Source organism: Schistocerca serialis, chromosome 9, assembly GCF_023864345.2.
Source record: "Schistocerca serialis cubense isolate TAMUIC-IGC-003099 chromosome 9, iqSchSeri2.2, whole genome shotgun sequence".
Lineage (NCBI taxonomy): Eukaryota > Metazoa > Arthropoda > Insecta > Orthoptera > Acrididae > Schistocerca > Schistocerca serialis.
The window spans coordinates 37,469,181-37,687,923 of NC_064646.1; the positions used below are offsets into that span (position 1 = coordinate 37,469,181).

The window sequence follows — 218,743 nt, forward strand, 5'->3', positions numbered from 1 at the left end:
TGTATGGAAAATAGGGTGCAGTCAGGCTTTCAAATTCTGTATGATATTTTGACCATTAATATTTGTTACCTCCATTTTCAACATAATAAAAAAATTTATATGCCTTTTTAGTAAGATCTGTATAATGTAAAATTAGTATATTTTTACATTAGATGAGCAACATTACAGCGAAGAAAGAACATTCATTTTTTTATTAAAACCAAATGCTATGGTATATTTTACATATAATTAAATTTTATTTGGTAATTTTTTAATTTCATAAATAGAATTGGATCAATGTTTAGTTCTTTCTTCAGAAGTCAGTGGCTACTTAATTAATCACCAGAATAAAAGATTATATGTTCTCCAGGATTATTGAGCACCTTATTGGATGCAATAACATGCATAAAGCAAAATTTCATTTCACACTGTGAATGATACTGATTGAAATATTACATGCACTGTATTGTAAGTGATCTGGCCAGAAAGTGATATAATAGAACATGTCCATATTCTTACAGATTGTATAATTCTGTCTCAAAAAAGTGAAGAAATTGTTGACTGGCAATTCACCACTGCACAAAAATACAAATATTTCATTTTTATGGCACTATGAAGTGTGTGTCTATCGCCAACAGAAATTTTCTGCATATTTAAATATTTAACCCATTCACTTTTGAAGCAGTTTTTGACCAATAAGTGTTTATAAGGGTCTGCTAAGAGGTAATAAAAGTATCTTTAGTGTACACATTTGAGTGGTCAATGTACATTTACTCATTATTTTGATCAGGCATTGCAGTTGTGCTGTGGTCACTAAGATGTTCTTCAGAGAAAGTTTGAAAATCTTACTGCTGTTTATATTTTCTGTTCTAACGTGAAAGACTGCAGATGAACACATGGCATCTCTGTGTGTGTGTGTGTGTGTGTGTGAGAGGGAGAGAGAGAGAGAGAGAGAGAGAGAGAGAGAGAGAGGATTGAAAGGACTAATAGGTCTTCTAGTCAATGAAGGTATGAACATAGAAATTTGTCAGTATGTTTTCCAGTAATGCTCACTTGTGAAATATTACTAATTTTTGTAAGTGGTGCCATCACACACAGAGCAGTATAAGTGAAAACTGTGTGTCACATAAAAGAACAAAAGCAATTTTGTTAATAATTCACTTAAAATGCCTGCATTGTTTGGAGAACACATCAACACATGCACTTCATAATTTATGTTCATTCCATAAACAGTTAAGTGTTCACAAAACTATTCTGTGTAATTTATTTGAATAGTTCATTGTAAATGCTTATGAAACTTGTGTTTTGACAAAGCAAACACAAAATTTAAGCATGGGAGGTACATAAAAATATAAGCATGGGAAAGTGATATCAGTGTCCATTCTGAACACATTCAGTATGTAAATATTTGCCAGTTAGACTGAAAAATGTGTAAAGTTTAGCTTATTTAAAGTTATCTTTTATTGGTTCATTACAAACAACACACACACACACACACACACACACACACACACACACACACACACACACACACATGAACTGTCATGCTGTATAGCAAAACATGGGAGAGTCTAATCTTTCACTAGAATCTCACTTTCTTATGTACATATCCCAATTTTAACTTATGCTTACTATATAATTTATTTTAACATTACTAATGAGTGAGTCCTGAGAACAGAAACTACTGGAACTACCTATACAAAGTGAAACTGATTATTTTCAAGGGAGAGTATAAGTTATGTTATCAGAATTGCTTGTAGGAATTTTTAAACTTTGATCACAATTTCCTAAAACAGAGATGTGATCATTCAAGTATTTCAGTATTTTTGAAGTGTCATGTTAATACTACAATTAAAAAGTGAATAAGGCCTTCTTACACAATGTAACAACAGAACATTAAATTGCAAAATATACTCAGTTTTCTTCTGTATGAGCATTCAGTTTATGCTGAAATTTGTGCAGTATTATGAATGAGCAGGTCGTTTATGAAAAAAAGAGAAACTGTTATTTTAATAACATACAGGAGTAGAATGATACAATGATTATTTTACTGTAAATTTCTTGTAATTAAATGTGTAAAGCAAATGTTGCTAGCTACAAAACTGCATTAAAATTTTCTTTCAGTATGTCATTAATCGTAAATATTTTTGTGACCATGTAAAAGAAAAACAGAAAAAAGAAAAACAACTTCATGGCTTTAATGCAACTATCTTCTGCAGAAGTATTTTGTATTCTATAATACAGTTACAGCAGTGGAACAGTATAAAGTGAATTTTATGCTTGAAACCAAGGTAAAATTAAAACATATTTTGCTTTGCTGCTTCTCAGTATATAAAAGCAATTTTCTCTGTGATGAATGGTCCTGTATATTTTAGTTTTTATTTTGACAGTGTAAAGTTAACCATATGTACTAAAAATTCCAAACAAAAATTTCACAATGATTGTACTATTATTGAATGTGAGAACTTTTGTGTTGATTAAAAATTAAAGAATTTCTGCCAATCAGTTTTGTACTTATCATATATTCTTGTTGGTTAGTTTTTCATATTTCTTATGACAACAGACGAATTGTTTCATAAACAAACAGTGACTGTGTTTGACAAATGGATAAAAACCTCATAAATAAAAGTATCATAGATGAGTGGCACACAACATGTTGAAGCAGATTGATTGGTGAGTGCAGAAATGCTGGGGGAAGAAATGCCAATAGTTACTTTCTGCTTCGTAAGTAGGTAAGGATAAGATAACCACACATTACCCCTGATATTTCCTACGTATTTTTGATGTATTTCTCTTGGCCCTGGTTTTAAGTAGTAATTTCCGATGATTTGCTTTAGTTCTTCTATAGGAGCTCCACAGTATGTACATTATTAATTCTTTGTAAAAGTTTGCTACTTCTCATTAATAGCACTTATTTGGAGTGTGTGTGTGCAAGACACAAGAGCAACAGCTGTAAGAACAAGTGCAGCAATTCTGATAGAGTCACAGTTCGTCCATGTGTATTTTGTCCCTTCTTGAGATGTTGCTCTTTCTGGCAGCTGACTAATAACCATTCCTCATCTGAATTGTTCATTTTTATTTTTTATTAGAATTATAACTATATATCATTTCAGAGTTCTCCAAATGTACGGTATGGTATATTCAAAAGTACGCTAAGGCAAGTTAACTTAACCTCCATATAAATTAACACCTGGAGGAAAAGACCATTTATTTTCTTTCCTAGTCTACTAGGTAGATACAGGGTTTATGATTATGTGCACTGGTGGTAACAAGGAGAGTGGCAGAATGAAGCAGGTGGTTTCAGTGGTAACTAGTGAGAGACTGGTCAGAATCTCCAGGCTGCGGTACTTTGGTCAACAGTCGTCAGAGGGCATCTTACACTGGCAGCCGTACCGCATATGGACACAAGCCACAACTGTCACTTGGAGTCTGAGTATCTCCATCGTGTTCTCTCTGTCGATACTCGGGGCTTCGCGGGGAACCTAGATCATCCTTGGATACTAAAATTTATATAAATAACAGCTGTGGGCAATGCCCATTGAACAGAATGTGACAAATGGCTTCTTCACCAGTGTTAACTGCTACATTAGCTTTGAGAATTACTAAATTTACTTCTGCCTGCCGCACCTGACATGCAAGTCACCATCTGGTAGACTAAGATCCCTATAGGAACTCACTACCTTTTTATTTACCGAGCGAGGTGGCACAGTGTTTAGCACACTGGACTCTGAGGACGACAGTTCAAACCCAGGACCAGGCATCCTAATTTAGGTTTTCCGTGATTTCCCTAAAATGCTAATGCCAGGATGGTTTCTTAATCTTATGGGACCGATGACCTCGCTGTTTGGTCCCTTCTTCCAAATCAACCAACCCTTCTTTGTTGTAAAATTCTACACTAGAATCGAGAGTTAGATTCCTGGATAACTGTGTACTGAGGAAAAAGAAAGTTTAAGAGAGCATTTAATCTTCATACTACTCATTGTTGTCAGTAAAGATAGAACTAACACAATTATGGACTTCTAACCACATGTGTAGTAATTAAGAACACAAAATAGAAATAATCAGCAGGAAATGTTAAGAGTTGGAAACAATACAATACATACGATACTTTTGTTTCACTGTGTAAAATGCCAGTCAGACAACATTATTGTTCACACATATGTGTGTGTAAATTGTGGACTGTTATATTACGAACACAAAATTAGCATAGCAACTCTGAAACAATAGTCATACTTTATTACCATGCATTAATAGAGATGAAGAGGGGTATGTTTATTGCTAAATATAGTGTCATAAGGTAAAGTTTTCAGTCTTCACACTTAAGATTGGAATACAGTACTCGTTAAATGAAACAATATATTCCATATAATTAATTTAAAATACAATAATACGTTCCATGCAGAAAAACTACTAAAAGTTACATCTTATTCATGCCATTTACTCAAAGAAAACTATACATACAGTATTATGTACTTCATTATTCATACACAACTAATTTTTTTCAACTAGGAAGTTACCTATAAGTACCTATAACCATTTTTTTTCTGCCGAAGCTTCAACACTTGGTGAAAATGTGACATAGCATTATCGTCAAATAAATTTGTAGCGTGCATGGCCACTGCTTTATTGGGATGATGATTTTGAATGTATGATGCAACCTATTCCCATGCTTTCAGCATTTATCTTATTGTGCCAGAAGCTTGCTGTTACTACCTCCTCCTCCTCCTCCTAATAATAATAATAATAATTAATAATAATAATAGCTTTATTCAACATCGAATGGTACACTGCACATGTACAAAGAAACAGTAATGATTGAAGTTATTTGTACAATACACAAGACACATTCTTCTGAATACGTCATTAATTTACAACAAAATTACGATAAGATGTTTACTGATATCTATTCACATAATTTCACAAAGCATTTGTTGTTCTTCATATAAGTATGGAACTCTTCTAATGTGTAGAAAGGGTGTTTTACTAAAAATTTCTTAAGCTGATGTTTTAGTTTAATTGTAGGAAGAGCCATGAGTGCACTAGGCAGTGCATTAGCTAATTTTATACCTGTGTACTGAGGCCCCTTTTCGTAAAGTGCTGTTCTGTGGCTGCCAATGTAAAATCTTTTTTTTAAATTTCTAGTATTGTACTGGTGGAAATCTGAATAAGTGTTTGGGTGCAGTCTTTTCGCAAGCAATATGGCTTTTAGAATGTATGTGTTTATAACAGTTAACACCTCTGCTTTTGGAAACAAGTTGCGACAAGATTCCCTATATTTTGCTCCACAGATTATTCTCACACCCCGTTTTTGAAGAATTAGTAGCTTATCTAGATTAGCTTTTGTTGTTGCCCCCCAAATTTCAATACTGTGGTTCAAGTGAGAGGAGAAAAGAGCATGGTATGCAGTCTTTAGGACTACAATGTCTCTACAGAACTTGCTAATAGTACTGATTGCAAATATATTTTTTGACAACTTAGTTGCTAGGGAGTCAATATGTGTGTCCCATTTCAGGTTGCTTTGGATTGTTACGCCAAGGAATTTTACAGTAGACTCTTTCTTTACCAATTCGTTGCCCATGTATAATTTAATTTCTTTATTCAAACTACTTTTGTTAAACTCCATCAAACATATTTTACTGGTGCTTACATTTAAGTGGCTTTCATTAAAAAACTGAACAATTTCTTTTGCCACATTATTACACTCGGCCTCTAGTTCATTACATGATTCCTTTTTACATACAATGGAGGTGTCATCAGCATACAGAACAATTTTGGAATTTATAGTACAGTATTTAATATCATTTACATAGATCAAGAACAGAAGGGGGCCCAACACCGAGCCCTGGGGCATGCCATATTTTATGCAAGTAATCTATTGTTCATATAACACTTTATTAGGTCATAAGCAGCGCCTCTAATGCCCATGTTCCATAGCTTTTCTAATAGAATGTCAACGTTCACACAATCAAAGGCTTTTTCCAGGTCTAGGTATACACCTACCACATGTTCCTTGCTTTCGATACTCCCTAACACCTCTTCAATTACTTGAGCAGTTGCAGTGCTAGTTGATTTACCTTTCAGGAATCCATTTTGAGTTTTGAACATCAGGTTGTGTTTGTTAAGAAAGTTTATAATCCGGTTGTATATAACTTTCTCAACTATTTTGGAAAAGACAGGAAGGATTGAGACTGGTCTGTAGTTTTATATTTTGTTGTTGTCACCTTTCTTAAAAATGGGTGTTACCTGTGCTATTTTTAGTCTGATTCTATTGTATTGTTGACTGCTGCAGACAGAGGCACAGAGACATTTTGGCTACAGGCTTTTAAAACATTAGTATTTAGGCCATCATGCCCAGCTGAATTAGAGGGTTTTGGAGAGCTAATGATGCCCATTATTTCTGCACAGTTTGTGGGGGCTAGAGATATACTGTGGTCAGATGTATTACCTTTAAAACTATAGTGCATGTTTTTATGTTTGTCATTTATGGCTTCCCCTACAGAAGAAAAATATTCATTAAAAATATTTGCAATTTCCAGTTGGTCTTTTATGAGCATGCCATTTTGGTTAATAGTAAAGTCCATACAGGATTTGTCGTTGCAGGTTCTAAAACTGTTTATGACTGCCCAGATGCCAGAAGTTAAGTTGTGTGAGTTTTGAAGCTTATTTGCAACATAGTTGCTCCTGGTCTGTGTGAGTAAGTCCTTATAGTGTGCTTGATATATTTTGAAGGCTTCCTTTAGCTCAGGAATCTCTCTATTATTCAGCATTGCACTGTAGAGTAGTTTTAATTTTTCCCTCGCTTCAGTGACATTACTATTTACCCAAATATTTTTGTTTATATTTTTTGTTTGTTTCATTTTTGTGATTACAACTGGGCATGTGGTATCAAAGCAGTAATAGAAGTCAGCAGCAAAGCTATCATATGAAAAGCTATTATTTTCAAACCATTTTATTTGTGCTAGCATGCAGTTTAGTATACTTATGTTGTCATTATACATTATTCTTTTAGTTAGAAACTGTTGCTTTGTGGTAACAGTGGGGGCCTCATGGAGCTCCAATTTAAGATGTACTGCATGGTGATCTGAGATTGCTAGTTTTAAAACCGATGCACCTTGGGATAGGTGGGTCATGTTTGTTATTATGTTGTCAAGACATGTTTTACTATTGCCAATTTCTCTAGTGGGTTCCCGAATGAGTAGGGTCAGGTTAAATTCATCACACAGACGATGTAACTTTTTGGTGCTGACATCATTTGTTAATAAATCTATATTTATATCCCCTGTAACTATAATATTTACATGACCATTTGGCCCAGAAAATGTTGTGTCTATATATACAAGCAAGTCAGAAAGATTTACAAAAAAGGTATCTGTATTTGCTGCAGGTGGCCTGTAAACACCAATAACTGTTATGTTATCTCTGCTGTGAAACACACTGTATCTCCATAAGCTCTTCGGCCATTCCTTGGCTGTGATCTTCCACAATCTCATTGATATCCACTTCTAACCCCATGCTCTTGGCCAAAGACACAATCTCATTGACTACAGGCTCCACAGGTACTGACTCAAATGCCTCAGAGTCACATTAGTTAATGCACTCCAGCCAAAGGTTCTCCCAAGCATAGGTAAGAGTTCTCTTGGTAACCCCTTCCCATGCCATTATGATTATCTTGACGCAGGCAATGATGTTGAAGTGAGCTTCAATCAACTCGAAGCAATGCTCGAAGAGTGCTTTAGTGTATAGCTTCTTAAAGTTAGAAATAATCTGCTGGTCCATAGGCTAGAGTAATGGAGTTGTGTTGTGAGGCAGAAATTGCATCTCGATGATTGAAATTCCTCAAGGAGGTGAACATGTAGGCCTGAAGAATGGGCACGAGCGTTGTCCATAACAAGCAAGACATGGAGTGGCAGATTGACCTTGAGCAAGTATTTTTTCACCAAAGGACCAAACACTTCATTTGATTCAATCACAAGAAAGGTCATGTGTCACCCGAGCCTTGTTATTGCATCTCCACATCACATTTAACCTGCTCTTGTGGACTTTACACTTCTTGAAGACTCGTAGAGTTTCTGAATTGTAAATAAGCAGAAGTTTAATTTTCAAATCACTGCTTGCATTGGCACAGAATAGCAGTGCGAGACAGTCTTTCATTGCCTTGTGACTGGGCAATGCATTCTCCTCTGCTGTTATAAAGGTACGCTTCAACATCTTTTTCCAGAATAAACCCACCTCGTCACAATTAAAAACCTGTTGTGACAGATAACCCTCAGAATCTACAAGAATCCCGAAGTTGCTGATGAAGTTCTGTGCTGCCTTTGTATCAGAGCTGGCTGTTTTGCCAAGTCTCACAATGTTGTGGATGCCAGTTCTCTTAAACTTCTGGAACCACCCACAGCTTCTCTTAAACACTACTTCGGCCACTGATGATCCTGGCATCTTCTTAATGAAGTCAGCAAAAAACATTCTTGCCGTCCCACAAATGATGTTCTTGGTAATAGTGTCCCCCTGCAAGTGCTTTTCATTTATCCATATAAGGAGCAACCCTATGACATCACCCAGAATACGAGACCATTGTTTAAATATTCATGTCACTCCCTATGAAGTGATACTCTTGTTACTCCCTTTGAAGCATCTATCTCCTTAATCTTGTACTTGTTCTTGAGCATAGTGCAAATAGTTGGTGTAGACTGATTGCTCACACTTGCTGGATCAGCGACACACACACCACGCTCATGTTTTTCAATGATTTTATGTTTCATTTGTAAGTCATTTTCTTCCTCTTACGGTCATCTTCTTGCGGCTTTATCGTTGGGGACGTTTCTGCAAACGTTATTATGATTTGCACACAAAAAACACTGTGTGAACACAAGTTCAGAGAAGTGTGTGATCACAAGCTACATTAAGACGGTAGCAGAAAGAGCGCTAAACTCAGACTGCAGCAGATACTAAAGACATTGTCCATATGCCGCTGCCAACAATGAAAGGTGTTGAATGTTTCCGTGGCACACGATCAATTGGTGAGTCATTTTCTTAGAATTTGTTGTGCTTATTATGCGAATTGTGCCGTTATGGGAGGTGCTTGTTAAGTGAGGCTCCACTGTGTTGACCACCTGTCTGTACAGGCAGGCACTGCGATTTCATGCATAATACGTATTTCACATTTGTCCTCATGTGAATGGAGATATTTCTTGTAAATTCAGCTCAGGTAAAAAACATACATTTCAGATTAGCTTTTCATATGTAGAGTTCGTAAGAGTCTATTGTTTAGATGGGAAAAGTGCATAGGTACAGAAAGTGGGGACTAATTTTGTTAATAACATGAGACATCCTTGCCAGTGTTCACCAAAGAAATGTTTACCTATAACATATATATAAGGACTGATTGCCACTTACCATATAGAGGAGATGCTTTATAGTGAACATGTACTTGTAAAGATGTAAAATAACTTAGTTTCTGAAGAAATTCCTTTGTCACTTGTACACACAACCCACATATCCACAGTTGCCTTCTAACGCTAGTGTTAGGACGTAATGATAGTTGTCCGAGTTGTACGTGTGTTTGTTAGTGCAACAAACAGTTTTGGCCAGAAGCTAAGTGATTTCCATCTTTTTACTGCGAGTTGTCCACTGTTTAGCAACTTGTTTACTTGATGAACAGCAGTCTATCCTAGTACATGTATTACAATGAAAATAATCAATTATTGATGATATAATTAAATGGATAGATAAAAAAAATCTACTCACCAAGCGGCAGCTCGGGTACACACACAAAAACATTTAACTTTTACAAATTTTTGGGGCCAGTGGCTCCTCCTCCTGGCTGAAGAATTGCAGGGGAAGGAAGAGGGGTGAGGGAAAAGAACTGGGGACGTTTAGGGAAAGGGATACAGTTGAGAAAAGTCACACAGAACCCTGGGTCAGGGGAGACTTATTGAACAGGATGAGACGAGAAGACCTTCTCAGTCCGTGAGCAATATTTAAAAAATCGGAAGGAAAACTTGGCTACAAGTTGCAAATGGCGTAGATCTCAGAACACATCTTCTTAGAGATAAGACCGCAGCAGAAATGACTAATTTTATTGTGGAATAGCTACTTTTAAAATTAGTTAATTTTGTGAAACTAATTGACTTTTTTTTCATTTCCCGTATAGCGGAGATGCTGAGTCACAAATAGGCACAAAAAAAGTCTCTCACAATTAGAGCTTTTGGACGTTAAGGCCTACGTCAACAAAAGACAGACATATGCGCACACTCACATGCACACACCACTGCAACTCAGTGTGTGAGTTGCATTTGTGTGTGTGTGTGTGTGTGTGTGTGTGTGTGTGTGTGTGTCTTTGTTGATAAAGACCTTAACAGCCGAATGCTATAATTGTGAGAGTCTTTTTGTTGTGGCTATCTGCGATTCAGCATCTCCACTCTATGGTGAGTAGCAACTTTCCTTCTCATAATATTGTTACAGTCCATCCTGGATTTTCCATTGTTTGATTTTTTTCCGTTTCTGCGGATAAGTCAACTGAATGGATACCTGAAAAATATTTGATTTTATATGTTACATATGTTAATAGTCAAAACAACGCATGCTGCTGTTTCTGTAAATTAGTACCAGTGCCAAATGCTGATGCAAAGTCTCTTGAAGAAAAAATTATCCAAGCTATCTCAGAAGATGGCATAGGCGGGGAAATTCTTAAAGGAAAGGTTGTAGAATTTGGTACGGATGGAGCAGCAGTGTTTACTGGTAAAAAATAAGGTGTTGCAGCTGGAATTATGAAAAAATATCTGCACGCCTGATTAGTGTACATTGTATGGCTCATAGGATGGACCTTGTTTCTTAACTAGTTTTTAGTGATGGAAATGCTGTTCATAACTTTGAATGCTTGTTAGATGAACTTTATAAAATTTTCAGTAAAGCACATACAGCTGCAAAACTTGGAACATTGTGGTGGCTATATGTGTCATTGGTTACGTGAAAGTTAAAAAACTGTTTCATATCTGTTGCATTTCTAGTGAGACAGTTGCTTTGTTGGCATTGTTGAAAGATTTTCGCTGTATCATACAGTTCCTAGACTTAGAATCTCAAAGTAGTGAATTATTAAGGAGAGAACACTGAGATTTATAATAAGCATTCACTGAGAAAAAAATATCATGTGTTCCATCTCTAATTGCAAAAAGAATGTGTTTCATACAGTGAAATAGACAATAAAATGAATTCTATGACACAAACTCTTAAGGAAATGCATGTTAAGAATGATCTTTATTTGAGTCTTGACAAACAAAATGACTTAACATACTGTAAACTTCAACCTGAGGAGAAATATGGAAACAGATATAAAATACTACTTGATGTTTTCTGAAACCATGCTGATTACGTATCAATAGATCGTTCCCTTCGAGGTGATTCATAATATTTGAATACAGTATATGCTCCAAAACCCTACTGCAAACCGACGTCAATGATATAGGTCTGTAGTTAGATGGATTACAATTTTCCAATATGTAGGTACAGATCTATCGGTGAGCGAGCGGTTGTATGTGATTGCTAAGTAGGGAGCTATTGTATCAGCGTAATCTGAAAGGAACCTAATCGGTATACAATCTGGACCTGAAGACTTGCCCGTATCAAGCGATTTGAGTTGCTTCGCAACCCCTAAGGTATCTACTTCTAAGAAACTCATGCTAGCAGCTGTTCGTGTTTCAAATTCTGGATTATTCCATTCGTCTTTCCTGATGAAGGAATTTTGGAAAATCGCGTTCAAGTTGCGAGCAGGAGGACTGCCTTTCCTCAATGTGTCAGTTAAGAGAACAAGACAGATCTACCTATACTGACCTCTATGTCCATGGTTCGAGCCATCACCATTTGTCACAAAGAGATTCAGTGCTAAAGACACTGATCCGCAGATGTTGAACACTTTCAGACAAGGAGAGGCTCACTGAAGAAGTACCTCACCCACGAACAGATAGGTAGACTCCTAGGGAAACTGACATCCAGTGTATTTCACTCCCTTCAACTATGATAAAAAATGTCCTTTCTAATGTTAAAGATGATCTAGATGCCTAAAAGCTAGCCAAGTACCATATTCCATGAATGTCTTATGCTCAGCAGACTGTCAGAACAGTCAAGCAGAGACACAAGGAACATCAGTGACACACCTGACTAAAACAACCGAGAAAATCAATAGTCACCGAGAACTGCCGCAAATGTAATCATGAAATTAAATATGATAAGAGCAGTATCACAGAGCAGACGTCAAGTTTTTCGGATAGCAGAATTAAGGAGTCTGTCAAAACATGTCAGAAAACCTAAATAACAGGAATAGTGGTTTCAATTTAAATAATGCTTTGGATATGGCACTCAGTTTATTAAAATCTTGCTGGCCATCGTAGTTGGCATTTCACAGAATATCAGGGCAAGTTCTGAAAAACAAAAGAGCACCAATGGGCATAGCGGGTGTCAGGAATTGAACTCGGTTATAAATAGGGACTCACAGTCAGTGAGTGCACTTAACAACAAAACTCACAGCACCTGAACAAGACGGCTGGGTTGGTCATCGAAATATTGTGCACGAAGTGGAAGCAACGACTCACCATATCACCTGGAAGTACACTGTTAATCAGTCACACCGAGACAATGTGAGAGTTCGCTTATGGAAATTCTGCAAATGTTTGCTGTTTGACCAGTTGCTAGACTGTCATCAACTTGAGCTTGTTCAAGAAACTTTTGAAGATGGCAGGAGCTCTAGCCATGCTGAAAGGCTACCAATTAATTATATTGATATAGTCCGAATGGAATGTTCAATACTTGCATCTTCTGAGGATTTTAGTCAAGAACCAGCAGAAATTATACCTTTGCAAGATCAATTTTGGAGAGTAGATTCCCATGTTTAGAATAAAGTTAATCTGAATGAGGCAAGGGATAAGAACCAATGTTCACCTGAACATTAATGGGTTTCTGTGATATTGATCTCGTTCCCACCACAGGTGCCCTCACTGGACATTGCAACGTCATAATATTGATGTGTCTTTATCATCCATCTACATGTCTGGTAGGGTTACTAAAAATATCTATGCCATTTGTCTGAACAGTTCCTTGTTTGCGAGCAAGATTCAGTGGCTCGTGGGAATTCTGTCATCAGTATTCTGCTGTATTAGTAGGTACATTGTGTCACCATTTCCTGCACTCCACTGCCTCTTTCTTAATGCTGCTGTATTTGCCTCCATACATCACATCATTCAGGATCTGAAACCAACTCATCCCACAACTCCTCTTCCCTTTCGCATAACCCTCAAACCCTCTCCTTCTTTATCAACATGTGTTTCCTCCCTTTTATCATATTCAGTCTTGCTCTTTGTTTCTCAGCATCCTTTTTTTTTCAGTCTATCCATCCAACTTATTCTTTCTATCCTCCGCAAAGTCTCCATCGTAAAAGCCTCCAGCCTTACTCTATCTTTCCGCCTCAGTGTTCGTGTTTCAGCACCATACAGGAGGATACTCCATACAAAACATTTTTTTAGTCTTTCTCTCAAATTTTTGTCCATACTCTACAGAAAATTCTCCTTCTCTTACAAAATGCCTCTTTTGCTATTGCTTTCCTAGTTTTAGTTTCTGTGTTACTCTTCTAATCAGCTTCTAACCTGCTTCCTAGATATTAAAAGCTTTGCTCATGTTCTTACCCATTTATTTTCTCCTAGTGCCATTATTTTCTTTCCTTTGTATTGCTTTTCAGTCCCTCAATATATCCAGTAGCTTTGCTGGTATTACTATGTCTAGTAATTCTTTTTCTTCTGTTACTGAATGGAATACAGGCATAGAAGTATGAAACAGAATTTGGCTGAAATAATTACACATCTGTTGTTTGAAACTGACAAACAATATTTTATTCAAAATAATCTCCATTGCTATTTATACATTTCTCCCACCTCTCCAGCAGGCTGTTAAATACCATGCCAAAAAAACAGTTCTTCTTTTGAAGTGAACCGGTCAGCAAGTCATTTTCGTACATTTTCATACAAATTGAAGCATTGCTCAGAGAGAACCTGTCCCAGTGATGCAAATAGATGATAATCGGATGGAGCCAATTCTGGAAAATAAGCAGCATGCCCTAGTATTTCCCAACTGAATGCCTCGATTGTTTCACTGACCCATTTTGCTGTGTGTGATGGGACAATATGGAGCAATATGACCGTGTGTTGCCTTTTTCCATATTCTGGTCATTTTCTGTGTAATTCTAGATTTAAATCGATAATTTGCTGTTGGTAGCAACCAGTGTTAACAGTTTCACCATGTTTTAGCAGCTCACAATAGATGACACCCTTCTAATCCCACCAAACACAGAGCATTGTCATCTTTCCAAAGCGATTTGGTCTTGCGGTGAATGTCGATGGTTTGCCCATGATTTATGACTCCTAGGATTCTCAAAATATATACATTTTTCCTCACCTGTCACTGTTCAATGGAGAAACGACTTTCTTTTGCATCCGGCGAGCAGGATTTCACAAGTGGTCTTTCAGTTTGCTTGCTGTCTTTCTTTCAGTTTGTGCGGAACCCATTTTCTGACTTTCTGCAGCTTTCCCACAGTTTTCAACTGAAGAGAAATGGCTTTCTGCATCACACTGAATTGTTCCACGAATTCCTGTTGAGTTTGAGTTGCATCTTCATCCAATAAGGTCTGCAATCCATTGTCTTTGAACATTTTATGTGGTTTACCGCACCTTTCATTTCTCACGTCAAAATCACCGCCTTTCATTTCTCACGTCAAAATCACCACTTTTGAATTTTTTGGACCTCTCAAAACACTGTGTTTTCCCAAGAAGCATGTTCGCTGAAAGCTTTGACAAGCATTCGATGCAATTCTGCAGCAGTTTTCTTCAAATGATAACAGAAAACCAATGATGTCCGCAAATCGCAGTTCGGAGGCACAAAACTTGACATGTTTGCAGGTTTGAAACAGATACCGATGTACGGAATTTTGGTTACTGTATGTTGACATTCGTCATCAGTCATTCTAGGAAGCAGATGACGCTGCAGACACAGTCTCACGGGCCCTACACTGACGGCTAGCACCGTTTGTGGGGAAATTCTGGTTTCATACTTCTACATCTGGTATTCCATCTACAAATCCAAAGTTTAACCTCCTTGTCATCTAATGGCCTCTGGTCAGTCATATTTACTAATTACAGATTAAAAAGGATGTGAGATAGATAGAAGCCTGGACTTACTCCTTCAAGTTTTCCCCTCTTATTTTCACTGACACTTTTTGATTTATATATAATGAGTTTCTGTGTTGTCCCATTTTCCAGTCCACTCTCTTTTCTCTTATTATAGTTTCGAGCTTATATGAAGTTATACTGTCAAATGCTTTTTTCCACACACGAAGGTTTCTTCCCCTTTCAATAACCCTCTCTTCCAAAATTTACAAAAGTCCTAGTGCATCTCTTGTGTCTAAAATCAAAATCTCAGCTAGATTCTCATTCGTTACCTTTTCCAGTCATTCATTAATGATTCTTAACATAACTTTGCTTGTATGTGAAATGAGGCCATCTGTCCTGAGCTCCCTGTATTTCTTGGTTCCTTGCTTCTAGAAGGAAAAATGAACCATATTACCCTTTAATGAATCTAAATCTGGCAGAGAACAGGGTGAAAAACACACTATAAAAACTCTTTTGCAATATACCCATGGAAATTAAAGTGTGGCAGATAGCAGAAGTTTTTTCAAATGTAGGTTGAAGAGCTTTCTCCTTAGCAACTCCTCCGAAACAATAGACAAATTCCTGAACAGAGATAATTAATCATTTAAAAAATTGTAAATGGCCAGCATGCAGCCATATCAGTATCATTTTTTAATTTTTTATTTAGTTGTATATAAGTGTTCAATGCTTGTTCTGTTGGCACATTTCAAATCATAAAGTTTATTGCGAATCTGATCTATGGAGTAAGTAACTAAATAACTAAGTTTTTGATACTGGAATCATTACAGAAGTCAGAAAGTCTTCTGGCTATTCATCCTCGTCATATATTTTGTTACATAACCTTACTCCTTCTTGGTTCAAAAATTTTAGTATTCCTGCTTGTATCGTATCTGGAGCTACCACTTTCTCCATTTTTCATTGCAGATATTCTGTCTTTGCTTCTTCCATTATCATTGTTGGTCCTTTCTCATTATCATCCATACTGTTCCAGGATTCAAGTTCCAGAGGTGCTGATTTGTGATCTGTGTCATATAGATCCCATAGTCTTCCCTGTCTGCGGAGAACATGCTGGGGATCTTTGTACATTACGTTTTAGTCTCTGAAGTAGGCCTACTCATATTCTGCCACTGGCGTGTATCATAGTGTACCTCGGCTCGTCAGTAGTGGTGAGCTTTGCCCTCGCTTCCAGTGTCCGATGCTGGCCTTCCTGTGGCCGTGCTGATTGTTGTGGCTTGTGATGTATGGTGAGCAGAGGTGAATCCCATTGTGAGGAACTGATGCTGGATGGTATGGGTACTTACTAGCTGTTGATGTCCACTGTTTAGTGGACAATTGATTCTCTGCATTGTGGCCCATTTATCCACAGTACAGTAGTTGAGTTTACTGTACAACAGGAACACTTGCTCTTCACTGTAGACTGAGTGGTTAGCACACTGGACTCACATTCGGGAGGATGACGGTTCAAATCCGCGTCCGGCCAACCTGATTTAGGTTTTATGTGATTTACCTAAATCGCTTCAGTTAAATGCCGGGACGGTTCCTGTGAAAGGGCACAGCCGACTTCCTTCCCCACCCTTCCGTAATCCGACGGGGCCGACAATCTTGCCGTTCGGTCCCAATCCCCGAATGAACCGACCTTCACTGCAGTAGCTATTTCTAACTCTGCTGTGCATAAGTCTATTCTTATTACGATGTCTCTTGTGTCAGTTACGTGTCCCAAACATTGCCGTATAGCTTTTGTGGACAATTACCTGTGACAAAACTGCAGTATGCCATTCATTCAATAAAATCAGTGTTCATTCTGTATTAATACAATAGTCACATTTAACATAATATCAAACAATGGAAAGTACAGGTTGGAATATCAATAATATTATGAAAAGGATAGATTGCCACTCACTCTACGTTGAGTTTCAGACAGTCATAATGAAAAGACTCTTATGCATTGAGCTTTTGGCCAAAGCCTCCCCCGGAAAAAAAAAAGGGACACACATTCACACAAGCAAGAACACCTCACACATACAACTGCTATCTCTCCACAAACAGCAATGACACTACGATATGATGTTGAGGTAAATCACTTCTGTCAATATCTCTTGGTTAACAGGGACATTCTGTACTCTGTTTGATATGATGTCTTCTATCCCATCGCATATCAGTTTGAATATTCCATATGTATATATTTTGTGTACTATGCAGAAGTGTGAAGCTGTGTCAAAGACTTTCTAGAAGTCCTGAAACACTGCATCACTCTGCACTCTGCCGTGGAACTTAAAAATATGACATAACAATCAACCTTTGAAATAAGTTGGCACAGTCAAATTCCTGGGACTAAATGTGGACAAGAACTTAAGCTGGAAAACACAGAGTGACTCCCTATAAAATATACTAAACAGTTTTGCATTTGCAGTGCAAGTACTAGCAAATTTCACTGACTTGAGTACACAAAAAATTGCTCGCTGTAGTTATTTTGAATATCTTATTAGATATGGGATAATTTTCTGGGGAAGTTCAAGTAGTGTATCTCGAATACTGAAACTGCAAAAGAAAATCTTCTGATACATGTGTCCTGCGCAGCAAACAGTCTTGTTGCCCATTATTTCAGAAACTACAAATCCTAACTGTTCCCTCCATATAGATTTACGAAATTATAATCTCCCTCCACAGCACACAAAAATTATTTGAGGAAGATCATTTTAACCATACATATAACACAAGAAATAAAAATAATTTTATGCTGCCCACACACCAGTTGAAATGTGCATGGACTCCACAGTATATGGGGATGACAATTTACAACAAGTCAATGGGCAAAATCATATTTAATATGAATCCACACATTTAACGAGGCTTCAGAAGATTCTGTGGGAGAAATCACACTATTCAATAGAAGAATTCATAGTGAATGAAATGATAATTTGAGAAAGGGGTAATGAAATGTTAGAATTTATTGTATGTGTGTATAAAAAATTGTATTATTATTATTATTATTATTATTATGCTGTTTGTTAACATCAGCTGTTCTTTGTTTACGGTGAAATTTTACCACAGTTTGACATGTCTCCTGTACCTGAAAGAAATGATTTAGATTATGTACGTTATGAGACAAATAAACCACAATTCACAATATCCATAGCCTTATGGACCTCTTTGACGAACAGGACAGTTCAGGTTTACATTATAAGTGCTTGTGGAAACTGTGTTGATTCCGATTTAGGAGTTGCTCTGTCTCCAGAGTAGTTGGCAAGAATGAACCTTGCAATGAGCTGGAAAAGATAGCTGCGAACTAGGGGGGGGGGGAAAAAAAAAAACGAAAACTTATGACCACTTTAATCCGAGCTCACATCTTTCCTTGTCACACAGATTGTTGTACAAATTTAGTAGCAGTTCATCTCCAATAGACTGAGAAAAATGCAGCGAGTCTACAAAGAAGATTGCATACAAACCAGTCATGTGTCACATCTTAGAAAAATTGGTGAAGTGTTGAGCCCATACCAAATAGGAGTAAGAGAGGGTACTGAATGTATATATTGTTGTCAGCTGTAAACAAGCTGGGTCAGCCAAGACATTGGCCCAGGTCCCCAAGGCTGAGGGACCTATGTCATCCGAAAGAAAGAAACGGAAAAAAACAAGGAAAAATCGAAACAGAGGAATTAGTAAAATCCATCAGTCATGTGAAGATTTTCCCTGTATCAAAACAATCAATATTGTTTTTGCAAATTATTCTGACATAAATAAACGTGAATCATTTATCCCACTTTAGCTAGCGCGCAACTCTGTGTTCAGTGCGTAAACGAAAGCAGACGTAGCATGCTCGTACGTCTACATTTATACGACTACTCTGCAATTCCCGCTTACACGTTTGGCAGAGGGCTGATGCTCAACTAAGCGCTTTCACACTATTTCTCTACCGTTCCACTATCGAACAGCGCATGTAAAAGCGAACACTAAAATCTTTTCGCGTGAGCTTTGACTTATTTTACTGCGATGATCATTTCCCCGCAAGTAGTTGGCAGCCAACAAAATATTTTCGCATTCAGAGGAGAAAGTTGGTGACTGAAATGTTGTGAAAAGATCTCGTCGCAACGAAAAACGTCTTCGTTTTAATGAGTGCCACTCCAGCGCGCGTTTCATACCTGCAACACTCTCTCCCGTTTCGTGATAATACAGAACGAGCTGATTTCTTTGCACTTTTCCGCTGTCCTCCGTCAGTCCTAACTGCTAACGATCCTCCACAGTTGAACTATGCTACAGAAGAAGACTGGAAACCGTAGTGTTAGCAGTCTCTTTACTGTATTTGTTGCACCTTCCAAGTGTACCGCCAATAAAATGCAGTCTTCGGTTATCCTTCTCCACAATATTTTCTAGTTGTAGTTCCGGTTTAGCTCGTTCGCAAATGCCTAGGCATTTAATCGGACTAGAAACCTTTAAATTTTCGTTATTTACTGCGTAAACGGAACGTTACAGATTCCTTTCTGTGGCCATGTGGCTGACCTCAAATTTTTCATTATGGGATCAACTGCCTCTTTTTGAACCTTACAGATATATTGTCTACATAATTTTGCAGGTGGTTTTGATCTTCTCATGGCTTTGTTAGATGGTGAACGACAGCATTACCTGCAAACATTCGAAGTGAGTTGCTCAGATTGTTTCCGAAACCCATACATTTTATAAAAATATGTGTGTTTTCCGCATCTCATCCTAAACCACTGGAGCGATTTCAAGTAAACTTGGCACACACATCCCTTACTGTCAGGCAACAATCCCTGTGGGTGTAAGAACCACCTACGTTCATAGTTCAGGAGGTATGCTGTCATAAACAATGAGTGCGTAGAAAACGACCGCATCGTGCACGACGCTTCAATTATTACTTGTTCGACCAGCCCTATTCGCAACAAATTTCTCAGACAGTATCCACACATGCCGCTAAATGCACCTACGAAATTATATCACGGTACCACACACAGGTCAAGAGCCAAGAAGTGATCTTAAACATTGAGATGCGTGACAAACTGACTCATCATGTATGATGTTTCTATTTACTACTTCTTTGATGATAACGGTGTTCGCAACATATTTCAGAGACAATATCCACATACACTCCTGGAAATGGAAAAAAGAACACATTGACACAGGTGTGTCAGACCCACCATACTTGCTCTGGACACTGCGAGAGGGCTGTACAAGCAATGATCACACGCACGGCACAGTGGACACACCAGGAACCGCGGTGTTGGCCGTCGAATGGCGCTAGCTGCGCAGCATTTGTGCACCGCCGCCATCAGTGTCAGCCAGTTTGCCGTGGCATACGGAGCTCCATCGCAGTCTTTAACACTGGTAGCATGCCGCGACAGCGTGGACGTGAACCGTATGTGCAGTTGACGGACTTTGAGCGAGGGCGTATAGTGGGCATGCGGGAGGCTGGGTGGACGTACCGCCGAATTGCTCAACACGTGGGGCGTGAGGTCTCCACAGTACATCGATGTTGTCGCCAGTGGTCGGCGGAAGGTGCACGTGCCCGTCGACCTGGGACCGGACCGCAGCGACGCACGGATGCACGCCAAGACCGTAGGATCCTACGCAGTGCCGTAGGGGACCGCACCGCCACTTCCCAGCAAATTAGGGACACTGTTGCTCCTGGGGTATCGGCGAGGACCATTCGCAACCGTCTCCATGAAGCTGGGCTACGGTCCCGCACACCGTTAGGCCGTCTTCCGCTCACTCCCCAACATCGTGCAGCCCGCCTCCAGTGGCGTCGCGACAGGCGTGAATGGAGGGACGAATGGAGGTGTCGTCTTCAGCGATGAGAGTCGCTTCTGCCTTGGTGCCAATGATGGTCGTATGCGTGTTTGGCGCCGTGCAGGCGAGCGCCACAATCAGGACTGCATACGACCGAGGCACACAGGGCCAACACCCGGCATCATGGTGTGGGGAGCGATCTCCTACACTGGCCGTACACCACTGGTGATCGTCGAGGGGACACTGAATAGTGCACGGTACATCCAAACAGTCATCGAACCCATCGTTCTACCATTCCTAGACCGGCAAGGGAACTTGCTGTTCCAACAGGACAATGCACGTCCTCATGTATCCCGTGCCACCCAACGTGCTCTAGAAGGTGTAAGTCAACTACCCTGGCCAGCAAGATCTCCGGATCTGTCCCCCATTGAGCATGTTTGGGACTGGATGAAGCATCGTCTCACGCGGTCTGCACGTCCAGCACGAACGCTGGTCCAACTGAGGCGCCAGGTGGAAATGGCATGGCAAGCCGTTCCACAGGACTACATCCAACATCTCTACGATCGTCTCCATGGGAGAATAGCAGCCTGCATTGCTGCGAAAGGTGGATATACACTGTACTAGTGCCGACATTGTGTATGCTCTGTTGCCTGTGTCTATGTGCCTGTGGTTCTGTCAGTGTGATCATGTGATGTATCTGACCCCAGGAATATGTCAATAAAGTTTCCCCTTCCTGGGACAATGAATTCACGGTGTTCTTATTTCAATTTCCAGGAGTGTATGTTGCTGAATGTAACTACACAAATACGAGGGCCGTTCAGAAAGTAACCTCCGGTTGATTTAAAAAAATACACCAAGTTAAATAAAAATATTTTAATATATACATCTTACAACTACATCTTTGCACTATTTTTCTACATAGTCTCCATAGCGATTGAGGCACTTATCGTATCTCTTTACAAGCTTTGAAATTCCTTCTGCATAAAAATCACCCGCTTGTGCCTGGAGCCAGCCTGTGACCGCATCTTTGAGCTCTTCGTCGTCATCAAACCGCTGTGACCCGAGCCATTTCTTCAAATGCATGAAGAGGTGATAATCACTTGGCGCCAGGTCTGGGCTGTAAGGTGGATGGTTGATAACGTCCCACTTGAAGGACTCAAGAAGGGCCGTTGTTCTGCGAGCAGAGTGAGGACGGGCGTTATCGTGCAAAAAAACGATACCGGAAGTCAGCATACCACGGCGTTTGTTCTGTATAGCCCGTCGTAACTTTTTTATTGTTTCACAGTACACGTCTTGATTAATGGTCGTACCACGTTCCATGAATTCAACCAACAACACCCCTTTGGCATCCCAAAACACCGTTGCCATCAGTTTTCTGGCAGAAAAATCTTGCGAGGCTTTTCTTGGTTTGGTAGGCGAATTTGAATGTGCCCACATCTTTGATTGTTCTTTTGTCTCAGGGTTCACGTACTTAATCCAGGTTTTGTCACCGGTCACGATTCTGTTTAACAATGGTTCTCCTTCATCCTCATAACGTGACAGAAAGTCTAATGCAGAGGCCATTCTTTGAGTTTTGTGGTGGTCGGTAAGAATTTTGGGCACCCATCGTTCACAGAACTTACGGTAACCCAATCTTGCTGTCACTATCTCGTACAAGAGTGTCTTAGAAATCTGTGGAAAACCAGTAGACAACTCCGACATTGAGAAACGTCGATTTTCACGAACTTTTGCATCAACTGTCTGAACGAGTTCGTCAGTCACCAATGATGGTCTACCACTCCTCTCTTCATCATGAACGTTTTCTCGTCCACTTTTAAATAAACGTACCCATTCACGGACAACTCCTTCACTCATAACTCTTGGTCCGTACACGGCACAAAGCTCACGATGAATAGCTGCTGAAGAATATCCTTTGGCTGTAAAAAACCTTATGACAGCACGCACTTCACATTTAGCGGGGTTTTCTATTGCAGCAAACATTTCAAACTCCCACAAAAACTAAACTAGCGCAAGTACGACGTTCACTCGACCACGGCTTGATGCCGACTGACCTGTTGAGTGCGTGAACGCACGGATGGCGTCGCTACTCCCCCCACAACCCGCACTGTGACCAATCGGAGGTTACTTTCTGAACCGCCCTCGTATATCAGCGCCCGCCATATAGATCAAGAGATATAACATTATTAACGTTGACATGCGTGACAAAATGCCACGTCATGCATGAAGTTGTGAGATATTTATTCTTTGCCACATAGGTACACCTACAGTCGAGTCGACATACAGCAATCCCTGATACCTGGCAGCGCTTTTGACGGCTTTCAACCACGAGGCGCAAGTGGCTGTAGGCGAAAACGATAGCCGTTTGTAGAGCAATGAACAGGCGTTGCCACTGAGATGTTCACAGAATCGCCTTGTAGACACGCAAGCAGCTGCGACCAGCGTGCAGGAGCTGCCCACATACTGTACTTCAACATTTCTACACTATGTGTACTTCTTTCTATCACTGTTTCGTAATTTCAAAGGTGTTTTCACGAATACATGGAATGAAAATTTTTCGATATTACACTGCAAAAACAGTTCATTTTTTGTTTTCACTTCTAATAAAAATTGGCAAAATGAATACCCAGGCAATTCCGGGTTTGTAAGCTAGTCGTTTACATAGATTAAGAGGAACAGAAGGGGGGGCCTACAGCGCTTCCTTGGAGAAAGCTAGATATGACTTCTGTTTCATTAGAACTGTGAGCTTTCTGATGGGAAATCGCGAATCCAGTCGCACAACAGCGACGATACTCCATAGACACGCAATTAGATTAGAAGCCGGTTGTGAGGGACGATGTCGAAACACTTCTGGAAATCTGGAAATATGGAATCACCCTGAGATACTCTGTCGACAACACTCCCTACTTTATGTGAATAAAGAGGCAGCTGTGTTTCACAAGAACAAACATTTCTGAACCCACGCTGACCTTGTGTCAAAAGGTGGTTCTCTTCTAGGTATTTCGTGATGTTCCAACACAGTATATGTTCCAGAATCCTAATGCAAAATTATGTCAGTGATATGGGTCAATAATTCAGCGGATTTCTTCTATTTTCTTTCTCGTGAGCGTAGTTAAAGAGCACAGAAATGTTATTTATTATTGAATTTGAAATGGTAAAAGTTTATTGATAATGTTCAATGAAGATAAAATTTATAGTGTTTAGAAAGCTAGGATTTACAGCGACTGGAAACAAGTGAATATCAGTCCGAAGTTATATACAGTCTTTAGACTTCTATCGAAAATTTCTCAGCATGTTATAGTCTTAGGTGGAGATTTCAATTTACCAGATATAGACTGGGACACTCAGATGTTTAGGACGGGTGGTAGGGACAGAGCATCGAGTGACATTATACTGAGTGCACTATCCGAAAATTACCTCGAGCAATTAAACAGAGAACCGACTCGTGGAGATAACATCTTGGACCTATTGATAACAAACAGACCCGAACTTTTCGACTCTTTAAGTGCAGAACAGGGAATCAGTGATCATAAGGCCGTTGCAGTATCCCTGAATATGGAAGTTAATAGGAATATAAAAAAAGGGAGGAAGGTTTATCTGTTTAGCAAGAGTAATAGAAGGCAGATTTCAGACTACCTAACAGATCAAAACGAAAATTTCTCTTCCGACACTGACAATGTTGAGTGTTTATGGAAAAAGTTCAAGGCAATCGTAAAATGCGTTTTAGACAGGTACGTGCCGAGTAAAACTGTGAGGGACGGGAAAAACCCACCGTGGTACAACAACAAAGTTAGGAAACTACTGCGAAAGCAAAGAGAGCTCCACACCAAGTTTAAACGCAGCCAAAACCTCTCAGACAAACAGAAGCTAAACGATGTCAAAGTTAGCGTAAGGAGGGCTATGCGTGAAGCGTTCAGTGAATTTGAAAGTAAAATTCTATGTACCGACTTGACAGAAAATCCTAGGAAGTTCTGGTCTTACGTTAAATCAGTAAGTGGCTCGAAACAGCATATCCACCCACTACGGGATGATGATGGCATTGAAACAGAGGATGACACGCGTAAAGCTGAAATACTAAACACCTTTTTCCAAAGCTGTTTCACAGAGGAAGACCGCACTACAGTTCCTTCTCTAAATCCTCGCACAAACGAAAAAATGGCTGACATCGAAATAAGTGTCCAAGGAATAGAAAAGCAACTGGAATCACTCAATAGAGGAAAGTCCACTGGACCTGACGGGATACCAATTCGATTCCACACAGAGTACGCGAAAGAACTTGCCCCCCTTCTAACAGCCGTGTACCGCAAGTCTCTAGAGGAACGGACGGTTCCAAATTATTGGAAAAGAGCACAGATAGTCCCAGTCTTCAAGAAGGGTCGTCGAGCAGATGCGCAAAACTATAGACCTATATCTCTGACGTCGATCTGTTGTAGAATTTTAGAACATGTCTTTTGCTCGAGTATCTTGTCGTTTTTGGAAACCCAGAATCTATTATGTAGGAATCAACATGGATTCCGGAAACAGCGATCGTGTGAAACCCAACTCGCTTTATTTGTTCTTGAGACCCAGAAAATATTAGTTACAGGCTCCCAGGTAGATGCTATTTTTCTTGACTTCCGGAAGGCGTTCCATACAGTTCCGCACTGTCGCCTGATAAACAAAGTAAGAGCCTACGGAATATCAGACCAGCTGTGTGGCTGGATTGAAGAGTTTTTAGCAAACAGAACACAGCATGTTGTTATCAATGGAGAGACGTCTACAGACGTTAAAGTAACCTCTGGCGTGCCACAGGGGAGTGTTATGGGACCATTGCTTTTCACAATATATATAAATGACCTGGTAGATAGCGTCGGAAGTTCCAGGCGGCTTTTCGCGGATGATGCTGTAGTATACAGAGAAGTTGCAGCATTAGAAAATTGTAGCGAAATGCAGGAAGATCTGCAGCGGATAGGCACTTGGTGCAGGGAGTGGCAACTGACCCTTAACATAGACAAATGTAATGTATTGCGAATACATAGAAAGAAGGATCCTTTATTGTATGATTATATGACAGCGGAACAAACACTGGTAGCAGTTATTTCTGTGAAATATCTGGGAGTATGCATGCGGAACGATTTGAAGTGGAATGATCATATAAAATTAATTGTTGGTAAGGCGGGTACCAGGTTGAGATTCATTGGGAGAGTGCTTAGAAAATGTAGTCCATCAACAAAGGAGGTGGCTTACAAAACACTCGTTCGACCTATACTTGAGTATTGCTCATCAGTGTGGGATCCGTACCAGATCGGTTTGACGGAGGAGATAGAGAAGATCCAAAGAAGAGCGGCGCGTTTCGTCACAGGGTTATTTGGTAACCGTGATAGCGTTACGGAGATGTTTAATAAACTCAAGTGGCAGACTCTGCAAGAGAGGCGCTCTGCATCGCGGTGTAGCTTGCTCGCCAGGTTTCGAGAGGGTGCGTTTCTGGATGAGGTATCGAATATATTGCTTCCCCCTACTTATACCTCCCGAGGAGATCACGAATGTAAAATTAGAGAGATTCGAGCGCGCACGGAGGCTTTCCGGCAGCCGTTCTTCCCGCGAACCATACGCGACTGGAACAGGAGAGGGAGGTAATGACAGTGGCACGTAAAGTGCCCTCCGCCACACACCGTTGGGTGGCTTGCGGAGTATAAATGTAGATGTAGATAGCTACTCCCGTCAGAGACTTCTCAGAGTGAACTATTATCAGGGGCACAACCGGCACAAATGTTACTCATTCCTACAAATTACTGTACTCATCACTGAAATGAAAATATGTTATTAGACAATAATAACCATAGTGTCATGCCTGTTCTGCACAGCATCATCTGATGGCAAATGTTGACAAAGAAGGAAGCGACATACATTACTATATTACTAGGTCTGCGTCATTTACCAGTCGTGACAGGACAGACTGCGTCAGGGCTACATATAAGATTTCGTTACAGTTTTATACAAATACAGAAAAGTATGCAGAATAAGGGCACATATAACATATTAAGGCAATATTGTTTCGTTCATTCACTTTGGTCCGTATTGAAAAATTCTCCAATAGAATATAATGGGCGTCTTTCCAAGTCCTGTGCAATTGGCCTTTTGAACAGTCCTTGCGGCAGAGACCTGACTACTCGGTCCAGTGTACTGAACATTTTTAGGGCTACCACTGGAAAACTGTCTTACGTTCCAGTCAGTCGACAACTTGGTACTTCAATGTTCCTCTAGTAGCGGGTGTCGTGATTATGAATATCTTCAAAATATCCACGGGTGTACTGCCGGTCTACAGTGTCCAACGGGCACAGTATTTCGGCGATCATACATGTCCCCATCATCAGGTGAACTGGCAGACCGTGCCGGCACGGAGATCCGTACGCTATGGCTGCTCAGAGGGAACTGGGTTCGGTGCGGCGGTGGCCGATTTAAATACACTCCGCCCGCGGCGCTCTCCCTCCTCTGTCCGCGCCACGGTCGCGCGATGGAACAGATTGCGACGGCGTCTGAGATGACGTCGGAGTGATGGCTCTGTCCGCCGTAGTCGTCACAACTATACGTTTGCTCGATTTACTCTTGATTAACCCAATCGCTGGTTCCCAAGCCTTGCTAAGATTATAGCCACAGTCACGGTTTATGAGGTCGTCCTCTCTAACAACGCTGTCCCAGTATCTCGACGTCTGTACCAGAATCCTCGTGCGGTCATATTCCATGGCGTGATTTTCCGACAAACAATGTTCAGCGACCGCCGACTTGCTCGGATACATCAGACGAGTGTGCCTCTGGTGTTCACGGCATCGATCCTCGACGGTACGCATTGTCTGACCAATATACGACTTGCCACATTGACACGGAATCTGGTACACGCCGGCCTTCCTCAAACCGAGGTCATCTTTGGCGCTCCCCACCAGTGCACGAGTTTTATTCGGAGGACAAAACACAGTTCCGACCCGGTGTTTCTTCAGAATGCGGGCGATTTTCCCCGAGAGTGCGCCTGTATATGGAATAAACGCTAGTGCCTACCTCCTCCCTCGTGATTTCATCCATCTCCACAGGTTGTGCTGTAGTGGTTGGGCGGAGATTACGTTGAATCTGCCACTCTGAGTACCCATTTTTTCGAAATACAGTTCTCAGATGTTCCAATTCCTGGGGTAGACTCTCTGCGTCAGAGATAGTGCGCGCCCTATGTACTAGAGTTTTAAGTACCCCATTCCTCTGTGAAGGGTGGTGGCAGCTGTCTGCGTGCAAATACAGATCAGTGTGCGTAGTCTTCCGATACACCCCATGACCTAGGGTGCCGTCAGTCCTTCTCTTGACCAAGACGTCAAGGAAAGGTAATTTACCCTCCGTTTCAGTCTCCATAGTGAATTTGATGTTGGGGTGTATGGAGTTTAGATGTGTAAGGAAGTCAAGGAGTTTATCCATACCATGTGGCCAGATGACGAAAGTGTCGTCCACGTAACGGAAAAAGCAAGTAGGTTTCCATTCGGATGACGACAGGGCTTCCTCCTCGAAGTTCACATGAGGCATGGGAACACATATTGGCTAATCTGGTAAATATAGGTTTGCAGTTCCCCTGTGTTTTACTTGATGTAATGATCCCGATAGCTTTTTTTGGAGCATTAACACCTCCTTACAACCTGCAGTGTGTCCCCATAACAGCACACCATAATTAAAATGGCTATGAAAGAGTGAATAATAAACTGTTAACAGTTACTGGTCAGTTAATACACCTTTTAGTCTTCTTAGCAGGTCTATAACACGAGAGAGCTTGGAACACACATACTCATTGTCAGTTTTCTGTCTATCATTAAGCCTAGTAGTTTGACAGCCTCCATGTTATCCTGGCAGCCGAAGCTGCTGTGACTGCATATCATGTGTTCTGTTTTTTGTTGATTGATTTTCAGTTCATTTTCGATGAACCACTCTTTAATGCTTTCAAAGAGTACATCTGCTGCCAACAGAGCTTTTTCAGCAGTTCTCCACTTGACATAGAGTGTGGTATCATCAGTAAACTGTAGAATGTCGTAGATACAACCTATATTATTGACATTGATAAGGACCAGTAGAGGTCCTATGACGGATCCCTGGGGTACACCATGCTCCAGTATTTGTTCTTGGGAGGTTGCTCCATGGATTGCTACTATTTGTCTTCGGTTTTCACGACAGGATTGAAGAGTAGCTAGGACCGCACCTTCAGCACCACAACACTTGAGCTTATTAATCAGTGTCTTGTGTGAGATGCAGTCAGACGCCTTGCTCAGGTGACAGAGTGCCAAGGTCACACTCTCTCTGTCTTCAGACTCCTCCCTTATCTTCGTGATTAAGTCCAGTACCGCTGGAACTGTTGACTTTCCCTTGCGAAAACCGTGCTGTGTGTCCTGGAAGAGTTTATTATTTTCGAAGTAATTTTGTATGTGATGTTTCATTACGGACTCCATGACTTTAGCAAGAACGGGTGTTATTGAAAAAGGTCTGAAGCTGAGCACTTTGCACGGGTCGCCTTTTTTGTGGACTGGTACTGTCCGTTGCCATTTTCAGGAAATCTGGGAAGACACCAGAAGATAAACACTTGTTAATTACTGTGGCTAGTGGCTGAGCAAGCTTTGGTATTACTTTCTTCAGTACTGTGCAAAGCATACCGTAGATATCTGGACTCTCTGAATGCTTATAGGACTTCCCTAATTTTACAAGATCCTCAGGGTGTATTTCCCCCGAGTTTTTAAATGTGCAGCTTACACTTTTTATGTTGGCCGTGGGATCCGAGCCTGAAACCGGAATTTCATTTACCGTACTTTCCACTACGCTAGTACTGGTTGAAGGCATAAGGGCTACCGTAATTTAAGACCGAAGCAGGCTTCTACTGTGCTCATTTACCAGATTGCATGCTGCTTTACAAGGATTATGAGCCTCTTTAATGAACTTGTCATTGCTTTTCTTTTTTGCATCCTCCACTGCCTTTCTGTAGTTTATTTGGCTCTTAAGTAGTTACAGTGAAGCAGGTCTTTAGCTGGAAGATCTACGGCTATTTTCATATCGTCTCTTAATGTTTTGGTGATGCACTGTAATTTCTTTAGCTCAGGTGTATACCATATCTTCCCTTTAATGGGTTTTTCCCTTCCTTGTGACTTGCTTGCAGGGTTCTTATTGGGGATTTCTGGGAAAATGTCATCAAATTTTGTTCTTAAGGTTTGGAAAAGACATTCAAATGAGTCTCTGGACCCGCATTCCTGCAAGGTTCTATTGCCAGTTTACACTAGACAGTGCTGCTTTAACGTCATTAAAGCAGCTCGAACTGCAACGATCTCTGCCTATTCAATGCTAGAGAGACGAGAAGCCAAGGAAATGTGGGCGCTCTCCGCTAGCAATGAGGATACTAACTGTAGTGCTAAAAGTACGATATCGCGGATCCAATTCATTTAATTACACGAAAACAGAAACAACAATTTCAGATCGGATTTCATTCCATTTATAAGACACCTACATTTTAACAAGCAAATTATTTCTGGCAAAAATACAGTATAATATTTGAAATTCCTCTGTAATCGTTAGAAATTCTTATAAAAATGTATTATTTCCTATGACACGTGCATGGAGAATATGTACTTCAACAAACCACTGTGACACAATGGACTTCGAACAATGTCTGTATGAGCGAACACAGAGATCACTTGGCAAAGGAACTTCGTAGGAGAATGTATAATACGTAACACTCCGATTTTCTGTAATTACGATTTATAAAATTCGCGCGTCTCCAAAACAAACTGCCTCGGGCAAATCTTTTTAAACAATCTGGATGACTGATTTGCAAAACAGAATTACATGAATATAACTACAGCGTCGATGATGTGCATATTAAATTTAAAGTTTATACATGCTTTTCAGAATTAATGTTAGGTTCCCGCTAAAAGGTGCAATCGATTTGACGTCTATGTTTTTGTATGTCACAGAATGGCGGAAGTGAGATGTTTGTTAACGGCTTACCTTCTGATTGCTATCGTTCTCCGTGTTGTTACAGCATTTCACGGTTTCCAGAGATTCTGCTGTCTGGGAACGGACATACGTTGCTCGCTATTCGCCTCGTCTCAAACTGCTGCTAAGCGACGGCGTGCTCCGTTATAGGGAGCCCTGTATTGTTGAAAACTACGTAGCGTTGCGATATTTTGTTTGCTATTAAGAGGATATGCGGAAAATAGCAAGAGTACAATTATTATAAAGGAACTATCCGGCGGTAATAATAGAGGCGCAATTAAGCTGGGACGGCAGGGACAATGCTCCCAAAGATAATACACATTTCGAATTAAAAATAAAACGGAATTTTTTTAGGAAGAATTAAGAAGGGAAGGAAAAGCAGAAAATTTAGTAAAATCGACCAGTCAAGAGAAGTCTTTCACTGTGTTAAAACAATGAAAGGTTGTATTGGAAATCAATCTGACGTAAAGATATGCGAATTATTTACCTAGATAAAAAATCAGTTAGCTTTAGGATACGAAAATAAATAAATATATGGATCGAAAGGGAATAGAGGTGCATAAGGGTTTGGCCAGGGCTATGTCGGAGCATCCTACATGTGTGGCGTATACAACGATGTGGAAAAAGGAATCAAGTCACAATTCGAACGAAGTGTAGCAGTAAGTCTTAAATATATAATCGTACCGTTTTCAGATTCCATTATTAACTACTAGAAATAATTAGTGCAGCACGTGACACCTTGAAGTCTGAGGACATGTACGTTGTAGTAACACGTGACTTATTAGGAGCGGCGCTGTCAGGAACAAAGAGGGAAGATTTGTGTTCAACGTCCCGTCGACGACGTGGTCATTAGTGACGGGACGCAAACTTGGGTAGAACAAGGATGACTGCCGAAATGGGGCGTACCCTTTTCAAAGGAACCATCCCGGCGTTTGCGTCAAACGATCTGGAGGCAAGTCGCAGAGACTCTGAAACCGAAATGGCGGACGGGAAGTTTAATCGGCTTCCTTCCAAACGAGGGTCCAGTGTTTTAACACTGCGGTATATCACTCGGTTGCTGTGAGGAATAGCTAACATCAAAGTCTCATGCGACAGACTTCTTGGCGAAACTTTGAAAATATGTGAAATTAATTAAAACCATAGAGACGAGATTTGAGAGGACTAGAGGCTGACAGAGCGCCTAACTAGGCTGAGAGTGACAACTTTTATGATGTGACTGACAACATTTACTCGCAAGCGAATAACTGTATTTAAGAAGTGAATTACATTATGGACGCACATGTAGCAATACAACCGATTTTCATATCTACCACGTGCGGCGAATATCTTAAAACAGAGCACTTAAATGCTTCATTGATACTTTATCATGACACTTCTCTTCTGTTTCCAGCCAGCTAATGCTGAAAAGAACACTAAACAAAGCACAGATACAAAAAATGCCTCGTCTGCAAGACTCAGCGGCGCTGACGTCCAGTTACTGTGTCGTATTAACAGCCTTCCTGATGTATGTAACAAAGGCTACGGCTGCTGCAAACACTGAGAGTTCTGTTCCAAAGCTAAAAATATTTTCAAAAAATGCTCACGTTCTGCAGTGAATCAGACACGGTTCCCGGTTTTGCAGTACTATCATTAAGAGATGTTTGATGCGAATGGTCACACGCTTGTTTGACAATTGAGAGAGAGTGAGAGAAATGTTTAGAAATCTCAATTGGCTGAACTCGAAGCAAGACGCCGGCATGTCTCAAGAACGTGCTTGGAAAACTCCATGTCCCGTGTTTCAGCATAGAAACCACTACGTGCAGCCACCTAAGGAACTGCCTCCTAGAGACGCAGATGCACTTGTAGGGAAGCAGCCTACTCACGCCGTTATAAAATTCACATTAGTCTTTCCATCGTGTGCCAGCCTAGTCCGCTGTTAACTAGCTCTGACGTCATAAATGTTGCGCAATACTTTAAAAATCAAGTAAATAACCTGAAACGTTTCTGGCATGTCAGGAGTAATACTAAATCAATATGTGTTGAATATCAGTTCAATAACTTTAACCATTTTCGAAATTTGGACGATTTTCTGTAAAAATCACACGGCGCAACAGAAAAGAGCTAGAAACTTAAAAATTTATATTTAGATTCCTTTTTCATAATAATTTAGTAGAACAAGTATTCAGGATCTCACAAATTAAAATTTTTGTTGAAATTCGTGATTTTCTGGTTTTTGTCTTAGAAATTAAGGAAGCAAGATAGATTAAGTAGGCGAATAAATAAGGCTAGGATGTTTAAATTTAAGTAGAAGGGAGATCCGCTATAATCATAAAGATGTGAGAAGTTTCAACAGAATAACTATAAAACTATAGCTATAGCGTATCTCCAAAGAGCAAGTTCAGAGCTCGTCTACTGCGTGTAGTGTAATTAAATTATTTCTCTCGCCCAAAATATTTGACTTAGCCACGTCAGACTTTTATTATAATTACTTACTTGTGTGCTGAATGCACATGTAAACTGAGAGCTTCATCGGCCATCAGCAAAGGAAGCAATGATTTATTAAGTAACTTAAAGTGGTGCATTACTAGCCCAGCGGCTAGTCGGGAGAGCGGATTTAATCAGGCGTTCCCTTAGCCGTCCGCACCGCGGCTTTAAATATGTGCCGGGAGTCGTGTCGCGTCGGTATCATTGTTATAAACAGCCTCGGATGCCGTAATAAGTTACTCGGGATACGCGTAACCATGAAATCATTTTCGAGTGAAGTGTTAATTCTGGGATGACTTTAATGAATCATCTTCAGTTTGCGTATTTTCACGTGCCGCCGCGGGACAGACATTCCCCCTTTATTTAGCGTGGCGTTTGATGAACATTATCATCAAATTATGGTGAGCATTCACTTAAACATTTAGTTTGAACAGTTATAGTTGCATCAGCGCATTAGACTCTGAACTGCTCTGGTAGTTGGATTGTGTGGATTCTTTTTGGTCTGTGACTTTCAGAATATAGTGAACTTGTTAGTGAGAGTGGTTTTTGATTATGAATCCCAGACAATCTCCAAATTCCTCAGAGCTATAAGCTGTAGCTACAAATGTATTTCTCAGATGAAGTGGGCACTAGGAATTCTAATTACGGGCTTCACGTTTTGCTAATCACTTTCTGGTTGCCAATATTGTAGTTAGAGAGCCAGTGTTGAGAATGGCAAAAGACAGGATGATTAATAGGAACATTTATATAACAATTAATTCCACCCGCCGCCCCACATATGGTTAATCGGCCAGGAAATGCATCTTTTCTACATTACAAACCAACCATTTATAACAACAATTGTTCCACCAGCCGCCCCACACACTCACTCTTCCCACGCTCCAATCTCCTTGCAGTTTACAATGATTTGCAGCGTTAAGTGGAAGTGTAGACATATAAACCTATGTAGAAGGTGAAAGAGCAGAAAATATTGGTTTTTGTAACGTAATTGACCATTTTGGACTTAACAGTGATGGAGATAAACTCAATCAATTTTTGTTGTATGGGTATTATTACGTCGTAGCCCAAGGTACGTTTCTGTGCCTAACGTTCCGCCTCCCAATGCAGGAGACATCATCAGAGGTTACAAACAATCTCATAGCAGTTTCGGACTTAAGCAAGCTCAGCAAGCGTAAATGTTCAAGTGTTTTACAGAGCTTGCAGTCGGGAGTAGCTGGCCTTGTTTGCTTTATTTGGCATTAAAAGCTTCAATAGAAAAGAAGAGGGACTGAAGTAAGACAGTTTAAGTGCTAAATAAAGCGCCAACCAACTCTCCCCCACTACACGCTGCACAGTCCACAGCACGAGCCGGCATGGCTCCGCGGTCGTCGCCAACTGTCGCGACCTGGCCCTTCCCCCCCCCCCCCACCTCCCCCTGCCCAACGAACTTGTGATGTCACACTAGTTGCCTTGCCCGACACACGTCGTGAATGCTCAGCTACATTTGGAGCCAGGCGGGAAGTCAGAATGTGAATAAAAAGATATCCACTAAAGTACTAAACTTTGCCGACTTAATAAACAGCCAATCAGTTGCAATATGGAAGGTCTAATTTATCTAATTTAGCCCCCTTTACCATAGTTGCAACGTTTGTACGAGGGGCGTTTGAAAAGTCTGTGCAAAAATAAAAACTACTTGGGGTAAACCTTTTTTTATTTTTCGACATAGTCTCCTTTTAGACATATACACTTCGTCCACTGCTGTTCCAATTTGTTGATCCCATCTGAATAATTGTCCAAGTCTGCAAAATAATTATTAGTTGCTGCAATCACCTCCTCATTTGAATAAAATCTTTGTCCCGCCAGCCATTTCTTCAAATTGGGGAACAAATAGTAGTCCGAGGGCGCCCAGTCTGGAGAATAAGGGGGATGTGAAACGAGTTGGAATCCTGTTTCCACTAATTCTGTGATTACAACTGCTGAGGTGTGTTCTGGTGCATTGTCGTGATGGAAAAGGATATTTTTGCGGTCCAATCGCTGGCGTTTTACTTGCAGCACAGTTATCAAACGGTCCAATAACGATGAGTAATATGCACCTGTTATAGTTTTACCCTTTTCCAGGTAGCCGATGAGAATTATCCCTTGCGAACCCCAAAAGACAGTCACCATAACCTTTCCGGCCGAAGGAATGGTCTTCGCCTTTTTTGGTGCAGATTCTCCCTTGGTAACTCACTGTTTAGATTGTTCTTTGGTCTCAGGAGTATAGTAATGTATCCATTCACAGTGACGAAAAGACGCTTAAAGTCGTGCGGATTCTTCCTGAACAGCTGCAAACCATCCGTGCAACACTTCACACGATTCGGTTTTTGGTCAAGCATGAGCAATCGCGGAACCCATATTACGGATAGCTCCCTCAAGTCCAAATGTTTATGCAAAATTTTATGTACTCATTCATTCGAGATGCCCACAGCACCAGCAATCTCACGCACCTTAACTCTTCTGGCATCCATCACTATATTATGGATTTTATCAATGATTTCTGGAGTCGTAACCTCCACAGGGCGTCCAGAACGTTCAGCATCACTTGTGCCCATATGGCCACTCCGAACATTTTGAAACCACTTATAAACTGTTTTAATCGAAGGAGCAGAGTCACCGTAATCTTTATCAAGCTTCTCTGTAGTCTCCTGAGACGTTTTGCCTTTCATAAAGTAATGTTTAATCACCACATGAAATTCTTTTTCGTCCATTTTTTGACAATCACTCGACTTGATTCACACGAATGCCAAACACAAAGAAATAGACCAATACGGCTGAAACTTGGTGTGTGTTCTTCCCAAAGATGCTACTAACTAAATATGACTTCGATACGCGCCGGTGGTCCCATCTCTCGGAGTTTGCACGGACTTTTAAAACGCCTCTCGTAAAACTTCTTCTTTATAAGGAAATAGTGACAGTTAGGTTACGCATTAGGCTGGCAGTACGTTAAAATATAGCCAAAAGATGTTAGTCAAATATAAAATTTCAGCTCCATGATAATTTAAACATGTACGACATGGTTGTTGTAATTTCGTATAGGAAGCTTTCCTTTGCCAAAGAACTGAGTACACGGCACTAGTACAGCAGCTGTACATTGGTGAGGTAATACCGCATGACAACAGCCATGTTGTGCACGTTTTAATTAATACGGAGGTGAAATTTATATCTGATTGTCGCCTTTTGGCTATATTTTAACATACACTCCTGGAAATGGAAAAAAGAACACATTGACACCGGTGTGTCAGACCCACCATACTTGCTCCGGACACTGCGAGAGGGCTATACAAGCAATGATCACACGCACGGCACAGCGGACACACCAGGAACCGCGGTGTTGGCCGTCGAATGGCGCTAGCTGCGCAGCATTTGTGCACCGCCGCCGTCAGTGTCAGCCAGTTTGCCGTGGCATACGGAGCTCCATCGCAGTCTTTAACACTGGTAGCATGCCGCGACAGCGTGGACGTGAACCGTATGTGCAGTTGACGGACTTTGAGCGAGGGCGTATAGTGGGCATGCGGGAGGCCGGGTGGACGTACCGCCGAATTGCTCAACACGTGGGGCGTGAGGTCTCCACAGTACATCGATGTTGTCGCCAGTGGTCGGCGGAAGGTGCACGTGCCCGTCGACCTGGGACCGGACCGCAACGACGCACGGATGCACGCCAAGACCGTAGGATCCTACGCAGTGCCGTAGGGGACCGCACCGCCACTTCCCAGCAAATTAGGGACACTGTTGCTCCTGGGGTATCGGCGAGGACCATTCGCAACCGTCTCCATGAAGCTGGGCTACGGTTCCGCACACCGTTAGGCCGTCTTCCGCTCACGCCCCAACATCGTGCAGCCCGCCTCCAGTGGTGTCGCGACAGGCGTGAATGGAGGGACGAATGGAGACGTGTCGTCTTCAGCGATGAGAGTCGCTTCTGCCTTGGTGCCAATGATGGTCGTATGCGTGTTTGGCGCCGTGCAGGTGAGCGCCACAATCAGGACTGCATACGACCGAGGCACACAGGGCCAACACCCGGCATCATGGTGTGGAGAGCGATCTCCTACACTGGCCGTACACCACTGGTGATCGTCGAGGGGACACTGAATAGTGCACGGTACATCCAAACCGTCATCGAACCCATCGTTCTACCATTCCTAGACCGGCAAGGGAACTTGCTGTTCCAACAGGACAATGCACGTCCGCATGTATCCCGTGCCGCCCAACGTGCTCTAGAAGGTGTAAGTCAACTACCCTGGCCAGCAAGATCTCCGGATCTGTCCCCCATTGAGCATGTTTGGGACTGGATGAAGCGTCGTCTCACGCGGTCTGCACGTCCAGCACGAACGCTGGTCCAACTGAGGCGCCATGTGGAAATGGCATGGCAAGCCGTTCCACAGGACTACATCCAGCATCTCTACGATCGTCTCCATGGGAGAATAGCAGCCTGCATTGCTGAGAAAGGTGGATATACACTGTCCTAGTGCCGACATTGTGCATGCTCTGTTGCCTGTGTCTATGTGCCTGTGGTTCTGTCAGTGTGATCATGTGATGTATCTGACCCCAGGAATGTGTCAATAAAGTTTCCCCTTCCTGGGACAATCAATTCACGGTGTTCTTATTTCAATTTCCAGGAGTGTATGTCTGACAACATGTAACCTAATTCTCACTGTTTCCTTCTGAAGAAGACGTTTTAAAAACTCTGAAACCATGTTAAAGTGGGTTTAATAAATGTTCCATTTTGCAACTCCCTCTTTCCAAATATTAATCCTGACTTGCAGGATCTGCTGGTTAACCTGATGTGGCACGTTAATGTTAAGGGGTTGCCGGATGCCCTCCCTGCTACCACCCCTTACCTCCCCCACGGAAGTGTGGCCTAACAGTGTACCCTAACTGTCTTCGTCTAGTGTAAGCCATGGAATAGTGTGAACGTATTCAAATGTCTGCGAGCCCTGTAACTGAGGAGGAACGTGGGGACCAGCCCAGTATTCATCTAGCGGGACGTCGAAAACCGCCTAAAAACCACATCCAGGCTGCACGGCACACCGGCCCTCGTCGTTAATCCGCCTGGCGGATACGATCCGGGGCCAGCACACCTACCCGAGTCCAGGAAGGAGAGCATTAGCGCTCTCGGCTACCGTGGCGGGTTCCATTTTGCAACTGATGGGCTGTTTATTAAATATCCAAGAAGATTTCAGCCTAAGACCTCGTACAAAGTTTTAAAACTTAGTCATGTGTTCTCGAGAGCTAGACTGGACTTAAACACGCAACTAGTGAGTGTTAAACTCACTCGCTGCAAGGGACGGCCACTGCAGATCGCAAGATCTCGTAGTGTTGCGAGCCCTGGCAACGGTGTGATGACGTCACGAACCGACCGTCGCGTGGATATGTATAGACAGTCCGGCATGCTGCCCTGTTTAAGTTTGAAACTGCTGTCTGAATGTTTGTAGCGTCTGACTATGTCTCCAGCATTAGCAAACGAGATGTTACGTATAGAAACGTTCTGTGGCCCAATACCCTCCGAGCGAGGTGGCGCACTGGCTAGCACACTGGACGGGAGGACGACGGTTCAATACCACGTCCGGCTATCCTGATTTAGGTTTTCCGTGATTTCCCTAAATCGCTCCAGGCAAATGCCGGGATGGTTCCTTTGAAAGGGCACGGCCGACTTCCTTCCCTGTCCCTCCCTAATCCGATGAGACCGATGACCTCGCTGTCTGGTCTCCTCCCCCAAACAATCCAATCCATCCCAATACCCATAAAACAAAAAAAAAAAAAAAAAAAAAACCGACGGAGGAAACAGCAGCCGCAGAAGCTTGTATTGTATGATCATTTAAGTACGACAAGACTTTGGGGTACTGAATACATATATTTCAATGGCAGTTTACGTTTTTCCGTGCGTATTCAAACTTTTGTACATCTTTGACGTTAGGGAATTTTAACTGTGCTCCCCTTACGCAGACGAGCGCAGGTATGACATTCCTTTAATGTAAAACCCATCCACCTTAGGACAGGTCACAGCGGCGGTGCACTCACGTTGCGACTCCAGTGTTGCCAGTGGTGGCAAAATCACTTCGTGACTACACGCCAACTGTCTGGAAAGCCGCCACAACGACACTCAACAGTGTCAGCACCTACCTGTCGTCCGTCCTCGTTGTTCAGTTGTAGAATCTTGGAGCGCTGCGAGAAACGGTATGTGGTAGTGGTTCAATGGTACTATTGAATAAGCTCGATAGCACGGGATATTATGTGCTTGTAGTAACTACAGTTGGTACCATTAACCGAAACTGTACCCATTACGTTTCTGCATTGCAACTTATGTACTGTTTACGAAGTTCTCGATACACTGAAGAGCCAAAGAAACTGGTACACCTGACTAATATCGCATAGGGACAAGAAGTGCCGCAACACGACGTGGCATGGACTCGACTAATGTCTCAACTGGTGCTGGAGCGCATGGACACCATGAGTCCTGCAAGGCTGTCCATAAATCCGCAAGAGTACGATGGGGTGGAGATCTCTTCTGAACAGCACGTTGGAAGGCATCCCAGATATGCTCAATAATTTTCACGTCTGGATAGTTTGGTGGCCAGCGGAAGTGTTTAAATTCAGAAGAGTGTTCCTCGAGCCACTCTGTAGGAATTACGGCGTGTGGAGTGTCGCATTGTCCTGCTGGAATTGCCCAAGTATGTCGGAATGCACAATGGACATGAACGGATGCAGCTGATCAGACAGGATGTTTACGTACGTGTCACCTGTCAGAGTCGTATCTAGGCGTATCAGGGGTCCCATATCACTTCAACTGCCCTTGCCCCACACCATTACACAGCATCCACCAGCTTAAACAGTCCCCTGCTGACATGCAGGGTCCATGGATTAATGAGGTTGTCTCCATACCCGTACACGTCCATCCGCTCGATACAATTCGAAACGAGACACGTCCGACCAGGCAACATGTTTCCAGTCATCAACAGTCCAGTTTCGGTGTTGCCGGACCAAGGCGAGGCCTAAAGCTTTGTGTCGTGCAGTCATCAAGGGTGCACGGGTGGGCCTTCGGCTCCGAAAGCCCATATCGATGATGTTTCGTTGAATGGTTCACACGCTGACACTTGTTGGTGGCCCAGCATTGAAATCTGCAGCAACTTGCGGAAGAGTTGCACTTCTGTCACGTTGAAGGATTCTCTTCAGTCGTCGTTGGTCCCGTTTTTGCAGGATCTTTTTCCGGCCGCAACAACGTAGGAGATTTGATGTTTCACCGGATTCCTGATATTCACGGTACACTCGTGACATTGTCGTACGGGAAAATCCCCACGTCATCACTACCTCGGAGATGCTGTGTCTCATCGCCCTTGCGCCGACTATAACACCACGTTCAAACTCACTTAAATCTTGATAACCTGCGACTGTAGCAGCAGTAACCGATCTAACAACTTCACCAGACACTTGTTGTCCTATTATATACGCGTTGTCGGCCACAGCGTCAGATTCTGCCTGTTTACATATCTCTGTATTTGAATACGATAGCCTATACCAGTTTCTTTGGCACTTCGGTGTAGTAGAGTAACATGTCAGTTCTGGATGACGTTGATGTTTCCATATAATGACCAAAATAGCGAAAGCTGTCCGATTGGATCCTGAAAATCAAACGAATGTCGAATCTGATACCGACGCTTGCAACAATGCCGATCCGGCAACAGAGAAAGTGAATCCAGTCATTTCTGAAATAGTCAAACCCACAAGCAGTACCTAGTGAGGAAATTCCCGAACTGAGTGAAAATGTAGATCCGTTCACTATGACCAGGAACTGGTCATGCGAGTGGACCAGCGTGGCAAACAGTTTGACGCGTAAATTAATAGCACACTAGCACGTGACGAAGAGATGGCGACGGGAATTTCCGCGCAAATAGAGAATACCCTAGCAGAACAGGCCAAACAGAATGCCGTGCAAATCAATACCGCTCTTGCTGAGCGAGATAACGAATTAGCCGCTCTCACTGATACTGCTTTGTCAAGTATTTCTGCCGAAAGTTCAGAGCTGAAGGAAACGTAACGAAGGCGTACAGTAGGCAGTAAACAAGTTAACAAGCAATGTGCAGTTCTGCAGACAGATCGTTCAACCATAGAAGCCACTGTACACCAAGTATCTCAGAGAGATCATTGTTCAGTACTTGACCCTGAGGAAGTAGTTAGTAAGCGCTTAGGTCAAAGATTTTGCAACGAGTATACTAAATGGATGGAAGAAAAAGACAGACGTGAATGGAAGGTTAAATACCGAGTGGAAAGATACTGCACATGGACTTACATGTAGAGGCAACATCGCAGCAACTTACGTTGCTGGAACGTGTGACTCGAGTGTTCCTGACCACCAAACTTACCAGAATGAAGTAGGGCCGGTTAGTCCTCATTCAGAATGTGCGAATGAATCAGTGGGGATAGTACCCATTTTAGTGGTGATGGTTTCGAATAATGCTCACTAAAACACCGCCAGGTTCAGGTATATTCGCCTGAAAAGAAATCCCCATAGCCGCTTGTCTTCATAAAGGGATTTAGAAGTGTCTTGCCCAGATCGTGGGATGAAATACAGAAAATTTAGTTTGTGACAGCATGTCTTCAGGACGAAGGAGCCTTGTGGGCAACTGCTGCGTCGATGAATGCACCCCATACAGTGGCGGCTGTTGCGTAAGAGCACAAGAGCATGTGAACACCGAAAATTTTGACGCCTTGCGGAATTACTGGTTGGTTTTCTTTGAATGGTGTTAAACGTAATGTAGATGTGGTAATCTGAAAAACGTGGCACTGAATCTACCGCGATACGCTACATCGCTACTCCTCTAGACACCGTGAAACTTCACACCTACATCTACATCTACGTGATTATTCTGCTATTCACAATTAAGTGCCTGACGGAGGGTTCAATGAACCACCTTCAAGCTGTCTCTCTACCGTTCCTGTGCGGCTGGTCCCGGCGGAGGTTCGAGTCCTCCCTCGGGCATAGGTGTGTGTGTTTGTCCTTAGGATACTTCAAGTTAAGTAGTGTGTAAGCTTAGGGACTGATGACCTTAGCAGCTAAGTCCCATAAGATTTCACACATTTTTTCTAGCGTTCCACTCCCGAAGCGCGCGCGGGAAAAACGAGCAGTTAAATTTTTCTGTGCGAGCCCTGATTTCTCTTACTTTATCATGATGATCGTTTCTCCCTATGTAGGTTGGTGCCCACAGAATGTTTTCGCTATCGGAGGAGAAAACTGGCGATTGAAATTTCATAAGATCTCGTCGCAACAAAAAACGCCTTTGTTTTAATGATTGCCACTACAATTCACGTATCATGTCTGTGGCACTATCTCCCTTATTTAGGAGCCGCCCTTCTTTGAACTTTTTCAGTGTCATCCGCCAGTCACACCTGACACGGATCCCACACCGCACAGCAATACTCCAGAATAGGGTGGACAACTATAGTGTAAGTAGTCTCTTTAGTAGACCTGTTGCACCTTCTAAGTGTTCTGCCAGTGAATCACAGTCTTTGGTTTGCTCTACCCACAACAATATCTATGTGATTGTTCCAATTTAGGTTATTTGTAATTGTAATCCCTAAGTATTTAGTTGAAAATGCAGCCTTCATATTTGTGTGACTTATCGCGTAATCGAAATTTAGCGGAATTCTTTTAGTACTCATATGAATAACTTCGCACTTTTCTTTATTCAGGGTCAATTGCCACTTTTCGCACCACACAGATATCTTATCTAAATCATTTTGCAATTCGTTTTGGTCATCTGATGACCTTACAAGACGGTAAATGACAGCATCATCTGCAAATAATCTAAGAGGGCTACTCAGATTGTCTCCTATGTCGTTAACATAGATCAGGAACAACAGAGGACCTTGTCATCAGGGTCGCGAGCACGCGTTCAGTTGTGCACGCTTTGAGGAACATTTGCGCATGCCCAACAGGCGTGACGTAATTGCCTTGTAGGCCAAGTACATACGGATTTGATAAACACCGTGCACGGTTCGTGAGCACACTTACCACTCAACTACAAGTTTACGTCAGTGCCACCAGGGGATAGCGCACTGTAGCAAGTTATTCCCGTTTGCTTTACATAAATCCCGCTAGACGAATTGCCAATGCCCTTACTATATAGTAAAAGTAGATCAGACATCTGTATACGTTATAGTTATACTGATAGGAAAAGTTATTCGTGGGATTCTGAGTTATAGTACATTAAGTTTTGGATCGTATCATACAATAATCCATTTTAGGCGGTGAGAACCATGAAGCGGATCATCGCCCTTTGTGAGACTAGCATTTATTTCTGCTTCTTACATTTGCTGATGTTATGGTGGATCAAGTTTTCTGTGCTGTAGGCCCACATTGTATATACGAACATTCAAGGAAAGCTGTCTCACTGGTTTGTCTGACATTCACTTAAATGTGGGTTCGACGACTGTGTGCTTTTGGCCCTCACAGTTATCAGCGCCGTATTTGTATCCTAGTGAAGGGACGATGTTGCCAGGCACTAGTACTTGAATTTGATCATTTCCACAGACGGCAGTTTGTGTTTGCAGTTAGTTGTTTATCGTGCAGGAACCGGCTTTCGTGTGTAGTGTCAAAAAAAAAAAAAAAAAGGTTCAAACGGCTCTGACCACTATGGGACTCAACATCGGAGGTTATCAGTCCCCTAGAACTTAGAACTACTCAAATCTAACTAACCTAAGGACATCACACACATCCATGCTCGAGGAAGGATTCAAACCTGCGACCGTAGCAGCAGCGCCGTTCCTGACTGAGGCTCCTAGAACCGCTCGACCACAGCAGCCGGCTGTGTAGTGTCAACATGGACTCCGTTGAGTCTGTTTTAGGTGGTAACAGAAAAGAAAATTACCAGGAAAAGTTAGCCACAGAGGAACTAGGGTCTCCCATACCGGATACGTTGACTCTGAAAATGACGATATGAAATAAGCGTGAGTACAAGGCAACATTGAACAGAGAAGTGTGTAATAAGCGTTAAGTTTTTGGGTGCGAAACGGAGAGTAGGAAAAGCTTAAACATTATTTCGCTCTTGCCCTAAACTGTACTTGATTATGTACAAAACAACAAAATTCCACAAAAACAATTCTTTTCTTTTTCAGACAAGTTATGCATATTGTTATTATTATTGTTATCATCATCATCATCATCATCATCATAATCATTATTTTGACTGTTATTAAATTACTGACAGTGCCTGTAGCTGTATAAATATTTTGAAAAGCATAAGTGTTATGCAGCAGATGCTATTAATTTCACACTCTCATATTTATCTGACTCTAAAAATTCGTCAACACCCAGAATGTAAGATCACGAGCCGCCACTGACCACATTGAGGAATTGGCATTCCTAACTGTTTTCGTCGGGAGATGCATGAGGAGCCTCTTCGGAAGGAGGTTTTTAGACCAGAAATTTGTAACTCCAAACACGGTAGCTTGAGAAAATACTTCGAGCGCTACATTAGTAAGAGAAGGTGATGGGACAAACCTGTCGCGCACAAGGGTGTGCTTCGGATTTTTGAAGGCAAACTTGCCGATTAACATACTTGAGAAGCTAATCACGATACCAGACGATGATTTGGAATACTTTCCCTCGGTCCTAGATCCCATCGATTTGATACCTGATTTTAAATCTGCTAGCGGCTCAGGCGGCGCGGAGCCCAACAATGGCTCGCACGCCAACAATGAGGGACGTGGTGGAGACAACGCTACGGAGTCTCAAAACTGCCGCCTAAACACTCAGAACTGGGCAATTTTTTACCTGCGTCCGAGCTTTAATGACCACCGTTTCAAAACGGGATACCATACAAAGCGCAGTGGGACCCCACAGAACCAGTGGCATCAGATTTTGGCAACCAGTGGCACCAAAGTCACGAAAATCGTCCGTCGCCTCGAAATTGTAATCATGACAACAGACAGGAGGACAATGAGAGGCATACACCAAACTGGCCGTCGCTTAAAAACATTAATTTTGACGACAGGCATGCGAACAATAAGGAACCTTCTTCGAGCTGACCGCGATGTGAGAATCGTAGTTAGTATTGTTGAAATGACAGGTGAGCACACCTCGGCAACTAACGAAGTATCAAAACTAGATGCGACTGCATCGTAGTCCAGGACGACAGTCGCGAGACGGGAAGGGGGCACCATTTCCAACGAACAACTACATATCTTGCGATATAATGATGTAGACATTAGGAAAGAGCTCCGAGTCGTGTAGGGAACATGCACAAGAACTGGATCAGGCCGCAGTTAATGCAGTTGTGCGAGGATTTCCGACCATCCTTATACCTGACACAGGTGCAACTGTGAATGTTGTTGCCGACAGTTTCCTTAGAAACGTTAATGATAGTATGAAAGTAGCTACTCTAACAGAACAGAATTATTTGGTATCGGGTGCTATTGGTACAAGGTGCCAGACGGTAGGTCAGCAAGTGCAGACTGAAGTTAATTTTGAGGACGTTGCACGTTTCTCGTGGTGAAGGGGTTAAGAGTCGCTGGCCTATTGGGTACGGAGTTTTCGTGAGGAAGGAGCGAGGAAATCGAGGATGGGCCTTGCAAGCGGCCAGTGCCATTTGGTAGTCAGTGGTAGAGAGGTTGTATTAAATTTAGTTAAAATAAAGGCATGTCACGGGAAATTTTGCCAGGGAGTTAAGTAAGAATTCTACGGTCTCCGGTATTGTATACACACTATAACCCTAGTCTCTAGCCTTGATCTCTTTCACGATCGCGATTCTTGCTTTGTTTTGGTTTCCGTCCAACATCCGGTCCAACCTTGCGTTCAGTTACGATTTATCGCGTGTGAACATAAAAACAATGGCATCCCAAGTACTGGAATTTACGAGGCGTGTTTTTTACGTAAGTACCATTTTGAAATTAAAAAAAGACGTGCTAAGATATCTCAATAATTTTATTTTTACATGAAAGTCTGTACCTTTATCTACTCACTGACGCCATTACAGTTTGATTCTTCCTTGTTTACGTTGTGTACTGAGTGTTTAAGATGCCTCCGATAATCATGAGTCCCGCCGACTGTGAAGTACGGGCTGTTATAGGATTTCTTAGAGCTAAAGGCCTAAAAGCGATCGATATTCATTGTGAGATCTGTGCAGTTTACGGAGAAAACATTATGAGTGATGGAATGGTAAGAAAGTGAGTGAGAGCATTTAAAGATGGCCGCACAAATGTGCATGACGAACAACAGAGTGGGCGTCCTTCGGTCGTTAATGAAAGTTTGGTGCAGGAAGTGGACAATAAGGTGAGAGAAAACAGACGCTTTACGATTTCCTCGTCGCGGGATGACTTTCCTAATATTTCTCGTAGTGTTTTGTATGGCATTGTGACCGAGCACTTGAATTACCGAAAATTGTGCGCACGTTGGGTATCGAAAATGTTGACGGATGTGCACAAAACCAAACCTTTAGACAGTGCATTGACTTTCCTCGAGCGGTACCACAATGACGGTGATGATTTCTTAAGCCAGGCTGTTACGGGCGATGAAACATGGGTGGCCTACGTCACACCAGAATCAAAGCAACAGTCCATGGAAGTTGAGCAAGGGCATCGTTTTGCTGCAAGACAATGCCCGTCCGCATGTGGCGAATCATACCAAAGATCTCATCACATCTTTTCGATGGGAAACTCTAGATCATCCTCCGTACAGCCCCGATCTTGCGCCTAGTGACTACCATCTGCCCTTGCACTTGAAGAAATACCTGGGCGGTCAGCGTCTTCAAGACGATGACGAAGTCAAAACAGTGGTGATGCAGTGGTTAACAAGTCAGGCGGCAGACTTCTATGAGGAGGGTATTCAAAAACTGGTACAACGTTATGACAAGTGCCTCAATATTGACGGAAATTATGCAGAAAAGTAGATTAAGGTACAGGCTTACATGCAAAAACAAAATTATTGAGATATCTTAGCACGTATTTTTTAAATTTAAAAACAGTACTTACTTAAAAAACACGCCTCGTATATCTGTATTGTTCCATGTATAAATGAAAAGAAAAAAAAACTAGATCTATCTTTAAGTATCAAACCAAAAACAAAATGATTTTATAAAGAAACATCGTAAGAGAATGTATTCTGAGTAATCCAAAAATTTATTGTAAATATTCATTGATGCAAGTAATGTAAAGAAAGTATTGCAGTCCGTGGGACTAACAAAGAAAGAGACTTTGTACAAGTTCATAGTTAAGTTATTAGAGTCAGACTGATGTATTTAGACCTAATGTTCCCTTCGCTCGAATTTGAACTTATAAAGTAGTAAAAAGGGACGCTTTTGTAGGCCAAGATGCTACATGGTGTAGACAAGAAATTAAAAAGACATTTTAAAGTTTGATGAAATGGCAGAGACGTGGATATATGTGACGAATTTGACATTCCTCGTCTTCTGTATATGCCGCAGTTGATGATGAACACGCACTCACAAAACTCGTGATACCGATGCAAGCGGCGGACATGCAGTAATGCCACTTCGAATCCAACTGTCGACATGTGTCTTGTAAACCGTACTGAATGTGAAACTTCCTGGCAGATTAAAACTCTTTGCCATACCGAGACTCGAACTCGGAACCTTTGCTTTTCTGGGACAAGTGCTCTACCGCCTTCTCTCTTTTTTTTCATCACCTGTAAATAGAGCATTTTGCAGAGATAAAGCATGTCTTCTGCATAAAATGAAAAATATGGCTTTCTTGTGGATTGTCTTTTTTGTTTGTTTTGTAAAAAAAGGCTGAAACTGGGTAGTGCCCTTGTTGCATTAAATTGGTGGCTAAGTGTATGGAGGGGACTGACAGAACGTAATACACCGATCAGCCACCACAGACCTACTGTCGACGTAAACCCCTCCAGGTGATAGCAGCGTCTCCTGGTGAGGAATGACTGCTAGTCAGACACACGCACGGTGCATGAAGTATCGGTGAGCGTGCTGTCCGTGTGTAGAATGTGGAAGGAGCGCGATCTGTCTGAGTTTGACGGAGGGCAGATGCTCATGGCCCGGAGGCTCGACAAGAGCATTTCGGAAACTGCACGGCTTCCCGAGTGTTCGAGGGGTGCTGTGGTGAGCCTCTTCAACACGTGGCGAAACCACGTCAAGACGCGTCGTGGGTTTGGGCAGCCATCCCTCATTACAGATGTCGGACGTCGTGTGCTGGAAAGACTGGTAAAAAAGGACAGGCGGCGAACTGTGGCGAAACTAACATCAGACTTTAAGGCCGGGTAGAGTACACGTGTCTCTGACCACACAGTACACCGAACACTCCTAAAGATGGGCCTCCGCAAGCGACGACCCGTGCGCGTTCCATTGTTAACACCACGACAGCGGCGACTACGACTGAAATGGGTGCGTGACCAAAGGCTGGCCGGCCGCTGTGGCCGAGCGGTTCTAGGCACTTCAGTCCGAAACCGCGCTTCTGCTATGGTCGCAGGTTCGCATCCTGCCTCGGGCATGGATGTGTGTGATGTCCGTAGGTTCGTTAGGTTTAAGTAGTTCTAAGTCTAGGGGACTGATGACCTCAGATGTTAAGTCCCATAGTGCTCAGAGCCATTTGAACCATTTGAACCAAAGGCTGTGGACGCTGGCGCAGTGGCAGAGCGTTGCATGGCCTGATGAATCCCCACACCTTCTTCATAATGCCGATGGGTGCGCGCTAATTCGTCGTCCTCCAGGGGAACAGCTCTTTGACACCTGTACTGCGGGATGGAGACAAGCTGGCGGCGGCTCCATTATGCTCTGGGGAACTTTGACGTGAGCAACCATAGGTCAAGTGGAGCTCGTGCAAGGCACCATGACGGCCAAGCAGTATCGTACACTGGTTGCAGACCACGTACACTCCTCCATGATGATCATGTCTTCCGACAGCAGTGGCATTTTTCAGCAAGAAAATATGCCCATGTCACAAGGCCAGTAGTATGTGGAGTGGTTCGAGGAACAGAGTAGCGAGTTCCAATTGATGTGCTGGCCCCCAAACTCGCCAGATCTGAACCCGATTGAAAAAATCTGGGATGTGATTGAACTTGGCTTCGGAGCTCATCGCTCCCTCCCGGAATTAAGTGACTCGTGTGTACAGATGTGGTTGCTAACTCCCTCCAGCGACTTACCAAGGGCTCGTCGCTTCCGTGCAACGACGAGTCGCAGCTGTTATCCGCGCCAAAAGTGAACATAACGGGCTACTAGGTAGCTGGTCACAATGTTCTGACTGATCAATGTATACAGCTATCGTCGCAGCACAGTGAAAAGGAGTGAAGTGTTGTTTGTTGTTGTGGTCTTCAGTCCTGAGACTGGTTTGATGCAGCTCTCCATGCTACTCTATCCTGTGCAAGCCCCTTCATCTCCCAGTACCTACTGCAACCTACATCCTTCTGAATCTGCTTAGCGTATTCATCTCTTGGTCTCCCTCTACGATTTTTACCCTCCACGCTGCCCTCCAATGCTAAATTTGTGATCCCTTGATGCCTCAAAACATGTCCTACCAACCGATCCCTTCTTCTAGTCAAGTTGAGTGAAGTGTGTGGGTAAGAAATGTCGTGTGACTAGGGCGTCCCGTCCGGTAGACCATTCACCGGGTGCAAGTCTTTCGATTTGACGGCACTTTGCCGACTTGCTCGTCGATGCGGATGAAATGATGATGATTTGGACAGCACAACTCCCAGTCCTGAGCGGAGAAAATCTCTGACCCAGCCGGGAATCGGACCTGGGACCTTAGGATTGACATTCTGTTGTGTTGACCACTCAGCTACCGGGGGCGGACAGTGTGTGGGTGAGGAAGCCATGAAATAAAACAGAATGTTGGAAACCATACCACCAGTAATCGGTACTGCGTTGTGCGCTGGACTGGAAACATAAAAAGGCCGAGGATCTTTCGTCAGTTAAGACGAAAAACAAACAGGTAGTGGGGGGCACATACCGCCGCACAGAGCAAAAGGTCATGACAAAACTCTCCCACAGCTTAATCATCCACGCATGACTTCTCCTATTGACTAAGGTACATCCCACAATGAATCGTGCTTTGTTCTGTCATCGTCTTTTAATTCTAGCTTCTGCCTGTGATGATCCAATCTGTGCGAAGAATTTTGATGTGCACTCCATAAATAATTGGAGAAGTATTGTCTATATTTTGGGTAACGGATGATCTTGCAGTGCCGTTCCTGCGAACAGGGTGAGAGTGTCATATTTGGTCTCGAAAAGCACGAGGCACCCAAAAGTCGCTACCAACTGAGCTACCCAAGCACGAATCAGGACCCGTTCTCACACCTTCACTTCCACCAGAACATCATCTCCTACGTTCAAAACTTGACAGAAACTCTCCTGCAAAAGGCAAAGGTCCAGAGTTCGAATCTCGGTCTGGCACACAGTTTTAATCTGCCATGAAGCTTCATATCAGCGCACACTCCGTTGCAGAGTGAAAATTTCATTCTGTAAATTGCATGGTGTAACGGCATTAAATGCGAATCACGCACGGTTGCACGACGCTTACATTTGCTTGTTGTTAGTGATGAACACTTCAGTGACGTCTAAGCAACGAAATGTTTATGTGGAATTTCTGAGAAGAACAGTCTTATTTGTAAATCGTTGCGTGTTGCATTCAACAAACAAGCATTTGGATCATACAAGTATGTGTGTGTGTGTGTGTGTGTGTGTGTGTGTGTGTGTGTGTGTGCGCGCGCGTGTATATATAATTTCACTTCTTAACATGAATGTACTAGTTAACTATATCGCAGGGCAGATTCAGTCGCTCGCCCCTCCACAACGATGCGGCAACTTTTTGTTCAGTCCTCGACGACATCATTTTATTTTTATGTACAAAATGTTTCTCGAGAACTAACACTTCACAAAAAACTTAGACATTAAACAAATAAAAATAGGTAATTACTTTATTAGTCAATTTATGTGTGAATGTTGTATGCACAGACCTTTTTATGAGTGTGAATAACGAAAAGTGCGTAAAATCTGAGATTTTCGTACAATAACCATGACTGTGACTCATGAATATGTGTAAAATTTTGGCTCAAAGCACTAAATGTATAGAAGCATGATGATGCCCCTCACTCTGTTGTTTTTTTCTCCCTAGCTCTTTTTACCTGCGAGCTGCTGCCCGTCGGGGAGGGACAGAGAACTCAAAACGATAAATGAGCCAAGAATATTAGACTAACAATTGAGCTCTACTTTAGTGAAACATAAAAAATTATTTTGTTTTCTTTTGCATACTTATCAATGAAGCAATCATCCTGAATATCTTTTAAGAAGCTACTATTTGTAAAGATTCCCAACAATTCATTCATCAAATACAGTGTGACACGGAATAACGGGAATGTTTGCAGTAAGTAGTGGCAGCCATGGGCGGGTGGCAGCACTGTCGGTTGGTGACAGTTAGCGAGTAAACAGTCCGCCATTTCAATAATCAAGGATCAGTGGAACGGACAACAGAGTGCGTTAGCCATAAAAATGTTTTATAAAAACAATGATAGTTTGTAAGTGGCGCAGAGGGAGTTTCGACGTTTTTATAATTTAGGACGTCACGATGCCGTTCCGTCGAAACACACGATAAAATGTTGGATTAATAACTTTGAAGAGACTGGATCTGCCCTTAAGAAGAAACTAACAGGACGACCAAAAAGTGTCCGTTCTCCAGCGAACATTGATGTTGTACGCGAGTCTGTCTTACGGAGCCCACGGCGTTCAATTCGTAAGCAAGCGGCAGTGTTTGGAATGTCCTGGGAGAGTGTTCGCAGAATTCTTCATCTTGATTTAAAATTTCATCCGTACAAACTACAGTCGGTGCGACAACTGAAGGACAACGATTACCGGTTACGATTAGGATTCTGTCCACAAATGACAACAAAAATAAAGAGTGACGATGAATTTCTAAACAAATTGTGTATGTCAGATGAGGCACATATTCATCTCATAGGTTATGTGAGTATACAGAACTACCGTTACTGGGCTGACCAATCCCAATGACGTTCATGAGCGCCCTTTACACGCTATTAAAGTGGCAGTATGGTGTGGTGTTTCATCACACGGGGTTATCGGACCGTATTTTTTCGCAAATGAACAGGGAAACACAATAACTGTCAATGCCGATCGTTACATGGAGATGTTACGAACTTTCTTTACACCTGCATTGAACAACACTGGTTTCAGCAGGACGGAGCGACGTCACACACAGCACGGAGAATTGTTTGGCAACCGTGTGATCTCACGATTCGGTAACATTCGCTGGCCCTCTAGATCGCCAGATTTATCCGTTTGTGATTTTTTTTTTTTTTTTTTTTTTGTGAGGCTACCTCAAGAGCAGAGTCTTCACGACTCTATCAATAACCCTGGATGAGTTAAAACGGAGAATTCGACATGCAGTTCACAATAACGCAGCTGAGATGTTGCAGCGGTCAGCGAGGAATCTCAACAGCAGATTTCACGAGTGTATTCGTACACGAGGACGTCATCTGAATGACGTAATTTTTTAAAAAACGATAAATGCGATCAATGTTTTGTAAATGGCAAATTTGTAAGGTTTCAATTACTATGAAATCAATTTCTTTCCTTCATCACTTCTAGTATTATTGGATTGTGGAAATGTTCCAGTTTTCCTGTGGCACCCTGTATTTCATTTGCTATATGCTGTCGTACACTCTGTTCTTCTTTACTAAAAGGTAACGTGAAAATAATAAGCTGAAAGATAACTTCGTCCTGCTCCTGCTGTTACATACTTATAGTGTAAACTGTTGACACAACGACGAGCATTCAAGGGGGTGGGCGGTTAAACGTTTCATTATTTTTTTGCCCTAATTTTTATTCTCTTAGTTGTTTATGTAATTTTCTGTAGCAAAAAAACTTTTTTTCATTTGTAAGAAAGTCACGATTCTGGTATATACACTCCTGGAAATGGAAAAAAGAACACATTGACACCGGTGTGTCAGACCCACCATACTTGCTCCGGACACTGCGAGAGGGCTGTACAAGCAATGATCACACGCACGGCACGGCGGACACACCAGGAACCGCGGTGTTGGCCGTCGAATGGCGCTAGCTGCGCAGCATTTGTGCACCGCCGCCGTCAGTGTCAGCCAGTTTGCCGTGGCATACGGAGCTCCATCGCAGTCTTTAACACTGGTAGCATGCCGCGACAGCGTGGACGTGAACCGTATGTGCAGTTGACGGACTTTGAGCGAGGGCGTATAGTGGGCATGCGGGAGGCCGGGTGGACGTACCGCCGAATTGCTCAACACGTGGGGCGTGAGGTCTCCACAGTACATCGATGTTGTCGCCAGTGGTCGGCGGAAGGTGCACGTGCCCGTCGACCTGGGACCGGACCGCAGCGACGCACGGATGCACGCCAAGACCGTAGGATCCTACGCAGTGCCGTAGGGGACCGCACCGCCACTTCCCAGCAAATTAGGGACACTGTTGCTCCTGGGGTATCGGCGAGGACCATTCGCAACCGTCTCCATGAAGCTGGGCTACGGTCCCGCACACCGTTAGGCCGTCTTCCGCTCACGCCCCAACATCGTGCAGCCCGCCTCCAGTGGTGTCGCGACAGGCGTGAATGGAGGGACGAATGGAGACGTGTCGTCTTCAGCGATGAGAGTCGCTTCTGCCTTGGTGCCAATGATGGTCGTATGCGTGTTTGGCGCCGTGCAGGTGAGCGCCACAATCAGGACTGCATACGACCGAGGCACACAAGGCCAACACCTGGCATCATGGTGTGGGTAGCGATCTCCTACACAGGCCGTACACCACTGGTGATCGTCGAGGGGACACTGAATAGTGCACGGTACATCCAAACCGTCATCGAACCCATCGTTCTACCATTCCTAGACCGGCAAGGGAACTTGCTGTTCCAACAGGACAATGCACGTCCGCATGTATCCCGTGCCACCCAACGTGCTCTAGAAGGTGTAAGTCAACTACCCTGGCCAGCAAGATCTCCGGATCTGTCCCCCATTGAGCATGTTTGGGACTGGATGAAGCGTCGTCTCACGTGGTCTGCACGTCCAGCACGAACGCTGGTCCAACTGAGGCGCCAGGTGGAAATGGCATGGCAAGCCGTTCCACAGGACTACATCCAGCATCTCTACGATCGTCTCCATGGGAGAATAGCAGCCTGCATTGCTGCGAAAGGTGGATATACACTGTACTAATGCCGACATTGTGCATGCTCTGTTGCCTGTGTCTATGTGCCTGTGGTTCTGTCAGTGTGATCATGTGATGTATCTGACCCCAGGAATGTGTCAATAAAGTTTCCCCTTCCTGGGACAATGAATTCACGGTGTTCTTATTTCAATTTCCAGGAGTGTATTTAAAGATTGCATTTAGGATACTGAAACTTCCAGAAGTTGTAAAAGTGGCGAATGCAAAGCCAGCGAGAATTAATTAAAGAGCGCTGTTCTTTTATCTTCTTCCTGTAGTATCACCTTCTGTCGTTTGGCGCTCGAGCTGAGCAGATGAGAGAGTCGTAGTTGTAATTGTCGATTTGTTGTGGCGGCTCCATTATTCATTCAAGCCGTCACGTCGTCTTTTAATCATTCATTGCACGATTCCTGAATGTTACAGCAAGAAAAATAGTCGAGGTTGGCTGCAGATTGCTCGAACATAATTAGTGTCCTTTCGTTAATTACTTTTCAATTAAGTGTCCGAATCCCTCTGAAACTTTATTCCGATCATTTCTCATCGGTAAGCAATATTTTGCAGTTAAAGCTGACCTGGTCTGATCAGTTTCTGTTCCGAACAATATCTGCCAGCCTACTTAGTGGCCTAATGCAATGCACATCTGCAAATAAGCAGCAAGAGGGAGCATTTTATTGGGTAAGTGGTGGTATAAAATCAGGAAATTTTCGTGTAACGCAATACACTGTGCACGTCTTACTGCTAGCAAAATTATCCGTCCTCAGTGAGCGTTTCCCCCATTTCGCGGTTGTTCTATTGTTGTAAACTTCCCCATATGTAAACTGTTAAATTCTTGCCGCACCTTTGAGAAACGCCTCATCTGGCTGTTATTATAGGGCGTGGCGTAACGCCTGAGCGGACTAGACAGCTAGCAGCAGACACACACAACAGGCGTTACGGACCAAACGACGATGTGTAGACTCAAACTACATTGAGGAAAAAATGACTAGGCCGCGCGGGAATAGCCGTGCGGTCTTAGGCGCTGCAGTCACGGCCTATGCGGCTGGTTCCGGCGGAGGTTCGAGTCCTCCCCCGGGCATGGGTGTGTGTCATTGTCCTTAGGATAATTTAGGTTGAGTAGTGTGTGAGGTTAGGGACTGATGACCGTAGCAGTTAAGTCCCATAAGATTTGACACACATTTGAACATTTTTGAACAAATGACTAGGCCTGCGTTACGCTGCGCTGAGGGGAAACAGGCAGCCTCTCCGCTCGGCGCGCCGGCGGAACTACCCACACCAGATCACAACGCCCCAAAAAATATTACAAATTAGTTAGCTACTTACATGTTGTGCAGGTCGTTTGGCCTATTTCCATCAAAATAATGTGGAACACTTCAGTATATACGATGTCTTTGTGAGTATGGCTACATACATCTTGCATAGTTGCACTCAATGTCTTGTGGTACTGCGATAACTTAGCAGTTAAAAAGATTGCACAAAAACAATTTCTCCAGCGACACTTTTTTTGTAGATTCGTACATCCAGGAAGTTATAGACCTAGTTTCTCGACTAATGAGGTCTGGATCAGAATTAGCATAGCGCAAATGATATTGCTGTTGTCACGGAGACGGAGGAATATCTACAGAAGGTCCTCAGAATAAAGTGATGCTATGCAGTATAAAGAAGAATACGAACCTTTAAGAATAAGAATTGGAAGAGTGGAGCTCGAAGTGATAATAGAATTTACCTATTTGGGAAGCAGGATCAAAAGTGATGGAAGCTGGAAAGAAATTTTGACCAGAATACGGCGGTCCAAAATTGCTTTTAATTTGGGAAAGTTCTTACTCACCAGCAAGAACATCAATCTAGAAATAAGGAAACGGACCATGAAAGCTTTTGTCTGGAGTGTGGCCCTATACGGATGTGAAACTTAGACGACAGGACACTAGAAAGAAAACGGCTAGAAGCCCTGGAGATTTGGTGCTACAAAAGGATGACGAAGATCAGCCGGCGAGGCAGAGAAGAGTGCAGGCAGCCAAATCTCTGTGGAGACACATCCCAACAAGAAGAGAGAAACTTGTAGGACACATTTCAAGACAAATTAATAAAAATGTAAACAGTAGCAGAAGGAGCTCTTGAGGAAAGGCATCGCTGGGAAGGACCAAGGACGTCATACTTGCAGCAGGTTATGAAAGAAGTGGGATTCACTACATACTTGGAAATGAAGAGGAAGGCAGAGAGAAGAGGGGAATTGCGTACTGCTGTAAACCAACCTCAGTTCTGAACAACAAGGAGAGAAAGGGAGAGATGGCTAGTTCGACGGACTAAATGTAAAATGAATGAACATATTAGTTTTTAATACTGTGCATCTAACTAGTGATACATTTAAATTTAGTATTATTTAGCTACACATACTACTAGTTTTTAATTTCAGATTCATTTTGGAACAGAAAAAGTGGTTCTGGAGGAATGACTAAGGTTAAACTTGAAAGTTGCATATTTTGTGTCGTTAGCCAAATGATGAAAGACTTCCGAGACAGATTATTGAAACCCCTTCTGAGCCAAAGACAGCATTAGTAATGAGAAATAAAGATTAATTTTTCATGTAAAAGATTAATTTTTTTGTAGCTGTATTCATCACCACTGTTCTCAAATTGTGAAGGATTATTTGTGACAAATTTCGTGAGCTTATATAGGTATTATATGTGCAGTTAAAACTCCTTATTGCTTGAAGAATGTCAAGATGATTATGGGTGGACTAAAGAGTTTTGTGGAATCAGTACTTTCTTTTTAACTGTTAACTTATCACAGAATATTGTACCATAAAACATTTATAAGTAGAACTACGCAAATTTTGTTAAGATGTTGATTTGTTTGTTGCCAAAGGCAGCAAATTTTGCTGAATTTAGTTGTTTAACAGCTCAGTACCATGTTTCCTTCAGTAAAATTTTCGTGGTGTATACAGTAAGAAAATTGAAATTAACTCTGTTTGTGTCTCACATTAAATGTTTATGTCATTCTATTTCTCGTACAGTACTGAATACTCTGGTATTTTTAATTAAGTGCCAGTTTTAAGAGAAAACATTTAATAATTCTTTGAAAATTTCTGCTCCTGCTTTCCCTCTAACAGGATTAACAGTAATGCTCGTGTCGCTTGCAAGAAAGTACTAACCTTGCTTGATGTATGTTAAGTGGAAGGTCGTTCACACCTATAAAAAGTAGGACTGGTCTCAAATCAAAAGCTCTGGGATACTTTTCTTCATTTCCCTGGGCAAATGAAATTCGCATTTTTCCAGGTTACTTTGAATTATTTTGTACAACATTTTGCATTCTTTTTGAGCGATATTATTCAAAATAGTTTGTTAAAGAATAAATTCCATAAAACTTAAGCTTTTGTAAGGGAGTATAACAATGCACAAAACGAGATGTATTTTTAGGAATTGTTGAAAATGCAAGCAAAATGTACAAGGAGAATACTGAAGGGACGAGGGATGGCTTGAAGTGTGATTCAGGAAGTACTTCGAAGATGAGTGACTTTCAAATCCAGCAGCAGTTTAATTCTGCTCATACATTGTACAAATGGTTCGAAATGATTTTGTCCTTCGGCAAACTGCCTACTGGCTTCCGCTTCGGGTTCTTCACCCGACGTTCGTTTGATGATTTTTCTGAGTGGCTGGCATTGTCAAAGCTTCAGCCTGCATTCCTGGTGGGTGAAGCTTTGACACTCCAGCCACTCAGAAAAATCATCAAACGAACGTCGGGTGAAGAAGCCGAGGCGGCAGCAAACAGGCAGTTTGTCAACAAGTGGCCACGAAAGCCTTAACAGTTTTCTATTTTGTCCTTCCTCTTTGTTCATTTTTGCACTAGTAATTTGATTTCAGAAGAACAAGCGAAGATCTGTCAGAAACACGTCGTCGCGTGTAGCACAGTGATCGGAGTTTGGACACTGTGCGGTGAGTGTCACTTGGTACTGCAGACACTGTATGCACCTCGTGGTCGATGACAGTCCTCTGGTGGTCTCTGTGCACGTTGCATCGATAGGAAAGCCCTCGCAAAGGGGAGCAGGCAGTCTGGTGTCAACAAAGCACTGCTTCACAGGGTACACGACTGAAGCGCGTTCATCCAGCGACGTGGCCTGCCAACACTGAGAACCACCTGCTATAGTGATCGAAACGTACGTCGCCACGAACGCACAGTGATTTTCGGATTTAAGGCACGCCAGAATAAGTTTCATGTATCCTGTTGTAGAGCTAATTGTTTAGCAACGTATAAGATGCCGCCCTTGCAGCCACGAACGTACCGGACCGATTCCTGATGCCATCTTCCTCGTTAAAAACTTTCTAAACGCAAGAGCGGATTAATAGTCCTTTCTTTACAAACAACCGGTTTCGACAGACTCTGCTGTCACCTTCAGATCTTTAAAAATTTGTGTCATAAAACACGTTTATCTTGAATTGGACCTCAAGCCAAGTTGTCATGTAGATAAAATGTAGTACATTACATAAAGGTTTGTCATATATAAAACATTTAAAATCATGAAGCGCTTTGTGCACGTGGCCATGTCCATATACATGGTGAGTCGCGTAAGACGTAACACCCCCTTTATTCTGGGGGCGATTGCACGTATCAGCATGCGGTTTTCGGCGAATCATAGCGGAGTATGGGGCACATGCGTTGGTATACGCACAATAATCAGAACGTTTATATTGACCGAGATAATGAGGCAAGTACATGTTTTTTAAATGGGGCGCTATACTTTTTTTTTACCATCATTCGAACGCTCTGGAAAAGACGCGTATACTGATGTAACGCATGTTGCTATTGTGATTCAAACTCCGCTTAAAAGGGGGCGGATGAGGATTTACCTTCGTAGCGTAGGCCGTGCATGCTGCGTAGAGCACGGCAACTCGGCCTGCGGGTCGCGCGAGGCCTGTTTACAGTCTGCAGCCGCTTCCGACCGTACAATATTTCCCTGCGTCTTTCAAACGAAGTTTGAATCACAATAGCAATATGCGTTACATCACTATACGCGTCCTTTCCAGAGCGTTCGAATGATGGTAAAAGAAGTATAGCGTCCCATTTAAAAAAACATGTACTTGTCTCATTATCTCGGTCAATATAAACGTTGTGATTATTGTGCATGTACCAAAGTATGTGCCCCATAGTCGGCTATGATTCGCCGAACACCACTTGTCTATACGTGCAATCGCCCCCTGAATAATGGGGGTGTTACGTCTTACGCGACTCACCCTGTATATAGCGCTCATAGATGATTGTTACGTCATAAAAAGTACACAATAAAATGCCCAGTAGCACATGTGATAACGTTCGCTGGACATATTCTAATCGTTGATGATCTTCAGTGTTCGAAGATCCTCAACGATTGAAGATCTTCAGTGATTAGAACATGTCCAGTTAACGTTAATAGATGTGCTGCTCTGCATTTTATTTTGTAGCCTGTTTTTTATGACGTAACAATCATCTGTATGTGGTACTTACACGAACATGTCCACAAAGTGTTTCTTGATATTAAATGTTTTATTTATGTAAACGTTTACGTGATGCGCTACATTTTATCTACGTTGGTGTGAGGTCCAACTCAAAATGAATACATTTTATAAAATACATTTTCGAAGACCTGAAGATGACAGAAAAATTTGCCGAAACCTGTTGTTTGTAAACAAGGAAATAGTTGCGCGATCTTGGCTTTAGAAAGTTTTTACCGAGGAAACCAGATGGCTCCTTCTAATTTGTCAGCATAAGAAAATGCAGTCTTCCTCGTTAACACGTTGCGGTCTACGCCGAGTCAGAGAAGACGTATCTGGAGGTCCGTAACGTCGCGCTTCATGTGAGATTGGCGGTCTACTGAGCCGCGGCGGCCTCGGTGCAGCGCTAAGAGCCCGCGGGCCAGTGGGGCCACGTGCTGAGCTCCCGGACCAGCTCGTCGCCGTCCGTGAGGGACTCGGCCAGCAGGGTGTAGTTGGCGGCGACGTAGCCGCTGTCGACGCCCACGCGGATGAGCCTGCGGGCGGCCGCCAGCTGGGCGGCGGGGGGCGGCGGGCTGGAGGCGGCGCCGAGCAGCCCCAGGGAGAGGCTGGGCCGCAGCCCGGCGGGCGCCAGCGGGCTCTCGACGCGCCAGCCGCGGCCCTCGTACACGGCGCCGTCGCCGCCCACCAGGAAGTTGTACGCCACGTCGGAGTAGCCGCGCCGCAGGTGCAGCGCCTGCAGCTCCCGGACCAGCGGCAGGCACTGCGGCCGCGTCGCGCACCGCGCCGTCCCCGCGTGGCCCACCACGACGTACTGGGCGGGAGACCTGGCCGGCACCGCGCCCGTGCTCGGCCTGGCGCCCCAGTCGCCGCGCGGCACCACGCTCCACTCGTCGGCGGGGTCGGGAGCGGCTGCAGGGACAAACGTAACAGGTTCATCCTACATCAGTGGATATTACACTGAATCGCCAAACAAATTGGCGTACACACTACTGACCATTAAAATTGCTACACCAAGAAGAAAACCAGATGATGAACGAGTATTCATTGCACAAATATACTGTAACTGACATACGATTACATTTTCACGCAATTTGGGTGCATAGATCCTGAGAAATCAGTACCCAGAACAACCACTTCTGGCCGTAATAACGGCCTCGATACGCCTGGGCATTGAATCAAACAGAGCTTGGATGGCGTGTACAGGTACTGCTGTCCATGCAGCTTCAACACGATACCACAGTTCATCAAGAGTAGTGACTGGCGTATTGTGACGAGCCAATTAGTCGGCCACCATTGACCAGACGTTTTCAGTTGGTGAGAGATCTGGAGAATGTGCTGGCCAGGGCAGCAGTCGAACATTTTCTGTATCCAGATTGGCCCGTACAGGACCTGCAACATGTGGTCGAGCATTATCATGCTGAAATGTATGGTTTCGGTTGCTGGGTTCGATTCCCGGCGGGGTCAGGGATTTTTTCTGCCTCGTGATGACTGGGTGTTGTGTGCTGTCCTTAGGTTAGTTAGGTTTAAGTAGTTCTAAGTTCTAGGGGACTGATGACCTAAAATGTTAAGTCCCATAGTGCTCAGAGCCATTTGAACCATTTGAAATGTAGGGTTTCGCAGGGATCGAATGAAGGGTAGAGCCACGGGTCGAAACACATCTGAAATGCAACGTCCACTATTCAAAGTGCCATCAATGCGAACAAGAGGTGACCGAGACGTGTAACTGATGGCACCCCATACCATCACGCCGGGTGATGACGAATACACGCTTCCAATGTGCGTTCACAGCGATGTCGCCAAACACGGATGCGAGCATCATGATGCTGTAAACAAAACCTGGATTCATCCGAAAAGCCGGCCGAAGTGGCCGTGCGGTTAAAGGCTGCAGTCTGGAACCGCAAGACCCCTACGGTCGCAGGTTCGAGTTCTGCCTCGGGCATGCATGTTTGTGATGTCCTTAGGTTAGTTAGGTTTAACAGTTCTAAGTTCTAGGGGACTAATGACCTCAGCAGTTGAGTCCCATAGTGCTCAGAGCCATTTTTTTCATCCGAAAAAATGATCTTTTGCCATTCGTCGTTGAGTACACCATCGCAGGCGCTCCTGTCTGTGATGCAGCGTCAAGGGTAACCGCAGCCATGGTGTCCGAGCTGATAGTCCATGCTGCTGCGAACGTCGTCGAACTGTCCGTGCAGATGGTTGTTGTCCTGCAAACGTCCCGATCTGTTGACTCAGGGATCGAGACGTGGGTGCACGATCCGTTACAGCCGTGCGGATAAGATGCCTGTCATCTCGACTGCTAGTGATACGAGGCCGTTGGAATCCAGCACGGCGTTCCGTATTACCCTCCTCAACGCACCGATTCCATATTCTGCTAACAGTCATTGGCTCTCGACCAACGCGAGCAGCAAAGTCGCGATACGATAAACCGCAATCGCGATAGGCTACAATCCGACCTTTATCAAAGTCGGAAACGTGATGGCACGCATTTCTCCTCCTTACACGAGGCGTCACAACAACGTTTCACCAGGCAATGCCGGTCAACTTGTAGTGGGACGAAATTAAGCGTCATCCACCCACCAAAGTCAGCCCAGTTTGCAGGTGACTATAAGTTTAATTTAGTTTGTTTATGTGTTTTCTTATTATTTGTAATAGATGTGAATTATTTAAAAGTTTTGTATTTTTTTTATGTGTTTCATGTACGGAGAGGGCGGCGCAACGAACGGGGACAGCATCTTCGTTGCCGCGACCAGAGAGGAAATTGCTGGCCGCTATACGTCGCGGGTCGACAGCCAAGGAGCAACAGAAGATCCTGGAACCGAGTTGTTGCGTCGTGCTTCTAAAAATTAAAAATGAATTTTTATACTCTTTTTGTACAACAATGACGTCATATAGAGCTTAATCTTATTGAAATGTCAGTCACTGTCTGTCAACGCTCAAGTTCACATCTGTATGTGTAGGAAGCTAATAAAATAGTGTATGCTATTAAAGTTGAAACACGTGTCTTGAAGATTTATTTATGAAGAATTGTGTGAACGGATTAATAATATATTTGACAAGATTAGTAATTCTTACGTCGTTCGCCGAAACTTTGAATCTAAAAAGTTTATTTAATGTGTGATTCTGATATCGATTAGATCAAGATAACGTGTGTCAATATAATTTCTGAGGAGAAACAAACGAAATTTAAATTGGGAAAAGTTACAAAAACCAATTGGCCCAAGTGATGTAATTCTTTGCACACGACTCAACTGATGTTTTACAGTTTCGTTCAAGAACCATTCTATGACAATTTAAAAGAATATGAATCATTTTTGAAGTGGGTTGTAACTGACGTAGGTGACGAAGTCTGCACATGGTCATACATATATCAAACGAAAAACTAATACGTCGTTACACTACACCGTGGCGACCTTAGAAACAGGACTTGTGTGCAACTAAGGCACACAGGTACGAAACAAAACATCAAGAGTCCTTCGGAAGTCAACGCGAGTTTTCGTGGAGCCTTCACCAGCCAGCGGCGACTTCGTGGGTGTGGGCATCTGACGGAGCGCAGCCAAGCAGTACGGTCACGCAGTTGTTCCACGAGAAGGCGCATCTGTTGGGCAGCAGCTGAACGCTGCAAACCCCGACAACCTTTTTTCTCCCTAAACTAATAGGCCCAGTACGTCAGCTGCGGGGCGTTCCTCCGGCTGGTATTAGAGGTGTTGCTGAGGGCTTCGCCTGTCTACGGCGGTGCCGGGCGTGGTAGCAGCCAGTGACGTTTCCGGTGTTCGACTCAGCGTCCTGCCGGTTGCGGAAGCGGGGTCGCAGCATCTCAGCGGCTGCATCGACGGCTGTTACATCTGCAGCCCATAGCAGCACACTGATCATCGAGAACTACAAATTACAATATTAGTGTCCGGTGAGTTTGTTTCAAGTTGGAAGTGGAGTGTTGTACATAGGGAGTGTGCTTTTACAGGATTGTTGATTACAAGTCTGCGTGTGTAAATAGTTAATATCTTACAATAATGTCGGGAAGTGAAATGTCAGACGAAGAGCAATCTATGTCCGATAGGAGCATGAGAGCCCTTTTTAGGGCGATCGCTAAATTAAAACAATCTAACGAGGAATCTACTGCTAGATTAAAAGAGGAACTAAAACAGGAATTAAAACAGTCTAACGAAGAATCTATGGCTAGATTAAAACAATCTAACGAGGAATCTACTGCTATATTAAAAGAGGAACTAAAACAGGAATTAAAACAGTCTAACGAAGAATCTATGGCTAGATTAAAACAGTCTAACGAGGAATCTACTGCTAGATTAAAAGAGGAACTAAAACAGGAATTAAAACAGTCTAACGAGGAATCTACTGCTAGACTTAAAGGGGAGCTAACAAAATCTACAGACAGGTTGCAGGAATATCTTAATGAAACCAGTCGAGAATTAAGTGATAAAATAGAGTCTTCTAAAGTTGAAATGCAGGAAAAATTAGTAGGACTTAGTAATAAGATTGCTGATAATTGTAAAAGGTTAGAAGAACATATCCAGGAATCCCGCGAGGAAAAAGCTCGTATGCGAAACGATATTACTGACTTAACCGAGAGACTAGATAGTGTCCATATCTTAGTTGTAAATGAAATACAGAAAAATAACGATATGTTACGAGATGAATTTTCTATGCAAACAGAAACTGTTCGCAGAGAATTATTGAAATCTATTAAAGAGGTCTCTACCAAACCTGTAGAGATTTCTTCAATAGATAATGTAGAATTAGAGACATTAACCCATCAAGTAGAAAAGGACCATACCGAAATCGAAAATATGAAATTTTTAATTACTGAAATATGCAGTAACCTTGAGACTGCCAAAGATAATAACATTGATGAAGGTACAGAGCGTTCACATCGTGAGCACAGTGAAGAATCGATATTAGCTAATCGCGTATCCAATACAGAAATGCGGATACAGGAAATTACTAAACGGTTATCGGAATTAGATAATAACGAGAACATTTCAGGTAGCAGAGGTAATAACGTAATCAGAGGCAACAGTCGCATCGAATTTGCTAGCACGGACGACAACAATATGAATAAAGCAATCACGGCAAGCCAATCCGATGCAACTCCGTCTCTGCAATCTAAACAAAATCCGACTATTTCTCTCGCAGAATGTCTGGATGACATAACGACAAATTCAAATGTAGCAAGTCGATTTCCTGTATTCAAACCAGGAGGCGAACTTCACCCTATAATCTTTATAAAAGCTTTTGAAACATCGTTATCTCCTAAATGGAGTAATGAAAAACGCATTCAATTTGTAATAGGACATTTAGAAGCAGAAGCTGCGGAATGGGCAGTACTGCATAGAACTGAATTCAGGGATTGGGATGATTTTGTTAAGCAGTTTAAACAAAATTATTGGTCAAGAGGAAAACAACACCACCTAACTTTAGAGTTGTTAGACCCTCCTCCTTAGTCTAAACGGTGGGGAAGTTATAGGAATTATTTCAAATGGAATTTAAACCGTGCTCAATTAATTGAAGAACCAATTATTGAAAGTCACCTAATGCGAGTCCTAATTAGTAGGTTACCGTATTACATAAGGGAAAGAAAAATGTTAATCTACGAATTGTCTATCCAGATGAAAAAGTTTGCGAACAGATTGTAAAAAATGCCGAACGGAGAATTAAAAGTTATAATCAACAGGCTATAGAACCCTCATTTCAGGTAGGAGATCTTGTGTTAGTACGATCTTATCCTAAAAGTTCTAAGATCGGTAAGGAATGTAGAAAAGTCTTCTTTATCTTTGAAGGTCCATATGTTGTACATAAGATTGTGCATCCCAAAGCATTACTTCTTATGGAACCTTCATCAGGTGTAATTAAAAGATTATATAGTGTTGATCAAATGAAACCCTTCATTCCTAAATAAGTTAATATTTAGTATATGTTACACACGGAAGAGCGTTCATAGTTTATTCATGTGAAGTTTTCGTGATAGTTACGTATTATTTTAAAGAATGAAACAGAAAGTTTAAACAAGTGTTCTACAATAATCTACTGGTACTTCAAAAAGAGAAAGATAACCAAAAGGGGGATTTATATTGAAGAAATTTTGCTCTTAGGTCAAAAGGAATTTTGCATATTTTAAATTTACTCGGATAGTAGGAACCAAAGGGGATGGCTAATAGTTTTAGGGACCATGGGCGTCCAGAGCTATATGGCTCACGAGAACATAGCAGAGTGCCTTTAATAGAGGTTTGTAATAGTGTTAATATAGAACACACCAAACGGGGCTCTCTCGCTTTTTCTCCTAAATAAATTGCCATTACCCAACAAGGTGTCCGAAGGTAAAGAAAGCCGTGCCGAGATTCTAAAGAAAGTTTTGCTTGATTTCTTCTTGACCTCAGGCATAAATAAGGCATTAGGGAAAAGAATGACGTAAAGTAAATAGTACTATTAGTTATTGTGAGAAACTTATTAGTAATATACATTCTTGAAAAGAATAACTCTAGTAAATAAATGAAACTGAAACTAATCTATCACAATTTGAACGCTCTGTCCTAATGGACAACGTTAAAGAACGTACTAAATTAGTATTTATTAGCAACTATTAACTGAAGAGGAGCAATCTCCCTATATTCGGTTACGAATTACCATAATAGCACAATTAAGAGTAAATGACAAATAGTCACAACAAAGGATTAAATCTATCTAATAGCAAGGACTCTAGGTTACGTAAAATGTGAGGAAAATGTATTAACAGTTAAATATTGTATATTGAAAAGTTTTAATTTCGGTTAAAACCTGACAAACTGAGCTTGTGGGTGGGGCATGTAGTGGGACGAAATTAAGCGTCATCCACCCACCAAAGTCAGCCCAGTTTGCAGGTGACTATAAGTTTAATTTAGTTTGTTTATGTGTTTTCTTATTATTTGTAATAGATGTGAATTATTTAAAAGTTTTGTATTTTTTTTATGTGTTTCATGTACGGAGAGGGCGGCGCAACGAACGGGGACAGCATCTTCGTTGCCGCGACCAGAGAGGAAATTGCTGGCCGCTATACGTCGCGGGTCGACAGCCAAGGAGCAACAGAAGATCCTGGAACCGAGTTGTTGCGTCGTGCTTCTAAAAATTAAAAATGAATTTTTATACTCTTTTTGTACAACAATGACGTCATATAGAGCTTAATCTTATTGAAATGTCAGTCACTGTCTGTCAACGCTCAAGTTCACATCTGTATGTGTAGGAAGCTAATAAAATAGTGTATGCTATTAAAGTTGAAACACGTGTCTTGAAGATTTATTTATGAAGAATTGTGTGAACGGATTAATAATATATTTGACAAGATTAGTAATTCTTACGTCGTTCGCCGAAACTTTGAATCTAAAAAGTTTATTTAATGTGTGATTCTGATATCGATTAGATCAAGATAACGTGTGTCAATATAATTTCTGAGGAGAAACAAACGAAATTTAAATTGGGAAAAGTTACAAAAACCAATTGGCCCAAGTGATGTAATTCTTTGCACACGACTCAACTGATGTTTTACAGTTTCGTTCAAGAACCATTCTATGACAATTTAAAAGAATATGAATCATTTTTGAAGTGGGTTGTAACTGACGTAGGTGACGAAGTCTGCACATGGTCATACATATATCAAACGAAAAACTAATACGTCGTTACACTACAAACTGCTGTTTGTGTATGAGAAATCGGTTGGAAACTTTTCTCATGCCAGTACGTTGTAGGTGTCGCCACCGGCGCCAACCTTGTGTGAATGCTTTGAAAGGCTAATCATTTGCATATCACAGCATCTTCTTCCTGTCGGTTAAATTTCGCGTCTGTAGCACGCCATCTTCGTGGTGTAGCACTTTTAATGGCCAGTAGTGTATGTAAACAGGCAGATTAATGCGCTGCGGTCGGCAACGCCTATACGACAACAAGTCTCTGGCGCAGTTGTTAGGTCGGCTACAGATGGTGTAATGGCAGGTTGTCAAGATTTAAGTGAGTTTGAATGTGGTGTTACAGTCGGCGTACAAGCGATGGGACACAGCATCTCCGAGGTAGCGATGACGTGGAGAATATCACGAATTCGGTAAGCATCAAATGTCTGTCATGGCTGCGGTCGGAAAAAAGATGCTGCAACAACGTGACCGACGACGACTGAAGGGAATCTTTCAACGTGACAGAAGTGGAACCCTTCCGCAAATTGCGGCAGATTTCAACGCAGGGCCGTCAATAAGTGGTAGCTTGCGAACCATTCAACGAAAAATCATCGCTATGGGCTTTCGGAGACCAAGCCCTCCTTGTCTGCCCTTCATGATTGGTTGACACAAAGCTTTCGCCTCGTGTGGGCCTATCAACACCGACACTAGACTGTTGATGACTGGAAACATGTTGCCTGGTCGGACGAGTCTCGTTTCAAATTGTATCGAGCGGATGGACGTGTACGGGTATGGAGACAACCTCATGAATGCATGGAGCCTGCATGTCAGCAGGGGACTGTTTAAGCTGGTGGAGGCTCTGTAATGGTGTGTGGCGTGTGCAGCTGGAGTGATATGGGACCCCTGGTACGTCTAGATACGGCCCTGACAGCTGACTCGTACGTTACTATTGTTTCTGATCACCATGATCCATTCATGTCCATTTTGCATTCCGACGGACTTGGGCTATTCCATCAGGACAATGGGACCCCCACATGTCGAGAAATACTACAGAGTGCGTCCAGGAACACTCTTCTTAGTTTAAACACTTCCGCTGGCCACCAAAGTCCCCAGACATGGACATTATTATTATTGACATGAACATTATCTTAGGAAAAACGGTAAAAATAACGTATCATTTACACTATACTTTAGCACATGCCAAAATCTAAACATCTTCTGACCTGTATTCATAAAAACAGATAACAATAGCCGTGCGGGATTAGCCGAGCGGTCTTGGGCGCTGCAGTCCTGGACTGTGCGGCTGGTCCCAGGGGAGGTTCGAGTCCTCCCTCGAGCATGGGTGTGTGTGTTTGTCCTTAGGATAATTTAGGTTAAGTAGTGGGTAAACTTAGGGACTGATGACCTTAGCAGTTAAGTCCCATAGGATTTCACACACATTTGAACATTTTTTTCTTAGCGCTTTTCCATAAACACAACTGATATACATAACGGAGACTTTACTACTTACAACAGCCTGCCAATGCTGGGTAACTTTTCGATTCCGCGGTTTTGGAAAACACGTGGTTTTGAGGCGAAGAGCCATGTTCGACGCACGTTTTCATCAGGATAGCAAGTTCCTTGAAGGTTGTTCGACAGAGAGCGGAAAAGGTGAAAATCTGAGGACGCAAGATCAGGTGAATAAGGTTGGTGCGGGATTTTTGGAAAACACGTGGTTTTGAGGCGAAGAGCCATGTTCGAGGCACATTTTCATCAGGATAGCAAGTTCCTTGAAGGTTGTTCGACAGAGAGCGGAAAAGGTGAAAATCAGAGGACGCAAGATCAAGTGAATAAGGTTGGTGCGGGATGACTTCCCAAAACAACTCTTGTACGGAGTTTTTTGTCAGTCTAGCAGAAAGTGGGCGGGCGTTACCGTGGAGCGGCGTCACTTCAAGCAGTCTTCCTGGCCGCTGTTCTCCGAATGCGTCTGCGAGACGTCGCAGTTGTTTCCAGTAGATCTCAGCAGTGATGGTTGCACTTTGGGGAACCAATTCATAGGACACGCTGTTCGACCAGATGCTGTGAGGGCTCCACTTGTGCGTGGAACCCGATTTTGTAATATAATTCATGAAAAATGACCAAAAACGATTGTCATATGTAGAAGACGTGTTTTTGACACCACTGAACCAGAGATGTTGCCTGAGTGGCAGAATCGATTGTAAGTAGGGGACCGCAGAACGCAGTACCAGTTGCCGTTGCACCCTGTTAAAGGTAGGATGTAAGAGTTTAAGCTAGTGGCTAGCTGTGAGAATTTAGCTGTTGGCCTATGGACGCAGCATAATACAGTTTTTATAAAATGAAGTGATGAATGGTATTGTTTATGCTCACACAGAGCCCGTAAATGTTAGGTCATAGTTATTTCTATGAAAGTGTATCATTAGTTTGTAAGGCTGTAAGATCATCAAGAACTCAAGTGATACTGATCATTAACAATATTCACCATTGTCCATGGCAATTAGAGAAGAGTAATGAATTGATACTGTAACTCAAAGGTAAAGCAACTGGAACAAATTTGTAAGGTAATGAAATTTTGTATATTTAGTATTAAGTATTGTGCTGATAGGAAAGAACGTGGAAAATCTGGAGAAAATGGGGACTGTGCTAATGGAAGAAGCTAAGAAAGTAGGCCTAAGTATAAATGAAAGTAAAACAAAGTTCATGGTAGTAGAAAGAAGAGCTCATTTAGAACGAAACCATCTAAAAATCGGAAATCTAACAATACAGAGGACAGACACATTCACGTACGTCGGTGTCAACATCAAGCAGCAAAACCTTTAGAACAAGAGATAGTAACAAGAATTCAACTACTATATAAGCAGGCAAAAATATGAATATATCAGACCATCATCAAGACAACAGTGTGCTATGCAACTGAGACATGGACCCTGACAAAGAAAACAGAGAAAAAACTCATCACTTTTGAAAATCAAGTACTGAGAAAAACATATGGACCAGTGAAAGAAAATCAACAGTGGAGAATAAGGAAAAACAGAGAACTCAGACAATTATACACACTGCATGACGTCGTAGCGAGTGTGAACATTAAGAGACTAATATGGTACGGACATGTGAGGAGGAGAGGGGAGAACATGGGAATAAAGGCGATGATGGGTGGAGAAGCTGAAGGAAAGAGACTAATGGGACAACCAAGAATGAGATGGAAGGATAATACCATGGGAGACATGCAGGTACTTTGCCTGGGAGATGAAGATGCAGACGACAGGAAAGTGTGGAGGGCTGGACTGAGTGAGGCTAAGGACAGGCTGCGGTTTGTGTGGCCAGTATAAGTACGTACGTAAGATTTAAGTATGCAGCAACACAATTTGTGGATTTCGCTGAATGTTAAAGTACTGGCCCTTGAATGTAGGAACCAAATATTTTCAATCAGATTTAATGTGTAGGTTGATTAGGTATACCCGATTTGTAATACTTTGTGTGTTTTCTAATTCTGATACAGAGAAGTTAAATTTTGGAATCTGTTTTGTCCAACGATGTCAGACTTTTTGTCATGTAACAATCCAAGTGTCTTTAATTACGACAGTAAGTGAATATTGTAGAACAGTTGAGAAGTTCACTGATTTTGAAGTTAATGTAAAATATTTCATATCAGATTTTGTGGAGGACAAACTTTATTTTGAATACAATTTTCAAGCTGAAGTATTTGGTCCTAGGATATTCCCTTATCAGTACCTCATCCTCTTGTATGTCGTGTCTATTTGAGCCAAATGAATAATTTTTTTAAAGAAATCATTTTTCAATCAGAGTCAGAAAAACATTAAGGTGCCAGAATCAGAAAAGTATTACTGTCTGTAACAGCTTCAATGTGGGCAGAATTGCACAGCGCTCAGCCAATATCCAGTATTTTCGCTGAAGATTTGCAAGGTTATTCATTTATCAACCAATCTACTGATATTATTTGTATGAAGCTATTTTACGGCCGGCATTGCACTTCTCTGAGCCAAGATTAAACATTTTCTATGCGTACTGTGGAGAGAACAGAACACCAAGATTACAGCCGTTGCGACTCTGGAGCTAAGGAAAATTTATGTCATTATTTATTTGTATAGGGAATTGTATCAGTTTATTGCACAGGGCCATAGAACACGGTGCTCACGAGACAGGGTAAATTTCAGAGGGATTGATTTCATTATAATGACGAGGACCGGTGTGCCGGCCAACCTGGATGTGGTTTTCAGGCGGTCTTCCACATCTCCTAGGTGAATACCAGGCTGGTCCCCACGTCCCGCCTCAGTTACATGACTTGCGGATATTTTAAACACATTCGCACTATTTCACGATTTACACTAGACGCAGGCAGCTAGGGTACACTAATTTTGTCCTGGGGGGTATGGGGTGCGGCAGGACGAGCATCCGGCCAACCCTTAAAATTAACCATGCTAAATCCGTACTTAACCCTGCCGACCCTGCGCATGATGTAGGACAAAGGCAGTAGCAACAGTCTGAATACTGGTTTTCCAGATTAAGTTTTTTTTTACACTACAGTAAAACTGATTAAGCACACCATTTGCTGAACAACACATCAGACAGTAAATTCGCGTAAGACAGACATTACGCATTGCATATTCACTAGAAAAATATTCCTTTAAAAGAACGTTACAATGCATAACATCATCTTTCGTGAAAGCGCGCAGGTTTTTTTACGGAGAGTTGTGCTTTGTTTGTGCTCAACCATTCCTTTCTTTTCCTTATGTAAGAAACCACACAGCGTAGGAAACCTCGATGTTGATCATGAGCCAACTAATGACGAGCAAGCAGAGATGTACATCTGGCCACCAGCTGATTTTTGTGAATCTCACTTAGGCCATGCGGTACCCATACACCCGTTTCTTTTAAGCTTCCGCATTGTATGCAAATGTCGCACGATGGTGGAATGATCATTTGACACTTCTCGAGTACACTGACGTGGATCACTGTAAGTTAACGCTTTTAAAGGCTCTTCATCAGACTCCGAAGATCTTCCTGAACGTGGAGAGTCACTAATGTCAAAACGATCCTCCCTAAAACGAAAGAACCATTTTCTTGCCGTGCAATTATCCCCATTTACGGCTTAAATGTTTTTGACTGCTTTCGCTGCTGTCACTCCTCTACTGAACTCAAACAAAAGAATACGTCGGAAATGTTGAAATTTCTCCACTTGGCACTCCATTTTCTAGCGTCCACAGCTCCACTCACTATCTCCAAATGACAAAAAATATGTAAACTCAAAGAGGAACGCTGAACTACAAATGAAAAATGACAGTCGATAAATAAACCCATGGCAACCGGAATACCAACATGCAAAACAAAAACACTACGAGCTTGTGCACAACCTAATAATAATTAGATAATAAAGAAATAACAAATAAGCTGACGCAGAGGTCTACATTTAATGAATTGATCTTGTCTTTTACATTGCATAATATAAGGCGCTGAAATGACCTCTTCGTGCTTCTGTGCACTTTTGCACGCACGCTAACGTGTTAATATACAGTTCGCGCAACTCTGCCGCGCCAGTTCGCCAAACTTCATTACGAATGCTGTACTTCAGGTCTTCTAACGTTATTGGGTTATTTGCGTACACTTCTCCGTTTAGACTACCCCACAGACAAAAGTCCGACCGGCGAACGCGGCGGCCACAGTCCTCTGCTGACAGCCCTTTCTTCAGAGAATCTTACATGAGTTCTTGAGACTGACTCGCGTGGAGTGTGACAAATCGCCCCAGGCTGTTGAAAGACAGCACTGTGCGTGAAATTCATCGAAGATTCGCATACACGCAGCAGTGTTCACTGTTGTTTCAAAAAATACGGGACACACAATCCGACTTGCTGACACGGCACAGCACACTACGGTTTTCTCAACGTGAAGAGGTTCCTCATTTGCCGTACAGGAAATGTTTATTGGCAAGTATCTGACGTTCCAGGAGTTCACAGGTGGAAACACTGCAGCTGATCCAACGTTCCTCTCTCAGTTGTTGGTCACAGCCACGTACAGTTCAAAATGGTTCAAATGGCTCTGAGCACTATGGGACTTAAAATCTGAGGTCATCAGTCCCCTAGAACTTAGAACTAGTTAAACCTAACTAACCTAAGGACATCACACACATCCATGCCCGAGGCAGGATTCGAACCTGCGACCGTAGCAGCAGCGCAGTTCCGGACTGAGGCTGGCGCCACGCACAGTAATTCACACGTTTTGCCGTGTCTTCCTCCTCCGCTTCTTGGATACATGTTATTACGTAATGCATCATCGCTATACGGTGTAAAACATGCTGACAAGACCTTCACGAAACGTTCACTCGTTGCGACAATTTACGTGTCGACTTCTTTGGACTCTGGATCATTCGTGCTCGAATATTCATGATCATAGCATGTATACGAATGGACGGGACTCGATCCTTTTTCGCATTTGCAACTGACATTTTAGTAAGCCACTGTGTCACCAAATCCTGTATCCCGCTCCTTGCTGGTATGCAAACGCCAGGAAACTACTCTGGAAAAAGTTCCGCGTTTCTTTAAATGAACCCGCAGACACCTACGCCTCCACTACTGCGATTCTTTCCTGAAGAGGATACATCTCGCTGCGATATTTACTTCACAAGCATTAACCAAGTCGCAACGTCTTTCACACTGACAGTACAAAACATCGTCGCAGCAGCTTCGACGCGATAGATAACTGGCGGGCGACAATGAGAAGTCCAGTTTGGGATCGGTTTTTCGTCCGCCACTACTGTATCGAATATCACGCAGCTGGAAAACAAGTTAAGCATCTCTGCCAGTCTATGACATCTTTGAGCTCCAAAACGATTTTCGGAGTGAGTAGTCTACATATCGCGGCAGTCTCATGTTTATATGTTGATGTTTCGTGCAAATTCCACGTTTTGTGCAAATCTCTCATACATCAGCATGTCTTTTTGAGAGGAAATGCACCATTCACGTTTTTCTCATTTCTATGTACGGAATAGAATGTGGACCTAATAAAGAACCTGGAACTAAACAACCAAGAGATAATACAGGCCAACGATGGAAAAACTTAACTGCTGAAAATACTTTATTCTTATGTTTTTTAGGGTGGGAAATCCAAGTATGATACCTGGAAAACTGTACCATCCACCATTTCTTCACACTTTACGGTAAAATTTATTAAATTAAGCGATTTTTTGAAGAATTTAACAGCTTTTATATAGTTAAAATAATTTAAAAAGGGGTTGTAATGAATGTAGATGACGTTGGTAGCACTGCTGAAAAACATTTTCTGGCAAAGAAAGGTCGATTCTGTTTTTGTGTTAACAGATAGTGTTTTGTTTACTGTAAACCTAACCTCACTTTCCTGTATATGTGCTCAGTACAATGTCTAATCGTGGTTGTAAAAACTCTACTTACAGTTTTTGTTATATTTGTGGTGAATTAGTGATTAAAAAACACCAAAGAAACATTACAGAGTTTGTGGAAAAGGTTTATTCGTCATACTTTGGATCTAAACTTGGCGATCAAGATAAATTTTGGGCGCCACATAAGGTATGTCATGTGTGTGTTGAAGATCTGAGAAAATGGTCCAAAAAGGAGAAAAAAGCCTTTAGATTTGCTGTTACTATGATGTGGAGGGAGCCAAGAAATCATTCCAATGACTGCTACTTTTCTAGTGTTGAGGTTACTGGTCATAATTCGAAAAACAAGAAGGTGATAAGCTACCCTAACCTTCCGTCCTCCATCCGACCAGTAGGGCATGGTTTACATTTGCCAGTTCCTGAACCACCAGATGATTTAAGTTCTATTCCAACAGAAGTATTTTCTGATGTACAATGTGATTTAGATTAAGCACATGATGATGAATTCGATTGTAATTCAGAAAGTCTAGAGCCCAAATTGTTTACTCAGACCGAGCTTAATGATTTGGTTAGGGATCTTGGCTTAACGAAACAAAAATCTGAATTGCTTGGCTCTAGATTAAAAGGAAACAACTTATTGGTAGTTGGAACCAGCATATACATCTAAAGAAAGAGAGAGCAGCAATTTTCCAAGTTTTTTCAACAAGAAGGTGATTTAGTGTAGTGCTCAGACATTCCCAGTCTGATGAATGAGTTTGGTATTGAATAGAAAAAGGAAAACTGGAGGCTGTTTATTGATTCACCCAAAACTAGTTTAAAGACTGTTTTGTTACACAATGGTAACATGTATGCATCTATACCTGTTGGAAATTCTGTACATATGAAAGAAGGCTATGAAAACCTAGAAATAGTGCTAAATAAAATAAGCTATTCTGCTCATGGTTAGATGATATGTGGCGATCTAAAAGTAACATGCATGCTCCTTGGTCAGCAAGGTGGCTATCAACACTGCTGCAGAGAGAACTGGCCTGTGAGGGAGTCTTTAAAACATGGTGAGAAGAACATTCTAAGCAAAACCCTTGTAGATCTAAGAAAACGTACTCCTACCACCTCTACATATAAATTTAGGCCTAATGAAACAGTTTGTAAACGTTTTGCCTAAAGATGGGCTGTGTTTTGAGTACCTCTGCCAAAAGTATCCACACCTTTCAGAAGCTAAACTGAAAGAAGTTGTCTTTGTTGGACCTGACATTAGATGTTTGATGTTAAATTTGAATCCACAATGACCTTAAGTGAGAAAGAAGCACGGGTATCATTCAATCAAGACGTTACAAAGTTCTTAGGACATGAAAAAGACCCAGAATATGTTTCTATTATAGCTACAATGTTAAAAAAGCTAAAAATTCAGGATGTTTAATGAGCCTTAAATTTCACTTTTTGAACAGTCATCTTGATTACTTCCCGGACAATATGGGAGATGTTAGTGAGGAGCAAGGAGACCGTTTTCACCAGGACATTAAAGTGATGGAAAAACGCTACCAAGGCCGCTGGAACACCAACACGATGGGAGGACTACCGTTAGTCACTTCACCGAGAAGTTGAGCAAGCGACTCATCGTAGAAGAAGCTACACGAGAAGCTGCAATGAGAAAAGAGAAATAAAATACAAACCAATTCCAGCTGACAAGTGAAACCTCTATTAACACATAGCATTGTTTCAAGTAGCTTACTGTAAATACAAACCATGTTTATGTTTTAACAAAGCGTTTCATTAAATTCCCCGTTTACCATATAGCATAGGATTTCTATACTATATAATAAAAAGCCTATTGATCGAAAACTATGGGTGATACAAAAAAACTAAGGCTAGATTTGGATTCAGCCCATAAAAATCTATAAAAATCGGCTAGCAAAGTAAAAAAGTTTAAAAAAAAATTTCCGTTGGCCTGTGTAATCTAAAGGACTGTCTTCGTTGCGTAATTAATATTTCAGTGATTTGTCTGCTGTGATGTCCGAATATGAGATGTAGTTGCTCTGAACCCGTCGACAATAAATTAGTGGCATAAGATTAATAATATTTAAACATTGTGACTGGTTATGGTATGTACATAAAATCTTGATTACAACACTGTCACGATATCGAATCTCTCAGTACGGCTAATAATTTTCGAACCGCCTAGCGCAGCTTCCGAAGTATACGCCACATCATTTATAAGTATAATCATCACTGTTGTCGTGGTCTTCAGTCCTGAGACTGGTTTGATACAGCTCTCCATGCTACTCTATCCTGTGCAAGCTTCTTCATCTCCCAGTACCTACTGCAAGCTACATCCTTCTGAATCTGCTTAGTGTATTCATCTCTTGGTCTCCCTCTACGATTTTTACTCTCCACGCTGCCCTCCAGTACTAAATTGGTGATCCCTCGATGCCTCAGAACATGTCCTACCAACCGATCCCTTCTTCTAGTCAAGTTGTGTCACAAACTTCTCTTCTCCCCAATCCTATTCAGTACTTCTTCATTAGTTATGTGATCTACCCATCTAATCTTCAGCATTCTTCTGTAGCACCACATTTCGAAAGCTTCTATTCTCTTCTTGTCCAAGCTATTTATCGTCCATGTTTCACTTCCATACATGGCTACACTCCATACAAATACTTTGAGAAACGACTTCCTGACACTTAAATCTATACTCGATGTTAACAAATTTCTCTTCTTCAGAAATGCTTTCCTTGCCATTGCCAGTCTACATTTTACATCCTCTCTACAGTGTGTAAACTTTTAGATGGCAGACCTCTCCCTAGTCCTGAGTCGGTAGAAGTCGGTAAACGTCGGGAGGCTTCGGTAGGCACGCAGTTTCGACTGCTGCCAACATTACGTAGCTGACTGTGTTGTACAGGGTAGCCACTGTCGTCTGCTTCGTTATTGTTTTGGGCTGTACTGTTCTGCGTGTTTCTATTGTGCAGTTGTGCTAAACATTACGAAAATGAGTGAAGAGGCAGTTGCTGGCCCATCTACCCTACCGGTAGGCCTACGGTTAGAAGGAAACCGGTATTACGTAGCGATGCTCGCAAAATTATACTGCGTGTGATTGAATGCTGCGAAAGGGAAAGGGAGCAGAAAAAATTGCTTCACCCCATTTACAATTCTTCAGTGAGAGCTGCTACATACACAGGATAAAGCATGCGTAGCATTGGAAGATTCAAACAGTTTTCCAAGAATCATCCTGGCGTATCAGCGCAAACGCCTGGCAAGAAAAGGTGAGTTTCTGTTTCAGATATTTTGTTCGCGGTTACTTTGAAGGAGCCCCCTATTTCGTCCGAATTACCTTATATTTCGGTATATTAATAATTTTTACTTATGGACCGTCTGACAGCAACTGAATAACACACAATTTTAGTGCCATACACGTTTCGCCTTTATTTTCTGCAAGGCATCGTCAGTGGCAGGTTGCGTGGACAATTTCCTACATATTACGCTCCTGTCGCATTTTTGGTGTTGTTATTCTTCTTATGAACGCCAATTTTCGTTTTTTTTCCCATTCCACAACACTATGCACTGAACGCTTGTTTTAAAGCTTTAAAAGCTTTTTTTTCCCCATTCCACAACACTATGCACTGAACGCTTGTTTTAAAGCTTGGACTGACTGGTTGCGTTGGCGCTCTTTTGCTTGTACTTTGAAGCGTATTGTTGAGGGACGTCCTGTCAGTGTTAATGTCAAAAACAAGCCGGGTATGGTTATTAAGCATAGAGGACTTGTAATATTTGTGTCCAATGATTAAAAGCTTTAAAGCAAGCGTTCAGTGCATAGTGTTGTGGAATGGGAAAAAAAACGCAAATTGGCGTTCATAAGAAGAAGAACAACACCAAAAAAAGCAACAGGAGCGTAATATGTAGAAAATTGTCCACGCAACCTGCCACTGACGATGCCTTGCAGAAAATAAAGGCGAAACGTGTATGGCACTAAAATTGTGTTTTATTCAGTTGCTGTCAGACGGTCCATAAGTAAAAATTATTAATATACCGTAATATTACACGCAACTGAGGAAGACAGGACTATAAAAGTTGAAGATACCTTATATTTCATTTTTCCTTGCTGCTGTATTGCTTTGTATGCAAACACCACTGGTTACTGTGTTATTTCGAAACACATTCATATTAAGTATACTGCAATCAGATGAATGGTTTGTGAGCACATAGTAGACAAACATACATACATTCATTTTTATATATATAGATTTTAATGTACATGACGATTTCAGTTTCGTTTACAAACAACACTGAAAGCGAGTTTTGCTTCCAAGCCTTTCGTCTGCTTTCGTGTAAGCATGACACGCAGTTTGTAGTGCCAGCACCGCAACTGGTTGGCGTGCCTGGTCCCCCCCCCCCCCCCCCCCCCAACCGCTCCCCTCCCCCTCGCCCGCCAATGCTTGCTTCCTCCTCTCCCCGCACTCCCCTCACAACCCTACTTAACATACTGTACTTCGACCATCATCAGTTATTTTGCTCCCGAAATAGCAAAAGTCCTTTACTACTTTAACTGTCTCATTTCCTAATCTAATTCCTTCAGCATCACCCAATTTAATTCGACTACATTCCATTATCCTCGTTTTGCTTTTGTTGATGTTCATCTTATACCCTCCTTTCATGACACTGTCCATTCCGTGCAAATGCTCTTCCAAGTCCTTTGCTGTCTCTGACAGAATTACAATGTCATCGGCGAACCTCAAAGTTTTTATTTCTTCTCCATGGGTTTTAATACCTACTCCAAATTTTTCTTTTGTTTCCTTTACTGCTTGCTCAATATAGAGATTGAATAACATCAGTGAGAGGCTACAACCCTGTCTCACTTCCTTCCCAACCACTGCTTCCCTTTCATACCCCTCGACTTTTATAACTGCCATCTGCTTTCTGTACAAATTGTAAATAGCCTTTCGCTCCCTGTATTTTACCCCTGCCACCTTTAGAATTTGAAGGAGAGTATTCCAGTCAACGTTGTCAAAAGCTTTCGCTAAGTCTACAAATGCTAGAAATGTAGGTTTGCCTTTCCTTAATCTAGCTTCTAAGATAAGTCGTAGGGTCAGTATTCCCTCACGTGTTCCAACATTTCTACGGAATCCAAACTGATCTTCCCCCAGGTCGGCTTCTACTAATTTTTCCATTCGTCAGTAACTGTCCTAATAAAACTATAGGGGAACTACAGAAACTGCTTTAAAAACTGTCACAGTCCCCTAGAACTTAGAACTACTTGAAATTAACTAACCTAAGGACATCACACACATCCATGCCCGAGGCAGGATTCGAACCTGCGACCGTTGCGGTCGCGCGGTTCCAGACTGTAGCGCCTTGAACCACTCGGCCACTTCGGCGGGCCCGTACAACGTCATGTGCTTGTTTCGTACCCCATATTCTCACATTATGACGGTTCGCTTTCCTATCTGAATGGAATGTTGCCTCGTCACTAAACACTAAGCGTGGAAGAAAACTGTCATTCCCCTTCTTGCGAAGAAGAAATTACAGAACTCCAGACGTTGTTTCTCACCTTGACGAAGAGCTTACAGTAGCTACATTTTGTATGGTTTCATGTGTAAACGTCGACGCAACACACGCCACACGGACATCAGGAGTATGCTGAGCTGTCGAACTGCACGGCGAACGGATTTCTCGGGACTCCTTGTGAAACTACGGTGGATGCGTTCGGTGTCTGTGTCAGACAGACACTCGGAGACGGCCCGGTGATTTTCCTTTACACAAACTACCTGTTTCTCGGAATTGTTGATGCCATCGTCTAATGCTCTGTGGTGCAGGAGGACCCACACCATACCTAGCACCAAAGTCACGCTGAACAGTTATTACTGACCCACACTACACAAAACAGTATGTTGTCCAGACACCATTTTTAGCGAGAACCTCATAAAACTCGAGAGTTTGCTCTTCCCAACAGTATGTTCATGCACGTATCTCAGATAACATAATAGTTATGAGTTTTCTCCAAAAATCGGATGGTTCTTTTTGATACACCCTGTATAATAACCTGACTCAGTGCTGTACCATACTGCAATGGTTAGCGGATAAGCCTACCACGCTGAGGATTGTACGTTCGAATCTCGTCAAATGTCAGGCAGCTTTTTTTACTATCAATATAATGAAAAGAGTTTGATTATATCCCCCCCCCCTACCTTCCACCTGTACACCCTTCATCTCCTCTCCCAAGGTGGCTTCCATCAACTACCCCTCCCAGATGATGCCCCTCTTCTTCTTTTTATTCCTTCTACCAACTCTGATTCTCACGTCCCTCTTCCTCCCTCTGTCCTTTTCCCGGGATCCCTCTCCCCCCTTCCATCCTATTTTTTCCCCGTCTACTCTCTCTCTATCTTCCTTCTCTCCCCCGAGTTCTTTTGCTTACGGCTCTACTGCCTTCCCCACTCCTTCTCGCGTCCATCCTGCCCCCCCCCTTTCTATGTCCTCTCCCTCCATAGGCTCCCCCCTTTTTTCTTTCCCTCTCCTTCCCCCTTTTTTCCCCCCTCATCGGTTGGGATGCTCCCGCCACCCCCATCTGCCGCCGTGTCGCCTCTATAGTGCTGTTTAAAGTGGACATTCAGTGTTGTGTGTCCCCTGTCAGTCTTGTGAACAGCCACGATTCTCTCACTAGTTGTGTTTTTTTTTTATCTCCTGCGAACAGACACCAGACTGCCGCTGTGTTTTTTAGTTGTGCCTGTCTACTTACTGTATGTCTTCGTCTGCATCGTCAATGCCATGTTTTTATATTTCAACTTCCACAACTTCCACCATTTTACAGTTTTTTACAATTTCACCATTTTATCACCTGTTTTTATTGTTTGTTTATATTCTCATTATGTTTTTTTAACTTTTCTGTAGGCTGTAGAGCGGCCAATTACACTGCTGCTAGCCAGCTCCCCCCCTCTGGAGGGGAGGGAAATCGTAATGCAAAAAAAGTTTGATTATCATTTTTATTCAAATAATTGGCTTAAATGTAATTTTTTATTTCTAATTGTTTGCCACATCAGTTTCATGGTACTGACTTTGTTATTTACTCTTATTTTTCTACCTACCATTCTTTTTTCCGTCTGAATCTGCCTGTGTCGTATATAATCTGCAACCAAGTGCCAACGCCGACTGCTTATCGAGTTTGGCAGCGCGGCAGCTCGTGTAACCAGTGTGAAGATAGTTTCCGATCACCAGTGACAGCAAGAAATTGATTCTAGCGCTGAAACTGAACTTTTTCTGCCTTGAGTTTGCTCGTAGAAGCTTGCTTTAATAGCCGTGAACAAGTGATCGTGATTTTACTTCTGCCACAGATCGTTGACCACCGCATGCTCGGCTACACTACACATCACGGTGTTGCGGTTAGCTTAGGACATGGAGTTTAAATTCAGGGCTACAATACGCGTCTTCTGCTGCAGTTCAAATCGGCAGTCGACAGAGCATCTGGACTTCCGACACAGCTTGCGGCTGTCACCTCCAGTATTGCTCTGCCTTGCATGTTAACAGTGCTAGCTAAGTAACATGGCGTGTCTGTTTGTTACCTGAGTCCCAGCGACAGCCGGCGGTCGATGTGGCAACACCGTGGCAGCAAGTGGCAGAAGTTAACTGTCAGGTAATTTTAAACGGACTGTACAAGCGAGATATTTATTTTAATTTCGCGGCGATACGTGGTGATGGTCTAGAAAGGTGCCTCAGAGAAGGGGAGAATTTGATCAGTCAGCGTCCATTGTTGGCTTGTAGGTGTGATGACGTGTAAGACAAAATGTAGTATGACATCTCGTCAATTATTTGTTTTAGTACTGAACCTCAATGTTTTGAACATCGCTGGACTTCAGCGACGATTTCACTCCATCTTCAGGCCACAAGTGGCCCATCAGGACCATCTGACAGCCGTATCATCCTCAGCTGAGAATGTGGACAGGAGGGGCGTGCGGTCAGCACACCGCTCTCCCGGTCGTTATGATGGTTTTCTGTGAGCGGAGCCACTACTGTTCGGTCGAGTAGCTCCTCAATTGGTATCACGAGGCAGAGTGCACCCCGAAAAATGGCAACAGCGCACGGCGGCCTGGATGGTCACCCATCCCAGTGCTGGCCACGCCCAACGGCGCTTAACTTCGGCGATCTGACGAGAACCGGTGTATCCACTGCAGCAAGGCCGTTGCCTTCAACGATTAGAGATCAGTAAATGAATCCAAAGCAGACTACCAGCTGCAACAAAAAACGGTTCAAATGGCTCTGACCACTATGGGACTTAACATCTGAGGTCATCAGTCCCCTAGAACTTAGAACTACTTAAACCTAACTAACCTAAGGACATGACACACATCCATGCTCGAGGCAGGATTCGAACCTGCGACCGTAGCAGTCGCGCGGTTCCGGACTGAGCGCCTGAGCCGCTAGACCACCGCGGCCGGCCACAAGGCTCTGTTGGTCCAGATTGTCTCACTCCTCAACGGCGATTCGGCGTAGATCCCTCAGAGTGGTTGGTGGGTCACGTCCTTCTCAATATATCCCAGGCATGTTCGATAGGGTTCATGTCTGAAGAACATGCTGGCCACTGTAGTCGGGCGATGTCGTTATCCTGAAGGAAGTCATTCACAAGATGTGCACGATGGGGACGCGAATTGTCGTCCATGAAGACGAATGCCTCGCCAATATGCTGCCGATATGGTTGCACTGTCGGTCGGAGGACGGCATTCACGTATCGTACAGCCGTTACGGCGCCTTCCATGACCACCAACGCCGTACGTCGGCCCCACATAATGCCATCCCAGAACAGCAGGTAAACTCCACCTTGCTGCACTCGCTGGACGGTGTGTCTAAGGCGTTCAGCCTGACCGTGTTGCCGCCAAACACGTGTCCGACGATTGTCTGGTTGAACGCATACGCAACACTCATCGGTAAAGAGAACGTGATGCCAATCCTGAGCGGTCTATTCGGCTTGTTGTTGGGCCCATGTGTACCGCGCTGCATGGTGTCGCGGTTGGAAAGATGGACCTCGCCATGGACGTCGCGAGTGAAGTTGCGCATCATGCAGCCTATTCCGCACAGTTTGAGTCGTAACACGAAAAGCTGCATGAAAAGCATTATTCAAAATGGTGGCGTCGCTGTCAGGTTTCCTCCGACCCATAATTCGTAGGTAGCGGTCATCCACTGCAGTAGTAGCCCTTGGGCGGCCTGTGCGAGGCATATCATCTACAGTTCCTGTCTCCCTGTATTTCCTCCGTGTCTGAACATCTCTTTTGTTCACTTCGAGACGGCCGGACACTTCCGTTGTTCAGAGGCCTTACTGGCACAAAGTAATAATGCAGACGCGATCGAACCGCTGTATTGACCGTCTTGGCATGGTTGAACGACAGACAACACGAGCCGTGTACCTCCTTCCTGCTGGAATGACTGGAACTGATCGGCTGTGGGATTCCCTCCGTCTAATAGGCGCTGCTCATGCGTGGTTGTTTACATCTTTGGGCGGGTTTAGTGACATCTCTGAACAGTCAAAGGGACTGTGTCTCTGATACGGAATCCACACTCAGCGTCCATCTTCAGGAGTTCTGGGAACCGGGCTGATGCAAAACTTTTTTTGATGTGTGTGGAATTAAAGAGAATGGGGTACAATATTCGACTGGCTCCTCGCAAATCACACATTTCTGTAGGCAATACTTGGCGAGCTGGCCGCGGTGGCCGTGCAGTTCTAGGCGCTTCAGTCCGGAACTACGCGGCTGCAACGGTCGCAGGATCGAATCCTGCCTCGGGCATGGATGTGTGTGATGTCCTTAGGTTAGTTAGGTTTAAGTAGTTCTAAATTCTAGGGGACTGATGACCTCAGATGTTAAGTCCCATAGTGCTTAGAGCTATTTGAACAATTTTTTTGAATACTTGGCGACGTCTGAGATGCTGCAGAAAGCAACGTCACTGCACAGAGGATACTTGAAAAGAGTGATTTGGAGTGATGAGTGACGCTTTACCCTGTGTCAATGCGATGGAAGGGTTTGGATCTGGCGACAGCCTCGAAAACGTTGCCTGCCATCGTGTGTGGTACCGTCAGTGAAGTATGGAGTAAGTGGTTTTCGTAGTTATGGTGCGGTCCCTTTATTGTGCTGACGGATAGGAACACATTTTACAGCATTGTGTGCTGCCTGCAGCAGAGGAATAGTTCGGAGACGATGACTGTTTGTATCAACATGACTACGCACCCTTACCCTAAAGCAACATCTGCGAGGCAGTCTTTTGTGTACAGTAACGTACGGATTGGCCTACGCAGAATTCAGACTTCAACCCAATGGAACACGTTTGGGAAGAGTCAGAACGTCGCCTTCGCTCCAGATCCGAGCGTCCAACATCGCTACCTTGTCCGGTCTCGGCTCTTAAGGAACAACGGCTGCCATTCCCCCACAGACATCAGGCCGCTTCATTGAAAGCGTCCGCAGCGCCGTTCATCCTGCCTTAAAGGAAAATTGAAATTTGTGGTAAGTACCCACGGGACCTAACTGCTGGGGTCATCGGTCCCTAGGCTTGCACGCTACTTAATCCAACTTAAACTAACTTACGCTAAGGACAACACAGATGCCCATGCCCGAGGGAGGACTCGAAACTCCGAAGGAGGGAATCGCACTAACCGTGCCAAGGCGCCTCAGACCGCACGGCTACTGCCTCAAAGGCAAAGAAAGGACATTGGTATCCAGTAACAGGTGTCCAGATACTTTCGATCAAATCGTGTATGACCCGTCTGGTGCGTGGGCGGACAAGAGCTCCTGTGGAAGAGGGCGCAGCGGCGCGTCCACCGGATTCGTGTGCAGAGCCTGTGGCTGACTGGCGCAAGTGTTCAGAGTCATCAGTCAGTCTGCTGTGTGACGGAATCCGAGCGCAGACGTAAAGAACAGAGACGCGCGTGCCACTCACCTTCTTTACTCGACAGTATGGTGAACACCAGGCTCCCGATGAGCACCAGCACTCCGAAGGCGAGGAACCCAAACACCAGGTAGCGTGACGTCAGAATACCTCGCCGGCGTGTCGCTGGCGGGGGGCTCACGTTCTTATCTGTAAACCAAGTGGGGAAAAAGGACGCTTATACCTCTCACGCTAAAGTAACGAACCACCGGGCGGCAAACTGAGGAAAAGAGTAACACTTTAGTATACTTTGAAGGTCATAACATGAACAGCGTAGCGTTCCAAAGGATTGGAAAAGGGCACAGGTCATCCCAGTTTTCAAGAAGGGACGTCGAACAGATGTGCAGAACTATAGACCTGTATCTCTAACGTCGATCAGTTGTGGAATTTTGGAACACGTATTGTGTTCCAGTATAACGACTTTTCTGGAGACTAGAAATCTACTCTGTAGAATCACCATGGGTTTCACAAAAGACGATCGTGTGAAACCCAGCTCGCGTTATTCGTCCACGAGACTCAGAGGGCCATAGACACGGGTTCTCAGGTAGATGCAGTGTTTCTTGACTTCCGCAAGGCGTTCGATACAGTTCCCCACAGTCGTTTAATGAACAAAGTAAGAGCATATGGACTATCAGAGCAATTGTGTGATTGGATTGAAGAGTTCCTAGATAACAGAACGCAGCATGTCATTCTCAATCGAGAGAAGTCTTCCGAAGTAAGAGTGATTTCAGGTGTGCCACAGGGGAGTGTCATGGGACCGTTGCTGTTCACAATATACATAAATGACCTTGTGGATGACATCGGAAGTTCACTGAGGCTTTTTGCAGATGATGCTGTGGTGTATCGAGAGATTGTAACAATGGAAAATTGTACTCAATTGCAGGAGGATCTGCAACGAATTGACGCATGGTGCAGGGAATAGGAATTGAATCTCAATGTAGACAAGTGTAATGTGCTGCGAATACATAGAAAGAAAGATCCCTTATCATTTAGCTACAAAATAGCAGGTCAGCAACTGGAAGCAGTTAATTCCATAAATTATCTGTGGTACGCATTAGGAGTGATTTAAAATGGAATGATCATATAAAGTTGATAGTTGGTAAAGCAGATGCCAGACTGAGATTCATTGGAAGAATCCTAAGGGAATGCAATCCGAAAACAAAGGAAGTAGGTTAGAGTACGCTTGTTCGCCCACTGCTTGAATACTGCTCAGCAGTGTGGGATCCGTACCAGATAGGGTTGATAGAAGAGATAGAGAAGATCCAACGGAGAGCAGCGCGCTTCGTTACAGGATCATTTAGTAATCGCGAACGCGTTACGGAGATGATACATAAACTCCAGTGGAATACTCTGCAGGAGAGACGCTCAGTATCTCGGTACGGGCTTTTGTTGAAGTTTCTGAGAACATACCTTCACCGAAGAGTCAAGCAGTATATTGCTCCCTCCTACGTATATCTCGCGAAGAGACCGTGAGGATAAAATCAGAGAGATTAGAGCCCACGCAGAAGCATACCGACAATCCTTCTCTCCACGAACAATACGAGACTGGAATAGAAGGGAGAACCGATAGAGGTACTCAAGGTACCATCCGCCACGCACCGCCAGGTGGCTTGCGGAGTATGGATGTAGATGTAGATGTAAGCTTTCACGGCCGGCGTCTTCATTAATTAAAACTTCCGGGCTGAATTGCCGTGGTCCATATGTAAAACTTCGTCTCCTTCCTGACGTTTTGTCGCCTACTGCGGGCAACATCTTCTGAGGTGAGCCGGCGACTGGCTGCTAGGCGCTGGAGGTCCCGCTTATGTAGAGCGCTTAGATGGCGCCACCACTCAACACGTGCTTTCGACTTTAAAACTATCTCTGGCTAGTGCCGTCTCTCTCGATTACAGATGATCGATTGTCGCTTCGTTGGTACCGTCGCTCGCGCACGCCAACGCGGCTAGCCCATCGCCATGTCCGGACGCGGAAAGGGAGGCAAACTTGCTGCTGTGGCAAAGCTTCTGCTCACGCTGGCAGGAGACGGCCGCGGCAGCAACAAGAAGAAGAAGCGCAACCGACCGCAGCACGTGAGGCAGTGCTACCGCTGCCAGAAGATGGGACACGTCGCCAGGATGTGTGGGGACGCAGTCGCGTGTCTGAAATGTGCAAAGGCACACGATACACGCGACTGCGACAAGCCACCGCACGTCGCGTTGACTGTGGCGGCGCGCACGCCGCAAACGCACGCAGCTGCGCATACCTGAAGCAGCGGACACCAACAACTGCCAAGAAAGCGGTACATGAAGAAGAGGCAGCCGTCCCGCCACCCCCGCCCAAGGGGGAAAACGGGGCGGCCGCAATCCCGCCCAACGCCGCTACCGACGACGCCGTCGCCGCCCTCAAAGCCGCGATGGCGGCAGAGAGAGCGGCCATGCAGAAGGAGATCGTCGGTCTCCACCGGCAGCTGCAAGAGTTGCGGGAAGAAATGCGGACGACGCAGAAGAAGACACCCGGCCCCGTTGCCACCCCTACGGTGGTACGACAAGTTGGGGTGGAAGTGTCCACGCAAACGGACGTCGCCCCGGAACCTGTAGCAATACAGGAGACCGGGGAGACGCCCATGGACCTGGTGCAGTCCGTCCCGCCGCCGCCGGATGTGGTGAAGCAGCAGCAGCAGCAGCAGCAGGACAAACAAGAGGCGGGAGGGATGTACTCCGAAACCATCCCCTTCCCGGACGTCACCAACCTCCCAGCGCTCCTGAAGAAGATCGCGACCATGGTGCGAGATGGGCGGTACGACGTCCGAAGAAAACCGCACCTTTTCGCGGAAGCAGAAGCGAAACGGAAGTCACCGCTTCCACACCGGCCTTTCGAGCTTCGTGGCGGATATCGGGCAATTATGCTCGAATTCGTCACGAAGAAGGACCTCCACACCATAAACTCCAACCCGATCTTCACGCCGCGGAACTGGGGCTTCATCTTGGATGACGCGGTCGCGCGGCTGAAGAAAGAAGTTAGAGATGGCGCGAGGAAGCTCACAGCCGAGCTGGAGTCCGCGCTGAACAACATAGCGCGGGATGGGAAGAACACCTAGTACCACAGGAACATCCAACGACACCGCCAGCATGCCTGCATCCCGGCAACCAGGATTCACGACCAGGCAACACGCAAGGACCATCCAGAACGAGAGGCAACACAACTCCAACCCAAGAGGATCTTGGAGGAACAGCTGTGCCAAGCTTACACTCCATACCTCGGGCCAAGGTTCAGGCCCGTATGTTTAGCGCCAGCGTCAGCGTCAGCCTAGCAGCCAGTCGCCGACTCACCTCACGTCAGGAAGGAGAACAAGTTTTACATATGGACCACGTCAATTCAGCCCGGAAGTTTTAATTAATGATACTTGAAGGGCTATTAAAAATTATTTAAATTCTCTCTGTAAAGTTACTGCATGTTGCTAATACTACCTTATGTTCAGGCGCTGTTAGTGTTGATTCTGCTGCAGTTGTAAGCCACATTTTACTGAATGCAATGCACCGTAATTGGTGTACCCGGCATTTGCGACGTAACAATCGGCGAGGACAGAAAAAAAAGGTGGAACAGGCGTTTCCTGCGGGGAGAGGAGTGTTCCCACAGACCTCACATAAACTGAACTGCAGGGTTCAAATGGCTCTGAGCACTATGGGACTTAACTGCTGAGGCCATCAGTCCCCTAGAACTTAGAACTACTTAAACCTAACTAACCTAGGGACATCACACACACATCCATGCCCGAGGCAGGATCCGAACCTGCGACCGCAGCGGTCGCGCGGTTCCAGACTGTAGCGCGTAGAACCGCTCGACCACTCCGGCCGAAGAACTGGAGGGATTGCTGATGTTGGAGACAGCATTTATGCTGATGCAGAGGAAGTGGATAGCGAGTCGGTGCTCTCTTCCTGGAGGTGTTGCTGTGACTACCACTAGTTCGTCCCAAGCGCAAGTGATCCAGATATGTTCAGTGTGTTTTGAGGACAGCTGCGCGCCCAGTGGTTTTGATCGTAGTGTAAAAGGGATGGGTGGTATCTTGTTCCTTCTCTAGTTACTCAACACAAAAACCTTATAAGAGTAAAAGATAAATTTTACTTCTCCCGGGTGGGATTCAGGGTCTTGTAAAAGTTTTTGACAAGACAGCTCAGTCGCCATTAGCAGTAGAAGTGACACTGAAGCGCCAGAGAAACTGGTATATCCATGCGTATTCAAATACAGAAATATGTAAACAGTCAGAACACGGGGCTGCCGTCGTCAAAGCCTATGTAAGACACTCACTGTCTGGCGCAGTTGTTAGATCGGTTACTGCTGCTGCAATGGCAGGTTCTCAGGATTTAAGTGAGTTTCAACGTGGTGTTGTAGTCGGCGCACGACCGATGGGACACAGCATCTCCGAGTTAGCGATGAAGTGCGGATTTCCCCGTACGACCATTTCACGACTGTACCATGAATATCGTAAACCCGGTAAAACATCAAATCTCCGATATCGCTGCGGCCGGAAAAAAGATCCTGCAAGAACGGGACCAACGACGACTGAAAAGAATCGTTCAACGTCACAGAAGTGCAACCCTTCCGCAAATTGCTGCAGATTTCAGTGCTGCGCCATGAATAAGTGTCAGCGCAAGAACCATTCAACGAAACATCATCGATATGGGCTTTCCAGCCGAAGGCCCACTCGTGTACCCTTGACGACTGCACGACACAAAGCTTTACACCCCGCCTGGTCCCGTCAACACCGACACTGGAAATATGCTGCCTCGTCGGACGAGTCTCGTTTCAAAGTGTATCGAGCGGATGGACGTGTACGGGTACGGAGACAACCTCTTGAATCCATGGACCCTGCATGTCAGCAGGGGACTCTTCAAGCTGGTGGAGGCTCTGTAATGGTGTGGGGCGTGTGCAGTTGGAGTGATATGGGACCACTGGTTCGTCTAGATACGACTCTGACAGCTGATACGTACGTAAGCATCCTGTCTGATCACTTGCATCCGTATGTGTCCATTGTGCATTCGGACGCACCCGGGCAATTCCAGCAAGACAGTGCGACACCCCACATATCCAGAATTGCTACAGAGTTCAAACGCTTCCGCTGGCCACCAGACTACCGAGACATTTACATTACCTGGGATGCCTTGAAACGTGCTGTTCAGAAACGTGCTGTACTCTTACGAATTTATGGACAGCCTTGCAGGACTCATGGTGTCAGTTCCCTCCTGCACTACTTCAGGCATTAGTCCAGTCCATATACGTCGTGTTTCAGCGCTTCTGCGTCCTCGCGGGGGCCCTACACGACACTAGAAACGTGTACCAGTTTCTTTGGCTCTTCAGTGTATTTATTTGTACTATTGCAATGAAGCAATATGCAAGGAAAGCGTTCCTGAAGAAGAGAAATTTGTTAACATCGAGTATAGATTTAAGTGTCAGGAATTCGTTTCTGAAAGTATTTGTATGGAGTGTCGACATGTATGGAAGTGAAACGTGGACGATAAATAGCTTGGACAAGAAGAGAATAGAAGCTTTCGAAATGTGGTGGTACAGAAGAATGCTGAATATGATGGGTAGATCACATAACTAATGAGGAGGTATTGAATAGGATTGGGGAGAAGAGAAGTTTGTGGCCCAACTTGACTAGAAGAAGGGATCGGTTGGTAGGACATGTTCTGAGGCATCAAGGGATCACCAATTTAGTACTGGAGGGCAGCGTGGAGGGTAAAAATCGTAGAGGGAGACCAAGAGACGAATACACTAAGCAGATTCAGAAGGATGTAGGCTGCAGTAGATACTGGGAGATGAAGAAGCTTGCACAGGATAGAGTAGCATGAAGAGCTGCATCAAACCAGTCTCAGGATTGAAGACCACAACAACAAGAACAACAACAACAACAACAACATTGCAATGTTGGGTTAAGAGCATTGTGTAAGGGGTCCGCGATCCCTTACCCAACCATAAACACGTTTTGTCCACGCACAGATCGGTGGTAGGTAAAATTGATAGTCAAACGCCGCTAGCGCTAACACGATCAGAGTCAGTCGGAATTCGAGCTAGGAATCCTCCGAGTCCAGGCGGGGGCGTGGGCTGCGCATCATGTCGTACCGGCTCAGAGAGTCCACACCGCGATCGCTTGACACTCATCGAAACATTACCGATTCGTGACAAATGATATTCTTCGACACGTGACTTAAATGCTTACTGTTTGCCGAATATCCGCGATAGTATCAAACGCGCCGGCCACATCTTGGGTTGCTGTGAGAACTTTGTATGGTGACTATTGTGACAAAGTGTGATGAAATATTAAAAATTCTGACCTGTCATAAGATTAACCATAACTACATGTGTGAAACGAAAGTAGTGTCTGCTTCGTATTGTGTCCAAACAGAGTACACCAATCAAACTATGTAAAACATCTTACGGTTCGTTATTGCAGAATCTTTTATCATCATGTGCATATTGTTGAGCTGCTGCATTCTGATTACAAACAACTCTCGAAGCAGCTAAATCCGTTTAGCATTTATCTATTGGACCACAGTCACATGAAAATTAAAGTTTCATCTGCGTCTACATCTACATGAATACTCTGCAAATCACACTCAAATGCTGGCAGACGGTTCATCGAACCACCTTCACAATAATTCTCTATTACCCCACTCTCGAACGGCGCGCGGAAAAAACGAACGCGTATATCTTTCCGAGTGAGCTCTGATTTCCCTTATTTTATTATGATGATCGTTTTTGCCTATGTAGGTCGGCGTTAACAATATATTTTTGCATTCGGAGCAAGAAGTTGGTGATAGAAATTTCGTTATAACATTCCGTGGCAACGACAAACACTTTCGTTTTAACGATGTCCACCCCAAAACCTCTGTCATTTCAGTAACTCTCTCTCTCTCTCTTATTTCTCGATAATCCAAAAGGCGCTGCTCTTCTTTAAACTTTGTCGGCATACTCCGTCAGTCCTATCTGGTAAGGATTTCACAACGTGCAGCAGTATTCTAATAAATGGCTCTAAGCACTATGGGACTTAACATCTGAGGTCGTCAGTCCCCTGGAACTTAGAACTACTTAAACCTAACCAACCTAAGGACATCACACACAACCATGCCCGAGGCTGGATTCAAATCTGCGACCGTAGCAGCAGCGCAGCTCCGGACTGAAGCGCCCAGAACCGCTTGGCCACAGCGGCCGGTAGTATTCTAAAACAGGGTGGACAAGAGTAGTGTATTTAGTAGATTTGTTGTATCTTGTAATTGTACTGCCAATAAAATGCAAACTTTGCTCGCTTACCCCACAACATTTTCTACGCGTTGTTTCCAATTTAAGTTGTTCGTAATTGTAATTACTAGGTATTAAGTTGAATTTACGGCCTTTAGATTAGACTGATTTATCATGGAACCGAAGTTTAACAGATTCATTTTAGCGCTCACGTGAATGACCTTACACTTTTCATTATTTAGAGTCAGTAGCCAATTTTCGCACCATACAGATATCTCCTCTAACTTGTTTTGCATTAGAAGAAAAGGAAGAGCGAGGGTATGAGAAAACGAAGAAAACAGGGCACGAGTTAATAAAAAAATGGAGAAGATATTACGAGAACACAAAGGGAAGAGGACATGAGGAGATGAGGAAAGATCACATAACACCGTACAGAGCTTGTGGGGTAAGCGAGCAAAGGATGCAAATGAAACAGACTATACGGAAGATATTACAAGTTCAAGGAGCTTTGTACAGGGGGTTACTGGAATTTAAGGAATAAGTGAAGAGAGACATCGACGAAAGAAATAGTAAACCGCTGCAGAACGCAGGCTTACTCTGCAAAGATATGGGCAAGAAGGGAGAAGAGAAAGTGGGAAACGTTGAGGATGGTATTATGGGAGTTAAAATTGATTTAGAAAGAAGATCCACGCAGTAGAGACACGTCACGATCAAGAGATCAAAGAAGTAAAACAGTTGCAACAACAATGTAATATGGCTCTTGATGGACTAGGAAACAGACAAAAGGATCTGACAGTAAATTTAAAGAAGGTGACAGAAGGGCAGAGGCAGGAAGACAATCAGAAAGTTGTGGACGATAATAAGCAGTTTCAGGATGGTGTACACCAGCTGGAGAGTAAAACTGAAGAGATGAGGAGGAAGATTAGCGGTACAACATTAATAGTGGGGCATGCACAAACTAACATAGAGCAGAAGTATAAACCAAAAGGGACACTCCACCTGATAATATTTACTAACTGTAAGTGGTTAAGAGGGGTTTTCCCCATTACATTTTAGAGATGCAGATAAAATTCAGTTTGCAAATAGATAGAATGGATGGTGAAGCTTTCACTTGGGAGGGGAGGGGAGGTTAAGAAGATGGAAGAAGCTCAGTAATTATGACCAATTTGAGTTAGAATTCCTGAAAAAGTTCTGGTTCAAGAGTCATCAATGCACAACGCCGAAGATTTACTATATCACAAGCCTCTTAACACTTGCAGGGCTAATATGAGAGAATTTTCTGAACATTTATGGGAGCTGAACGAGACGTTGGAGCAAGCATTAAATGATGACAGAATGATATTTGCAGTTAAGAGGAGGTTGAGCCAAAGAGTGCAAGGAAACCGATCTGGGAGCTTGATTAAAGACAGAGATACTTATAGAAGTACTGGAGGAGTTAGAATCCATTCTATTGCAGGAAAACAACCAAATGATGGGCAAAACCAAGGAGAAAATAACTACCAAGTAAATTAATTTGGCAACTCACTAAGTTACAGAGAAAGGGGCAGTGGTCATTGATATGGTAACCACAGTAATGGCCATCAATTTCACAATGATCACCGGAGAAAAGATGATTAAAAAATTTATGGGAGAAGAGAACACAGACGAATGGGTAATGGGGTACAAATTGAAGAAGTAGAGAGTACGGAAAACTAAACAGCACTAAAGGTGTGGTCTGGTTGGGAGTGAGACCAAATAGACCAATTTTAACCTTATTAAACATGATGATGGTGGAGATCTGAGAGGAGACATAATGGAGGAAAATGAGCAAATGTCCAAAGAACCCATATTACCTATTACTTTTCGTTAAAATCAAAATTTGTGGACTGAATGCTGATGCCCTAACAGACACAAGAAGTGAAGCACGTGCTACATCCCAGAAGCTATATGAACAAATATTGAATGCAAATGTCTGTTTCCCGAATTTTCCAGTGAATGATGTGAGAGTTGTGAATGCTGTAGCTGCCAAGCGCAAACCCATTAATGAGCAAGTGTTGGTTACCTTTGAAGTAGAGCGAGAAGAATGTGAGGAACATATTTAATAGTGCAAGGTCTGAACAAGACAGTTATTGCGGGCATGGATTGGTTGAACAAAGCGGAAGCGGTAGTAAGTTTTGATGAAGACACTGTTGAAGCAAAAGAGAGAGGGGAAGAAGTTAACTTCTATAGAAGAGAACAAGAAAATGAAGAGGAAGGATTTAAGTGGGTGATCTTATGCAATAAAGAGCAGCCCACAGCCAAACAACAAGACGAAGAGCTGGAGGAAGAATGTGTGCCGATAATCTACGATGGGCTAGTGCAAGAGGATCAGCGTAGGGAAGATACGATGGGCAAGAAACTTGAAAGGGTGACACATCTGGATGAAGAAGTTCAGAGGAAATTCACTACAATATTGTACAAGCACCATAATGTCTTCTCTCTGCAGCTGGGTATCATAAGAGAAGCAGAATGCAGAGTGAAAATAAAGGACCATAAGGCATTCAGTATTAAACAATATTCCATCCTGTACCAAAAAGGAAGGCAGTAGACAAAGAGATACAGAGGATGGTGGACCTTGGCGTTATAGAAAGAGCGAACAGTCTAATAATCCCCTGTTTGTAGTGGATTAAAGGATGGGAAAGTTGCGATCGTGCTGGATGCACACACAATAAACAGAGTCGTTGAACTAGAGTGGAACGAGCCAGAGATGATAGGAGAATTGATTCATAAATTTCGAGGAGCGAATACACTCGGTAGCACTGACTTGGCCACTGGATATTGCCAAATATCTCTTGACCCAGAATCTCGCCACTATACTTCTTTTACATACACTGGCAGGAGTTACCACTTCAAGGTTCTGCTATTTGGCCTTAATGTATCCGTCTCTGAATTTATCAGAGCACTGTATAAAATTCTGGGTGAAGACTTACTTAGAAAAGTCACTGTCTATGTGGATGAAGCACTAATTGTGAGTGAGTCATGGGATGAACACTTGGAAAAATTACATGCCCTCCTAGACGCATTTGATATGTCAACGGTGACAGCAAATCTGGGCGAATCAGAATTTGGTGAATCACAGATAAAATTCCTGGGTCACATAATTTCAGAGGAGGGTATTAACATAATCCGATTAAGTTGGAGGCATTAGGCAACTTCCTATTCCTAGCACTAAGAAGCAATTGAGATTGTTTTTCTGTGTCTGTGAATTCTATAGAACGTTCATCAAGGATCCTGTACTCAATGGCTCAAACTTGACGAAGCTAACGAAGGCAAAGATGACGTAGATTGGAAAAAAGACTGTCAAGAGGAATTTGAAAAGATGGAGGAAACTTTGCATAATGCAGAAATTTTGTACCAGCCTGATTTTACTAAGGACTTCTATTTCGTTGCAGGTAGCTCAGAATACAGATTGCACATACGGGCATATACCTATGTCAAGTGGAGACAGATGGAAATACCAAAGTGATAGAAACTACAGCATTTGGTAGCAGAAGTTTAAATGCATGGGAAAGAAAATATTCTATTACAGAACAGGAAGTACTAGCAATTGTATGGGGTTTCAAACGATTCCATTTCTATTTGACACAAAGATATGCGAAGGTGGTTACTGACAGCAAAGCCCTGGCATTTTTGACCACCATCAAACTGCGACATAGTCGATTAACAAGGTGGTCACTGATGTTACAAGACTACGACTTTTAAGTGGTATACGAACCTGGTGAACCCAACATAATACTTGATGCATTATCAAGATTACCAACTGATTCACATTGGGTAGCAGTGAACACACCACAGGGTGAAGAAATATTAGGATCAACCTAGTGAAAAGATTGCAACATGCGGAATTCTTAAGAAGGTTCTCGAGGAACGTGCCTAAGGAGAAAAACGAAGATGAAAGCCAAGATGATTAAGATCAAATGTAAGTGTGCTGAGGAAGAAAAGATTCGTACTTACTATTACGTCCACAATGAAATATTAAACAAGAGAAATAGCGAAAGTGAAGAAAGTTGGAAACTATGTGTGCCAGAGCACGTAGTGGAGAAGCTAATCTGCTGCACACATTATAGTAATGCTCCTTATGGACGAAAGAAATAAGTTGAAATTAGATAGCATTGTGAATAAAAGGGGAAGGTGTATACGCATAGTACTAAGTACTTGTGATACCAGCCAAAAGACTAAGAAAACCCCAGTCCAACATAAAGGCTGTGTGCATTCAATCATACCGACATCAATTAAGGCCATCGTAGGCATCGATCTGTCTGGACCTCTACCTGCAGCACAAGGAAGCTACCCACAAGTCTTAGTTGCCGAAGAACTTGTTTCCAAGTTTGTAAAATTTTGCATGTTGAAGAAAGCCACCAGCAAAACTATCATTAATAAGTTTGAGAAGGGCTATTTCAATAAAGTACGTACCCTGTGCAAATTCTGAGTGATAACGGATCACAATTTTAGTCCAAAGAATGGAGAAAAAATGCTGGATAGACGTCGTATAGAAAGGACAGCCATCTTCAGGTCTAGAGTGGCCTCCAATCCCGCAGAATGGACGATGAAGGAGCTAAACTGTCTATGCAGAACATACTGTCACAGGAAACATGGTTCGTGGAAGGAATAGTTGGACGACTTATTTTTCGTAAATTACTGGAATTGCCACCAGGGAGCGATACAGAATGGGAGAAGAAATTAAAACTAGTCGAAGTGTGTGTGAGGGAGAAGGTAAGGAGGAGACAAGATAGACATGATAAACTGGTAAAGTCAATAACTTATCGAGTGGGGGGCCTGGTGTTAGTGAAAGTGCATGCCAAATCAAAGAAAATGAATTCTGAGATACATAAGATCAGTCATGTTTACATAGGAAATATGTAGGGTGAGACGGATTGAACATCCAAACACTGTGGAAATAGATTATGTACAAACAATGAAAGCTCATGACAAGGAACATGTTGAAAACATAAAAAGGTACTGTCCATGCAAAATGAAGATAAGGGCAACCCAGGTGACGAAGTGGAGCCAGAATGGGCATAGGGAACTAGCAACGTTTTTGCTAGTATACTAAATAGCCACTGGTATGCTCGCAGCTGGGTGAGATTTTACATCCTGTTTCAAGTCTCATTCCTCTCCCATCTTTCCTGTCCTTAGGTTTAAGAAAATCGTGGAAATTATTAAGCAGATTAAGCAGTGATTGCCAAATATCTCATTTAGAAACAGTTCAGTAAAACCTGTGGTACATTCGTCACAGTATTATGAAGTAATAATGAGAGGACGTAACTACTGTAATTGTTCCAAATCATACTATACAAACAGTAGTCCCAGAAAGAATAAAGATAAACGCCGAGTCTAGATGAAACATTTTTCAAAATCTTGAGAAAGACTAATTAGTGTTAGTAGATAATTCTTCTGAAAACTTGTAAATTTGTTTCGCTAGTCCAGAAACAGCAGAGGAACGGCAATGAAATATAATGAGATAACACCTCATGGTTGTGACAAATAGGAAAAAAGTGTAAAATGACATACTGATAGTGAGGTACTCGGTTATATGAGTAATATGAGGTGCAGGGATGTTTTATATGATGAGAGTAGTAATGTGTAGAGAAGTTAGCGTGCATGGAGGCATGTTTGTGTATTTATTGAGGTGATAAGGAGGTTAATGAATATGTAGGAGTATATATTTGAAGGAAGAATACACTCCTGGAAATGGAAAAAAGAACACATTGACACCGGTGTGTCAGACCCACCATACTTGCTCCGGACACTGCGAGAGGGCTGTACAAGCAATGATCACACGCACGGCACAGCGGACACACCAGAAACCGCGGTGTTGGCCGTCGAATGGCGCTAGCTGCGCAGCATTTGTGCACCGCCGCCGTCAGTGTCAGCCAGTTTGCCGTGGCATACGGAGCTCCACCGCAGTCTTTAACACTGGTAGCATGCCGCGACAGCGTGGACGTGAACCGTATGTGCAGTTGACGGACTTTGAGCGAGGGCGTATAGTGGGCATGCGGGAGGCCCGGTGGACGTACCGCCGAATTGCTCAACACGTGGGGCGTGAGGTCTCCACAGTACATCGATGTTGTCGCCAGTGGTCGGCGGAAGGTGCACGTGCCCGTCGACCTGGGACCGGACCGCAGCGACGCACGGATGCACGCCAAGACCGTAGGATCCTACGCAGTGCCGTAGGGGACCGCACCGCCACTTCCCAGCAAATTAGGGACACTGTTGCTCCTGGGGTACCGGGGAGGACCATTCGCAACCGTCTCCATGAAGCTGGGCTACGGTCCCGCACACCGTTAGGCCGTCTTCCGCTCACGCCCCAACATCGTGCAGCCCGCCTCCAGTGGTGTCGCGACAGGCGTGAATGGAGGGACGAATGGAGACGTGTCGTCTTCAGCGATGAGAGTCGCTTCTGCCTTGGTGCCAATGATGGTCGTATGCGTGTTTGGCGCCGTGCAGGTGAGCGCCACAATCAGGACTGCATACGACCGAGGCACACAGGGCCAACACCCGGCATCATGGTGTGGGGAGCGATCTCCTACACTGGCCGTACACCACTGGTGATCGTCGAGGGGATACTGAATAGTGCACGGTACATCCAAACCGTCATCGAACCCATCGTTCTACCATTCCTAGACCGGCAAGGGAACTTGCTGTTCCAACAGGACAATGCACGTCCGCATGTATCCCGTGCCACCCAACGTGCTCTAGAAGGTGTAAGTCAACTACCCTGGCCAGCAAGATCTCCGGATCTGTCCCCCATTGAGCATGTTTGGGACTGGATGAAGCGTCGTCTCACGCGGTCTGCACGTCCAGCACGAACGCTGGTCCAACTGAGGCGCCAGGTGGAAATGGCATGGCAAGCCGTTCCACAGGACTACATCCAGCATCTCTACGATCGTCTCCATGGGAGAATAGCAGCCTGCATTGCTGCGAAAGGTGGATATACACTGTACTAGTGCCGACATTGTGCATGCTCTGTTGCCTGTGTCTATGTGCCTGTGGTTCTGTCAGTGTGATCATGTGCTGTATCTGACCCCAGGAATGTGTCAATAAGGTTTCCCCTTCCTGGGACAATGAATTCACGGTGTTCTTATTTCAATTTCCAGGAGTGTAATACTGAGTTTGAGAGAGTTAGACGTGATAGAGATTTATGTGAGTTGAGATATATGAAATATGGAGTAGTTTAAGAGATAACAGTTGAACAATATCATTTATTATCACGCAAGTTGCCCTACGCGTATCTGTATGTATTTATGTTGTAAGTGATGATGAGAATAAAAGGAGAATTACTCACGAACAACAAAGAAATAATAATTTGATGATCTAATTAGATGTTGAGCATGGTTATTCACACTTTTGTATTGAGTTTAAAAAAATAGAATTCTGTCATAGTAAAAGGAATGATGTGTACTGATGTTTCAAATTTTGAACTATATCTGTCAACAGAATAAAAATATGTACTACCTTATTTGCAAAATTAATAACACCTATTCAAGTACAGAAACATAATCCCGGGTAGAATAAGTACCCATTCCTTCTGAAACTTATTTTTGGACAACCACGTTAACAAGAGATTTATATGTGAAGGATTTAATACAGATTAAAGCATTATCAATTACTTGTATAATCTGTTGTACTGAAGTAATGTTCAGCCAAATACGTTTGATGTTAATACATTGTTAAAGATAATAATAAACTGAAGAGCCAAAGAAACTGGTACTCCTGCCTAATATCGTATAGGACCCCCACGAGCACGCAGAAGTGCCGCAACACCACGTGCCTTCGATGCGACTAATGTCTGAGGTTGTGCTGGAGGAAACTAACACCATGAATCCTGCAAGGCCGTCCATAGATAAGTAAGAGTACGAAGGGGAAACAGCACGTTTCAAGACATCCCAGATATGCTCAATAATGTTCATGTTGGGGAGCTTGGTGGCCAGCAGAAGTGTTTAAACTCAGGAGTGTGTTCATGTTGCCAATTTGTTGCAATTCTGGACGTATGGGGTGTCGCATTGTCCTGCTGAAATTGCCCAAGTCCGCCGGAATACACAATGGACATGAATGGATGCAGGTGATCAGACAGGATGCTTACGTAGGTGTCACCTGTCAGAGTCGTATCTAGACTATCAAGGGTTCCATATCACTACAACTGCACACGCCTCACACCATTACAGAGACTCCACCAGCTTTAACGGTCCCCTGCTGACATGCAGGGGCCATGGATTCATGAGGTTGTTTCCATACCTGTACACGTCCATCCGCTCGATACAATTTGAAACGAGACTCGTCCCACCAAACAACATGTTTCCAGTCATCAACTGTCCAATATCGGTGTTGACAGCCCAGGGGAGGAATAAAACTTCGTGTTGTGCAGTTATCAAGGGTACACGAGTGGGCCTTCGTCTGCAAAGCCCATATCCATGATGTTTCGTCGAATGGTTCCCACGCTGACAATGGCCCAGCATTGAAATCTGCAGCAATCTGAGGAAGGTTTGCACTTCTGTCCCGCTGAACTATTCTCTTCAGTCGTCGTTGGTCCCGTTTTTGCAGGATCTTTTTCCGGCCGCAGTAATGTCGGAGACTTGATGTTTTACCGGATTCCTGATATTCACTGTACACTCGGGAAATGGTCGTAATGTAAAATCCCACTTCATCGCTACCTCGGAGATGCTGTGTCCCATCGGTTCAGCGCTGACTATAACACCTCGTTCAAACTCACTTAAATTTTGTTAACCTGTCATTGTAACAGCAGTAAACGATGTAACAACTGCGACAGACACTTGTTGTCTTGTGTAGGTGTTGCCCACCGCAGTGCCGTATTCTGGCTGTTTATATGTCTCTCTATTTGAATACGAATGCCTGTACCAGTTTCTTTAGTGTAGAACAGTCATTAGTATGAAATATTTTCTCTGTAGCCTTCACGCGTTGTACCAGAGGGGACGTTACACAGTGATAACATTAGGGGCGGCAAAAGCCCTGCTGAAAGGATGGCACACCGAACGGCAGCTGAGATACGTTAATAAGAGCTTTTTTTGTGCAGTGCTACAGGAAAAGTAACCAGCAACAATTATGTGTTTGATGTCCCACGCAGACTGCTGAAAGGGGTAAGTTTTTATTATTAACTGCAAATTAAACCTGTGTAAAATACTCATTACTTTTTACAAAGAAATAATTTCTATGTCATATAACGTAAAACATTTGTTTATAACATTTAGTATTTTTCACTAAGATGTGTAATATTTTTGTGTTATTTCATTGTAGAGGCAGTGCACTATCGGCGTCAAAGGAATTTATGTGGTATGCTTTGTAATATTATTGTTTGTCCTTAAGTTTCACGTTGTTTACTTTTTTGTGATCTGTAACAACTTTTTCTATCTTCTTTGGATCCTAAGGCTGCGAAGAAGTCTTTTAGGGCGGGGATGTATGGAGTCCGCAATCCCTTACCCACCGATAAAGACGTTTTGCCTGGCACGGGTCGATGGTAGGCAAAATCGGCTGTGAAGCACCACCAGCGCTAAGAGAGTAAGAGTCAGCCGGAATTCGTGTTTGGAGTTCATCGACCTCGAAGGCGGGGGCGTGAGCTATGCGCCGTGTCGTACCGGCTGAGAGAGTCCCCACTGCTGTGGGTTGACCCCAGCAAAAAATTACCGATTCGTGACAAATGATATTTTTTGACAAGTGTCTTGAAGGTTTACAATGTGCCAAATATCCACGTTCGCGTCATCTGCGCTGGCCACATTTTGGATTCCAGGGAGGATTGTGTATGGTGACCATTCTTACAGCATGTGACAGAATACTAACGGTTCTGACCTATGATAAGATTGATCATAACTAATTGCTAAAAACCGTTCAAAAGCCAAGGCCTCAGAAAATATTTTTTATTCCAGACAACCGGTTTCGACAGTCTTAGCTGTCATCTTGGGGTCTTAAACATTTTTGCTAGTAAAATGAGTTCATTTCACGCTGAAACTCATGCATGAAATGTGCTGAGTTTTATCCACTTGACGTTTTGTGCATGAGATTCAGAGTACAATGAACATGTTTTTCTACAAAAAAATGTTTAAGACCTGAAGATGACAGCCTAGACTGTCGAAACCGGTTATCTTGAGTAAAAAATATATTGTGCCGTCTTGGCTTTTGATTGGTTTTTAAAAATTAAAACCGCCCTTCAATATTCTCATAATTAGAGAATTTGACCATAACTACAAGCGTGAGACGAAAATAGTGACTGCTACATATTGTGTCTAAACAGGATATATAAATCATTGTCGATGATCTTGATTGGGAACGACTCTCAAAGAGGCTACATCCGATTAGCATTTATCTATTAGGCCGCGGTCACAGGAAAATTAAAGTCAATAACAATCAAGAACTTACCAATCGCGAGTGTTTCTATAGGAAACTGGTATACTGCAAAAATTTAATTATAAGGAACGGAGTGTATACAGGAGCAACCAGAATTCCACCGACGAACTTTCAGAAATTTTTCAGGAATAACTTCTGACTACTTTAATGTAAGGGACCCAAGTTGCTCGGTAGCTCGCTACAGACTTATTACATTTAGTAATTTTTTCATAATGCGGGGCCACAGTCATAACATATTTCTTTAGTCAGTACCGCCATTAGACTGTTGTTTATTTACAGTGTTACATTTACACTTACACAATCATGATTTCGGCTTTTAAGTGCCATTATCAAGTGTGTTAGGTGTTATAAATTGCCTAAGATGGCTTACCGTCGTATTAAAATACACTATTAGACACATTGTGTAAGAATCGATATTTCTGGGAGTGCCTACTGCTTTGTTTCATTACTGAGTACACCATCTTGGTGTACTGTGTCTAATAGTGTATTTTAATACGACAGTATGCCATCTTAGGCAATTTATAACACTTAAAACACTAGATAATGGCACGTTGAAGCCGAAATCATGATTGCGTAAGTGTAAATGTAACACTGTAAATAAACAACAGCCTAACGGCGGTACTGACTTTAAAGTTATTATATTTAGTTTGGTTTCTTGTCCCAATAGGCTTTGTATGTGTACCGCACGGTGAATTGTGGACAGCAGAGCGAATGTTGACGGTACGCGCTGCGTGTCCTGTCTGACAACGAACTTGCTGCGTCCACTCTCCCCACCTGCTGTTGACGACAGTAATGTCCACTTCGCGTTTCGCCCTCAAGCTTCCATCCCGTGCTGCTCGTTTCTGTCTCGGGTTTGTTTTCCGGCAGTGTTGGTGATACACAGCAGCACTGTGGATAGGCTTGCTGACGTAGAGCTGGGCGATTTGCACCTCGTGTGTGGATCCACTGGGTGCGGTGGAAGCGTGGCGCAGCTACGCCTGCATCGAGGTGTTCCCGCAGTGACTACAACCGCGTCACAGTCGCTTTGTTTTCAGGGATGCATGCATCTGAAGCGCTTTTTAGAAATTAAGCGTGACTCAGAAGAATGGAAGACGGAACTCCCCGTGGAAGACAGGTGGATTTACTTTGTTAAGGAAACCGAAAATTCTGAACACAAATGCCAGCTGCTAAAATTATGCGAGTATTTGTTTTCTATTCCCGCACACGACGCCACTGTGGAAAGAGCGTTTGCGCTGATGTCAACCCAGTGGACTGATGTAAGAAATCGACTGCTGCCAGGGACTCTGGAATCAATCTTACAGTGCTGGTTTAACTACAAGCTGACTTGCATGGAGTTTTGTAAATACGTAAAAGAGAAAAGAGACTTGCTTGACGAGACGATGCTGACATCGTTATTTGCTTGACGACAGCTGCTCGTAATGGGTGAATGTAAAGAGTTCGTGATGGAGACTGGACGTAAGATGAGGACAGGAAGCTGATGTTTGTTATAGAGAAGAAAAAAGATAGATGAATGTGATTTGTTAGGGATGTGGTGATGGGAGGGATCTAGCTATGTGGCCGGCCGAGGTGGCCGAGCGGTTCTAGGCGCTACAACCTGGAACCGCGCGACTGCTACGGTCACGGGTTCGAATCCTGCCTCGGGCATGGATATGTGTGATGTCCTTAGGTTAGTTAGGTTTAAGTAGTTCTGAGTTCTAGGGGACTGATGACCTCAGAAGTTAAGTCCCAAAGTGCTCAGAGCCATTTGAACCATCTAGCTATGTTTTGGGGTTAGGATGGGTGCGCCAGGGTCGAATGTGCTGCACAAGGCAGAGTTTGAGAGTATTAGGCCAGGGTGTCTAGTCCGGAAAACAAGAAGGGGAACTGGTTTTGGGAATACGTGACAGTGCTATTTGCATGGAACATAGAACGGGCTGGCAGGATGACTTCATGGAGGATATGCGCACACTCGAATGCTTGCGCATTCTGAATGACAGGGATGATGGAGTGGATGATGTCTTCATCAGCGGGTGCAGGGTGTAGGGAGTTGTTTCGGGTGAAGTGATGCGACGTTAGGGCGCATTGGGATGGTCAGTTCATCATTTGGTTGGAGGGGACATAGCTTTACACTTGTTGGGGTATGTGGTTACGAGTTGATTGCTTGTGTTGCGGGACTGGATTTTAGGACAGTGTTGGTACAAGTGGAGGTTTTACAGTAGGGGCATGCGGATGGGATTTTGCGGTGTGGGGTTAAAGGTCGTTGTAGGTGAGGCATCTGTGGAAATTGTAGGCTTAGGCTCGGAATCAGGGAGGTTCTACTTTGTGTTTATGATGGTGCATGAAGGCTCCATTCTGAAGGAAATACATGTGTCTTCAGAGAAGACACCGATTAGGAATGCTGAATCATAGTTGTGGTGAATTCAGAGGGCTCTTCGAATCTGAGAATCGTGACGAATTTAGCATCTGCTCGACACTGCCCATTGTGATCTTTGGATCAGCCACATTGATCACAGCAGCTAGAGCAGGCGAGTGGTGTGGGGTTTGGTGTTGTCTAGGACTTGGTGGGCTACGTGGGAGCAGGAAGGCATGTGAACCAAAATTTATGGCAGGAAGTATGTGCAGCAAGTGGGTGTGGAAATCAGGACTGCAGGACTTGGTGTTGATGGAACTTTGCAGGGTATTAATTGTAAATTTGTCAAAGTTTGGAAGATTCTTTTCAGTTTCAAGCGACTTGTTTTAGGATTGAGTATCTTGACGTCCAGACGTGACAGGATGAAGGAATGTTTTTGGAGGAGACGTTTGGGATGAGACAGTAGCGGAGTCCATAGGTTCTGGTGTGTGGGGCTGCAGTGGGGTTTTTTGGGTTTCAGTTACAGGTTCAGTGTGCGTGATAGGTAGTTTGGAAGGATGTGTTGGGGATAGCTTGTGTGAGCTTATTGGTTGGGCACTGAGATATGGTATGGACGTTTTCCTTACCTGGAGCTGGTGTAGCTGAAGCAGATGGAGATGTTGCTAGTTCAGACACAGCTGCTGCGTATGAAGTTTGCGGAAGTGTGGTTGAGGCCAGAGTATTTGCAGCTGGCTCTTCTGCCTCTGGATCCAGACATAGCGATGAAGGCGTTGGCAACAGAGCAACAATAAGGGTCGGTGGTGCTGCTGACTGGTGCAGTCCTGCCGACGCTGGGTGCGGTGGCGGTGGTAATACAGCTGCCGCACGTGCTGGAGTTGTATTATCTGAAAAGAAGGGGTCTGTTGAGGCTGGGGATGAAGAGTACGCGCGCGCCTTTGTGTGTGTGAGTGTGTGTGTGTGTGTGTGTGTGTGTGTGTGTGTGTGTGTGTGTGCGTGTCGTGTGTGTGTGTGTGTGTGTGTGTGTGTGTGTGTGTGTGTGTGTGTGTCTGAAGACAGATGGAACCATATGAGTAATGGGAAAGGTGGATGTGGGGAGAACAGATGGGACTAAAATAGGGGTAAAGAAATAAGAGGAGATGGAAGTGGAGTATGGGTGGGAACAGATGACTGTGGACATTGTAGTCATGAGTTGGTTCAGCGTACAGCGAGCAGTACAGAAAGCTGGAAGAAACTCGGCAATGGCAGGGACAGGCACGTGATGAAAATGGTGGCAAAGGAAATTATGGGTGTGAAAACTGTGACTGGCAACTGTGATATTGGCTGACGAAGGAGGTGATGACTGGCAGCGAAGGTGATGACCATTGGCAAAGCGATGATTGACAGTGAGGGTGATGACTCGCGGCAACGACCGACAGCAAACGTGGTGACAAAGACAGTTGCCGGCCGTTGTGGCCGAGCGGTTCTAGGCGCTTCAGTCCGGAACCGCGCTGCTGCTACGGTCGCAGGTTCGAATCCTGCCTCGGGCATGGATGTGTGTGATGTCCTTAGTTTAGTTAGGTTTAAGTAGTTCTAAGTCTAGGGGACTGATGACCTCAGATGTTAAGTCCCATAGTGCTCAGAGCCATTGGAACCGAAGATAGTGACAGTGAGACGAAAACTTTTCCCTATTGAGTTTCCAACCCTGACAACAGCCCGGGCAGCTGTTTTTCTGACTGGAAGACTGGTTCCAACCTTCGAATGTGCCTCATGGCCGTATATTTCTCTTTATAGTTATTTCATCCTCGCCCCATATGGGTAGAGGGTAGACTGTCTGGAGTACAGCTCCCCGCTCTACAGCCAAAAGTGTTTTTAGAAATATAAACTCAGGTGGAAAAAATGTGATTAGAAACTGAAAAGTTAGCAGATGGTTTCAAAATGTATAAAAAGAATAAAAATTTTTGGCGTTTAAATAAAAGATTGAAATACTAGATTTTCTTTGTTGTTTAGGTTAAAATCAAAGGATTAAAAAATAAAAACAAATACAGGTATTTGAAAGACATTACAAAAATGGTGGTGCTCTTGCAGTTAAAAGGGGAAGGAGTTGCACCGTGAGAAAACGTTGGGGATGGGGTAATGTGTTCTAGAGGGTGGAAAGGTGTGGGAAAAAATATAGGGGTCTGTTGGATAGGAAACAAAGGAGATTAAAGCAAGTGTTGGGATGCATATTAGGAAGACAGAAGGTGAGGAAGAGTCAGAGTCATGAGGGAAGAGGACAGGGAGAGACGAGAGGCAAAAGGGAGATCTGATGTGGAGTGAGATAGGTAGGGGAGCAGCTATAGTTGGCAGGATGAGTAAATATCAGGGCAGATTTCAATGTGTGGGAGAGGGAGCTGGATGAAGTTGAGTTCGGATAGGATATGGACTGTGCATAGTTGTAGGGACAGTTGGAATGTTTGTGAAAGCACAGCGGGATACCAGGATTGTTGATCACTGGGGAAACAATGGGGCTATTGGAATCTCATTTGCAGATAGCATAGGATATAAGGAGGTGTTCAGCGTGGGTGAGGAGAGGTGGGAATTTGATAAGATGGTAGACCTTCCATGTGGAGGAGAAAAGCGAGGCAGAACGCATGGCATTCAAGGATTTGGAGGGACTTACAGAACTTCGATGGAGCGAATATGCATGCAGTATAGGCACAGGAGTGGATGGATCAGATCAATGTTTTGAAGGTGTGCAGGAGAGTGGAGGGTGCTATCCCGATGTTAAGTAGTTTTAGTTGCGGGATTTCTGTTGAATGGTTAGTAGGTGACGTTTCCATGTTAGTTGCTGGTCGAGGGTTGGTCCAACATATTTTAGTAGATTAGTTAATTGGATGAAACAGTTGTAAATGGTAAGGTGCAAGTCGTGGAGGCAAGACCTGTTGGTGGTTCGTCTTAAAAACTGATTGATGTTGTAAAGGTTCAGGTATCGATCCCGTTGTTGACGGATTGAGTCTCCCTTACGCATCTTTGCTCTATAGAGGTAGTGTGGTTGACGGGGAAGACCCAGTAAAATGGCAGGGTGTGGTTGTGACACTAGAAAGTGAGTCAGTCTGGATAGAGTGGTCATGTGGAGCGAATTGTGTGCGTGTAGAGTTTTTAATATCTCGGGAAAATTTCATAATTTGCAGACATAATTGTATTTCATTACTCTAGAAATGACATTTAATTCAATGCCGACCGTGAAACACCGAACTGCAATGACACACACTAACCAAGCGGAGTTTAGTGAATGAGTCTCTGTAGAACGGCTGAGAATAATACGAAGAGGTATTAGGTGTGACTGAAGAATAATAAATCAAGTGTTTATCAGATTGGTGTTAACATCATTCAAGCTCATCATTTCTACGTTAGAATTTTGGTGGAAATTATGAAGAGAGTTAGAGGAAGAATAGATAGGACACGTGTCAGTAGGCTCACAGTGAAGAACTTTCATCATCTGGCACGTGTATGTTATGTGTAAATGAACCCTCCTGTGTTGTTAGAACCAGCAAGTCTGATGGGTGTGGATTTCAGACAGCCAGCATACTACCAGTATCTTTAATTAAAAACGAGCTACATCTACATCTACATTTATACTCCGCAAGCCACCCAACGGTGTGTGGCGGAGGGCACTTTACGTGCCACTGTCATTACCTCCCTTTCCTGTTCCAGTCGCGTATGGTTCGCGGGAAGAACGACTGTCTGAAATCCTCCGTGCGCGCTCTAATCTCTCTAATTTTACATTCGTGATCTCCTCGGGAGGTATAAGTAGGGGGAAGCAATATATTCGATACCTCATCCAGAAACGCACCCTCTCGAAACCTGGCGAGCAAGCTACAACGCGATGCAGAGCGCCTCTCTTGCAGAGTCTGCCACTTGAGTTTATTAAACATCTCCGTAACGCTATCACGGTTACCAAATAACCCTGTGACGAAATGCGCTGCTGTTCTTTGGATCTTCTCTATCTCCTCCGTCAAACCGATCTGGTACGGATCCCACACTGATGAGCAATAGTCAAGTATAGGTCGAACGAGTGTTTTGTAAGCCACCTCCTTTGTTGATGGACTACATTTTCTAAGCACTCTCCCAATGAATCTCAACCTGGTACCCGCCTTACCAACAATTAATTTTATATGATCTTTTAGATTTCTAGAGAGCAGGCTGGACGAAATCGGCGTCTTTAGCTTACTGAGGGAGATGGGCAGATGAAGGTGGTTTGGGAATATTCAGCAGTGTAAAGGAGGTAAAGAAGAGGACACGGGACAAAGGCTCCGGGTATAAGTGTAGTGGGATGGAAGGTATGGGCATTGGTATTGTTAATAGTGATGAAGGATGGGTGATTAGATAGGAAGGACGCAATGAGGAGGACATACTTGACTGGAAACGCATAAATATTAAGTCTGAAGAGGAGACCAGGATGCCTTATATGGTCACAGGCTGTCCCCGGCTCAAGGAAGACAAAGACAGTGGCTTTGCGGTTGTTGAACTGACAGGTCAGGAGATGAATGAGGTGCAGTAGCTGATCATCAGAAAGGAAATTACGACGGAAGCTACACTGGTGAACAGGAAAGAGATGGCGTTGGTTCACTTGTTGATGAATGCGTCAGGAGACGGTGGATTTGAAGAACTTACTGAACATTCAGGGGAAGCTGATGGGAAACTGTAGAGAGGATCGTGTTATAGAGCTGTAAGGGCGATGACAAAGAAGAGGAGGCATTCTTTGAGATATCGGTAAGTAATGCAGTCATGACCAGGGGTAGTGTGTTTTTTTGAACTACTTGTTGCTTGCTATGATTGGTACATTTAATTCTGTTTATAGTATGTAGTCTAAGTAGTGGAAGGTGGGCACCTGGGATGAGGCAGTGTATTGTAGAGAAAAGGAAGTAACCAAAATGAGAGTCATCAGGATTAGAACAGATCTCGAAGAGATAAGATTTAGAGTGGACAGCTTTGCTCGTGTTGTTATGTGGAACTGTTCCGGAGGAACAGGTAGTGAGGGCTGGGATCACTGCCAGTGAGGCGGTAGAATGGTTTCCAATACTTGGGAGAGTCAATGGGGAGTGGAGCATCGAACCTGGTGCATGTCTGGTGCCAGTCCCAGCGTTCCTCTGCACTTAATAAGTTCCAGCCCTGTCTCTGTATTTGCCAGTGGTGTGTGAGTGTATTCCAGCCACAAGTGAGTGGGAGGGAAGGAACGGTATAAGCGATGGGATTCTTGGAGGAGTAGGGCTTGTAATGGGATATTGGGGCGATGAGAATATATGGTCTTGATGGGAATATGGGTGGGAAGGATATGGTATGACCATGTCATCATGCTGCTGTAAGGTTAGTGAGTGGCTTCCAGTTTGGGTATCCATGGATCCTGGTAAGCGTTCCAGTTTGTGTGGAAGTTGTCTTGGATAAATTCTGGACAGAGACTGGGATGTGGTGCATTGGGGATGAGATGATAATGCAAAGGGAATGATAATGAGAACACGTAGGCAGCTGCTTATTCTGGTATATCTATGATAAGTCTTTTAACTGTAAGGATACGTCAACATTAAACCAGCACAAGGTTATGTATTTTGTAAAAACAGTATAAATTACATATATTGTTACTATGTTTACATCTTTACATGGGTCCCATCAAATTGTTTACATGACAACGAAGGCAGCTGGTGGGGAAACACATTCACAGGCCATACGTTCTTGCCCTCATCGGAGATCGTATATTCCACAGTAAACGTGTACTATCAGACTACCTTAATATCATTTTTACATTCGTTGACAGAATTCAGCATTGTGTATTATTTTTAAAAAATTAACCTGGTTTGGACACTGCTAGGAGTGTTTTCCTCAGAATTTAAAATAATGAATGGTCCATATTCCATAACATGGACACAGAATTATGACTAAAAATGTACGGAATCGTTGTGAAAGACTGGTAGTACTTACATGTCATTTATAAAATAATAAATATGCCAAAAGGGCATTAGTCACAAAGATATTTAAGATAAAGAAAACTGTGATGGCGAGCCAGTAAGGGCTGCTCGTTACTTGCGTGGTGCAGGTTGCGAAACGGACTGAGGTGGCCGCTGCCCGCGTTAACAAATGCGGCCAGGTGAACATGGCAGTGCGACGAGCGCGCCATCTAGTAGCCGTAGGTAGAATTAGGCTACTTCACATTGAAATATAGGCAGAAATGATTATAAATAACAGTATTTGGTACATAAAGGGCAATGTCTGTTTGATAGTACCATACAACATAACATTTTGTCTACATCAAAGCTTATAATTGTAAGATAAAACATGAAAACATCATTATGAAAATGTAGATAGGACTGAATGACAACTTGTAGAAAGCAATATTGACGCGAAATGCAGCCAAGAAACATTTGATAATTGAAAAACATAGGACTACCTTAGAAGGAAAAGAACATTTCGGCAATCTGCACAAGGAGACCCGAAGTCAGATACCGAGTAACGGCTTTACACAGTTGAACAAATTTTTGTTGCGTAGCTGTAACTGTTCGTTAAGGATGAGGCTATCCTTTCGAGCAAAATGCTTGAAAATCTCTAATTCTTCTAGAATATCTAGTCTACGCCCTTTCTTTTCGGTGGGCAAAATGTTGCAATCGCAGATGGCTTTAGGTGAATGACCTGTAATTAGAAGATGGTCGCAAAAGACGAATTTTGGGGGCTAGTGCCGTTTTTTCCTCAGCAAGTGTTCTTCATAACTGGTAGTGTAGGCACGTCCTGTTTGTCCTATATAGTACGAGGAGCAAGTATAGCAGACAACTTTGTAGACACCAGAATTTTCTAAAGGGGAATGAATAGAATGTAAATCTCAATGAAGTTTCTTTTTTCAAATTGATATTACTAGAAAAAGCAACGTTGCAATCGTATTTATTTCTAAGAATGCGTTGGATCTGATAAGAGATAGGCTCCACGAAAGGAATAGAGAAATATTTTTTTGAGTTAGACTCGATAACAGAAATGCCTAGCGTAGTAAGTCTTTTAGCAGTTTTCTTTTTAAGGACGTCATCTACTATGTTAGGTTTATACTCGTCGTTAACTGCTATTGTTTTAAGTAAATTGATTTCGTTGTTGAAGTTTTCTTTAGAAAGTGGGATGGAAATGACTCGGTGAACAGCAGAATGAAAGAAGGCTTTTTTATGCTATTGTGGATGAGTAGAAGATGCAGGAACGATTTGGTCGGTATATATTACATTACGAAAACTATCGAAAGAGATTTTATTTGTTTCTATAGTAAGCGTCAAGTCATGGAAATTTATTTGACGGGCCTCATTTTCAAATTCGATAGTGAAAGAAATTTCCTCACGAAGATCATTGAATAGCTTAAAGATACGATCAACACCGTTAGCGGGTCCTTTGTAGATGATTAGAATATCATCAACGTATCTGGTAGAACAACCAGTTAAAGAATAATGACTAAAACTAGAAGCATAAAAGCATAATTTAAGCGAATGTTGACAAAATATCACTTCAGAATAATACATTACATGTTTCTATGTGCATTTCAAACTCTGCTCACAATTGCAAATTACGTAACAGTGGAGTGTACACTTACTTAGTCTTCACTAAACGAAACATCACGATGCCGGCCGGAGTGGTCGTGCGGTTCTAGGCGCTGCATTCTGGAGCCGAGCGACCGCTACGGTCGCAGGTTCGAATCCTGCCTCGGGCATGGATGTGTGTGTTGTCCTTAGGTTAGTTAGGTTTAATTAGTTCTAAGTTCTAGGCGACTGATGACCTCAGAAGTTAAGTCGCATAGTGCTCAGAGCGATTTGAAGCATTTTTTTTTTTTTGAAACATCACGAATTTTCCAGAAATAATTTACTGTAATGCAAAACATGTATTTATGAACATTCGCACTCCTAAACTCAGTAACAGTTGGCACTGCAGTGAGCAACGCAAAGCTCTTCATTAACCGAACTGTTTTGCAAATGATTAACTTTCATGTGCGTGTGTTCAGTACAGAGTGTTTGCTTGTTTTGTGTTAAATTTAAGCCATGGTATTAACTGGGTTTTTAGATCTGAGCATGAGTCAGTCATTTTAGTTTCCTTTTTGCCAGATTGCAATTCAGTGATACGTTCGTAATTGCAATTTATAAACAATTAATAATACATAGTAATTTCTACTCACACAGTGAGCTGGCGACGGTTCTTAACTGATCTGCAGTCTAAATTTGTAACAGATTCAGTTTATTTACTCCAAATGACACGAACTATTTCGTATTTTCGTCTTTTTGTAAACATTTCTTTCGATCGTTAACATACAAAAGAAGTCGCGCGATAACGATTCGGTTATAGCTGTATCTGCACTTCGTCCGGATATTCATTATTCGTCGCTATAGATGTCTTTCCCAAACAACAGGAAATATAAGCTGCATGTGACATTCAAAAATCTTAATTAAATGGAAGTGTACATCCGTTGTAAGTTACGTTAGGAATTCAGAGAAAAGAACAAGCCTCGCAGTCTCTCGTCTAGTTACATCAAAGGTTAGTTTTATACATCGAACATTGCACTTACGCCCCTCAAATCAGAATGAGACAAACCAGCGACAACTTTCAGCATGTCCGTAATGCTCTCGCGCCCGCTATGCGGTCCCGTGACGAAAGGCGCCACTCTTCGTTGGATCTTCTCTATCCCTTTTTCTCATCGTACTCGGTAAGGGTCCCACACTAAGCAGCAACAGTCGAGAACCGGTCGAACCAGTATTTTCTAGGCCTCTTCTTTCGCGGGTGAATTACGTTTCCTTAAGATTCTACCAGTGAATCTGTCTGAGACATCCTTTCCTTAAGTATTTGTTCTATTGCCCATTCTACTTTGCGCCGTTCCCGACGGTTATTCGTCAGAATCTTACGGTTGTTGTTGTCTCCAATGATTTGGTACCTAATGTGCACGGTTTCCCGAAAATCTCCACGGTGTCCTGCCGCTGGAAGTTTCCTGGAGACAGGAACAGTGTCCAGGAAAGTCTCAAGGACCCTCCAGTAATGAGTGCTTTTATGCTTGCTTTCTTATTTTTTGAGGAAGGTCACTGTTTGCATACAATTGTTGCTGTAAATAACTTATCTACAGAATTTTGAATTAAAAATAGAAACAAGCCACGAGTTCGAAGACAAAAGTGGACATCAGAAAGCGTTCCACTTGTCGAAAAGGTTAAGAAACGCTGCAATAAATCGTCAGCATACAGGGGACAGGCAAAATAACGTGAACGGCGGTAGTTACGGGATGGTTGTGTTTGACGGTCATCAGTAACAGGTAAGGCACGTGTCGCTCTGGACCCTGTGTGTTGAATGCAGACCAGGCATCAGTGCAGGTTGTCTACGAGTAGTGCACGCATGTATTTGCAAAATGTTCGAATGTTTGTGTAATTTTATGGGACTTAACTGCTAAGGTCAGCAGTCCCTAAGCTTACACACTACTTAACTTAAATTATCCTAAGGACAAACACACACACCCATGCCCGAGGGAGAACTCGAACCTCCGCCGGAACCAGCCGCACAGTCCATGACTGCAGCGCCTTAGACCGCATCGTATTTGCATTCAGGGGCCGAGGTCGACGTGCAATGAAAGACCTAACAGAGTTACAAAGAGAGCACATTGTGGGGACCCGACTAGTTGGAGCATCAGTTACCGTGACAGCCAACTTACTGAATGTTTCAAGAGCAAGTGTTTCAACAGTAATGACAGCCTACACAAGAAATGGAAAGATATCATCGTGTAAACGTAATAGTGGGCGCAAGTCAAAACTAAATGACAGAGATCGTCATACGCTAACACGAACTGTGTCAAAACAACACAAAACTACGGCGGCTAAAGTGTCAGCAGAGCTCAACAGCCATGTTCGAGACTCCGCATCCATGGAAATTGTCCGCCAAGAACACCATAAAGCGAAGATTCGTGGACGACCTGATATACTGAAACCAACGACAACGAACGCAAAGAAGCGTAATACATGGTGTCGGGAGCATAAATCCTGAACGGCTGACCAGTGGAAACACGCCATACGGTCCGACGAGTCTTCGTTTTCATTTCCAACATCGGGCGTGGTTTATGTCTGGAGAACGCCAAAGAAGCCAACATTTCTGATTGCTTGATTCCAACGGTTAAGCGTGGAGGTGGAAGTGTGATGGTGTGGGCAGCCATACCGTGGTATTCTGCTGGTCGCATCATTACTCTCAAAGGCTGTGTTACAGCCAACGATTATGTGAGCATTTTAGATGATCAGGTGCACCCACGATTCAAATGCTCTTCCCAACAATCATGCCATATTTCAGGACGATAATACACCCATTCACACAGCCAGGACGGTACAGCCGTGGTACGAGGAGCGTGCAACTGAACTGCAGCGTCTTCCCTGGCCAGCACAGTCCCCGGACTCGTACATCATCGAACCCTTGTGGGCGGTGTTGGAGCGCAGACTCCGGAGCAGATTTCCGCCCCTCTCGTCACTACACGAGTTAGTAGAGGTTCTGATTGAAGAGTGGCGTAACATTACACTGGAGACTAAACAATCATTATATGCCAGTATTCCAAGAAGAATCGCAGCTGTATTACGGGCAAATGGTGGTCCAATTCCTTATTAATAAACCATTCCCAAACAAGTACAGGTGATCACATTATTTTGCCTATCCCCTGTAAATTGTAAGTGGTAACAACCCTCTGAAACTCCCTTGTGGTACTCCCGAAATTACCTTTACGCCTGTCGTTTGTCCCGCTTAGAATGACGAGTAGCGCTGTATCTGCTAGGAAGTCCTCAGCCAGCCATAAAGCTGGTTCGATATTCGCAAAACTCATATTTTGTTCGCTACGCAGCTGTGCGGAACTTCGTCGAACGCCTTCCTGAAGTCAAGCAGCACGGCTGCACCTGGGCGCATATGTCTCTTGTGCTCTCGGTCTCACGGAGGAGCGGAGCGAGCTGATTTCCACAAGACTTCTATTTGTGCAATTCAATTCATGTTGATTTTTATTTTCTCTCTCCATAAACGTAATGATGCGTGGGTACAACACACGTCCCGTAATAGGTCGTATAGTAATACACATGTGTACTACACCCTCTGTTGAAAATGGGAATGACCTGTGCTTTTTTGCCAACAACAAGGTAGACTCATAGTTCCTTCAGCGACCTACGTTAAATTTACGATATACGAGTCCGTCAAATGAAAACCGAACACCCAAAATAACACACAGTCCACGTGACAGGTCAACCTACCACTGCTACGTTTCGATGCTGTCACCACTGTGGTAAGAGATGGGCAGAGTGCCACATCACAGGTGCATGAAGTTATTGGAGTGTGTTCGCCCAGCTGTGATAATATCGTACGGCCAGCGCCTACGACTCGACTACCCTCCAGACAGCTGTGTAGCAGACGTGGCCTGCCTTTCTCGCTCTCACGGGCGCGGAACCACAGTAGGACGAGTCAGCGATTTGGTTGTTTGGTTGGGAATCACTGCAACATCCTCCGTACAGCCCGGATCTTCCACAGCGTGATTTTCACGTCTTTGGAGACCTGAAGAAAGACGTGCGTGGACGTCGGTTGGACGAGAGAGTGCAAGAGAGGGTGCGGCTGTGGATTAGTCATCGGCCGACCGCGTTCTGCGAAACAGAAATTGATCATCTCGCCTCCCAGCGCGATAAATGTCTTAACGCGTGTCGTGATTACGTTTGAATAGAATCATCCCACGGTCCTGTTGTCGCGGGTGTTTGATTTTCATTTGAGTGCCCCTCATAAAAAAAGAATACCTCAGGCTTGCGTTTTTTTTAAATTGCCGATAATGCGCACGTGGGTGACCGGGAGCTTGCTGTTGTTCCACATATCTTACAGCAGTAGCGTCATTTTTTTCTCGGGTAAAAATGCATTCCCACAAATTGCTGAACTGACTGTGTGTAGCGGTCTGTCTACTGAGCTGCAGGCAGCCCACCAGCATTTTGAGCCGCAACCACATTTGAACCGATGTTTGTTAAGTTTGTAAAAAGAAAATAACGGTTGGCCGTACCAAAAAGTGAAGCAGAGGCCAGTGTGAACCCGTAGAAAGTAATTTAATGCATCTGGTGGCACAGAGTAGGTGTTACGAACTGCATCCCAGGGGTGTGACTGCCGCTGTTAGCGTCTGCTGCCAACAACTGAGACGCCTTGCGGTCGTCATATAAGAAAAGCTATCAACGAAACTACATCGAGTGCAGCCACTGAACGGGAGTGTCCGTCTGCACACTGCTGGTATCACTAAACAAATTTCGCAGGTTCTTGGCTGGAAAGCAATCCCTACTTCACTTATTCTTGCGCCAACAACGTTCACCTCTTTCGGTACATATCGAACAACCATCAAGAAAATTTCTTTGTGGTCAAAAAATCACTTCACTCTTGGACTGGCAACACCGCTACCTCAGTAAGTTTCTACAGCCCGTCCGTTTAGCCAAGCGGTCTAACGCACGGCTTTCCGGAGTGTGAAGGAGCGCCTGGTCCCCGGCACGAGGTCCGGTGTGCCACCCAGTCTGTGGATGGTTTTTAGGCGGTTTTCCATCTGCCTCGGCGAATGCGGGCTGCTTCCCCTTATCCCGCCTCAGCTACACCATGACGGCGATTGCTGCGCAAACAAGTTCTCGACGTACGCGTACACCACCATTACTCTACCACGCAAACATAGGGGTTACACTCGTCTGGTGTGAGACGTCCCCTGGGGGCGGGGGGCACCGGAGGCCGAACCGCACAATAACCTTGGGTTCGGCGGAGGGGTAAAGTGGACTGCGGTATTCGTCGTGGAGTTGTGGACCACTGCGGCTGCGGCGGGGACGGAGCCTCTCCGTCGTTTCTAGGTCCCCGGTTAACATACAATACAATACAAGTTTCTACAGGTGCGGAGTTCAAAACTGCTAGAGACATTATCAATGTATTTTAGTTAATGTGAGATATTATATTGATGATGATTAAGTTCTCTCTTGTTTTCTGTCATATTCACTAAACCAACGAGAAATACTTTAAAATCAACACTTTTTTAATACAAACGAATTACAACCTTCCGCAATAACCTTGTGACTAACGTGTAATTTAATAAAACAGAAATTAATGATATTCATAATACGAGCCTGCCCAAAACTTCAGTTATTAGTAAGGCATTTCTGACTTTTGAACTCGATATGGTTTTTCTACACATCAAGTCCGTGACTAACGTGTAATTTAATAAAACAGAAATTAATGATATTCATAATACGAGCCTGCCCAAAACTTCAGTTACTAGTAAGGCATTACTGACTTTTGAACTCGATATGGTTTGTCCCACCCATGAAGCATTTCAACACTATAACTAACATATGCAAATGTGGCGATGAGAGTAGACCTAAAAAGGAACCTAGTGAACAAATTATTGCAACGTGACAACTAATCGTGGAGACAATTTAGGGACTTCTATTCAGGTGTGGGTGGTACGACTGGACCTGTTAGGAGGTTAGTTGTCGTTGCTTTTCTGTCCTACAGCTCCTGTAAGCTACCGGCTGTAGTAAATGGATTCTCAAGTTCATGTGGTCCACGAAATTACTACCTCCTTAAATTTATTGCCGGGTATTAATAATTTGTAGTGGAAGGTTTTGACCAACCAGTAAAAATTAGCACGCAACGGATAACGCAATATTTCTTTTTTGAACGACTACATAAAGTACACAGCTTACTAGGCAATATATATGGCTTTCATTTTCTTAATTTCGTGATCAAGGATTCGACTGAGGTACTGATTTTGAGCTATTCTCTATGATGAGGGAGCAAATAATTAGCAAAATATATGGCTTAAAAGATATTTATTCAGCATCAATGGCGTTTAACTACTGGACGTATTTCTGTTGCAATGAACATGATCACAATTGGCCTCGGTAGTTAACATCGTTTAGTTCCGCCACATAATTAAGGAATGGGAGATTGGACCGCAGATTGGCTTCAACGTAATTTTCTACAAACACACAATTACACCGAAACCCATGCTTGTTGTTGTTGTTGTTGTCTTCAGTCCTGAGACTGGTTCGATGCAGCTCTCCATGCTACTCTATCCTGTGCAAGCTTCTTCATCTCCCAGTACCTACCGCAACCTACATCCTTCTGAATCTGCTTAGTGTATTCATCTGTTGGTCTCCCTCTACGATTTTTACCCTCCACGCTGCCCTCCAATGCTAAATTTGTGATCCCCTGATGCCTCAGAACATGTCCTACCAACCGGTCCCTTCTTTTTGTCAAGTTGTACCACAAACTCCTCTTCTCTCCAGTGCTATTCAGTACCTCCTCATTAGTTATGTGATCTACCCATCTAATTTTCAACATTCTTCTATAGCACCACATTTCGAAAGCTTCTATTCTCTTCTTGTCCAAACTATTTATCCTCCATGTTTCACTTCCATACATGGCTACACCCCATACAAATACTTTCAGAAACGACTTCCTCACAATTAAATCTATACCCGATGTTAACAAATTTCTCTTCTTCAGAAACGCTTTCCTTGCCATTGCCAGTCTACATTTTATATCCTCTCTACTTCGACCATCGTCAGTTTATTTGTGCCCCAAATAGTAAAACTCCTTTACTACTTTAAGTGTCTCATTTCCTAATCTAATTCCCTCAGCATCACCCGACTTAATTCGACTACATTCCATTATCCTCGTTTTGCTTTTGTTGATGTTCATCTTATATCCTCCTTTCAAGACACTGTCCATTCCATTCAACTGCTCTTCCAAGTCCTTTGCTGTCTCTGACAGAAGTACAAAGTCATAGGCGAACCTCAAAGTTTTTATTTCTTCTCCATGGATTTTAATACCTACCCTGAACTTTTCTTTTGTTTCCTTTACTGCTTGCTCAATATACAGATTGAACAATATCGGGGACAGGCTACAACCCTGTCTCACTCCCTTCCCAACCGTTGCTTTCCTTTCATGCCCCTCGACTCTTATAACTGCCACATTTAGAATTTGAAAGAGCGTATTCCAGTCAACATTGTCAAAAGCTTTCTCTAAGTCTACAAATGCTAGAAATGTAGGTTTGCCTTTCCTTATCTATTTTCTAAGATAAGTCGTAGGATCAGTATTGCCTCACGTGTTCCAACATTTCTGCGGAATCCAAACTGATCTTCCCCGAGGTCGGCTTCTACCAGTTTTTCCATTCGTCTGTAAAGAATTCGCGTTAGTATTTTGCAGCTGTGACTTATTAAACTGATAGTTCGGTAATTTTCACATGTGTCAACACCTGCTTTCTTTGGGATTGGAATTATTATATTCTTCTTGAAGTCTGAGGATATTTCGCCTGTCTCATACGTCTTGCTCACCAGATGGTAGAGTTTTGTCAGGACTGGCTCTCCCAAGGCCGTCAATACTTCTAATGGAATGTTGTCTACTCATGGGGCCTTGTTTCGACTCAGGTCTTCCAGTGCTCTGTCAAACTCTTCACGCAGTATCGTATCTCCCATTTCATCTTCATCTACATCCTCTCCCATTTCCATAATATTGTCCTCAAGTACATCGCCCTTGTATAGACCCTCTATATGCTCCTTACACCTTTCTGCTTTCCCTTCTTTGCTTAGAACTGGGTTTCCATCTGAGCTCTTGATATTCATACAAGTGGTTCTCTTTTCTCCAAAGGTCTCTTTAATTTTCCTGTAGGCAGTATTTATCTTACCCCTAGTGAGATAAGCCTCTACATCCTTACATTTGTCCTCTAGCCATCCCTGCTTAGCCATTTTACACTTCCTGTCGATCTCATTTTTGAGACGTTTGTATTCCTTTTTGCCTGCTTCATTTACTGCGTTTTTATATTTACTCCTTTCATTAATTAAATTCAATATTTCTTCTGTTACCCAAGGATTTCTACTAGCCCTCGTCTTTTTACCTACTTGATCCTCTGCTGCCTTCACTACTTCATCCCTGAGAGCTACCCATTGTTCTTCTACTGTATTTCTTTCCCAAATTCCTGTCAATTGTTCCCTTATGCTCTCCCTGAAACTCTGCACAACCTCTGGTTTAGTCAGTTTATCCAGGTCCCATCTCCTTAAATTCCCACCTTTTTGCAGTTTCTTCAGTAATCTACAGTTCATAACCAATAGATTGTGGTCATGCTTATTGTATTAAATTGCTATAGGGCACGCAAAACAAGTTGAGCAAAGACGCTACAAGTGAACTAGGTCAGGGTGGAACAGAATTTTAGAAGTCTTTGTCCAGTTAAAGGGCATTAAAATCAGATACTTTGCTAAATGTACAGGCTTAGACCGTGTATATTCCGTATGCACAACAGCGCCAAAAAATCAAAAAGTTGTGGGGGAGCACACGAAACGTTATCACTTCACACGTGGCCAAGTTTCAGTGGGCAACAAAAATCCAGAAAAATACGGAAACACAAGGTTATTCTTTCGCTACTTACACTCGCGCAGCATCGTATGGTTATCCATCGTTTACAACACATTTTCAGTCCGAAACTACACAGACGCAATGTGGCGGTTGCTTCGACCTACCACGTGGCGCGAAAACAAGTCCACAAACTCACACATAGAAAGTAAATAAAAATACCCACAAAATACTACTGAAAATGCAAGAGCAGATTAAAACACATTTGAAGAGTGGATTTCCGTTAAACGGAGAGCAATAATAATGACCGTGAGCTTAAGGTCCATGGTGCTGGCGTGACCAATGTCCAAACGTAAAGTTCAACTGAAATGTGAATAAAGTGTGAAAATAAACTCCCTTATGGGGGTTTAGTGGTTATCTTGCATGTTATTTGAACAGCTGGACTTCATTACTGAACAGATTTCACACAATCTAATACCTTTGTTACTTTACCAAATCGAGAGCTGCATCTCCACACCCGTTCAGTGCCGGGTCCCAGGAGCAAGAGAAGAGCGGACACCTCGCCTAACTGAACTTCGTTCAAAATGTGGTGGTGGGGGGGGGGGGGGGGGGGAAGATTCGTCAAGTAAACAGAGCCGAACCGCGAGGCTTCGCGAGCTCTTTGACCTGGCTTGTCCACCAGCTCTGCTAAACTTGCTCACGTTTATGGTGTTGGTACCATCCTACCACAGAACCATTCTACACATGCACAGCTACAACCGTTGACCAAGCTTTCTGCTACATCATTAACTATTTCAATCACACAAACCAGGTCGCATAAAGGAATGGCAACTAGGAAATGTGGCACACATAAAATGAATGACTGAATAAATAAATAAATAAACACTTGGTCCATTCTCTTCTGTATGTTACCCTAGTAATTACTTCTGCTGAATAAAAATAAAAAACACTCGCAGTAGTTCTCATTTGCCAGGATTTATTCAAGAAAATATGGAACGGGACAACAAGTTCCGTTTCATCATATAATATCATACATAAATCACTCAAATTGTGTGTTTACGAAACATTAAAAATTATGTCGGTATAAATAGAAAATATGCGTCAACAGCGGTTCAGTGTCTCAATTTCTTAAATTTTTCACCCGTAGATCAATGGGGCACTAGTGGGAAGACTGAAAATGGAAGAACTGAGATTTCCTAACTGGGTTTAGAACTGGAAGCTTGTAGCCCAATAAGACAAAGGGTAAAAATCTGACAAATTATGTAGGTCTCCATCGAGCGTACAGCTTGGACTAAGGCATCTGCCCTTTCACAGACCGGCCACATTACCACTTAGCTAGCGGGCTATTTTTGACTGTAGTACACTCTCATTGCCATAGTGGTTCATAACACAGATAATTTGCAACATAAAGTATAAAAGTAGTTGTAGATACTACGTGGAATGACGATGCTGGAATCAAATCATAAATGTGATAATCCAATATTACTCGTAAAGTGAGAATCATTCAGATTATTTATTCGAAATGGTAGTAAATATCGACTGGATTTAGCAGGATAGTTCTGAACCATTCGAGGAAGTAAATCGATAGTACAAATAAAACAGTTTCTGCATCAGTCACGCTGTTTATTTTGCCACTACGCGTGTCGATGGTTCACACCGTGATATTCAGGTGGAGAATTGTTTACTTATGGTACATGGCTGGCGTTTGCGAAGCGTACAGACGTCTTTTCACAGTCGGAGATCCAGTCCAGTGTAGGTTATTTTGCGTCTTTTGAGGGACATTAGAGCTGTAAAAGATCTGCATTCTGTTGCCTAATGTATGTCCTCTCCACTGCACATTATATTTACACTGTCGTTTCAAAGAAGTTACTTGCAGACTGACGCAGAAACTGTTTTATTTGTATTAACCAACAGTCGTAGCCCTCTTAATGCGTTTCTTACGGACGAAATATTGATGTTGAAATCGACGGTCACATAGTTACCAAATGCAGTCTACAAAGTTGCCAGTTCTCCGTTAGACTAGCGACAGGAAGAACAGGAATGCTCTCAGCCACTGTGTTTGTTGAGCTGGCTAACCGAGGTCGACTGCCCTGTGTTCGCCGGCAGCCGAAATACCTGAAGTGTAGCCCAGTGAGTTTTATTCGCAGTTCGGTAACTACGATGTGACTATAAAGCGTACTTATGAACAACATCCCGAGGCACCGACTGCAACAGGAATATCATAAAGGGAATTACTTGGGCGGCCTTCCTTTTCAGTAGCTGTCGAAGCTATAGTCTGATTAAAATTACTTGATAGTTGTCGTCCGTCACCTGCTGCTACAGTGTTGCCACATTGGCTAACGCTCGGTTATTGTAGGCCACACCCAAACACAGTGGGTCACTTCAGAAATGGTGCCAATGTATACTGCAGGAAGCGGCCGCCGCGAGGTATGTCGCAAATGCGGCATGCTCTGTCGACAGCTGATATCAAGTGCCCAATGACTGAACTGCGTTTAGTAGCCCTGAATTTAATCTCGGTTCTTGTCACGTGCAGTAAATCCGGGAAAACGGCGGACAACAATTTGTGGCAGAACTAAAATCGCGATCGCTTTGTTACGGCGATGAAAGCTAACCTCCGCGAGCGAACTCGAAACAGAAAAAATGCAGTTTCTGTGCTAAAAGCAAACAAATTTCTCTTCATCATTGGTTACGTGAAACCTTTCTTCCGCTGGCTACACGAGCCGCCGCATTACCAGCCGATGAGCGGTCCTAGCTTTCACTTGGTCGCAGACTACAGGCGTCACAAGCAAATTCCAAACGAAAAACGAATGATTGGAAGAAAAACAGGCCGGCCGGAGTGGCCGACCGGTTAAAGGCGCTACAGTCCGAAACCGCACGACCGCTACGGTCGCAGGTTCGAATCCTGCCTCGGGCATGGATGTGTGTGATGTCCTTAGGTTAGTTAGGTTTAAGTAGTTCTAAGTTCTAGGGGACTTCTGACCACAGCAGTTGAGTCCCATAGTGCTCAGAGCCATTTGAACCATTTTTGAAGAAAAACAGGAGCAAATAAAAAAGTCAATACGATGACGGAAATGACGCTGTAAAGAATTAGAAATAAAAAAAAATTTAAAACAATTCGAACGTACAACTGCTACATATCAGGCTTCCTCGACAACCGTTGCGCTAGGTCACAACACAGGATTTAGTAGTTACACAGAGTATTTATGACTGTAGTGACTCAGTCGCAACGGTAAAGTTCGGTTTCACGCAATGTCGTCCGCAGCTTATCTGATGTAAGCCGTTCTCTGTTGGGTATGATAACTGTGCATGTGACGCTGAATCACAGTTTGGCAACAGCGAGTGGTTCGTTTGTGACGTGGAGCGGTCTGATTGGAGGAGACCAGCTCCAAAGCGTTGCGTGTCGACTACTAAGTAATTTTAATCGGATTATACTTCTGTTTTTCTGTAAAACTGCAAACTAAACAGCTGATTCACGAAAGCGATTCGCTTTTTTTAGCATCAACAGACGCTATTAAGATAGCAAGTTACACTCACTTTAATATTATACAGTTTAAAATAATTTTTGTTTAGAAAGCTTCTATTAGCACCGTCTCTAACGCACGTGAAAAAATAGTAGCACTGATTACAAAATGTGAACATCAACAAAGGAAATTCATATGTTGCGAATAACAGTTTCAAATCAGAAAAGCAAATTATGCGAGGAAATCTGGCGCAGCGACTGAAAATAAGACTCAGAAAGCCATGAAGAAAATTAAATACGTGAATGAGTACAGTGTAAGTTCGATTCCAGCGTTAGATAAAATGAAAGCAGAAGCAGCCGTTATGAGAATGTGGAGCAAGGAACACAAGGGCGCCGACGTTAATGTCTATGATATGTCATCCTTAAGCAAAACTGTGACTCAGTCTATAAGAACCAAACGAGCAAAAAGGTGCCTCTACTCGTGAATAATGTAACAAGATGAGGTTCATTTAATTGAATCTGGGACGGAATTGCAATGCATCTCCTCGTGTCATTTTCTTCCTAGCCTATCTCCAGATTTTTTCACACTAACGATACCTGTCTAGGCTATCACAACATTCATACGAGAAGTTTCGAATGTAACTCTGAGAAGAGACTGCTACTTTAAATACTGCGGTACTTGCGGCAGAATCTTACTGAGTGCATAGCGCTAACTATACAACTTGCTCTCATCTCTGAAACTATTACAAAGGTTTAATAACGCATTCACGATAGCCGCTGTGCACACCTGTTTGTCTTCTGACACTACTGATCATCAGCTCTTGATTTACTAAAAAAAATTCGGGGTCACATAAAGGGGGCAAAACCAAAAGAGAAACAGGCATGAAGGCTAAAGACGGCACCGTGTAAAAACTAGAAAAAGTGAAAAACTGGCAAGGCGAGGAATTTAGAATAGATGTTAATCAAATAAAATAAACAGCACGAGATTAACAGGCATAAAAGACAGCCAACCAGTTGCAATAAATGGTGGTTTTCAACTAACCTTTACCGTGGTGCCGACGAATTTAAAACCCGTCTTCTTCATAAGGACAAACCTGCATACAATACGATGACATAACTTGTAACGAAAACGCCATGAAGGAGTGTTTTGTGTCCAACAGAAGCTATTCTCAGTAGCACAATTTGTAAGCACGGCTTGCCATATGTTGTTCGTGATATTCCTACACTTCTTGTAGAGAGCAGCTTCTATTAGACACCTAATATGGGTCCACGGCGTTTTCATTGTAAGTTATGTTATCGTACTATATGCAGATTTGTCCTTCTGAAGTAGACGGTTTTAAATCCATCGAAACCATGGTAAAGGTTAGTTGAAAACCACCTTTTACTGCAACTGGCTGTCTGTCTTTTATACCTGCTGTTCTGTAGCCGTTGTTGTAGTGCAGCTATGGTCAAAATATTGAAATTTCGAAATCAAATCTAATTCATTCCTTCCCGTTTTGAAATCTCCACTATACGGCAAAGAAACATCAAATACGTGTCACTGAAGACCTCTTCGCCGGCCGGTGTGGCCGTGCGGCTCTAGGCACTTCAGTCTGGAACCGCGTGACCGCTACGGTCGCAGGTTCGAATCCTGCCTCGGGCATGGACGTGTGTGATGTCCTTAGGTTAGTTAGGTTTAAGTAGTTCTAAGTTCTAGGGGACTGATGACCACAGATGTTAAGTCCCATAGTGCTCAGAGCCATTTTTGAAGACCTCTTCGATATGATGTACACACTTCGGTAGCTCTAGCTCATACACAAATTTCGCATCGTACCACTTCACCAGTTAGTGCGGATGGCAGTAATTTTATTTCAGTGATTACAAAACCAAGTAGAATGTACGCAATGGACAGCCAAGACAGCTGGTGGATGGCAGTGCGAATCAACAAGGCAATGAATGTTTTGAACAGGCTGTAATCTGCTCCCGGGTGATCAGCATTGTCATCCAGTCTGGAACAATGTTCGTTACGACAAGATCATACGCCAGCCAACTATGTAATTCGGTGGTCGTTTGGAATGATTGTAGTTTCGTACTCATAAGGTCGGGCTTCAGTTTATACACCCAACAACCATTTTTAACAAGCATAAAGGAATCCTCTTTGTCTCTGAAAACACCAACTGAACAACGTAGGTTTGCACCGATGTTGGAAACCCACACGTAACATCGTCCCTTCGCTACCGGCTGGTGGGCAGTCAGTGTAGGCTTGGGCATCAAAGAGGGGAAAGTCGACGCAAATAGTACATCTACATCTACATCTACATCTACATTTATACTCCGCAAGCCACCCAACGGTGTGTGGCGGAGGGCACTTTACGTGCCACTGTCATTACCTCCCTTTCCTGTTCCAGTCGCGTATGGTTCGCGGGAAGAACGACTGTCTGAAAGCCTCCGTGCGCGCTCTAATCTCTCTAATTTTACATTCGTGATCTCCTCGGGAGGTATAAGTAGGAGGAAGCAATATATTCGATACCTCATCCAGAAACGCACCCTCTCGAAACCTGGCGAGCAAGCTACACCGCGATGCAGAGCGCCTCTCTTGCAGAGTCTGCCACTTGAGTTTATTAAACATCTCCGTAACACTATCACGGTTGCCAAATAACCCTGTGACGAAACGCGCCGCTCTTCTTTGGATCTTCTCTATCTCCTCCGTCAGACCGATCTGGTACGGATCCCACACTGATGAGCAATACTCAAGTATAGGTCGAACGAGTGTTTTGTAAGCCACCTCCTTTGTTGATGGACTACATTTTCTAAGCACTCTCCCAATGAATCTCAACCTGGTACCCTCCTTACCAACAATTAATTTTACATGATCATTCCACTTCAAATCGTTCCGCACGCATACTCCCAGATATTTTACAGACGTAACTGCTACCAGTGTTTGTTCCGCTATCATATAATCATACAATAAAGGATCCTTCTTTCTATGTATTCGCAATACATTACGTTTGTCTATGTTAAGGGTCAGTTGCCACTCCCTGCACCAAGTGCCTATCCGCTGCAGATCTTCCTGCATTTCGCTACAATTTTCTAATGCTTCAACTTCTCTGTATACTACAGCATCATCCGCGAAAAGCCGCATGGAACTTTCGACACTATCTACTAGGTCATTTATATATGTTGTGAAAAGCAATGGTCCCATAACACTCCCCTGTGGCACGCCAGAGGTTACTTTAACGTCTGTAAACGTCTCTCCATTGATAACAACATGCTGTGTTCTGTTTGCTAAAAACTCTTCAATCCAGCCACACAGCTGGTCTGATATTCCGTAGGCTCTTACTTTGTTTATCAGGCGACAGTGCGGAACTGTATCGAACGCCTTCCGGAAGTCAAGAAAAATAGCATCTACCTGGGAGCCTGTATCTAATATTTTCTGGGTCTCATGAACAAATAAAGCGAGTTGGGTCTCACACGATCGCTGCTTCCGGAATCCATGTTGATTCCTACATAGTAGATTCTGGGTTTCCAAAAACGACATGATACTCGAGCAAAAAACATGTTCTAAAATTCTACAACAGATCGACGTCAGAGATGTAGGTCTATAGTTTTGCGCATCTGCTCGACGACCCTTCTTGAAGACTGGGACTATCTGTGCTCTTTTCCAATCATTTGGAACCCTCCGTTCCTCTAGAGACTTGCGGTACACGGCTGTTAGAAGGGGGGCAAGTTCTTTCGCGTACTCTGTGTAGAATCGAATTGGTATCCCGTCAGGTCCAGTGGACTTTCCTCTGTTGAGTGATTCCAGTTGCTTTTCTATTCCTTGGACACTTATTTCGATGTCAGCCATTTTTTCGTTTGTGCGAGGATTTAGAGAAGGAACTGCAGTGCGGTCTTCCTCTGTGAAACAGCTTTGGAAAAAGTTGTTTAGTATTTCAGCTTTACGCGTGTCATCCTCTGTTTCAATGCCATCATCATCCCGTAGTGTCTGGATATGCTGTTTCGAGCCACTTACTGATTTAACGTAAGACCAGAACTTCCTAGGATTTTCTTTCAAGTCGGTACATAGAATTTTACTTTCGAAATCACTGAACGCTTCACGCATAGCCCTCCTTACGCTAACTTTGACGTCGTTTAGCTTCTGTTTGTCTGAGAGGTTTTGGCTGCGTTTAAACTTGGAGTGGAGCTCTCTTTGCTTTCGCAGTAGTTTCCTAACTTTGTTGTTGTACCACGGTGGGTTTTTCCCGTCCCTCACAGTTTTACTCGGCACGTACCTGTCTAAAACGCATTTTACGATTGCCTTGAACTTTTTCCATAAACACTCACCATTGTCAGTGTCGGAACAGAAATTTTCGTTTTGATCTGTTAGGTAGTCTGAAATCTGCCTTCTATTACTCTTGCTAAACAGATAAACCTTCCTCCCTTTTTTTATATTCCTATTAACTTCCATATTCAGGGATGCTGCAACGGCCTTATGATCACTGATTCCCTGTTCTGTACATACAGAGTCGAAAAGTTCGGGTCTGTTTGTTATCAGTAGGTCCAAGATGTTATCTCCACGAGTCGGTTCTCTGTTTAATTGCTCGAGGTAATTTTCGGATAGTGCACCCAGTATAATGTCACTCGATGCTCTGTCCCTACCACCCGTCCTAAACATCTGAGTGTCCCAGTCTATATCTGGTAAATTGAAATCTCCACCTAAGACTATAACATGCTGAGAAAATTTATGTGAAATGTATTCCAAATTTTTTCTCAGTTGTTCTGCCACTAATGCTGCTGAGTCGGGAGGTCGGTAAAAGGAGCCAATTATTAACCTAGTTCGGTTGTTGAGTGTAACCTCCACCCATAATAATTCACAGGAACTATCCACTTCTACTTCACTACAGGATAAACTACTACTAACAGCGACGAACACTCCACCACCGGTTGCATGCAATCTATCCTTTCTAAACACCGTCTGTACCTTTGTAAAAATTTCGGCAGAATTTATCTCTGGCTTAAGCCAGCTTTCTGTGCCTATAACGATTTCAGCTTCGGTGCTTTCTATCAGCGCTTGAAGTTCTGGTACTTTACCAACGCAGTTTCGACAGTTGACAATTATAATACCGATTGCTGCTTGGTCCCCGCATGTCCTGACTTTGCCCAGCACCCGTTGAGGCTGTTGCCCTTTCTGTACTTGCCCAAGGCCATCTAACCTAAAAAACCGCCCAGCCCACGCCACACAGCCCCTGCTACCTGTGTAGCCGCTTGTTGCGTGTAGTGGACTCCTGACCTATCCAGCGGAATCCGAAACCCCACCACCCTATGGCGCAAGTCGAGGAATCTGCAGCCCACACGGTCGCAGAACCGTCTCAGCCTCTGATTCAGACCCTCCACTCGGCTCTGTACCAAAGGTCCACAGTCAGTCCTGTCGACGATGCTGCAGATGGTGAGCTCTGCTTTCATCCTGCTAGCGAGACTGGCAGTCTTCACCAAATCAGATAGCCGCCGGAAGCCAGAGAGGATTTCCTCCGATCCATAGCGACACACATCATTGGTGCCGACATGAGCGACCACCTGCAGATGGGTGCACCCTGTACCCTTCATTGCATCCGGAAGGACCCTTTCCACATCTGGAATGACTCCCCCCGGTATGCACACGGAGTGCACATTGGTTTTCTTCCCCTCTCTTGCTGCCATTTCCCTAAGGGGCCCCATTACGCGCCTGACGTTGGAGCTCCCAACTACCAGTAAGCCCACCCTCTGCGACTGCCCGAATCTTGCAGACTGAGGGGATCGTCTGGAACAGGACAAGCAGCCATGTCAGGCCGAAGATCAGTATCAGCCTGAGACAGAGCCTGAAACCGGTTCGTCAGACAAATTGGAGAGGCTTTCCGTTCAGCCCTCCGGAATGTCTTTCGCCCCCTGCCACACCTTGAGACGACCTCCCACTCTACCACAGGTGAGGGATCAGCCTCAATGCGGGCAGTATCCCGGGCAACCACAGTCGTAGTCCGATCAGGGGATGCGTGGGACGAGCTGGCCGCCCCCGACAAACCACCATCCGGACCCCCATAGTGATGCCCATTGGCAACAGCCTCAAGCTGTGTGACCGAAGCCAACACTGCCTGATGCTGGGAGCGAAGGGATGCCAACTCAGCCTGTCACCTGTAAGCTTTCCTACAGCAGAAATTTTACTGTACTAGGCGTAATGTAAGATTACAGAGGGAGCTTATTTCTTTCTGTATTTGAGCTTGAGGGACATCAAAAAGAAGCAGTGGTTCGGAAGGGAGTGAGACAGGGTTGTAGCCTCTCCCCGATGTTATTGAATCTGTATATTGAGCAAGCAGTAAAGGAAACAAAAGAAAAATTCGGAGTAGGTATTGAAATCCATGGAGAAGAAATAAAAACTTTGAGGTTCGCCTATGGCATTGTAATTCTGTCAGAGACAGCAAAGGATTTGAAAGAGCAGCTGAACGGAATGGACAGTGTCTTGAAAGGAGGATATAAGATGAAGATCAACAAAAACAAAACGAGGATAATGGAATGTAGTCGAATTAAGTCGGGTGATGCTGAGGGAATTAGACTAGGAAATGAGACACTTAAAGTAGTAAAGGAGTTTTGCTATTTGGGGAGCAAAATAACTGACGATGGTCGAAGTAGAGAGGGTATAAAATGTAGACTGGCAATGGCAAGGAAAGCGTTTATGAAGAAGAGAAATTTGTTAGCATCGAGTATAGATTTAAGTGTCAGGAAGTCGTTTCTGAAAGTATTTGTATGGAGTGTAGCCATGTATGGAAGTGAAACGTGGACGATAAATAGTTTGGACAAGAAGAGAATAGAAGCTTTCGAAATGTGGTGCTACAGAAGAATGCTGAAGATTAGATGGGTAGATCACATAACTAATTAGGAGGTATAGAACAGAATTGGGGAGAAGAGGAGTTTGTGGCACAACTTGACAAGAAGAAGGGACCGGTTGGTAGGACATGTTCTGAGGCACCAGGGGATCACAAATTTAACGTCGGAGGGCAGCGTGGGGGGTAAAAATCGTAGAGGGAGACCAAGAGATGAATACACTAAGCAGATTAAGAAGGATGTAGGTTACAGTAGGTACTGGGAGATGAAGAAGCTTGCACAGGATAGAGTAGCATGGAGAGCCGCATCAAACTAGTCTCAGGACTGAGGACCACAACAACAGCAACAACAACAACAACATGTTAAAAATATTGATGCTAGACTGGCAATCGAACTCAGAGCTCCCTCTTCAAGGGACGATACTGTTCCATTGTTTCGTTGTTTCCCCAAGATTCAAAACTCCTCAATGTATCCACGGAAGTGGGTTCGAATCCTGGTCCGGCTCAAAAATTTTCATCATAACAAGCTGTAGCATGTCCTCACCAAACCACAGGTGTAAAGTAATTCTGGTTTTTGAAGTGCCTCAGTGCGTTACCAACAATGGCGACTGGTGCCGGTTTCGACTCTCAGTCAACCACAGAACTTTTTCATCACACCATTTCCTCCCTCGGGCATGAGTGTGTGTGTTGTCCTTAGCGTTAGTTAGTTGGTTTGACTCCCAATCAGCGAGGTAGTATTCGTGGCGCTATTTCCATGTCAAACTTAAGCGCATCTCAGTACGGATGAAATACACCGATATTTTAAGATTGTTCGTGGCTAGAAAACATCGGCGATAGGTGCTAGGTTCGAGTCCCGGTAAGGTCAAACTTTGTCGTCTCTTCGTTTCAGTTTGTCACCCCACCCCCCCTTTTTTTCTGTCATCAGCCTTTTGACCGGTTTCATGTGACCTGTTATGAATTCCTGTCCTGTGCCAACGTTTCATCTCAATGTAGCACTTGCAACCTATGTCCTCTACAGTTTTTGCGCTCTAAAGCTGCGTCTAGTACCATAGAAGTCATTCCCCGATGTCTTAACAGATGTCCTATAATCCTGTCCCTTCTCCCAGTCAGTGTTTTCCATATGTTCCTTTCCTCTCCTATTTTATGCAGAACCTCCCCACTCCTTACCTTATCAGTCCACCTAATTTTCAACATTCCTCTGTAGCACCACATCTCAAATGCTTCGATTCCATTCTGTTCCGGTTTTCCCACAGTCCACGTTTCACTACCATACAACGCTGTGCTCCAAACGTACATTCTCAGAAATTTCTTCCTCAAATTAAGGCATATATTTGGTACTAGTAAACTTCTCTTGGTCAGGAATACGCTATTTTTACAGCGCTAGTCTGCTTTTGATGTCCTCCTTGCTCCGTCCGTCATCGGTTATTTTGCTGCCTAGGTAGCAGAATTCCTTAACTTCATCCACTAATTGACCATCGATCCTGATGTTAAGGTTCTCACTGTTCTCACTTCTGCTACTTCTCATTACCTTCGTCTTTCTTCGATTTACTCTCAATCCATACTCTGTACTCATTAGATTGTTCATTCCATTCTTATAGACTTTCTCTCTGGGTAGTAATGTCATCTTATCATTGACATCCTTTCACCTTGATTTGTAAACGACTCCTGAACCTTTCTTTTATTTCCATCATAGCTTCTTCGATGTACAGATTGAACAGTAGAGGCTACATTCCTGTCTTACACCCTTTTTAATCCGAATACTTCGTTCTCGGTCGTCCACTCTTATTATTGGCTCTGGCTCTGGCTCTGAGCACTATGGGACTTAACATCTATGGTCATCAGTCCCCTAGAACTTAGAGCTACTTAAACCTAACTAACCTAAGGACAGCACACAACACCCAGTCATCACGAGGCAGAGAAAATCCCTGACCCCGCCGGGAATCGAACCCGGGAACCCGGGCGTGGGAAGCGAGAACGCTACCACGCGACCACGAGCTGCGGACTCTTTATTATTCCATCTTGGCTCTTGTACATGTTGTATATTACCCGTCTATCCCTTTAGCTTACCCCTATTTTTCTCAGGATTTCGAACATCTTGCACCATTTCACACTGTCGAACGCTTTTTCCAGGTCGACAAATCTTATGAACGTGTCTTGATTTTTCTTTAGCCTTGCTTCCATTATTAGCCGTAACGTCAGAATTGCCTCTCTCGTCCCTTTATCTTTCCTAAAGCCCAACTGATCGTCATCTAACACATCCTCCATTTTCTCTTTCATTGTTCTGTATATTATTCTTGTCAGCAACTCGGGTGCATGAGCTGTCAAGCTCTTTGTGTGGTAATTTAGCACTTGTCATCTCATGCAGTCTTCGAAAATGCGTGGACGATATTTTTCCGAAAGTCAGATGGTATGTCGTCAGAGTCATACACTCTACACATCAACGTGAATAGACGTTTTGTTGCCATTCCTCAAATGACCTTAGAAATTCTGGTGGAATTTTATCCATCCCTTCTGTCTTATTTGATCTTAAGTCCTCCAAAGCTCTTTTAAATTCTGTTCTAATACTGGATCCCCTACCTCTTCTAAATCGACTCCTATTTCTTCTTCTATCACATCAGGCAAATCTTCCCCCTCATAGAAGCCTTCAGTGTATTCTTTCCACCTGTCTACTCTCCCTCTGCATTTAACACTGGAATTCCCCTTCCACTCTTAATGTTACCACTCTTGCTTTTAATTTCGCCGAACGTCGTTTTGAGTTTCCTATACGCTGAGTCAGTTCTGTCTACAATCATTTCTTTTTCTATTTTTCATGCAGCCGTATCGTCTTAGTTTCCCTGCACTTCCTATTTATTTCATTCCTCAACAACCTGTATTTCTGTATTCCTGAATTTCCCTGAAAATTTTTGTACTTCCCTCTTTCATTGTTCAGCTGAAGTACTTTTCTGTTTCCCATGCCTTCTTCGCAGTTAGCTTCTTTGTACCAATGTTTTTCTTTTCAACTTCTGTTCTTGTCCTTTTTACAGATGTCCCTTACCTTTCAGTTGTATTACCTAATGAGCTATTCCTTATTACTGTATCGATAGCCTTAGAGAGCTTCAAGCGTGTCTCGTCATTCCTTAGTTCTTCCGTATCCCACTTCTTTGCGTATTGATTCTTCCCGACTAATGTCTTGAACTTCAGCCTACTCTTCATCACTACTATATTATGATCTGAGTCTATATCTGCTCCTGGGTACGCCTTACAATCCAGTATCTGATTTCGAAATCTCTGATCATGATGTAAAAAATGGTTCAAATGACTCTGAGCACTACGGGACTTAACTTCTGAGGTCATCAGTCCCCTAGAACTTAGAACTACTTAAACCTAACTAACCTAAGGACGTCACACACATCCATGCCCGAGGCAGGATTCTCAGCTGCGACCGTAGCGGTCGTGCGGTTCCAGACTGTAGCGCCTAGAACCGCTCGGCCACCCCGGCCGGCGATCATGATGTAATCTAACTGAAATCTTCCTGTAACACCCGGCCTTTTCCAAGTATAGCTACTCCTCTTGTGATTCTTGAACAGAGTATTCACTACTACTAGCTGAAATTTATTACAGAACTCAATTAATCTTTCTCCTCTCTCATTCCTTGTCCCAAGCCTATATTTCCCTGTAACCTTTTCTTCTACTCCTTCCCCTACAACTGCATTCCAGTCCCCCATGACTACTAAATTTTTCCCTTTACGTACTGTATTACCCTTTCAATATCCTCATACACTTTCTGAATCTCTTCATCTTCAGCTTGCGACATCGACATGTATAACTGAATGATCGTTGTGGTTGTTGGTCTGCTGTCGATTCTGATAAGAACAAAGCTGTCACTCAACTGCTCACAGTAACACACTCCCTGCGCTACCTTCTTATTCATAATGAATCCTACGCCCGTTATGCCACTTCCTGCTGCTGTTGATATTATCCTATACTCATCTGACCAGAAATCCTTGTCTTCTTTCCATTTCACTTCACTGGCCCCTACTATATCTAGATTGAGCCTCTGAATTTCCATTTTCAGATTTTCTAACTTCCCTACCACGTTCAAACATGAAATTCCCCCCTCCCCCCCACCCCTCCGCCGCCCCGACTCGTAGAACGTTATCCTTTTGTTGGCTATTAAATCTTTTTCTCATGTTCACTTCCCTGTTGACATTCCCCCCCCCCCCCCCCCTGGTGATCCGAATGTGGAACTATTCCGGAGTGTTTTGCCAATGGAGATATCATCATAATACTTTTTCAATTACAGGCCGCATGACCTTTGGATACACGTTACGTGTCTTTAATGCAGCGGTTTCCATTGCCTTCTGCATCCTCGTGCAGTTGATCATTGTTGAGTCTTCCGCCTTTTGGGCAGTTTTCCACCCCAAGGACGAGAGTGCCCTGAACGTCTGTCCGCTCCACCGCCCTCTTTGACAAGACCGTTGGCAGAATGAGGGTGACTTCTTATGCCGGAAGTCTTCGGCCGCCAATGATGATCATTTATCAAAATCTAAGCGGTGGCGGGTTTCGAACCCGGGACTGAGGACGTTTTGATTACTAATCAAGACGCTCTCTCTTTTTTTTTGCATTTTGTTCGTTATTGATCGTTGTGTTTGGTCGTTGCGGACGTCGCAAGACATCCTGTTTAAGTTCGGTGGTTGATCCTTCCACTCAGTTTTTATTACAGAGGCCAACCGGCCCTCTGACCGAACACGCTGAGCTAACGTGCCGTCTGCCTCTAGACCACGCGTACATTTCTTAGTACTGAACAACGTCGATATCTAATACAGGACTATTACAAATGATTGAAGCGATTTCATAAATTCACTGTAGCTCCATTCATTGACATATGGTCACGACACACTACAGATACGTAGAAAAACTCATAAAGTTTTGTTCGGCTGAAGCCGCACTTCAGGTTTCTGCCGCCAGAGCGCTCGAGAGCGCAGTGAGACAAAATGGCGACAGGAGGCGAGAAAGCGTAGGTCGTGCTTGAAATGCACTCACATCAGTCAGTCATAACAGTGGAACGACACTTCAGGACGAAGTTCAACAAAGATCCACCAACTGCTAACTCCATTCTGCGATGGTATGCGCAGTTTAAAGCTTCTGGATGCCTCTGTAAGGGGAAATGAACGGGTCGGCCTGCAGTGAGAGAAGAAACGGTTGAACGCATGCGGGCAAGTTTCACGCGTAGCCCGCGGAAATTGGCTCATGCCACAACTGGAGACCGACAGCGCCGACTTCATCTTTCAACAGGATGGTGCTCCACCGCACTTCCATCATGATGTTCGGCATTTCTTAAACAGGAGATTGGAAAACCGATGGATCGGTCGTGGTGGAGATCATGATCAGCAATTCATGTCATGGCCTCCACGCTCTCCCGACTTAACCCCATGCGATTTCTTTCTGTGGGGTTATGTGAAAGATTCAGTGTTTAAACCTCCTCTACCAAGAAACGTGGCAGAACTGCGAGCTCGCATCAACGATGCTTTCGAACTCATTGATGGGGACATGCTGCGCCGAGTGTGGGAGGAACTTGATTATCGGCTTGATGTCTGCCGAATCACTAAAGGGGCACATATCGAACATTTGTGAATGCCTAAAAAAACTTTTTGAGTTTTTGTATGTGTGTGCAAAGCATTGTGAAAAATCTCAAATAATAAAGCTATTGTAGAGCTGTGAAATCGCTTCAATCATTTGTAATAACCCTGTATATGATTGTGCTTAGTTAACAGTCGTGTAAGTGCTGGTTTCGAACACCCGTCCAACTCATAACTCTATACCCACGCCATTTTAAGTTCAAATGTGTACACTTTTTTGGTGGGAGGACTGGAGCAGGGTGTAGTCTAGTTAGCGTCGTGATGCCGGCTGAGGAGCTGCTAGTCCTAATGGTGACGGCAGCTGCCCCACGGCCTGGAATATCGGCAAAGTGGGCGGGAGGGCCGCGTGCTCACCACGTGCGACTCCATACCGCGTCCGCATGACGCCGCGAGGCAGAGGTTGACACGGCGGCCGGTCGACGTCCCTTAGTCTGGGCGAGCAGCTCGTTTTACTGTGTATTGTAATAAATTTGAGTTTACAAGCGTTAAAAACCGAGCAGGGTGGCGCAGTGGTTAGCACACTGGACTCGCATTTGGGAGGACGCCGGTTCAAATCAGCGTCTGGCCATCCTGATTCAGGTTTCCCACGATTCACCTAAATCACTGCAGGCAAACGCCGGGATGGTTCCTCTGAAAGGGCACAGCCGACTTCCTTCCCCATCCTTCCCTAATCCGATGGGACCGATGACTTCGCTGTTTGGGACACTCACCCGAATCACCCAAGCAACCGACCGACCAACCAAGCGTTAAAACTATGTCATCTCAAATAACGATTTTCCTGATACTTTCATTATCGTGCTATATATTTGCGTTCTGACCGATTATCATATGGCACAAAGTTCTCTAGTGATCTCTTGTAGTAACGATTTTGTACATTCACACGACTGCAGCGGGAATAGGTTAGAGGACCTGCAAGACAGTTAGGTTGTATGGGTTGCATAGAAATAAGACGCAACGCAAACCAGTCCGTTCGGATACTTTTGAGTGTGACAGTGGGTAACATTTCTGCTGCAGCAGTTTGACTGATGTTCTCCAAGACATCCAATGGCTGCCCAGCAATGCTAAAGTGCGCGTCATTTACGACGGCGGCCGAGTTTAGGTTCGTTCTGCGCATCTGACGTCACAAAACACAGTCAGCCAATGAACAGAGAACGACGCTGCCAGAGCTCGACTGCAGTGCAGAGCACGGACGAGTGTCTTCAGTTTTAGAAACGTTCAGTCATAAATAAAGTAACTGAACAAAAGCAATGTCTTGATAGCAGACTTTCTCTTATAGAAAGTTTGGGAAAAGCAATTTTTATACCAATTGCTTCATATTCTATTAATTAATTATACCAAACATGCAATAAGCCTCCTAATTCAAGCGATAGCAAGGAAAGGTGTTTGTATCATTCTCACGAACCGCTTTTTCGCAATAAAGAACAGCGGTAATTGTTTATTTCCTATTGTACTTCGACGAAACGTGAGTAATTCGTAGTCATACTAGAAGTGTTTCTCAGTATTTTGCGTGCTATTTTAGAGTCCTCCAGCAGGTTTATAAACTGACGAGCTGTGTTAGCGTAATGGTTAAGGTGCTTGGCTGTAAAGTGGGAGGTTCTAAATTCAAACCTTGTTTGGTGCTTAATACTTTCTTTACTCAAAAACATTATCGAAGTGTCTTATTCGTGAATTTAATTCGTCTGAATGTAATTTTTTGAAATTTCTAGTGCTTTGTCTCTTCATTACAATCATAATAAGTTTTCAGTTTTCCTAATTTTGTCCTCCAATATTTCTTTTCACAGGAATTAAAAACAATGAAAAGGCACACATACAATATTCATGTTATCTATTTTGTTTGTATATCTTCTCTTCTGCAGTCGCTGTTTCACTATTCATATTGAGATATATTCTTTTGCGACAATATTAAAAGTATTATTTAGAGCAGAATTTCGGCTCGTACGTTGCAGATCTACTAGATTGCCTGACGCAATTCTTTGCTTCGCTGCTTTGGCAACATCATATTCAATATTTTCGTCGACTGATCTATGTTTTGGCAAGTATTTGCTGTCCGTTGTGACAAACACAAATTCTTTGCGCACTGCACCTCACAGACAATATATTTTAGTTTCTATGTTTTATTACGTCCACAATTCAGTTTTGTGCACTTCGCCAATTTTGTTTTAATCAGAATGTTTTTAGAAAAAATCGAAATGACTCTGGTATAAACAAAAGTTTTATTACAGTCGCTAGAGATGCAATATTTCCAAATTTATAAACACTGTTTATGTTATAAAGGGTGTTCATTTTAACTGGGGACATTGAAATCTCTTGAAAACGACACGATTTGTAGATTTTCGGATATTTCAGTTAAAATGAACTCTCTGTGTAGTTGGAACCATGAACGAGTGCGGTCGATTTAAGGCTTGTTCTACGCATCTGACGTCACGCATCCGCTGTCAGTCAATGAGTGTTCAGCAGTCTTCTGAGCAGTCTGCTGTGAATGTCTTGGCGAGTGCGAGTGTTAACACAATATTCAACGTCTGTGTCGGCTGATCAGTGTTTTAGCAAATAAATGCTGTTTGTGTGTGCAACACACAAAAATTATATTTGACATAGCTCAGAGCACTTCACTGATACACAGTATATTCAAGTCTTAATGTTTTTATAAGTCCACAGTTTTGTTTAATGTATTTTGTCTACTTCCTTTTGATCGATTGAAGTGCTTTAAAATAAAGCCAAACGCGCCCAGTGTAAATAAAACTTTTTATTACAGTCGCGAAAGACGGAATATTTCTCAATATTACATACGACACCTACCTGGTACTTAAATTAAATGAGATATTGTTATACAGTAAATTTTATATGAAATTTAGGTATCTTGTCCACATTTCATTCTCAACATCGTGGCAACTAAAATCGACCATACGAAGAGTATACGCTATGGACTTTTACCTCTGCAAACTCTTCAAAATTTCGTGCAATGGTTTACTACATCTAATGCTGCACAATAACTGCGTTGAGCATCTAAACAAAATTAAGTCTTTTGTGGGAGAAAGGTATCAGTCAAGAAGATGTGAAAAAATCAAATTTTTTGGCCAAATAGTTTTTGTGCAATCGAATGATAAGTGTGTCAAAGCAGTCGGAACACCATGTGTCTGTACAGGCGAGCAGTGCAGTGATGACAAAATCGCGCACAGAGCGGAATGCGGGGAGTACCTCTCTGTAGCAGCGAAAGGGTTAATGCGGCCGTGGTGGCATTACTTTATGAACTGCGCGCTCCACCCTAAACGTAGGTTTGCGAACTATACTATGCTATGGCGCTGCTTCTCTTGGCGCGTGCGTCGTTTGCAACTGGCAACGCAGCAATCTCCCGCGTCTGGGCGGGCATGCGCGAGCCGCCAAGATAAAAGAATTGAACTGTAGCGCCGCAGCGGCCGTAGGTGGAAGCGCTACGCTCTTTGCGTAACGTGACGTGTCTCGTCCGCTTTTTTCTGTAATTCGCGCGCGAGATGCTGCTCTGACATTTCCTTCGTGCGGCGCGCTTTTCGCCCAGGTTTCCTTCTATTCTCGAGCGAGCGCGCATCCGCCAAACCACAGCTCTCCACGTATCTGTCTTATCAGCAAGCGTTACAGTCAAAGTACGTAGAAACGAACCATTATAATAGACCTTGCTCGATATGTCTGACATACAGTGACTCTACAACCCGCAGAACACGTATAAACAAAGCGTATGCATTTGTAATTTCAAACTAGACGATCACTATTCTAGATGTGACCATCCATCATCATCATCATCATCATTTAAGACTGATTATGCCTTTCAGCGTTCAGTCTGGAGCATAGCCCCCTTATAAAATTCCTCCATGATCCCCTATTCAGTGCTAACATTGGTGCCTCTTCTGATGTTAAACCTATTACTTCAAAATCATTCTTAACCGAATCCAGGTACCTTCTCCTTGGTCTGCCCCGACTCCTCCTACACTCTACTGCTGAACCCATGAGTCTCTTGGGTAACCTTGCTTCTCCCATGCGTGTAACATGACCCCACCACCTAAGCCTGTTCGCCCTGAATGCTACATCTATAGAGTTCATTCCCAGTTTTTCTTTGATTTCCTCATTGTGGACACCCTCCTGCCATTGTTCCCATCTACTAGTACCTGCAATCATCCTAGCTACTTTCACATCCGTAACCTCAACCTTGTTGATAAGGTAACCTGAATCCACCCAGCTTTCGCTCCCATACAACAAAGTTGGTCGAAAGATTGAACGGTGCACAGATAACTTAGTCTTGGTACTGACTTCCTTCTTGCAGAAGAGAGTAGATCGTAGCTGAGCGCTCACTGCATTAGCCTTGCTACACCTCGCTTCCAGTTCTTTCACTATGTTACCATCCTGTGAGAATATGCATCCTAAGTACTTGAAACCGTCCACCTGTTCTAACTTTGTTCCTCCTATTTGGCACTCAATCCGTTTATATTTCTTTCCCACTGACATACGTTTTGGAGATGCTAATCTTCATACCATAGTCCTTACATTTCTGATCTAGCTCTGAAATATTACTTTGCAAACTTTCAATCGAATCTGCCATCACAACTAGGTCATCCGCATATGCCAGACTGCTTATTTTGTGTTCACATATCTTGATCTCACCCAGCCAGTCTATTGTTTTCAACATATGATCCATAAATAATATGAATAACAGTGGAGACAGGTTGCAGCCTTGTCTTACCCCTGAAGCTACTCTGAACCATGAACTCAATTTACCGTCAACTCTAACGGCTGCCTGACTATCTATGTAATGACCTTTAATTGCTTGCAAAAGTTTGCCTCCTATTCCATAATCTCGTAGAACAGACAATAACTTCCTCCTAGGAACCCGGTCATATGCCTTTTCCAGATCTATAAAGCTTAGATACAATTTCCTGTTCCACTCGTAACACTTCTCCATTATTTGCCGTAAGCTAAAGATCTGGTCCTGACAACCTCTAAGAGGCCTAAACCCACACTGATTTTCATCCAATTGGTCCTCAACTAATACTCGCACTTTCCTTTCAACAATACCTGAGAAGATTTTACCCACAACGCTGATTAAAGAGATACCTCTGTAGTTGTTACAATCTTTTCTGTTTCCATGTTTAAAGATTGGTGTGATTACTGCTTTTGTCCAGTCTGATGGAACCTGTCCCGACTCCCAGGCCATTTCAGTCATCCTGTGTAGCCATTTAAGACCTGACATTCCACTGTATCTGATGAGTTCCGAGTTAATTTCATCCACCCCAGCTGCTTTATTGCACTGCGATCTATTGACCATTTTCTCCACTCCCTCAAATGTGATCCTATTTCCATCATCATTCCTATCCCATTCTACCTCGAAATCTGAAACATTGCTGATCGTATTTTCACCTACATTGAGTCTCCAACCTGTTTCCAAAGTCTTCCCAAGATTTCTTCTTGGATGCTGCAATTATCTGTTTGGCTTTGTTTCTTTCTTCAGCATAACTTTCTCTGTCTACCTGAGTTCTAGTATGTAGCCATTTTTGATAGGCCTTCTTTTTCCTTTTACAGGCTGCCTTGACTGTGTCATTCCACGAAGATGTTTGCTTCATCCTACTTTTACACACTACTGTTCCAAGACATTCTTTAGCCACTTCTAGTACTGTGTCCCTGTACCTTGTCCATTCCTTTTCCAATGACTGTAATTGACTACATTCAACTGACTGGTACCTTTCTGAGATCGCTGTTATGTACTTGTGCCTGATTTCCTTATCCTGAAGTTTCTCCACTCTTATCCTCCTACATATGGACCTGACCTCCTGCACTTTCGGTCTCACAATACCAATTTCGCTGCAGATTAAATAATGATCAGTGTCATCAAAAAATCCCCTGAATACACGTGTGTCCCTCACAGCCTTCCTGAGTTCCTGATCTGTTATTATATAGTCAATGACAGATCTGGTTCTCCTGCCTTCCCAAGTATACCGGTGAATGTTCTTATGTTTAAAAAAGGAATTTGTGATTACTAAGCCCATACTGGCACAGAAATCCAAGAGTTGTTTCCCGTTCCTGTTAGCCTCCATATCCTCTCCAAATTTACCCATAACCTTTTCATACCCTTCTGTTCGATTTCCAATCCTGGCATTAAAATCACCCATGAGCAGAACACTGTCCTTGTCCTTTACTCTAACAACTACATCACTGATTGCCTCATAAAAACTATCCATCTTATCTTGATCTGTCCCTTCACAATGCGAATATACTGACACAATCCTGATTTTCTTGCTAGACACTGTCAAATCTATCCACATCAGTCGTTCGTTTACATACCTTACTGCAACTACGCTGGGTTCAATTTCTTTCCTGATGTAAAGCCCTACATCCCATTGTGCTACATATAGTTCTGCATATTAATGTATTTTATTCCTGCTTTGACTCCTGACAGGTAGACCTTGTATTCTCCCACTCCTCACTAACAGCTAAAACGTCCAGCCCCATCTTACTTGCAGCCTCTGCCAGGTCTACCTTCTTCCCAGAGTAGCCCCCATTGATATTAATAGCTCCCCATCTCATTACCATTTGTTTGTCAAGTCGTATCTTAGGAGTCCCTGGTTTGTCAGTTAGAGGTGGGACTCCGTCACCTCCAAAGGTCCGAGGCATTTTGGTCTGATTGTTGCCAGCATCATATTTAAAGTACCAGGGTAGCAGGTTGCTAGCCTTACTTGCCCCGAGTCCCATTGAGTTTTACCCCTAACGGTTGAGGGACTAACCGGTGGATTTGGTAGTCTTCGCCGTATGAGCACAAAGGTGACCACGACTCAGAATATGTCCGAGATGCCCAGCCTTATTCCAAAGTAACTGGTATCCCGACTGTCGGGACCACTTACTTGGCCACTCATACGTTGCCCGTGGTTCATGAACTAGGACATGACTACAGGAACTCACACCATGAACCACCATGACCATCCATACAATAAAAATGAGAAACATTCGCAAACTCCTCCTCGCCGTCTGGAACACGCTACCCCGCATTCTGTTTGCTCTTTAAAAAATCTGAAGCACTTGCTTTTGTTAATCTCGTAACTTTTCCCCACAAAGTAACAAGTGCCGCCAGTTGTGTCAAACAATTAGGAAAACGCTCTCAACTTCTCCCAGTTGAACACCTCTCTCGCTTCTGTCCTCCATCAGTCAAATCACTCTCTCTCCCCATTCTCTCATTATCTGTGCTGTCTTGTCGCGTTTCTCTCCCATCCCTTCCATCACGTCCAGTGCTTCGAGAACCCCCAGTTTAAATCAACGTGCCTTTAACTTGTCCTGCTTGTTCCATTTCTCAAGACCAAATATACACTGTTTTTTCTCCTATCATCGCTACTACTATTTCCACAATTCAGATCACTGTTATTTCTAAGTGCTGATTCAAGGCAGTGAAATGTGTCACGTACTGAATCTAATACAAAAAATGTAGGCTACCTGGTTTAGAGTAATGCTTCCAGCATAAATAATTAAATAAATAAAAGCTGCGAACATAAAAATCTCAGTTTAAAATAAACTTTTTTATTCAGTATACAGGGTAATTCTCCCGAGACAGTCCACCGCAGATAAATCCAGAACCAAGAAATATACTGAGCAGCTTTATTAGTGATTAAGGTTCCGTCAGAGTTGGTGACTTGATGGTCACTAGTTAAGAATTACGGTGTTGACTGCAATACTCTCGTTGAAGTTCTGAAGTACTGGAAGCGAAAGGCTATTTACAGCTTGTACAGAAACCAGACGGCACTTACAAGAATCGAGAGGCATGACAGGGAAGCAGTGGTTGGGAAGGGAGTGAGACAGGGTTGTAGCCTATCCCCGATGTTATTCAATCTGTATATTGAGCAAGCACTAAAGGAAACCAAAGAAAAATTCGGAGTAGGTATTAAAAGCCATGGAGAAGAAATAAAAACTTTGAGGTTTGGCGAAGACATTGAAATTCTGTCAGAGACAGCAAACGACTTGGAAGAGCAGTTGTGCGGAATGGATAGCGTCTTGAAAGGACGTTATAAGGTGAACACCAACAAAAGCAGAACAAGGTTAATGGAATGCAGTCGAATTAAACGGAATGTAGTCGAATAAAATCAGCTGATACTGAGAGAACTGGATTATGAAACGAGACACTTAAAGTAGTACATGAGTTTTACTATTTCGGCTGGAAAATAACTGATGATGGCCGAAGTAGAGAGGATATGAAATGTAGACTGGCAATGGGAAGAAAAGCGTTTCTGCTGCAGAGAAATTTGTTAACACCGCATTTTGGTTTAAGTGTTAGGAAATCTTTTATGAAATTATTTGTATGGAGTGTAACTAAGTGTGGATGTGAAACATGGACGATAAAAAGTTTAAAAAGAAGAGAATAGAGGTTTTTAAAATGTGATACAACGAAAGAACTCTGAAGATTAGGCGGGTGCATCGCTTAACTAATGAGGAAATACTAAACAGAATTGAGGAGACAAAAATATGAGCACAATCTGACTAGAAGAAGGGAACGGTTCATAGGACACATTCTCAGATGTCAATGGATCACCAGTTTAGTACTGGAGGGAAGTGTTGGTTGTAAAAACTGTAGAGGGAGACCAAGAGATGAATACAGCAAGCAGATTCAGAAGGATGAAAGTTCCAACATTTGTTCGGAGATGAAAAGGACAGAACAGGTTGGAGAGCTGCATCAAACTAGTCTTCGGACTGAAGACTAAATCAACAACAGCTTCAAACGCTTTCGTCCATTACCTGCATCTCTAATGTTTGACTGTAACGTAATTCCAATGCAAAATTCAAAAGACTTATTCATACGCCAGGTCAACTGGTGTGTGAACGTGTCTTTTGCATGTTGCAATGGGATTACGTCGCAGTCAAACAACATTTGTAATGTTGTCTTGATGTAGAACAGGTCTTTTGAATGGGGCGGGGGGGGGGGGGGGGGGGCAGGAAGTTTGTGCAGTATCCCACGTGCACACGGGTGAAGCAGCGGATACGATGCTACATTTATCAGCCGTTTCTATCACTAAGTGATGTGGCTTCTGCCGACCGGTGTCGCCGAGCGGTTCTAGGCGCTACAGTCTGGAACCGAGCGACCGCTACGGTCGCAGGTTCGAATCCTGCCTCGGGCATGGATGTGTGTGATGTCCTTAGGTTAGTTGGGTCTAAGTAGTTCTAAGTTCTAGGGGACTGATGACCACAGATGTTAAGTCCCATAGTGCCCAGAGCAATTTTTTTGATATGGCTTCTCCACGCACTGAGGTCACTTAGTCTATTACTGCTTCTTCCACGAGCAACGGTTTTGCGCGATGTTCGGCCAGTTAACTCCAGTGGCGTTTCGCGCCCCTTCGTGCCGTCAGTGTGGCTGTGTTCCTCGTGGTCCGTCTTTGTCTCCTGAACTCCATTCCAGCACCGTCTTTGGCCGGTCAGACGTCATCTGCTCTTTTCTTTGGCTTTCCTTGTAAATCCCAGCACAGGGCTCTCCTTTCCTCGTTGTGCAGTTTTGGGTTTCCGTCTTGTATATTCTTGAAGTGTCCAAGTCTCACAGCCGTTAAGCAGCATATGGACGTGTGGAATCGGGTGACTGAAGAACTGTCTTTGAATGCTGCTAACACAGAAAGCGCTTAAGTCATGTTGACGTGAAACGGGAGAATTGGAAAAAGACTGCTTTAAAATACCGGGAGAAACGTCAAAACAGTGACGTGCATGTTGTTTTGTGAGAGAATACAGGAAGGATAGATAAAATGCGACATGAAGAGAAAGGGGAGGAGGGGGGGGGGGGAGAAGTGTGATTAAGGGTATCAAACTAGCATAAATACGAAGACCTACTGCAATAACGATCATCAGACATTCGTATTGGACGTGTCCCGACGTCGTGCTCGGGTACATGCTTTGAACACAAGCCGGTTACGTTGAACAGAAACTTTGTTCTCCTATGGCCTTTACAACACTAAAACTGGACGCCGTTAACCCCTAAATCAAAACGTATAATCAGCCTCAGAGATAAACTGTTCACCTTTGAAAGTGACAATTGTGACTATCTAAATAATCTGATTTGAAACTAAGCAGTGTCTGGATATCCCTGTTGTTGTTGTTAAAAATGCTCTTCCTTACGTTCTGCGAAAATGTTATTTGACAAATAGAGTTTTATAGTTTCCACGTGCGCGCGCGCTGTTTGTACATTTCACTGATGTAGAATGAGTACAAGACGGAAGAATTATTAGGTCTAAAGTTACTGAAAATGCAGTTTGCTAACCGTTGCAATATGGTGTGATCAACGACGACTTTGGTTTCGTGCAAAGGTATTTCTTACGTATCAGAAAATGTGAAATTTCTTGATTTGGTAAAATATTTAGACGGAGGAAATTTCTAAAGGAAGAATTCTGTTTTGTAGATATTTCGCTTGCTCAAATGGTTCAAATGGCTCTGAGCACTATGGGACTTAACATCTGTGGTTATCAGTCCCCTAGAACTTAGAACTACTTAAACCTAACTAACCTAAGTACATCACACACATCCATGCCCGAGGCAGGATTTGAACCTGCAACCGTAACGGTCGCGCGGTTCCAGACTGAAGCGCCTAGAACCGCTCGGCCACTTCGGCCGGCTATTTCGCTTGCTAACACCCCATTTGTTATACGGGGAGTTTTATTGTAAATGCCTTTTTACTACTTTAAGTTGTACAGAAATTTGAGAGTACGTAAAAGGATATTATGCCTACTCAGTACGATTTTTGGTACGTTTTCTACTTGGAATAACAATTTTACCACATTCCACATAAAAAGAAATAGTTGTTTTGTAGATTGGTCTTATTGTTATTCTTATTTCAAAAGAATTGCAAGCTATGTGGCCTCATTGTTGCTGATTTAATAATATTTTGCAGTCTTGTCTGTGTTTAATTTTGTGTCCATAAAGAGTAATTTGCAAAATTTTAGATGAAAAAAATGGTTCAAATAACTCGGAGCACTATGGGACTTAACATCTTACGTCATCAGTCCCCTAGAACTTAGAACTACTTAAACCTAACTAACCTAAGGACATCACATACATCCATGGCCGAGGCAGGATTCGAACCTGCGACCGTAGCGGTCGCGCGGTTCCAAACTGAAGCGCCTAGAACCGCTCGGCCACAGCGCCCGGCCCAAAATTTTAGATGAATTTCCACAGTATCCAACAATCTGATTGTGAATCGTCCTGGCCATATTCTGTCACCCGATTATTCCCCTACCACAATCTTGACGAATCTGCCTGCATCCTTGCAGTCACATAACATAAGCAGTCACCTTAACCCTTTTTTCCTTCTTGGTTTCTACAATGTCACATTTCTTTAAATGCGTCATGTTGTCCTATGTTCTTTGGATTCTTCATTTTCCGCTGACAGAGTCCGCTCCAAAACTTTTGCGTACAATTTCTCTCTCGAATACCCAAGGGGTTCTTCGTCTCATTTTTCTTAGAGTCCTGTTTTTCACGGATTTGCAAGAATTTGTTGTGTAGGTGTGATAGAGATTGGTTTTGCTGCATATAGTTCTGCATATTACTATATTTTATTTGTGTTTTGAATTATAGTTTTAAATTCATAATCTGGACTATTTCTTTGTACTGAAGAAGGCCCCCAGGAATTTAAAATTCATTTTCTTGTTCAAATGTTACAGTAAATTTTATGTAACAAATATGAGGTGCAACAATAAAGTAATGAAACTGATTTTCTTTGCAAGATGTGGCAACCCTGCAGGCTTGCATAGGCACAGTATCTTTGACCTTGGTCTATAAGCTGCTTCTAGTCCAAGTGGCACATCGATGCAACTGCTCAGTCGTGAGTTGTGCAGTAATAACACAAACACGTGTTTGTGTCTCTTGTCAAGGAAATGGAACCGCATAATATTGACCAACGGTATGCCATTTCTTTTTGCGTTAAATTGGGTGAAAACGCGACGACAACTTACGGTAAGCTTCAGAAGGCTTTTGGAGAGGAGGTTATGTCAAGAGCTCAAATTTTTCATTGGCATAAAATGTTTAGTGAAGGCAGAACGAATGTTGAAAATGAAGACCGCAGCGGACGACCACCAACCTCACTTGGGCAGGGTGCGTGAACTCGTATGATCTGATCGAAGATTATCCGTGAAAATGATTGCAGAAGAAATGAACATCAATCGAGAAACGGTTCGTCTAATAATAACTGAAGATCTTGGTAAGAGAAACATTTGTGCAAAAATGGTCCCCAAAAATCTCACACCACAACAGCGAGAAACACGGAAAAATATGGCAGCCAATCTTTTAGAGCAAATGGACATCAATCCAGAATCGTTGAGCCGTGTTATTACTGGTGATGAAAATTGGTTTTTTCAGTACTATCCAGGGACAAAACGCCAAAGTTCACAATGGTGCTCAAAGGAATCACCCAGACCAAAAAAAGCTCGCATGTCAAAGTCAAAAGTGAAATGCATGCTTGTGTGCTGCTTTGATTCCAAGGGAATTGTTCATAAAGAGTGGGTGCCTCCTCGACAAACAGTTAACCAATATTACTACAAAGAAATTTTAGAAATACTTCATAAAAGAGTTCTTCGTGTCCGTGCCAACATTGCTGATAATTGGATTCTGCGTCACGATAATGCGCCATCCCATACTGCTCGGTCAGTACAGCAATTTTTAACCTCAAAACAAATTTCAGTACTACCACAGCCACCTTATTCGCCAGATATGGCTCTGTGCGACTTTTTTCAATTTCCAAGAGTCAAAACGACGGTCAAGAGACACAATTTTCAAACAACACAAGATGTCCAAAAAGCTGTGACGAGGGTCATGGAGGATATTGCAGAAGATGAGTTCCAGAAATGCTACCATCAATGGCAGAACCGCTGGAAAAAGTGTGTGCAGTCAGAAGTTAACTACTTTGAAGGAGACAACACTAAACTTGACTAAAACGGTAAGCAAAATTTTTTTTTCACATCAATCTCATTACTTTATTGTAGCACCTCGTAAATCCAGTTAGCTGCTGAAAGGTTTATTGCTCGTGTACTATAGGCCAATTCGGCCACAGTGCCAAGTACAGCCTGCAATTAGAAGTGGTGCTGAAACCTGGTCAAGGCTTATTACAATAAACTTTACGCAACTGATTGGCTGTGCAGCATTTATTGAGAGTTTATATACGGTTGCTGCTGTCGGCGATGTTTCAAATTGTGAACCGTTTCCGCTGGGATTTTCGAGTCATCATAAGAGCTTTTCTTCTTTCACTGTGAGTCGACGGAGGGACCAGAGTGAGTTCTGATCAGGCCGCGGCGTAGCTGGGCCGCCTGCGACTCGACTGCTAACCATGTTGTCGCCCAGTGCTGGGGAATCACCGGGCGAATTACCGACGCCGCGTTTGTGCGTCGTCGCCGCAGTCTTCAGCCCGGAGACTGGTCTGGCGCGGCTCTGCACGCTACATCGGTCCTGTGAAGAAAGCCCCTTCATCTCCGACTGACTGCCGCAGGCTACATCCGTTTGAAACTACTTGCTGTACTGTACTTAAACACTGGTCTCCCTCTACAATTTTTATCCTCCCCCACCCCTCGTAGTTCCTTCCATTACCAAGTCGAGAATTCACTGATACATCACAACGCCTCCTGTCAACATTTCTCGCGTTTTACTCAAGTTCTGTCACACATTTCTCTTTTCCCCAATTCGACTCAGTACCTCTTCATTCGTTATTCGATCTACCCATCTAAATTCCAGCATTCTCCCGCGGCAGCACATTTCAAAAGCTTCTGTTCTGTTCTTGTTTGAACTGTTATCGTCCACGTTTCACTTACGTGCAAGGCTACATTCCAGACAAATACCTTCAGGAAATTACTTCCTGACACTTTAACTTATATTACGTGTTAATAGAACCCTATTTTCTTGACCCTGCTAGTCTACATCATCTGCCCTGCAACGCATTTTATGAGTTGTTTTGTTGCTCATATAACAAACCTAACCTACCACTTCTACTGTGTCATTTCCTAATCTGATTTCATCAGTATCGCTTGATTTACTCCCTGTTTCCAAGTCACTATCCGTTGATAGACCTCATACCTCATCTGACAGGAACTGTTGAACAGAGGACTTTATTTATTTATTTATTTACACGTCAAGTTCTGTAGGTCTCAATTGAGGAGCAAATCTCCAAGGTCATGGAACATGTCAGTACATGAAATTACAACCTAAAAGTAATAACAAATAAAAACAAAATGTTTACGAACCCAAAAAAAGTCAATCCATAAACAATCAACAATACAACAATCAGCAATACAATAAGAATCAGCCTAGTTTTTCAAGGAACTCCTCGACATAACAGAGGGAGTGACCCATGACGAAACTCTTCAGTTCCGATTTCAAAGCGCGTGGATTACTGCTAAGATTTTTGAATTCGAGCGGTAGCTTATTGAAAATGGGTGCAGGAGTATACTGCACACATTCCTGCACAAGAGTTAAGGAAGTCCGATCCAAATGCAGGTTTGATTTCTACGCGCGCGCGCGCTCACATACAGGGACACCTCTGTACAAGGAACAGCACTGCAAGAAACACATTAAAAATATTGAGCTGTTGCATAAGTTCGTACCGTTTTTCCATAACAGTAATAAACACAAGAGATACGCATAATAGAGACTTTAGTCATCAATAATATATTCTCCTTTTCTGTTTACAACTATTTATAAGTCTTCCAGCGCTGGGGTAACTTTTCGTATCCGCGACTGTAGAAACCACGTGACTGTGAGGCGAAGATGTCCCAGCCATGTTCGCAGCGCATTTTCATCCGGAAGGTAAATTGCTTGGACGTTGTTCGATAGACAGGACAAAAGGTGAAAACTGAGGGTGCATGATCAGGTGAATAAGGAAGGTTCGGAATGACTTCCCAACCCAACTCATGTACACAAATCATAAGTTTTGCATCTCCTCGATTCCGAGAGTTCCGGAACCTGTACGGAAAACTGGAATAGAGATGAGTATAAATATCATTTCCGACCTTTTTATTGATCATTAAAACCACACATAGCATGTTGTACCACCACCACAGACCATCAGAGGAGGTTGTCCAGATAGCTGTACATACCGGTACCTCTAATACCCAGTAGCACGTCCTCTTAGATTGAGGCATTCCTGTATTCGTCGTGGCATACTATCCACAAGTTCATCAAGGCACTGTTGGTCCATACTGTCGTATTCCTCAACAGCGATTCGGCGTAGATCCCTCGGAGTGGTTGGCGGGTGACGTCGTCGATAAACAGACCTTTTCATTTTATCTCAGGCATGTTCGATAGGGTTCATGTCTCGAGAACGTGTTGGCCACTCTAGTCGGGCGATGTCGTTATCCTGAAGGAAGTCATTCACAAGATGTGCATGATGGGGGAGCAAATTGTCACCCAGGAAGACGAATGCCTCGCCAATCTGCTGGCGATATGGTTGCTCTATCGGTCGGAGGATGGCATTCACGTATCGTACAGCCGTTACGGCACCTTCCATGACCACCAACGGCGAACGTCGGCCCCACACAATGCCACCCCAAAACAACAGGGAACCTCCACCTTGTTGCACTAACTGGACAGTGTGTCTAAGGCGTTCAGCCTGATAGAGTTGCCTCCAAACACGTTTCTGACGATTGTCTGGTTGAAGACATATACGACACTCATCGGTGAAGAGAACGTGATGCCAGTCTTGAGCGCCGGCCGGTGTGGCCGTGCGGTTCTAGGCGCTTCAGTTTGGAATCGCGTGACCGCTACGGTCGCAGGTTCGAATCCTGCATCGGGCATGGATGTGTGTGATGTCCTTAGGTTAGTTAGGTTTAAGTAGTTCTAAGTTCTAGGGGACTGATGACCACAGATGTTAAGTCCCATAGTTCTCAGAGCCACTTTAAACCAACCTTGAGCGGTCCATTCGGCATGTTGTTGGGCCCATCTGTACCCCACTGCATGGTGTCGTGGTTGCAAAGATGGACCTCGCCATGGACGTCGCGAGTGAAGCTGCGCATCATGCAGCCTATTGCGCACAGTTTGTCGTAACACGACGTCCTGTGGCTGCACGAAAAGCATTATTCAACACGGTGGCGTTGCTGTCAGGGTTCCACCGAACCATAATCCGTAGGTAGCGGTCATCCAATGCAGTAGTAGGCCTTGGGCGGCCTGAGCGAGGCATGTCATCGACAGTTCCTGTCTCTCTGTATCTCCTCCATGTCCGAGCAATATCGCTTTGGTTCACTCCGAAACGCCTGGACACTTCCCTTGTTCAGAGTCCTTACTGGCACAAAGTAACAATGCGAATGCAATCGAACCGCGATACTGTCCGTCTAGGCATGGTTGAGCTACAGACAGCACGAGCCGTGTACCTCCTTCGTAGTGGAATGACTGGAACTGATCGGTTGTCGGACCCCGTCCGTCTAATAGGCGCTACTCATGCATGGTTGTTTACATTTTTGGGAGGGTTTAGTGACATCTCTGAACAGTCAAAGGGACTGTGTCTGTGAGACAATATCCACAGTCAACGTCTATCTTCCGGAGTTCTGCGAACCGGGGTGATGCAAAACTTTTTTTGATGTGTGTATAATGTTTTTTGTTAGTCAAGCAGAATGCGGGCGGGCGTAAATGTGGAGTGGCATCACTTCACGCAGTCTTACTGATCGTTGTTCTTGGAGTGCGTCCACAAGACGTCTCAGTTGTCGGCAATAAATGTTGGCAGGGATGGCTGCATCTCGGGGAAGTAATTCGTACCACTGCACACCGTCACTGTTCAACCAGATGCACAACTTTATCCTTTGTCTACGCACGCAGGTCCATGTTCAGGGAGTTGTTGCTTTGTCTGGGCTCTGCCCTTCCTTTCTTTTCCTTATTGTAGCATGAAGACACCGTTCGTCGTCACCAGTAACCGTACAGGCTAGGAACTGTCGCTGTTGCTACCGACCCAGCTGATAACGACCAAGCAGAGAAGCACACATAGCTGGCTACCCGCAGATTTCTGTGATTTTGGCCTTGAGCATGCGGTAACCACACATCAGATTTTTGAACGTTCCCCATTGCATGAAAATATCGCACGACGATGGCATCATCACACTGCACCGCATTTGTCAGTTCTCGAAAACATTGGCGTGGATTATTGTGGATTAATGCGTTCAAAAGATCTTGATTTAAGCCCCGAAGGTCTTCCTGAACTTGGAAAACCACTAACGCGAAACGAATCCTTCTTAAAACGAGAAAAGCATTTCCTTGCCGTGTTCTGTCCATTGACACTATTCCCATACGTGGCGGAAATCTTTCTGGCTGCATCCGCTGCTGTCACCCCTCAACTGAACTCAGACAGAAGAATATGTTGGAAATGGTACATTTCTCCACTCGGCTTTCTATTTTCTGGAATCCGCTGCTTCACTCACACTATGTCCAGGTGACAAAGTGACAACATGTAAACTCAAATAGCAACAGTGAACTGCAAATAAATCTATAAATAAATCCATAGCAATCGGAATACCAATATGCAAAAAAAAAAAAAAAACTACAAACTTACCCACCAACATAATTGTTCAAATCCCCCGGTTTTAACCAAGGTTTCTGTCTGAACGTTCCTCCTAAAGCTGTAGCTGGAAATGTGAACCCCTTTTATTCACTTCCACCTTGCCGACATTTGTATGAGAAAGACGAGATTGTTCATAGGCCCGACCTGCTCTTTTACGAGGACAGTTCAATAAGTAATGCAACACATTTTTTTTCTCGGCCAATTTTGTTTGAAAAAACCGGAAATTTCTTGTGGAATATTTTCAAACATTCCCGCTTCGTCTCGTATAGTTTCATTGACTTCCGACAGGTGGCAGCGCTGTACGGAGCTGTTAAAATGGCGTCTGTAACGGATGTGCGTTGCAAACAACGGGCAGTGATCGAGTTTCTTTTGGCGGAAAACCAGGGCATCTCAGATATTCATAGGCGCTTGCAGAATGTCTACGGTGATCTGCCAGTGGACAAAAGCACGGTGAGTCGTTGGGCAAAGCGTGTGTCATCATCGCCGCAAGGTCAAGCAAGACTGTCTGATCTCCCGCATGCGGGCCGGCCGTGCACAGCTGTGACTCCTGCAATGGCGGAGCGTGCGAACACACTCGTTCGAGATGATCGACGGATCACCATCAAACAACTCAGTGCTCAACTTGACATCTCTGTTGGTAGTGCTGTCACAATTGTTCACCAGTTCGGATATTCAAAGGTTTGTTCCCGCTGGGTCCCTCGTTGTCTAACCGAACACCATAAAGAGCAAAGGAGAACCATCTGTGCGGAATTGCTTGCTCGTCATGTGGCTGAGGGTGACAATTTCTTGTCAAAGATTGTTACAGGCGATGAAACATGGGTTCATCACTTCGAACCTGAAACAAAACGGCAATCAATGGAGTGGCGCCACACCCACTCCCCTACCAAGAAAAAGTTTAAAGCCATACCCTCAACCGGTAAAGTCATGGTTACAGTCTTCTGGGACGCTGAAGAGGTTATTCTGTTCGATGTCCTTCTCCATGGTCAAACGATCAACTCTGAAGTGTATTGTGCTACTCTTCAGAAATTGAAGAAATGACTTCAGCGTGTTCGTAGGCACAAAAATCTGAACGAACTTCTCCTTCTTCATGACAACGCAAGACCTCACACAAGTCTTCGCACCCGAGAGGAGCTCACAAAACTTCAGTGGACTGTTCTTCCTCATGCACCCTACAGCCCCGATCTCGCACCGTCGGATTTCCATATGTTTGGCCCAATGAAGGACGCAATCCGTGGGATGCGCTACGCGGATGATGAAGAAGTTATTGATGCAGTACGACGTTGGCTCCGACATCGACCAGTGGAATGGTACCGTGCAGGCATACAGGCCCTCATTTCAAGGTGGCGTAAGGCCGTAGCATTGAATGGAGATTACGTTGAAACATAGTGTTGTGTAGCTAAAAGATCGGGGAATAACCTGGTGTATTTCAATGCTGAATAAAACAACCCCTGTTTCAGAAAAAAAATGTGTTGCATTACTTATTGAACTGCCCTCGTATTAGGAGATGAAGTATGCAGTAAATAAGTAAATAAGTACTAAAAAAATTAAGTACAAATAAACGAAAATAAAATGGAAGGAAAAAGCAGCACCCAGAGGGTCAAATTTGGGTCTGGCGGATAGCTGGCAGACGGCACCTGCCTTGTGTAGCGTGACGTCAGAGAATTTCGGCTGGAGGCGTTGCGGTGGTGTGGGACTATTAGTTCTAATCTGGATGCGGGTCAGTAGTTTTGGCCGACGATAAAATGGAAAGTAATCTGGATATCGTATTCTCCGCACCGTGATAACACTTACAAAGAGGAGGTCTGCGTCATTGCGATTCTGCTCCCGTCCACAAAACAGTGCTTCGGTATTTTTTTTTAACGGATTAGTGACCGCAGGATTCGACGTCTGAGGGTTCCGTACAGATAGCAACAACTTGTCTCGGTGTGCAGGTCTTTCTATTGGGCGCCACTTTGGCGACTTGCGGGTCCCTAACCTAGCCCCAGTTATCGAACTGTGGAAACGGCGCCCACAGTTTGGCATGGAATTCGAGCCACGTCTTGTTTCTGCCGATCCCACACATCATTGAGAGTTGAAGGCTAGGTTAAAACGAAGGCTAAAAAACCCGTGGTCCGACCAAGACGCCATCCAGTGACCTCTTGGTTTCCACTCACGGGCTTTACCACTTTTTTACCTATCTCCTTATCTAACTAGGTATAATTAAAAAAAAAAAAAGATCAAATCTACCCCTACTTGGCGCCGCCACTTTTACCCTACCAGAAAACGAATTAACTATCCCTCTTCAGGCGTTGCCCCTAAACCCACAAATTCTCCCATAGCGATACAAATCGGTAGACCACCAGGCCACACAAGTACATGGATACGTCCAAATGTGTGTGAAATCTTATGGGACTTAACTGCTAAGGTCATCAGTCCCTAAGCTTACACACTACTTAACCTAAATTATCCTAAGGACAAACACACACACCCATGCTCGAGGGAGGACTCGAACCTCCGCCGGGACCAGCCGCACAGTACATGACTGCAGCGCCTCAGACCGCTCGGCTAATCCCGCGCGGTAAAGTACATGGATAGTCCATCTATAGGTCTTAAGGAGTGAGTTAGCGAGTACCAGAAAATGTGACATATATGGTCGTATGTTTTGACTGAAATGACTTAGGAGCTTAAATTACTTACACCGCTAAGAGACCGACACCTCAGTACCTCGACTTAATTCCTCTGGCTGTTCCTGACAAAACGGTTCTTGACAGACCAACAGACAGACAGATGGACTACAAATGGCGAAAAAATAGTTTCATGTAATATAATTACAAATTAACAATTTTCGGATTATTTTCCTTACCTTGTACTGAGAAACTTTGCTTCTTGCCAAATTTTATGATTCTAGGGCAACGGGAACTACCCTACAGCTTTTGATAAGCGAATTTGCGAATATCGACATTTCTGACATAAATGCCCGGATCTTTTGATTGCATGGACTTGGCGTCTAGAATTTTTCACGTCTCTGAGGGACCGTAGACCTTAGTAACTGGTATACATTTCAACTTGGTAACTCTTCCCATTCCTGGGAAAAAGAAGTCTTAACGGACGAACAGACAGACTGCAAATGGCAAAAAGTACTTTTTTATGTGATGTAACTAGATAAAGAATTTTCGGATTTTTCCTTCAACTGTACTGTGAATCTTTGTTTCTTATCAAAGTTCACGATTTTAGGCCAATGACCGACCGATGTGGCCGAGCGGTTCTAAGCGCATCAGTCCGGAACAGGTCTGCTGCTACGGTCGCTGGTTCGAATCCTGCCTCGGGCATGGGTGTGTGTGATGTCCTTAGGTTAGTTAGGTTTAAGTAGTTCTATGTCTAGGGAACTGATGACCTCAGATGTTAAGTCCCATAGTGCTCAGAACCATTTGAACCATTTTTTTAGGCCAGTGGATGTATGAGGTCGAAATACCTCCATGTATGCAATTTTTTCAACTAAAATATGATGTTTTAATTACTATTAATTTATTAAAACATCGATGCAAGTCTATCGAGAGCTTACGAAATGTATTCCTTGACAAAATCTAAGTCTACGAATCAAATGCAGTTATATGTACACAGTATGAGCGACCTAATCTTTCCTCATCAAATTACTTTTGATCCATTAAAGCCATTTGTAATACATTTTCACTCAAGCGAACAATGGTCAGTGAATCATGAAACAGACAGAAAGCCCTAATAGCAACTTCAGTAATAGTCCAGAGAAAGGCATCAGCTTTGTTTCCTTCAATATAAGTCTGCTATTTTTCGCCGCCAGAATAGCAGATCTCGAGGAGACAAATTCCCTGATACAACTTGCAACGGGACATAGTTCTCTAGCACTGCTTTCCCTCAAGAGTATTTGTCGATACCAGTATTATTTTTCGAATTTTGGTCGGGTCAACATTATCTCGTTTGCTTTTCTGAAAACTTCATATAATTTTATACACAGTATGTTATATTTCGAGCTAAAATTTATGAAAATGAATTACTTTGTAAAGTGTTTTAGTCGCGATGTTATATTCGATAAGTACTAGTGCTAAATGTACAGTTAAAATTATTTTTTTAGTAACATTTGAAATTACGGATTATTGTCGCACTTAAAATTTCTATTATTAATTACGCATTACTGTACTGGTTATTATGCTCATTTCTGGATTCATTTATGAAATAATAATCGAAAGAAATAACGTAACAGAAACTAGTAGAAATTCATTTGTTAATAAAAATTGTAAACCCTTTGGAACATGTTTTTTTCCGCAGAGTGTGAGAGTCGTAAGCATGTGTCTGATGTGATCGTACGTATTTTTGTATTTTGAGTGAACAATGTAATTTCGGCTTTGTTAATGTGGAAAATCAAGAGATTGTATGATATATTAAAATGTGACAAAATATATTTACGTAAAAACAATAAGTCTGCAACAATAATCTTCAAATTTATTAAGTTGAATTCAGCCGTGAGCACCTAAAATGTGAGAATTTCAGCTTCAAGACTCAGACCCCTAGACAAGAAGAAGTGGAGCGAACTCAGCATGATAAGCTAAGTAAACTAGAAGGTTTATTGTAATCTTCGCTCCTCTCAAATCTTGATAAAAGACTAATGTGGACAACAAAAAAATGGCTCTGAGCACTGTGGGACTTAACTGCTGAGGTCTTCAGTCCCCGAGAACTTAGAACTACTTAAACCTAACTAACCTAAGCACATCACACTCATCCATGACCGAGGCAGGATTCGAACCGGCGACCGTAGCGGTCGCGCGGTTCCAGACTGTAGCGCCTAGAACCGCTCGGCCACACCGGCCGGCGATGTGGACAACAGTTGGGATTAGGAAGGAGGGGGGAGATTACAAACTGTTATGAACATCTAACAGGAAATCACTGGATACAGATGGTTTTGTGTTGTTGCTGAGGCCGTTGAATGCCTAGCCCCCCCCTCTCCCAACACTCGGAAGTTCACGTCACTCTTCATGGAAACGGGAGCCGTCCAGGCAACGAGTAGGTGGTGGTTACGCTGCGCTCGGCGGAAACCTATGTCGTCGAGACAAGAGAATATCTGGTCAATTGCAGGAGTTAGCTGAAGTGCGATGGAACCGATGTCTACGAAGACCATGTTTGTTATGAGGGACGCTGCAACTCATTTACATTGTGTTACTTGTAAAACATCCACATAGTCGAACCGCTAGTACTGCATATACCAGTTTTATCAGTACAGTACCATTTAATAATAATGAATTGGTAGGATTTGATATTCATTTATGGCGAAAGTCGCCATATGTATCAAGAACAGCAGAAGTGTATGCTGAAAGGTTTCCATGTCGTTCCACCTTCATTAGTTCCATCAAAGGACTTCGCGAGGCTGTAATTTTAGCCGCAAGAAAACGTATAGGAAGAAGATTGCTACCAACGAAACTGCAGAAGTAGCAGATCCTGCAGTAAAGTCCGCATGCCAGCTTTTCGTCACGCGCAAGAAGAGGTCGGTATCAGCCAAAAATGCGTTCTGAGAATTCTTCACACAAAAAAATATCACCCGTTCCATGTTTTTCTACTTGAAGAGCTATATGGCGGTGATTTTCAACATCGTTTTCGTTATGTCAGTGGCTCCTTCAGTAAAACAGTAGTTATCTGGAGAAAGTATTGCTTAGTGACGTGACCACGTTCACAAATCACAAGTGTTGCTAAATTTAAGAAACGTGCGCTGCTGGTGAACGGAAAATTCACACTGACTCCGTGAGGGGTTCAGCCAACGACAGTGGAGCGTGTACGTCTTGTGTGGCATAATCGGTCAGCATATGATCGGCCCTCATCTCGTTGATGGTACTCTGAACGGGGAAAAGTACACACTTTTTCGGATGAGTACTTCCCTCTTTTTATTAGAAAACGTGCCCTTTAGAACTCGTCAAATGATGTGGTTTCAAAATGGTGGGTGTCGCGCTCATAATTCTTCAGCCGTTACACAAGCAATACACCAATTATTTGCAAAGTGGTGCGTGGGAGAAGGCAGTCCTGCCCAGAGGTATGCAGTGATCTCGCCTGTCCTGACACTTCTGTAGAGCGTGTTGTGTTACGAGGGGGTTACGACGGCTTCAGAGAACACGAGAGGGCCAATTAGTGCTGCCTGTAAAGCAATTATTCCAGTTGCGTTGCAGTATGAACGAAAGTGTCGTGATGCATGTGGTTCTCACTTTAGGTGACAACCGGACACTGCCGACTGATATTTGATTATTTTTCTGCTCACTTCCTGGCTGTTTCTGAGGAGAGTACAACGCTCGCTAACTTTGGAGCAAGCAATTAACATGTTAAGAAACGAGCGGGCCAGTTGTCCAAGCCGCAGACCAGCTTGACCACATGAGGTGAGTTACGCGGGCTCTAGAGAAGGAAATGTCCTCAGGGTGCTGCAGTTCGTGGAAGCGATTGCGATAAACTGCTGCCCCTCGCGTTGGCGCGGAATGCGGCTTTTTCCTTTGAAGGCAGCCGCCACTAACCCACAGCAAGTCACATGAGTGTGCGGGACGAATTCACTTACAGGATATATATATATATATATATATATATATATATATATAGCACTCCGTCTTCAGGCCACGAGTGGCATGCCGGGACCATCCGACCGCCATGTCATCCTCAGGGGAGGATGCGGATAGGAGGGGCGTGGGGTCAACACACCGCTCTCCAGGTCGTTATGATGGTATTCTTGACCGAAGCTGCTACTATTCGGTCGAGTAGCTCCTCAATTGGCATCACGAGGCTGAGTGAGCCCCGAAAAATTGCAACAGCGGATGGCGGCCTGGATGGTGACCCATCCAAGTGCCGACCACGCCCGACAGCGCTTAACTTCGGTGATCTCACGGGAACCGGTGTATCCACTGCGGCAAGGCAGTTGCCCTAACTATTCAATTATACGAAAAAAAGAGAAACGTAAATTAGTTACAAACTACGTCGTTCACACACTTTATTCAACATGTAAACGTCACTACAGATATTCGGATTTTAGGTTATGACATGTTCGGTATGCCTACCATAATCGGCGGTCATGTGGCGCAGACGAACAGCGAAATTCTGCATGACCCACTGAAGTGTTGGAACGTCGATGCTGCCGATGACCTCCTGAATGGCTGCTTCCAGCTCAGCAATGCTTTTGCGGTTATTTACGTACACCTTGTCTTTAATATATCCCCGCAAAAAGGGGTCGGATGTGTTCAGATCCGGACAATACGGTGGCCAATCGAGGCCAATGCCAGTGGTCTCTGGGTATCCCAGATCCAGAATGCGGTCCTCAGAGTGATCCTCCATGACATCAAACACTCTCCTGCTTCGATGCGGTCGAGCTCCGTCTTGCACGAACCACATCTTGTCGAAATCAGGGCCACATTGAATAATGAGGATGAAATCATCTTCCGAAACATTCACGTACCGTTCGGTAGTCACCGTGGCATCTAAGAATATCGCACCGATTATTCCGTGACTGGACATTGCACACTATCCTGTCACAATCATTTTTTGGTTGCGAAATGCGGATTCTCAGTCTCTCAAATGTGCCAATTTTGCTTATTGACGAACTCATACAAATGAAAGTGGGCTTCGTCGCTGCACACCACTCAATCCGTTCAGAAGTTATGACGATTTTATTTCATATAGTTCAATTATTGTCGAGCTATACCTATATCTAAGAACGGGCGGACACTGCATCTCTACGCCAACGTGACAAAATTCGTTGCGTTTTCACTCCAAGTCTTATTATCCAATCAAGTGAGTCTGGCTCGCCGGCCGCGGTGGCCAAGCGGTTGTAGGCGCTTCAGTCCGGAACCGCGCGACTGCTAGGGTCGCAGGTTCGTATCCTGCCTCGGGCATGGATGTGTGTGATGTCCTTAGGTTAGTTAGGTTTAAGTAGTTCTAAGTTCTAGGGGACTGATGACCTCAGATACTAAGTGCCATAGTGTTCAGAGCCATTTGAACCATTTGAGTCTGGCTCGCCATCGTGTTTAGGCGCGAAGGGCTCGACCAATGAGTGCAACACGGCTAGCAGGAGATTCCAATCTCTTGAATGTAACCTCTTCATTTAGTAACTCAAGAACTGGAAATCTGTGCACGGTTCCCCTGTATTCAAGTAAATAAAGCGAAATTCTCGCTGGTCGCTGTGGAAATGGCTGGGTGTTCTCCCCTCCGTGTAGAATATTTCGAAAAGTCGGAAATTAGATTTAGAGGAGGAGAATTTTTGGCACTTGTCGTAGGGAAGCCGTCCGGGATGCTGGTGTTCCAGAGGTTGAAGCCTTTCTCTGACGCCATTTCGGCCGTCTTTATCCGGTGTACATACAGGTGCATTCTGGTGCACGTTTACTCAGTTTTAAGCTTCGCATTTCGCATTAGCGCCGTCCACTTTCTGGGCAGGTCACAATTTGCGGGATTTGTCGCGTAACTTGAGTTGCCTGATTAATTGCACTGGTTCTTGGACTTGTTTTCTTTGCTTTCGCGAGCTGATCAGCTCAGGGAAGTTTGTAGCGTTCACCAAGCAGTCTTCCGCGTAGATGAGGTACCTCCAGCAGTGTTGGCAGGTCGTATTTTAGACGACTTTGGGCTCGTTGTGTTGCAGCAATTTCTCTGTCGACATTACGAGATGTTATGTTCATTTAACTGGAAAGCTATTTCTGTCATTTTAGTGTGATATACATCGACGTTTTGACTAAATAAATGACTTATTACATTCAGACTTTCAAATGGTTCAAATGGCTCTGAGCACTGTGGGACTTAACTTCTGAGGTCATCAGTCCCCTAGAACTTAGAACTACTTAAACCTAACTAAACTAAGGACATCACACACATTTATGCCCGAGGCAGGGTTCGAACCTGTGACCGTAGCGGTCGCGCGGTTCCAGACTGTAGCGTCTAGAACCGCTCGGCCACCCCGGCCTGCCATTCAGACTTTATTTTGCCCTCAGAACCAAGCTACTGTTCTGCAGCATATCCTGGTTAGGCGACACTGCAAATGTAGATATAATCCTTATATTCCGCATTTGTTCGTGCCACAGTGACGGTGTTCCATTGCAAAGTAGGTGCAAACCCTCTTCTTTAGTTATCAAATGTGAGAGTTTTTTGATCTGTGGTTATGTCTTTTGATTTACGAACATTGCACCGAGCTCGTGTTAGATGTGCTATAGGGAGATGCCAGAGAGACCAGTAAAGACAGCAAAACGGTTTTTCTCAACATTTTCCTTAAGAAATTCACGAACAGAAATGTGAAGGCCATAACAAAGTCTTCACTGTGTTTCGTTGACAATCCTGGTATTGATGGATCGTCCAGTCATCCCAACACAGCGTTTTCCTCACGTACATTGTACACTCCTGGCATTATAAGTGGGTCCCTTTAGTGCTTTCCCTATCTGACACACTCTTTCGTATTCTTTTCTGCAACGTACGACCGATTCTGTCCGACACCCGTGGATATCTGCGAAAGGCCATACCGCCATTTTTCTTCTGGCGTGTCACTTAGCCGGGTCTTAGGATTTGTGGCATTTCTTATGCAATAGAGGAGCAGCGGGAAATACACCATCTGCGTAAGAATTTTCCGTTTACCGTGACGCCTTCTTCCTAAAACTATTGTCATGTTTGTAAATTTATGCGGCTTTCCTGAGCGAACAGGCAGTTGCATTACAAGGCAAAGCCAAAATGACGTATGTCTGCAACAGGTCACGAAGGAATCACGAATTTTGTTCAATTTTAAGAGTTGTGTGAAGACTGTTCTATAAAACACATTAAAAAGTATTTTATACGGTGACGATACGGTGATTATATAACACACAAAAGACGCCCCATCGCGGTACAGGTAGGGGTTAATGCCAATGTGTGGTATCGCGTACCCTGCTTTAACTATCCCAAAAATGAAATATCTTGAAACAAAACTCTCCTCAAATTCTCGTGATGCAATTAGAAGCCCGAAAATATAAAACCAGAAATGCTTCCAAGTTGATGCTGTGTTAGGAGATGGGGGTACTTGACACATTTGGGTACGAAAGCTGGGTACTTTCAAAGTAATAGAGAAAAAGATTACAGCAGTTGAAATTTCATGGAATTATCAGACTGAAAAGATAATGTACTGTTTTGAACTGTAAGAAGAAGTTGCAATCAATTAAGTCAACTGCTCTCACTATCTAGAAAGAAATCAGCATGTCTACTTTCCCCAGACGTGCAGACATTTGGCTCAGTACCGCAGAGGTCACGTGTGTGTGGTACGTCGGGGGTTAAAATTGTTCCCGCACATACCGAATAGCGTTCCTTTGAAGTACAGACGAATATACATACATACATTGTAACACGTGAGGCAATACTGACCCTACGACTTAACTTACAAGAAAGATTAAGGAAAGGCAAACCTACATTTCTAGCATTTGTAGACTTAGAGAAAGCTTTTGACAATGTTGACTGGAATACTCTCTTTCAAATTCTGAAGGTGGCAGGGGTAAAATACAGGGAGCGAAAGGCTATTTACGATTTGTACAGAAACCAGATGGCAGTTATAAGAGTCAAGCGACATGGAAGGGAAGCAGTGGTTGGGAAGGGAGTGAGACAGGGTTGTAGCCTACCCCAGATGTTATTCAATCTATATATTGAGCAAGCAGTAAAGGAAACAAAAGAAATATTCGGAGTAGGTATTGAAATCCATGGAGAAGAAATAAAAACATTGAAGTTCGCCGATGACATTGTAATTCTGTCAGAAACAGCAAAGGACTTGGAAGAGCAGTTGAACGGAATGGACAATGTCTTGGAAGGAGGGTATAAGATGAACATCAACAAAAGCAAAACGAGGATAATGGAATGTAGTCGAATTAAGTCGGGTGATTCTGAGGGAATTAGATTAGGAAATGAGAGACTTAAAGAAGTAAAGGAGTTTTGCTATTTGGGGAGCAAAATAACTGATGATGGTCGAAGTAGAGAGGATATAAAATGTAGACTGGCAATGGCAAGGAAAGCGTTTCTGAAGAAGAGAAATTTGTTAACTTCGAGTATTGATTTAAGTCTTGGGAAGTCGTTTCTGGAAGTATTTGTATGGAGTGTAGCCATGTATGCAAGTGAAACGTGGACGATAAATAGTTTTGGACAAGAAGAGAACAGAAGTTTTCGAAATGTGGTGCTACAGAAGAATGCTAAAGATTAGATGGGTAGATCACGTAACTAATGAGGAGGTATTGAACAGAATTGGGGAGAAGAGGTGTTTGTGGCACAACTTGACTAGAAGAAGGGAACGGTTGGTAGGACATGTTCTGAGTCATCGGGGGATCACCAATTTAGTACTGGAGGGCAGCGTAGAGGGCAAAAATCGTAGAGGGAGAGCAAAAGATGAGTACTCTAAGCAGATTCAGAAGGATGTACGTTGCAGTAGGTACTGGGAGATGAAGAACCTTGCACAGGATAGAGTAGCATGGGGAGCTGCATCAAACCACTCTCAGGACTGAAGACCACAACAACAACAACATATATGAACATGCTGCCAAGTTCCTACAACTGTACTTACGTATAAAACCACTCCGTCTACAGGCCAAAAGTGGCCCGTCGGGACCATCCGACCGCCGTGTCATCCTTAGTGGAGGATGCAGATAGGAGGGGCATGGGGTCAGCACACCGCTCTCCCGGTCGTTATGATGGTATTCTTGACCGAAGCAGCTACTATTCGGTCGAGTAGCTCCTCAATTGGCATCACGAGGCTGAGTGCACCCCGAAAAATGGCAATAGCGCATGGCGGCCTGGATGGTCACCCATCCAAGTGCCGACCACTCCCAACAGCGCTTAGCTTCGGTGATCTCACGGGAACCGGTGTATTTACGTATAACATGTATTAAATACATTTATTACAAATTACTTTCAGTGCCACACTTACTCGATAAGTCACTACAAGTGTTTCTGTACCATTTGCTTGCGGTTATGTAATAACATATTTCGTAAAACCAGCAGCGTTATAAATTTTTGAACTTTCACAAATAACTAAAGATCAGCATGTAGCCTCTTCCTTAGTTTCTATCTGCCTTCAAACGACGTAACCGGTCATCCACTGAAACTAAGTTGATCGGTTTTGACTAAACTTGTCTACACCTCAAAGGTGAGTGTGCTGTAGAGCACTTCTGGTACGGTTATCGCAACGCCCCCCTCCCCCGCCCCCACCTCTCACAGCCTGTTCGATTCGCGGAAATTTGCGCGAGAACGACGACTTGTCAGTCAATTTATTTACGAGGTCGAACGTCTCCGGTTTTTTCCAGTCACGGTTATGTCACGAAAAAGTATGTGGGAGGAAGAAACATGTTGGCTGGCTGTTCTCGGAACACCTGCTCTCGGAATTTAATAAAAGTTAGCCTTTCCGTGTCGCACAGCGACACACCTGTAGCGTTTGCCAGTGGAGTTTATCGGGCATCTCAGTAAGGACGGTCTGTACTCAAGAATTGCTCGAATGAGTGTTTTGTGAGCCACTTCTTTTGTGGGGGAATTACATTTCCTTGGCAGTCTTTCAGTGAATCTCAACGTGGCGTGTGGTTTAGTTACAGTGTTTTACTCCTAGCTATTTAGGACAGCTACTTTTTACAGTGTAATCTAACAGTAATGGACTACTTATGAAAATAAGTTACACTGATCAGCCAAAACATTATGACCACTGCCCACCGCGAAGATGGATGCCACCTGGTAGTGTTGTGGGCACGTGATGCGGTAACAAACGTATGTAAGCGGAGCAGACACGGACTGGGAATCACCCTAGCAAAGATATGGGCTGCAAACCGGGAAATCCATTGAACTAAGCGACTTTGACAAAGGGCAGGTAATTATTACGCAAAGCGCATGAACGAATATCTCGATAACGGCGAAGCTGATGGAATGTCCACGTGCTACTGTCGTGAGCATCTGCGGAAAGCGGTAGAAGGACAGTGAAACCACCACTAGGGCACGACTCTCCACAGAACGTGGAGTTCGGAGGCATGTCTGCTCTGTAAAGTAGGATGGATGGTGATCTGTGGCATCTCTGCAGAAGGAGCGCAATGCTGGTGCACGCACAAATGTTTCGGAGCACACCACTCATCGCACATTGTTGAACATGGAGCTCCGCAGCAGACCTCCCGAAGGTTTTCATATGTTGTCCCAACGACATCGTCAACTATGACTGCAGTGAGCACTGAACCATTCGGATTAGACTGTCGATCAATGGAGACGTGTCGGCTCTTCGGGTGAATCCCATTTTTGCTACGCTAGGTCGACGGTCGTCTCCACAAACGGCATCATTGAGATGAACGGCGGCTCGAAACGTGCAGCGCACGGTGGACGGTCTGTTGGGAGCAGTATTATATTATGGGAAACATTCCCCTGCGCTTGCACGTGACCTGTGGTAGTAATCGAAGACACAGTAGCAGCTGCGAACCACCTTCATCCCTTCACGCTTGTTGTCTTCCCCTACGTCGATGTCATCTTTCAACAGTATAACTGTCTACGTCCCGGAGCTAGAACCGTGCTGCAGTGTACGCCGATGTCTCCGCCACCAAATTCGCCAGATGTAAATCCTGTGGAATCTGGGTAGCTACCGGTTCGCCATCACCGCTTACGCAAGCCAGCGGCCCGTTATTTACGCGAATTGCATGACCTGCGCATAGGAGGCATCTAATGCCACATACCTCCACAAACCTACCAACAAACTGTCGTATCCCTGATACGCAGTATCAGTACTGCATTTCAACGACGGACAAACAAGCTGTTAAGCAGGTGGTCATAATGTTTTAGCTCATCAGTCTATATATGAAGGTATCTCAGAAAGTAAGTTACGCACGTCGCCTCATGCTAAGCCCACTGCTTAAAAAAACGCGCATTGTCAGAAGACAGTACGTGTTCCGGGTGACCTGTAGACACATTTGTGCTGCGGTACAGATAACAGGTACGTCACACAGTGTGCGAGCTAAACGGCGCAGCACTTGGAAAACTTACTCCAGAGTTGAAGCACACGGGACGGGGCGATTCTTGTGGGCAAAAGGCCTAAAATGCGCACACATTAACCGTGAAACTCTCACGTTACGTGGACCAAATGCAATATCGCGAGCAGTCGCAGTGAAATGTTGCGATCACTTTGACAAGAGTCGCACAGACGTGGATGACGCTAATCGGGAAGGAAGGCTACCGACACAAACGACAGATAGAAATGTCCGGCAAATCGAGGAACTGATTCGTAGCAGTCGCAGATTTTCCAACGATGAGGACGTTCAGAAGGCAGTTCAGGAATGACCCAGCGGCAAAGTGGCGGATTTCTACTGTCCACAACTTGCACGGCTGGTAGGTACTTCAGACGGTTGTTTACACAGACTTGGTGACAATGCTCCGCTTGTGGCATCTTCTGAACTGCCTTAGAACACATAACACCATTATTTATTTTTAATGTTTCGATAGTGATGTTTCCCCAGTGCTTAACCAACGTGACTGTAAATGCTACAGCGTATAGGGTTATAAATCCGGCTTCCACCAATTTTTCTACTTTTTATAATTGTCGATTTCTTGTTAATTATGGCCGGTTACTGATGCCTTTACTGGCTCTACACTGGTGGGTCTCGCTGGTGATTTTCTACATCTACATCTACATATACATCTACATTTATACTCCGCAAGCCACTCAACGGTGTGTGGTGGACGTGCCACTGTCATTACCTCCCTTTCCTGTTCCAGTCGCGTATAGTTCGCGGGAAGAACGACTGTCTGAAAGCCTCCGTGCGCGCTCGAATTTCTCTAATTTTACATTCGTGATCTCCTCGGGAGGTATAAGTAGGGGGAAGCAATATATTCGATACCTCATCCAGAAACGCACCCTCCCGAAACCTGGACAGCAAGCTACACCGTGATGCAGAGCGCCTCTCTTGCATAGTCTGCCACTTGAGTTTGCTAAACATCTCCGTAACGCTATCACGGTTACCAAATAACCCTGTGACGAAACGCGCCGCTCTTCTTTGGACCTTCTCTGTCTTCTCTGTCAACCCGACCTGGTACGGATCCCACACTGTTGAGCAATACTCAAGTACAGGTCGAACGAGTGTTTTGTAAGCCACCTCCTTTGTTGATGGACTACATTTTCTGAGGACTCTCCCAATGAATCTCAATCAGGCATCTGCCTTACCAGCAATTAATTTTATATGATCATTCCACTCCAAATCGTTCCGTACACATTCTCCCAGATATTTTACAGAAGTAACTGCTACCAGTGTTTGTTCCGCTAGCATATAATCTTAGAATAAAGGATCCTTCTTTCTGTGTATTCGCAATACATTTCTCTATGTTAAGGGTCAGTTGCCACTCCCTGCACCAAGTGCCTATCAGCTGCAGATCTTCCCGCATTTCGCTGCAATTTTCTAATGCTGCAACTTCTCTGTATACTACAGCATTATCCGCGAAAAGCCCCATGGAACTTCCGACACTATCTACTATGTCATTTGTATATATATTTTGAAAAGCAATGGTCCCGTAACACTCCCCTGTGGCACGCCAGAGGTTACTTTAACGTCTGTAGACGTCTCTCCATTGATAACAACATGCTGTGTTCTGTTTGCTAAAAACTCTTCAATCCAGGCACACAGCTGGTCAGATATTCCGTAGGCTCTTACTTTGTTTATCAGGCGACAGTGCGGAACTGTATCGAACGCCTTCCGAAAGTCAAGGAAAATGGCATCTACCTGGGAGCCTGTATCTAATATTTTCTGGGTCTCATGAACAAATAAAGCGAATTGGGTCTAAGCTATATATTCCTCTTGTATGCTTGTTTTGGGTCTTTTATTCTATTCGTGATGGCAGTTAAAGAACCATGAGGCGCACTTTATGTAATTGCAGACACAACTCAATTATGGTTTGTCCTACGATAACACTTTCCTTCTGAGGTATATCAGCATGTCCCTTGTCACGGAATCGTTAAAACTTTCCCGTCAAAATCATATTCACTCTCTCATGTAATTTCTAAAAATGAGATGAAACTATTGTTTTTCCGTGGTATTCTACACTTATGTGACGTATATGATGTGACTTACGTGTCCTACACGATGGCCACTCCCCGAAATGTATCTTGGAACTTGACATTATTGCACGTTTTCCCCTTGGAAATTCGCATCGTGTTATCTACTCTCTTATGAGAATATGGGGTTTATATGTTGTACGTGTTAGAATACCGATGTAATTATAATGTTACTCATATATTTATGTACGAATGTCTTTCATATTCCAAAAATGTTTGGAAAGATTTTTGTACTGGCGATTTACCCAGGCGTCCCTTGTTTGTCTGTCAAGCATTGTAGTACACTTCATATTCCTACGTCACTTCATTTACAATGTAATACTTCTTCAACATACACATCTATGGATTTTATGTGGCATGTGATTTTTTTGTGCCTACTATTTCTCAACAAAGTTATTCATGTGACTTTCGAAGGTTTCTTTGTTAATTGATTTTAGACATTGCAATATACATAAGAAAAACAATTTTGGTTCCATAACAAACTGATGGACTTTGTTCTTATGTCTAAAAATGTGACCCTCACCTTTTGCTTCAGTTCTGTACTCAGTACATGTATTTGACGTAATTTCGAGGCTAGTAGATGCTTATATTAACCAGACGTTACTGATGTTATTTGACATGTTGGTGATAAGCAGATGTGAATTTGTGAATATATTGTTTTAAAAATGTTATAGTACACATTGGATATTTACATAAGGGTCGATTGTAAATCAAGTTTGTTTCTTGGACTGTAATATCTTTGACGGATACACTCTTTTTATGTGGCATCACATGTTTCTGTGGTTCTTCGAGTATCCTTCACGCTCAGTCTCCGTATTTAAGTTGACTGAGTCGAATATTTCAGTGATAACTCTTGGCGTGTATCATAATATGCCTTGTAGTATGGCATTCGTTTGTAGCATGATATCCAAAATGTAAAAGTCGTATTGTTTTTGCTTTGTAAGCATTTCTTCCGATTATCTTTATGTATGATGCTCAACACTTAAGGACTATGGGATGTGAACTTTCATTAGCAACACGTATTGTTCATTTCTGTCGACTTGGTATAGTCCCTGGATGATCTACATCTACATCGATGCTCTGCAAATCACACCTAAGTGTCTTGCAGAGGGTTCATCGAATCACCTTCACAATACTTTTCTGTTATAGCAATCTCGAACGTCCCGCGGGAAAAAGGAACACCTTTTTGTGTCCGTGCGAGCTCCGATTTCCCTTATTTTATTATGATCATCGTTTCTTCCTATGTAGCTCGGCATGAAAAAAATATTTTCGCATTCAGAGCAGAAAGCTGGTGACTGAAATTTCGTGAGAAGATCCCGCAGCAACCAAAAGCGCCTTAGTTTTACTGATGTCCACAGCAAATCCTGTATCACGTCCGTGACACTCTCTCCCCTATTTCGCGATAATACAAAACGTGCTGCCCTTCTCTGAACTTGCTCGATGTACCCCGCTAATCCTATCTGGTAAGAATCCCAGACCGCGCGGCAGTACGCCAAAGGAGGACGGACAAGCGTAGTGTAGGCGGTCTCTTTGGCAGATATGTTACATTTTGTAAGTGTCCTGTCAATAAAACCCAGTCTTTGGTTTGCCTTCTCCACAACATTTTCTGTGTGTCTCATCCAATTTAAATTGTTCGTAATTGAAATTCCTAGGTATTTAGATGAATTTACGAGCTTTAGATTTGACTGGTTTATCGTGTAACCGAAGTGTAACGGATTCCTTTTAGCACTTGTCATTATTTAGGGTCAATTGCCAATTAACGCACCATTCAGATATCTTTCCTAAATCGTTTTGCAATTTGTGTGGATCTTCTGATGAGTTTAGTAGTCGATAAACGACAGCATCATCTGCAAACAACCTAAGACAGCTGCTCAGATTGTCTCCCAAATCGTTTTATAGATAAGAGACAGCAAATGGCCTATAAGACTACCTTGGAGAACGCGAGAAACACTTCTGTTTTACTCGATGACTTTCCTTCAGTTACTACGAACTGTGACCTGTCTGACAGGAAACTACGAATGCAGTCACGTAAGTGGGACGACATTCTACAAGCATACAATTTCATACAAGACACTTGTGTGGGACAGTGACGAAAGCCTTTTGGAAATGTAGAAATACGGAATCAATTTGAAATCCCTTGTCAATAGCACTTAAGACTGTCTGTGTTTAAAGAGCTAGTTGTGTTTCACGATAAGGATGTTTTCTAAATATATGTTGACTGTGTGTCAATGGACCATTCTCCTCGAGGTAATTCACGAAGTTCGAACACAATATATGGCCCAGAATCCTGCTGCATATCAGCGTTAACGATATGGGCCTGTAATTTAGTGGATTACTTCTACCACCTTCCTTCAATGTCGGTGTGACCTGCGCAGTTTTCCAGTCTTTGCGTGCGGATCTTTCGTCGAGCGAACGGTTTTATATGTTTGTTAAGTACGGAGGTATTGCATCAGCATAATCTGATAGGAACGTAATTGGAATACCGCCAGGACTGGAAGACTTGCTTTTATTAAGTGATTTAACTCCCTTCATTACTGCGAGGATATCTACTTCTAAGTTACTCATGTTGGTAACTGTTCTTGATTCGATTCCTGGAATATTTACTTCGTCTTCTTTCGTGAAAGAATTTCGGAAGGCTGCGTTTAGTAACTCTGCTTTGGCAGCACTGTCGTCAATCGTATTTCCATTGCTATTGCGCAGCGAAAGGCAGTCATTGTGTTTTTCCGCTAGCATACTCTACATACGACCAGAATGTCTTTGGACTTTCTTTCAGGTTTCGAGACAAGGTTTCCTTGTGGAAATTGTTGATGGCTGAAAACCGAAACAGCAGAGTTGCGGTGCATGTTGTTAAATGTGGTGAAGAATAGTGTGACGGGTCTGTTTCACACTGAAGGGTCGTGCAGTGTTCAGTAACAGCTGCTTGTCCCGCGACGGTGGTGTGTAACTTAGTTTTTGAAGTCCCCCGCGCATTAACAAGTGCTTGGTGGATAACATCGGAACCTCCACGAGGCTGTTCGTATCTGAACGTCAGCCATAATGGCACACTTGTTTTCGTGACTGTGCTATGAGAAGTGTTGTATATGCACCGCATCAAGTCATATTATTTAAGGGTCACTAATGTTATACCAATAATTTATTAGCGACGCGTTTCGGGCAAGTAAAGTTTACCTTCAATTCAAACAATTAAATAGAATTTACGCTACCAAGTTCATTCAGTACATTACCGCTAACTCGTTGAGTTTCGTAGCCTTCATTTGGTCCATGTCGAATGACTCCCTACGTTAAAACGGGAAAAAGATGTGTCGTAAAGACACGTTGTGATAGTATGTAGGTGACCTACTTCATGTACAGGGGATAGGCAAAATAACGTGAACAACGGTCAACAACGCAGGTAAGACACGTGTCGCGCGGGACTGTGCGTATTCAGATTGGACTAGGCATCAGTGCAGGTTGTTTACGAGTAGTGCACGCATCGTATTTGCATTCAGAGGTCGAGGTCGACGTGCAATGAAAGACCTAACGGAGTTCCAAAGACGGCAGATTGTGGGGGGCCGATTGGCTGGAGGTCAGTACCTTGACAGCCAACTTATTGAATGTTTCAAGAGCAACTGTTTGAACAGTCATGACAGCCTACACAAAACATGGAAAGACATCGTCGTGTAGGCGTAGTAGCGGGCGCAAGTCAAAACTAAATGACAGAGATCGTCGTACACTAACACGAATTGTGTCAAAACAACACAAAACTACGGCGGCTAAAGTGGCTGCAGAGCTCAACAGCCATCTTGGAGGCCCCGTATCTATCGACAATGTCCGCCGAGAACTCCACAAAGCGAATATTCGTGGACGAGCTGCTATACCGAAACCATTAGTGACGACAACCAGCGCAAAGAAGCGTAAAACATGGTGTCAGGAGGATAAACCTCGGACGGCTGATCAGTGGACATAAGTCATATGGTCCGACGAGTCAACGTTTTCGTTAATTCCAACATCGGGCGGGGTTTACGTCTGGAGATCGCCAAAAGAAACCTAAATTCCTGATTGCTCGATACCAACGGTTAAGCATGGAGGTGGGAGTATGATGGAGTGGGCAGCAGCATCATGGTATTCTGCTGGTCCCAGCATTACTCTCAAAGGCCGTGTTACAACCAACGAATATGCGAACATTTTAGGTGATCAGGTGCACCCCATGATTCAAATGTTGTTCCCTAACAATGATGCCATATTTCAGGACGATAGCGCACTCATTCCCACAGCCGTGTCAGTATAATCGTGGTATGACGAGCATGCAACTGAACTGCAGTGTCTTCCCTGGCCAGCACAATCCACGGATTTGAACATTATCGAGATCTTGTCGGCAGTATTGGAGCTCAGACTCCGGAGCATATTTCCACCTCTGTCCTCACTACAGAAGTTAGAAGAGGTTCTGATCTGGGAGTGGCATAACATTCCACTGGAGACTATACAATCATTATATGCCAGTATTCAGAATCGCAGATGTAATACGGGCAAAAGGGGGTGCAACCCCTTATTAATAAACCATTCCCAAGTAAGTATTGAGGTTGAAATTATTTTGCCTTTCCCCTGTACATTGAATGGCTGACGTGGCGGTCACACGTGTGTCCTCATTTTTTAGCACTTCAAGCTACTGTTTTAAGTCACATTTGTGTTCCTTATCCAGGCTTTGTCCACGACATTAGCACAAAATATCATGACGTAAAAATGAAAAACAGCAATTAGCCCCATAACTGTTTAGGGCAATTCGAATATGGGGGACGTTAAACCTTCTGTTTTTCGTTGCTCACGGTGCACACAGGAGTTTGATGTACGTTATTTACGTGTACTTCTGAAGGATGTAACCTTCGGTACCACAAGTTTGCAACTTCCTTCAGCTGGGACTATCGACGACTCGGTTTATCGCGTCTGCCAGAGCGCGCTATCAAGGTCGCCTCTCTGATTTCCTCGACTTCGCCCAACGCCACGCAGTATAGAAGCAAAAGCGTGGAGCCGGAAAAGTTGGACAGCTCAGCGAACGGTAACCTTGGAGACGACGCTGGTACGAGGAAGGAGGATGTAAAGTGTGCCGGGAGTACTGGCCAGAGTCAACCGGGACACGGCCGGACTGCCCACGGCGCCAGGGAGAGCTGGTGGTCGGCTTCAGTCGCCGGGCTGGCTGACGACGTCAGTGTACGGCAGTAAGGTAGAGGTGTGTACACATCTGTCGACACTGCCTGGCTGTACGGTACCGAGGTGAGAGCATTTTGATGTGGGGGAGCGCTTGCGCCACCTCTATCGCAGCTGTGAACATCATGCGCTTTGGAATCAACTGTAGGCTACTGAACGGATCACGTTGCTGGGCAGCGCGTCCTGACTTGTTCACACGCAGAAGCCGTTGTTCGAAATATTTTGTAATCGTTGTCTGGTCACTTTTAGACGGCGTCTATGTTGCCTTGGTCAGTGAAGCACGTTCTACGATAATGCTACTTCTATTAGAAACCAGCAAGCTCTTGGTCTCCCTCTACGATTTTTACCCTCCACGCTGCCCTCCCATACTAAATTGGTGATCCCTTGATGCCTCAGAACATGTCCTACCAACCGATCCCTTCTTCTACTCAAGTTGCGCCACAAACTCCTCCCCAATCCTATTCAATACCTCCTCATTATTTATGTGACCTACCCATCTAATCTTCAGCATTTTTCTGTAGCACCACGTTTCGAAAGCTTCTATTCTCTTCTTGTCCAAACTATTTATCGTCCACGTTTCACTTCCATAAATGGCTACACTCCATACAAATAGTTTCAGAAACAACTTCCTGACACTTAAATCGATACTCGATGTTAACAAATTTCTCTTCTTCAGAAACGCTTTCCTTTCCATTGCCAATCTACATTTTATATCCTCTCTGCTTCGACCATCGTCAGTTATTTTGCTCCCCAAATAGCAAAACTCCTTTACTACTTTAAGTGTCTCATTTCCTAATCTAACTCCCTCAGCATCATCCGACTTAATTCGACTACATTCCATTATCCTCGTTTTGCGTTTGTTGATGGTCATCTTATGTCCTCCTTTCAAGACAGTGTCCATTCCGTTCAACTGCTCTTCCAAGTCCTTTGATGTCTCTGACAGAATTACAATGTCATCGGCGAACCTCAAAGTTTTTATTTCTTCTCCACGGATTTCAATACCTACTCCGAATTTTTATTTTGTTTCCTTTATTGCTTGCTCAATAAACAGATTGAATAACATGGGGGAGAGGCTACAACCCTGTCTCACTGCGTTCCGAACCACTGCTTCTGTTTCATTTCCGTCCAGCCGATTTACGCACTCAATTTAAGCGACTTCAGTTCCATCAAGATTTTGTTTGCAACAACAACTAACTACGCACATGCTCAAAGAGGGGGTGGGGTAGAGAGAAGGGGAGGAGGAGGTGGACACGGAGTGGAGGGAGGAGAAGGAAATGGACAGGGGTGGGGGGTAGAACGACATTAGGTCGAATATCCAGTCCCATTACATATTTAGCAATTGCGAAGCGTTGCCCAGTTTGCTGGTTTCTAATAGAAGTTGCATTATCGTAGAACGTGCTTCACTGACCAAGGCAACATAGACGCCGTCTAAAAGTGACCAGACAACGATTACAAAATATTTCGAACAACGGCTTCTGCGTGTGAACAAGTCAGGACGCGCTGCCCAGCAACGTGATCCGTTCAGTAGCCTACAGTTGATTCCAAAGCGCATGATGTTCACAGCTGCGATAGAGGTGGCGCAAGCGCTCCCCCACATCAAAATGCTCTCACCTCGGTACCGTACAGCCAGGCAGTGTCGACAGATGTGTACACACCTCTACCTTACTGCCGTACACTGACGTCGTCAGCCAGCCCGGCGACTGAAGCCGACCACCAGCTCTCCCTGGCGCCGTGGGCAGTCCGGCCGTGTCCCGGTTGACTCTGGCCAGTACTCCCGGCACACTTTACATCCTCCTTCCTCGTACCAGCGTCGTCTCCAAGGTTACCGTTCGCTGAGCTGTCCAACTTTTCCGGCTCCACGCTTTTGCTTCTATACTGCGTGGCGTTGGGCGAAGTCGAGGAAATCAGAGAGGCGACTTTGATAGCGCGCTCTGGCAGACGCGATAAACCGAGTCGTCGATAGTCCCAGCTGAAGGAAGTTGCAAACTTGTGGTACCGAAGGTTACATCCTTCAGAAGTACACGTAAATAACGTACATCAAACTCCTGTGTGCACCGTGAGCAACGAAAAACAGAAGGTTTAACGTCCCCCATATTCGAATTGCCCTAAACAGTTATGGGGCTAATTGCTGTTTTTCATTTTTACGTCATGATATTTTGTGCTAATGTCGTGGACAAAGCCTGGATAAGGAACACAAATGTGACTTAAAACAGTAGTTCGAAGTGCTAAAAAATGAGGACACACGTGTGACCGCCAAGCAGATTCAGAAGAATGTAGGTTGCATTTGGTACTGGGAGATGAAGAAGCTTGCACAGGATAGAGTAGCATGCAGAGCTGCATCAAACCACTCTGAGGACTGAAGACCACAACAACAACAACAATCGGCTGGAATAACTGATACACGGGGCACGAGAGAGGCGTCTCCACCTGCTGGATCCATGAGCTTAGTAGCACCAACAACAGTGTTTCGCGTAGTTACAATGCGCGATCGGGCAGGATTACAAAGTTTAGGACGATTGACATTCCCTGATACTATTTATTCAAATCTGCCTTTTTTGTCTTTTTTTGTAGTAGGTTGGGGTACAGCGTCACCGGTCGATGGCAGTCTTTCTGTCCTGGTGTAAGGTTAAAATGTTTCTATCTGACAATGGCATCGCTGCAATGACATCATTGGAGTCCCGTACCACCCTCCGACGCTGGAAGTTCAAGGTAGCGGGCAAGAGGAAACACAAACGTTATACTGTTGGAAAACACCTCCTGGAATGCTGTTCAAGAATGGCAACACAACAGGCAGCATCACCAGACTGACGTACAAATTTGCAGTCAGGGTGAGTAGGATAACCTCGGGAGTGCTCCTGCTGTGATAAGAAATCGCACTTCATACAGTAATTCCACGTGTAGGTGCAGTGAGTCTAGTATGCAGGCAGGTTGACTGGCGACCCTCAACGGCTCTCCTTCTAACCGATACGCGGCCATGACTGGCACAGAGCGGTTCTAGGCGCTTCAGTCTGGAACGCGCCACCGCTACGGACTCAGGTTCGAATCCTGCCTCGGCCATGGATGTGTGTGAAGTTCTTAGGTTAGTTAGGTTCAAGTAGTTCTAAGTTCTAGAGGACTGATGACCCCAGATATTAAGTCCCATAGTGCTCAGAGCCATTTGAACCATTTGAACTGGCACACAGGCAGAACCAGATTTCATCAGAAAACGCAACAGACCTCCTCCATGCCCTTCAATCAGCTCTCGCTTGACACCACTAAAGTCGCAAATTGTGGTAATTTTGGGGCAGTGGAATGCACACTACAGACCGTCTGTCTCGGAGCTAACCTTGAAATAACAGATTTATAATAGTTCGTTGTGTCACTGTGATGCCAAATACTGCTGCAGATGGAGAATGATGCGCCAGAGCCATACGCCGGACACCATGATCTTCCCTCTCGGTTATGCCACGTGGCCGTTATGAGCCCAGTCTCCTTCGAACCGTATATTGCTATAACCACCGCTGCCAGCCGTCATGTACAGTGGCTACATTCCTGACAAGTCTTTCTGCAAATATCGGAGAACGAAGGACCAGTTTCTCGTGGCACTATTACACGACCTCGTTCAAACTCAGTTAGGTATTGATAATGACGTCTTTGTTGCCCTAGAGGCATTCTTGACTAACGTCAACTCACGACGTCCAGTTCCAAAGGCAACTTAACGCTCAGTACCGCTACGGCGAATATTTAAAGCAAATTTGCATCCTGATAGTGGTGCTATTAGCTAATGGTTTAAATGCCTTGCCATAGTAATTAAAATTAACTGCGAGAAAGATAACTAAAATGTTGTTTCACATTTTCCTTCAGCTGCAAGCTAAGCTGTCTTTTGTTTGTAACTGACGTTTAATGACTAATCAACACAACGCAACAGTAGAAGAAACAGGAGCCCGTCAAGATAGACTGGATGTAGCGTTTAGTTGGATCTAAGTATTTTTACTTGTATACATTTCCGAGTTTTTACTGAGCTTCAGAGACACCAAATTTTTTTTTTCTTTATTGTAATTTTTATCACCTTACACAAGGCGGGCTGTCAGCAGCTGAGTACGCCGCTCTTCAGCCTTCAGATTTACAATAAGTATTAAATAGAGGGGACACAGAGAATACAATCAAAAATGGCGGGCAAAACAATGTGGACACCAAAAAACAAAAAACACGGAGCCGTTCACTCCTGACGAGAAAACAACACTGACACTAGTCGACACGGCGCACAAAACAGGGACGATGGCGATGGTACACGTGAACAGTGGCGGCGTTTCGGCGAACAAACACTAAACACAAACGAAGGAACACACACGAGACACTAATGGCGATGACCTCCGGCGCGCGAATGTTCACTATGCGTGTACGAGTCCGGGGACCTGCCAAGAGAGGAGGAGGAGGAAGGGGAGTGGGAGAGCGAGAGGGGAGAGCAGAGATACCATGGGCAGGGGAGATGGAGAGACACCAAAGCTAGAGGTCCTTTTATTGTCTTTAATTAGCAAATGGTGCGAGGTACAATGTTCATATTGACACCAGCAGATAGAGGGGAAGATATACAATGGGATGGGTGGCCGATATGATTAAACGTACTTATTTCATTATATACCTCACTGGTAAAGGAGAAATATTAGAAGAGCTCATTGTTCGTAGACAAAACGTGCTAATCATCTATTGTTTGGTGCCGTCAGATGCCGCATTCAGACACACACAGTCGTGCTCTGAAATGTATCTCACTCGGGACTACACTAACGATTATTAACGAAACTAGGATCTTACGGGGCATCAGAGGAAATTTGTGACAGGATTGAGGATTTCTTGGTAGGGAGTACGCAACATGTTATCTTGGATGAAGTGTCATTGGAACATGTAGAAGTAGCAGACGGTGAAAAAATATAAGGAATAGACAGATACACTGTACTAAAGTACAGTCCTCCCCCGCACACAGCCGGCCGCGGTGGCCGTGCGGTTCTGGCGCTGCAGTCCGGAACCGCGAGGCTGCTACGGTCGCAGGCTCGAATCCTGCCTCGGGCATGGGTGTGTGTGATGTCCTTAGGTTAGTTAGGTTTAAGTAGTTCTAAGTTCTAGGGAACTTATGACCTAAGATGTTGAGTCCCATAGTGCTCAGAGCCACAGCCCCCGCACACACACACACACACACACACACACACACACACACACACACACACACACACGCACAAAAATGGTTCAAATGGCGCTGAGCACTATGGGACTTAACATCTGTGGTCATCAGTCCCCTAGAACTTAGAACTACTTAAACCTAACTAACCTAAGGACATCACACACATCCATGCCCGAGCCAGGCTTCGAACCGGCGACCGTAGCGGTCACGCGGTTCCAGACTGAAGCGCCTAGAACAGCACGGCCACACCGGCCGGTCACACACACACACACACACATCGATCCTGTAAGGACTGTGGAGACTAGACAAACGCTACTTTGTCGAAAATTGACTTTTCGAGAACTGTCGCTGTAATACCACGTTGTTTATAACTGAAAAGCTACCAGCGTCAAGTATGGTGTAAAAACGTTTACCTGAATCAAACAATGACCGGTTTCTAATTCCTTATAAATCCAGTTTCAGACTGTTGTTACGGGTTTTCTCGCTTTTTTGCTTGGGTCTCGTTTTGTAATCGTTATTGATTCGTTGCACTAGGATATACAAACGTTTTCGTTAGTAATTTGGTGAAATTTGTTAGAGATTTAGTTCTTCTTGATACCTATCGAAGCGTTCGTGGAAAGGTTTTAAAGTTAATAAAATTTGAAATTTGGTGAAAACGTACCTGCTGTACTGTTCTGTGTGATGAAATTGCCGTGTGGCTTTGTTAAGAAATTTAAAATTAACCAATTTCTGGACATGCACTATGTGAGTTCGATTCAGTTCACTGGAGAACTCTTTATACTACACCATTTGCTGTTTTAATGGCAGCACACACGATAAAGCGTCGTCCAGCTTTACGTGAGTAACATGAACCATATTTTTAAAGACGTTCCACTGGTAAAGATGTTAGGCTATCGTTGCTGTGAGAGCAAATAAGTCTTTGCTAGTGCAACGAAATTAATTTAAAACTCAAGAAGAGAAGTGACATTATTGTAAATAATTGCTAATATGGTATTATGTTGTATGCAACTTGGGGTTCGTTGCTATAAACATTATGTCAGGCTAATTACAGCACGCATAGGGACATTACAGCTGTCATCCTTTGTAAGGGTTCCGCGATCTCTTACCTAACGATAAACACACAGGTCGATGGTAGGAAAAATTTACTGTCAAGCGCCGCTAGCGCTAAGTGAATGAAGCGTCAGTTAGTCGAGTCTGGGACAAATGATATGACAAGAGTTTTAAATGTTTACAGTGTGCCGAATATTCGTGTTCGCGTCAACCGCGCTGGAAACACACTGGATTGCAATGAGGATTGGGAGTGCTGACCATTGTTACAACATGTGACGTAATGCCTAAAGTGCTGACTTGTGACGAGATTAACTGTAATTAGAAGTGTGAGATGAAAGTAGTGTCTGTCTCATATTGTGTCTAAACGTAATATATCAGTGAAACAATGTAAAACATCCTGGCACTGGTTATTGCAAAAACGCTTTGTCATTAAGCTGAACGTTGTTGACGCCCCTCATTCTGATTAGAAACGGCTCCTTATCAGCTAAATCCGATTGGCACTTATCGATCAGGTCATGGTTACATCAAAATTAAGGCTAGGCTGCTATATTGGCTAATAACAATAGATGTAGTATTAATAGGGAGGGTTTCACCATTCTGCGCCCCATATGCGTATGGAACGGGAATAAACCTTAATAAGTGATACATAGGGAAGTATCCACTGGCACGCCAGTAGTCTGCATAATATAGATGTCTATGTAGTACATGTAGTTGTAGATGCTGTTTCCGTTACCATGTAAGAATCGAGATATAAGAATGAATGTTAATTTAACTGTTTGAGAGCTGGAATCATTTGTGTCATCACGCGTGATAAGGATGACATCTTTAAGGCGAGCTTTCAAGCACCGCGAACACTTTAGTTACAACGGTCGTTGGAGATGGTAACTGTGTTACAATTAAACAAACGTTGTGGCACCATCTTAACGCTCTATGTTGCTTGAGTCACACCAGCTGGGGTGCGGATAGGTCTATCCTTCTACGACTGTATCAGGCACTGTTTCAGTCCTATCTCAATATCCACCAGTCCTCCACCATGGGGTGATAGCAACAGCGGACGACGGCAGTCGACAACGGCCAGTTGCGCTCGCGTATGCGAAACATGTGACGTCACGCTACTGAGCGGCAGCACGCGTAAATGGAATTTTGCTGCGGTCAGTAGCGAGTCAGGCTGTAAATCAGACACTCTAAGGAGCTGCGATCCCCGTCGAAAATGTCCTCCGCAGATGGGGACGAAACGTTGGGTTTTAATGCGAATCCTGTCCGACCACGGCACACTAGCCCGGAATATTTCATTAAGCTCCCGAATATGAGGGAGCCAAGTCAACTGGGCATCAAAAAGCAAGCCCAAAAACCGATGCGTCTCCACAACGGCAAGAGGTTCGCCGTCAAGATAAAGCCGTGGCTCAGGGTGAACAGTGCGACATCTGCAGAAATGCATGACACAGGTCTTAGTAGCCGAGAACTGAAAGCTGTGCTTGATGGCCCAAGACTGCGGCCTGAGGATAGCGCCCTGTAGCCGCCATTCAGCAACTGCAATGCCGGTGGAGCTACAGTACAGGCAAAAGCCATCAGCATATGAAGAAGCCGATACGGACATTCCCACAGCTGCAGCTAGCTCGTTGATAGCAACTAAAAAGAGGCAGACACTCAAGACAGAGGCTTACAGGACCCCATTCTCCTGGACTCGGGAGGAACTATGGGAGGAACCAACTTGCAAGCGTAAGGAACGAAGCGACAGAAAATTTGGATTAAAAAGCGGGAGTGGGTCCCTAAGACCCCAACCATGAAGGATGTGACGTTGCCACGTCATATCATACGCCTTCGCCATGTCAAAAAAGACGGCAACCAAATGCCGATGGCGGGCAAATGCTGTGCGGATGGCAGACTCCAGGCAGACCAGATTATCGGTGGCAGAGAAGCCCTTACGGAACCCACCCTGGGACAGAGCCAGAAGGCCTCGAGACTCAAGTAGCCAACTCAACCTCTGGCTCACCATACATTCCAGCAACTTGCACATAACACTGGTGAGGCTAATGGTGCGGTATCTGTCCACCTCCAGGGGGTTTTTGCCAGGCTTCAAAGGTTTCAACACTGCTGGGATGATAATGATTTCCTGCCATTGAGAGGGGAACTCACCCTTAACCCAGATACGGTCGAAAAGGTCTTTTGAGGTTTCCCTGGCAGTCCACCAAGAGGTATGTGATAATCTGATAGTGGACGTGATCTGGCCTGGGAGCCGTATCAGAGCAAGCGGCTAGGGCACTGTGGAATTCCCACTCATTGAATGGAGCATTGTACGATTCGAGGTGCCGCTTATGGAATGAATGGCTCCGACTTTCCAACCACTCTTTCAGGGAGCGAAAGGCCAGTGGGTTATTCGTAGAAGCAGAACACTGAGCATAATGCTCTGCTAAGAGTTCTGAAATTGTATCTGATTCAGTACAGACTTCTCCATTCAGAGAAAGCCCAGGTATGCTGATGGGTGTCTGATAACCACAGAGTCACCTAATCTTGCACCAAATCTGTGGTGGAGAGGTACAGGTGCCAATGGTGGACATACCATTCCTAACACTCCTGCTTATGTTGGCGAATAAGGCGTTGGACTCAGGCACGCAGCCGTTTAAAGGTAATGAGGTGTTCCAATGATGGGTGCCACTTATGACGCTGGAGGGCCCGCCTGCTATCTCTAATCGCCTCAGCGATCTCCGGTGACCACCAAGGCACAGTCCTCCACTGAGGGAACCCATAGCAACAGCGAATTGCAGATTCTGCGGCAGAAACTATGGCGGTGGTGAACGTGTGAATCACACCAATGGCGCCATGAGAAAGAGGCTCAAGAGTGGCAGTGGAGGTGAACAGGTCCCAGTCAGCCTTATTCAAAGTCCATCTGGGGAGGCGCCGATGTGAGTGATGCTTGGCCAGTGGCAGAGAGATCGGAAAGTGGTCACTACCACACAAGTCGTCATGCACACTCCGTTGGACATATGGTAGAAGGCCAGGGCTACAGACCGAAATGTTGATGGCTGAGTACGTGCCATGTGCCACACTGAAATGTGTGGAGGCCATATTATTTAAAAGAGAAAGGTCGAGTTGTGCCAACACTTGCTCAAAGACAGTGCCTCAGCCTGTTGCCAGCAATCCACCCCACAAAGGGTTATGGGCGTTAAAGTCGCCCAATAACAGGAAAGGTGGAGGCAATTGGGCTATCAGCACAGCCAATACATACTGTGGGACATCACCATCCAGTGGAAGATAGAGACTGCAGACAGTAACAGCCTGAGGCGTCCGTACCCGAACAGCGACAGCCTCTAAAGGTGTTTCAAGAGGGACATACTCGCTGTAAAGAGAGTTAAGGATGTAGACACAAACTCCACCAGATACCCTCCTCATAAGCTGCCAGATTCTTATAATGACCCCGATAGCCACGGAGGGTGGGGGTTCACATCGCCGGAAACCTAGTTTCCTGGAGAGCAATGCAGAAGAAAGGGTGCAGGCTCAGAAGTTGTCAGATGTCAGCAAGGTGGTGGAGAAAACAGCTGCAATTCCACTGGAGTATGACACTGTCTGTGACCGAAAGAGGCGTGAAGGGACCCGAGGAGGCAAATTACGCCACTGATCCTGCTGCCACCGATTGAGTACCCGTGCGATCGAGTTCCATGGTGTCTGAGGGTCCAGCGAGATCTAGGTCCTCAGCGGATGCCAGAATCTCCACCTCATCCTCTGACGCAGAGCTTGTAGGTTGCGGTGGGGTGGGCGCCACTGCAAGTTCCTTGGTCTTAGAGGTCTTCTTCTTGGACTTTTCTCGCTGCTTCTTGGGTTTCACTGGCTGGGAGGGCTTTGCTGATTCAGTCTCCGGGACTCAGGAGGATCCTAAAGCCCTACGACTGGCTGTTTGTGGGCACTTACACCACTGGTGGGCGTCATCCTTCCCTCTGGTGGAAACCTGGGAAGGGAGGGACCCAAGGAACCCCTTCTGACTGAGAGGAGCCGAAGAAGTTCGACGTTTCTCTGGCTTAGAAGTGGGGATGGATGTCCCCGATGGGTGGGGGGTTGTTGTTCCTGGTGGCGCATGAGCAACAGGGAGGGTAGTTCCCCCCACGGTCAAGGGGGCAGGTGTAGTCTTATGGCTTGGGAGCCAACTGGAATTCGCAGAACTGATGGGGCAATCACTGTTGTCGTAGCGGCGGCATAAGAGGAAGCCATTCGCACAGGATGGAGTCGTTCATATTTCTTCTTAGCCTCAGTGGAAGCCAGTCGGTCCAGGGTCTTATATTCCATGATTTTCCGCTCTTTCTGTAAAATCCTGCAGTCTGGCGAGCAAGGTGAATGATGATCTCCACAGTTGACACAGATGGGAGGTGGGGCACATGGAGTATTGGGATGTGGTGGGCATCAGCAATCTCGACATGTGAGGCTGGAAGTACAGCGGGAAGACATATGGCTGAATTTCCAACACTTAAAGAACCGCATTGGGGAAGGACATAGGACTTTACATCACAGCAGTAGACCATCACCTTGACCTTCTTGGACAATGTATCATCCTCAAAGGCCAAGATGAAGGCACTGGTGGCAACTTGATTATCCCTCAGACCCCGACGAACGCGCTGGACGAAATGGACACCTCGCCGCTCTAAACCAGTGTGCAGCTCGTCATCAGACTGCAAAAGAAGGTCCCTGTGAAATATGAGACTTTGGTCCATGTTTACGCTATTATGGGGCGCGATGTTTACAGAAACATCCCCCAGCTTATCACAAGTGAGTAACGCCTGTGACTGGCAGAGGATTCTGTTCTGATGAAGACTGACCCAGATCTCATTTTGGACAAGCGCTCCACCTCCTCAAACTTGTCCTCTAAATGCTCAACAAAAAACTCAGGCTTCATCATCATGAAAGACTCCCCATCAGCTCTCGAACATACAACGTACTGGGGCGAATAAGAGCTGCTGCCATCCTTAGCCTGACGTTCCTCCCATGCTGTGGTGGGGGAACGGTTTGGGGTCATACTTCTGTGTGCTGAATTCAGCCTGTGAACACAGAGACTGATGGTGTTTGACCACCAGCTAGAGATGATGTACTACGCTTCATCGCGTGTCATCTGCCCTTATGCCACCCACTCCATCCAGGGGCCCTCCCCACAGGGCCACCCAGCAGCAGCAAAGGCCACCTGGCAGGATGGCCATTGCCGGGAGTCCTGATGTCCCAGGGAGATGGGCATTTACTCCTCGGCTTACGTGGGAAGTTTACAGCGTAGGCATCAGCAGAGCGATCCCTGTGTGGTCATGGGGCTACAACCAACAGGGTACATGGCGGCCCCACCACAACGGACTGGCTACCGTGCTGGATATCACGTGCAACCAAGCAAACAAGTCCATTATCATCGTCAGCGTAGAAAACGATACTGCACAGTTGATGGAAAAATACGCACCCAAGAGGCTGACCTAGCCCAACGGTTGGAGAATGAGCAGAAGTGCAGATCCACGTCGACAAAGGATGCGATAGGTCTCAGCGCGTGATGGACACGATGCACCATGAAAGGTGCCCTTCCCCAATTGACTCGCTCTTCGGGAAAATTTTGAAAAATGGAGGTCAAACCCTACCATCACATAAAGGCCTAAACGTGTGACACTCCTTTTAGTCGTCTCTTACGACAGGCAGGAATACCTCGGGCCTATTCTAACCCCCGGACCTGCAGGAGGGGATGGGGGAGGGGGGTTCTTTTAGTTTATCCAGGTCCCATCTGCTTTAAATTCCTGCCATTTTCCAGTTTCTTCTGTTTTAATCTGCAGTTCATAACCAACAAATTTTAGTCAGAGCCCACATCTCTCCCTGGAAATAACTTAAAATTTAAAACCTGGTTCCGAAATCTCTGTCTTAACATTATATAATCAATCTAAAACCTTCAGGTGTCTCCAGTTCTCTTGCACTTATACAACCTTCTTTCATGATTCTTAAACTAAGTGTTAGCTATGATTAAATTATGCCCCGTGCAAAATTCTACCAAATGGCATACTCTTTGCTACCTTTCCCCAGTCCATATTCACCTACTGCATTTCTGTCTCTTCCTTTTCCTACTACCGAATTCCAGTCCCCCATGGCTATTAAGTTTTTGTCTCTCTTAACTATCTGAATAATTTATTTTATCTCATCGTATATTTCTTCAGTATCTTCATCATCTGCGGAACTAGTTGTCATATAGACTTATACTACTGTGGTGGGTGTGGGCTTCTTATCAAACCTGGTTATGATAATGCGTTCACTATGCTGTTCATAGTAGTTTATACGCGTTCCTAGTTTGTTATTCATTATTAAACATACTGCTGCATTACCCATATTTGATTTTGTATTTATAACCCTGTATCCATCTGACCGGAAGTGCTGTTCCTCCTGTCACTGAACTACACTAATTCCCACTGTATCTAACATCAACCTATCCATTTCCCTTTTTATACTTCCTAACCTACCTGCCCGATTAAGGGATCTGACATTCCATGCTCCGATCCGCAGAACGCCAGTTTTGTTTCTCCCGATAACGACGTCCTTTTGAGTATTCCCCGCCTGGAGATCCGAATGGGGAACTGTTATACCTCCGGAATATTTTACCCAAGAGAACGCCATCATCATTTAACCATACAGTAGAGCTGCATGCCCTCGGGAAAAATTACGGCTGTAGTTTCCTCTTGCTTTCAGCCGTTCGCAGTACCAGCACAGCAACGTCGTTTTGGTTAGTGCTACAAGACCAGATCAGTCCATCATCCAGACTGTTGCTCCTGCAACTACTGAAAAGGCTGCGGCCCCTCGTCATACTAACAGTGTAAATCCACCTGATGATGGAGGGTTAAACATTAGAAACGTGTTGTGGATGTAAGTGAACAGTGACGGGTAGGAGTAAACTTGTTGCTTCTTTCGATATCAATAACAGTCGCTATAAAATCTAAACTGAAATGTTCGCATTTAAAACGATACCGGCAGTTAGACCCGTCAAAGTATGAAAGCGTTTATGAAAACTACTCTTAATACATTGCACTCTAGCTTAAAAAAAGAGAAGGATAAAAACCTGAAATAGAGGGTGAAAACATTTCGGTGAAATTTGTACAATTAACACCGTACAGGCGACACGGTACAAATATTGACTGTCGCATACTGAAACTAATGGAAGTTGATGCATAGTCTATGATGCGTACGTCTAGCCTATACCTAATAAATGCAGTTGTGTGGTACGAATTATTGAACTACAGTGCGCTGTTAATATACGTGCCAAATGGTATGGTGTGAGTCGAGGTTACACACTGTTAGTACTGACTAGTCGTACACGTTCTTCTCCTTTCGTCTTTAGCGCACTATTGTAAAGAGGTAGTTACACCATGATGTTGTTGTTGTTCTGGTCTTCAGTCCTGAGACTGGTTTGATGCAGCTCTCCATGCTACTCTATCCTGTGCAAGCTTCTTCATCTCCCAGTACCTACTGCAGTCTACATCCTTCTGAATCTGCTTAGTGTATTTATCTCTTGGTCTCCCTCTACGATTTTTACCCTCCACGCTGCCCTCCAATACTAAATTGGTGATCCCTTCATGTCTCAGAACATGTCCTACCAACCGATCTCTTCTTCTAGTCAAGTTGTGCCACAAGCTCCTCTTCTCCCCAATTCTATTCAATACCTCCTCATTAGTTATGTGATCTACCCATCTAATCTTCAGCATTCTTCTGTAGCACCACATTTCGAAAGCTTCTATTATCTTCTTGTCTAAACTATTGATCGTCCATGTTTCACTTCCATACATGGCTGCACTCCATACAAATACTTTTAGAAACGATTTCCTGACACTTAAATATATACTAGATGTTAACAAATTTCTCTTCTTCAGAAACGCTTTTCTTGCCATTGCCAGTCTACATTTTATATCCTCTCTACTTCGACCATCATCAGTTATTTTGCTCCCCAAATAGCAAAACTCCTTTACTGCTTTAAGTGTCTCATTTCCTAATCTAATTCCCTCAGCATCACCCGACTTAATTCGACTACATTCCATTATCCTCGTTTTGCTTTTGTTGATGTTCATCTTACATCCTCCTTTCAAGACACTGTCCATTCCGTTCAACTGCTCTTCCAAGTCCTTTGCTGTCTCTGACAGAATTACAATGTCATCGGCGAACCTCAAAGTTTTTATTTCTTCTCCATGGATTTTAATACCTACTCCAAATTTTTCTTTTGTTTCCTTTATTGCTTGCTCAATGTACAGATTGAATAACAACGGGGATAGGCTACAACCCTGTCTCACTCCCTTCCCACTAAGGCGCTGCAGTCATAAACTGTGCGGCTGGTCCCGGCGGAGGTTCGAGTCCTCCCTCGGGCATGGGTGTATGTGTTTCTCCTTAGGATAATTTAGGTTAAGTAGTGTGTAAGCTTAGGGACTGATGACCTTAGCAGTTAAGTCCCATAAGATTTCACACACATTTGAACACTCCCTTCCCAACCACTGCTTCCCTTTCGTGTCCCTCGACTCTTATCACTGCCATCTGGTTTCTCTAAAAATTGTAAATAGCCTTTCGCTCTCTGTATTTTACCCCTGCCACCTTTAGAATTTGAAACAGAGCATTCCAGTCAACATTGTCAAAAGCTTTCTCTAAGTCTACAAATGCTAGAAACGTAGGTTTGCCTTTCCTTAACCTTTCTTCTAAGATAAGTCGTAGGGTCAGTATTGCCTCACGTGTTCCAACATTTCTACGGAATCCAAACTGATCTTCCCCGAGGTCGGCTTCTACCAGTTTTTTCATTCGTCTGTAAAGAATTTGCGTTAGTATTTTGCAGCTGTGACTTATTAAACTGATAGTTCGGTAATTTTCACATCTGTCAACACCTGAGTTTTTGGGATTGGAATTATTATATTGTTCTTGAAGTCTGAGGGAATTTCGCCTGTCTCATACATCTTGCTCACCAGATGGTAGAGTTTTGTCAGGACTGGCTCTCCCAAGGCCGTCAGTAGTTCTAATGGAATGTTGTCTACTCCCGGGTCCTTGTTTCGATTTAGGTCTTTCAGTGCTCTGTCAAACTCTTCACTCAGTATCGTATCTCCCATTTCATCTTCATCTACATCCTCTTCCATTTCCATGATATTGTCCTCAAGTACATCGCCCCTGTGTAGACCCTCTATATACTCCTTCCACCTTTCTGCTTTCCCTTCTTTGTTTAGAATTGGGTTTCCATCTGAGTTCTTGATATTCATGCAAGTGGCTCTCTTTTCTCCAAAGGTCTCTTTAATTTTCCTGTAGGCAGTATCTATCTTACCCCTAGTGAGATAAGCCTCTACATCCTTACATTTGTCCTCTAGCTATCCCTGCTTAGCCATTTTGCACTTCCTGTCGATCTCATTTTTAGACATTTGTACTCCTTTTTGCCTGCTTCACTTACTGCATTTTTGTATTTTCTCCTTTCATCAATTAAATTCAGTATCTCTTCTGTTAACCAAGGATTTCTACTAGCCCTCGTCTTTTTACCTACTTGATCCTCTGATGGTTTCTCTATTTCATTCCTCAAAGCTACCCATTCTTTTTCTACTGTATTTCTTTCCTCCAGTCCTGTCAGTTGTTCCCTTATGCTCTCCCTGAAACTCTATACAACCTCTGGTTTAGTCATATTATCCAGGCCCCATCTCCTTAAATTCCCACCTTTTTGCAGTTTCTTCAGTTTTAATCTACAGTTCATAACCAATAGATTGTGGTCAGAATCCACATCTGCCCCTGGAAATGTCTTACAATTTAAAACCTGGTTCCTAAATCTCTGTCTTGTTGTTGTTGTTGTGGTCTTCAGTCCTGAGACTGGTTTGATGCAGCTCTCCATGCTACTTTATCCTGTGCAAGCTTCTTCATCTCCCAGTACCTATTGCAACCTACATCCTTCTGAATCTGCTTAGTGTATTCATCTCTTGGTCTCCCCCTATGATTTTTACCCTCCACGCTGCCCTCCAATACTAAATTGGTGATCCCTTGATGCCTCAGAACATGTCCTACCAACCGATCCCTTCTTCTGGTCAAGTTGTGCCACAAACTTCTCTTCTCCCCAATCCTATTCAATACTTCCTCATTAGTTACGTGATCTACCCATCTAATCTTCAGCATTCTTCTGTAACACCACATTTCAAAAGCTTCTATTCTCTTCTTGTCCAAACTATTTACCGTCCATGTTTCACTTCCATACATGGCTACACTCCATACGAATACTTTCAGAAATAACTTCCTGACACTTAAATCTATACTCGATGTTAACAAATTTCTCTTCTTCAGAAACGCTTTTCTTGCCATTGCCAGTCTACATTTTATATCCTCTCTACTTCGTCCATCATCAGTTATTTTGCTCCCCAAATAGCAAAACTCCTTTACTACTTTAAATGTCTCATTTCCTAATCTAATTCCCTCAGCATCACCCGACTTAATTCGACTACATTCCATTATCCTCGTTTTGCTTTTGTTGATGTTCATCTTATATTCTCCTTTCAAGACACCATCCATTCCGTTCAACTGCTCTTCCAAGTCCTTTGCTGTCTCTGACAGAATTACAATGTCATCGGCGAACCTCAAAGTTTTTATTTCTTCTCCATGGATTTTAATACCTACTCCAAATTTTTCTTTTGTTTCCTTTACTGCTTGCTCAATATAGAGATTGAGTACATCGGGGAGAGGCTATAACCCTGTCTTACTCCCTTCCCAACCACTGCTTCCCTTTCATGTCCCTCAACTCTTATGACTGCCATCTGGTTTCTGTACAAGTTGTAAATAGCCTTTCGCTCCCTGTATTTTACCCCTGCCACCTTTAGAATTTGAAAGAGAGTATTCCAGTCAACATTTTCAAAAGCTTTCTCTAAGTCTACAAATGCTAGAAACGTAGGTTTGCCTTTCCTTAATCTTTCTTCTAAGATAAGTCGTAAGGTCAGTATTGCCTCACGTGTTCCAGTATTTCTACGGAATCCAAACTGATCTTCCCCGAGGTCGGCTTCTACTAGTTTTTCCATTCGTCTGTGAAGAATTCGTGTTAGTACTTTGCAGCTGTGGCTTATTAAACTGATTGTTCGGTAATTTTCACATCTGTCAACACCTGCTTTCTTTGGGATTGGAATTATTATATTCTTCTTGAAGTCTGAGGGTATTTCGCCTGTTTCATACATCTTGCTCACCAGATGGTAGAGTTTTGTCAGGACTGGCTCTCCCAAGGCCGTCAGTAGTTCCAATGGAATGTTGTCTACTCCGGGGGCCTTGTTTCGACTCAGGTCCTTCAGTGCTCTGTCAAACTCTTCACGCAGTATCGTATCTCCCATTTCATCTTCATCTACATCCTCTTCCATTTCCATAATATTGTCCTCAAGTGCATCGCCCTTGTATAGACCCTCTATATACTCCTTCCACCTTTCTGCTTTCCCTTCTTTGCTTAGAACTGGGTTTCCATCTGACCTCTTGATGTTCATACATGTGGTTCTCTTATCTCCAAAGGTCTCTTTAATTTTCCTGTAGGCATTATCTATCTTACCCCTAGTGAGATAAGCCTCTACATCCTTACATTTGTCCTGTAGCCATCCCTGCTAAGCCATTTTGCACTTCCTGTCGATCTCATTTTTGAGACGTTTGTATTTCTTTTTGCCTGCTTCATTTACTGCATTTTTATATTTTCTCCTTTCATCAATTAAATTCAATATTTCTTCTGTTACCCAAGGATTTCTACTAACCCTCTTCTTTTTACCTACTTGATCCTCTGCTGCCTTCACTACTTCATCCCTCAGAGCTACCCATTCTTCTTCTACTGTATTTCTTTCCCCCATTCCTTTCAATTGTTCCCTTATGCTCTCCGTGAAACTCTGTACAACCTCTGGTTCTTTCAGTTTATCCAGGTCCCATCTCCTTAAATTCCCACCTTTTTGCAGTTTCTTCAGTTTTAATCTACAGGTCATAACCAATAGATTGTGATCAGAGTCCACATCTGCCCCTGGAAATGTCTTACAATTTAAAACCTGGTTCCTAAATCTGTGTCTTACCATTATATAATCTATCTGATGCCTTTTAGTATCTCCAGGGTTCTTCCATGTATATAACCTTCTATCATGATTCTTAAACCAAGTGTTAGCTATGATTAAGTTGTGCTCTGTGCAAAATTCTACCAGACGGCTTCCTCTTTCATTTCTTACCCCCAACCCATATTCACCTACTACGTTTCCTTCTCTCCCTTTTCCTACACTCGAATTCCAGTCACCCATGACTATTAAATTTTCGTCTTCCTTCACTATCTGAATAATTTCTTTTATTTCATCATACATTTCTTCAATTTCTTCGTCATCTGCAGAGCTAGTTGGCATATAAACTTGTACTACTGTAGTAGGTGTGGGCTTCGTATCTATCTTGGCCACAATAATGCGTTCACTATGCTGTTTGTAGTAGCTTACCCGCATTCCTATTTTCCTATTCATTATTAAACCTACTCCTGCATTATCCCTATTTGACTTTGTGTTTATAACCCTGTAGTCACCTGACCAGAAGTCTTGTTCCTTCTGCCACCGAACTTCACTAATTCCCACTATATCTAACTTTAACCTATCCATTTCCCTTTTTAAATTTTCTAACGTACCTGCCCGATTAAGGGATCTGACATTCCACGCTCCGATCCGTAGAACGCCAGTTTTCTTTCTCCTGATAACGACATCCTCTTGAGTAGTCCCCGCCCGGAGATCCGAATGGGGGACTATTTTACCTCCGGAATATTTTACCCAAGAGGACGCCATCATCATTTAATCATACAGTGAAGCTGCATGCCCTCGGGAAAAATTACGGCCGTAGTTTCCCCTTGCTTTCAGCCGTTCGCAGTACCAGCACAGCAAGGCCGTTTTGGTTATTGTTACAAGGCCAGATCAGTCAATCATCCAGACTGTTGCCCTTGCAACTACTGAAAAGGCTGCTGCCCCTCTTCAGGAACCACACGTTTGTCTGTCTTACCATTATATAATCTGTCTGATACCTACTAGTATCTCCAGGGTTCATCCATGTATACAACCTTCTTTCATGATTCTTAAACTAAGTGTTAGCTATGATTAAGTTATGCTCTGCGCAGAATTCTACCAGGCGGCTTCCTCTTTCATTTCTTAGCCCCAAGCCATATTCACCTACTATGTTTCCTTCTCTCCCTTTTCCTACTGTCGAATTCCAGTCACCTATGACTATTAAATTTTCGTCTCCCTTCACTACCTGAATAATTTCTTGTATCTCATCATACATTTCATCAATTTCTTCGTCATCTGCAGAGCTAGTTGGCATATAATCTTGTACTACTGTGATAGGCATGTGCTTCGTGTCTATCTTGGCTACAATAATGTGTTCACTATGCTGTTTGTAGTAGCTTACCGACACTCCTATTTTTTTTATTCATTATTAAACCTACTCCTGCATTACCCCTATTTGATTTCGTATTTATAACCCTGTATTCACCTGACTAAAAGTCTTGTTCCCCCTGCCACCGAACCTCACTAATTCCCACTATATCTGACTTTAACCTATCCATTTCCTTTTTAAATTTTCTAACCTACCTGCCCGATTAAGGGATCTGCCATTCTACGCTCCGATCCGTAGAGCGCCAGTTTTCTTTTTCCTGATAACGATGTCCTCTTGAGTAGTCGCCGCCCGGAGATCCGAATGGGGGACTATTTTACCTCCGGAATATTTTGCCCAAGAGGACGCCATCATCATTTAACCATACAGTAAAGCTTCATGCCCTCGGGAAAAATTACGGCTGTAGTTTCCCCTTGCTTTCAGCCGTTCGCAGTACCAGAACAGCATCCATGAAGTCCATACGTAAACACTGCCAATTCTCCACATTTCTTACAAGTGCTTAGAACTCGATTACTTTTATTTACAGCAGTTGTCATTTACGAAGAGTGGTTCTCACGAACTTGTTTCCATTCTGTGACAGCTCTGACTGTTGATTACAGGTTTCGGGGTTTATCCCGAAACACGTCGAAGTGATAAGTTTAATTTTGCCGCACCTATATGATGTTTCCCAAGATGTCACTTCAGACTCTTGCTGGCTGCAAGACACGATGCCCAGAAGATGTTTAATACTGCTCTGTCATCTGTTCGATAAATGCACAGAAGTTCCAGGTTAATACGGGAAACAAGAAGTTTTGTCAATGTTGATTACAGTTTGTGTACAACAAAGGCACATTTGCAAACATGCGAGGTGAATAAAGCTTGTAAAATATCGAAGAGACGGAGGTGTTTGCGATTACTTTTCATTAGGTCAAACAGTGGCGCAGCTAGAAAAACAGTTTGAGAACCTATTTGCGAAGATATTTTCAAACATTTTTTGTCACAATGCAATCATCCCACATTCTATGTATGCAGTTGCACACCCTTTGGATGAAATACATCATAGTTAAAGCTTTTTCCTTCTATCACACAAACATAATCGAGATGAAAGTTTGCAGTCCTGCTGTAGCTACACTAGGTCATTAGATTGTCATATAATAGGCTAACAGTACAGCATTACAACAATACGAAATTCTGTTTACATATGTTTATAGTAAGTTTTCAACCTTTCAGGATAAGATATGGTAATACACTATGTGTATGGTAAGTACAAGTAATCAGCGAGCTTAGGCTTTAACGACAGTCAGCTGTCTCCCTACACTCGGCGACTCGTAGCGTAGGTTGATGCAGGAGGTGTGTTACAGGGTACGGCACAAGAAGCTCGGCGAATAGTCGCTCTCACTTGCGTGAAAAACGCGTGAACAACGCAGAGAGACAAGTTGCTTTATAAGACGCGGAATTTGGAGGGATGATGTGAGTGCGTTGCCACTTTCAACACAAAAAGACTGACACGGAATTAGAAAACTGATTAGGGTACCCTGCAACTTGCTATAAGAAGCCGTGCTTCGAAAACGCTCGACTATTTGTGTCCCTGTAGATGGCAGCTCTCTGGCAACTGGCCACCGAAGTACGACACTTTGGGCTACAAAATTATCGCCAAAAATGTCAAAAATATTTCCCCTAGCACGATAGCACTGCCTCAAAAGATGTTCGTGTTGATGAAATAAGTGAGATTCAAAAGTTGGGCCATTATTTTGAGTAATGTACGAAGTACTCCAAATTTTGAGGGCTAGAGTTATTTCACTACCACCCACCACTTTGCTATTTAGTTCCCTACAGCGAGAATCAGCAGTTTCCATCCCGCATTCTTAATAGGTTAGTTTGTCTTCATGAATTGTATCATCGTTCCAAGCTGGTAGAAACACTTCCTGGTCATGTAAAACGGTGCCGGATCGGATACGAACCCGTACCATTGCCCCTCCCCTACTCTAGCCAACGATATCCCGATATTTTTCAAAGAATTAATGAGTGGCTTCCATAAAATGAAATGTCCCTTGATTTCAGAAAGACACAGTAATTGAGGAACAGTAAAAAACGAGTAACATCAACGTTTAATGTATCATGGCGACCAGATGTCAGCGTCCAACGAGCAGAATGCACTGAGGTTACAAAAGTCGTGGGATAGTGATATGCACACATACAGATGACGGTAGTATTTCGTACACAAGGTATAAAGGGCAGTACACTAACCGTGATGTCATTTGTACTCAGGTGATTGAGGTAAAAAGGTTGCCGGTGTGATTGTAGCCGCACTAGGGGAATTAACAGACTCTGAAAGCGGAATGGTGGTTGCAGTTATATGCATGGGACATTCCATTTCGGAAATCGTTAGGGGAATCAATGTTCTGAGATATCAATAGTGTGCCGAGAATACCAAATTTCAGGCGTTATCTCTCACTATGGATAACACAGTGCCCGACGGCCTTCACTTAACGACAGAGAGCAGCGGCGTGTGCGTAGAGTTGTCAGTGCTAACAGACAAGCAACACTGCGGGAAATAACCGCAGAAATCAGTGTGAGACGTACGACAAAGGTGACAGTGCGGCGAAATTTGGCGTTAATGGGCTGTGGCAGCAGACGACCGACGCGAGAGCCTTTGCTAACCGCTCGACATCGCCTGAAGCTCCTCTGCTGGGCTCCTGAGCATATCGGTGGGACTCTGGACGACTGGAAAACCGTGGCTTGCTCAGGTGAGTCCCAATTTCAGATGGTAGTGTCAGAGTGGGGCACAGAACCCACGAAGCTATGGGCCGAAGTTGTCAACAAGGCACTGCGCAAGCTGGTGGTGGCTCCATAATGGGGTGGGTTGCGTTTACATGGAATGTACTGGGTCCTCTGGTCCAACTGAACCGATCACTGACTGGATATGGTTGTGTTCGGCTACCTGGAGACCGTCTGCAGCCATTCATGGAGGAATTCTTACGTATGACACTGCGCCATGTCACCAGGACACAACTGTTCACGACTGGTTTGAGAAACATTCTGGACAATTCGTGCGAACGGTTTCGCCACACAGACCGCCCAATTCGAATCCCATCGAAAATTTATGGGACGTGATCGAGAGGACAGTTCGTCCACAAAATCCCGCCCTGGCAACACTTTCGGGATTATGGATGACTGTAGAGGCAGCATGGCTGACTGTTTCTGCAGGGAACTTCCAACGACTTGTTGAAGTCCATGCCGCGTTGAGTACCTGCACTACTACTGCCAAAACGACGACCGCCATGATATTAGGCGGTGCCCCATGATTTTGTCACGTCAATGTGTTTCGACAAGCCACCGCGTTGCCATCATCAGGTTATGGCAAGATCGTCGCTTGCCGAAATATTTTTTGTCCTTTGGGCACTGGCATCTGGCCTTTCACCCATGGACTACTTCGACGTGAATTACCCCAGGAGCAGCTGAAGAATCATAATGAGTGTATGGCATGAACAGCACTCTGTTAGTTGTGCTCCAAATTTTCGGGTGTAGATATGATGAAAATCAGAACTCATAGACACATATCTACATCTACAGTTCGGAAGTCACCTTACGGTGCGTGGTGGAGTGTACTTTGTTTACCTGTGTCACTTCTCGCTTTTCCTGTTCCAGTCGCGCGCAGTTCGCGGGAAGAAGGATTCCTGCTAAGCCTCCGTTAGGGCTCGAATATTTCTAATTTTATTTTCGTGGTCTTTCCGCGAGATATACTAAGGAGGAACTAACATACTGGCTGGCTCTTCTAGGAACGTGCGCCCTCCGAACTTTTGACAGTAGACCACACCGTCATGCAGAACGCCTCTCTTGCAGCGTGTGCCACTGAAGCTGGCTGAGCATCTCCGTAGAGGCTTAAACCTCCATCATCAGATGGATTTACATTGTTAGTGTGACATATGTGCGTGCTCCGATACGATTTTGAGATAATTTACAGCACTGTCTAGTAGAGAAAAGAAACACTATTTCAGAACATGGTGTCAGGGACGTTTTTGACTAAAAACTAAACGAATATCTGACGGTGAAAAGTAAAACAACTACAACGGAATACCTCCAGTGCTCACAGGCTCTCTTCTCTGTCGCATTTAAACTATTATATTTTGTAAACAAACCTACGTTTCTGTCATTTTTGGACTTACAGAAAGTTTATGACAATGTTGACTGGGATACTCTCTTTCAAATTCTGAAGGTGGCAGGGGCAAAATACAAGGAGCGAAAGGCTCTTTACAATTTGCACAGAAACAAAATGGCCGTTATAAGAATCGAGGGACACGAAAGGGAAGCAGCAATTGAGAAGGGGGTGAGACATGGTTGTAGCCTCTCCCCGATATTATTCAATATGTGTACTGAGCAAGCACTAAAGGAAAGAAAAGAGAAATTCGGAGTAGGAATTAAAATCCATGGAGAAGAAATAAAAACTTTGAGGTTTTCCGATGACACTGTAATTTTGTTAGAGACAGCGAAAGACCTGGAACAGCAGTTGGATGGAATCGACAGTGTCTTGAAAGGAGGATATAAGATAAACTTCAACAACAGCAAAACAAGGATAATAGAGTGTAGTCGAATTAAATTAGGTGATGCTGAGGGAATTCGATTAGGAAAGGAGACACATAAATTAGTAGATGAGTTTTGCCATCTGAGGAGGAAAATAACTGATGATGGTCAAAGTAGAGAGGAATTAAAATGTAGACTGACTATGGCAAGGGAAACGTTTCTGAAGAAGATAAATTTACTAACATCGAGTATAGATTTAAGTGTCAGGAAGTCCTTTCTGAAAGTATTTGGATGGAGTGTTGCCATGTATGTAAGTGAAACATGGACGATAAACAGTTTAGACAAGAAGAGAATAGAAGCTTTCGAAATGTGGTGCTACAGAAGAATGCTGAAGATTAGATGGGTAGGCCACGTAACTAATGCGGAAGTACTGAACAGAATTGGGAAGAAGAGGAATATGTGGCACAACTTGATTAGAAGGGGGGATTTCTTGGTGGGACACGTTCTGCGGCATCAAGGGATGACCAAGTTACTGTTGGAGGGAAGTGTGGAGGGTAAAAATCGTAGAGGGAGGTCAACGGATGAATACAGTAAGGGGATTCAAACGGATGTAGGTTGCTGTAGTTACTCGGAGATAGAGAGGCTTGCTCAGGATAGAGTAGCATGGAGAGCTGCATCAAACCAGTCTCTGCATTGAAGATCAAACAGCAACAACAACAAACAAAGACGGCCTCCGGAAGCTACTAGCTTTAAAGAACACATAGCATAAAAGAAACATTATCTCAAAGTACAAAAAATATACATCACAACAACAGTATTATTTCGGAATAAGTTTTAAAGGACTGCGGAGACTTCGGTTTGAGTTGCTGAATATATGAGTTGGAATAAATATGGCAAATGGAACACAGATCCTTTTCTGTCAAGTCTACATTGCTGAAATTTCAAACTCATTTATAACAGGTGACATGTTGTAAACTTGAAGTTCCACGTGATGGTAGAGGTTTAAACCTTCAAACCGCGTCGTGGATATAAATAAACAGTGACTGTTAACGGTAAGTCGGCCGTGGTGGCTGAGCGGTTCTAGGCGCTTCAGTCCGGAACTGCGCGACTGCTACGGTCGCAGGTTCGAATCCTGCCTCGGACATGGATGTGTGTGATGTCCTTAGGTTAGTTAGTTAGGTTTAAGTAGTTCTAAGTTCTAGGAGACTGGTGACCTCAGATGTTAAGTCCCATAGTGCTCAGAGCCATTTGAACCATTTGTTAACGGTAAACTTGTTGTTTCATTCCATGCCGGTAACATGTTTATCCTGAAACATGTGCGACTGGTGTTAAGTAAAATATTGGTATCGAGTTTGTGAAATGTAACTCAAGAAAAGTGAAATATTACACTGACATACGACTTTAGGCCACATTTAGGAAACAAACTTTGCTCATATTCGTAATTCATACGTTGGAATATTGTCTGGGATTAAAAGTAACGGTGAGCGCTTTAGCGGAAGGTTAAGTTCGGCACGTAGAAACCTCCTGTGTAGAATATTATACGGTATTTACAACTACTACATGCATGGATGAGGAACTGTTTATCCTGAGTTATCCGAACGCCTCCTATCCAGCTCCTCCTCTCCCCCTCCCCCCCCCCCCTCTCGCCCTGACTGGAAACTTCCACTCGGCCAGGACGCAGAACGTTTAGAGAGTCATCTACAACACTGGAGAACACCGGCTGTGGCGCGGGTGAGCGTAGAAGGGCCGTCCTACTTTGATGACTTAGCGAACAGGGTTAGTTGCAGCTCGGGAGTTTCGTAGATGATGCAGTTACCCACGATAACATTGTATCTGTTAAAAACTGAACAAATGTCTAGTCAAATCTCGAGAAAAGATCGGCGTAGTGCAAAGACTAGCTCTTAATCTAGAGAAATGTAAACTTGTGCGCTTCGCCACACCTGAAAAAGTGGCATACTTCGACTATAGGATTAACGAATCAAAAGCCGTGTCAGTTACGTCAAAGAAATATTTCGGTGTGAGTAAGTGCAGAGGTAGATACCTCACGGGCTCACTTCACGACGATTCTGTGATGAAAATACCAACACTGATTTTACATGTCAGCGACCTAGCGTAATATTGAAAAGCAGTTTGTTGTCATGGGTAAAGAACCAGCGCTTAAATCGAAACATTTTATTAAAATGTAATAAAATTTCACTTTCAGTACGCTGGCTCCTGTTGTTATCATTGTGTTAAAATTCGTCGCAAGTGGCTTCTTTAAATAACGTGCATGGAAGGCGATATTGTTTCTTAATCTTGCACTTTTATTGGAGTACTGTCTTTCACCACATCATCCACATAAACACAGTTGTGTACAGACATGATACACATCGGTTTCAAAGCCTTTTAATGCGCTCTAATTGCATCACAGGAACATGCCTCACACGTCTTCCCTCTAAACTTTGTGTAGAACAGCTGTGTCACAAGCGACGCTGCGTGTGATAAAATGCACCAGCTGACAGTTCAAAAGTGTGTGAATTACTAAGGGACAAAACTGCTTAGGTCATCGGTCCCTACACTTAAACACTACTTGAAACTAACTTATGGTAAGAACAACACACACCCCCGATGCCCGAGGGAGGACTCGAACCCGGCCGGGAGGGACCGCTCAGTCCGTTCCATGACGCCTCAAACCGCGCGGCTGACAGTTCCAGAAGCATGGAGAACAACACTCTCGAGTAAATTGAGTGATTAGTATTTGCATAATTTACGTACGTTTTAGTTTATTGGTTTCTTTTATAGAGTTGTTGTTTGTGTAAATCTTTTTGCAGTGAACAATAAGTGAAAGTAAATTAAAAATGTATAAAAAAATTGTAAATAACTTCCTGTGTTATGTTATCGACCTTGACGTCGCTTGCAAACACATAAAATACATAACTCGTGACTGACGTTTGAGTAGTAACTGTAATTGTGGTTTATAATTAACAGCAAATATTTTAGATTACTTTTAAAAGGTTTTTTTTCGGTGAATTTAAGAAAATCACTTTTCAGAATTTCTTTACTTTTACGCAAATATTGAAATTCAATAGAAAATAGAAACTGCAGAAAAGTTTGTATTTAGAAATTAAATATATTTATGTGAGTGTATGCAATTGTTTGTACAATTTAAAACCGAAACAGAGTTCAAACCTGGCTGGTAGTGGGACAGTATCGTAGATATCATTAAGCAGATAGAAGGTTCTGCTAGGGCCTGTTTTGTTGCAAGTTGTAGGCAAGGCAAATGACAAACAGGCTGCTATTAGTTGGTCAGTCTCTGGAGAACTGCAGTTTGTCTACAAAAGACATTGCACAGAAAACACTTGTACTGACCGCATTTGCGTACTGCTACACCTTAGGGGCACCGTACCTGTCGCACTGACGCAGGACATGAAGCGTACACAGAGACGGGGTGCGAACGGGGCCACATACTGTTTAGATTAACCAGGGATCTAACATGAATGCTGATACATATCAGCTGGCAGACACGCGAAAAAAGGAGCCGTACAACTCGCGATACAACTCTACGCAATCTTCGAGAACAGTCGCGTCTTTCGGAGCAGAAACTACGAATGTTCCTCAGGCCGCTACATGTCCACTCAGTAGAGATCGAGCACACAGACCCGGGGCGAATAACGTCTCACACTACAGACGTACAAGCAGCGATGTTTTGGCACGCTCCACCCGCGAGTGGAAAGCGAGGAAACCTGCACGTGTGTGGTACAATAAAGAGAGTATCCTGTCTCAACGCAACGCACAGTGAGTCACAGATTATGGCAGAAGATGCAGACGTGCCTCGAGTTCTGAAACACTGTGCTGTCGCTTTGCGACATCAAAGATATCCTGTCCGGGCGAGAGATTTGGAGCGAACTGACACCGACAGTAACACCAAACCTGCAACTGTCACTGAAGTCGGTGTGCTTATCTCGCCAGATAGAGGTTCCGGTAAACACTGGCGTAAGCCACAGCAGTTTTCGAGACAGCAGCTGCCACTTCCCACCGACCCCACAAACAAGAGCTGAGCAGGCGGCGCTGCAGAGACTAATCGCGGCGCAGCGGCCTTACCGTCTCCCGGATCCTCCTCGTTCAGCCGTCTCGCCATTGCAAGCAGCACGCCCGCCTGCACGGACCCCGTCCGCGGTGCTTGACGGAGCTACACTGCGCGCGGCGGACACACCGAGGAAGAGAGCCGGCGTGACGTCACGGTAGAGTCCCGCGAGGAACTGGGCGCGGGCGCCTCCTCCCCCTCCTCCCCCCCCTCGCGCACTGACCGCTCACTCCCCACCCGACCGCGCGAAATCATCGCTCAGCGTCCGACAACAGCTCGCCCCTCACTGTCGCGATATCTCCGTACCGTGACGAGTTAGATAGTTACGTGCGTGTTCGACAGATCGTCATTTCAATCTTTCGTTACGAAGTAGGAGCCAGATCTACGATTACTGCACACTTCCTCAGCGAAAAATATGGGAACATACTGAGCATTTGCCGACGAATGGTGTACTTGTCCACGTTCTTCCGAGTTGCTGTTTCCGTTTTCTGCACGATATTTCGACGACCACCCCTCACTGTTCTTCAGGTGCTGCCATTTTTCTGTTATGTGTACTCCTTGCCTCGATTCCAAACAGACTAAATTGTTGTTGGCACGCCACTGTTTATACACCGAAGAGCCCAAGAAACTGGAACACCTGCCTAATATCGTGTAGGGACCCCGCAACACGACGTGCCGTGGACTCGAATAATGCCTGAAATAGTTCTGGACGGATTTGACACCATGAATACTGCAGGGCTGTTCATAAATTCGTAAAAGTACGAGTGGGTGGAGATCTCTTCTGAACAACATGTTGCAAAGCATCCCAGATATGCTCAATAATTTTCATGTCTGGGGAGTTCGTCGGCCAGCGGAAGTGTTAAAACTCAGAAGAGTGTTCCTGGAGCCACTCCGTAGTAATTCTGCACGTGTGGCGTGTCGCATTATCCTGCTTGAAGTCCGTCGGAATGCACGATGCACAGGAATGGATGCAGGTAATCAGAGAGGATTCTTACGTTCGTGTCACCTGTCAGAGTCGTATCTAGACGTATCAGGGGTTCCATATCACTCCAACTGCACACGCCCCACACCATTACACAGCCTCCACCAGCTAGAGCAGTCCCCTGCTGAAATGCAGGGTCCGCGGATTCGTGAGGCTGTCTCCAAACCTGCTCACGTCCACCAGCTCGATATAATTTGAAGCAACACTCGTCCGACTAGGCAACATGCTTGACGGGCCCAGGAGAGGCGTAAAACTTTGTGTCGTGCAGCTATCAAGGGCACACGAGTGGGACTTCCGCTCCGAAGCCGGCCGCGGTATCCGAGCAGTTCTAGGCGCTTCAGTCCGGAGCCGCGCGGTCGCAAGTTCGAAGCCTGCCACGGGCATGGATGTGTGTGATGTCCTCAGGTTAGTTGTTGTTGTTGTTGTGGTCTTCAGTCCTGAGACTGGTTCGATGCAGCTCTCCATGCTACTCTATCCTGTGCAAGCTTTTTCATCTCCCAGTACCTACTGCAACCTACATCCTCCTGAATCTGCTTAGTGTATTCATCTCTTGGTCTCCCTCTACGATTTTTACCCTCCACGCTGCCCTCCAATACTAAATTGGTGATCCATTGATGCCTCAGAACATGTCCTACAAACCGATCCCTTCTTCTGGTCAAGTTGTGCCACAAACTTCTCTTCTCCCCAATCCTATTCAATACTTCCTCATTAGTTATGTGATCTACCCATCTAATCTTCAGCATTCTTCTGTAGCACCACATTTCGAAAGCTTCTATTCTCTTCTTGTCCAAACTATTTATCGTCCATGTTTCACTTCCATACATGGCTACACTCCATACGAATACTTTCAGAAATGACTTCCTGACACTTAAATCAATACTGGATGTTAACAAATTTCTCTTCTTCAGAAACGCTTTCCTTGCCATTGCCAGCCTACATTTTATATCCTCTCTACTTCGATCATCATCAGTTATTTTGCTCCCCAAATAGCAAAACTCCTTTACTACTTTTAGTGTCTCATTTCCTAATCTAATTCCCTCAGCATCACCCGACTTAATTCGACTACATTCCATTATCCTTGTTTTGCTTTTGTTGATGTTCATCTTATATCCTCCTTTCAAGACACTGTCCATTCCATTCAACTGCTCTTCCAAGTCCTTTGCTGTCTTTGACAGAATTACAATGTCATCGGCGAACCTCAAAGTTTTTATTTCTTCTCCACGAATTTTAATACCTACTCCGAATTTTTCTTTTGTTTCCTTTACTGCTTGCTCAATATACAGATTGAACAACATCGGGGAGAGGCTACAACCCTGTCTTACTCCCTTCCCAACCGCAGCTTCCCTTTCATGCCCCTCGACTCTTATAACTGCCATCTGGTTTCTGTACAAATTGTAAATAGCCTTTCGCTCCCTGTATTTTACCCCTGCCACCTTTAGAATTTGAAAGAGAGTATTCCAGTCAACATTGTCAAAAGCTTTCTCTAAGTCTACAAATGCTAGAAACGTAGGTTTGCCTTTCCTTAATCTTTCTTCTAAGATAAGTCGTAAGGTCAGTATTGCCTCACGGGTTCCAGTGTTTCTACGGAATCCAAATTGATCTTCCCCGAGGTTGGCTTCTACTAGTTTTTCCATTCGTCTGTAAAGAATTCGTGTTAGTATTTTGCAGCTGTGACTTATTAAGCTGATAGTTCAGTAATTTTCACATCTGTCAACACCTGCTTTCTTTGGGATTGGAATTATTATATTCTTCTTGAAGTCTGAGGGTATTTCGCCTTTTTCATACATCTTGCTCACCAGATGGTAGAGTTTTGTCAGGACTGGCTCTCCCACGGCCGTCAGTAGTTCCAATGGAATATTGTCTACTCCGGGGGCCTTGTTTCGACTCAGGTCTTTCAGTGCTCTGTCAAACTCTTCACGCAGTATCATATCTCCCATTTCATCTTCATCTACATCCTCTTCCATTTCCATAATATTGTCCTCAAGTACATCGCCCTTGTATAGACCCTCTATATACTCCTTCCACCTTTCTGCTTTCCCTTCTTTGCTTAGAACTGGGTTTCCATCTGAGCTCTTGATATTCATACAAGTCGTTCTCTTATCTCCAAAGGTCTCTTTAATTTTCCTGTAGGCGGTATCTATCTTACCCCTAGTGAGATAGGCCTCTACATCCTTACATTTGTCCTCTAGCCATCCCTGCTTAGCCATTTTGCACTTCCTGTCGATCTCATTTTTGAGACGTTTGTATTCCTTTTTGCCTGTTTCACTTACTGCATTTTTATATTTTCTCCTTTCATCAATTAAATTCAATTTTTTTCTGTTACCCAAGGATTTCTACTAGCCCTCGTGTTTTTACCTACTTGATCCTCTGCTGCCTTCACTACTTCATCCCTCAAAGCTACCCATTCTTCTTCTACTGTATTTATTTCCCCCATTCCTGTCAATTGCTCCCTTATGCTCTCCCTGAATCTCTGTACAACCTCTGGTTCTTTTAGTTTATCCAGGTCCCATCTTCTTAAATTCCCACCTTTTTGCAGTTTCTTCAGTTTTAATCTACAGGTCATAACCAATAGATTGTGGTCAGAGTCCACATCTGCCCCTGGAAATGTCTTACAATTTAAAACCTGGTTCCTAAATCTGTGTCTTACCATTATATAATCTATCTGATACCTTTTAGTATCTCCAGGGTTCTTCCATGTATACAACCTTCTTTCATGATTCTTAAACCAAGTGTTAGTTATGATTATGTTGTGCTCTGTGCAAAATTCTACCAGGCGGCTTCCTCTTTAATTTCTGTCCCCCAATCCATATTCACCTACTATGTTTCCTTCTCTCCCTTTTCCTACACTCGAATTCCAGTCACCCATCACTATTAAATTTTCGTCTCCCTTCACTACCTGAATAATTTCTTTTATCTCGTCATACATTTCATCTATTTCTTCATCATCTGCAGAGCTAGTTGGCATATAAACTTGTACTACTGTAGTAGGTGTGGGCTTCGTATCTATCTTGGCCACAATAACGCGTTCACTATGCTGTTTGTAGTAGCTTACCCGCATTCCTATTTTCCTATTCATTATTAAACCTACTCCTGCATTACCCCTATTTGATTTTGTGTTTATAACCCTGTAGTCACCTGACCAGAAGTCTTGTTCCTCCTGCCACCGAACTTCACTAATTCCCACTATATCTAACTTTAACCTATCCATTTCCCTTTTTAAATTTTCTAACCTACCTGCCCGATTAAGGGATCTGACATTCCACGCTCCGATCCGTAGAACGCCAGTTTTCTTTCTCCTGATAACGACATCCTCTTGAGTAGTCCCCGCCCGGAGATCCGAATGGGGGACTATTTTACCTCCGGAATATTTTACCCAAGAGGACGCCATCATCATGTAATCATACAGTAAAGCTGCATGCCCTCGGGAAAAATTACGGCTGTAGTTTCCCCTTGCTTTCAGCCGTTCGCAGTACCAGCACAGCAAGGCCGTTTTGGTTATTGTTACAAGGCCAGATCAGTCAATCATCCAGACTGTTGCCCCTGCAACTACTGAAAAGGCTGCTGCCCCTCTTCAGGAACCACACGTTTGTCTGGCCTCTCAACAGATACCCCTCCGTTGTGGTTGCACCTACGGTACGGCTATCTGTATCGCTGAGGCACGCAAGCCTCCCCACCAACGGCAAGGTCCATGGTTCATGGGGGGGTCAGGTTAGTTAGGTTTAAGTAATTCTAAGTTCTAGGGGACTGTTGACCTCAGACCTTAAGTCCCATAGTGCTCAGAGCCATTTGAACCATTTTTTCAGCTCAGAAAGCCCATATCGATCATGTCTCATTGAATGGTTCGTACGCTGACAGTTGTTGATGGCCCAGCACTGAAATCTGCAGCAATTTGCGGAACAGTTGCACTTCTACCACTCGTCGTCGGTCCCGTTTTTGCAGTCTCTTTTTCCGGCCGCAGCGATGTCGGAGATTTGATGTTTTACCGGGTTCCTGATATTCGTGGTACGCTTGTGAAATGGTCGTACGAGAAAATCCGCACTTCATCGCTACCTCGGAGATGCTGTGTCCCCCCGCTCGTGCGCCGACTAAAACACCAGGTTCAAACTCGCTTAAATCTTGATAACCTGCCATTGTAGCAGCAGTAACCGATCTAACAACTGCGCCAGACACGTGTTGTCTTATAGAGGTGCTGCCGACCACAGCGCCGTATTCTGCCTGTTTACATATCTCTGTATTTGAATACGCCTGCCTATACCAGTTTCTTTGCTGCTTCAGTGTAGATGACTGTGAGTTCGATTCCCAACCTTCCAATGACCGCACTGGTGCTATTTAGTTTTTCGGAGCCCGCAACGATGTTATGTAAGACGCGTACACTCTCAGCGTTTCCGTGACGGCTTGCGAGATATTAATAAACTGAGTGCCGGTTCCAGTGTTTGTTTAAATTGAAACCTCCGTCCCTGTTTATGAGGTTTACCGACACTTTTATTCCGAAAGGCTCCTTGATTATTCTAGCCCAGGAACGTGGCCCTTTTCACCGCGATACTGCTCACTTCGCATTTCATTTCGTGATTACATTCGAGGCAATGCTCCGCGAGAGCTGATCTCCTCGGTTCTCGTAGGTGGGTGTGTCGCTGATATTCCTCGCAACTCCCCTCGGCTCTTGTAATAACTGCCCTTCGCGAGGCGCCGGCCGAGGTGGCCGAGCGGTTCTAGGCGCTACAGTTTGGAACCGCGCGACCGCTACTGTCGCAGGTTCGAATCCTGCCTCGGGCATGGTTGTGTGTGGTGTCCTTAGGTTAATTAGGTTTAAGTAGTTCTAAGTTCTAGGGGACTGATGACCTTAGAAGTTAAGTCCCATAGTGCTCAGAGCCATTTTTTTTAACCTTCGCGAGGTATGCCACATTCGCAATATCGTGCACACATGGTTTCGCAGATCTAGATAGTCCTTAACTTTGCAAGGAAGACATTTTATCTTCGATGACGCGACCGAAATGTACTGCGTGTCTAGTTTACGAGTCATTCAGAATACTGGGATAGCATACCGTATATAAGCTATTCTTGTCTTTTCTTGCTCTGTCTCAGTCGTTACTTCTTTCTCAGGCGTTCTCGATTTTGACTGTAACGAAGAAGGGACGCCGAGCATTGCCTCGAATACAATCGTGAAATGAAATATTACGAGACCGGGTATCGCGGCACAAACTCCAAGTTTCTTGGACAGCGTAGTTAAGCAGTCTGCCTAAGTAAAGAGGTCGTAAAACGTAATAAAAAGCGACAGAGGTTTGAGTTTAACCGGAGCTTGCGGTCCAGCACTCAGTTTATTAGGTTCTCGTTCGGCCATAAAATCCATCATAGCTGGGCAACACAGAGAGTACGTGCCTTTCATGGAATATCATTGTCGGCTCCGAAAAACAAAACAGCATAAATTGCGCACAGTGGCAGTTCTGGAGTCGAACTCACAATCCATAGACATCACAAAAATATATCTATCTGTGTGTATGTGTGTGTGTGTGTGTGTGTGTGTGTGTGTGTGTGTGTGTGTGTTCGACATCTCCTCCTAAACCACCAGACCGATTTCAACTGAACTATGTACACATACCCCTCACTGTCAGGCAACAACCGCTGTGGGGGCAAGAACCGTCTACCTATCACAGTTCAAGAGATATGGCGTCAGAAACAATAAGATGCATGAAAAACTGCCTCACTATGCATGACGTATAAATGTATTACTTCTGTGCTACTAACTGTATTCGCAATAAATATCACAGGCAGTATCCACAAATGCCCTTAAACTCACCTTCAAACGTGTATCATGGTACCACACATAGTTCAGGAGAAATGAGGTCATAAACACTGAGATGCGTGAAAAACTGTCCCATTCTAATGACATTTAAATTTATTACATCTTTTCCACCCACGCTATTCGCAACACATTTTGTACACTGTATCCACATATGCCGCCGAATGTACCTACAAAATTACAACACTTTATGACACGTAGGTTAGGAGATATGACGTCATGAACACTGGAATAGTGAAAAAAATGCCTCATCATGCATGAAGTTTTAACACATTTATTCTTTCCTACTAAGAACATCTACGCTTGAGCCAGCTTAAGTAAATCTGTGACACCTTGCAGCGCTTTTGACAGCTTTAAGAAACTGTGGAACACAAACGATTGTCAGTGACAACAATAGCCATCTACGATGCTATGGAGAGGCGAAGCCACAGAGATGTTCAGAAAATCACGCTATAGACACACGGAGCAGCTTTGCCCAGCGTACAGAAATTGTTTGGAATCGTGAGATCATGCTTCTTAATTTGGATGCTGTACTTATACATTTGTACACAAAGCATATTACTTTGTACAACTGTTTCACAACACCAAAGGTGATTTCATGAATACGTGAAAATGAAATTTTTTCCATACTTCACTACAAACGTAGTTCACTTTTTGTTTTTGTTTCTAACAGAAAATTTTCAAAATAAATACCCGCGTTTATCAGTCAGCTGTTAATAGCGGCGCAATAGCAACAACTGTTGACTGGACTCCAGGCACAGAGCAGAGTCTGCACAGGATACGGTGGCGATGTACAGCGACCAATTTTCGACCAAAGCGCTGGGCAAGTTCATTCGTTTGTTCGGAAGAAGCCAACAGAGTCTGCCACGTTTCGGCCGGTCAGCGATGACAGAATAGAGGAGCACACCTTGCAGACTTTCTCAAACGATTTTGCACAGATTATTCGGTAAAAAATTTCATTTTTGCTTTACTTGTAGCTTTGTATGTCAGATTCATTATGACGTGCCCATCATTTCGCAAATGGTCACAGTTATTGTGATACGAGGGTTGTCCAGAAAGTAAGTTCCGATCGGTCGCGAAATGGAAACCACTGGGAAAATCCGGTAAAGCTTTGCACAGATGTGTTGGGCAGTGTCTCTAGTATGCCAGTCGATCGTGTCGCGTCGCTCTTTTCAGTTTTGAGTAAACAGTGAGCACCTAACGATGCGTAGGGAATAGCGTCTGCCGCCATGTATGAGGGCCTAGTTAGAGATTTCGCCTGTGTCATGCAACCCACATACCACAACTGCCGAGCAGTTCCTTCTTCATGCCAATTCTCGGCCGCACACTGCAGGGGCAATGAAGACGCTCCTGCAGCGTTTCCGATGAGAAGTGTTTGACCACCCACAATACAGTCTGTAATTGGCTCCCTTGAGTCCCATCTCTGCTCACAAGAACCTCTGGCTATGAAGACAAAATTCTTCCACAGACAACGAGATGCAGACCAGTGCAGATAACTGGCCGAAAGCACGGGCGGCTGCTTTCTATGGCAAGGATATTGGAAAGTTGGTACAACAATACGACAACACTCAAAGTTGGAGCGGCGACTTTGTAGAGAAGTAGGTGGAAGATGTATCTAACTGTTGCAAATAAAACGTTTCTGTTTTACACTGTGGTTTCCATTTCGCGAGCGATCGGAACTTACTTTCTGGACAACGCTCGTATTTACGTGGAAGTAAGGCACTGCACGAAATTCGAAAATGTTTTGCATTTGGTGCGTATTACACAACATGTTTCTGTGTATGAAATTTAGCTAACATATCGCATCTTTGAAACTTCCTGGCAGATTAAAACTGTGTGCCTGACCGCGACTCGAACTCGGGACCTTTGCCTTTCATGGGCAAGTGCTCTAACATCTGAGCTACCGAAGCACGACTCACGCCCGGTACTCACAGCTTTACTTCTGCCAGTATCTCGTCTCCTCTGCAAGGTTCGCAGGAGAGTTTCTGTAAAGTTTGGAAGGTAGGAGACGAGATACTGGCAGAAGTAAAGCTGTGAGTACCAGGCGTGAGTCGTGCTTCGGTAGCTCAGATGGTAGAGCACTTGCCCGCGAAAGGCAAAGCTCCCGAGTTCGAGTCTCAGTCGGGCACACAGTTTTAATCTGCCAGGAAGTTTCATATCAGCTCACACTCCACTGCAGAGTGAAAATCTCATTCTGGATATCGCATCTTTCTTTGGACTTCGGTGGTGGCCTTTATGTGTCACCATCATTCCATGTTTATTTTGTATGGAGGATGTGCTTTTTCAGAAGCTACGGATCTCACTTTTCCTCAATTCCTCACTCAATAAACCAGTTTCAGAATTCTCTCGCAGTTGTAATCTGCACAATGTGTTAGCGAGGTGAGACTGTGTAAACACCACCGTGTTTTGACAAAAGACGCAAATTGTAGTACAGCAAAGAAGATAAATGTGCAGGTGTTACCCAAAATTCACCCCCTAGTGACACATCTCTGAAAGTTTCAAATGGTTAACAAGCCAGGCAAAAATAAATCGTTGCATTTTCGGCGAAATCCTTTTTAGATACTAACCAAAGCAGAGATGAGATTGGATCTTTTTGAATGGTCGCTGTGCAAGTGTGGGTATGGAGGGATCCTGCATAGTATTCATAAAAAATGTGAGCGAAGGCTTCAGTTTAGAATGGCACTTCCCCTCCGGCACTCGGCATTTCCCCTACAGCGCCTTCCCATACCCCCCACCACTACCGCTATCCCACGCGTGCCCTGCCGACTCCGCCCCTACTGGCCACGGTACTCTGTGTGGACTCTACACGTAACATCAGCACCTGAAGAAGACAGCTCAGTAGGTCGTCAAAATTTTCCGCATAAAATGGAAACAGCAGCTTGGCAGAACACTCGCGAGAACACTATTAATCAGTCGAGAAAAAAAAGGAAGATCGGATTCAATGTCCCATCGACGTAGAGGTCATTAGAGAGAGAGAGCACAGCTCGGATTGTGTCAAGGATGGTGAAGGAAATTGGGCATGTCCTTTCAAAGGAACCATCCTGGCATTTGCCTGGAGGGCTTTAGGAAATTACGGACAACCTAAATCTGCATGGCTAGCACGTGTTTGGACGTGAGCCCAGTGTGCCCACCATTGCAGCGCATCGCTCGGTATTAATGTCACATCGACAAAACCTGAGACAATGTTTACATGATTGTCTTCAGCTCTGTTTTTCCCATAGAGAGCTTTATTCATGACTTTTGTTATTACACGTTCTGTGGAGTAGAACACTTGTCAAGCAAGCTGAGAACGCTGAAGAAATGATGAATAGCTGATCCAGTGTCGATATGCAGCAGCAGCTCATTGTTACTGCTTGTTACGTATTTCTCCGCCTTGCAAAACAGTTCTTCAATAGGATAAGCAGATGGGAAAAAATTGTTTATGATGATAACACTGACCATTTTAAAAAGAGGAGACTCATTGCAAATAGGCGCAAATACTAAAGTCATTATCAGCATGATAGCTTACAGAGAAAAAACGCTTGCCTGGCTATAATCGAGAATCTTAGTCACAGCTGCAGCAGTGTTTCATTTATATTTGTCAGTGGCACCCACTTTGGTCAAAGGTGATGAATTCGTTTCTTGCACCACAAAATTGTAGAACTGTTCAGAGGAGATGTTTTGAAATTATATTTCACCATGACGATCCCCATAACTGCCTGTGCCAAGCAATGGTTTCTTTCTCTTCAGTCAACTGAAATGCCATTAACGAAAAAACTCTTTCATTTTTTCTCACTGTTGCTTGGAATAGAAAAGAGAATAGGGAAATTTTCAAAAGCTGTGAGAAATATTTAGGACATGCCGACCCTTTTCAGTTCAAGAATTTTCACCTTTTCCCCTCTCAAGTTAAATTCGTTTCTGCGCCGTAATTACCTGAGTTGACACAACGCTGTAAACTGCAGAACTGATGAAACAGCTAAGAAAAAGGAATACTAATTCTTGGGGTTGCAAGTGACTGTTCTATGCCCTGCAAGAAGTCGACAAATTTAATGTTATTTGCAAGAAAACAATCGCCAATAGGAACGAACGCGAGAGTAACCATTTTTCCTTCAACCGGATCTTCGACGATAATGTGTTTACGAAGAAGGCGTGGTTATCCTCACCGAAACTTAGGTCAACATCTGGTTTCTATTTGCAGTCGAGGCGGATTCTTTATAATCGTTGACATCGCGTATTATCATGCTCTTTCTTCCTCAGTCATGAGTTATCCCTGAATGGGAAGACATAGGTTGTTGTTGTTGTTTGTTGTGGTGTTCAGTCCGAAGACTGGTTTGACACAGCTCCTCGACGCCTCTCTATTGTGTGCAAAGTTCAAAAATGGTTCAAATGGCTCTGAGCACTATGGGACTCAACTGCTGAGGTCATTAGTCCCCTAGAACTTAGAACTAGTTAAACCTAACTAACCTAAGGACATCACAAACATCCATGCCCGAGGCAGGATTCGAACCTGCGACCGTAGAGGTCTTGCGGTTCCAGACTGCAGCGCCTTTAACCGCACGGCCACTTCGGTGCAAAGTTCTTCGTCTCTGTAAAACAGTGCCCTGTAAAGTGCTCCCAGTGAAATACACACCCAGTGAAATTTACACTCAGAAAAGGTCCAGGAAGGGTTCATGAATCATCCCGTCATAACTCCGCGACTTGCCCGGCAGATATAGAAGCTGATGTCCCACCTTGTTCCCACACACAACCATAGGGGGAAGCACAAGCGGCCAAAGACACCACTAGCAAGGACATAACAAGCTATGACGAGCCAACGTACGCTCACAGGCGACAACATCGGCAAGCCCCTGCACAGCAGCGACAATGCTGATGCTGACCAAGAGTCCAACACCGGTACCCAGCTGCAACCGCTGGGTAGCACCGCTCCACAGCGTCACTACTGTTCTTTCAAACCGACCCAACTATCGCAGAGGCCTTTTTGGCCTTGGCTCGTTTCTTCCTCTGCCCTTCAAACTGCTACCCTTCGTTCAACTTTCGACCCCATCTATCTCCAGTTGAGCATGTATTAATGGTTAACCATAACCAGACACACGCAAACATCGCGTCCTGCTTAGTGGAAACTAACCAATATGCAGAGATGGCGGTGGACTTCTGCATTGGCCATCATGCCGGTATGGGAGTGGAGGGACTCCACCCTATATAAAAAAAAATGCCCCGCCCTTAGGTCGTGTGCTAATGGTGAGGACTGGAGATGCCCGAACAAGAACTGTACTGCCAAGGTTTTTCCAATCGGAAGCGATTAAATTTTTTAAATTTTCTGTCGGACCCAATAATATTTTTTTTACGTACGACCCTACAATAGAAAACCTTACTGCTGAATTATAAACACGGACTTTAAATATCATATGCCTTCTACTCGACAAAGCATACTTTAAAATAAAATATGGTCTATCGCCGTGAATCAGCATACGGCATAAGTAATGTACAAAAGAAGCATTGTCATTCTGGTGAAAAGGCCATTTCGCATGTATACATGGCCAACTACAACTCCACCGACAAAATTTCTGAGGGGGAACATTTTTCGAGTGTTTCGCCATGAAGGACTCATCATCATCGGTGGCTCGTTACAGAGTACTTCCACTTTGTTTGATTTCTTAGCCCTTGTATTGTTATTGCACGGAAAATGACTAATGGTACTTGCTTTTGGCAACAGTAAAGCATACGTTTACTGCTTGGTCCAGTTTCCCGGGTTGCTTTTTCCGGCGTTCTCAGTTTTACGTTACGAGTGATACACAACAGTACGGATAGGTTTCCTGATCAAGAATCGGCCGATATGCATCTCGTCTATGGGTTCACCAAATAACGGCGCTGCAGTCGGCAATGCCTATATGAGATAAAATGTGTCTGGCACAGTTGTTAGATCGGTTACTGCTACTACAGTGACAAGTTATCAAGATTTAAGTGAGTTTGAATGTGGTGTTATAGTCGTGTACTCTTGATTAATACACGACACAAAGCTTTACACCTCGCCTGGACCCATCAACACTGACGCTGGACTGTTGATGACTGGAAACGTGTTGCCTGTGTTTCTGAAGAAGAGAAATTTGTTAACATCGAATATAGATTTAAGTGTCAGGAAGTCGTTTCTGAAAGTCTTTGTATGGAGTGTAGCCATGTATGGAAGTGAAACATGAACAATAAATAGTTTGGACAAGAAGAGAATAGAAGCTTTCGAAATGTGGTGCTACAGAAGAATGTTGAAGATTAGGTGGGTAGATCACGTAACTAATGAGGAGGTATTGAATAGGATTGTGGAGAAGAGAGGTTTGTGGCACAACTTGACTAGAAGAAGGGATCGGTTGGTAGGGCATGTTCTGAGGCATCAAGGGATCACAAATTTAGCATTGGAGGGCAGCGTGGAGGGTAAAAATCATAGAGGGAGACCAAGAGATGGATACACTAAGCAGATTCAGAAGGATGTAGGTTGCAGTAGGTAATGGGAGATGAAGAGGCTTGCACAGGATAGAGTAGCATGGAGAGCTGCATCAAACCAGTCTCAGGACTGAAGACCACAACAACAACTAACCCTCACATACATCTCCCTTCCACCTTTTTGCTTTCCCTTCTTTCCTTAGTACTTGTTCCATCTGAGCTGTTGATATTAATACAAGTGGTCCTCTTTTCTCCAAAGGTCTCTTTAATTTTCCTGTAGGCGGTACGTATCTTACCCCTAGTGATATATGCGTCTACATCCTTACATTTGTCCACTATCCATTCATGTTTAGGCATTTTGCACTTCCTGTCGATCTCATTTTTGAGACATTTGTATTCCTTTTTGCCTGCTTCATTTAGTGCATTTTTATATTTTCTCCTTTCATAATTTAAATTCAAGTTTCTTCTGTTACCCAAGGATTTCTATTAGCCCTCATCTTTTTACCTACTTGATCCTCTGCTGCCTTCACTATTTCATCTCTCAAATCTACCCATTTTTCTTCTGCTGTATTTCTTTCCCCCGTTTGTGTCAATCACTCCCTAATGCTCTCTCTGATACTCTCTACAACCTCTGGTTCTTTCAGTTTATCCAGGTCCCATCTCCTTAACCTCCCACCTTTTTGCAGTTTCTTCAGTTTTAATCTACAGTTCATAACCAATAGATTGTGGACAGAGTCCACATCTGCCC

The 218,743-nt window shown here is 43.7% G+C and overlaps 1 protein-coding gene and 1 pseudogene across 1 annotated transcript; both read right to left on the reverse strand.

The window, feature by feature from the left end:
* Positions 1-58,000: 58,000 nt before the first annotated feature.
* Positions 58,001-204,960, reverse strand: LOC126419785 (peptidoglycan recognition protein 1-like). Its single transcript, XM_050086970.1, has 4 exons — positions 204,823-204,960; positions 106,399-106,656; positions 85,870-86,007; positions 58,001-60,867 (listed from the first exon to the last, which is right to left on the reverse strand). The coding sequence occupies exons 1-4, from the start codon at positions 204,857-204,859 to the stop codon at positions 60,362-60,364; spliced, it is 939 nt and encodes a 312-aa protein (XP_049942927.1). The 5' UTR covers positions 204,860-204,960; the 3' UTR covers positions 58,001-60,361.
* Positions 83,016-83,133, reverse strand: LOC126420124 (5S ribosomal RNA; annotated as a pseudogene).
* Positions 204,961-218,743: the final 13,783 nt, after the last annotated feature.

Excerpts from the sequence above, each read along its gene's own strand:
- LOC126419785 (XM_050086970.1), bottom strand. The coding sequence starts at position 204,859 with ATGGCGAGACGGCTGAACGAGGAGGATCCGGGAGACG. Across the intron at positions 106,657-204,822 it reads CGAGGAGGATCCGGGAGACG|ATAATACAACTCCAGCACGT; the intron begins GTAAGGCCGCTG and ends CCTTCTTTTCAG. Across the intron at positions 86,008-106,398 it reads TTCAGCTACACCAGCTCCAG|ATAAGAACGTGAGCCCCCCG; the intron begins GTAAGGAAAACG and ends CTTGGTTTACAG.